General features: G+C 37.7%; 17 protein-coding genes, 1 non-coding gene and 1 pseudogene across 29 annotated transcripts; 11 read left to right on the forward strand and 8 right to left on the reverse strand.

The window, feature by feature from the left end:
• Positions 1–567: 567 nt before the first annotated feature.
• LOC106929825 (cortexin-3) lies at positions 568–889 on the forward strand. Its single transcript, XM_088013532.1, has one exon. The coding sequence runs from the start codon at positions 638–640 to the stop codon at positions 887–889; it is 252 nt and encodes an 83-aa protein (XP_087869658.1). The 5' UTR covers positions 568–637.
• A 17,417-nt stretch (positions 890–18,306) lies between these two features.
• On the forward strand, positions 18,307–34,471 carry ptpn23a (protein tyrosine phosphatase, non-receptor type 23, a). The gene is made up of 24 exons (XM_015006972.2): positions 18,307–18,529; positions 20,532–20,606; positions 22,172–22,299; positions 23,149–23,225; positions 23,941–23,990; positions 24,066–24,197; positions 24,276–24,356; positions 24,451–24,582; positions 24,681–24,728; positions 25,126–25,182; positions 25,291–25,349; positions 25,447–25,526; positions 25,922–26,036; positions 26,152–26,217; positions 26,383–26,528; positions 27,213–27,530; positions 27,616–27,770; positions 27,858–28,189; positions 28,367–30,746; positions 30,831–31,015; positions 31,862–31,966; positions 32,119–32,257; positions 32,425–32,538; positions 33,289–34,471. Exons 1-24 carry the CDS (start codon positions 18,446–18,448, stop codon positions 33,868–33,870), a joined length of 5,640 nt encoding a protein of 1,879 aa, XP_014862458.1. The 5' UTR covers positions 18,307–18,445; the 3' UTR covers positions 33,871–34,471.
• Positions 34,472–34,475: 4 nt separating this feature from the next.
• On the reverse strand, positions 34,476–64,702 carry scap (SREBF chaperone). Of its 4 annotated transcripts, none has more exons than XM_015006975.2 (23): positions 64,488–64,702; positions 59,890–60,090; positions 56,342–56,459; positions 55,770–55,927; positions 55,227–55,447; positions 53,730–53,835; positions 52,811–52,983; positions 51,287–51,413; positions 48,649–48,761; positions 48,467–48,561; positions 48,253–48,351; positions 47,814–48,026; positions 46,661–47,040; positions 45,838–45,987; positions 43,755–43,956; positions 43,547–43,662; positions 41,323–41,854; positions 40,820–40,905; positions 40,515–40,597; positions 40,169–40,335; positions 39,967–40,047; positions 39,208–39,414; positions 34,476–38,353 (listed from the first exon to the last, which is right to left on the reverse strand). In XM_015006975.2, the coding sequence occupies exons 2-23, from the start codon at positions 60,009–60,011 to the stop codon at positions 38,108–38,110; spliced, it is 3,795 nt and encodes a 1,264-aa protein (XP_014862461.2). In that variant the 5' UTR covers positions 60,012–60,090; positions 64,488–64,702; the 3' UTR covers positions 34,476–38,107. The 4 variants fall into 4 exon arrangements, with proteins under 4 accessions (XP_014862461.2, XP_014862460.2, XP_014862459.2 ...); XM_015006974.2 differs by lacking the exon at positions 64,488–64,702 and adding an exon at positions 62,885–63,872; XM_015006973.2 differs by lacking the exon at positions 64,488–64,702 and adding an exon at positions 61,861–62,869.
• Positions 64,703–64,958: 256 nt separating this feature from the next.
• elp6 (elongator acetyltransferase complex subunit 6) lies at positions 64,959–67,931 on the reverse strand. Its single transcript, XM_015006978.2, has 7 exons — positions 67,651–67,931; positions 67,398–67,476; positions 67,235–67,305; positions 66,991–67,115; positions 66,391–66,598; positions 66,125–66,283; positions 64,959–65,985 (listed from the first exon to the last, which is right to left on the reverse strand). The coding sequence occupies exons 1-7, from the start codon at positions 67,702–67,704 to the stop codon at positions 65,860–65,862; spliced, it is 822 nt and encodes a 273-aa protein (XP_014862464.2). The 5' UTR covers positions 67,705–67,931; the 3' UTR covers positions 64,959–65,859.
• Positions 67,932–75,908: 7,977 nt separating this feature from the next.
• On the reverse strand, positions 75,909–128,095 carry cspg5a (chondroitin sulfate proteoglycan 5a). Of its 5 annotated transcripts, none has more exons than XM_088014148.1 (6): positions 127,477–128,095; positions 108,711–109,650; positions 93,080–93,268; positions 85,047–85,200; positions 81,958–82,014; positions 75,909–76,936 (listed from the first exon to the last, which is right to left on the reverse strand). In XM_088014148.1, exons 1-6 carry the CDS (start codon positions 127,574–127,576, stop codon positions 76,769–76,771), a joined length of 1,608 nt encoding a protein of 535 aa, XP_087870274.1. In that variant the 5' UTR covers positions 127,577–128,095; the 3' UTR covers positions 75,909–76,768. The 5 variants fall into 5 exon arrangements, with proteins under 5 accessions (XP_087870274.1, XP_087870273.1, XP_014862467.2 ...); XM_088014147.1 differs by having other exon boundaries at positions 85,125–85,200; positions 127,477–128,094; XM_015006981.2 differs by lacking the exon at positions 81,958–82,014 and having other exon boundaries at positions 127,477–128,094.
• Positions 128,096–138,004: 9,909 nt separating this feature from the next.
• smarcc1a (SWI/SNF related BAF chromatin remodeling complex subunit C1a) lies at positions 138,005–161,349 on the reverse strand. Of its 2 annotated transcripts, none has more exons than XM_088013657.1 (27): positions 161,107–161,349; positions 158,014–158,133; positions 157,846–157,931; positions 157,505–157,586; positions 157,292–157,384; positions 157,124–157,193; positions 156,587–156,656; positions 156,338–156,413; positions 155,749–155,874; positions 155,100–155,194; positions 154,893–155,020; positions 153,351–153,388; positions 152,307–152,425; positions 151,898–151,969; positions 151,668–151,781; positions 150,779–150,932; positions 150,582–150,689; positions 150,419–150,481; positions 149,981–150,239; positions 148,920–149,081; positions 147,653–147,708; positions 145,775–145,928; positions 145,390–145,568; positions 145,152–145,286; positions 142,492–142,864; positions 141,881–142,006; positions 138,005–140,533 (listed from the first exon to the last, which is right to left on the reverse strand). In XM_088013657.1, exons 1-27 carry the CDS (start codon positions 161,290–161,292, stop codon positions 140,442–140,444), a joined length of 3,336 nt encoding a protein of 1,111 aa, XP_087869783.1. In that variant the 5' UTR covers positions 161,293–161,349; the 3' UTR covers positions 138,005–140,441. The 2 variants fall into 2 exon arrangements, with proteins under 2 accessions (XP_087869783.1, XP_087869782.1); XM_088013656.1 differs by having other exon boundaries at positions 155,100–155,218.
• A 2,053-nt stretch (positions 161,350–163,402) lies between these two features.
• On the forward strand, positions 163,403–166,069 carry LOC106909776 (uncharacterized). Of its 2 annotated transcripts, none has more exons than XM_088013778.1 (5): positions 163,403–163,466; positions 164,164–164,452; positions 164,897–165,051; positions 165,474–165,753; positions 165,848–166,069. In XM_088013778.1, the coding sequence occupies exons 1-5, from the start codon at positions 163,403–163,405 to the stop codon at positions 165,996–165,998; spliced, it is 939 nt and encodes a 312-aa protein (XP_087869904.1). In that variant the 3' UTR covers positions 165,999–166,069. The 2 variants fall into 2 exon arrangements, with proteins under 2 accessions (XP_087869904.1, XP_087869905.1); XM_088013779.1 differs by having other exon boundaries at positions 165,477–165,753.
• A 1,670-nt stretch (positions 166,070–167,739) lies between these two features.
• LOC106909780 (uncharacterized) lies at positions 167,740–170,675 on the forward strand. The gene is made up of 5 exons (XM_088014292.1): positions 167,740–167,803; positions 168,539–168,833; positions 169,658–169,812; positions 170,101–170,377; positions 170,525–170,675. The coding sequence occupies exons 1-5, from the start codon at positions 167,740–167,742 to the stop codon at positions 170,673–170,675; spliced, it is 942 nt and encodes a 313-aa protein (XP_087870418.1).
• A 1,553-nt stretch (positions 170,676–172,228) lies between these two features.
• Positions 172,229–174,753, forward strand: LOC106909779 (uncharacterized). Of its 2 annotated transcripts, none has more exons than XM_014976241.2 (5): positions 172,229–172,292; positions 172,736–173,030; positions 173,223–173,377; positions 174,224–174,503; positions 174,603–174,753. In XM_014976241.2, the coding sequence occupies exons 1-5, from the start codon at positions 172,229–172,231 to the stop codon at positions 174,751–174,753; spliced, it is 945 nt and encodes a 314-aa protein (XP_014831727.2). The 2 variants fall into 2 exon arrangements, with proteins under 2 accessions (XP_014831727.2, XP_087870417.1); XM_088014291.1 differs by having other exon boundaries at positions 174,227–174,503.
• Positions 174,754–176,524: 1,771 nt separating this feature from the next.
• Positions 176,525–181,800, forward strand: LOC106909775 (uncharacterized; annotated as a pseudogene). The gene is made up of 5 exons (XR_015765738.1): positions 176,525–176,588; positions 177,308–177,593; positions 179,900–180,044; positions 180,605–180,881; positions 181,010–181,800. The product of XR_015765738.1 is annotated as an uncharacterized LOC106909775 (transcript).
• A 115-nt stretch (positions 181,801–181,915) lies between these two features.
• On the reverse strand, positions 181,916–184,734 carry LOC106909777 (secretory phospholipase A2 receptor-like). Its single transcript, XM_088014293.1, has 5 exons — positions 184,695–184,734; positions 184,200–184,574; positions 183,379–183,723; positions 183,185–183,282; positions 181,916–183,090 (listed from the first exon to the last, which is right to left on the reverse strand). The coding sequence occupies exons 1-5, from the start codon at positions 184,726–184,728 to the stop codon at positions 182,983–182,985; spliced, it is 960 nt and encodes a 319-aa protein (XP_087870419.1). The 5' UTR covers positions 184,729–184,734; the 3' UTR covers positions 181,916–182,982.
• Positions 184,735–189,087: 4,353 nt separating this feature from the next.
• Positions 189,088–192,962, forward strand: LOC106913212 (uncharacterized). Its single transcript, XM_088014290.1, has 6 exons — positions 189,088–189,193; positions 189,326–189,393; positions 189,502–189,799; positions 191,016–191,170; positions 191,907–192,186; positions 192,329–192,962. Exons 2-6 carry the CDS (start codon positions 189,330–189,332, stop codon positions 192,477–192,479), a joined length of 948 nt encoding a protein of 315 aa, XP_087870416.1. The 5' UTR covers positions 189,088–189,193; positions 189,326–189,329; the 3' UTR covers positions 192,480–192,962.
• A 30,711-nt stretch (positions 192,963–223,673) lies between these two features.
• Positions 223,674–228,888, reverse strand: LOC106911710 (uncharacterized). The gene is made up of 6 exons (XM_014978537.2): positions 228,746–228,888; positions 228,548–228,615; positions 227,906–228,203; positions 226,280–226,434; positions 224,447–224,726; positions 223,674–224,303 (listed from the first exon to the last, which is right to left on the reverse strand). Exons 2-6 carry the CDS (start codon positions 228,609–228,611, stop codon positions 224,153–224,155), a joined length of 948 nt encoding a protein of 315 aa, XP_014834023.2. The 5' UTR covers positions 228,612–228,615; positions 228,746–228,888; the 3' UTR covers positions 223,674–224,152.
• Positions 228,889–235,756: 6,868 nt separating this feature from the next.
• On the forward strand, positions 235,757–240,350 carry LOC106911709 (uncharacterized). The gene is made up of 6 exons (XM_014978534.2): positions 235,757–235,909; positions 236,085–236,152; positions 236,854–237,151; positions 237,700–237,854; positions 239,294–239,573; positions 239,717–240,350. Exons 2-6 carry the CDS (start codon positions 236,089–236,091, stop codon positions 239,865–239,867), a joined length of 948 nt encoding a protein of 315 aa, XP_014834020.2. The 5' UTR covers positions 235,757–235,909; positions 236,085–236,088; the 3' UTR covers positions 239,868–240,350.
• Positions 240,351–242,647: 2,297 nt separating this feature from the next.
• On the reverse strand, positions 242,648–245,524 carry LOC106926464 (secretory phospholipase A2 receptor-like). Its single transcript, XM_015001426.2, has 6 exons — positions 245,412–245,524; positions 244,951–244,997; positions 244,434–244,805; positions 243,533–243,877; positions 243,323–243,420; positions 242,648–243,219 (listed from the first exon to the last, which is right to left on the reverse strand). Exons 2-6 carry the CDS (start codon positions 244,982–244,984, stop codon positions 243,112–243,114), a joined length of 957 nt encoding a protein of 318 aa, XP_014856912.2. The 5' UTR covers positions 244,985–244,997; positions 245,412–245,524; the 3' UTR covers positions 242,648–243,111.
• A 1,815-nt stretch (positions 245,525–247,339) lies between these two features.
• Positions 247,340–250,439, forward strand: pkdc (protein kinase-like domain containing). Its single transcript, XM_015001432.2, has 3 exons — positions 247,340–247,496; positions 247,718–248,102; positions 248,997–250,439. The coding sequence occupies exons 2-3, from the start codon at positions 247,732–247,734 to the stop codon at positions 249,586–249,588; spliced, it is 963 nt and encodes a 320-aa protein (XP_014856918.2). The 5' UTR covers positions 247,340–247,496; positions 247,718–247,731; the 3' UTR covers positions 249,589–250,439.
• A 1,602-nt stretch (positions 250,440–252,041) lies between these two features.
• On the forward strand, positions 252,042–259,933 carry LOC106926468 (homocysteine-responsive endoplasmic reticulum-resident ubiquitin-like domain member 2 protein). The gene is made up of 8 exons (XM_015001431.2): positions 252,042–252,164; positions 254,396–254,450; positions 255,517–255,635; positions 255,818–255,987; positions 257,261–257,359; positions 257,807–258,139; positions 258,573–258,681; positions 259,152–259,933. The coding sequence occupies exons 3-8, from the start codon at positions 255,552–255,554 to the stop codon at positions 259,332–259,334; spliced, it is 978 nt and encodes a 325-aa protein (XP_014856917.2). The 5' UTR covers positions 252,042–252,164; positions 254,396–254,450; positions 255,517–255,551; the 3' UTR covers positions 259,335–259,933.
• A 6,135-nt stretch (positions 259,934–266,068) lies between these two features.
• On the forward strand, positions 266,069–266,141 carry trnav-cac (transfer RNA valine (anticodon CAC)). The gene has a single exon. It is a non-coding gene; the product is annotated as a tRNA-Val (tRNA).
• Positions 266,142–268,383: 2,242 nt separating this feature from the next.
• tbx20 (T-box transcription factor 20) lies at positions 268,384–281,712 on the reverse strand. Its single transcript, XM_015001437.2, has 8 exons — positions 280,520–281,712; positions 279,455–279,692; positions 278,371–278,535; positions 277,384–277,492; positions 275,634–275,792; positions 274,347–274,423; positions 270,867–270,979; positions 268,384–270,448 (listed from the first exon to the last, which is right to left on the reverse strand). Exons 1-8 carry the CDS (start codon positions 280,647–280,649, stop codon positions 270,120–270,122), a joined length of 1,320 nt encoding a protein of 439 aa, XP_014856923.2. The 5' UTR covers positions 280,650–281,712; the 3' UTR covers positions 268,384–270,119.
• Between the last annotated feature and the right edge of the window lie 6,028 nt (positions 281,713–287,740).

The raw sequence follows: 287,740 nt of genomic DNA on the forward strand, positions 1-287,740 counted from the left end.
TGCAACTGTTCACTGCATCTGCTTGGTAATCTGTCATTCATCCTTCTGCTGTAATCCTATCTGGAATCATGCTTCATTGATGCAACCTTGTCTGGGGAGAAATTCATTTTTCCTCATACCTGCCTATGCTCAAAAATAAATGTTTCTCCCGAATTTAAATTGCTGCTGCAGATATGCTGCATATCAGAGTAACTCACAGAGGACAGGGCAGAAAACGTTCACAATATCAGGCTGCATAATGATGCCAGTGACTTATCTACCTCCAGACCACATTGCCTCCAATAAATGTTGCATAACTAAAACTCCACATTGACAATTCAAACCCCCAGAGCTATTTAGATTTTTATGCTGAGTTGTTGTTATTCACTGATTAGGCTTTGTGGCTGGAGTTCCAAAAATAGACTCATCCAGGAGCAAATTCATCCTGGCCTGAGACTCTTTATGTCCATTTGTAAAGTCTGGGAGCTTATTTTTGCTTCTTTTTTTCTGGTTTTACTCTTTCAGCTGTCAAATTTCCAGGGATGGAATCTCTAACCTATCCATTTGGGTTTTCTCACAGGTCTTAATCCGTTGAGCTCAAATTTCACTCAGAAATCTTTCAACAAACGACAAAGCGCTGGAGCCGAGACGGTCAAGCATGGATGTGCCCAGGATGGCCGAGGGCCTCTTCAGCAGCACGCTGTCCTCGTCGGGAGGTGGCCACCATGTCCCCTCCTACCTGACATTGGAGCAGAAGGCTGCCTTTGTCTTTGTGCTGCTGCTCTTCATCTTCCTGGCACTGCTCATCGTACGTTGCTTCCGCATCCTGCTCGATCCTTACCGCAGCATGCCCTCATCCAACTGGACAGACCACACTGAAAAGGACACCTTTGATTACCGCATTGTCTGAAGAGCCCAAACAAAATTAGACTGGATTGATACTTACAAAGCACTGCTGCCCTACGTTTGAATGACTGCTGATTCACTTGGAAAATTGACATTTTTCTGAAAAATTCTCCGAAGGTTCCAATTGATTATGAGATCAGTGATTGGTTGTGAAAAGAGTTTAACAGCTTCTCTCTGCCAAATAAGAAAGTTCTCAGTTATCACCGGATCCATAGTTTGAAGCGAATCTGTCAACCCGCACACTAAGATGATGAATAAGAACTCTTAAAGGTTCACTAGAAATAGGGACGCAAGTATGAAACTAAGAGGCAAGTTGCCTTTGAATCGCTAAAACAAAGACTTTGGATTTTACTTAAACTTGTACTTTAAAGACTTGACTCGGACTTGGTTTAGGACTTACCTGAAACAACGTTTATCTCATGTAATTAGGATGAAAGTAGCCTATCAAGTGTAGATCAGCTGAATGTTTTCAACTTTGAAATTAAATATGAATTCATAGTTTTAATGGGGGAAAGACTCTACCCTATGAATTTTCAAAATACTTTTTTTTTTAACATGTTGAATTTAATATTACGGAAAAAATGTGAAATGTTCAAGGATAATGATTTGAATTCATAACTTAAAGAAGTTCTGTGTCTTAGGCAGATGGTTGCCATGGATCCAGTCAGAAAATTTCACTTTTAGTCATTATAAAATTAAGACTTGGCTCAGACTTGACCCACATGACTGATTTAGAAAAAAAAAATAACTCGTGAACATCTCTATGGTTCACAATCGTTTTTCTCCGCCATCCGTTCTTTTGTGGACTACCTCACTCCTCCGTCTCATGTCTGAAGGTGTTTCCTCACAGTTCACACAGGGTCCAGTGTTTTTTGATATACAAGCCAGATAAATGGTGGCAGTGTTTACATCTGATCACATCTTAGAATTTTTATGGATAATGTAGACAATCAGTGTTTAAAGTAGTTTAGAAAAATGCAGTGTGACTTGTTTGAGTTGTTGAGGTCATTTTTTTTAAGAGTATTTTCTTAATTTGCAAAGACTTTGTGTGATATGATCCATTCAGAGAGGAATTTGATTGCCTTATATCTTTATTAGATATATAAAAGTAATATATATATATATATATATATATATATATATATATACATATATATATATATATATATATATATATATATATATATATATATATATATATATATATATATATATATATATATATATATATATATATATATATATATATATATATATATATATATATATATATATATATATATATATATATATATATATATATATATATATATATATATATATATATATATATATATATATAGGGTCATAAAGCAGGTGTCACAATCAGAAAGAAGACATTTTTGGTTGAAAAGCTCCCTTTAATGCTTTGGAACGAATTGAACAGTCAGACGCCAGCAATGAGTTACTTACTGTTATGTGTGTGTGTGATAGGAAGAAAAAATTAACCTGTATGTGTCCCTTCAGTTACTGAGGGGACACATCGAGTTTCATCGAGTTTAGATGTAAACGACCAACAGAGGTGTTGAAGTAAAAAAGAAAAAAAAACATTTACTGTGCTGTAATGTGTGCCTAACTTAAAATATGTTCTAGGGAAAAGAGAGAAAATGGGCTAATATTTTTGATTTATTTATTTTTATGTGTGTCTGTGTATATGAGTGGATGCATTTGTGTGTGACGGCCATTAAAAAAAATCTAAACAGCATTTTACTGCCTGCAGTTGGTATATTGACAGTTGGTATGCCAGATCTGCAGAGTGTTGATGTTGAAGATGATGAAGCATTTTCACATCCAACCCTTTACAAACTAATGTTGTGGCTCTTCCTTTGGGCAACTTTTCAACTGTGCGCCTTATAGTGTAGATTGTTTACAGTATCGTAGGTAGCAAACACACTGGAGACTTTATTGCAACAGTGTCTTTGCTCTTCACAGATGTCATATAACTTGTTAAAAAAATGACTGGAAAAAAACTTTAAAAATCTCTGATCTTGTCCCTGGTTGGACAGAAAGTGAGCTGTGATCCTTTTGATGAAATGTGATGTTCTCGTGGTCTGCTGTGGCCTTTTACTGCAAAATGCAGATGTCGCAATGTTGTGCTGAGGTGAGTTTCTCTGACTCTCTCTCTCTCTTTTGTTTTTGTTTTGTTTTTTTTTTCCCTTGCACGTATATTCTGCAGAGTATCCTGTCCATGCATGATAAATGGTGAAGTGCTTTAATCCTGATGTTGTAGTTGTGGGTCAGTTGCTCAAGCAGCCTTTTTTCTGTCTGTTCTGGAGCCTTTTGTTTCGATCTGTTTCTTTGCCTTGAGCTGCTCTTCTTTTTGTAATAAAAATGATCAGAGTCCACAACGAGCTGTTTTATGTCTTTTATTTGATCATGTTAATAAACTGGGGTGTAAAAGTTGGTTTTGTTAAGAACAAACACCTGGAATGGGGTGACGAAATGGCTCTTTGAATCCTTCCTGACCTTTACAAGGCAGTATCTGCCCGAGGCTCACACACTCTTTTCCATTTTATCAGGGTTTGGCAGGGGTAGCCGGCAGGTGTCTCGATTGGTTTGCAATGAGACCAGACACTTCGTCTGGGTACGAACATGCACACAGAGCGGTCTCCAGGCTCCAGACCCAGGACCTCTCCTTTGAGCAAAACCTCTTCAGAAAAAATCTGCAGAATAATTTCCTCTCTCACAATCTGCATATGCTGATGTGCACACCTGCAAAGGCCCCTGCATCATTTCTTATATTATGTAAAACATAGTTTTTCTCCGCAAGAGAATTTGTGAATCTTTTAGGTTGCTTAGTAATTCTGCAGATATCACGCTTTCACCATTTCTTATTTATTTATTTTTTCAAGGGAGAGCAGAGGAACAGATGTGGATCAGAATTTTAAGTAATGTGCAGCCTGTGCTTTTTGAATTGTTATGTAAGAGACAACATCTTTACTAAAGCCTCAGTGTTTTTAAAAGTCAGAATAGTGAAAGAAACATCATCAATAATTGATAACTGCTTGTACTGTGAAGTTAAAATTAAACATTTATTGTATGGTTACAAACACACCTTCTTTGACCTGCTGGTATCTGGCAGGAGGGGCCAGTTTGTTTTAAATAAGGAGTCATTTAAATACAGTTTATTTTATGATTACGGTTCACAAAAAATTTAAACTGAAGGCAGTTTATGAGACGAACTGGTTCTAACTGTATTTATCAGTCACATTGAATACAGGTTATAGTAACATACAATCAAATTCAGTTGACAATTTAATATAATTTTTTAACAATTATTTCAAACAGAGTGGCTTGGGTGTAGAACAGCTGGCTGCGTTTCCACTTTCCAGTTACTTCCTGGGGATAATCAGGAGGGTTGCGTCAGAAAGGGCATCCGACGCAAAACATCTGCTAATTCTGCAAACAGCTGTGAAAAGTGAGATGATGCTGAAAGGATAATAACAACCTCAGGAAGATTCCAGTAACATTGAGTCATTGAGTTTGCAGAAAATCCTGCTGGGCAAGAAACAGGCGACAGTAGAAAGCAAACACTTAATTTAACAGGAATAAGTCCCCACCAGAACCAGGCTTAAGAGGAATTATCTGTCTTAGGGATAGCAGAAAATAAACACACTTGGAGTACTTACTAAGCAGAAAACACCAGAGTACACAAATAAGACAATGCAGAAATACTTTCTATGGAAGGAAAAAGTAAATATAGCATCAAAGTAGTGGGACCTATAGCTCTGTTACTGGCTTAACCAGGGAATAAAATAAAACTATTCAAACTAAACAAATGCATTGAGCTAAGGAGATTTTCTATAGACAGAGCTGAAGTGCACAAAGTTGATGCGTCAAATCATTCAAGGAAAGACATGCAGCTTAATGTGGAAGTTCAGGGCAAGGAGTACCTTCAATAGAAATAGAAACAGAAGAGAAAGTTTGCAGTAGCTTCACTACTAACTCTGTCCAGCAAACACATACAACTAGCAAGACCATCAACTCAGTTGAGAGCATATAGAGCAATCATTTCCTTAATATTAAAGGGGTTTTGACTGATCAGATGTTTAATTGTGAGAAGAAAATATGTAAAATTTACCCTGGATTTAATATTTAATGGTTGTATTATTATTTACTTAGTTGAGATGAAGAAATAATCTTGCACTGGACAAAATGCTATCAGTTTTCATCAACTCTCTGCACAACCAAACATAGGTTTTGTTTTTAGCATCCTCCACAGGGGGTTTGAAATTCTGATCATTTCAGCTGATACCCAAAATAGAGGCTTATCGTTTGGGAATGAAAGCGCTCATTTGCCGTCCCTAAAATCTCATTAGCTCGTGCCAAACAAACATTCTAATCCCTTCTAAACACACACTTACCCAGCAAGTGGAAGCAGCAGGCGGGAACACGAGCCATTATTGATCAATAGCACAGTCATGCTTTCTGCAACATGACTCACAATAAAGAAAGCGACTGGTAATTAAATTATTTTTTTTTTGTCTCCGCTGTGCACGCTCAGATGCTTTATGCTAAATTTATTCCCTCCCAAACGCCTCATTTCACTATTCAGCCTTCATTCAATTTAATGCTGTCTGAACAGGTTGGAAGGGATTGTTCCCCTGTGAATGTCGAGCTGCTGCACAGGATGACATAAGGGAGGGCGTATTGATATTAGATAATGGATTTCTGCAAGGATTCCTTTATATTCACAAATGTTGATGACTTTCCTGTCACATCCTTCTTTGACAAATAGTTTGAAGACTTTTAGAACATTCGTAGAAAAAATAAGGACCCTGCAGGATTTTCCAAGGAAAGTTTTATTACTGCAGATGTCAAAGACAACGAGAGTCACTGCATTCACAAAGACAAGCTTTACCTCAAACACTTTAAATCATAACATGCAAGTTAACGTCACTTAGTATGTTTTGACAACACATTTTGGATATTTTTCTCATTTAGCGTGCCAATCCTTTCAAGAGATAACCACAAATCCTCATCTCTGTAACTGCTATCTGCTGTAACTGCTATCTGCAGCAGTAGATTGTGGAACTATACAACATTCTGTGGTCACACAGAGGGCTCTTTATATCAACTTAATGACTTAATAAAGGGAACTGCGTAGATGATCTCTGGGGAATATTTTAGCATTTGCCTTCACAGATGTAGCCTCTCTAGAATAATGTTCAGAAGCTGAAAGATGGAACTGAGTGTGAAGTGGTGAGGATGACAGTCAGATCCTCTCAGACTATCAGTCTAAACTGGGCAAAGAGAAACCGCTCCCTCTATGTTGGTTTCAAATGTCTTTCTGAACTGGTAGTGTTTAAGCATCACGGGTCCCTCATCAGTTACTGATGTTAGGGTGGGACATGAGGTGGGTAGAAGATTTGGGCTATGAGAAGTAATACAACATCTGCTCCAGTTTGGCATATTGAAGAATAATCCAAGCTGAAAGATGAATGAATCTTTCAGATACAAAAAAAAAGCATAAAATAACTAGCTGCTACATTTGATCAGAATGAATGTAGACTTTAGATGTTTTTATGCATGACCTGCTGGAAGGAGACCCTGAGGCAGACCCAGTACCTGCTGGAGAGGCTGTAATCTATATTCCGTCTGAACTGGAAATTCACTGTGATTCCTCAGAATGGTTTGGAAAATGTTGCTGATGGGAAGGAGTGACCTGGACCTGGTACCTTTAAGCTAAATATTTCAGCAAAAAATGGAATTCTACTGTTTCTGTCTAGGTCAAATATTGATATTGATATTGACAGTGACCATTTTTGCTGATGTGGTATGTTGGAGCCTCAGCTTATCTACAGCTGACAGGAAACGGTGGCTTCTGTTCTAGGGTGACCTCTCAACCCTGTGCAGGTGGTGGGGGTCAAAAGAAGTCTGTCTAAAATAGAATCCTTTTTGTCTCCCACCTCATGCATGAAGTTGTTGCCAAAGTGAAGAACTCCTTCAGTGACAGACTGCTGCACCATTGGTGCACAAAAGAGGACTATTGCAGATCCTTGCTCCCTGTAGATGTAAGACTTTATAACCAACACTGCTTCCAAAAAAAGTGTTTATACTCCTGCTGGCCTTTACACAAATACTTGCACTGTTTTTTACTCATTTTAAATAACATTTCTGCACTGATACTCTGTATTTTAAATAGCCCGTTGTACACATGTACATGTAAAAGACACACCTTGTGATTTCAAACGAGCAGCTAAAAGGTGGGGTTATCAGAATATAAAATCTGGACTATTTTTGCTTTTTGAGATGATTCTAAAGACCACAGACATCATTTGATCTCCTCCGGCAGGTAGTTTTGTGCCTCTGGGTTCTGACGAACGTGTCGTCTCTCCTGGTCTCTGTTGAACAGCCAGAGGGCCCCCGTCAGGTGATGACAGGCTGCATGTGAGCTCCCACACACGCTTCAGAGCTCTATGACATAGAAAACTGCCATGGCATGAACCGCTGTGAAGACTAAAACTCTGACATCAGTGAGGAAAGCTTGAACAGTTTATCCAGAGCAGATGAAACAGCAGAGCTGCAATCTTGTCGCTGTTGAGCTGTTAGAAGTCTGGAGCTGGCCTGTCAGATTCATGTCAGCTACTGTGTTCTCTAATGCTTAGAAACATCTCAGGGAGACAGCTGCTCAGGAACACACAGCACGTCAGCCACCAGCACCGGCTACAACAGAGCCGCTTTCTGCTCACATTTCAAGTTCTCTAATAGAGAGCCGCAGTCTTTAAAGGGTTTGCCTGTAAGAAGCTGCTCATTGTTACGAGAGTCATTATTGGTGATCACTTTTTTATGAAGGAAGCTGGAAAAAAGATGCCTTCACTGGCAAGGAAACAGTAATGAGGATATTAAGCGCCCGTAATAGAGTCTATTGCTGATGAAGGCAATAATTAGATTTTTAAATCAATCCAACAATGGCACTTCATCTTTTAATTTTGCCCATTCATTTTTAGTCTTTCTAACAATCTCTAACATCTCTTTTTATGCAACTTAACCACTTTCATAAAGCTTGGAGGAGTCTGAGAAGACAGTATAAAGCAGAGAAGCTGAACCATTTAAGATAATATCAAAAGTTCAATAACAAGTGCTTCCTTCCAAGTTTTTAATTATGTCATTATAAGGGAAAATTCCTTAAAAAATAAGTGGAGAAGCCAAAAAGATTCAAGCTTAGCAAGAGAAACAACAAAAAGGAATGTCCGAAATCACAATTGTAAAAAAAAATAAAAATACTGCTGCTATACAATGGCTGCTTGAAAGTAGCAGATTTTTTCCAATGCTATAATTAATATTATTCATGAAATTAGTCATACTGTAAGTTCACCTATGATACATTTGGAAATTACTAATAAGTACTGTATATTTAGGCTGTATATTTAGGGTTAGTGTCATGCTGGATTGCGAACCCCTGATTTTGAAGCTATCCGCTTTGCTTCTCTGTGATTACCATCCATCTTATCAGAAACATCCCATGAACATGATCCTGCCACCAGCAGGTTCATAAGGACCATGTGTTCAAGGTTTTATGTGGTGCTAGATTTCCATCATACGCAGTGTTCTGCATGTTGGCCATAACCTTTTTATAACTTTCTTTTAAAATAGCTTTCTGCTTGCCATTGTTCTGCAAAGTCTATATTTATATTGTGCACGACTAATGGCAGCCCTGCCATCAGATTATTCCTCCTGAGATGTGAATCTTCTCTGATTAATCCTCTTTTCTTTCTCCTGTTTGAAGACAATTTTTCAGTTGTCTCCAAACCTTGAAGTGTACTTTTTGAAAACAATGTCCCTTTTCTTTTACATAACATTAATATGAATTCTGTGTTGTTATTGCACATAAAATGTGTTATTTAATGGTTATAATTAAAAAAAATAAGACAGGCTTTCTCTTACATTGCTAATGTTTATGCAGTCTGAGCAGAGCTCATCTCACTGCCATAACTAAAACACGCCTAAGATAAATTTATTTAGAGATTGCTAATTGTAATTCATAAAGCCTCAAGTTAAAAAAAAATGTGAGATGCTCTGAAAAACTTTTGATGTCTACAGAAAAAGTCTAACTGAAAGATTTGTAGAGTGCATAAAATGCTATTTTTCCTAATTAGGCAAATACAGTATGGGCCTCTGTGAAGAAAGGGTAATGCAATAGATGAATCAATCCATAGTCATGTCAGGATAATGAAGATGTTTGTAACAGTCACCATGAAGTGGGATTTTCCAGCCAACTTCCTGGTAAAACAGCCGTGAGATCACTAATTGAGATAATATGTAAATATGATAATATTCCTTTGGAGCAAATAATGAGAGTAAACGAGAGTCCATTCTGGTGAGGGCTTTCATCCTTCAAACTCTGTCTTCATTTCATGCTTTCAACTGACTTTTCCTCATTAGTCATATTACTGAAGTAAAAGTAAAATGTATGATGTGGTAAAACTACTGCCAAAAGTTTTTCCTTTTTTTATAAACCTTTTTCAAGTAAATGTAGCTGAGGAAATACCACCTCCGTTGATAGTGTTAAATCAGTTTTAAACCATGTTGTTGCACCATTTTTTATTTTTTACTTTTATCAATCAGATTTAGTTTTACTGTAACACACAGTCACAATAAAGATGGAAAATATTTTTAATTATTTATCATGATGTTGGCATTAAACATAGTGGTGTATGACACTTTTGAGAGTCATTGTATGACTCTTTTTTCTACTAATTGTATGAAATATCAATTCAGAAGTTGCTAACACCAAACTATTGTATGGGGGCTGTTGGCATAAACTGTCATCAGTAAACCTTAATTATTTCTTTTGCATATATACTGTTACAAAAAAGCAAAATTTCAGTTTGTTACGCATCAAGTTTTCTCTTCTTGCATTTCCAACAAAGTCCATTTCCAGTTAATAATGTCTCACTGTAGGATAACAATAGTAGAAAAAATATGACAACCATAATGTGTAAATACAATTCGCCTAGTTCATGTGAAATCAGCTTTTAGCAAAAATCACAATGCATAAGACATGTTCTCTGTGCTTCCAAAACAAAAATATCTAGATAGAACATGAAAAAAATCACTAACCATGATGGAAACTTGCTATGTTTTCAACACCTAAAGGCAATTGCCATGTCTGTAATAATCTTGAATTTGTTGTGATTTCAATCTCACATTGCCTGGCACATTAGCATTTAGACTCAATTCCAATAAAAATGTCAGAGTATGTGCTCAGATCATGGGATTTTGGTAATTGAAAGTTAAAGTATTTTGCCCTTCTCAAAATGATTCCTTCCTTCATTTCACCTTTCCTTTCCCAAAAATAAATCCCTCATTCCAACTTTTGCATTGTGAAATGCTAGTGTGTGAATTGACCAAACAGATGGGGGAAGAGGAAACATAGGTCACAACTTTGATTCCAAGAAAAGATAAGGTGTGTCAGTGAACTGACGTGACGTCTGTTGAAGTGTCCTTGAGCCCAACACAGAGCTCCTATCTTCACAATATGGGTCACCCTGGATAAGAAAGGATGAAGTGCTCTTACTGTAATTGCTTCGTGATTATCTTTGGTGGGACAATTCACCGCTACTGTGTAATCAGAGGGCCATCTTCACACGTCCTGGCAGTAATATGGTGCAGACAAAGACGAATGGAAAGTAAAGTTTCATTGCACTATCTGCACTATCTCTACTGCATGATACTTACATGCAGTGTATGAAGAGACACAGAAGATTTCTTTACTGTCAGATTTTTCCTGCTTAAAGGCAGACTGGAATACTAAAATATTTCTATTTACCAGGATAATTAGCAAGATAATTTATTGTTTATTGGACTTGTTTCACATTGGATAATGAGACTCCCTTACTCTTTTCAGTCAACATCTAAACATCTTTTACTTTTTTCCTAGGGTTACAAAGCATGTCTGTTTCTGCTACTGCTGTTATAACATATTGGTTTGATTAGCTTTATTTTTTAAAGGGACAGTGCAATTTAATACAACAAATGAAAATTCACTAGTTTAAAAAGCCAGAAAAAGCAAAAATACTATTTTTCACAGATCATTTTTACAAAGGGTAACTAGAATTTGGATTGGGAATGAGTCTAGTTACAATAAATAACTGCATTTTAATTATAACCACAATCATTTTAAGCCTAATGCTACTACTGACAAAACATGAGCCTTTCTTATGAACTATTAAGTGACAGTAATGGAAATAAAGAATAAAGACTATTTCCTAGCCTTCAAATAAATATTTTCTGTATATAGAATCCCTGCCAACATCTTGACATCCCAACAGAATCATCCGAGGGGATGATGAAATTTGTAGAGCACTTTCGAGGATTCAGAACAGCATCATCGCTGGGAAAAACCATCTCTTATTTAAAGTTTATGGTTTTCAAACTCAGCTGAGAGTAAACAGGAATGCTGCCACTAGTACTGGGTGTACAAGCATCACTCAGAATTTCTTATGCAATGTCAGAGTCTCTGCTGCACTTGAATTTTTCAGAGTTTCAGAGTACAAGTGTGGAGAACTCATAGACTCAAACGTCTTTGCTATTTTTGTACTTTCGTACTTTTTAATACCTGCTGTTTTAAGCAAAGCCAGTGTGTCTTTCTTTAAAGAGTGCAGGCTGCTCAGTATTCAGAGTGCGAAACCCACGTGTTGTCGGCTCAGTCTGCTGCCCCTGCCAAGTGATGATGAACTGTTGGCCCAAGGCTGCTTGCTGGCTGCAGGTGTGAGCCATCACTGTGGTCACCATTCTTTCCTATCACCAGCTCCGCTGACACCATGTCCCCTTCCTTCCATAAGATAGCAGTCGGTCTATTTGGTTGACAGCCAGATACAGTGAATTCACAGTGGAGCTGGTGTGCATTATTGTAATCAGTTCCAAGAAGTTATGCAACCACAAAGAAAAAAGTTTTCATAACTCTGCCCCCGCAAAGAATTACAAGATAAAACCTTGAAATTCACACCACAAAGCAGTAAAGGTACTCTGTTCTGTGTTAAAAGAAAAATGGCTTCATGAAATGAATAACTTTGGGGGCTTTTTTTCAGAAACTTTCTCTAATGTCTTTCATTTGCTTGAATATTTGGATTTATTTTGTCTTATTAGCATAACTCTACTAATTAGTTGTTCTGCAGTGTCTTTGTTGGCAGTGATGATGCTTACAGGTGTTTCTTTCTTGTTGTCCCACAAGATAAACAGTTAATCCCCCTGCAAGGGTTTTCCTTTTTTACTCACTTGAAAGAAAGTAGATGTCACATTCCTTCCATCTGGTCCATGTATGCACACTTTCTGTAACTGTTTGTGTTTTCCTACTTTTTTAAACCCTAAAATATAAATATTTTCAGTTGCAAGTTAACATCTGTTGCTGCAAAATCTATAATCCACACAAACAAAGGTATTTTTGCTTAAATATCCATGAAAAACAAGAATATCAATTTTTGAAAATGAGAAATGAAGCCTAGAAAAATTCCCCAAGCCAATTTTAATTGCTATCTAATACTTTTTGGTAATTTATTCCCATTTTAATTCTACTCATCAGATTTAGGTGGCACATCTGGAGGCAAAACTTAATCAGTGAAGAAGTTAATTGAATTTTAAATTGAAAGAGAATGAATGGGAAATTAATTTGACAACTACTCTGCAGCTGCTGCAGTGAGATGTTGGCTGAATTAAAAGTATTTTCTTTGTTATTCCTGCTAAACACAAAGCTTGAATAATTAATTAAACATTTATTACAATTGACAATAATACCTCAGGCTAAATTAGATTTTGCATATTTAACTCTGGCAAAACAACAGAAACAAAATTCATCAGAACAAATATCTAAAAATTTGTCCTTTCAGAGAAAATTAGAAAATAACTTCTGAACAAATCTGAGAAATAAAGTAAAAATCTAAATACACAACATTCATCCAACCATTCTCTGCATCTGCTTATTCCTGTTAGGAGGGTTTAAGAGACCCTCCTAACATGTTAGAAGTATATCTCTTTTTGACATGGAGTAGAACTATGGAGCATGCATATGCAGGAAAATCCAGTAGTTTTCAAAACATTGCATAAATATTGTCTTTGATTGAATGATTTTTGGACAAATATTTCGGTGACTGTCTGCTTGTGCTTCATAGATGAAGTGCCGATGTACAGCAAACTTCAGTGTAGATTGTTGTTACTCAGGGAGGGCTACATTCACACAGCAGACAAATGTGACCCAAAGCTGATCTTTTTTGCCCAGATATGATCAATATCTGACTTTTTCAAAGCAGTCTTAACAACCCAATTCCAAATTTTCCACCCACACCCCAAAATCAAATGTGTGTATCACATGGATACATGGATACATATCCAATAGTTTTCAAAGCTTCTGCAGTCTGAAAGGTAATTTCGCAGTTTATCCGACTTTTACTTCATTAACCTGAATATGCGACACAATTCTGTACCAGTAGAAACCAGACACTGTAAATCTGGACAGTGAAAATTATATTTCTGAAATTATGAAAAAAGTCTGTCAGTGAAGTGCATCACTTCACAATCCCATCTCTCCTGAATCCAATGTCAAACAGAACATCTTTTACTTCATAAAAAGTCTGCTGGTATTACTTGTGCTTCTCTTTCCTTACCTTATTATCCTTTGTTTAGTTACAACCTTGTGACAATAGTATTGTTCCCATTGTTCAACAACTTTAAAATTAATCCACAGACGGCAGCGTTCATTATTACTTCCATAAACAGTGTGTCTTTGTGTATGGGATGAGTAGAGTTAATCTAAAAGAGAAATTAAGAGAACATTTTCAGTGGATTTGATTGTTTTTTGTCTTTAAAATGTAAACAATTGATTCTCGGAGTAAACATTTTTTTCCCCAAGCCTAGTTGAAAGTTTTCTTTTAGCTATAAAATTCCTGTTAAAGTAAAAACACGTGACTGCACAACGATGCCCCCCTAATGATTCATCCCTGCAGACTCTCAGAGGAACATTTAACACTCACGGCCATGGTGGGTGTTTGTGATTCTTATGTATTCGTGTAATCCTCTCTTACATGCCTAGGTCAAGCTTTGCTGCAGGCCTTACTATCTGTATCCTGGAAAGACCAGGAATCTTGTGCAGAAGTTATCTAATGATGACTGGAAACTCCTACATACCACCTTGAGGTCCCACACACCTCTGTTATGTAAGGCTTTGGTGGGAGCGCACGTGGACCTTTTGTAGTTCTCCTCCAAAATTTCTATCAGCATTTTACTCACACATCGCTGTGGGGTTTTTTGACTATTAGTGTGAATTCTTTGTTTTTAAAGATAAGCTCTAATCCAGTCTCAAGAGAAATGGTGTTTAAAAGTGGGTGTTGTTGAGTTAAGGACTGCATGCTGGCTGACAGAAAGAGGATGCGGCCACTGAAACCATAGCAACAACAGTTAGAATCTGGTCGCACTTAGAAAATATCAGATATGTTTCGGAAATTATAGAAAGGCTGAAGCGACATGTTAGCGCCCACAGAGTTTGATTTTTTTCTTCTTTTTTGACTTTATTTCTGCAGAATTAATCTCTTCAAACAATTTCCTCTCACTGCTGCTGTTTTGTTCCCTCGAAGCTCAGCTTATTTCTTTCCTCTTCCTCTCATGCCTCCCTGTCACACCACCTTCCCTAAAATTGCTCTTTTTTTCCCCATCACCATATTTTTAAATGTTAATTTCTATTTCTCTGGTATGGTCACATCAGTGTTGTACTTTTGAAATGAGCAAGCATGTTCTCTCATCTAAGCTTCCTCTAAGGTTTATTGTGTCAGGAGAGAATAATAGCCTGATTTGATATACCTCAATTTTTGTCTATTTTGCATTTCTCACCCTTTATTTTTTTGTTTGTTGTTGGCTCTAGTGGCCTTTATTTGAAAGTAGTTTGACAGGAAAGAGGGTTATGAGAGAGAGAAGACATGCGGCAAATGTCGCCAAGCTGGGAATCAAACCTGCGACCACCGGCATGAGGACTAAAGCCTCAATACATGGGTTGTGCTTTGCCCTGCGCCACCACAGCACCCCTTCTCACCCTTTTTTTAATCTCCTTTGCTTCTGCCTTATTAATCTCTTCCTCATCAATCACTTTTCAGTTCTCCTTATTATGTCACTATTCAATAGCCCCTGTTAATATCTGCTGTCATCCCGCCTTGTCCCTCTACTCCATCCATCATTCTCATTTACTCTTTGCAACTTATTCAGTGTCTTCACGTCCTTTTGCTTTCTCCCTAACTTGACAGGATGTTCCTCCAGCTGTGTGTCTACCCTCTGAATCCTTATTTTCAATCCTTGTTCACCCACCTGTAGAAGAACCATCTTCCACTGGTATGCAGCTGGTTGGACTAGTTGAAGCAGAAGACATCTGTGCCCTGCCTCAGCAGCAGTCTGGCCTCCTCCCTGTGGCGTTGCTAGGCCCCCTGTTGTGATGCTGTCGTCCTTAGCAGCTCCTTAGCTTTGTAGTTTAACTGTGGTCTGTGCAAAGCCATAAGGCCTCACACTGATGAGGAAAAAATATAAAAGAGAAAAGTAATGCATATCTCTAGATTGTATGTGGGTACTTTTTGTTTTCTTTATTAGTTTTATTACATAAGGACAAGTGATTGCAACTGAGTCAGAGTGTCTTTCTCTATTTCTGATTATGACAAAAAACAAAGAGCATAATAAAGGTTTAAAATATAAATCAAAGTAAAAACATATCAACAGTAAAAAGCAATGAAATTCATCTGTGAATACAACGCTTGTCATTTTTTTGCCATATGGACAAAAGTATTTGCAGGCCAAAAAAAAAAAAAAAAAACGTTTTTTACACTAAAAACTTTAACTCAACAACCCACTAAGCATTTTTTTAAGCATTCCTTATTTAATTAGAGAAATAAAGTCAGATTTATTTGTAGCTTAGGGATTTGTAACTTACTGTAGATCAAAAGATTGTCTCACTAAAATAAAATAAAGTTTGTAAATTAATTTGGCCTTGATTAAAACAAAAAAGTGGACAACTTTTACAAGATACTATCCATCACATTGCTTCTAACAATAAGCTTCAGCGGTAACACTTTATTTGAAGGGGGTTGAATAAGACTGACATGACACTGTCATAAACATGGCATAACACCTGTCATGAACATGAATAAGCCTTCATGAATATTTATGACTGTTGTCATAAAGCGTCATTCGGTAAATTATGACACTTTTAATACAAAGTTGACATTATTCAAAATGTCTTTGTTATGACAACTTGACATTAACCAAGAAATCATTACTGATATAAATTTGTTATAAAAGTATTACTGATTGCACTTTAAAAAATAGATAACTTTATGTTATTAAAGGTAAAGTTTAAACAGTAATGATTTCCTGGTTAATGTCAAGTTGTCATAACAAAGACATTTTGAATAATGTCAACTTTGTAATAAAAGTGTCATAATTTACCGAATGACGCTTTATGACAACAGTCATAAATATTCATGAAGGCTTATTCATGTTCATGACAGGTGTTATGTCATGTTTATGAAAGTGTCATGACAGTCTTATTCACCCCCCTTCAAATAAAGTGTTACCGCTTCAGCTTAACCTAAGATATGAAATATTCAGTTGAAATCTGTATGTCTCAAACAGTGATGGGATTTATCTTTAAAGCTAGACTTTATTCAATACTGCAGCTAAAAATCTATTGACGCTCTGCCATCTTTTAAACTTGACAAGCTTTATGCAACAGCTTTGAGGTATGCTATCGAACACTTCACCACAAGCCAAGAAAACTCATTTTGTTGTTTTTCTGGCTCGCTCTAACTGCTAAGGGCTTTGATATGCTTCACACGAACCAGCAGCTTTCTCAAGCAGATTCATCATTTTTTTTACAAAACCTTGATAAATAAGAAGTTTCTTCCCCCCTAGTATATAATTTGAGTCCAGTCTTTCTATTGTATAATGAGGTTTTGTTCATTTACACTCTGAACCTCCAAGAATTTCATTTCCTACAAAAAATTCTATCATCACACTTTCACAAGACTTGTCACCTTTCAAAACTCTAAGCCGGTTTTACCGCTTTGCTCAGATCATGTCAGTTTATTAATGAGCACAAGCTGTAGACTGAGGAACTTTTTTCTCATTAGTTTAAGCAAGAGAGATGATGCAGGTGTCTGTCACATGTACTTTGAAGTTCTGCAGCTCTGCGACATACAAATCTGCTACCACGGCAGCTAATCTACCATCGCTGACACTCCAAGGTAATAGAAATCTAAATTCTCATCACTTTTTATTCACTCAGTCATCTTTACTTTAGAAAAAAGTGACGCAGGTGAGTTACTTTACTCATAGCCAGTCTTAAACTCATACATCTAAATGAGCTGAATGAGGTTGTTTAAAAGCTGAGGGGTTCTGTTTCTCCAGCTCTTTTCAGATTTAAACATCAAGTCAGTGTAGCACAAATCCAGTGGTTAATATACATTTTGAGATTGCAGGGTTTTTTTGTGTGGTACAAAATGCTATTTTTAATTTGTCTTTGTACAATGAGCAAAGAGAATCACATCAGGAAGAATGTTAAAAAAGACAAGAGAACATAGAGTAAAATTGTATGAATATTCATAGGAGCAGTGAATTATTAATGAACAATTTTATGGGTATTATAATAACACTCAGAGGAAATGTAAAGTACATTTTTAAAACTTTAATCTTTCTCTCTCATCAGGAAGGCCAGCTCTGTCTTAGGATGCCAGTGCAGACAGTGCAGACAGAAGGAATCTATCGGAAATAAAATAACATCAGAGTTAGACAAAGTTTTCAGCATGAAGCTGTTGCTGAACAGAAGAGCTCCTTCAGTGACAGACTGCTGTGGGTATAAAACATCCTTCATGCTGCCTCCTGCTTCACAAAATCCACCAGTGACACCTGCAGACTTGGAAGAGATAAAACAGTCCAAACATGGAAAATTATTAATATTGTTATTAACCAAAGAATAACATTAAATGTTTTTGAATGTTTTATATAACTGTGATGGGAATCTGTGCGTCAGTTGTGATATATATACAGATATATTTTACAGTGCACAAGTTGTTTGTTAATTTCTTGATTGCTTTGTATGTAGATGAAATTCATATATTCTTTTTGTAGAATTGAATATCCTGAAAGAGATATATTTCAATCAGAATGTGACTTTTATATCTATTGTAAATTAGCAATATGTGATTAACAATGTAATAATGAGAATTTCATATTCATATAGAAAAGTATTTTTTCGATTTTGAACAAACATTTCTACTTTTAAATAAATTTCCAACTTATTATTGTTTCAAGTTGTAAATTGGTAAAGGTTAACCGTTTACTGACTTCTTAATTTATTAACTACATTTCCCAGAAAACCTTTGTGGTGAGGCCTACGTCATGCACGCTATCAGTTTCCGGTTGAAGTGTAAATGGATACATGACACAGTTGTTTGGAGGAAACGATCTTCGGGAAAACACTCCACGGCTAAAACATTACTGACGGGAATTCGACATTAATCCCCGCTGACGGTGTCGTAAGGTGTCGGCCGCGATGGAAGCGGTCCCGCGGATGCCGATGATCTGGCTGGATCTGAAAGAGGCAGGGGAGTTCCAGTTTAGTCCGTCCGTGAAGCAGGTGAGCTGGGTGGGGAATGGAGCAACAGGGTTGAGGTCGAAAGTCAACCAAACTGGGATTATGGAAGACGAGATAATCCAGCCAGGAAGCTAGCGTTAGCCACAGTTCTTCTTGGTAATTTATATGTGGCTTCGTGTGGGATAATAGAAATTTCTAGAAGGGGTATCCCAGGCTAAGCTACGTTATTTCTCTAGCAAACACTCCTGACCACCGCCTTTTGTTTGCTAACGTTAGCCTGCCAGTAAATAAGACGGGAAAAGCTCCAACTGAAATATAATTAGCTTACAGTAAACTAACTCTAATTTAATCACAATGACAACAGAAAATGGCAAAAATAGGCATTAGTAAAACGATGAGACGGGCTGCTACCGCTGGTGGCCCAGTCAGCCTTCCGACTGGAAAACAGTAAACAGTGATCTCATTGTCACATGCACCTGAAGGGGTTTCAGCTTCACAGCTATTAAATGTGTTTCTCTATTTAACCACCAGCATCTAAACATACAGGCCGCAACAGTACTGTGCACATTACACATAGAATAATGTTAATAATTAAAGTAGCTACAAAAGACGCCAGAATCAGATGAAACGTGGATTACAATTGGATTGAATCCCGTTTTCTAGTGTCTTCCCTGGCGCTTCAATAAAGTAGTGATTAAACTATTATACTGAATTGACATTCCTACCTGAAACTGATGAATCATCAGCTCTCATATGATTTAAATATAGTGGGACTTTCTATTCCTGTTTGTGTAAACAGTTACCTGTCTCACAGATGATTCTGGAAAGCACAGTCTTTATGAAACAGCAAAAGTATGTCAAACTTTCCCTCTTAACAAATAAATGAAATATGTACTGGGAATATACTATCAAAAATCTAATTAAATTTTAAGCAGATGTTATTTATATATCCCAAAATGAAATGTGTCCATTAAACTGCACATTTTAATGGTCACAATGAAGCAATTTAATATTATAGATAATGTGTGAGATATCTTCATTTGTTTGAGTTCTACAGGATAAACCTCAACCTCTGGGAATTCAGCCTAATTATAAATAGAAGAAAATATTGAGTGAAAGTTACATGAAATCAGTAAAAGTTCACCTCTGATCTTTGTCTTACAGACTGAGACAATGTCTGTAATTACAATGTCCTTGATTTTAAGAAAACATTTTGGTGTAGAGAAAATAGTGTAGATGTTTGATGTCTAATCTCTTATCATATTAACTTGTTTTTATTTTTGGCTTTTAACAAAAATGACCCTAAGGAGATGGGATTGTTTTGTTTGTTGGTGTTTTTACCCATCAAAAAAAAAAAAAAAAAATACTCCGGGTCAAAATTTATGCATTCACTTAATAGCCACACATTACCAATTTGTTCCACCTACTTCATGTTTTTTTTTAATCACAAATAAACAATTTTGTTCTAATGTCCCAAACTACAATTATGCTATAAAATACACTTTTTCTGAAGATTTAATATTACACCCCATTACATTTAACTTCTAGTTTTGGTGTCTTGTTTAGACTACTTGACTTACAGTAAAGGCTAGTTTGAACCTTAACAAGTGTTTCTGGATTAACTGCATATCGGGCCTTTACTCGGTGTAAGAAACAAAGCAACACTTTTCTCACATTTGATAGTCAAAACTAGACAGGATGTTCCTTGTTGTGTCACTGGGCATTTTTCCACCAGCCTTGTGACCTTTCTGCATCCATGGCTGAATTAAAAGCTGAAGCAGCTATGTCTGTCAAAGATTATTTGTCTGCAAGGCTGTTTTCCCTCCTGAACTGACTCGAAGTAGCTTCACTGCTTTACATAGCAGCTAGTGGGGTGATTAATATCCAGGCAAAATAACATGGAAGAGAGTGTCGTTGCTTTTTAACTTTTATTAAAAATATCTGAAAAACCTTAAGATTAGCAATGATTCTCTGAGTTTTATGTGCAGTTTAATTTATTTTTGTAGTTAAAATTGACTTTCTGCTTTCACTTTCTTCATTGTAGTTCATCCTAAAGAACTACGGAGAGAATCCAGACAACTACAACGAGCAGCTGAAGAAACTGGAGACTCTGCGGCAGGTGGGTAGCATCTAAAACTTTCTCCTAAAACATACAGTTCTACTTCTTCTACCTCTGCCAGCTATAAACTCCTGGATGTTTAAATATTCAGCTTATCTATTAAGGAAACAATTGCTACCGTGTCCATTTATTTCTGCATGATGGACAAAATAATCAGAACTATTGGCTATTTGTATAAAGACAATAATATGAATTGCAAGGCTTTTTTTGTCATTTATTTTCACTTCTGATATACTTAATATTTTCTTATAAAAATGTAGCAAACTATGCTTTATATGTTTGATAACTTAACTGAAAATAAATGCTGAAACAGCTGAAATGGAACCCGTTACTTTTCTATAAAATACAGTAAGATCTTTGTTTACATGTTTTGCAAAGCTGACTTTGTTCTTCCTCTGTTCAGTCATTTAATGAGTTTGAAAAGCTACTTTTCTGCCACCATCTATCAGTTTCACCCTGAATGTTCCCCTGAAGGGAACAATAATTTTAGCTTCGTACAGTAGCTAAAATTATCTTCTTTAATTTGTATATAAGACTTTATATACTTTTCTATAAGTATGCTACATATAGATTATATCAATCTTCTTAAATAAAAAAGGAACATTTTTTTTTGTTTTAATTTATTTTTTTTTTTATCAGAGTAACTCCAATGTTTAACCAGGACTGGTAACCAGGACAACCAGGACAACCAGGACAAATATGCAATTTGTTCTTTCATCAAATTACCTATCGCTACACAAATTACATTATGTCAATCCTTATAAACATGCTTTAATATCATAATCTTAATTTATTGATGTTGTTGTAAACGACACTGAAAATGCTTCATGTTCCTGACCAGCTGACCTCTGTCCCGGTTTGCTGAAAACCAGTGTTTCACATAGCAGGAGCATTTATTAAAAATATTCCACTGTATTAAAATGCAAAAGTGGAGAACAGAGGTGAAATTTGCAATTACATATTCAACAGGTGATTTCAAAGTAAACATTGGGAAGACACAGTAAGCCCTCAGATTATTCAAATGCAAATCAGCCTTTTGTTATTGTTTTTATTTTAGTTCTTTTGACTGAAATCAAGCAGATAAAAATTAAGGGCCTCTGAAAGTTTTAAGAGAATAACCATCGACCTGCTGGTTCTTAGAAGGTTAAATTTAGCTCTTCTGCTTCTGTTAAATCTATGATTTCCTGTGAAGTCAACACTTCACCTTTTACTTCAAGCAGTTTGAGTAAAAGCAACTTTCAAACTTCTCTTCTTTCTCTGCTGTTTTTAATTTCCACTGGGACGGTCTAACGCCAGATGATTGAAGTCAAATGTTCGGTGGAGTGGATGAATGATGTGCGCTTTGTTTAGCATCTCATCAGTTCCTGCTCTGATCTAAGCTGTAAATCACATCGAAATTGACACACCTAAAATAATGAGCTGTTTGCAAAGTCATTAAGGGAATGATAAATGATACACAGCAGTATTACATCAGAGCGCTGTCTTATGTAGTGTTTTAAACTTGTAGCGGTGAGCGTAATTGGTTTTAGTGCTGCAGAAATGTATGATTTGTGTGTGTTTCACAGAGTGCTGTGAATGTGACGAGAGATTTCGAGGGATGCAGCACCCTGAGGAAGTACTTCGGCCAGCTGCACTACCTCCAGAGCCGAGTGCCACTGGGGCCAGGCCAGGAGGCGGCGGTGCCCATCTCATGGTAGGAACCTTTGAGCTGCAGACGTCTGACGAAGTCACACCTTAGACTTTGATCTGGATGTCAACGTCCCTTTAAATCTGTAGGCACAATGCAGATTTGCCTACAGGAGTTAAACAGGAGCTCTGTTTAACTCCTGTTAAACAGAACAGTTTAACATGAGTAATGGCAAAAGCTGTAATGGTGCTTTTGTTATTGATTATTGTCTGACAGAATCAAAGCGACTCTCATTCCCCCTTTGGAAATGAATGAAAGCTCTCATTAACTGCAAGCAACTAATTATTATTTTACTAATTGATTATTCTGCAGATTAGTCTGACCATTAATCAAATAAAAAAAGGGGACATTCTATAAATTACTCATTTAACCACTGAAACCCTGTTTAAATAATAACAGGCATGCAGATTCAAATAAACAAATAATTCCTTTACCTTTTTTAAATAAGACAAGAGCCATTTTATTGCCTAAAATGCAATAACATACTACTGCTTTAGTAAATTTGAACTTCAACATAAAATAAATGCCACTTGAGGAGTTATCTTAAATGCAATATCTATATTTATAATGTCCAAATTTTCATAACTACTGCTCTGAATACTTTGTTCTTTCAGCAAATTACCTTTTTTGAGTCTGTATTCTCCAGTTAGCGATTAAACAGTTACTAAATTAGTTGCTGATTATATCATTAATCTGATGAATTGTTTCAGCCCTATACATGTTGTCATTTCTTTGCCTCAGAAAGCAAAGAAATTGCTTGAGTTTTACGTTAAAGCCCTGTACTTTGAAAACTTTTCAAACTTCCTGTTACTGACGTTCATTTTTGCTGATGCTGTGCTTTTAATTTCCATTCAGGACTGAAATTTTCTCTGGAAAAACAGTCACTCACAATGACATTAGCTATGAGCAGGCCTGCATCCTTTACAATCTGGGTGAGTTAACTTACTTGCTATAAGTTATAGTTTTAAAGATTTTATTATTTTTTTTATTCTAGGAGCAAATGAATCACCTCATATTTGTGTTTTACAGTCGTCTTTAGGTAAAAGAAATTACCTGAAGAGCTGTGTCACTTCAAATGTATACCCCGGGAAACAAGCTGTCATGAATTTCTGATTTAAAGCTACTAGAATTTTTTTATGTAAAGAAACCCATAAAATATTAGTTAGAAAGAAAGAACTTGGACTTTGCTGCAAACGTTTTATGTTTCTTGAAAGGTCGTTAGCCTCATGTTCAGGTATGAGGCTGAATTTCAGACTTCAATTTAAACCAACTTAAAGTCCCGACACTATTGCCGCTGGTGTTTATATCATCCTTGTACTACCCACAATGCACTGCATTCCATAATATAAATAAATAGACAAACTTTCTTTTTTATTTTAAGTATCCAATTGCAGTGGTAATCTAATAATATATATGGTTTTCAGGAATTTAAGATTAATTATTATTTTTTTAGTGGTCTGGTTAATTTATTATGTATTCAAGGAACTGTTAAATCATTCAATAATACCTATGATTAAACTGCAAGCCAATTTGCAATATAAATTGAGAGGCAAGCATGTGCTGCAGGGAATGCGGATCTGATTGCATGTTAAGATGCATACATTCAGACGTTAAACCTGCTCCGACCTTTGTGTGGAATCTCTCCAGGAGCGCTGCACTCCATGTTGGGAGCCATGGATAACCGGGTTTCAGAGGAGGTATGCTTGTTCTCTGACAGAGCAGCTGCGTCTGTGATTGTTCTCCCAGAGTGACCGACTCTGCTGTGGTTTCAGGGCATGAAGGTGTCCTGCACTCACTTCCAGTGCTCAGCTGGAGCATTCTCCTACCTGAGAGACCATTTCAGCCACAACTACAGCGTGGACATGAGCCACCAGATCCTTAACCTCAACATCAACCTTATGCTGGTACGTAAGCTAAAGCACAGCAGGCCTAATCTCAGTTACACACAGAAACATGTCATCAGTCTGTTTCTGTTTCCCCAGGGTCAGGCTCAGGAATGTCTCTTAGAGAAATCCATGTTAGACAACCGGAAAAGTTTCCTGGTTGCCCGCATCAGTGCTCAGGTTCAGTTTTCCCTTAAAACTCATTATATTCCATAGTATCGACATGACCAATGATTTTAATGTTTTTAAAAGTTGACGTGTGTTGTGCTTGTAGGTGGTGGATTATTATAAAGAGGCCTGCAGGGCTCTGGAGAACTCCGAGACAGCCTCGATGCTGGGGAAGATCCAGAAAGACTGGAAAAAACTGGTTCAGATGAAGATCTACTACTTTGCTGCTATTGCACATGTGAGTAGCCAGGGGGAGCATCCGTAAGGGTTTAATGTGATTTGTTAATGCACACATAGCTTTGGTATTTTGTTTGTGACCTGTTTCTTTCCCAACAGCTTCATATGGGAAAGCAGGCAGAGGAGCAGCAGAAATACGGAGAACGGGTGAGCACAATATTTAGTTTTTCTTTTGACTTTTTCTGTTGTAATAAAATACAATTAAGTCAAGAAATCTTTTTAAAAAATGCAACAATTTTTTATTTAACTACTTAATTTCTGTACCTTTGCTCATTATCAAGATTTGCATACCTATTTTTTTTTTACAAACAACAAGAAATAAGAATTAAAGTGAGACAGAGAGAGAGAAAGAGAGAGAGAGAAAATATTTACCATCTTTAAGTTCATCAGTGCTCTTCCTAAAATCATTTTAAAGATACACTGTAAGGGAGCCCATCTGGGGACATGGGAGAAAAAACACATGGCCTTGACTTAATGACTCTATTGATTCACTGAGTCATGTTCAGTTTTTAACTATATTACTGAAATCATCTGTTTCCTGCAGCTGGCATATCTGCAGAGCTCTTTGGACAAACTCAATGAAGCCATCAAACTAGCTAAGGTAAAGTAATTTTGCACATGGTGCCACTGTAACTTGTTTTATTGTAACTTATTTTACTATCTGAAATCAAACTTGTTTTTTTTTTTTTTTTTATTGTGATCCTTCCAGGGTCAACCTGACAGTGTGCAAGAGGCCCTGAAGTTCACCATGGATGTCATCGGAGGAAAGTGAGCAGCGGATCTTTTATTGATCAGATTTTTTAGCATTTTTGCTACTAATGAATTAAAAGATGTGTATTTAAATGATTTTTTTTCCAATCTCTAGGTTTAATTCTGCCAAAAAGGACAACGACTTCATCTATCATGAGACTGTTCCATCGCTGGAGACTCTAGCCTCAGTTAAAGGTAACACAAATGTTTATGTCAACTAACGCATCCATGCAAACCTGGATTTGCATATGCTACAGGTGTATATCAGTACTAACATGTGTGTATTGAGGTAAGCATATTTCTGTGTGAATCACTAAACAGGTTTATATCTGTCGTCTGTTTCGTTTCATTCTTGATTTATTGATCTGCTTTATGTTTATGTATTTAGAATTTAATCTGAAATTATTCACAAATGAGTTTTTTCTTTCTTGTTCAGATATATTTACAGTTTCTTTGCTTTGGTAACAATCTTTGTTTTTCAAGATATTCAGTATCATATAAAAAAAAAACCGATGGAAACCATTAAATGTCCAATGCCGAAGCCATGGGACTCAAAGCTCTTTGTTCTGGTTTTTCTATTTGCCTTCCAGGTGCTCCGCTGGTAAAAGCTCTGCCGGTTAATCCGACTGACCCCAGTGTCACTGGACCAGACCTGTTTGCTAAACTGGTGCCCATGGCTGCCCATGAAGCGTCTTCTCTGTACAGGTAGGCTCTTCCCTTGTGGATAATTCTTGGATCTTAAGATGTTGTGGAACTAGAAGTTTATTGAGATTTTCAAGGATTAACATGGTTTAATGTTTCCTTTACTTTCTTTTAACAGTGAGGAGAAAGCCAAGCTGCTAAGGGACATTATGGCCAAGATTGACAGCAAGAATGAAACCTTAGAGTGAGTGATTGTGTGATTGTATATAAGGTGGTTGTGAGAAAGCGATCATTGACGTTTTTTTGACAAAATGCACATCTACAGTATGAACAAATAGGATTTGTTCATCAAATTCTTGCTGTCACATTTTATTTTTCTACATCAGACTGACTTATTATTTCCCTGCAGGCAGTTTATGGACTCGTTGGGCTTGGAGCCAGAGTCTGTTGACAACCTGGATATGTACAATCACATCCCGCCGGTTCTGATGGAGAAGTGTGCTGCCCTCAGTGTCCGACCCGACACCGTCAAGAGCCTCATTCAGTCCATGCAGGGTTGGTAGAAAGAACATACGTCTATAAACCTCTTGAACCACAAAGTTTAAAGTAGAGAATGAATATGATGCTGTTTTCATTCAGCTGGAATGGTCAGAGTTGATGTGAAAATGTATAGAACTAAATTCAGGGCAATTCTACAAAAAGACCTGTTAGAAGTCGCTAAAGATTAAAAGCTGAGGTTCACCTTCCAGTAGGACAACAACCCCAAACATGCATCAAGAGATGCAAAGCAATGGTTCAAATCAAAGAATATTCATGTTTTAGAATGACCCAGACAAAGTCCAGGTCTAGATTCAGTTGGAAATCTTGAGAATTGATGTTCCTGGATGCTTTCCTTGCAGTCTTGCTGAGCTTAAGCTGTTTTGGCAAAGAAAGTTTGGCAAAGATTTCAATCCCTAGATGTGAGGAACTGGCAGAGACACCCCAAAAGACTTCCAGCTGGAGAATGAATACACAGCACTCTTCAGATTTATTTATAGAAATGTTGCTGGAGATCATATATAATTTTTCTTCCACTATGCAAGTTGTCAATTGCACAAAATCACAATAAAATACATTATGTTTTTGGTGGAAACATGACAAAAATCCTGAGAAACTAAAAGCAGAGTAAATACTAAACGCTTGAGGCACTCCAGATCTAATTTGCATGCATAAATTAACTTCCCGTCTTTGTGTTTTCAGTCCTCTCAGGAGTGTTTACCGATGTGGAATCTTCACTGAAGGAGATCCGAGATGTTCTGGAAGGAGACGAAGCTGGCGAGCGAACCCTTCAGGAAATGTGTGGCCCCACTGCAGCCGAGCTACATCCGGCTGCGCAGAGCCAAGCTCTGGCTGAGATTCAGAGAGACCTTGAGAAGTACATGGAGGCCCATGAGAAGGCCAGCTTTACCAACACAGAACTACACCGGGCAATGAACCTGCACATCAGCAACCTGAGACTGCTTGGGGGACCTTTGGAAAGTCTCAGAGAGGCTCTGCCAAGGCCCCAGCTCAGTGAAGGTGAGGGTGGAGGCACCAGTCATTCTGTCAGTGTCAGTCAGTATATGAATCTATGAATGTGTGATTGATATAAAATGCTTTATAGAGGAAATGGCAGGGCTGCAGCGTATGAAGAGAATCCTGGGAAAGGTTCAGGAGATGAGGGAACAACGGGGCTCTTTGGAAAAACAACTCCGTGACCTCATTCAAACGGATGACATCACCTCCACTCTTGTTACCACAGAGAGAGCAGACATGAAGGTACAATACTACTTACTTCTAATAAAGTACATCAGTGTTAAATAAAATACTTAAAAAATTATAAAATCTTAATTTGTTTCTCTCCAGCGAATATTTGAGGACCAGCTGAAGAAGTATGAGCAAGTAAAGGTCTATATTGACCAGAACCTATCAGCACAGGAAAACATCCTGAAGGCCCTGACTGAGGCGAATGTCCAGTACGCCTCGGTACGTAAGGGCCTGAACCAGACCGAACAACAGTGGAACAGCACAGTCCAGGGACTAGTGGGCTCATATGAAGCCTATGAAGACTTGATGAAGAAGTCCCAGGAGGGAAAAGAGTTTTATGATGACCTGGAAGCCAAAGCCTCACGTCTGCTGGAGAGAGCCAAGACCCTGTGTCACACCAGGGCAGAGGAGAGGAAGCCTCTCCTGGAAAAGTAAGTTCTGTTGAGAGGATTGCTGAAATTGTTTTCACACCTAATAGTGTGGTAGACTCAGACTAGACTGAGTCTACCACAAACAGGGCTGTTGTAAATGCACCCTTACTGTTTTGTAAGGGTATTTAGTATGTACTTAATTTGTACAGAAACCAAGAGCTTTGCTTTGCATTGCAGGGATAAAAAGCCCCCAGCGCGGCCTACAGCTGCTAAGCCTTCCCTCAAGCCGAGAACGTCTGATGTGGATTCTGGATCTTCTAGCCTTGAGGATCCAGAACTGGCCCAGCTCAATGCAGCCATCATGGCTTTAGGAGGCGACCTGCCCGAGGACCTTCGAAGCCTCCCTCCTGATATTTCTTCCCTCCCTGCCACTGCAGGTCGTCTGCCAGGTCCTGGTGGCAGCTCCCTGCCTTGGGCTGGTGGTCCTGCTGCAGGCATTCCTCATTTTCCTCCCAACCTTCCACCCCCTGAGCTTCTGGCAAGAATTGCTCAGTTTCCCACTTCTGGGGGTCTACCAACACAGGGTCCTCTACCACGTGTGCCCCTCCCTCAGATGACTCATCACAGGCCTCCTCAAATGCCTGCCCAGCCGGTCGTGTCTGGTTACCGGGCGCCTCCTCCTCAGGCGCCTCAACCAGGCCTTGTTGCTCCAGTCCCTGTCCGCCCATCTACCACAACTGTGGACAGCATTCAGGCTCCCATCCCCAGCTATACCCCCACCCCGCATCACCCTGTCCCTCCTCCGGCCTCTAGTGGTTACACGGTGCCACAGATTGGAGCATATCCACACATGATGAATCACCCGGGAGCCCCCATTCAAGTCCCAGGTCAGACAGCTGCACCTCAGAAGCATCCACAGCCGTACCCCCAGCCTATTGCCCAACCTCTTCCTCAGGGGTATCAGCCAGGACCAAGGGCCGCTCCTATTCCAACTCAACAAGTTTACACCCCTGGATACATTCCACCTCAGCCTAATGTTCCTCCAAATTACCAGCAGGCATTTCCAGGCCAGCTTCATCAACACCAACAAAATGGTTTTCCTCCCCGACCTCAGGTACCGCAAAGTTATCAGGCTCCACAAAACTTTGTACCCCAGCAACACCCTCAGATGATGCCAGGCTCTATGCCGAGGCCTCCCCAGACTGCACATCCACCAACATCTTCAACTTCTCACCCAACACCTCCGCTATCTGCCCCATACTCACCCTATCCCAACCAACAGATGCCCCCTGGACTCCCTCACCAACAGATGCCACAGCACCAACAAATTCCAGTCCCTCCTGGTGCTCAGCATGTTCTGCCACACCAACAGATGCAAATACCAGGTGGTCACAGAGCACAACTGCCGCCTACGAGTCAAACAATACCTCCTGTGTCACATAACTACATTCCCCCAAACCTGCATCCTCAGATGCCTCCTTCCTCTCAGCCACATGTGCCCTCTGGTCCCCAGGTCAACCTGCCAAGAGGCCCTGTTCCCCAAATGCCTCAGAATGCATTAGCTGCACAGCGTCCACCCATTCCCATGCAGATGCCGAGTCAACCCCAGCCTCACCCTTCTCATCCTGGAGGGGGTTGCTACCCTGGTGGAGCTCTAATGATGCCTCAGCAGCCTTTGGCACCCCAACCTGCATCTCTCCAACAACCTCAGGTTTCTCTCCCCATGACTCACTCCCAACCTGCTACTCTCTATCCTTCTGCAGCAGGGACAAATGTACCCCCAGGTGCCCCCCAACCACCCACTGTGGTCGGCCCCCTCTCCCCTGCAGCTCCACACATGATTTCGCCCTGTCCTGGAGGCCCCACAGTAGTGCCACCAACTAACACTGTTGCACCTTCTCCTTCTCCATCCCCGTCCCCGTCTCCTGGTCCAGCCTCTCTGGGTATGACACCCACTCCTGGAGGCACAGCCCCACCCACTCTTCCCACCCCATCTGGTGTTCCTCCATCCACATCTTTGTTTCAACGCCAAAACTCTAGCACAGATGATCTCCTCTCCTCCAGCCCAGAGAGCCAACACGGAGGCACCAAGGGGCCTACCAATGTCCTCCAACCCACCAAAGCAGACCCTCAGGACGGGGAGCGTCGAAAGAAGAACTCCCAGGGAGTTCTGCTGATCCAGGGAGATCCGTACCAAGCCCCGGAACGTGTGGCCCGTCTTCACAGTGAACTGGGACATTATAGGGCCCAGGTAGAATCCCTGGAGCTCCCCTCAGAGAATGAAGGAGGGGTGTCTGTACTGGACGCCCGTTGGAAAGAGCTGCAGGAGCAGCAGGAGAAGGATGCCCGGCAGCTGTCCATTGCCATCGCCCGCTGCTACACGATGAAGAACCGCCACCAGGATGTCATGCCTTATGATTTCAACCGTGTTGTTCTGCAGTCAGGCAAAGATGACTACATCAACGCCAGCTTTGTGGATGACTTGTCGCCGTACTGCCCTCGCCTGATTGCCACTCAGGCTCCGCTCACCGGCACCGCGGCCGACTTCTGGCTAATGGTGTTTGAGCAGAAAGTCTCGCTCATTGTCATGCTTGTTTCGGAGCAGGAGCTCGACAAGGTACCACGTTTTAAAGCATGATATCTATGAATTTAAGTGTTTTTTCACATTTTCTGACCTTTGCTTTTGTGAAATCTTTCCCAGGGAAAAGTTTTGCGCTACTTCCCCACAGAGCGCGGCCAGCAGCTCTCTCAGGGACCAATCACACTCAGTCTCACCACACAGAAGATGACGCCGACCCATGTGGAGCGCATGATCAGTTTGCAGTACCGTGACCAAAGCCTGAAGCGGACCGTCGTCCACCTCCAGTTTACATCCTGGCCAGAGCTGTAAGAGTTTTACTAACACTCCTATGAGGCTTTTTCTGGCTAGTATAATTTCTATTTTACAAACTGCTGGTTAATTTATCATGTTTAAAGATCAAAAATGGGGAACATTCCTAGTCCTGATGCATTAATTAGAAGAAAAAAACAGGTTTATGTTATCTGGCATCTGAAAATTGATCGGAGTGGATTCATGAAAAATTGGTCAATTCCCATCACTAGCCGATTGATTGGTGCATCTCTGTTATAAATTTAACAGGACTTCCCTTTTCTGGTTTTAGGTTAGTTGAAATTACCAAAATAATTTCTATTTGCTAAATGCCAGCAAACTGTGGAAGAATATTTTTTAGATATTTTTTGTGACTTTCTATGTGTATTGAGTTTAAGCATTTAATTTGAAGTTAGTTTACCTTATCAGGACTTGTTTGGTGTTGTTTGAATGTAATAAACATGTATTATTCCTAATGGTTCGATGACCTGTAGATCTGTGTAATTGAGAACAAAGATTAGCTTAAGTTTCACGTGGTAAACAAAGTTATTCAAACTGGGGATTTTTTTGTTAAATGTTTTGATCTTGGATAAGTCAGGTGTGTAAGGTGTGTGTGACATTTCAAAACATACAACTTTGCTATATTTTAGTTTATGTTGATCCTGCTGTTGAATGTAGAATACTCTCACAAAATAAATTAATAAAAGTGATGAATGATATATAATTGTAAGTTGAAACAATCTTTTTTTAGTTCAGCTGTATTGTTTTATCTCCTTAGTGTGGTGCTGGGAAGCATTTCCCTTGAAAACGCTTAAAAAGTGAGAACCCTGATATATAAAGTTTCCTCCTTCTTGTGTTATTAGAGGTCTTCCTGACAGCAAGAGCAACCTGCTGCGATTCATCCAGGAGGTTCACGGACACTACCTCCACCAGAGGCCCTTACAGACTCCTGTTGTGGTTCACTGCAGGTGAGTTCTGAGTTATTCAGGTCAAAACCCCAACCCACCATCTGATTTGCGTCTTCTGGCACACATCTGTGGTTGTTTTTCACACCGCAACATTAGTTTTTATTTATTATTTTAGCTAGCACTAATATGAGCCGGTGCTCTTTCTGTCTCAGCTCGGGCGTCGGACGCACCGGCGCCTTCTGTCTGCTGTACGCGGCTCTGCAGGAGCTGGAGGCTGGAAACGGCATTCCAGACCTTCCATTGTTGGTGAAGAAGATGAGACAGCAGAGGAAGAACATGCTGCAGGAGAAGGTCAGATACCAAACTGGCAACCTGGGTTTGGGTTTTAGCTGGGATGTAGGTCAGCCTCGCCAGGGAAAAATTTCAGTTTTATCTTAATGATCAGGATTTCTGTATCAGTACTACTTTATAGATGTTATTACATATTAGAGCGTTGTTGATTATTTGTGTGTTTTCAGCTCCACCTGAAGTTTTGCTATGAAGCTGTGTTGAAACACGCTGAGCAGGTCCTTCAGCGCCACGGCATCAATACTGCCACCTACAGCAAGAACACAAACTCTGCAGCCACAAAGGTTTCTAATAATTCTTACTTTTTAAAAAAATTCCATTTAGTTTTTATTGTTTTACTTAAAATATTTTATTTAAAGCAGGGTTTTGGAAAGTGTGGGAGAACTAGATATCTCAACAATATCATTGCTATTATTTCTTTGAGCTTTTTGCTGTTTCTATATTTGATGTTCCATTGATACTGATGCCATTGGGATGACCTGCTTTAGCTATGCATGGCGCCACATTACATGATACATCAGTTGCCTTGTCATTTATGATGGTAAAAATATAAACTAGATTCTGCTGTGACTGTAGTTCATTTAGCCTCCTATAAAGAAAAAATAAAAATCAACGACACTGGCAGTGGAGCATCGAGCAACACGTTTGAAAAGTGTGGGGCTTTTCAAACGGCCCACACTTTGAAAAGCCCCTTTTTAAAGCAATGTTTTTATTTGTTTTCATGTTAAACTTCCAGAGGTTTTACTGTCATAATTAACAGACTTCACTGCTTTGTGAGTGAGACAGTTAAAGATGTCAAATTACGATCCAGATGTTGTTTACTTATTTATTTTATAATGTAATGTGAAGATGAATCTGAAATGTTTCTGCTCGTGTTTTGCACCTCTTCATGTTTAAAGGAGTTCTGGTCAGCAGAGGTACTCACTTCATTTTCAGTAGAACAGAACCAGCAGTAGTTTGATGGATAATCCTGCTGCATTTTTATATTTTTATTGTATTTTAACATTTATCTTGTTTGTGACCCTGCTCTCCAGCCTTACTCCAGACAGGAGTCCCAGCAGGACATCGTCCTCGGCGGCGATATGCCCATCAGCTCCATCCAAGCCACCATCGCCAAGCTCAGCATTCGCCCGCCCAGCGCAGACCCCACCATGGAGGGCGGCGCCTCCTGCGGCCCGGAGGAGCATTTTGGGGTGATGTCACCAACTCTGGACTCAATGGGCGACGTGCAGCTGCTGCAGGACCCCAGTCAGCCTCCGTCATCCTTAAGCCCGCCTCTCACCTCCCCGCCTCACTCTCCTCCGCCACCCAACGGCATCGACGGTCTCTCCCCATCGACTCCGCCTGCACCCAACCACCAGCCGCTCCCGGAGTCGGCACCTTCAACCAGTCCGCCTCCTGCTTCCTCCGCTCCTGCTCCCTCATCACTGGAGCTGCTGGCCTACCTGACGCCCGAGGCCTTCTCCCTGGAGGGAGGCGGCCGGGGGAAGCAGCGAGTCACCAAGCAGAACTTCCTGCAGCCGGCCGAAGGTCAAGGCATCCACGGGACGCGAGGCGACGACAGCAGCGACCCGCTCAGCAGCCTGGATCCGCTCTGGAGCCTTAACAAGCACTGAGACAAATCAAGGCTGCTGCCGTTCTCTCTTTTCACCACCAGGGGTCAGCAAAAGGCCTGTAGCTTTTTCCCCCCAATCCTGCTTTTGAAGACAAACCTGAATCCTGGGAGCGTCAGAAACACTTTAGAGGAGATTACCAAGATGTGCCTGTTGGCCAGCGGTAGCAGAGAGATCCCTGAAACAAAAACACTCGCTTCTCTTTTCATCACTGGTGGATTCTAGGACCAGATCACTATGCACTTGCATCTCTCAGATTGCTCGGTCACCTTTTGCTGCTTTTCTTTTTACGTTTTGGGACAGCTGTGCACTTCCAGCTCCGACATATTGGGTCGTCTGAAACATATGCACTCCAAACTTCTTCACATGAGGCTGTGAATCTTTGGGCACGCGAGATGAGCTTGGCTAGAGTAGTTTTGAAGCTCCATTGTCATGGTAACAGATCAGCAAACAAATTGGCACGTTTTAACGTTGATTTATTTCTCTGTAACTCTGTAAATATCCTACATAAAGTTAGATGAGTCCAAAAGAAATCTTCCTTTACTGAAAAATCACTAATTGTTCATTGTTGTAAAGACATTCAATAAAGTAGAAATAATAAAAAGGTATTGTATCAAAGCCTCTTTATTTGAAAATTAGTACAAAGTCTTACATTTTTGTTACAAAATAAGTTACCTCTGTTACAACAGCCTGCAGAAATCTATCACGAGAGGCAGATTTTGTTTGCTCTGCTTAAAGGTTTTGTCCAGATGTGTAGATGAAATTATATTGACTGATTTCTGCACAGGTACAGGAACTGTCTGCATCTCTCTGCACCCACAGACTCGATATGGAGAAACTGAAAGCATGGGAAGGTGTTCGAATGAAGCACGGAGCTCATCAGTTACCAGGCAGAGTGCTGCTGAATATGGATTATTATAAAAAGGTCCGTATCTGAACCAAAACATTCATAAAAAGGCTAAGACTGAAGTGAACTTGCTCCTTAAAAAAAATGTTTGGCATTTTGGTAAATATGAATATTTATCAAACCGTTTCTAATAGCTACCACACTCTGTACCATCATTAACCAATGGACTGGAACAAGGACCGATCGAGGGACAACGAAGAGCGAGAAAAATGTGGGCTCAACGCCTGAGATCATTTTACGAAAACAGATTAGAGCCACTGAATTTTTGGAGGAGGGGTGTTCCCTCAAAATTGAGATGGACAAAAAAGTCAGAATGGGCACCTCAGAGCAACCGGCTTCAAACATGTGTTTATGATAAAAAATTAATAATTCTGAGTTGTTTCTCAAATCCAGAGAGGGAAAAACGTCTGAATTCAGGTAAATAAAAGTTACATTTCTGATTTTTTTGTCAGTTCTTTTGCTGAGGGATCTCTGAAGGGTATCTTAAACTTTTTTAATCAGTCTTTTTAGCCGGAGGGCTCTCTAAAGATAAGGATTATAAGGACTGAGATTAAAGCCAGAATTCTGACTTGTTTCTCCAATTGAGAACATTTTATTTAATTTGGACAGAAAAATGTCAAAGTAGACATAAAAGTCAAAAAGTCAATTCTTCCTTTTTTGTCAGGAGATAAGTTTTGTCAGAATAAAGTCAGAGTTCTGATTTGTTTCTCAAATTCAGAAGAAAGAAAGGCAGAAATTTGATTTAAGTAGAGTCAGTGGCCCTAATCCTCTTGCGTGTAATTTCATTATCAGTCACATGTTTTTCTAATATTTAGCAGCAATAAAAAAATCTCCAGAGGGTAGATTTATCGTCGTCCTAACTGGATGTAAATATTCTGTTCTCAGCACTTAAAAACATTTATATTTTCTAAAATGCCAAACTTCAGCTTTAACTCATTCACAGTTCTAGAAGGAAAACCAGTTAGAAATAATATCAAAAAACAAAAACTACACAAATCTAATTCCAAAGCTTTTCTCGACTAGACAGCAGGAAACGAACGAACAAGGCGGCCACATGGCCTGGTTTCTGTGGGACGCAGGCGCAATTTGAGACTTCTTGTTTGAATCATAATTAGAAAAACCCAAGTTCTCATAATCTGCGAGGGTCAGCTGCTTGTTCCCTGAATGTAAACACGTTGGCAGCGTCCCAGAGAAACCACAGCTTGTTACCAGTGCTGCAGATGTGTGGGAGCCTAAACGCGCCCACCGCTCCTAACTGGAAGCTGACGTTAGCAACAAAAAAAAAAGTGCATTAAAATGTGTGAACATATCAAATAGAGTCAGTTAGTAGTGCACTCAGCTCATGTTGTGAGGGAATAACGTGGCTGGCCTGAGGCTACATTCAGAAGACAAACTGTAGCTGGGAAGATGGAGAAAATACATTCTGGATTTTCTTTGCTTGGGAGGGAAAAAGTCAATCATGTGACGATGTGGATTACATTCTCAACAGATTTCTAAACTGCAAGTGAGGAGATCAGGGAACACAACTTTGATTCCTTTTATTCAGTCTAATGAATGATTCTGGGTTAAAAAGGATCGGTAAACGTTGCTGAGGTTTAGAAATCTGAAACAAAAATCTGAGCAGAGAAATACAGATTTGTTTTTTGTTTTTGGTCTAATGAAAGCGTTTTCCTGATCTGTAAATCTGCAGGTAATTCAAAGAATGCAACTTGAAAAAGTACCAGGGGTTCAGTTACATTTTTATACAGCTTGATCTCTCTAATGTCTGACTGGCTCTCGCAGGAATACTCTCAGCTCTAAAGAATTTTAGTTTTTAGTAGTGATGCACCGGTCAGACATGTGGGTCTGCAAAACTTTGACTCAAATTGCGATTCCACTATAATTAACATTTTTAAATATTTTAGCCTAGTCTTCCTGCCATGAGTGGAAGCAACTCTGAACTGAGCATTTATGATGCAGGAATTACTGTAAAACATCACAGAACTTGGCATTTTTAAACCATTTTAGAGATGAACGCACTTTGAACATCACTTTCACCGGTAAATGTAAAACTTTACCTCCACTTTGTTAAAGAGCCTGCCAACATTTCCAGATCCAGCTTCTTTAACTTTCATTATCTAGAGTCTTGCAGCCTGACTGAATCAAAATTCTTGTTAAATTGCTTCTTCCACGTTCTAGGCTTCGTTTTTAAACAATTTACTGATACAGAAATAGTTAACTTTGCGCTTTCTTCGTTCAGTAACAACGTCCCAGTGCAGGGCAATGATTTAGTTCATGGGGACCTAAAAAATGACATGTTTTCTTTTACACTACTATTGGGAAGAGAAATTATAAACAGAGGCTTCCTTTGGGTTTGAAAGTCTGGACGTGACCAAAAGAAAGTGATTCGGAAAAATAACCTCAGAAGGCGACACAAGCGTAAAGAAGGCGGTGAGAACTCGTGCACAACATCATCAGTCAACAAAATTCAAGAATGGAGGTAGCCTGATGAAGGAGTGGCGTGAATCAGACCCCGCCCCCAGCCCCGCCCACTCACGCAGGACTCTGAGGCAGTTTGGACTCAACGCCTCCAACACTTTCCAGCTTAATATTAAAAGCGGCCAGTTTTAAAAAGTTGGCTCAACGCTGCCAGACAAACACCTTCCTACATTTAAAGTCATCATCATTTCCACTTAATATTGAAGTTTAAGAGTTGGGATTAGCCACTCACAAACAAATTGTTACTTAAAAACATATTGCTAATAAATAATAGATTTATACATATAAAAACATCCTCCACCGGAGGTTTACTTTTTACAGTAATCACCAGTTCTCCCCCCATCCCGACTCACACACACTCACACACTTCCTCACAATTCAGTTCTTCCTCTCAGAAGGTGTTTGCTTGAAAAAAAGAAGAAAAAGGCTTGGATTAGGTTTCATGCACACACACAAACACTCTCGCATAACTCTGTTCATCCCAACAGGCTGCAGAACTGTGACTTCATTTCCTGTCAAGTGAACGGCACAGCAGGAATATTAAAAAAAACAAACAAAAAAACAACAAAAACTGATAAAACAGGAAACTGCTCCATCTTCCTCATTCAGAGGGTCGGATCACAGAAGGTCCCATCCAAGTCAGCAGCATCCAGGGCAGAGCGACGAAGCAAACGCACAAGCTCGCACTTAAAATGAACAAAAAGATGGGGAATGATGGATTTGATTTCATATCCCATGACCCTTGTGATAGTTTTTCCTTTCTCAACATCTGAACTTCTGATATATGACAAAAAAAAAGGTAAGATGATAGAGCCGAGTGAGTGTTTCCCACCCGGTGCCAGCTGCCCATCTTCCTCAGTCCAGTTTCTCCAGCACTGAGGGAACGTAGACCAGGCTGAGCTCGCTGCCGAAGTCGCAGACGATGGCGGCGTTGTCCAGCACCAGCAGCTGCCGGACGCCCTGACCGTCGCCGCTCTGGCTCAGGTAGACGGTCTGCAGCAAGTCGCCGAAATTCAGGTCCCAGAAGGAGACGCAGCCCTGGCCCCCCGTCACCAGCAGAGACTCTGAGATCACGCCAAGACTGGCCCCACAGCCATCCTCCTGGTGACCACAAACAACCAGTTAGAAGGAGGATTTTTTTAACCTCGCCTCATACAGGTTGGCAGCAGAAGTCAACAAGTGGTTAAAACAAATGTTGTTAAACCAACTGGTGGTGAAATTGCACGTATCCATGATAGAAGCAAGAAATCTAGGCAAAAATGGTGGATAGCACGGGTAAATTAGCAGCTAGTTAGCCGTAGCATCAACAGCCTTGAGTCACTCAAACTAATGCCAGACAAGAAGGTCCTACCACGACAAAATTTAATGTAGTGTAGGCCAACTATCACAAAAACAAAAATCAATCAACAATGAATTTAAGACATTTTAAGGCCTTAACCCTTTTGTTTCATCAAGTCAAACTTTAGGACATTTTTAATGCCACCTTGAATGAAATTTAAGACAGAAAGTCCTATAAATAGAAGAATGGTTGGGAGAACTTGCTGCATTACAACAAGCAGAGCAAAAACTCTGAACTCAGCTTTATGCTTCTCACTTTGCATTTGGCTCATTAAGCCCCATAGAGCCGAGCGTAACGGTTTTTTTAATCTATCCTTATATTTGCTGGCAGGAGCAGCAGAGGTCAGCAAGTGGCCAAAACGAATGTTGTCCTCACAACTGGCGATAAATTTGCACTTAGATTATGGAGGCAATTAAGCTAGCTAGCTAGCAACGGTAAATTAGCTACTAATTAGCAGTAGCCTCACTGAACGCAGTGAAGACGTTTGCAAACGACTCAAACTTTTGTCTGACAGAAGAGTCCCAGAGGCAAAAATGACTTTAAAATGTTATGCAAAACATATTTTCTCTGGTCTTCTTTGAATTTCTACTATTACTTTCTGCGACCCGTTCGGTACCTGCTGTATGGAGTACAGTTTGATGCCAGTGCTGCGGTCCCAGATACAGATGAGGTCATCCAGTCCTGAGCTGATGACACAAGAGGTAGTGCAGACCAGGGATGTGACGTCGCCACGGTGACCGTAGACGTGGCTGACGCGGCTTCCTGTCAGGACATCCCACAGGCAGATGGCGCCGTCCTGCCCACCGCTCGCTAGAACCATCGTCTGATGAAAAAAATAAATGATGACTTTTCTATTTGTTTGAATGATGGAGTATTAGGGCCACGCTAAGAAAATAATAATAAAAAAATGACATAAAATTAAGAGAACAAAGTCATAATATTACAAGAAAAATGTTGTAGTTTTACAATAAAAAAGTTATAATATTATGGCTTTATTCTAGTAATATTACAACTTTATTTTTGTAATAATGACTTTATTCCTGTCCTATTTGACTTCATTCATTCTTTCAATGGAGTCATTTCATACTCCATTGTCTAAGTTTTGATTACTTTCATTTAAAAAAAAAATCATAGAAATATTATCATATAAATTAATAACCTTGTATGTTAAATGTTGAAACTACTTACAGAGCTTTAAAAAATAGGAACTACATGATGAAAAAAATGCATTTTTTGCAGAATTTAAAACTACACCCTGTTTTAAACAACCTGAACACATTTAGTTTTCTACAGTCAACATTTGTAGACTAAATTATGTCTGACTATTTGGTGCTTTAGCCATTTGATAGAAGAGTAAAGATGTATTGTTACTGACCTGGTCAATGTAGATGGCTGTGATCCCCCCAGAGTGACCCTGCAGGGTAAAAAGGCAGCAGGAGTCCTCCAGACGATAAACCTGACCAAACGGTACATAATAAGAGTATGTGTTTCCTTTTCTGTTGCGTTTTATAAAAACAGAGAAGCCAGTGACGTTTTAAGACAGTGTGGTAGTAAATCGTATGAGGTTTGGAGTTTACCCTGACTGTGTGGTCCTGGCTGCCGGTGACCACCCTGCCTGCGGCCGCTCGCAGCACAGTGATCGGCTTCTGGTGGGCACACTGCACAGAGCGCGTGAGCTGACAGCTGATCAGGTCCTCGCTGCTGTAACAGGGAGACGGGGGCATGCTGCCTCGCCCAGGGGCACCTGAAGGCATCACAGCAGGGATCACTGCTCTGTTACTGGAGCTTTTCCAGGCCATTTCTGTCTCAATGTCTAATACAGAAGTTTATTGACATTTTTGAAAGAATCTATATCACATTTACTAATCGAATACCCTAAATAGTGTCACATTTCAGGTCAAATAATTATAAAGATCATCTCACCTCTGTACTGCAGCAGACCCAGAGGTTTGTTAATCTCAACAGTGAAGAAATCTAACGACCCGTTGAGTCGCGCTGCCACGATTCTGAGAACAGAAAGTCAGAAAAGATATCAGAACCTGATGTATTTCTCCCACTTTTCATATCCAACTTTACAAATGTTAAAAATAAGCAAAGAGAAATAAATTGATACAAAAAGAAAACATTTTTTAAATTAAATAAACAAAAACACAGACATCTATATAAATATGTGTGTAGTTTTTGTTTATTTTTGTTTTAAGACAACAAGTAAAAGATCTGAGTTTTACCTGTTGTTAAGAAACGCCAGCGCGGTGATACCAGAGACTCCATCTTCATTGCTGCACCGCAGAGACCCCTCTACCGCGTCCCACAGCTGGAACCACATGAAAAAATTCACTTTATTTTAAATGTTGTTTAGTTCCTTAAATACACGAGACCTCTAATTGTTGTTTACTTCAAAGTAGGGCTGGAATGACTACTAATCAGGATTAATTGATTACTGAAATAATCGCCAACTAATTTAGTAAATGGTTCATCGTTAACTGGAGCATACAGACACTGCAGAAGGCCCAGTGCCGAAGGACACACTCAGAGCAAATTAGGCCAAAACTGTGCAATAAATATATACGATTTACATTTAAGATTTCAATATGTAAATATGTCAGTAAATATGTTCTACCCAAAACTAGGGTTAACACGACAAGAGATTTTTATTACCTACAGCCATCAGCATCTACAATAACTCTTGAATTAAATGAGCCATAACAACATTTAATTTAGTTTCACACACCTCCAGTTTGCCGCTGCTCCTCCCAGCAGCGATCAGATTCCCTCTCAGCTCCATGGCCCAGACGGAGCTTTCCCAGTCTCCAGCGGACTGCGTCCCAGCCCCGGCAGCCTGGTTCGGGGGCCCACATGCGTCCCCCAGGCTCAGGCTCCTCTGGAGATGTGTGGCTGAAGGAGGCGAGGAGGAAGCGGAGGAAGGAGACGGGTACGTAGACGGCGACGGAGGCTCATGCTCCATGTAGGCGCGCTCCACCAGCCCTCCGAAGTCGAACCCTCCTCTGGGCGGCGTGGTGAGGTTGGAGGGCGGCTGGGAGGTGAAGTTGGTGTCGATGAGCGGAGTCAGGTCGGGCTGGTCGGTGAAGAGAGGCGGCCGGGTCGGAGCGGTGCGACGTCTCAGCGGGTAGCAGTCGTCCTCCGATGCCCCGTCACAGCTGAGGTTCGGGTCTCTAGAGTCACAGGCGCAGTCGCACTCTGCAGTCATCGTGTCGCAGACGTCTCGCTGCTCCCAGCAGCCACTGCTGCTGCATCGTCTTAATCTGTAGAGAAAACAGAACAATCAGATGGATACGAAGAGAGAGCAGCCTGCTTCTTCCTCCAAGAGGTCACAATAAATGGGAGGGAAGATGGGAAAAGCCTTCAAACTGCACTGATGTGAAAACTTGGCCCGATGTTAATATCGCTGTTCAGGCAGAGGTGGTATTTTCCTATACCGAGTATTTTATATATTTCACTATGCGCTGCATCGCTTTCGTCGCATGATCAACCTCCTCAGCTCCACCTCCACAAACAAACAGCAACAAGCTGGCGAAAAATATCAGTTAATGTGGCCCAGTTTTACTTATCGGACCAATACCGACATGTTAAAAATGACTAATATCAGTAAATACTGATGTTGATGCAAATAATCTCTTACTGAACAAACATAAATAACCAACTTTTAACTTGCGTATATTTATTCAGCGCAGGAAAAAAAACTATTGTTTTGAACAAAATCACTAATTTTGTGACTGGAACTGTTTTCATGTTGAGATTTTTTCTGTTTTTTTGTTTTTTTTAATCTAGCATTTCCAATAATTTATGGACTTCAGTAAATTTTATGGGGACTTATGAAGAGATGACCCACAGATTCCTCAGTGCACATAGCAGACAGAATAAAGTTGTTTACGTTTGTCCTTTGTTTAGTGATGAAGAGCTCAATGTTACTCTCATCAGACTAAAGCACACAATTCTAATTAACAGTCTAAAAAGCTACACATCTTTACATTTGTGATGTTAGAACACTTTCCAAAAACAGCATATAATGGTTGCTAGAGAGACATTTTATCATTAAGCTTTGCAGATTTTTGATGCCAAAATGAATAAAAATGGGTCCTCATTAAGCCTCATTGGCAGTGAAAAAGAGAAATATGCTTATATGTCACACCATATTTATGGCCCCTGGAAACAGGGGTCTTGCATTACTAATTAGTTCCCAGAAAACTCAGATTAAATTTAAAAAAGCTAATCATAAATTTAAAAAATATTTTAATCACTTTCATTTTGTAGGAAATGTTGGGATTGCCAGTAAGAGTGACTCCAGTTCTTTTGTTAAAAACTGAATTAACTCATATTTAAGGTTTAAAGTTACCCTTAAATTATCAGTGCTCCTTCAATTAAAGTAAAGTACAAACATTTATTTTAAAGCTACATTTGTCAGACATAACATTACATTTGGCATTATCTGTAAGCCCTAAACTCTAAAAATCATAATAAAGGCTTCAAATATTTTACTCTGTCACTAATCTAAATAATATGCAGGTTCCATTTTCTTATATTTTCATGATATTTAACATTTTTAGCTGCACCAGTAATGCAAGTTAGGAAATCATTTGGAGGACTTGCTACAAGCACTTTTGTTTCAAGAAATTTAACGACATTTCATGGTTCAATTTACTTTTAAACATGTTTGGAGAGCTACTGAGCACAGAGATGAACTACAGTGATCAGGAGGGTGTACATTAGTCATAATTACAAGTCTGCAACGTGGAACCTTCCTACAAAGTCAACCTGACCTCTCTGTGTTTTTATTACAGCGTCATAAAATGCAGATAAGGGTTCATAAAAAGACTAAATGGTCTCATTGTTTTCCTTGTCCCAAATAGAAGAATTGTAAATAATCAAACTGGTTAAAGTCTGGACAGCTTCTAAGGGCAGCGTAGCTGAAGAGGAAATTCAGATTGTGACCTCACCCTTGCTTTGGGATGACCGTCAGACAGTCACCAGTCTGGGCATCCCAAACACGGATCTGTCCCGCCAAGCAGCAGCTGGCCAGCAGCATCCCATCGCTGGCCAAACACTCGATGTCCTACAAGAACCAACGAGAGGAGTCATGTTTGCAAACACGCTTTATAATAATACCGTGAAGCATTTTTATTAGTCTTCCGAAGCCCTTCTTACCATACTGTGTCCCCTCAGCAGCAGAGGGGAGATCTCACTGACAGGTGGAGAATAACCGTAATCGTCGCAGGGCAGTTCGCCTCGTCGCCGACGCCCGTGAGCAACACCGTTTCGGCCGTAGTTACGGGGACAGAGAACGCGGTAGAGGCAGAAGAGCAGCAGAACCAGCAGGACCCCTGCAGCCAGGCCCAAAGCAGCAACCCTGGACAGGAAGTGGGGAGAAGAAGGCAGAAATGATGAAACTCTCAGAATGAGCGCAGTAGAAATAAATTGTTTCTAGTCCATGAACTGGCGATCATGTAAACATCTCCACAAGTGGAGATGTTCATGTCTTAAACATATTTCACAAGATGCTGACAAGGAAAATCCACCTGCTGTCAACTGAGGAATGTGGAGTTAAAATGATGATGAGATAATGACCTTCTCTGACCAAAACTGGCTTTGAAACAACTTAATGTAAAGTTTGGAGCTTGAAGAATCCTAACATTTGGTTATTTTACTTTCTAAACTACAGTAACCTGAATTTGACTTTTTTAAACAGGAATTAAAAATGTAAAAAGTAGAACAGAAAAAGGGAGGATTTAACCAGCCTAAGTTCTAAGTGTTAAAACTTTCAATTATTGGCCCGTAAAGAAACAGTCAACGTCTTGTCATTTATTTCTGGAAAAAAAATAAAAAAACTATGTATGCAAAAAGGTTTGCTGTTTTATTCCGTTTAAATCTAATGAGGGGATAAGATGTATCTGGTCTCAACTCTTCATCTAAGAAGAGGAGAAAAAAAAATAGAAAAATTTAACACAGAACTGACATAAATAGCAATAATTAGGCCATGATTTTTACTTTTTTTTGTTTTGTTTTCACCATTCAAGCCAGTCAAAGCGGATGTCTGGAAAGAAACCAGTCCACATTCCACTTCTGTGTAAGAACCAGTTTATACTTGACTCCAAAGCAAATCGCATGTTATCTCAACGGCGCCTCAGGTTTATCTTTACCAGCATGAAGCAGCAGCAATCTTCCAGAAATCTGGGAAGAGGACATGGAAATGTTTTGTTTTGAATACTTGGAATCTGTGTGAGACATTCCTAGTAAGAGAATCTCCCAGCCGATTTAAATCTATTTTACCGACTTATCCCCCCTGTGGTAAAAAAATAATAAAATAAAATAAAAAATGTTATAAATAGAAGTTTTTCGGGTTTCATGATATGCCCCTCATTAAATTATGCAACACTGATCTTTAGCACACTGGTCTTCTATCTGTTTCAGGGTCAGATGAACTCAACAGCCTCTTCTCCAACTGTGAGGGTCACAACCCTGACCCAAATATTTGAAAACTAACATACAGACTGAAATGAAAAGATCAGCTTCCACTCCGGTGAACTGCAGTTGGGAGAAAACACAATGTCTTATATAACACAGAACAAAGATAACTCAACTCCAGACTCTGACATTGTTGGAGCGAAGGTAGATGAAGAAGATGATAAAGATGACTGGATAGAAATACTGAACTGTGTAAAATCACACGTTAATTTGTGAATGTAGCCTAATAATGATTTGAAATTAGAAAAGTAGTTCCAGATTTTATATGATAAATCTGAAACTTAGTGCAACATTTCAGTAAACTATAAAACTCAGCGTAGTTCAGCTGCATAGAAATCCTTTCTCAGGAGGATTAGCTACATTTTTCTACACCTGATTGCTCCATCTGTAGATTCAGATATCAAGCAGTCAGTCTGATATTAAAACTGTCCGTTACTCTTTGGTTTTCTCAGGTTCTGTAGCATTTCTTAAAAAATAATTTGGAAGCCCTTTTGCACAAAGTACAATGCAAAGGCAACTAATTATTTAAAATATATGAAGTGGGTTACATGTGCATTCTGTATATAAGACACAACTCTTAGATGAGCATAAATAAATACGACTTAAAATTATTTCATCACCTTAAATACTTCCAGACATGTTTGGTCTAACTGAAATAAAATCAGGACACCCTTTCTGTATGAAGTAAAATATTCTTTGCTGATGCATTTAAAGGAAACAAAGTGGGTTTTATACACCAGAGGTCTGTGTATTTCAGAGTACTCACTTGTAGAGGGTGAGGTCTGTCTGTATATCTGCAGAAACTTTAGGGATTGGTGGAGGAGGGTGTCTCGTGTCCTGAGGGTGACGCGTTTCAATGGCCTCCTGGGGGCTCAAGTGAATCGTGACGGGAATTACCGGGAGAAGGCTGATGTACCTAAAATTGACAAGGAGGATGACATTTTTGATCCAAAAATTAGATTTTAAAATAAAGGAAGACACAGCTTTAATTTTTCATGCCTTCTTGAAAACAAAAAAGCAGCTGAAAGTAATTTTGATGGTAAAGTCAAAGGTGAGTAATGTTAGATTTATTAAGAATGTAGTGAAAACATTAGGGTACTTTTTTTGTTTTTTACTAAAATAAAAAAGCATTATTATACAGAGTAATAAAACCCACTCTTAAAGTAACAGAAGGTTGAAACAAAATAAAAATGTATTTCTTGAATGCCTGGCAGATACATGTATTTTTTTAAATCATTTTTAAGATTGTTCAAAAAAACAAAACTATAATCCTGTTCTTAAATCAAAGAGAAAATCTGACCCAACCATGATTTCAATGCAAGTCATTTGATAAAAGTACTGCTGTGATTTTACTAAAGTTACTAATAACGCTTTGCTAACATTTTAGAGAAAAGTTTGTAAATTTAACTGGAAACTGAAATCAGAAGGAAAATAAAACCTAACCAATATATACTAAGATTGATTTTCTATTTGTATTTACAAATCTTTTTCTAGTTACGTACAGTTCAATATAACAAACGTTTAAATCCAGTCTCCTATTTTAGAGTTACAGACAAAATACTAAATTTGTAATTTGAGGCAATACTCACTTCTTTGCTAAAGTTATATTGTAGTAGCTGAAAAGCGACGGCCAATGCCTAAAAGACAATCTCCTCCATCCTTCCTCATCTTCGGCCCCCCAGGTGATCTGGGGCACGGAGGGCGGGGCGTGAGGAAGAGGTCCTGCTGGCCCAAGGTGACCTTGTGATTGGTTTTCAGGTAGTGGAGTTGGAGCCGGAGCACGGTGGATGCTCAGGGTGCTGGTAGGATCCCCGCCACGGAAAACCGGTGCCACTGCCAGATGGGGGCTTAAACCGCCTCCGCCGGAGTCCCCCAGGGGGCTCTGCTCAGACACCTGCGCAGCCAGGTAGGTGCGGATTCCAGCCGGGTCCGTGTAGACAAGGATGCCGATCCAGATTACCGTACCAACCTGAAAATGTGGAGAGAAAGTGAGATTAGAACTTGTGAGTCTGTTGAGTTGGGATTCACAAGTTCCCAACTCATGGTTTGGGAACTTGTGCTCATGGTTTAATAAACCTTAATAAAAATACTACAATTTCAGAATATTAACATTAGAAACTAAAAAAAATATATATTTACAATTATTTGTTTTAATTTAAGTCAGAAAAAGTCAATATCCTGATGCTGATAAAATAATAAAACATTTTATGTTACCTACGTTTTTTCATTGGCATTTTGATTATGATACATAGACTTAATTAAAAATACAGAATAACAGAACAAATTTAGTAAGATCCAGTAGTCTTCTTAGGCAGAGTGTTTGGAGTCAGTTGGTTTTGTCTTCCTTGTAAGTGAGGAAAACGTATAGAAACGTTTCAACCAGCTGACCAGCAGAGCGCAGCAGCAGGTGGGGGAGGAGCTACATTAGTCGAACTCCAGCCACTTCAGGACATTGTCTAATAATCTTATAAAAACACTGTAAAACATTTGGTATGAAGGACGTTTTTATGATTTTGAATCCTCAACCTTAAGAGTTAGTTTCTCAAAGAAAAAGTAAAAATAAACACCTTTGACGTTAGAAACAGAACAAAGCCCCCCGAAAGTTCAACTTCAGCTACAATAGTGGCTTAATAGAAAAAAAGCAACCAGAATTAGATCAATCAAATAATAAATGGACTTAAAACTTAATTTAAAAACTAAAACCAGTCAGAACACGTAGCATAAAGAGATGAGCTGACTCACCATGATGATGCGCTGGGCCAGGCGTGTGCGGGCCAGGAAGTACACAACACGCAGTCTTTTAGGGAGCCTCAGGTTCCTGAAGGCCGGGGTCTGCAGGGTGATTGTGTGGGGGGAGGGCCGAGGCGGAGGAGGGGCCTCTCGTGTTCGCAGGGGTCCCGGTTTTGATGGAGGCAGGCTGGCCTCGGCGGGAAGCCGGCGGTTCAGGTCGGCCAGCTGTAATTAATTTAGATTAATTTTTAATATTACCGTCAATAAAGTTGCATAGGAAGACATTCACCAATTTCTTGATTATTATTTATTCGCTACACACTGTTGTTTACCCTCGTATGCAAAAAAGCTAATGTAACTTAGGTTGTATCTGAAATAGGACTCCTTCTCAGAAGTAAAAAAAAAATATATGTTTTCTTATTAAATGTTTGTTTTTTCATGCAAGTCTTACCTCCATACGGCGAATATCTATAGACAGGACTGTTGTGAAGAAAAACATCTGCAGAAAAAAGTCAGAAACGAGCCCCACGACGGCAAAAAGACAAAACTCCTGCACAAGACAAAAATTTGTTTACATCACTTTATATTCTTTAACTTTATCTTTTTCTTTATAGACACAATCATGTTTTTCTCATGATGCAATAATTAAAGCACATTTCTCCAACCTGGATAGCTGGCACCAAGGTGAAATATCCAATCAGGATGATGCACAGCTCAGTGGCCATGTTCTTCATGATAGACCAGCTCTCATTACTAAGGCCTAGAGAGGCAAAGGACAAAACATAAAGGGTACTACATGTTTTTAATCCCAGTGAATCCTAAAAGGATGACTGGGTGAAAACCTTACCCTGAGCAATTCGAAGTTTGACCTCAAGGTCAACGGGGGTGGAAACCACAGACTTGGTGAGCACCAACACATTTTCCAGGCCGATCACGACAACAAGGTACGGGAAGATCTCACTGCAAGGAAACAAAAGGTACATTAACCATATATGAGTCAGAAAGCTTCAAAATCTTAAAGAAATCACAACTGGCGTTTGCAGCATTGTCATTTAGAGGAACTCTTCTGACTGACGAAGACCCGTTCTAACCTCATAAACACTCTTAGCATTCAGACATCACATCGTACATGGTGAGCTGAATAAAAGTCCTCTGAAGATGTTTCTCCTGGATGTCTGACTCTCCTTTCAACAAAATTTGTAATATTTGCTCCATTCCTGGCAGATAAGGAACATGTTAAGAAACTGTAATTAGACTGATAGAGTTTGATGGCTAAAATATTACATTGTGAAAATTAAAATTTTAACTGTGTTGGCTGCTTTATGTGAGGAAAATAGATTTTCAGCTGCTTCTATTCACTTCTGCCAACAAAGCATTTTGGTTATTAAGTTGTGGGAAGAAATGTGCTGGAACACGATTAACACAGCTGCTCAGAACAGGAGCAGAAATAACATCTGCTTGGACGACGGTAGAATTTCTGTTTTTCTGAATTTCACACTTTGACCCAAGATGTTATTCACCACCATGTTGAAATAATTACAGACCAGAATGATCCGTCTCCTTATCACTGCCTCATGGAGGCTGTAACCAGCCTTAGGCAACTTTATGCTTGTACTCAGATACTTTCTTTAATGTTTTCTACACATATTTCTTCACTTCAGATTAGGCTGGGCTATCTGCTTTACAAATAAAATATCTTAATGACAGAAAATACTTCAAAAAACTTGCTTGCATTTTAATTATCCCTTCTGGAACTTGACCTACATTTAAACTTGAAGTAAATACAAGCTATAAAACATGTTTGTTAAACAAGATAGTATGTAATGGGAGGGCTGATATAACTCTGATCCATGAAGATACAAAGCATGCATTGGTGAAAAAAATAAAATAAATCTTCATAAACAGAAAATTCAATGAATCAATGAGATCAATTTATTGCCCAGACCTACTTTGGATATGAAAGTGAATGCAGCTATCATAAACTACAAAATACACGTGGCATAAGCACCTGAATAATCCACCTTCATCAGATTTATCTGGTCCACAAGATAAGCCTCTTCAATTAGTTGTAAACACATAAGAAAACCAACCACAAGCCAAATAAATATAATCCTCATGCACCATAAAAAAAGGTTAACATTAAAATTATGTCATAAAAATGAGAAAGCTCACACAAACTGCAATAAAATCTGTTTGTCAAAGGGATTTTTCTGAGAGAAGAAAAGTTTTCTTCAGAAAAACAGCCAATCTGAACATTTTGTTAGCAACTAATTGATCCCTGCAGGGAATTTCCTCCCATTACAAAGTGACGAGAGATTAGTGTGAGAGTACCGATAAGCAGGAGCTTTTAAGTGTATAACTGGGTCACAAAGGAGTCAGCAGCTCTACATATTACATCACACACATAAACACAAGCACACACACACACAAGTGCACATGTACGCACACACACGCACACACACACACACACACACGCACACACACCCACACACACACACGCACACACACACACACACGCGCGCGGATTAAGCCCAGTAGCCTCGAGTGTGAATGAAGTCAATCATGACTAAGCAGAGTTCACACCAGCCAAGTTGCGTCTTTTGAGTTATTAATCAAACAAAAATCATTTTAAAAATTACAGTGGATCAGCTGCGCATAGAAAAAGTCAATATTTTTAAAAATATGTATCTTCCAGTTTGAATAGTTTGGTAAGTTGGTGTTGCCCTGGATTTGTTTGTGCAAGCCCACCCATAATGAGCACAGCCTTCGGCAGACATGCGTGGATCTTAGGCAGTGGTTGAACACCAGGGTGCCATTGTCACGCCACGATGTCAGCTCTTTAATAATCCTCAAATGATTGGACGAACCAGTTAACGTCAACCAGACAGGATCTCCTCCCTCTGAACTAGTCCAACCCGCTTCCACTCCCAGCGCTTCCTGTCCTATCAACAATGACACACTGACTTTTGAGTTCTGCTTATAAACATTAACAGACATCAGTCTGAAGTCAGCGTGGAGGAAACAGGAAGTCTCAAGCATGTGTTGGTTGTGTGTCAATGCAAGTGAGTAAGCAGAATAAGGCAACAGATAATACAGCTAACAGTCTCCTAGGGGAGTAAATGTTTACCTCAATAAATGCATGAGGTAAATAAATAACATGAAGGGGATTCCACGAGAGCTGTATTGTTCTAACAGCAGTACAGAAACTAAAAGCCATGATTTCAGTGTGCGATATCAAATATGAACAACATGGGAGTTTTATTCACTGTCATATAGTACAGTTTAAACAAATCATCCTAAATTAGATTTAGATCTTTTCAGCAGCTTTTTGAAACCTTTATTGAAAACAAAAAAAAAAAAAGCGCTGGGTGTGAAAACTGATGAAAAACTGTTGAATTCTGCCCAACCATGTCTGGTGGTGGAGGACAAACCAAACCTTTTTACTTTATCTTAACAAAGCATGAGAAAAATGTGGGCACTCCTACCCTCCGTTCAGCGTGGGCGTCAGGCCAAACAGCGTACACAGTCCCACAGACATGAGCAGGGAGCTGAGGACTGTGACCACAGCAGCCAGAGCCAGGCCCCACTTAGACTTCACCATGTCAATCTTACCTGCAAGGAAGGAGGAGGAGGAGATTGATTAACTGTCATCCCTTTGTTGCTATCTGGCTACTAATATCTGATGGACACATTAGCATTATATCCATTATAGCATGGATAGAATTATTTTGCAAACCATACAGCACAGTTGCATGCACAGTTAACCTTTAATTAAAACAACTAATCTTTAATAAAGATTTTTAGATTTTATTGCTTAGCACAGCAGCAGCTATCAATTCTTTCGTTCACAACTTCAAACCTGCAACAGCATGAAAAAAAGCCTTTATTTCCCTCTGACTAACTAAAAATGTAACCAATTTCTAATCCAATTTGTTTTATCTCAAGTTTACATTATGGCTTATGCGGTCTTAGTTAAAGGAAAGTGAACATTCGGTCAATTTTAGGGTTTTAATAAGTAAGGCAAAAACTCAATTAGCCAAAAATCTACATTTCATCTTCTTTGGCTGTGCTCAATTATAACAAAAACTGAATTTTCTGTTATGATTGAGTAAAACAAAAACTGAAATTTATTGACTAATGAAAAAAACAAGAAAAAACACAAATACCAATTAACGAATGAATGAAGTAAAAAATTACTTCAGAGTGCAAAGTTGCCCGAAAACAAATAAAGGTTAAATGTAGTGAGACAAAATGTACACCAGGAAACCGTCAAACTGGTGAATTAATTTAAAGTTCCTTTAAAAACTCTAGATAACTGTTTAAGTGTTGCTAAACTATTTAAACAGTAATTTATTCCTATCTTTATTTTTACTACATTACCCAGATCTCCTTTTCAAGACAGTTGAGATCTCAATATTACAAAAGAGGTTAAAAAAGGCAAGTATGTAAACAAATAATGAACACTGTGTGCCTGTTTTGAAGTAACAGTAAATTTAGCACATTTTTTATATTCAAGTAATACCTCAAAAAAGTTAAATGAAACCTGCTGTTTTAAGAATAAACAGGCTAATAAAGCTTTGCAGATGTTATTAGCATAATAGGAGGATATCAAAAAAGATTACTGGCATACAGTAAATAAAGACTGCAGTCATATGCAGTTTGTTTGGAAACATTTGGAAAAACTGCTTTTAAAAGGGGAAAAATGTCTTTTAACTCATTGAATTTGAATTAAATCTTTGTCTTGAGTGCTTATGTTTGTCCTCTGAAGTAATGTTTTCCCTGGAAGCTGCTGGAGGTTTGCTTACTGCATTCTTACAGAGGTGTGCAATGTTCCAGTGTGAGGATAATCCCTGTGCCAGACAGGAACAACCTTGGCACTCAAACAAACGTGCACAAACAAAGGCACAGCGGCCAAGGGTCTGAATGTACGCTTTACAAAAAAATAAATAAACGCAGAGTGGAGCCAAAATGGATCAAAGACGCAGGACGGACGTGCAGCATAGACTTACGGGTGGAGAAGTAGATGTAGGCAAAAAGGATGATGTACGTGGTGACGAGGGGAATTAGTTCAGCGATGCCGATCTCCTCCTTGAAGTGGATGTGAACCATGTGGTCGTCTCTCAGGCTGCAGTTGGCCGACGGGTGAAGCTGCTTCAGACGGGTCCGTAAGCTACTCAGAAAGCTGAACACACACACGAACAACGTGACGATAATTAAACAAAACAAAAGAAAGGGCGTACAAAAGCAGTTTTCCCTCGATTCAGTCTATAAAGCACCACATTTGTATATTTTTTGTGTAGTATTGTTACTCAAAGCTTCAATACGTATATCTGCATCAGAACAGGGTGCACGTATGAGTGCTTTTAAAGAATTAGGTGTTTAAATGCAATTGGGAGGACCTACAACTGATTGAGCTGGCCTAAGCAACACGTGACATGTCACCACATAAATAAAAGTAAACAACATTATAACCGTATCTTCTTTTAAAGCTACATTTTGGTCGAGTTCCTATGAATATATCAAGCAATCAAGCAGATTTGGGTCCAAAATGATTAAATTGTACATAGCTGTTACATGTAACCTGATGGGAAAAAAAACAGAACTCGCACATAAAGTCAGGATGTTTTGGTCTTAACTTGTACATTTGCAGCGGTTTAATTTTAAGGCCGGAAAAATAATGTCCTTTCCGCAAGAACAATTATGCAGAAAGGCCTTGGAATCCTCTGACATTTAAATTATACAGAACATTCACGCTTTATATCAACAGGTGTTTCCGAATTAATGTGGCATTAAATCCTAAGAGGAGAAAAAACTCTTATGTTAAAAACATTGATATTCCAGTCAGGAGGATTCATGACTGTCTAAATGTCTAAAGTATTAAAAATACCATCCAAAGAAATTGATTTTTTTTTTTGCCTTTTAACTCACCCTGCATCATAGTTAGAAAGAACCACAGTGATTGTGTATGTGACCACTCTCTTCCTGTTGTAGTGACTGACTCCTGTGAGCTTTCCAGGGACGCCAAACAGCAGGTCTGAAACACACAAAGACTGAATTATTTTTTTTAACCCAAAACTGAAGCAAATTGCCCTGAATTACATTTTTAGGTTGTGGCCACAGACCACATGTCAGTCAAATGACTTCAGCGTGATCAGGAGCCACTCCTCGGTTGTCAGGAATATGAGGGTGTTCATTATAGATGAAACAACCACCATGAACCTCACAAATATGAAAACATTTATTACTGCTGTATAAGACCAAAACAGACCAGCGTTTGGTACATGTTGATGTCATGCTGCTGTAAGGAGATAAAACAGATACACTTGAATGGAGAGTTGGGGCAATATGCTAGGATACATTACTATAAGGTCCATAGAAATTAAACTGCTTGTGCAAAGTCAGCATAAAAGCCTTTTAGTTCATTAGTTTGATTAATCCTTGCTCACAAGCGACTTACAATAGGTGATCCAAGATCATTTGAAAGATCTTTGCAAAAAGCACACTTTTTAAAATCTGTTTGGTTTGCCATTTGCATTCATTATAAAGACATAAATTAATGTATATTTTAAGAATTTTAGCAATATAGAGTAATAAATAATTATATAGCCATGAATATTTTGCAAAACTCTTACAAATGAAATTAATGCATACAATCAACTATAACCCAAGGTTCATCATTTTTTTATCTCAATCTAAAGAAAGTGACTCAACAGATGTGTTTCCAATGATAATATAATTATATAAATTGGAATTACAAAAATAAATTTGCTTAATGCAAACACCACAATTTTGAAAGAACTTGCATTTTTTTGCTAAAAGGTTTTTTGCCCCATGATGTAGTGGTGTTTCAGCTGAACCAAAATCAATGTATTTCACAAAACTGCAATGGAAACACTTTTTTACCATCACACGAGTCATGTGATCAACAACCAGACATGGTGCATGTTTTTAATAAAAAACATGGCGCAGCATGTTTTATAATAAGTTATACCAAACATATTTACGTGTGATTTTAATTACATTTCTTATTTTAAGGAATCGCCACAATTGCGAAACATTTTGACAACATTTTGTGTACATTTATAACGGAAACGCAGCTTATGAACTCAGAGGTTTCGTTAAAGAACATTAGTGAACAGACAGCATCACAAAGACCAAATGACACACTTTTCAGATTTTTATTTCCAAGCAAGTAAAAAAAAAAAAACATGTAGTTTTCCTTTCACTTTTTAAAAAAAAATGCACTACTTTGTATTGGCCTATCGCAAAGAAATTCCAAATTAATGCAATGAAGTTTACATGCAATGTGATAACAGTTAAGGGGTTAAAAAAAGTGAGAACAACTTGGTGGGCTGGGGTTCTAGGTTTAACCGTCTCCCTCTGCATCCATCCTGCATAATCATCAATCATCAGCAGAGTTTCTACCTCGCAGTGTCGCTGAGGTGTGCAGTCCTTTCGGTTCGTGTTTCTGAATGGTCTTGAGGAGGTCCGAGTCTGAGTCAAACAGGTCTCGCTGGTTCTGCCAGTAGTTGCCAGGAGAGACGAGGAGGCAGCCATGTTCTGGCAACACTGACTGCATCCGCCGTAACCCTGGAAACAAGTCTGTCACCTGGAGACACAGCGTTTCCAGGCTTCGAATGCCAGAGCTGGAAGGAGAAGAACCCAGAAGGTAGAAGTGATTGGAAACGTTAATAAGAAAATATGCCTAATATCTCCATATGCTGAAAAACATCCCAGATCATCAGCAAACCAGAGCCTGACCTACATATCAGTGCACATCAGAGCTTGTACAGTGCAGCTGCCAAACAAGTGAAAGAGTATCTTTTTTTTTTTTTTTAAGGTCATGGATGTTTTCCTTTTTTGTTGACGCAAATCAGGTTGAGGTCAGCAGTTTGTTTGACCTCCTGCAAAACGTGAGGAGGCCGGTTCATCACGAAAACAAACTGTTGGTGTAACAGGTGTGTTTACCCATCAGTGTGGACGTGGTTGCGAATCTCCTCCAGCAGACTGAAGACTTTCCCCAGAGGCGACCGAAACACGTCCACCGGCACGAGGCTGCTGTCCCACGGAGACACGGCTGCCTTCACCAACACCTGCTGGATGTAGGCGACCGGAGGCCCGTGGTACTGCAGCACAAACACACACATAGGTGACTCAGACATTCAGTCGACAGATCAGCCCTACACTGTATTGGTGTTAAGTCAAGCAGAAAGTGTTGAGCTTTTTACATGTGATGTTAAGAGCATTTATTTAGCTGCAGATGCATCTTATGTTACAAATTATCAAGGATTTTTCATAAGAAATTATATATTATTGCGTTTTAGGCAACAAAAGTTTTTCTTTTCTATTTAAAAAAAATAATTTAATTGTTTATTTTAATCTTTTAATGTATTTCTAATATTGCATTAAAAAAAAGACTTTGGCGGCTTAAATGAAAAACAGAATGTGCCAATTATTTTATCCGACTGTCATATTAATCAATTACTAAGACAATCAGTAGTTGCAGACCTTAAATACATGTGTGACTTCTAATCTCTTACCCAGTCTGGCCGTTCTAGGTCTCCCAGAGGCTCATGGGAAGGGACGCTGTAGTCTCGCACCCCTGTGGTGAACTCCACAGGACCCGTCCCGGGCAGGGGAAGCCTCAGCAACGGATAGCTGGCAGAACAACAACAGAGATACTACCTGTGAGTCCGGATGTGTTTTCAAAATATATGTCAAATATTTTATTAGAATAATAAAATCAAAGAACCGGTTCACTGTAAGAGGCCACAAAGAAAGTCACAAAGAACCGACAGTCATAAAAAATCTGGGTGTTTCCTTGTCTGTGGCTGATGAACTCCTCAGGACAGATGAAACCGCCACCTCTGGCTTTTCCTGCTAGTCCCAGTTGAACAAGCTACATAAAGAGGGAAGTGTTTCATTTTTCTCCTACAGCTAGGTTGGTCCATCTCAATCAAGAGTCAACACCATTTACATGCCTGGGCCTGTGTGGGAGGCAACATTGTCCTGCTTGTGCTTACATCAATAAAACAGGAAAATGCTGCCAGTACTGAGCTGTGGATGATGAATGGAGATGTGTGTGAGATTCTGATTTTTCTCTGAGACAGGTAGGAAAATCCAGAGGGAGGCATCTAAATGTTTGCAAATGTACTAATAAAAGCAAAGTCTGTCACAACAAGCAATAAATACATTAATCACATGATAAATCAAAATGAGTTTGATCATTTATATCTACACAATAACTAGAGATGCTTCCATTTAATACAATTTAAAAGCTACAGTTTGAAAGAATTTGCAAACATTTGATACTTTTCAACTTTTAAAAGTAGTTAATTTTCACCTTTTTTTCTTCCTACAAAATCCTGCCTGGCACTTTTGCCTGTTCAATTTTTGAAATGCAATCTTGGTTAGAGACTTCATAATTCATTTAGATGTTTAGATGTTAGATGTTCTTTAGAAAGATTTTTTTACCTTTGAGAGTGTACACTTGCATTAAAATGTCATTATCATTATTAGAATAGTTGAAAGTGGTCTCAAAATGACATTATCATCATTTACCACAATAATATCTGGGACAATTTATCACCCAGAAAGACTTTTTTTAATCATTTCAGGCTTAGTGACATCATCTCCAGTCTTTAATTTCTCTTAGTCCTAAACTGACTCAAAGCGGCATTCTCAAGTTAAAAATAAAACTGAGGGCTTTCTGTCTGAATCAATTAGTCTTTCTTGCAGAGTTAGTTTATGTGCACTAACTGGGCGCTGTTGAAACAAGACAGAGAAATCTCAGTTTGCAGAGTCACTCCGTTTTGATTAACACTGAGGATCCATGCATTCCCTGAAAGTGCATGATGTGCTCTTGTCCAAATATTTTTTACTCCTTTAAAAGTATTTGTTCTCTCTCTTTCATCCCCCTCCCTCCATTAAGCTTTCCATGGCCTCCTCCGGTGCTTCTAGGTCACTGTACCTACACAAAAGCTTCTTTTGTGTTTGGCCAAACCCCCTCTTGTCAGGCAGATGGAGAGACAGGCACCCCATTCTCACAGGGCCACTTTCTCACAGCCCCGGCATTGCCTTTAACAGCCCTGTCGATGAGCTCTTTCCTCCCTCGCTTTCCCCTCGGGTGGCAGCCAGCACCCTGCCGCAGCGTGCTGCAGGGCGAACACGCAGCAGGTGCATGAGTGTGTTTTAGATTGGCGAGATTGTTTTACAATCCCTGCACTGATGGGGCCCAAGCAAGTCTCTGACCTATGTCCTCTCCTTAGGCCACTTATTTAGCAAGAGCAGGCACTGTATGTGCACGTGTTAAGTGAGTGGTGGTGCTGCCAGAGGGGGAGCTGTTATGTGTGTACAGATGGCCTTGAACTCAGCCAAATCTTCTCTTTATTCTGTGCAGTTCAGTGAGTCCACACTGTATGATAACTTTGCTCACCTGTCATGCGTTATTGGGGCGGCATGTCAAAAACGGCAAATGAGTCTCCAAAATATTTTTCACAAAAGTCAGAGCAAAGTCCAAGCTCTGCGAGAACAGAGCAAGTCTGAACATAAAGTTTTCAAACAGCCGTAGATGAAAAGGTGTTTATAGCCTCTAAAAGAGCTGCACTTGAAAACAAGGGAGACATCATCGCAAGATGAAAGAGGCCCTCCTTTAGCATGGAATATAAATAAACACTCTTTAAACTACTTGTCCAAAATAAGCATTGCATAAAACAAGAGTCATTAACAAGGTTTCTGGAGGTTTTATCAACTCAAATTTAAGTCTTTTTAAGATCATAATGAGTGGAATTTAAGACCTATATCTCCACAGAAATCTTCAAACTCATCCAGCCAATTGGTGATAAATTTGCACACACCCACAATGGACACAAAAAAGCTAGCTACCTAGCAAGAGTATGTTAGCAGTAAGTTAGCGGCAGCATCAAGTCACAAAACGCAATGAGGACGTCTGAGTGTGTCTCAAACTTTTGTCTGATAGAAAATCCTGTAAGATGAACACATACATATAAATAGGAGATTAAATAGTTCCATCAAGACAAAATTTAAGACTTGTCATTGACGTATTAAAGGACAACTTACGGATTTCAGCTATTTTAAGACCTTAATTTTAGATAAATTAATTTAAGACTTTCAGGATACACAGACATCCTGCTCTTTTAATATGAAAATAAATAAACACACTTTAAACTACAGTATTTTCCAGAGTGTAGGTCACTTTTTTCCCCATTTATCATCCTGCAATTTATTATAAATGAGATTTATAATCACATTTTTCTCCCTCTTCGTAATGTATTTTTTAGTCTAGAAAAAAATAGAGTACATGTCCAATAATGAATCGCCTAAAACAAGAATTATTAATCAGCAAAAATATAAATAAAAAAAAAAGTTCTGATCTACAAAAAGCATAGAGAAATATTTAACTCATGTTTGTTAAACATGAGTTAAATATAAATAAGAAAGTGCCTCTTAAGACTATTTCACACTTTGACAGGTACAACCACAAACCTCAGAATATTTTTCACCAGTGTGATAGACCAACATATAGCAGCATGAAAGAATGTGAGAAATAAAAAAGGGGCTGTTTTAACATTTTCTTTCAAATAAAAATCCTGAAGCTCCTGAGGTGAATTTCAATGAAGTCAGTTGCTCTTAAATGTATTCTCTGCCCCAGCATCAAGTCTTTTGCAGCAACTAACAAGCTTTTCTTCTTGTATTATGACTCATCCTGCCCCAGGATGCTTGTGAAAAAAAATAAAATAAATCACTCCCACAGCATAATGCTCCCACCACCCTGTGTCATAAAGTGAATCATGAGTTTATCAGTGTCTTAATGGGGTTAAATACAAATGCACACCACAATGTTAGCATTTCATTCGTGAATAAAAATTGAAAACCATGCAGAATTTTTCCTCCATTTCACAATTAAACACTATTTGTGTAAATGATGTACATAAAATCTCAAAGTACTACATTGAAGTTTGGGGGGAAAATAACTCAAGGGGCATGAATACTTCTACAAGTCCAAATGAGTATGATGTATAAAAGAAATGAGCACAGAAGCATAAGCGCCTCATCGCTGGGAACCTACCAGCAGGTGAGGATGCTGGCGGAGGTGAAAAGGATGATGGGTACTGGGTAGGAGGCACACAGCAGCCCGTGGCGGTAAAAGGCCGCTGAGATCTTCTCTCTCAGCTGCTCGCGCAGCGTCATCCTCGTGCTTGTGGTCAACTCCCGGCCATTGGGAAGCACAGGGCGGCCGAGGACGGTGCGCCGCGGAGCATCCAGACACCTGAGTCCAAATATGTGAAAAGTTCAACAGGTTTACATTACAAAATATCTTGTTTGTCTCACCAACAACCTGAAATCCAGGCAATCTCTTAGAATGCAGGAGGAAAAAAATATAAAGTACATTTCAGGTCTGTCAAGATTTTGTTGCGAAACTCCAGAAGAAGTGATAAGAATGATTCAAGTTGGTTCTTATAAGGGAAATTCCTATACTACATTAGCAGAAAAAGACACTGTGACGCCTTCAACACCAGACCAATTTTACACTCCCACTCCATTAGCAAACATGGTGGCGACTGAAAAAATGATCTGTTTTCCTTTCCAGCTCCAACTGTGGTCACATGCTAGACAGTGTTAAACACACAACTCTTTCAGAAGCCAAAAAGGTGTGGGCACATTCCCGCTGGAGAAAACATCCAACTCAAACCATCCACACCTGGAGGAAAACAACACTTACAAGCCCATTTTCTTGGAAGACATTCTGGGTGTGTTTCCATGTTAACAGGAAGGAATAAAGGGGAGTACACGCCTAACTGCTGTGTGTACTCCCAAACAGCTCAGACATTACCAAAACATTCAGAAAAACTAATGAATAACTCTGATTATTCTAGGGCTGACAACTTTGACCGGATTAATCATGATGAATCAATTATTAAGATAATCTTTAACCAATTTAGTAATTGATTAATCATTAACTGGAGTATAAAGACTCAAAAAAGCCATTTGTTGAAAGAGAATATTCAGAGCAGTAATTAGGCCAAAAACATATTCATTTTCACTAAAGATAAAAAACATACTTTTGGTCAAAATAATTTCTGTTTTTGCACCTTTTGCTATCCAATTATTCATCTGTTAAATGAAAAAATAATCAGAACTCAACCGTACACTGTATTGACGTAAGGCAAAAAGAATGGGCTGAGCTTCTCACACGCTGATGTTAGAAGTATTTTTTAGCTGCAGATGCATCCTTTGCTACAAATGATCAAAAGGAATACCATGTTATTGCAATTTAGGAATTTTTTTTTTTTCTTATACAGGAAAAAGAATCAAATAATTGTTTAGTTTGCAACTCTTAATGTATTTCTTATTTGTATAAAAACACTAACAGGGTTAGACAAAAATGTGCAGAACATGCTAAATATTCTAAAAATAATAAATCAATTAAAAATAACTGTTAGCTGTAGCCCGAGTTTATTTTTTTTAATTTATTGAAAAAACACTGCACTGAATATTTAATATATTCTTAATTCTTCTTTTTGTAATTACCATTTAAAAAACCAACGGTTCAAACTAATAATATAAAAGTTCAGAGGCATAAATTCAGTAAGAATGGTAATAATCTACTAAAAAAGCATAACAAATTGTTACACATTTAATTAGAAATGGCACAAATATTAAAATTACAAAGTCCAACTCTGAGCTCCTGAGATAAATACAGTTTTATTCTCACTTGAGAGCAGCAGCCTGAACAGTAACAGGTGAACGCTGTGTGAAATCTCTGTCTTCTGGGTGTTTCACCTGCTTCAGAAACATTTCCCCTCCTGTATCAACTCAATCTCAGCTCCTGTCTCTTCCCTCAGCAAACAGGTGGCGTGCCGTCTCGCTTCATATCAGAGTTTAAGTTTTCCAGGCAAACACAAGCAGAGCTGCAGCGGAAATCTCAACAGCATAGGTATTGTTTTTTGGGGGTTTTTCTCACTAACCCTCTCTCTTACCTCCATACAACATCAGCCACTGTGTCAAACACAAAAGCTTCACGCCGCAGTGACAGTACCTGCTGATGGGAGAGCGGTTTATCTGTCGGGGTCCCACCTGTTTACGGCCCTTGAAAGCGGCAGCGCTGGGATTTTTTAGCCTAATCTGTGCGTTGTGGTTGACATAGCGCTGCCTTCTCGAGTCAAGCAAAGTCTGTGACGACTTGGCTCTTCCCCCCGGGAGCGACAGAAACATTCCCTGGGAGGAATTCTCCTCAGGAGCTTCTTGATCCGCTGTTATAAATACTCCAAACAGTAAACACAGCAACGGCAAGCTTACACAATGGCTTCTGCAAAGCCAAAAAACAGGAGTTTGAAGTAAAGCCTTCCCAGACTGTTACCAGAGAAGTGTCAGAGTCCCACTCATTTCTTCTTGCTAGGCATTCACTGAAACCTCTGAATGAAAACCTCCATCTTTCAACTGTCAGTTCAGCTCGCCGATGGCTGCAGGATTATGTGGGTGCAGCAGCAAGGCCTGATTCGGCAAAAGGGATCAGCAGCATCTCCGTCAGTGAACTAATCCGGGCCTGAGCTGATCGGAAACTCGGCAAGCCGGGTGCAGGCCCGGCTGTGGCCACCTCCCATTGAACTCACTCCTACTTGGGTCGCAGCTCTCAGGCCAAGGATTCCAAGACATTGCTGCCCTAAAAGCATGGCAAGGCTGAAGGAGTCTTTACAAACACCAGCGCAACAAAGAAAGTGGCCACTGGACAACGGCCAACAGCCAAGTGTTGGTAGGCAGCAGCCCCACAATGGAGGGTTTGTGTTCTTTTCAGCCAGTCTGGCAGGTGATAATCAGAAAGAGTTTGGAATACTTTAAAGCAAAAACTCTGCAAATTTCAAAAGAAATCCTTTAGACAGAAACTTTTTACCATGTCTTTGTCCAACAAACTTTTTGGCTGCATTAATAAAGCTCACTTTGGCCCTGAATGACCTCCCTTAGGTGGAGAGTTGGTGAGCTTTACAACAACACATCAGCAAAAAGAACTCATCCAAAGGGAAATCTTAAAATAAAACAGTTGGGGAGAAAGTTAAAATTCTTACCTCTTTTCAACCCTTCCAAAAAACCCCAATTTGAAAGCCGCCCCAGGTTTCATTGATTGCAGCGGCATGTTGAAGCACCATTAGGTATCGTGCAAGACGTGCATCGAACGGCCAAAAACAATAACCACCGACATCCCAGAAAGCTTCAGGCTGCATCCATTCTCCCAGGCATAACTGCATCAAAATTCAGTGACATAGTTGCATAATGCCGAAGCATGCGCCGTTGATAAGCGGAGACCATCAGTCCTGTTGTAAACCGCAGAGACAAGCTCCCTGTGAATGAGCTGCAACACAGCAGTTTACGAGCAGAAGAGGGAAAGTTTCTGTCAATCAGTAACCAGGTCCCAATAACTAATGATATGAGACAGGCAGACTATTTCTGTATTGGTCGCATCATTTTAGACTGGATGCTTAAGAGAAGCAGGAAAAAGACCCAGCTAATTATGTCTTATTAATTATTCCTGGAGAACAACATGCAGAAACTTTCAAACTATGTAACATTTATTACTTATTATCCACTCACTGTAAATTTAACCTAATGTATTTCAGAGTTGTTAAAATTATTTAGGGGTTTTCCCAAGAGAGAAAGCACATGAATAGGGTTAGGGTTAGCTGATGCAACCTTGTTGCAACATCATCTGCAAGTTATAACACGGACATTACAGACATACCCAGGGAGCTGCGTGTGTTTCATGCAACAGATCAACACCACATTGAAAATATGAGCCACTTCAAAAACCTAAATTTGGCACTTGTATATTAAAAGGGACAAGTTACAGAAGTTTTGAACTATTATTGCCTTATGTGTTTACTTCAGGCAAACCAACAGCTCACTTGAAACCCATCACTTAGAATAAACTGATTCACTTTGCAGTTGACACTTCCCTAACTAGCAGCACGATCCTATTAGTTTATCATCTGCTTCAAATTAGCAAACAACTAATACATCATGTAATTAGCACCATGCATGCATGTTTTAGACTTGAAACAATATTTAGCATCTATAGATTCAATCAATATACAAAAACCTTGCTATACAATACGTACTAACACATCATAATCTTAAATCATAAGTACACAAGTAAAAAAAAAGTGTTTGTCACAACTAACAGTGCCTTAAAATGTTGATTTAATATGTTTTACCCTTTTAGAATCTATACATAGTTTGTTTTGGCACCATGCTAAAGGCTAGCACAACAATCAGACATATAGCGATGTTAGCTTCTCCGTGAAGTTAATTCCCAAATAGTATACGACTAATTTAATTCTTACATCAAGAACCAACCCGGGGAAACAAGTCACATAATCTAGTAACCAGAGAGGTAATTAGAAAACTTATTCAAAAGTATTACTATAACTATTTTTTGCGGGGGGACGAAGAATGCAATGTTAGCTTTGCTAAAACGCCAACCTGAGTACAGTCGCTTCTTTAAACGGTATATTTCAGGACTAGAATATAGTACACAATCATCAAGAATAGGGATTAGTTACTACTAAAAGCTTTTTTTATTTAAAGAAATTAAGTATAGCAGCAGCTTCCATGCTTTCCACTGGGTTAGCATGGCTAATGCTACTATGTTAGCTTCACTGTTAAAACACTCACCTAAACTAGCTCCAGTATTCCCTCCAAACGACTCGGTCGGTGTGGTCCTGCTCGGTGAACTAACGACCAGATGCAGTATTATAATCTTGAAATTTATGAAACTCCTCACAGGCTCCTCTAATGTGATGGCGACACACAGCAACAACGCATAAAAACTACTGGTTGGTTGTCAAATCCCAGCAAGACCTCTCCACTTCGACCTCTCACCCCTCAGTACCAAAAACAATGCAAAAGCGACCCCAAGTGGATAAAGACCGGCATTGCACATTTTTACACAAACTTACAGTTCTATGAGAATCACCTGGATTTTTTTATTCGCCCATAGTACTAAAAAAACATCTGGAGGTATCGCACATTTCTTTATTGTTGTCAGTAATCTGACTATATTCTAACCTGACAATTTTTCAGAGGAAATATTCTTCACTTGTGATTAACTACTGTTGTGGCCACAGATGAAAAACAGCTGACAAATTCCAGACAAATAATTTTACTTTTTACAAAACATTAGGTCAAGCAATAAATGATCAATCTTATCTTTTTAATTTATTTTTATTACAAAATTGAATTTTAGCACAAACAAAATTAATTTCAAAACGCTTCTCCTCACTACCTGATGTTCACTAAATTGTTCAGCTGAAATATGATGCACTTTTATCATTCTGTTTCAGGTTTTAATTGACGTTTTTTTCTTCTTAAAAATTCTACTTTAATATTACATAGAAAAACATGACATGGATGGACATCAAATTTGTGTGAATACATGGTTGTCAAATATGTGGCAGCAAGTCAGGAATACTGAAGAACCAACACATGCAGAGGAAATACGTGCTCTTCTAAACAGCAATGCAAACCATCATGCCACCAATTCAAAATAATGGCATAATGCTTTGGGATTAGCCTCACTGCTATAAAAATACTAATTGATTACTTCTGAGTTACGTGTTTCCTTTCAAAAAGTCAAGACAGAGGGCTTAACAAGAAAAGATATTGGGGTATAAATTAGTAAAAAAAAAACTAGAGAACAGCTGCTTAATTCTACTTTAAAAGAAAAAAAAGTTTGTGCTTTGAAAGAAAAGTATTAAGAAGTGATGAGACTGTTTCTGAACTTCAAGAAAGGTGCATGTTTGCAAACCCTACCAACATAAAAATTAAATTTGTCCTACTAATTAAACATTGGCATGAATATAAACAGGTAATAGATCCAATAAATAGTCACCTGGAATCAGGAAGTAAGCTGAATATCACAGATCACATCCTCCAGACAAGGACAATGATTATAGATCATAGATCAGGCAAATTTAGAGTATGAACATCAGTCAAATCTATATCTCCTGATTTTGAAACATCCATGTGAGAAAAACTAAACGTGGAGTTAAAGAACAGCACTGGACGTCCCACGGGCAAAAAAGGAAGCTCCTTTATCATGAACTTTGTATTGAAAGAGGTTTTTCTGCATGTGTGGTGCATCGCCTTGTCTCCTCTTCCAACAAACTTCCATCTGGAATCACAATAAGACATTTATGTTAATATATATATATATATCTGTATTTTTTTTTTATTTCTAAAACAGACATAGAAAAAGCACTACTCAACCAACACAAACATGAAAGAATTGAAAACTCTCCTCAGTCACACACCTGGCCATGTATGTCCTTGCAGTAACCCGTGGGGAGACCCTGTACATGAAGATTAAGATTACACTGGTGGATCAAACCCTTCAGTAGAACCTCGGATCCTTCATCTCCATCATCATCATCCTCTTCTTCGTTACAGCGAACCAGCATTACCATGTTCCCCTGTAGTCACAGAGCTACAATAAGTCATCCATTAAAGCTACCACTATCACAAACATATCAAAGTAGTGACAGCAGACAAAATTCTTCTTTTTAATATGAGGTCACACCTGTATTTGGGAGCAAACTAAAGCTCTGCAGTAATGGCTGAAGTCCAAAACGGCTCCAACGTCGACGCCCAGACTCAGCAGTACGCTGAGGTCGTCCACCAGCAGCACATTCGGCCCCCATTGTTCTGCTCCTTCCTTCATGCTGCCTGAGCCAATCACGCTGGAGCGAACAAACTCATACAGACTCCTCAGGCCGACAGGGGGGTCCCTAAAGTGAAAAAGTGGTGAATTAAGGATTAAAGGTAATGATGACTGCATACAAGAACATAATTAGTATAACAAAACTGTTGCACCAATAACTATGCATATTCTCCTTTTCTTATCCTATACAAAGTACTCATGGTTCAGTGAAACTCTATTTTGCTCTCTTTACTAGACAAAACTGCATTATAGTTTGTTTTCATAAAATAATTGCTGGCCCAAAGTTGTGTGCTCATAATGCGCCCAATCGGTTGACACAATCAATTGGTCTTCCTCACATTGAGACTTTGCTCCAAACTGACTTAAGAAAATTGACTGGATTTGATTTTATTGTATTTATAATCATAACTGGTCTAACTATATAATTGGATTTTATAAGAAAGAGCTATTTGTCTGTACCTGAGAAAGTTCATAGCTCCGCTTTCCGCATTGTTTTCCTTTGGAAGCAGAACAGACAGGCACTCCTTCAATCCCTCAAAGAAAACCAGCTGGCCTTTCTCCTTTGCTTGTGTTAAACTGACACCCTGTGGGTAAAAATTCATACAATATAAGGAATAAACAAACAGCCATTCCTGTCATTTTCTAAATGTGCAATGTTTTGCTTCTGCCCAGAATAAAACATAAAAGGGAGGCAAGCACTCACCAGTCTTTGACTCACTGCACCGTAGTGGCAAAATGACTGCGCCAAGCCCAGAAAACACACTTTGCATCGCGCTAAATCAGAAAACAGACATTTTATTAAAATAACATTTAAATTAAAACACTTTTTTTTTTTTTTTAATTGTTGGTGGATTTTTATAACTCACCTCGTAGGTAGAAAGAAAGGAAGTGATGAATAAGAAACGATGCGTCACTCTGTCTATCAGAGACTAGGATAAATTCTCCCTGTCGAACAGAAGTGTGACTACATTAAGACAGGATGCAAGTGCAAACACAACAGCAATATTTTCCCTGGCGTCTGGGCATAAATACCAAATATTTATAAAATACCACTCATTACTAATATAACTAAAATATTAACATTAGGGTTAAATCCAAGGCAAAAGGATTAGTTCTTACCTGTGTGAAAGAGTCAGGAGAGGTGTTGAGGATACTGTTGAGTTCTGTAAACATTGCTAACCCACTCAGCTAAACTAAATATACAACACACAACACAAACTAAGCGGTTTGAAAAACTATGTCAAACTTTTATAGTATAACGATTTGCTTAAGAGACGAAAATAAATGTCTACTCTTTAATTCATTGGTTAAAAACACGCTTTCATGTAAGTATTTGAAAGCTTATCTTGCCACACTGAGAGACATAACGTTGGAGAGCGTGTGAGTCAAAGATGTGTTTATTACAAACAGGACTGCTCACTCCCGAAATTTCTTTAATCACCAAATCAGGAGTTTGACAAGTGTAGTCTTGAAAGGTCGTGAAAGCAGTTATAAATTCAACAAATTTAGTCAATAATTACATTTAAATCGAACGTATGTGATTTTTTTCTTTCTATATTACAAATACATATTTTCTATAATATCTTGGCGATAACTGACAGTGACCCAATACAAATTTGTACTAAATCAACCAACAACATCCATTAAGAATACAACTTTTTTCTTTATAATTCTTTATTTATCATGTTATTAAATATATATTGAGCTTTTCTTGCGTTTTGTGTGGAAAACTTCTCTTTACTAACATTTGATTTTAGAAAATTAAGAGCAATCCTGGCCCATTGACAGAGCGGTTGTCAAAGTTCTATTTTCATAGACGATCTTTGAAGACGTATTGCTGCTTCTTTGTTTTCCCTCTCTAGTTCAGTTTTTGGACAGCGTCACCTACCGATTATAATAGGTAACAGCAAAAGGCAAAGCAATGTGTTCAATCAGCAGATGGCAGTGTGTAGCTTTGAAATAGCGGAAGAGAAAATGTAATTAAATGAAATGCGATGCTTATCATAGACTATGGACATTTCCAATAAATCACCACTGAGTCACATTATGATCATGATTATCACAACTTATTAATTTATCTTTTTATGTTCATGTTTTTAACATATTGCCATCTTAAAGATAAGACTATGAACATTATTATTTTATGACAGTTCTCTGATGCTCCATGTTAGAGAATTGCTTGAAAATAAAATAAATGAAATAATAAAATAAAATTAAAAAATGATACTGTTGGTTTCAAGTGTAAAAGCCTTGTAGGTAAGGGAGAAAACTGCTTCCTTCTGTGAAGAAAGGCTTGAAGACCTTGAACTGATTGTTCACTCTAGTGGTCCGACTAAAATAAAATCAGAATCTCACAAAAGTATTTTCATTTTATGTTCATTTATTCATAAAACATAAGTAAGAAAACAACAGTTGTCTTGCATCTTTGGAGGAACCTGTATAAAACAACAATTTGCACTCTTAAGAATAGTTCATTTAAAGGAAAACAGGCATTCATGTAGAAAGAGTCAGATGAGCTGCACTTGATGGCACACCAGTCTGCGTGTTTGCAATGTGCTGTAGCTTGAGCTGTGTGTGGTGCCAGTAATTACCAGAATCCTGTTTTGGTCCTGTTCAAGGGTCTCGACAAACGTCCTGATTTTATGGCTAGCTCTAAGTTGTCCAGAATCATTGCAGCTTCTTTTCTTCTTTATGTTAAAGTCCAACACCAAACACAGTCAGAAAACATTTTACTAACCAGCCACGTTGGGGAGGTAGAGCTAGTCCATTTGTCAGAGTTTGTAGGGGTATATAGTCAAAGGTTTAGTCTGCTGGAGCTCTTTGAACACAGAGGCTGGCAGTGAGCGAGTACTTACTGGGCTGCAAACGGAACAACGAGGAGAAGGTGGGTACAAGTCATCTTCCCACCTTATAACTCTGGCCCTTGTTCTGCTGGGTCCATTTGCAGTCTTATTGCTTGGCCCGTTTAGAATGCGGGGTTTGGCTTTTGGCACCCTGTAGAGGTAGACATCGTATTTTGCCAAAGGTCTTCCTGAAGATTTGAACTCAGTCTTCTTGCTGAGATGGAGCTCCAAGTCGATGGTTACCTTGCAGTGCAGGAGGAGAATGGTTCGGTAAAGTAACACATTTACACAAATGCCTGATGACTGATATACAAACACAGCCTCCACATTTTCTGGCACTTGTGACAAAGACGCATCAAAAGCCTTAAAATAAACACAGTTTTTATTGCAGAAGCAAAATCTCAGTTTGATAAATTCATAAAAATTTTACCATTAAGACCGGAAAACCCAGTTGCCACAGTTATTGGTGCCTCTGCCAATTCCTATAAATGAAATGTTACCAAAATATTACACTTTTACGCTCCTTATTTAAATTGATCAGTGTCATGATACTTTTAAACCTTTATTTTCTGTATTTGTTTTTATTTTTGCTAATTAATATCTCGACTCAGTACTTTTATGAGACTAAATTCTTTATTATGAGGAAATTGCAGGTAGTTTCTGTTGATATTTTTGTTTTAGTGGGTCACATTTTAAACCTGCAGAGTCAATTTTACACTTGATTAAAAGCTGCCATGGCTCAATTTTCCAGCTGAGGGATGATGCTGAGTGTCAATTACTCTTCTGTGACATCTTCTACACTTACTGAAATAAAACTGAACAAATAAAAAAGAACACATGGCAACTGTGAGTCTATAAGGTAACAGAGCCTTGGGAGTCTAGAAAAGTAGCACACATTTTCATATACTTGAATAGCGATCACCTAATTAGTACCAAAACAAAATCCATAATGTGGCCTAAATTCAAGCATTTCAGGTATTAAAATGTACAATTTTAAGTCATATATAGTGCTTGATTGTCTGTTTACATGTTTCAGTAAGCTTAATTTGGTTGCAATGTAGGTCCAAAAGATGCACAAAAAAAAACTGTACAAAGACACTTTAGGCTTAGAAATACTGCCAAAGATGGAATAATATTAATAATAAAATCCTTATCTAAAAATATCAGGACAGAATGTGATCATCAGGAGCTTTATCGTCTTAATCAGAGCGCAAATAATCTCTGCTGAAGTGAGCAGTATGGCGTCACTTTCAGCTTTTTGAAGCCACTGCCATCACCGCCCTACTACTAAACCAGTTACTTGCACACATGTAATACAGGAGGTTGGGAGAACTGGGGCCACTCTGCCCTGAACTGGTAACGTATTGCCAAATTTCCATCAGAATGGAAGCCAGAGGCTCCTGTTCTGATCAGCAGCATTCCTCAGAGCCTCATTAGTAAACTAGACGGTGCCAGACTGATTCATTTAGAATCACGTGGGAGTGAAGTGGGGGTAGTTCCAGAAAAGAAAAATCCTCTCCAGCTGCCCCCTTCACTGCTTTATCTGCTTCCTTTTGGTTTCAATTTCTGCCTTTCCTCCCCAAATCTGAAAAACACACCACACACACATACAGACCTGTTCCACCATAACTGTGGTTATTAAAAAACACACATCAGTTCCACGCTGAATTTTGGGTTAATTCCCACACGTGTATATTTTGCATGCATGAATAAGTGTGTCTTTGAGTGTGTGTGCCTCCTGCGTGGACTACTATGGGCATTAGCCAATCACAACAGCCACTTTGGCATCCTTACGGCATCATTCCACCACACCGTCAGCCAATCACCGGCTGCTGCCGAATCCCAGGTCCCATCTGGCTCGACTCTGAGCATCAGACAAAAATATAATCTTCACACGCCTTCAACATGTCTGTTTCTTTTCCTCTTTCCCTCTTACATGCTGTGGTCCAACACTGCATCTTTTGTTTTTAAAAAATGGTGTAGCAAGGATAGGCATGGAAAAAAAAACTCAAGTGAATGACACTTGAGGTCAGTGTGACAATTTAAGAGTCAACTGAGGAAATAAAAAAAGAATTACAGAAATAACAGGACACATCTGTTCAAAACACCTGAGAAATGGGCATTTACATATTTATTTAAGTGCTGAGAATACTGTCCCTTTGACATTTTGTCCTTTAATCCCTCCTGAAAAATGATTTGATCAGGGCTTGTAGTTTCTCACATTTACAAGAGCATAACTGACCCGAAATGGATATCAGAACCAAAACAAAATTCAGGACATTCTAAACATGTTAGCACAGTTTTGCACATTTTAAGATGTGAAAATATTTACTGTTCAAAAACTACAAAAGGTATAAAGAAAAAGTGATGTTAAATTTTCTGCTACAAAAGGAAAAGTCTTCCAGAAATATTTATTCTAAAAATACTGTTAATTCAGATTCTGAGTAAACAAAAAACAGACTTAGCTCTTGATTTTATTGTTATGAGGAGAAAACCAGTTCACTTTAAAATGAAATGTGAGAATGGAAATTCTGAATTTTCTATCATGCAATGTCGTTATGTTGGTTTCTAAAAAAAAAAAAGCATTTGGTTTACGTCAGATAACATTTCTCATAGAGACTAAAAACTAAAATGTAACCCGAGTCATGATGAGGGCAGTCGTATGTGATAAGCCGGATTAAGGCTGTCTGTGGAGATCGCATGATGCCATGTTGAGCCTGAAGTGGAGTTGAGAGCGGTTTTAATTCTCCAGTATATTACTAGATGACACTAAAGCTCTGTGAGACTTTTAATCTGCTTGGTCGGTCTGTTTGTAATTGAGTGGCTGTGTGTGTCTGAAGGCACAGGACCAGAGAGGTTGTAGAGTTTGAATTTAAAATTACAGCTTCACACTGTGTTTCCATGGTGATGATGCCCAATGTCTAAAAATGCATACAAGTACCTACCGACAGCTGAAAAGTGAAAGAGAAAACAAGAGGAGAGGGATGAAGAGTGTAAAAGCTGTGGAAATTTTCTGTCAACTCGAATTCAGTTTATTATTCAAATTGATCCAAAGGTTTTCAGCTGAGGAAACCCGGCAGGTTTCATGGAGTCATTGACTTTCATTCACTCCTCCTGGACGAGGGCGTTGCAGCAGCGGACAGTCGCTTGCATTGTGTTGTTGACTTTGTAGAAATCCCTCATATGGATTATGAATTTAGAAACAGCAGAGAGGAAAGCTGCCCCTTTAGCAGCAAGAAACTTTGCTCAGAGTGAGCAGCCATCTACCACAACAGACTGGGCGTTTGAAAATATACACCAAAAATCACAAGAACTGATACAAGAGCACTTTATCAGACTTCAGTTGGTTCATCTAGGAGAGAAACAAGCTAAGCAGAAAAGCTCTAAGTTAATTTTGAAGTTTATAGGATGAAGCTACTCCTGAAGCCACTCTTTTGTTTTCTTGGTTGAAGCCTGGTAAAAGCCAGGCCCTTATTCTAAACAATTGTTTGCTGGAGGTTTGGCCTCTGCTGAAGTTATAAACTTTTACCCAACCGCAAACATTTGTCCATGATGTATGTAATGCGATAAAGTTTACCGGAAGTTGCATGTGCTGTAAACAACCATCTTGATTGTGGGTTTTGATTCATCTTCATGTTGGAGAATGAATCATTGCTTTTGACTACTACTATAGAGCACAGAGTTTCCTTTAAGAGTCTCCACATATTTGGCAGTCTTTATGTTGCCATCTATGCAGACCAGCTGCTCAGTTCCAGCTGGAAAAAAAACATCCCCACAACTTGATTCTCCCACCACTGTGTGTAACAGTGTTTATCACGCTGCAAAGTTTGGTGTGGATTCTCCATTAAACCAGAACATTTTATTTATTCTGCTGAAGCTCTCTAAGGGTTTGGCTAAAGTCTAGTGGGCTGCTATGTGTTGTAGCTCCTGTTGTGAGTAGTTTCTTCCATCTGGTCATACTGAAATACTAATCAATTTCATACTAAATTGATTTAGTATGATATGAAATTGATTAGCAATTGATTGAGCAAGTGATGGTTGTCCTATTTCCACCGGAGTTCTGCCTATAAATGAACATTATATTCTTGGTCACCTCTATAACTCACTTCTTTCCCGACTTGTTGGTTGGTTTGTTTCGATATTTCATAATTTGTGATAAGATGTTTTGAAATACTTTTATAATATTCTAGATGAAATCTAAAGGCACATAGGGATCCAGTCTTTCAGTGATGCTTTCAGAGACGACAGTGCCGCCCCCACGCTGCCTCACTTCTCTCTGTTGGTAATATAATGCCCACTTGTTGCCATGGTGTCCTGCGGTAAATCTAGCTTCACTCATTTCAATTCAGTCAACTCTCTTTTAGTGTTGTTCTGTGTGTATTTCAGCATGTGCAGTCATGTCCCAGCTTCACAAATGTGTATTTTTGTGTGGATGTGTTTGAGAAACAGGGTGCAAGGAATAAAGAGGATGATAATCGCTGCTGTTGCTGTTTTTGAAACCAGTGTACGGCTGTTTGCTGTTCTTTATTCATAAAAAAGTCTTTTATTTTACCTTTTGGAGGCTGAAATGCTCTCTGAACCCCCTGTCTATTTATCTAAAGAAAAGGAAGGGCACCCGGACCTTCCCCCACCCTTCATCCATTACTCCTCCACCCTGGGAAGAATCCGCCACAATGCTGTTGTTCAAGCCGTTACTTTCACGCAGAACCAAAGGAGAAATCCAACAAAAGGCTTCAGGCCTCAGCTGAGACACATTCATTACTGTTTATCAGCTCTGGAAGAATGTGCATGTATTTGTGGGAACCAATTTGTGAGTTAAGAAGCATTTTTAAAGAGACAAGGATTGTCTTTGAAGTTGAAACATAAACTTGAAACTTAGCCTCAGGAACTTAGGGCAATGAAGGCAATTCAGCCTAAAATAGCTCTGACTCAAAATTATTTGGTAAGTCTGGTGATCAAGGTGCTAAAACAATATACCTTAAAAAATCAGGACAGTTCTTGACGGCTGATCTTGGTCTTGGATTTGAGACTTGAATGAACTCAGCCAGGATGTAGACTGAATTTGACTGTTTTTAATCAATATTTAAGACTTGGTTTAGAATTTTTGTATGTATTTTATTCCAAATCATGTTCAGACAAGCATACAAGTAGAGCTAAATCAAGTGGAAGAAGCATATTATGCTTGATCAGTAAAACTTAGATCCAAAATACAAGATTTACAAAATGAGACATAGGGAGAATTTTGATTTGATATTCCACAATTAATTATTTATTATCTATACTTGATCAATCATATTTTTCAAGTGAAATGACTGGAAATTGTTCTCAAGTTTGTAACTCAGGTCTATAAAAACTGCAATGCCCCTTAGAGTAACTTTACAATATTCCAAAACTGTGTCAGTCATAAATGTATTTTTCATCTAATTCTGTTTATGCACCAAATGTGCACCTGAAATAGCTTTTATTTGCAAGCACAAGTGTGTCAGCCAGCGTGTATCCAGCTGGAAACAGCGAAAGCGTCTCCAGAGGCATGAAACATGCAGAAGCAGCACACTGGTTCCTGGTGTTCCTGTCATGATTTATGAGCAGTGAGGAGAATTTCTTGAAGAGTAAAGACTTTGCCAATGGTAGATCTCACAGTCACATCATCAGCTAACTGACCTTTTATTTTCATATATTTCTGAGGGACTATCAGCACAGAGTTTGCATTAACATTGACAAGACATCAAAACTTTCTTAGGCTCAATTTGAATAGTCTTTTAAAACTTTCTGCTGTCTCAGTCTAAAATAATTCATCTTTTAGAGGACTGTTTTATGGCACCACTGCTCCAATTTTATTGCAATTGCTGGTCCATTTTGTAGTATTAAGAAACATTAGCCCTATGAATGGATCTTAAGATTCTTACTTCACGCAACGCATCTTCATTTTTACCCTTTCCATATGAGCTATGTGTTTTTACAGTGCATAATAAGCAGACTATAATTCTAGAGCCCCGAACTGGCGTCACATTTAAACCATTATTATTTGTAACAGTTCAAGTTCTCGATATTACCAAATTCTGCAACTTTGACCAAGATAACCTTTGTGGAAAATGAACAAAATGGAAAGGTAAATATATCTCACCCAAAACACCCAGTTGAGATTATTTTCTTATTTACAAAAAGGGGTTTGATTTTTTTTATTTCCATCTCTAATGTTTAAAAAAGTTAAATTAGAAATCTGAAACATTTGCCAATATTTTTATCTGATTAATCATTCGAATATTCAACATGATAATCGATACTAAAATAAGTTTGATTGTGGTAAAATATAACCTAGAAATAAACAGGAATGTTTCACTTGTGTTGAAGTCTGGATAAAAACACAGTTAATCGTATCTTTGGTAAAGAAATGTTTAACTCTGGCTGTTTTTGTGTAGACACTGTAGGACAAGGACGTAAGAAGCTGTGCTCAAAGCCATGCAGAAAGCGCTGGATTTAAAGGGAAGGAGAAAAGGGGAGGCGACACGGAGGAAAACACAGGATTCAGAGAGGTCATGTTAAAAAGGTTTATTTCAACAACTGTCTGAGTTTCATTTGTTTATTCTCTGTTTGAAGTCCCAAAAAAGTACAAAAAAAAACCAAGTACATCAAAGGATTAGAAATCACATCAATGAAAACCAAGACACATTGTGTTGTTTCTTTTAAATCAATCCGAGCAATACTTTTTTTTTTCAATATTTATACATACTCACTGGATTAGTCAGACAAACATCAAAACCTCTCAGTAGTTAATGTTTTTTTTTTTTTTTTTACAACAACTTTTTCTGTACGGTTTAAACTTCTGTATGATTTCTTTCTTTTTACAAAATACACCAATGCAGGCAGGGAAAAGGGAAGGTGTGTGTGACAGTGTTCACATGAAAGCGTGTTTATGTCTCGGAGCTTTTCACAGTATGTGTATGCTTCTAATGTCTGTGTGCGCATGTGTGCAGGTATGATACAGAGGAGAAAGTGAAAGCAACAAGAGGGGGAGGGGCTGCGAAACAGGGGCATGGCAGAATGTGGAGGATAGAGGAGGGGCTGGAAGGGGCTTTGGGACGGGGGCATTTTTTAGCTGGGGCAGTGATGGCGGCAGAGTTGGTGTGTGTTTTTTTTTTTTTTTTTTGTATTATTTGCAGCGACTGAAGGCTGCTCGTGGCAGTGGTGCCGTGTCAGAGACAGTTGTAGACTGAGTTGATTGGCTGGTGTGTTGGCTGGTTGGTTGGTTGGTTGACCAGTTAGGCGCGTTCGGCAGCGGGCGACCAGAGAGCAGGGGAGGGAGGGGATCTGCATCTTCCAGTTGCCGACACACCGTGTCGTTTTCTGTGTTTTGTTGTCAGGTTGCTGGGGGCTGTTTCGCGTTTTGTTTTGATTCACATCATGTTGTTCTGCAGTGAGTTTACCTCCGAGGAGTTCTCCTCGCCCAGGACCTTGTGGTTCTCGTGTTTGGGGGTCAGAGAGTTGTGGATGTTGAGGGAGTCGTCCTCCTTGGGCGGAGCCTTCACCGGGTCCTCCAGCTTGTTCTGGGAATGAGGATCATCCTACACAAGAATGGGTAGTAGTGGAGGGATGGGGGGAAAAAAGCACAGTTAGGATGGCTTAAACCGAATAAGCATTCATATTCAGCTGCAACTCTGATCCTGGTGATTTGTAGTAACTTTTTTTCTTTTGGAGATTTTACACCTTATGTAAGGTTGCAGTTCTTGAGAACAGCTTCTTGCTCTATTCAGAACTAACTCATTAAACCAAATTAACTTTAAACTTAGAGAGATCAAGTTGGAAAGAAACATTAATAGAGGAAATAACTGAGATAAGAAAATGTAAAATATGAAAAGCAAAATAAGAAAGAATGTGCTGAAAACAAACTTAAATGTAACTTATTTAACCTTAAAGATATTCTGAAGTACCCAAGCAATTGGGAAACAAGTTTAAGCCAAGTCTTATTTTTAAGACTTAGGTGCTTCTGTTACTATTCTTAACTATTTAGATTTTTAGTTGTTCAAAACAGCTGTCCTAATTACTTAAAATTCAGATTTAAAAACAGATAAGGATGCATAAACCAGAAAATGCCATTTACAACATGGCGTCAAAATTGATGTGCAATCTGTGCGCTGATGTGGCGTCAATGAATAAATGGCATTTTAAAAAAGTATCTATGTATTTTTATTTTAAAAAAATGTGGTCTGCAATGGTAGTGTTATAAAAAACACTCTTTCCTTATCTAACAAATCCAAAAAGATATTAATGACACTACACAATTTAATAAAAAATTAGGCATTTAAGGTACAGTCAGCTAAATCAAATTAAGATGCCAATGGAAACCTATTAATTGCATGATCAATACTACTTCTATTTAACTTCCTGATTCAAGTCAAAGTCAAATTAATTTACAACAGCTGCTGACCAAAGTTCACTTTATCATTTCATTACCAAATCTGCACACGTTTGTTTCACTGACATTTTTGAAGATTTGAGCATTTTCTTATGGCGTTTCATTATGTTTGGAGAAGTCATTCTTTAATGAATTACTGAATCCATTCTCATCAACAGAGGCTAAAGAGAAATCTGAACAAAACATTTTGCTTTGGTGATGCACAGCCTACAATTTGTTAATATCTTAAACCTACAAATAAAAAACCCTCTTTTAAATGTTACAGATATGGAACAATTGACCAAAATAACCCAAACAAACAAAAAACAAAGGTCAGAAACAATTTACAATAGCTGAAAATTTATTGGTCTGAATGATCAACTGCTTAAAAATCACCATGCTTGGCTGGCATGTTGTCTATCGGCAGAGAGACTCTGTGGTGAGCTGCATGAGCGACAGCAACCCCAGTTCCCGTTACCCCCCACCAGGCAACCCAGGAAGCACATGCACATCCACATGCAAAAAAAAAAAAAGCAATGCACCTCCCATAAACAGTGAAGATCGCTCATGCAGAACACCTTCAGTCTCTGCTGTCCTTTTATCATTTCAAAAAACAAACAGTCTCCCAAGCTTATTTTCAATGTGCACCACCATCATACATACCCAAGCAGTGGCTGGAGGAGGAAAAAACAAACATTGTGCCTTAGTTGTTTCAGTTTAAGTCATCTGCATTTAATTAAGGTCAGAGGGGAAAAATTGATTATAGAGTCCATTGGAGCTCTGTTTTCCATCCTCTTAGCCCCATTAATTTTGCATGGCTTTATCGACTTGGCTGCACCGAGGCTTCCCAGGGCGTCAGTCTGCACCTCTTTGTCACAGTGGGAACCACGCCGAAGAATACCCGCCCACTCATATACACACACACATACACACAAGCAGAGTATGGCCAGATATAGATGCTCTCTTGTTCACACACGCATTAAAGTCCAGACCCGGAGGCCTGTGCCACTTGCAAACACTCCCTAATTGAATGTTTGCATTTGAACTCAATGGTACTTTCAGAGAGGAAGAGCAGTGAGAGGATTTACCCGATGGCTGCTGGCCTAGATAGTAACTTCAGGCAGGACGTGCGGGTATGTCACTTCCATGGTTACGGGATAGGGGCCCTCTTTCCTCCCGTCAGCATGAAACTGGAAAATGTTTGTGTTTGTTGGATTTCATTGTTGTTGTGCATGGGTGGAGGGGTGCGGGCAGTGGGTGGGGGCACAGAGTCACGAGGACTTTTGTGTGGGAATAAACTTTTTGGGGGGGAGTGGGAACAGATATAAACAGGGTTCTGATGATGAAGATGATGATGGAGGCACATGGACGGTTTTTGATGTCCTTCTGTTAGCTAGGATGGTATTCTGTTCACTGTACAATGCTTCATAAGCAAGAGGAGACAGATTTCAGGTTGATTATTTGGTTGAGTTGGTATGAGTTTGGACTACTTACTCATGTAGGTTTATTTAACTGTTGCTTTTTCTGGGGTGTTAATGGAATATTTAAAGACATTTGTACTGATTAATGGTCACCAGGTTGTTAATTTAATGGATGCTACAAAATGAAAGATGTTTGTTTCCTCAGCTGACATATACAGAAAGTTATCAAAAGGCTTTTTTTTTTTACAAAATCGGTCTAATTGAAATCCCAGAATCCCTCTCACAGTTTCCAAATAATCATCTTACAATATTACGGACTGTCCAAATTTATCCAACGATATAACAAGTAGAATCTTGATCAGAAACCAATCCTAATGTTGCAAATGACATTTAAAATAGCAATGCTTAGGTACTTCAAAGTGTTTGGCTACAGTTTCTTTCTATTAAAACTATTTGAAAATCACAGTTTGTTGTGAGTTGCGAAAGTCCAGAAGCAGTTGGAAGCTATGATCACAATATAGTTTCTCTTGATATGTGATTTGATCAATAAATGTGCAGAGTTTTGTTGTCGTTGTCATTGTGATTTTTTGTGAGACACAGTGACCCCTAAAGGCTAAAACTGGACATGGCAACCAAGACAAAATTGATAGAAAAATAAAACAATATATAAAAGATGTTATTTGTTTTTTTTATATGTTGTGACTTTATTTATTATAGTAACACTGTACACTGTTGAACAATTTGGAAATAAATGGAATGGATTTCCATTAGGATGTTACTTGGTTCTTCTGATTAAAGAAAAGATAGAAAACATGCATCATTCTTATTTGCTTGCAAATCTACACCAAAAAAAGTGATCAAGTTCTGTTCAATTTAAGAATGTCTTTTTTCCTGATTGTTGCAAAATGTAGCTACAAATTACAAATTGGTCCATATTTGAGTACAAAATAGAAAGCAATTTATAATATATCTGCTTTCAGTTGATATTTGACTCAATTTAAATTTTGATTTTAATGATTAAAAAAGCAGCTGCATGACTTGCGTCCGTATACTTTAGAATGCTTTTACATGCGCCAACGTATTGCATAGAACTCAGGGCTCCTGAAATCCTCTCCCACGCCGTTTATGCAATCAATGGCTTCGTTTTTTTTTTTTTTTTACTTACGTTTTTCGTAATTAAAACTATAGCTCTACATTAATGACAGTCATTACAGTCATTAATTGCTTACTGGATTAATTTAGTTACTATTACTTTGCTAAAACTCTGCACATTTACTCTCTGCAGTCATCATTTCCAGTTGCTGCACTATGAAAACTAACCTTGTTTTTCTGGTAAGGTTTACTTTTGCTTTGCCATCACAGAAGGATCTGCACCAATGACTGGTTATCTTTTCAAAGCAAACAAAAACCTCATGGTGTAACTTACTGTATGTGCTCTCCAGTTGGTCATTTGGTACCAGAACTCATTTAGCTAAACACCTTTGTCAGTGTTTTTAATTCATGAGTCACACTGTGATTGATGGAAAATATATTGTCCCAGATTTACAATGTGAAAACCTCCTGACATTGATAAATATTTTAAAAAGTAGTCCTCTGTTTAAGACTGTGTTGGCTAAGTCTGGATGAAGATTTTGTGTGGTTGTCACTAACGCGAATCAACCCATGTATGTGTATTAAAATTCACTGTAATAATGTTTCTTGTTTGTATTTACAGACTAAATGTTTGCCTCTCTCTGTGTGCTGACTATCTTAGGATGCACCAGATCTGTCTTTCTTTATTAAAGGATTTGTGATTGTTTGAATGGCACAACATGATCCAGGACCGATTATTGTTTGTAGCTTTACATGGACTCCTGTCTTTGAGAATAACAAAGTAGTTCAGAATGATTTAAATTGCTTAATTTAAATCATTCACAGGTCAGCTCAGTCGTGATAAGTCAACGAGAGCCAATACAATCGATGGAAACCCTCTGAAAAATTACTGCCGACTGCCTGGGAAATGTATTTCCTGTGCTGAATTTATTTGCTGTTGACAGAAAACAATTCCCCTCCACCGTTTGCTGCAGGGGGAAGGATACGGCTGCACTCGGCTGAATTACTTTGAGGGGAAGATTGGGGACAAGTGGGTTCAATCCACCACCATGAATGAAATACAAAGCTTTCAATTACAGCAGAGAAATAACTGTCTCAGAAAACAAGGACCTTGCATTCACCTTCTCAGTAAACAGGCTTTTTTCTTCCAATCAAGGTTGAGCGTGTTTTTTTGTGTTTGGATTTGACCGGTGATGAGGTCAAAGGTTTCTTTGCCAATGTTTAAACCTGAGTTAAAGCTTAATGGCATCTACAGTATCTGTCTGTCTGTCTGTCTGTCTGTCTGTCTGTTGGTCCATTTATCTTACTTGTAATAATTGCAACAGACTATGGTGATAAAACGGTTGCACACGCACTTGAAAACTAAAACTACATTCAGCAGGTGTTTATTGTGTATCAAAATCAAAATAACATGTTACAAATAACATTACTAAAAAAGCAGTGAGTACTTCTATGCTTTTTGCAGTAGGACTAATGGTTGCTGTTCTGTTTTATATATTCTTCTCAGTTCAAGACTTTCAACTTTTTATCTAAAACACTTTTGTTGTCTGTATTTGTCCAGATGGACTGAGGTTTGGACTAATCAGTTGAGAGGGGTGACTGACAGGGCCACAGTAACTATGAGAGAGCTGTTTGGGAGGGTGACAGAGGTTCGGGACTGTCTGAAATTTGGTCTTACCTCACAGTCGGACTCCTCTTTGGTCTTACACTCCCAGGTGTATCTGCTCATGGTTTTCTGAGGGGAGGGGGACGGGGCAAAGGGTTATATTCCTCAAAAACAACCATACAAGCCATCCTCAGAAGAAAGACAGGTAGGGGGAGAAAGGAGAAAGACAGAGTTTGAAGTGGACAGAAAGAAGGAGGAAAAAGAGTCAGAGACCCAACGGATCAGAGACAATTAAAAGAGATTAAGAAGGAGACAGGAAGGGACAGAGATAAAATAGAGTTTGAGTGTTGGAGACAGAGACCAACAGCAGGAGTAACACAACTTCCTGTCCGATGTCAACTGATATTCCCAGCTGGATTCAGAGTCGCTCCAGCACAGACTCTGCGGTGCTGCTTGGCTGTTAGTATGAACTAACGCAGCACCCACAGGTTTGGTCATTTCCAATGACGTTGTAGACCATAGACGCACAGACATGGAGTTCTTAGTTTTGGTGAATTTGATCTTAGGGAGTATTTATGGTTTAATTGTGAAATGATGTGTTTTGAGCTCATTTGTGGCTTAAAACTGTGTTGAATAGTAGTTGGGGATACTTAATTGGTTGTAGAGCTGGAGAGAATTTACTCCCCCTAGAATATACCAGTAATGCCAGAGTCTTCTGCAGTAATAACAGGATTACTAAACTGATCTAAAAGCAGGGTTGGGAGTCAATCTGAGTGCGATGCTGTGCTACTGAGTATACTTTACCTCTTGAAAATATAAACTGTTTCTAGCTCATCAAACGGAAATTCACATAAAATCAATACATATTGTTTTTTTTCTCTCTAATGCATAATTGTGAGTTTACTGCAAATTGTCTGCAAAACATAGTTAAAAACATTGGGTGCTAACTCTCACCTGCAGGTGACAGTACATTTTACTTCTACTACAACATGATGTGACTGTTTATGTTTCATACTTGCCCCAGATTCCACAGACTCAAAATTGGTTAATGGACAGAAAACCAGACAAAAAGCAAGAAACGGAGACCAATAACACTGAATGAGTTGATTTCCATGGAGCAAGCTATCTTTAGAATACATGTGACTTCTTTTCACATTATGTAGACTGTGCAAAATTAATATTTTACTTTTAGAAACAACTATGTCATATTAAATACAAGTTAGCAGTCAGTGTTGGATTGATCTCCCCATCCACTGCTTTTAGGAGATCGGCACATTCCTTAATGTCAGTAGACAGAAAAACTCTGCTTGTTTCTCGCTGGTAAACTTCAGAAAGATCTATAAAAAGAAAATGGTTGGTTGCAAACCTCACTTTGTCCAATTTTGTAAGTTGACACAGATGACATTCATACTTGTTTTAGTAAAATTGTATTGTATAAGCTTACTATATAAGCACCAGAATTATTCAATGCATGAATCTCAAAAATACTTCACAGGATATCTTTAGGAGCTCACAATGAAAACCCACAAGTACTATTCAATCCAGTGAATGGCAAGGGATTTTTAAGATATTGTTAGAAAGTGATGATGGATTTTTGTTTTTTTTTAATCTTGTGTTTTGGTGTTTAATGTTCATTAGAGAGAAATGACTTGCACTTGTATTTAGAATGAATTGGTGGGACTCATTTGCATGAAAAGGAACTACATGGATACCTAAGAAGCCAAGTTCAAAGTCTACAGCCTGCAGTGTAAAGAGGCGAACAAACTACTGAAAGAGCTGTGAGAGGGTGGTACCACATCCTGAAAATAAATGAAATTTTAGCTAAAGTAACAAATAAAATCTCAGTTGTAGCACTACAGCAACCCATGCTGCTACAACTTTGGTGTTAGCGCAAACTAGCTACCCATGCTTCAGTTAGTGAGACACCTGTCAGCTCTGCTGCCACCTTCAGGCAGCAGGGAGGTGTTGCATCCCAGATGTTTATCCTGATAACCACTGCTATTTTTCTCAAAAACCCAACACTTTTAGCTTACCTGTTGTGATTCGACTCCTTCGACCCATAAACCCAGAATAAATTATTTTTTATTATTTTTCATTTTTCCCTCTTTCTCTATATACCTTCAGGATAAACAAGTCATGAAGACATTAAAAAAAAAAGTAAACAAGAGTAGCTGCGAAGGCTGACATGACCACTAGGTGGCGCATATAAGCGACAGAGCAGACATGCCATGACATAAAATACAGATGCAAAGAGGTGATAAGAGAGAGAGCAGGTCAGAAGGACAGAGAACAGGCAGGGCTCACTGCAAGGGTGTTTTTTCTGTCCTAAAATGGTCAAATTAGAACAAAAAATCTGTAAGACTTCAGCTAGCTTGGTTTCGGGGGAATTGAACCCCTAACCCCCTGGCTGTGTTTGTAGCATCATCCAACCACAGCACCAAGTTACGTTGTGCTTGGTCTTTTGTCAATATTGTGGAAACTAAACTCAGAAGAGAATGTTTTCATGGTTGCAGGGAACTGAAAATAAAACTAATCAAGATAAAAATTTTATAACTCTGTGCATTTATTTCTTTGTTTACACTCTATGGCAGCCTTTCTGACAGACTTTTATATGTGAAAAAGAAATATGATTCATGTTTTTCATTCGGACTCTATTCAACAGCAGGTTCCTCTTAACAGATCACCTTTTGCATTAATGATGCAATCCAGATGATGCAATCTGTAGGAACCTTATCATGTTTTGTTAAGTTGGTTTCAATCACTGCTGCTGGATTTGGAAATGTTGGTAGATCTTGGGAAATCTCAGAGTTAAAAAAAAATCTAACTAGTGTATTCCTGTTCAGCTTTTAAAAAACAGAAATATTTAAGAAATAAAGATACAATGAGGAAAAACTGAGACTGATAATCATTGGGCTTCTGATCACAATCCCTCTGGTCCTATTTGAGTTTTGATGTCCTGCATCATTAAATAAATCTCTCACTATTGACCCTGGCACTTGGGCCCCGCCAGTCCTCTATCCTTTAAGCTTATAACACCTCAGAGTATCTGAGAATACTCATGCCCATGCATTTTGCGGGGGAGCCGAGGGCCCGAGCAGGATTCAGGTTGGGAGGAAGATGCAGAAGAGGGGTGAGAGAGAGAGAGGCGAGAACCACGTTACCTGACAGATAATGTTATCATAGTAAGCCAATGCACGGGCATGAGGGACGTTAGGAGGGGTGTCGCACAGTTTCCTTACATTTGGGTGGGAGCCCTCAGCGATGGTGGACAGCGAGAAATTATCATTGTGCTGCTCCGATGAAGGCCGGTACTTACTGCTGGGCGCCAGCGGGGTGGAAAGGGTCGAATGGAGGGAGAGACCAAAAAACAGAAAAAAGGAAAATTTAAGAGATTTGAGGTAAAGCAGTAGGGGAAACATAAACATAAAGGAGCATGTGGGACGTTTTAGAGAAAAGCTCAAGAAATTCGGAAAAGAGACAGAATGAGTTACAGGACAGTGAAGAAAGGTTGTTAAGGATCAGAGATGACATGGAAGAATACAAGAATGAAATGGAAAGAAAGACTCAAACAGAAAAAGAATATGCAGGGTGTGGAGCAACAAGAGGTAAGAGATCATACAGTGAGAAAGACGGGAAGAAAAGTATAAGAAGGATGGGGGGCACAAAAGCAGCATCAGTTAGACAGCTCAACATGAGAAACGATAAAACAGAAACAAACATTTATCTGTGATGCAACACACTGACAATAAAATGTTAGTGGCCTTTAAATTTAAAAGGTAGAAAACATGACTTCTCTTTTACTTTTGAAATGCAAGAGATAACAGGACATTATCTGATATTATGTTCCCTTAATCTTGAGCTAATATTTGTTTCTCACACAAAACCAGGGCTGCAACAATATGTCACAAATATATCATCATCACAATATCCGTGGCCGTAAAAGTTATATCGCAAAGCAGCAGACACTAATGACATTAAGGTGACAATGACAAAGGTTAAAGGTCACAGAGTGATCAAAAAATGATCAGAAAAAGAGGAAAAAGAAAATATGCATATTAGCATCAGAATATTTACTTACTACACATAATTGTAATGAACGCCTGTAAAATTTTGTTTGCAGCGAGAAGCTTTCAGGAAACTCTTAGCAGCCAGAGCAGCAACGTGACAGCAGTCATCAAACAGCATTTCACAGTTACTGAGCTAAATTAATTGCTCTCAAAGATAATTTCCTTCATTCATCAAGAATCTACTAGCAATACAACATGAATCAAAAGCTTCCTTGGAGGAGAAGACAGTATGTAAGCAAACTTGTTTTTTTGTTTTTTTTTGCTTGTTTTGTTTACATGTTTGGATCAATATCAATTTTAGAAACACTGGGGGAACTAAAGAAAAGACCATACAACATTTTCTACAAAATGTAATTTTAAAAAGTGCAGTTTCTGGTGAGAAATAAATAAAGGCAGTCCCAGGGTGTGGTAGAAGTATCTGAGATCAGACTGCACAATGGTACAATAAGTCTTTAAAAGCCCTAAATCCTCATCAAGGCTCCTGCAATGCTCTTATGTAGGTTAATGCATGTACAATAAGAAATAGACAAAATACTTTTAAGTTTCATGGGATTTTGGGAATGAGGAATACTTTGTTCTCGGAAAAAGGTTTGGAAGAGATAATCTAAACAAAAATTCAAAACAGTATTCTGGGAATATTTGAAGTTCAACAAGAATGCAGCAAGTGGTTTCTGGAAGGTAAGTCAACAACAAAACAGTTGTCTTTTCCAGCAGCCATTGTACAATACATACAGTGGGAAAAACATGTGGGTGGTTTTCCTAAGCACTTGGGTTGTTTTTAGAAGCAGTTGAAATCAAAATGGAAGCAGCTGAAATAAAAAAAATGGAATTTTGCTTAATCATTTGGTATACCTTAAAGATGAATGCAGTTTCTGATCACAGGATATCTGTATAAATTATTCTCTTAATCTATCGGAAGCAGTTGAGTCCAAGTAAAAAAATGTTCCCTTTAAGAAATGGAAAGCCCTAGGCACAGTAAAAGCCCACATCACAATCTCACTGAGATGCTGTGACTTGAAATGTGGTGTATATAGATAAATCAGATGCAGCTACACAAAGAGTTTCCTTTCATCTCACCTGGGAGGAAACAACTTCAGGAATTCCCGTTTGACTGTCATATTGAACTCGTTGAGATCCGTGCTCCTTCGTTTTCATCACAGATTTCTCAAAGCAAAGAGAAGTTTGTCTCAGAGACCAAATCAAACAGTAACTTTGTTGAGAGTGACACCAGTTTTGTATCTTTCTCTCTTCTGGCTGTCATTTGGCCTCTCATTCAAACTATTTCTATGAACTCTTGAAGGCGCAGAGAAACATCAGCCCCCTGCTTTCTGATGTCAAGTTGCGACTTTGCTTTTCATCATTTTCACTCCCTTATCATGTGTAGAGTTAAAGAGGCTGTGGTCTTCTTTTCCGATCAAAACGCAGCCATTTTCTCTGATCTGCATGCAGAGCTTTCACGCTAGAATTGATGAACGAAGTGTCATGACTGTGAAAGATTAAGTAGTGATGTGGGAGAGGAAGAGAAAAAGAAGTATGTTTCCCATCACCACTTCCAGCTTTGGTCTCACACTGGCTCCCTTTGAACAAATATCAATTCATCTTCCTGTACATTAAATGCATAATTTCTACAGTTATTAAGATTATTGGTACAATTAAACAAATGGGATATACAGTTTGTTTTGATTTACTGGCTTTAGAAACTTGCTTTTTAGTTGTGATAAGAACCATTTTTCACAACTTGTAGTACTCAATTATGAACATACAACTTGACAGATGTGTGACAAAATTTGAACAGTTTTAAAATGAAGAATGGGGGGAAACTGCAGCGTCTGGATGTGCTAGCTTAACTGACCTAACCACACAGACTCTATGCACTGAGTTAAGAGGGGATGAATATGTATGCAAACACATATCTTATGTTTCATATTTTTATTCATATTTTTTGCAAAAATATGTTTTCAGTGTGATATTAGTTTTTTGTTGTTAATTTTTCAAAGCCAAATTTTATTGACCTTGATTAATTTGTAAAAACAAAAAAAAAAACGCTAAAACATCCAAGGCAGTGTATACTTTTAATTGCCACTATATTGTTGGCAAGCACAGTTTGAATGTATGGGACACAAAATGATATAGACAACCCAAAATTAAATATTGCAATAAGGATTGTGCAGCTAAACATTAATTTGAGAATTCCTCATTAGGCATCATGATTCAGTTTTTGTTAAACGGCAGTTCAGCTGCTTAATCATCATTTAGCTGCTTTTAATTCAGCACCACCAAATCTACAATTCAGCTGAGTAGCCAGGTTGATTCAGATAAACTCTCTACAACCACTGCATATTAGATGAATAGCTCATCGGGCTATTATTAACCACTGAACTATTGGATTATCTTTGTGCCTGTTGCTTTTCTGGTCGATAAGCGTTTGACCAGAAAATAATGATCTGTGTCAAAGCAGAGAACTCACAGCTAAATATACTCATTAAATCAGGGATAAGACATAGTGAGTTCAGTAACAGGATTCAATTTGATGTGAGTATTAAAAAACTCTTTAATTAGTTACTTTTACTTCTGATTAAAGGAAGCAGCATTTTAAAATCCTCCATCGGACTTTGTCTCCTCTCTCCGTTCTTGACCAGGATGTCGCCTGATCTCAAGACGCTCCGTAGAAACTCACAGCAGATGGAGAGTGTGGGAGTTTCAAGTATTCATGAGCCTTTTCAACACCAAACACACTCCTCTGAGTGTGTCATGCTGAGTTTTTCTCCCCAAAGCTGCCCTCTCCTCTTCGTCTCTCTGTTTCCTTCCTTCATGCAACACTTTCGCCGTCACTCCCCGATCCTCATCTTCCCCTCCATTCTCCTCTCCTAATCTGCCGTCCTCCATCTCCTCTGTCTTCTTCTCATCGATTTCTTAAAACCCACCACTTGATGGGGGAGTGTTTTCTCTTTCATGCAGCACCCCGTAGCTCACACCCCTCAGGTTGCACAGCTGTATGTAGGTCAATCCCACCTCCTCCACCCGTTTCCAGCTCCCCTCCCTTCCCCTCCTCCTGTTCAGACTGCCCTACTTTCAGCTGGATCCACAGTCCCAATGACATCACCCTCTCTTTACATTTTTTTTTTTCATTTCTGCAAGCTAGCATTATGGATGCTAGTCACTGCACCACTTTTCCTCCTTACTACCGACTTTAATCTCTTCCACAGCTAGCATGATATCCCTCCCTGCAGTCCTAAAAATAAACCCTGCAGCGTGGGAGATTGTGATGAGGTCTCGGTCCTTTGGTTCCCATTTGCATCCGCGGTGCTCAGTCGCTGGGCTGTTGCTCATCCACAGCAACTGCTTTGTTGCCACGGAGATCAGCATCAAAACACGAGCACCGTTGAAGTAAGGGCAAAATAACCCCAACCTACTCCTACTCCTTTTTACATTCAGTCCAGCTCTTCACTCTGTCTGTTGCTCTCTTTTCCTCCTGCTGCTGCCTTTCAGACAGTATTTTCTTTAGGATACTGAGCACCAAATAAATTTCAGGGTTTTTAGCTTTATGCAAATGTTCTGAGGTTACAACACATCAAGTCCCTTATTTGAATTAGCATTGCATCATACATGTAGAGTTTTTTGCGAAAGTATTCATACTTTTTAAACATTTTCTAACTTTGTTAAGTTATAATCAGATATTTTCATGAGATTTTATGCAATAGACTAACTAGTTGCATAACTGTGAAATGGAAAAGAAGATTACTCATGGTTTTCTAAATTTTTTACAACCAAAATCCTGAACAGTATCATAGCAAATAAATTAAAATCACTGCAATAACATGACAACTAATTAGTAAATCCTAATTAGATACACCAGACAGGGCAGGGTTAAAGTGGTGGAGAGGTTTCAAGCAGGATAAGGTTGTGAAAACCCTTCAAAGCTTTGACTATCTAATGGAGCAGCGTTCAATCCATCACCCAAAACTGAAATGAGTCACTCCAAAGCAAGACATGGCCGTTTACCAAAAGTGTCTGACCACTCAAGGAGCGCATAAATCAGAGGAGGAGCAAAGAGGGTATTACTAATTAGATGAAAATTGGTGTATAAATCAGTTACTTTAACAGCCATGCAGTACTTTGTAAAATTCAAAGAAAATAAAAAGAAGTTTGTGGTTGAAAGGTATACTGAGGTCCTATTTTATTTGTTTAACCTCTCCCTGTATACATTTATTTACATTCATATAGAAATAAATTAGTTAGAGTACTGAACTTAAACTGGACGTTGTTTTAAGGCATCTGACACCAATCTACAAGAGGTTGAAGTTATTTTAAAGAGCCAGCAGAGAAAGTACTGGAGTGACTGTAGTTTTCCAGTGTTATCCTCACTGGTTGCTGCCCATTGCTAGTCAGCTGGCTGAACAAAGGCTTCTACACTTTACTCTGTAAAACTGCAGACTGAAATTTCCAAAATCTGTTAGATTGATGTTTCCTGTCATGAAAAAGCCAAAGAGAAGCAAAAGCAGCACCAAGTCATCATTTTTATTAATATAACACAGTTTTTAAGAATAGAGTTGGTAAAACAGGAGCTGCTAGAAGTTATTGTAATCATTGTTTATTTTAAAGTATTGTGTACATTTTGCAGTAATGTGGTATTTTTACTTCGGGGAATAATAAGTTAAGGAAAGGAAAATAGATTATATGCAAATAAATAGCATGAAAAGAATGATTTATTTTTATGTTTGGGTCTCAATATTCACTGAAATAATTTCTAAAGAGCATTTACTTGATTATTTACAGTATCTATGCTTCTGGTAAGACTCACAGCAGCTGCATCGCCTCACCTGCCTTTTCCTCAGGCTGATTCTTGCTCTCAGGTCTTCATACTGCCTTTCTCACCTCCTCCCTCTTCATTTTCTTCGATCTACCTTCCCTTCAACTTCCCACCACACTCAAACTGTCCTTGTCAGTGTCTTTTTAAGCTCGCCCATCCCCCTCCTCAGCAGTCTCAAACACATCTATCCTCTCTTTTGTTCTTGTTTTGATCCTTTTCCTGTTAAACTTATAGATTTTCTGGATTTTCTGTCCTGACTCGTAACTTTTGCTCATTACTAATTAAAGATATTCAACATTCAAAAGATTACAACATGAGTTTTCTAGGGAGATTAAGGGCCACCATGTGCTGCAAGATACATTTTAATTCATACTGGAATTTCATACAGTCCTGGAAAAGGTATTGTTCCTTTTATTAATTTCTACACATTATCAAAAATTCCAGTAATCTGGAAATATAGTAAGAAGATGGTATTTTTTGCTATCATGTAGGATTGTAGTGCTTTTTAAGACAGATGAAGGACTTTTTGTCACCTACTGATCAGCTAGAAATCCATAATTGAATTTCTAAACAACATGTAGTGTTTGTGTGATAAACTGTCAGCAGGTTCTAGCTGCTGCATCTGTTATACGGCACATCAGTACCTGTGTTTCTATTACAAATATGCCCAAATCTTTGTTGATATATGTTTCCTAATATAAAAAAAAACCAATTTTATAATTGCAATGTTTCCATTAAATACAAAATTAAATTAAAATCACATGTGAATAAGCTTGTAAGTCATTAAAAATCATGGCAGCGATGGACTGAACTTATATAGCACTTTTCCAATCATTTTTGACCATTCAAAGCACTTTACAGAGTCACATTCACCCATTCGCACTCATGAACGCTCACACATTTATACACCAATATGCAGGTCGGTAGGCAATTTGGGGTTAAGTGCCTTCCCCAAGGGCACATCGACATGTGGCAGGAGGAAGCTGGAATCAAACCTACAACTTTCTGATTGCAAGACTCTACCCACACAGCCACAGTCAACCCCTGTACATGAAATACATTCATATTTCAGGAATGGTGCTCTGCTATTATCTATCAGCCATCAGAGGAGATGTTGGCGTCTTATTCAGGTGTTGGAGCGGAAAGCCCCTTGTACCTGGGAGAGGTTACGTTTGCAGCAAATTAGGAAAATTGCTGTCGCTGATCTTACAGAAGAGCTATGGATTCAACAAGTTCGAATGACACACAACTTTCTATGAACTCTGTGACGCTGTGAGGGCTCTGGTGGAGCCAGCTGCACATTGTCTGGAAAAAATAAAAGTAAAAACAAACCATCACTCTACTACCACTTCCTGTCATTTTCTTCATTGTTTCCACGAGTAGCAACATCCAGCGGTGTTGGTCGTGTGTCTCGTGTAATGTGAAAACAGTGTTTCTTTTGCAGTTTCTGCGAAATACATCCATTTTGATAAGGCCAAAAAAACACCACATACAGTTGGAAAAGCTTTTTATTTTATGTTTCCATTAATCTAATTTATTTTTGTAATTTCAATTTGTGCAATTTTGTGGCCAATGGAAACGCAACTACTGTTGCAAAATTGCTTGGAACAGGACTGCAGAATCAAATCTACTTACAATTTATATTTAATTACTGAGTTAATGATAAGGTTAGAATTTAATAACTGTAATGATTTTTTTTCAGTGGGATATTTGATCAGTTGGTGAACAACCCCTACAGCCTGTGTGTGGCAGCCGGTTTAGTTTTTCTTCTTCTTAGAAAGGGCTGAGCCTCAAGTGCTTTAACTCATCTGACTCATTCCTTCTTGGAAGAATGGCTGCGACAAATTCCAGTAGAGGAAAACAATTCCTCTACTGAAAGTACAACAGACTCTTATTTTTCTGCACTTCTTTGAAGGACACATGAAGTTGGTTACATCCATTGCCATTATTTTTCATGCCAATTTTGCTTCGTTATCCTCAGTGAATGTCTAATATTTTATAAAAGCCCTGATCTGTCTGATTTCTTCTTAAATTATTTCATCTTTCCCTAATTATAATTACAAATGTAATGAAACAAACATTGCAAAAGTCGAATATTGAAGCTTGCAGCAGCTGCAGTCTCCTCCTGAATAGTGGAAAAGTTGTTTTCAAGTAGTGGCTGCCAATTCCTCGGTCATCTGAAGATAATTTCTGCCCAAGGTCTGAAGGTCTTAGTGAGACGCTTTAGCCAAAAAACATATTTAGGCAAAGAAAAAATAATATAAAACTTCACAATTTCTACTTTTCCTTTATTAGAAACCTCACGGTCTTGTCTCACCTGCGCTTGCGCAACTTTTTGTTCTCCGTCTTGAGCACGTGGAGTTTTTTGGCGAAGCAGACAATGATCATGAAGAGCAGCAAGAGCACCAGAGCCGAGGTTCCCACGGCGAGGCACATCACCTGGAACTCGGTCACCACCGACTCGCAGCGCGCCCCTTTGTGCCAAATGTAGTCCTGGACATTGCATCTGAAACAAAGACAGACAAGATGGGTCATGGTGAAAGAGACAGGTGAAAGGAAAAGGTGAGCAAAACACAACAAGAAATATAAATATGTGCCAAATGGATTTAAACTTGCCATTTGCACCTTTTCGAGTATTATGGGTATGAATGTTCAAGTATTTTGATATTAGTGATTACATATGTTAAGCTATTAGGTACATGTACTTCCTTACAAACTAATGTGTTGTAGAGTCAGATGTGTGGGAATCTGTTGGACAGACTGTTGCTTGAAGTAAAAACAGATGAACAGAACAATGTCTCAAACACAGCCCAAGGTCATCTACAGCAGAATGATGGAAAAAGTAAAGAATCAACATGTCACAATGACCCAGTTAACGTGAAGACCTCAGCGTGAAATACTGTGGGAAGAGCTGTGTGCAAACCCAACCCTGCAAAATGAACTGAAACAGTATAAAAAAGAAGTCGAAATTCCTACGTGAGAAAGAGAGATTAAAAGAATATTACATAAGCCTGGCTATAAAGTTATTTACTGCAGAAGCTTTTTTTCCACATAGTTTGTTTAATGCCTGATTCAGAAAGCACAAAGACTGTGGCCTCACTGATAATGGAACGTTAACAAGGAAAAACCACCTGAGGTGATTTTCCATACACATGGCGACTTTAGCTCACAAAATACTGTCGAAAATACTAAGTCAGAAAAGACATTTATAAGATTTAACAAACCACACATGTGGACTCACACACAAGATACACACAGAGGCCTTCTGAGTCCCATGCTCCTTTTATAAGTGTCTGGTAAAGTGCAGAGTTCGCCTGGGGAGGGGACCAGAACCACAGAGGCAGATGACTTTGTCTACCCATCAGAGAGCTGGGAACCAAGTATCGCTTTTGATTTCACTGTAAAAATGGTCATAGGGTGCTGCACAAACAGATAAAAATGCATTTTATCATTAACCTTTTGACTGGCACAGACAATGGCAAAAGATAGCAGTCATGAAAAATTAAAGGACTGGCAGACTTTGGTGTAACCAGTGTGTCAAAAAGACAAAGAAAGTTCAAAACGGAAATGTTTTTTTTAATAACGATTAAGGATGAAATTAATTCAAAAACAGGAGAAATACTGGTCCATCCATCCATCCATCCATCCATCCATCCATCCATCCATCCATCCATCCATCCATCCATCCATCCATCCATCCATCCATCCATCCATCCATCCATCCAAATACAATATATCATTACATTATAATAAACTTTATCTGATCTGAGGATAATCTTGTCTCACTCAGAAACATGTATGGAAATGAAATATTTTACAAGATGGTATTTTTTTCTAACAATATAAGCATGAACAAAAATATTTGCAAAACTTTTGAAAATACATTATGGGAAAAACCTATTTGTGAAACCTAGCAAAGCTTTCAAAGTACTTTTAAAACTTATATCCTAGATTTACGTTATACATTTTTATTGCGTGGAAATGTTGCAGACATAAACAAGAAAAAAGTTGTAACCGAAGAGGTGATTGGTTATGTTTTAAAAGGTAGTTTTAGAAATATGTTGGAGAAACTTATTAAAAAACAAAGATTTTAAAGAAATGTTATGGTCTGTGTCAAAAGCTCCAACCTTTGAGCCATTTGTGACTCACAAATAAAAGTCAGTTTGGCATTAATGAATGCCTTCCATTTCTCCACTCTCTTCAAGCTACATTTTTAAAATATAATGTTATATCACACTCTTTATTCACCTTTATCATTTAGGAGAGGAGTATTATGTTCATTGTTACTGGATTTCACAATCTTGGCTATGATAGCTGCTTAAAATATATTTTTATAAAGATTTTCATCACTTTCACAGCAAACTGGGGTGAAGAAGGTAAACTTCAAGTGAAAACTGAGCAAGACATGTACTGCTGTCTTTTCACCCCCTCTGTAACGTCTCTGTAGAGCAACTGAGATGAAGCCGTTGTAAAGAGAACGAAGAGTTTGAAGTTTGCTGATCCTATGCGCTTTTCCACATGTAGGTGCGTTCCCTTCACGGCTCGTTTTCCTGAATCCTTCCTGAATATCCTTCTTTCATTTGCCAGCTGAGAGGAAGAGCTGCCAAAGAGCCAGGAGACATTTTGAGTGTGTGGGCATGTGTGCGAGGAGGAGAGAGGGGAGCGATGGAGACTGATATCACATTTTCAAGGAGACTTCAGTGCACTCAACCTCTGAGTGTTTCTGTGTTTGTACAAAAGAAGAGGTTTATGTAAGTCGGCGCGAGACGGAGGGAAGGCGAGAGTGCGGGTAGGGAGGGAAATAAAAGGAGGATAAAGGGATGCAGAAAGGACGAGGAGGGAAAATTATGTGCTGGTCTCTATGGCAACCCAGCTGAGCAGCAAACGGAGCAGACATGGAGCTGACATGTCATGCCTTCACAGGCGAGCCGAAAAAGGGAGGAAAAAATCCTCTTTAGCATCCAGCTCCACATTCCTCTTCTGTATTCCTGCCCTGGTTTCTCTAATCCCTCTCCTGCCGTTTGTCTTTTTGAAAATGTATTTTCCTACTCACTGCCGCTCTTTCGCTGTCCTACTTCCCTCCGAAGAGCTCCAGCTGATGCACATCTCCTGCTTTTAGGTTGTGCAGCCAAATTGTTTTCACCTTGGCTTATTATTAAAATGAGGAAGGTGAAGTCATAAGTGAACTTAATTATCTCTGACAAGGTATTGGCACTGCAGAGCTGTGACATTAGAAACTACACACACAGAGTTTGGTGAATGGCACACAAAAAAGCTACTAATAAACATTGTTTGCAGGTCATCCCTGCTGCAGTTGTCAAAATGAAAGCTTCTTTAAGCTAAAAATAATTTTCTCTCTCACTGTAGTGTAGTAACATGTGGTCTGCTGATGGAGTAGTGATGCCAGCAGGATCAATGAACGTATCCACTAAGTCAAAGTAAATCAATAGTTACAACCTGGAGACGTTTGAGTCAGTGAGGAAAAGGAGAATGTCAACAATCAAGTTTCTGGTCGTCATAAACACAGGAAGTGGGGTTTCTTCTCCTGCAGACTCATTCAACTGCTTTTCCACAGAAAATCTGTTTTGCTTTTACCAATGCTTTAGAAAAAATCATAAGTTGGTTTTATTCTTAGTATTTATTTTTTCATTTTGCTCTAAATTAGTTCATTTGAAAGTGTTAGGCTGTGTGTAAAAAGAGGATATGCAAAAAAATGCTGAAAGGTAAAGTGTTAATATTGGCCAGTTGTGTTTTTCTTTTAAGACATATAATTTGAAACGATATATAAACAGCATTGAAAACACAATTGTCCAGCCTTCTTTGGTCATTAAATATTGATATTAGAACCAGGGGGACATTCAATCATCACATTTTTAATTTGCACAATATTGCAATAACAAAAGGAGGCAATATCTGGAAGGTCTTCCAGGTTCCATTCACTTTGCTTGTAAATAATATATTTGGCCAGTTAGATGAACTTCCAATGACTTTATGGACATAATTGGTAAGGAAATCAGTCATAGCATATAGTAGTAACTACAGCTACTTATTCGTGCTTCATCTGATCTCAATGTTAAACCCCTTAGTTATATAGACAATTACTAACTTTTAGATTTTTTTTCCACATTTTAACCACTTTCACACAGAAAGGCATTGTAGAAACCACCGTTTGTAAGTGCTTACATGTGGTGGATTAGGTGACCAAAAAAAATTAAATACATAAAAATTTAATTAAATATTTAAAAATAATAGACAACCAGACTGCAAAGCTCTGCTGGTATGGTACTATATGTCAGTTATATTAAGCTATCTTAGCTAAAAGCTTATAAACATGCATTTATCATATGTATTTGAATGCAGTCAACAATATCTGTCATCATTGGATAGAAAAACAAAAACAAGAGTTTAAGAGACACAGAAACAGTAAATAAAGTACGAAGAGATGAAGCCCTGTTGTGTTTTCACGGACGTTTATGGGATTAAGATAAATAAAACAGATGATTTCTGATCTAATTAATAAGACTGTTGGGGCACTATAAGACCAGCTCACAACATATTTTACTTTTGAATTACTTTTGTGAATGTCTTAATCCCTGAAAAACTTTAAAGCCTCAAGCAGCTACAAAGAGAAACCAAAGGAGCCAAAGTTTTCAACAGGGATGGAACAGCTTCTACAATCAAGCCTGTTCAAAAGCTCCTAACACTTCTGTGGTTTACATGAGACGCCAGCAACAGTCATGAAGTCACCACACATCCCATTACAGTTTTATTCACTCTCCAACCCGTCATTATCTATGTTGCCATGGCTGCTCACTGCCATATGAGAAGTAATGTCAAAATCTAAAAGGACCACAGAAGAACTGGCACTGGGACAGAGAAAAAGAAAGAATACAAGACAGTAAATCCTCTGACTGTTCACCTAATTAAGCTGGAACATGGGTGTGTTTCATTCTAGAGGAGTATATGGTACAAATAGGACAGGACAATAAGATCTATGCTGGGTTGATTTTCTGAGGAAGAATGGAAAGTGACAAACAGGAATAAGCAGAGAATGAAAAAATCAAGCTCCTCCTGCTGCCTCCCTGTGGTTATACTGGCATCTGGAGAAATACCCGGCTCCAGGTCAGAAACAACCAATCACAGCCAGGAGGAATGTCTTACCGCTGTCAATTAAGCTTATGTACGCGCTGCTCCCAAGACACACTGCTTGTGTTGCTGCTGCTAAATTACTGAAACTACTGAGGATGCTATCTTATCCGTTCTTATATAAACAACTATAATTGACTATATAATTATTTTTCAGATCTTAAATAATTATATAATTGATTCATTAATAGTTGAAATTTGAATAAAGCCTTGAAAAATGTTTTCTATTTTATAAAAAATAAAACAAAGTAAACATTGTTTTCTGGAACCTGATTTAAAAAGTGAAGAAATTATCCAATATCTTAAGTTAGATCTTTGTTGCTACAGTTGGACAGAGGCATTCTGGGAACATTTCCCTCTCTGTCATGTTCTTCTTTTTAGATGTAACACATTGTGCAGATCTGCTTCTTTGTTTGCTTAGGGCCTCTACCTTCTGGACGTTTTACACAGGAATAGAATGTCAAATATATATATATATGTATATTATTATTATTTTTTATTTTATTTTTTTTTTTTAAAATATATATTGATGTCACATGAAGTTCTGAACTCAATGGCTGAACGTTGCCTCTATGGCTGTAGAGAAAGAAAACGGTTATTTAAATATCCTGTTATAGCAACAACCCAGATCCAGCACAGGAACTGGTCCAGTGGGAAAACACTGCTGGAGGTATGAAAGCTTCAGTTTTACCATAGGAGAGATGAATGGTTGTTGCTTAGCTGTAGGAAACATGAAGTAAGAGAGTAAGTAAGAGAGCATTTTGACAAGGTCCTAGGAAGGTTAAATGGGAACAACCTAACAGAAGGTACGACCTAAACAAGCTGCATCTGAACTGACAGGAGAGGGTATGCAACAGCGTTGAATATATTAGCATTAAGTCCAGATTTGCATAAAAAATAGCACTATTTTTAAACATGTCCTGCCTAAGGCTGATATTTTCTTATGCAAGGATTGCAGAGAAGGAAGAAAAGAACTGAGTCGAGTATCCAGAAGCGGCTGGATGTGTGGCTAAAAGGCCAGCAGAGGACAGGAGAGACTCGGGATCTCCTAAAGAAAAAAAAAAAATCAGTAACATGAACCGCGATTCTGGCACTGAGATCCACATTTGACATTCTGTTTCCAAATAATTGGGAACGTTCTCATTCGCTAGGGGCTTTGGGAGGGAAAGGGAAACTATGGGTCAAGCTGAGGGAAAGATTAAAACACTGGAAAAGATTTTACAAGGTTGACAGAGAGAAGGAGGAAAGACTGGAGTTTGATCTCACCCGATTAGACATTTAAACACAACAGATGGACCTTTTTTAGATTTATTTATGTGGGAAAAGATGTGCCCACCACTGAGTCAGAATGAGGTAAAACTCATGGAAAATAGCTACATAACTTAATTTGTTGCCATTGCAGAACTTCATTGTTTTAGTCTTTACATCACTGGGTGGAGAACCCTCAGAAGGGGCAATGCATCAGGGGTGGGGAGGACAAGGGAAAAAATATCCTGTAAACATTAGTGAAATGATACAATTTTACTGGAATTCATAAAAAAAAAAAAACCTTGGCAGATTAAGCTGAGCTGTTCTTCACAGGGCTGGAGAAGTCTGGATGAGGTTTGAAAGACATAAAATGAAAACTAAGATCAATATCTTGAAACTCTTTTGGCTTTGCACCAATTTTCTCTCACAGTTGAAGCTCGGTGTGTGTTCAAAGCACCTTAGGGGAAATTTACATATTCACTGTCAACTGCGGTTGCACTTTGAAGGACACTGGCTTAATTAAGCTGAAGTCAACTCAGGAAAGTCCAAACAAAACTTTTAAACTCACAGTTATTGATCCTAAATCAAGATAAATTAGCAACAACATGGAAGCAGAAACAAACCTGCGTAAATATTTGAACAAATCAGTTTTCACTACGCTGACATCTTTCTTCTTCAAGGTCTGAGCAAAGTATCACAAAATCTACAAACAAATGATGTTTGCCTGCTTTACAAGCTTATCAACAGTGTCCTCTAAAAGAACATTTAGAGCATTTACAGCAAAGAGCATCGCTGAGCAGGAAAGTGAACTTGGTACATTCTTGCATGCAGCTTGTGACATCTGGTTAGCAAAACATAAACACCTAATTTGGCTTATTTCTATTTGCTTGTCACATTTACATATTGTTTCCCGCCGAGCTGTCTGCGCGACTCGGCTACATCCCATCATTCCTGCTGTTTTATACACACCGAGGCTGCTAACGACGCAAATGACTCATTCAGAGGAGATCTACGGATCCAACTGTACCCAAAACCTATTTGCATAAACCTCTGGATCCCTGGAGAGCAGTCACGACAACATAAACTGCAAACTAATTACTGATTCACAGATGGGTCCCTTGTCACATTTAACTGCAACCACTCGCTGAAGCTGAAAGGGATGTTTCAACAAAACTGCTCCGCTCATGACCCTGACAAGACGGCAGTAAATCAGCGCCACAGAAACTCAGTTTGCTATTAGGAGGTTAAATATGGATATAAACAACCTCTTACTGCACCAGACAGTAAAAAAATAGGGTGATTGCAGAGGCTTTGTCAATCAGGAGATTATTTATTTTGCAATTACTGGGAAAAAATATATGATATTTGGGAAACATATTAGCTGGAGAGACAGATTTTCACCAGGATTTACAACATTCAATGGAGAGAGAATAAATCCAACGGGCTGAATATCTGGTTGGCATGCAAAGTGTGAAGTCAGGATACTTGGAATGACTTAACAAACAATTATCATGCAAACAATTCATTACAATATTATTATTGTAGCCACTGATACTGTGACAATGAGGATATGGTTATCAGGAGAATTGCACTTTAAAAGACTCAAACTAGTTTTAGTTTGAACCATAAATAAATATGTTGATGAATTAAAGATCCTCCTAAAAGTGTACACACCTTTGTTGAAATGCCAGGCTTTTGTGATGCTAAAAACTTTACATATAGCATGTCATTTATCCCTTATTCTAAGGGAAAAACAAGAAATGTAACAGAGGAAAATATATATTATAAAAAGGCTGCAATACTCTACCTGCATAACTATGCTCAGAGTTGAACTGATTCTTTGTTTAGACACATTTGGATTCAGTTTCAGCGTTCATGCTATTTGAGTTCACATCTACAATAAGTTCTAGTGAATCTGATTACAGTGAGATGAAGTTCAGTTATCACACGATTCTCCTGAGATTTGCAAAAATAATTTTCAGAGGTTGCAAAGAATCAAAAGGATCTTATTGAGTAAAGGTTTCAATTAGATCCTAGTCAGGAGAAGGGTTTAGAAATGAACATCATTACACATAGTCTATGTCACAGTGAAGGGAGTGACAGATTATATAGGACAACATGTTCTTCCTTTATTGTCTTCACGATAATAAAGGACTGTTCTCCTGAACTGGTTAAAGAGGCAGCCAAAAGACCAAACGTAATGTGAAGAACAACAGCAATTTCTGAAAAGCACTGGTTGTCTCCTCGCTCTCAATATATGTTGGACAATGAGTGATGGTCTGATGAAATCAAACTCTGGGGTTCAATCATTGGAATCACAGTATTCACTGTGGTTACAGATCACAGTAACCAGAAAATGGCTAAAATCCATGAATACTTGAATCTTCCACTCAAAAAAGCTGAAAATTATCTGTTTTAGCAGTGAAAGCACCAACTATACCTTCACCTTAATATGCATTATTATGCACAATGGAAACTATCTTAGCACTACCACAGAAGCTACAGTTTTACTTATTTAAAGTTTGGGGGCTACAGCCAATCAGTGCCATAGAAAATAAATGGCAGTCCTAGATTGGCTGCTTTGCAAATGCCAGCTTTTTGCATGTCAACTGCTATTGTGTGTGTCTATTTCAGATTTTCAACCTGCACTTTTAAATATGTTAGATTCACTCTACCAAAAAAAAATCCACAAGTAGGTGAATTACTAATTTGGAGCATTACTGAACCATGCAGACATGGGGTCATTCACTACCAGCAAAACTTTCAATGCTAACCGTACAAGATGGTGGTGGTAGGAAAATGCCCCGGGGTTGCTCTTCTTCAATAAGAACTGGGATTTAGACAAAATGGAAAAAATTACAAACAGTTAATTAACAGTAGTAGTTTGGTGTCTGACAGAAACCTTGAGGGAAAGAGAGTACACAGCCTAGAAAAGTTGAAGTTGCATCAAAATACATTTAATTGTGTTCTCACACACTAATAGTTTTGCAGAACAGACAAAAGGTAAATGTTGTCAATTCAAGATACGGTATGCTGATAAACTCCAACTAAAGAAGACTAAATCCTGAGGTCAAAAGCTTCAATTTTGTAATTTATCTTATCTGTAAACAGAATTTTTTGCTATTATATGTGGAAAAAGTTTTAAAATAATTAACCATGATCTGACTTGACATTTTAACAGGGGTGAGAGCCACTGGAAGGAGTTTTGTCTGACGTTCTGCACTTCGCATCTGTCATGTTGCCTTTATCTGCTGACATCTTGCTTCAAAAACAAATGGCCTCTGGATACAATGAGAGTTGAGTGAAATCATAAGAAAACATATATCTGTCTTAAGCTTTACAAAACATTTCTTGGACTATTAGTCTCGGTAACATAACATTTTAAAACTTTAAAGAATGACATAGCTCAATAACAACAAACCCAAGACCTAATAAATTCCTTCAGCATCTGGTTTTGTTCTGCAGCAAAGACAAAATTAACACTCAAATAAATTTTATATAAGTATATTAAAAGTAGATTAAGTCCATATTGGTTTTTCTTCTAAAATAAGAGCATAAAGCAGTCAGAGGTATCTAAAGTTGACAAAAAGCAGAAACGGAGAAATGACCTCATTAGAGCATATTGATGCAAAGCCATTTGAAAAGCTGTGAAAATCTGCTTTGACATGCAAACAGGTTTACAATCTCAGCTGTGAACTTCAGAGCCGAAGCTTAGAGAACCTGCAGAGAGGCGCACACACAGCCAAAAGTTAATTTCAGCAAATGTTTTTGTGCGTTGTTAGGGATGAAGTAAGTTCACAAGATCCAGCTTGGCAAAAACAGTCGCTGTGCGTGCGTGTGTGTGTGTGTGTGTGTGTGCGTGTGTGTGTGTGTGTCTGCGTGCGTGAGTCTGTGTGTGTCAGCCCCAGCCTTCTCAGCAGCCGTAAATCTTCCCTGTGTTTGACCTCTGACCTGATTCCACCTCTCGATGCTCTTTCACCTAGAATTGATCTCTAAAACGCACATAATCTTGCATGTGTTTTCATGACGCAAGCATGAAATCCCCCCAAAAATATGGACACAAACGGCTGTTGCTGCTCAAAGCTTCTCTTAATTACATCAAGCTGCAACACACACGCGCGGGCGCCAATAAATTTGACCTGGCTCGCCTGAGTCGTTTCCATGCTGGCAAGCATTATAAGGTTCTGACTCATTCTCTCACTCAGTTTCTCCTCCACCTCCTCTGCTTCTCTCCACTTCTCACTCTGTTTCAGTACATCTCTCCACTTCTTGTTGACAATTTTTTGTTCTCTTTACAAATGTTTGATCCTTCTGGCTCTTTTTCCCTGCCTTGGTTTCTTTATCTTGCTACATCTGTCTTTCTGACATATCCTGGAGTCAAAAACGTCCTGATTGCATTCACAAAAAGGCACTTACGATGCAAAAACTTTAAAATAACTACCCAAACTGACTGTGGAGAGGTGTACAGATGAGCAACAGGTGTTGGATGCTGGAAACTAAGAGGGACACTGCAGGGAAATGCAAGACAGATCATAAAGCCGCTCAATACACAAATGTCCTTCCATGCCACACACCCTCGGTCACCCGCTCCCTCTGCTTTCTCTTTTCTTTCTCCGAATATGGTCCTGACTCTGCAGCTCCTGAGGAGGAAGTGGTTTATGACACTGTCAGATCACATCTGTGAGAGGGACAGAGGAGCCAGCGCCGGAGATGCCACAGATACTTTAAGGAAGAAGGTCTAGCTGGAGAAACTGACCGAGGTTTGGAGCTAAAGTGCTCCAAGATGAATAATGTGAAAATAAGGTCTTAAAACTGGTCCAGAATGTAAATATTTTTCTTTGACTGAGTGAAGCTTACCATGTCTGCATATGATTTGTAAAAGAAAAGTACATCTTTATTAAAATCCAGAGGTGGCAACTTGTAACTCTAAATAATCCGCATTGCCAGGCTCATAATTTTCCCTTAAAAGGTTTATGAATTGTTTCTTCCACGTTCAAAGCAGCCTTTCTGGCTTTAGAAAAACTATGTTTATGTTTAGCTCCCTGCACTCGGGCCAATAGAGATGAAGATGACAGATGGCTTTCTTATGGAAGAGAAGCTTCATGACAAACTGCTCAGAAGGCTGACAGGATAAACTGAGTGAAGATGCACAGCGGTGTGCTTGGAGAATTAGGATAACTGACCAGCAGGAAAAAAACAACAAGTCATCCAATAAATCGTCCCTTTAATTATTGAGATAAGTGATAATATTGTCATTTTGAGACAATTTTCAAGTAATATATTGATGATAAGGCAATGTTCCCTTTATTTACTGGCACGTATAAACATTAATGTATTTTCTCCTGTAATATTTCTCCTTTGCCCATTTATTTTCCTCATGCCTTTTCTTTTTCCTTCTGACTCTTTGAGAGGTAAATTGGAAAAGAGGGGAGGAGAAATGAAGGCGATTCTGGTGGGCTACAATAAGAGTCATCTTTTCTCCTATTGGTCAACTGCAAAGCTCTGTGTGCTGACAAAGTATATGGATATTGTGCAGCTCTCTGTTTTACATTTCAGGCTATGACAACTTTAAATCAATCTACAGTGACACTTCAATTTGTCTCTCCATTTTATTCTAAATTCTAATTTACCTGGATAAAATTCACTCCTACAATAAACCAACATCTGTATTTTATGTATGAAAGAGACAGTAAGGAACATGTGTTAAACTCAAGGCCCAGGGGTCAAATCTGGCCCTTCACAGCTTTTTATGTGCATATATAGAAGCTCCAAGATGAAAGTAGTTTGCTTAAACATTAACTTATCAGTCAAAATTGTGTGATTCCGACAACTCACGTAAAACCAATAGATTCCTACACTTTTTCTAGCTGATGCATAATTGTGAGTTTATTGCATATTTTTCACAAAAACGGTCAAAAACATTGGGTTTGGTCATGTTAACTCCCACCTGCAGGTGGAAGTATTTCCTACTTCTACTGTATTGTTGCCTCAGCCTGACTTGAGGGGTAGTTATTGTCTATAATCGATGTAACGAATAACAAAAGGTCACATTTATCTTACAGCGCAAATATCACAAAATTTCTTGCAAATATTTCTAAATCAGTGATTCTGATTGCAAAAAAATCACGAAAACCATCGTTAAATCCTGGAGGTATTACATTTTAAGATGTGCTTATCAAATTGAGACACAGATACTTATTAATATTTTAACAGTTTTTCAATACATTCTGGCACAACCGGCCCTTTTGAGAACACTCATGATCTTGATATAGACCAAAATGAAAATTATTTTTACATCCCTGCACTAAAGCATAATTTTACATAACAGATAAAGTGCTGAATCTACAACAATTTGTTTCAGTTTAATTTGGTACATCTGCACCAAAATTCCCAAGTTGAATTTGAGAACAAAGCTCAAGTTTGAGGATGTTTTGTTATGGAGCGCACTGAACTAAAGAGTTACAGTGAGCTGGTCTAAGGTCATAAACAGCAGTTCAAACATTTATCTCATGCTAACGAAGCAGCTTAAGTTAAGCTGCAAATGTCAACAAATACAAACACACACACACGCAAGCACAAAACAAAATGAAAATGAAGAATAAATCAAATCAATGCTTCACATACTAACCCAAGTCACGTGTAATCCTACATGCAATCCTGGCTTCATCCACAGAGGACCATATTGGTCAGCATCTGTGCCAGCGCTCCATTGACCCATATCTTGCTCTTGCCCAGAAGTCAAATGCCTCTCAGTATCTCTCTGACTCACTCTCAGGAGGCTCATCACTGCTACTAACTGCTGACAGACACCCAAAATATGCTGTAAATATCATGGACACTGTCTTGTTTTTTATAATTACTGCATGTTTTCTGTTATTAATAAAATGTTCGTTGTTTCTTTTACTCTCTACTGTTTTTAGTGTGTTTTAGTCTTTTTTTTTTGCACCTTCAACAGCAGTATTAATACAACAGTGTATGGATCTTTAAGATAGGGTTTGTGAAACAATTTATAAAGCCCACATCAGCTTATGATAGTGAACATGCAGCTGCAGCTGTCAATTCCTCCAAATAATGGATTTTCTCCCATCCATGTTCGTGTGAGTTTTAGACCCATCTGTAGAAGCCCGCTTTCCCTTTTAACATGGGAAAATGTCTTTTTATAAATGAAATAATCTGCCAGAGAATCTATTGCTTTTTCTGATCAATATTATAGAATTATTGACGTAAAACAAGCTCCTATATCCTGCTGAAAAGTTATACTTGTACGTTAGTTTTGTCTTATTTTAAGTATACTAAGAGATTTGCACTAGAAATGACATTAAAATACTTGCTAAGACTTGATGTTTTTTTCAGTGTGAGCAATTCAAATTTTCCAGGTTAGAAATAGGAAATTCCAACTTTTAGGTACAAATTTAATGCACCTGGAAAGACACAGCCAGACTCACACTCAGGGGAGACAGGCTGGCAGACGCCACTCATTGTAATCCTTCAGAAACTGCATAAAGCAAAAATAATCACATAACATCAAATCAACTCAGCTTATGACAGAAATGCTGTGTTCTGACACACAGAGCATGGGGTTAAAAGGGCAGCTATAGGATGAAGGTCATGTCCACAACAGGGGATAAATCTCTTAGTCCTGTTGTCCTCTGACTTGAGGTCCCCTGAGGTCAGAAATCCTGGACTTTGTTCTGGTAGATCTGACCTCTCAGTGATATTTGTCTTTGTAGCATTTTTTTAATTCAATGCTTTTTGAATTTGTGAGAGAATTGTATAGACGGTGTGAACTAATTACTATCTGTATTATCTGTTCCAGCCAGGAAGCTGTTTGCCATCCTGCATAAATCTGCATGGTAATCTTTGCAGCTGCTCACTAATTGGAAATCGTCCTTCAATGATTGGTTGGTTCATCCATTTTATGATTATGGGAACTGCATTCTAAATCATCCTTTAATCTGATAGGGCCTGTCACTGTCTTCTTTGTTTAAATGTACATGGCGCCACATTAAACACAAATGTATTCTATTGGAATAATTGCATACTTTTAAATTATTCTCAGCTCAGGTTCAATCTAATTTTCTAATATTTCCAAGCTTAAACCAATAATTTTCTAACCATATGCTGACAAAGGAAGACTTTCAGTACAGACTGTCCTTTCATTAAATGCAAATTCAGGACAGCAGCCCCTCAGTAGTCACGATCAGAGTATTAGAAATCACTGACAGACAATATCACCTTCCCCCCCAATCTGCAGCAGCTCTAATCCTGACTCAAGACTCCACAGACACACTCTCATTGTTAAAGGTGACCTATTCTGCTTCCTTGTACAGGTTAGGATAGGTCTATGGGCTTCACAAAACATGTTCATTACATTTTTTTGTACCAAATACTTCGATAATGAGATTTCAGTCTGGTCAGTTTTGCCTATTTGAGCTCCTTTCAGAACGAGCTGTTTCAGGGCCACTTTAAATCCAAATAAGTTGCTGCTGGCCACGCCCTCTTCTCAATGTTTATACTCACATGTGAAAATGGCTGCAAACAGATACAAAATTATACAACCAAATTCTGAAAACCAACAAGAATTCAGCAAGTGGTTTCTCAATGGTAAGTCAACAACAAAACACTTCTCTTTCCCAGCAGCCATTGTACAGCAAATACAGCAGTGAAACCAGCCGAGCAAAGGTGCTGGAGCTCCACTGCTTGGGTTGCTAGGTAACGGGGCTGGGTTTGGCTAGGGTTGCTAGGTAACGGCGCAGTGCCCATCAAATGTGACTCAACAATTAACTTATTGCCAAAAATGGATGGATAGTTTTTTTAAGTGCCTGTGTTGTTTTAGAAGAAGCTGAGATCCAAATGAAAGTATAAAAACCGTTAAGTCTGTTGGCTAAGTATATCACAGCATATTTGTAGAAATTGTTCTCTTAATTTTAACCTCTAACCCTATTTTGCCCTTCACAGTACCTTTTTACTGCAGTGGCTCTAAAATAACCCTATAGGGTTCTTTTATGAACCCTATAGGGATGAAAACAATTTACTTAAATCAGCTGACACTGGGGGGTGTGGGTGGGGTAATATCTAAAATCAACTCTCTTGAGCTTTACATCATGCTATAATTATATAACCTCATCCCAAACATACTTGGAGTGCTGCATATTTGTCAACCTTTCTAGGATTCCTAAATGCTTCCTTTGCACCTTCCCCACTCAGCTCCTCCAAAATAGTGGCACCAGCATTAAGCAAACACCTGGTGTGCATATGCTGAGCTCCTCATGCAAACTTCTCAGTTCAACTTTCCTAAGAAAAGTTGTGATTGAAAAGCATTTTTGTGGTGATGTGCTGAAGGCCGAGTGCCAGAGAAGGAGCCTCTTAAAGAGACAGAGGCCTAATTTCAATGTGTTAAAATGAGAAATCAAATTTCTTTGAAGTTATGTTTGACATGTACAGCATTTTTATACCAACTGAAGGTAACATTTTCTTGATTGTGCCTGGAAAATACATCCCTTAAAAAAAAAAGTATAAATTTGTGAATAAATTAAACAAGATGAGTTTTGTACCTGCAGAAAATCTCCTCGCCATCCAGCTGGTAGCACTGTCCTCCGTTGAGGCAATAGTTGGGCTGCATCTCACAGGCAGAGCGGCAGCTTCCATTGATCAGCTGGTAGCCCACTCTGCACCCATTAGGCGAAACGTTAGGTGCGGCACCAGGATATGGTCCCCCAGGGATGAAGGATCCAGACCCAGGGACCCGAGGCCTGGAGCGAGCAGGAGACCCCGCAGCCTCTCTGAGGTCTTCTTCGGTCTCATAGGCATCGGTTGTGGTGCTGTAGCTGTACTCGTCAACAGTGGTAGTCATGCCGTCGTCATAGGGTGTAAGGTAGTCGTAGTTTTCTGGCATTGCCCAGGAAGTTGCCTCTGCGCCTTGCAGCTCGTGGGCCAGAGATGATGGAGAGGGTGGGGCGAGGTTAAGGTTACGCCCACGAGAGGATGGATCAAAGAAGTCCACGTGAAGGACGTCCGGGTTGGAGGGGTTGGTGGCAGCTGCTGGCGGGGCGGTAGTGGTGGTGAGGTGGTCCAGGTCAAACATGGCAGTTTCCTTGACATGGATCCAAGGTGGGTCGGTATGTGGGAGACCCTCCTCCTCTTCATCCCCTTCTTCCTCTCCTTTCACGACGTCCTCTCTGAGTGGGTTGCTAGGCAACAGAAGATCTGTCTCAGCCGAATCGGGGATGATCTGGGGCGTCGCTGCCACGCTCACTTTCTCCACCGTGGGAGCAGGAAACATGCCGCTGCTCTCAGCGTCGTCCTTGTCGCCGCGAGGCATACGACCCGCCCTCTGGGTCACGGAGCCGATTGGAGCAGAAGTGGCAGAGGTGCTCATCCCGGTTACTGTTGCCATGACATCATTAACCTTTACAGGGCCGTCTTCCTCGATGACTGGAGAAGTGGTATTGACTTTATTGTCTGGCTCAGTAGCATTTACACCAAGAACCATCCCTGCAAAGAGAGAAAAGTCTTTTAGTATTGTTTGTTGAATATGTACAAAAAAATACTTACACCATGAAGCATAATGTCAAAACTTTTGTTTTACATTTTCAGGGGAGTGAGTGGAATTATAAACTTATCAATATTCCCACTCTTTGTCCACCTACATAATCTTACATTTATTACTTGTGTAATCCTTACATATAACAACTAAAGCCATATTTAGTAGGAAATATAGTATCAATTTAATTATAATTACAGTGGACTAAACAATCATGATTTTTATATCCAGCAATTATCCTATGTTTATATGATCATTTTAACAGTTTTACGTTTGAACATAACGTAAAATTCAGATTCTTCCACAGTTTGACTCCACTTACTGATTTCTAGTTCTGAATTTGTATATTTTAAACCATGATTCCCTCCTTAACCTATAAATTAGCTTTTTAGTCTTAAACAATTTTCTAATGTTTTCTGGTGACTGTTTTCTTGTTGTTGTTTTTGATTTTGTAAAGAATTAGAGCTGCCTATTGTTTCACTATGTTAAAAACTTTTAGTAAGTTAGATTGTACAAATCCTGTTTTCTAAATATCCCACCTTATAAATTCAAATTTGTGAAGATTTCTAAATGCAACAAAATTCACACTGATTTGGATTTATTCTAACAAAGGTTGTTTGTGTCAAATACAGAAAATAAATGTAGTTCTTAACTTCCACTACATGGTTAAAGACAAAGTGGAACAAAAGGACAGTACACAGTGCCCCATTTTCAATTATTCTTTTTAATCGTGTGGGAACTAAAGGCGCATTGCTGCAGTTTTTGGAGACGAATCCAACTGTGTTCTTGCCAAATAAAAATCTCAGCAGCTCAACGGGTGGTCTGGGTTTTGTCTGCTTCTATTCTTAAGGACGCTTCATACATTTTTAAAAGAAGAGAGAAAGCTGGATTGGAGTCGCACCATGAAAGCACCCACACTCTGCGCCTATAAAGCTGTGCTGTTGGGACGTGGAGAGAACAAAGTCTGGCACCGTGTAGAAAAAGATGCTGCCTTGATGGCAATGTTTGTCAAGTTAGAGGTCCACTATGGCCCACCACATCATTAGAGAAGCTCTAAGAAATCAGATTGTTCTTTCACCAATCAGTGACCATACCGCAAGTAAGAACTAACAACAGTTTGCAGTGTGGAAGCTGTTACTTTGGGAGAAGGAATCGGTTACTGATTTTTGTTATCAGTTGTGTTTAGATTTAAGAAGGCATTTGAAAAAGAAACAATAATAAATTATTATAATAAAGAAATAATAATAATGCAACCCTTACACCATCAAAACCCCTAACTCTTATCTAAAAATTCACCGTCAAATTCTCCCAGGAACTAAAAAAACTGAAAGATTAACATATGTGGCACCAGACATGTCTTTATGTCTGCAGAGTATAAAAGGTACTGAAAAATAATTATAAAAGAAAAAATGAAATCTGGGAACCAAAAGCTTAAAATAAAATAAAGATTTCAATATAAACATAATCTAAATCCTCTAATACCCAGAGCAAACTGTTCGAACAAAGAAAACATGGAAAAGCGTCTTCGAGCAGCCTACAAACAAAATTTCACTCAATTATTTACTACATAAGTCTGATTCTTAAACCAGCATGAAAAGTTCATGGTGGTTTAGTATTTTTTTTTTAAATGGTTAAAAAAAATAAAAAAAGCAAAAAAAGCCCTCAGATTACTTCATCTGAGGGCGGTTCGGTGACCCATTAGAAGACAAGTGTAAAATCTGAAAATGAAAAACAAAACAACAAAAATAAGAGTAATTTAACACAAAACTTAACATAAACATTACAGGAAACTGTTATGTTATGTCATTTAATGTGATTCTTTCTTCAAAACACGTCCTTGTCAACCATCCCTGGTTTGCCACATTGTTAGGTCGTGCTTTAAACTCTTGCGGATTACAAAATCAGCAGAACAATCTCAAGGCGTCTGGGGGTTGAAACAAATTAAAATGACACACAATTGGCTGTATCCTCCAGTTGATTACTTCATCTGAGGGCGGCTCGGGGACCCATGCAAGAAAAAAAAAGCAGCTTTCAGGGTCGCTCCCACTTCTGGATTAAAGGAATAATTCACTAATGTACTTCAATGGCGTGTATCTGGGATTAGGGATTACTGGTTTGAAGAAGGAATGGATTTTGGGGTTCACTTTAGGGGTGGGGTTTGATTATCTCAGAAAGACTCAGACAAAACAATGTCTGGACAGATGTAGGAAAGCTGTAACCTAAATAAGTAAAGATAACACCAAATAAACTGATAATCAACGCATCAACAGATATAACTGTAACAATGCTCCGCAGTTGTTTTCACAACTGGTAGTCCAGTCAGAATCGCAGCATAACTCAGCTGGTACTGTTTGCTTTCACGCTGAACTGCGTCAAACAAATCAAACACTTAGAAACACCTGTTTTCCAATTTGTCCAAGAACCACTGAAGGAAACATCATAAAAATCTCAGAAAAAGACATGAGAGCAAAAAATAGAGTCAGATTTTAGCAGGTGGAGGATTTCTCTTTGGCAAAAGGCCATGAGATATTTCTCCTGCTAGAGCGACTTTGGTTGTATTTACCCAGAATGCTCTGCTTTTGGAGCATCTGCTTGACGTTCAGGCATGCATTCGAACCAGACCAGAGTTCACATCAACCGAATGAAGATCTAGGTTTGACTTTCCATTCGTTTTTTTGTATGTTTTTTTTCATTGTACTTTATGGATAGCCTCAGTTAGCAAAACATAATTTGTTCTAAAAATCCAGCTTTCTCTCTTCTTTTTATGTCTCGAATTCGAGACACACTAATTTACCAAACTACACATTTAGCAGCCAATAAACCTATTTGGATTTTATGGTTTCATATTAATCATCTGGAGGATCTTTGAACATGTTTCTTTATTTGTGAACATTCTGTACACATCTCAGCAGGAAGGATTTACCTCGACTGGCAGGAAAATAAAATCAAGGACCTCCTGTGAGTTGGCTTTAAATATAAATTTGTAAGTTTAAAGAGTTTTTCTCCATCACACTGAGCTAATCAGCTTCTTGTGCTCAGAGGATAGAAACCCTGTGAACATCAGCCTTGGTCTGGATGTTGATTCTTGTACTCATTCTGCCTAAAACCAGGCCATATTTAACTTCAGCAGCTAATGCTTCTCTATTTAACCTTTTTTAAACACAAACTGCCAAAAAATCATATAATTTGTCTTGTGTGACTGACTGGCTCAGCCTTCAATTTTTATGTACTTATTTATTTTTTGCCAATTCCACTCAGGGGCTGGATTTATGCAAAAATAAATATCTACAGAAAGGTCCATTAGGAATGTTTACTTTGAGCAAACGTAAGCCTAATTTTAGGCTACATATTAATAACTTGAGTTTATTTTTTCTGTGTTGGTGAGCAGAACCAAAAGAGCTTGTATTGTTGTTCACCAAGGGACTTAAACGGAATAAACACTGTAGTGGGTCAGGCTACCTTGTAGTGTCAAGACAGATTTGGTAAAAAAAAATAAGGGAAAGTTAGCAATTACTTCAACAACTCACTTTTTTAACTTGGCACAACAAACTCAATCCAACTAAGGCAACAAATCGGACAGACTGAAACAGAAAATCTATAAAACATTTTTCTACACTAACTGTTCCAACTTCATTATTCAATGTCTAAAAAACAGAAAACGTATCATGTCTATGTTAATAGCTTGATTTCTGTCTGCAATAAAATCTGTTTGACTGATGTTTAACATAAAAAAGATAATCATGCCCATAAAACAAACCATCCAACGTATGAGAAAAAGTAAAAATTAGAAGTTCCTGTTTCAGATGGGCAAAAAGTAACCAGTGGTCGGGGGTTCAAGCCATCATGATCTCCTGCTGTGAGCTGCAAATGCACTGCTGGTCCCATAAGAAGCTTTGTTTGGTAACCTCCTCCTAATAGCATATGTGAGGGTCATTGCTGACTGCTGTTAAGTTTAGTCTTGATAATATGTTTGTCAATCCAGGGGCAACTTACTGGGTACAACATTCACTGAAGTTATAAATGCATGTTCTGGAGACAATGATGTGGAAAAACAAAACCAGCACAGCTTTTTGAGCCTCTTTAACTGCAGTTTATTTTCCCATTTCTCTTGCCAGTCACAAGTTAAAGTTTATATAGCCAAGTTTATTTCTATATCCCATTTTAGCAACAAGGCAATGAAAGTGCTGTACACCATAAAAACACAACACAGTCAGTAATTATGAAGCAAGCAGTAATCATCACATTTTGTCAAATGCCATCATCAAAGTTTGATAAAATTCCTATACACAGGAATTAGCTGGTAACCATTATGTCACTTTGAGATGGCAAAGTGACATAACAACCTAACAAAAATGTTACTCATAAAAGACAAAGCAATGACAAATATCTTATATGTAGATTCTTTAAAATAAACAAGCAATATATTTAATTAAATTTAGATAAGGGGGAGAATTAAGTAAGTGCTCACTTCTTCCTACTCCTTTTCTAACAGAAGTAGTGGTCAACTAATTATTTTGCTCTTGGCTATGGATGCACATGTTTTCTCTGTCCTACTGAATGTGCTTGTTTTTTGTTTTTAAAAACCTGTTTGAAAATTCAAAAACCATCAAGAAAATGCAACAAAGATCCAAGACATTTATAGTTATGTCTTAAAACATCTTTTAAGATGCTGAAGATGCTAATTTAGTTTATTTCTAAATGTAATAAAGATTTAATTTGGTAAAACCTGGTTTTAAAGTATAACCTGCTAATAAAAACATTTGTAATAATGAAACGAACTTCTGTTGAAAACTTCCTTATATCTCAAGGTGTTCAGAGGAACATTAAACTCTGAGCCAGTGAAAGGAGGTAAGCACTTTGGATTAATTGTGACATTTAGGAGGCTTTTAGGGCACATCACTAAAATTGCACTGCAGTAGTTCAGTTTAAACTGGATATATGCTTGGAGTTTAGGTTTATGTTTGGGTTGGGGATAGATCTGTTCCATATATGAGAAATACTGTTAAGATGGGACTTTTATAAGGAAGGTCGTGGTCAAGGTCTTGTCCAAAAGATTTATCACTACATTAGCATGTAACTATTTTCTTGTTGTTACTATCATCCAGTGGGCTGTCTGTGCAAAAATAATGGCAGGAAAAATTTGAGTTTATTGAAAATATTTTGGGTTCAACTCGATGTTAATCTATCCAGCAGTCTCACAGTCCACTGCTGTTTAATGCATCAACTGAGCAGCCAGGAGATAAATCACAAAAGCATATTCTTTTAACTCTAACATGCATAAATACAACTTCATCAGTCAAAACATGCTTGTTTCTCCACCAGAAACTGAACATTGAAGCCAAAAAATGTTCTGGTTTTAATGTGCAACTAAAAATGAATTTCACTTCTGCTCCTCATGCTGCAACCGGAACCAGTTAGATGAGAGCAAAACTACCAGGGATTGTAAGTTAGTTCAGGAAAGTCTCCCATACATTAGAGAGTGATGACAGATTATGATGGGAAGAGGTGGAGATGAGCGATGGGGAGAAGAGGAACGTAATGACACAGAGACAGCAAAGAATAGAGACAGAAAGATAAAGAGAGGGAGTAGGTGACATTTGCTGTGATTGATGGGAAAAGATGGTGAAAGAGACTGACTGGAGAAGGCAGAAAGAAGAGGAGTGGCCTCTGATAGACTTTCTGACTTTAGCTTTCACTGTGACAGTCTGTCAGCTGCCAGGAATGAATCATACCCAGAGATCTTTTATCTGCACTCAGAAGACACATTCCCTCAGTTTGATTAAATTACAGCACCATCCTGGTTCAAAGGGTAATTGTTGCTAAAAGATGCTGCTTTTTGTCTGGACTCCTATGACTTTTGTGGACACATAAGGCAAATCTCATCACATCTGGATACCCAAAACAGCACAACTCAGACTCTACTATAGCAACAAGCAGGTTTTTATGTATAGTTTGACTCAAATCCAGGACTTTTTCTTGTTTTCATTTTGGAGAGATGGGGAATTGCAAAATCCAAGACATTATATTTCAATCGCTGTTGTGTTAGTTTTCAGATATAACTTGAACCCAGTCTCAGTATGCAAATGTCCACTGATTATTATTTTACATCTTTGTAGGTACTACTGTGTTTTTTGTTCCATTTACATATTTTTTAAACTTACATCTAAACAGCTAGCTAAAAAAGGAGTGACTGTAATTACATCTTTCCATGCTAAGGCGATATGCAAATGAATCTTAATGATGCATTTTATTGACCAAGTTTGCATCATGCAGTTTTTTATTATGTGAGACAACGTATTATTAATATTAATTGGCATTACTGAATGAAACATGTTGAGTACAGAGACAGGAAAATATCCATTCACAGTACAAAAGTAATTACTGTAAAACTATCTGAAAACATTCACAAGCCCACAGGGATAACTTTGATTCCACACACACACACACACACACACACCCCTCCCGTGTGGACTGATTGCCCAAGGATCCTCTGCATGTTGTTTAATCTCCTCTGTGCTTTCAACAGAGTCGGGTTTGTTTACAAAGCACAGGCGATCAGAGCTCAGGTACTTTTTTTGAGAACTCAGTGGTGTCATTCTGCCAGAATCCTCACAGTGCATCACTGAACTGAGCTCCAATTAAGTGGAGCTGTCTCCGTTTCAACACCTCGTTAGCTTAATTGGATTAATGAAGAGAAACTTTTTTGACGGGCAGCCGATCTTAGAGCAGCACGGTGGCTGCTAAGGCGGGTAGTTTACCTTTCAGACCTTATGGTACATTGTGGTTAAAGTATAAAATATGCAGCACAGACTTGTGTGCTATTGTTGTAAAAAGTTCAAGTTGCGGTTGGCAAGACAACCTAACCTTAGATGAAGTCAAGACCAAAGACGAAACTATGGGTGCATTCACACCAGCCATGTTTAGTCCACTTTAATAGAAGTTGAGATCTGACAATGTAATACTGCAATTTTGTTCCCAATCAAATCGAGTCAACTGGACTGTCAGGTGTGGAAACACCCTGAGACCAAGACCGGACCAATGGCACTGATCAGCCTAAATGGTGTTAGCTGCAGTTATATCAGGTAACACACCTTTGTATGTGGGCAGACTCTGAATTACATGCCACTGCAATAAATATGTAAAACTAATCACAGACTAAACAGTAAAAACCAGACAACTCTTAAGAATTGCTAACTAAATGCTAACTCCCTTAGCATTAAGTGAGGGTAGCATGAGTAGAGGTGACAGGTGAAGGCAGAAGACTAAACTTTGTGTTTTGTTTTGTTTGTTTGTTTGTTTTTTGTTTTTTTGTTTTTCTTTTACAGAGACAAAGCAAACCCATTTTGACCCTGGCTGTTTTAAAAAGTAAAATTTGAAGATCCAAACTTGAGAACATTTAATATTTTCTAACAAGAGTGTTGATTTTTGTTACCACTGTTGTTGATAAAATGATGCAAAAGAAACAAACAATGACGGAACAAGAGAATCTGGGTTTCTGCGAATGAAGCAAAAATATTTACGGGTCAGTTTATTACATACACTTGTTTAATTACTTTTTAATGCAAATGTCATGGTTGAAACTGAGTGAATGTGGTAATCATGTCTTGCTGATGTTCAAACCTACACCAGAATGGGAAATAAAGGGCGACTTTGAACGTAGCATGGTTGTTTGTGGCAGATGGGCTTGTTTGATGTTTATATAAACTGCTAATCTACTGGGATTTTCACCCACAAACATCTCTTAGGTTTGCAGAAAATGCCCACTTTGAATATATTTTTGGATATCACTACCTGTAATGTGTTTCTGCTAGAAAAACCACAGCCTGAGATGAGGCAACACGACTTGGGAACAATGTAGAAGTTCCCAAGTCTTCTACTTGGGAGACTTGGGAACGAACTAATGTCGCACAAGTTCGTGCCCACATTAGTAATGCTGCGGGTCTTTTGCCCAATTGGTTGCTTTGGTACCGGCAAACCTGACCTGAATTGACATGATTGTGAATTTCAGACTTCAGACTCTGGCTGAGATTCTGAAAAATAGGATCAGAACCAAAAAAAGACAAAGCAGACTGAATAAAAGATTCTCTGTTTGTTCCCCTCCCACCTGAATGAGACAAGAGGATGATGTTATATAAGAAGAGTCCTCACTCTGTTTGCTTTGTGAGAGCATGTGTGTTGTCTTTCTGCCAACATAACCCAGTGGTGATTAGGGTGGCTTCCAGCTCCTTTGGTGAAGGGTGTGGATCATCATAATGTTAAGAGCTTAGCTGCCTCTAATTGTGTGTGTGTGTGCGTGTGTGTGTCAGAGTGACTGTTTGGGGTAATGGCTTCTCCTGGCGTGCCGCCGACCCTCCCCAGGCTTTTTGTTTAACCCAAATCATTTTTGAAAGGGAAGCCACTAAACCTCTCTCAGACCCGAGGCGCTCTGATTGGTCATGACAAACTGTAAAGAGGAAGCTGATTGGTGGTGACAGTTAGGGTCCTGCGGCCAGCTTGGTGACCCAGACTGTGGGGACGGGGGAAAGGTCAGCCAGTTGGCGATAAACAAACAAAAGATCACAGGCTCACGCAGAAACAACATGGCAGTTCTAGGTGAGGAAACGCTTTAATGTTCTGAACCATTTAGTGTGTAAACCCATCACTAACGTGTTTTCTGATGAAAATTGAGTAATTCTGATTTAACTTAAATTTTACAATAAAAATAGTGGAACAAAAACTTGTGGAATACAAGTCAATAATTCCTCAACATTTAGTTCCACTGGTAGATTATTTCACTTGTAAGACAGGAAAAATGTCTTGTTATAGGTGAAAGAATTTGGCAGTGAAACTATCAACATTTAAGGATTATTGACTTAAACTATTATACCCAAATGAAAAGTTACTTGTAGATTAGTTTTGTCTTATTTCAAGTGTAATAAGATATCTCCAATAGAAACTAGACAAAAATACTTGCTAAGATTTTGTATTTTTGCAGTGTAGGAAGAATAGTTTAGTCATAGTGCATAACTTTGGAGATGAAAATGAATAATTTCATTGGTATGCATGTATTTTATTTACACATACAAATACTGGAACTCCTTGTGATGATTTCCAAAAAGCCTCAAAATTAATCTATAGCTTATTACAATAGCAGCAGTATAACTAAGACTTTGTTTTCTGTAGAAAACAAGAAAGCTTAAATGTGTTAATTGATGCTCTGAATGTAGACATCAACATGCTTAGTTGAGTAAGTATAATATTCGACTGTTTTATGATTTACATAGATAAACATGCATCTCCCTGGTATGTTCCCTCGTCTTTCCTCTTTTAAAGAGTGCCCAGGAGAAGTTAGCCAGTTCCCAGATCACATTTCCTACATTACTGAGATGAAGAGTATGTTTGGGCTTAATAGCAGACCACAAACAGGGCAAGAAAACATGATAAAAACCTGAATAAAAGCCTCTTTATCCCATTCAGATGGATTTTAGCTCCAAACACCTAAACCTCAAGAGAACATGCATCCTCATCATTTTTCCTCATTTCCACATTCACTCAGTCTAATGAATAGCTCTCGAAGCTGCTTTATCTTTACTCAACGCTGCTCATTAACGTCAACATAAAGAAGAAATGTGCAGGTCGGCATTTGGCAGCAAGTCTCAGTCTAACACATTTTCTCCATCTCATGCGTATCTCTCTTTCCTTCTCTTCATCTGTTCTCTGTGCCTCCTTTTTCCTCATTATTTTTGAAAATTCCTCTCTGCTTCCCGCTTTCCCTACGTTTCTCCCTCCATTAGCTCTCGTTCTCCAATGCTTCAGCATCTGCTTTTTTCTCACTCTCTGTGACATAAGAGCTTTCATTTCTGACTCCACAGGTGGAGGAACGGAGAAGGGATGTGTCGCCATAGAAACAATGCTGGCCTCATTGGAGCTGATGCGGGCAGCTCTGTAAACTCAACAATATCTACATACGACGCTCACAGATGGAGTCAAGCACCAAAGAATAATGTTTGCCTTTAAAGAATTGTGGTTTGTGTGAAATGGTAAGTAAGATGCTATGTGCTTGGATCTCTGTTTGCACATAAAAGATGATATTTTCTCTGCCCGTTTACATGTAATTGTGTACGTTATAGATGGCAATCCCCATGACAACAGTGGTTTATATGGTCTGTCAAAAATCTCATCTGTGTTGCTCTCTAGTTTACCACTGCAGGTGTGTCTGAACAAAACCTTCAAAGAATGACCTTAAAAACAACAGCTGTGTGCTTGAATGACTAAATATTGTCTAGAAATATACATATGTGAAAGGGAGGCCCTCAAAAATGCAGCAAAAAGAGCACAAGAAATCTTGTAAATTCATATTTACAAGATTTCTTTCTCCACATTGTGAAGCTGTTCATGAAAAAGTTGGCTATAATAGAAAATAAAATCTAAATCTCATCATATTGCAGGACAGTGTTTACTTTAAAACAGGGCAATCTAAACCATGTAATTGATGTGAAGACAAGATATAAAACAAAATCTGTACAAAAGACCAAACTTGGTTATGCTTTGTATGATTTAGTTTTATTAATGTTCTTCTGCAGGTCATGCAGAAGAATCTGAATCAGGGTCTCGTTCTTTGCAGTTATGTTACCATCTGTCTTTGGTTAAAATAGGTCATGCATTTAAATCAAAGCCCAATCTTGGTCATGTTAAACACAAACAGTGTACACACATTAGTTCTTTAATCCTAGAGATGTTCTTCAGGTAATAGAAGGCTGACTTTGTAACTGTCTTTATGTGTCTCTGAAGGTTCAGATCTGAGTTCATCATAACACCCAGATTTCAGACCTAATCAGAAGTTTCCAGGATCATGCTGTGAAGTTGTTTTGCTGCCAGTCACACAGATGGATTGCACAAAGTAGATGGAAAATTTATTCAACTTGTCAATAGCTCAAGATTAAGCTTTTGAATTAAGTTGTGTTCACATAGTGATTCGAAACTTTTTGTGGAATGGCAGCGCTGTATTGAAAATGAATGAATATATGCCTGGAAAATTGGTCCATAGGCCAGGAAAACAACTAATTTAAATGAACGGTTTGGATAATTAGAGTGGTGAAATATGCATTTTGGTCAGAACCATTTTACTCAACATTAGTTCTATTGTGTCCATATATTTTATCCTGTATGTTTAGTTTTGGCCATGTATTCATTAGAGAAAAACATGTTACTCAATTCCTGTTTTATGTCTTTGAAGTTGTGTGGAGCTGTTCATAATTGCTTGACCCTTGAAAACAGTTTATATAAGTTGAAAAAATAATAATAATAATATGAGGTATATGGTTATGATGAGCCTTGTGTGGCTATCCCATTAAGTTTTATTAGTTGAACTTTGGACATCTGTGAAACATTTATAATAGAAAAACATTTTGATGTGTCATCTCTAATAATACAAAAGTAATAGGAGTGCTATCATGCAGTTTGAAAAGCTCATTTTAATTGTATTTGCTAATTGGTATATTTACATAACGAGAACCTTTGAATGTCAGAGTAGAAGTAGTTTCTATGTTGTTGTCTCAACGAGGATAACTCTGCATTCAACAAACCAAACAAACCTGTCTGCCTAATTATTTATCTGTTAAATGTGGTCTGTTGCCATGACAGGTGTTTGTGTGTGAGTGTGTCTGTGTTCATAGACGACTGTGATGAGCGAGCTGAATGCTAATGTGACAGTCTGCAGCGGAGGAGAGCGGGCGGGCGCCGCCAGACGAGGAGAGTGAAGCATGTGCACGAGCATGAACTCAATGACTCGCTTCAACAAGGACACACAGGCAGTGCAGCATCTGATGAATTAAGTCAAACTCTTCCGTAGAAGAGGGGAAAAGATGGCACATGAACACGGAGAAGAATGTGCATTGAAACATCTAAACTGATAAGATTTGCATTTTGCATATTTTTTCACCTTTTGTATCCCATTACCATATACACTCACTTCCTGTATAACACAGAAACATGTAAATTACCACTCAAGGGCATCAAGAGTTTGAGAACAATGCCAACTCAGCACTGCTAAAAAAGCACACCCACAATGTTTCATCTGTTAGACGGAAGCACACCGCTGTCGAGATGCTCATGAAACTCTGTGAAGGTTGTTTCATGACCTTTTCCTCTTCCGAGCCACAATGAAAAGAGTTCTGGAGGACCACCAGGACGGACAGGCAACAAAAATAAAAGTTACACGTAAGAATCAAAGCAGCAAAAACAAATAACACCTACATGCTGCGGGAGACACAATGAAGCAGAAGTACACTTAAAATTGGACTCTTAAACTGCAGTGTTTATGAAAACATCATTGATAATGATGTTTTGCTTTCAGGTTACGTCTGTGTTGTCAAAATCCTTGTCCTGTGCACCTGTAAAACTCTAACTGAACGGTTGTTTTGTGCAACAACCTTGTCCATTTACATACAAAGCATTACATAAGCAGCCGTCAATGAACATTAGCAGGTTGAATCGCTGCAGAAATGCCAGCTGTGGGTGGTAATTCATAGGTGCAGGACAAGGAAAAACAAGTGTAGGTGGATTATGTTAGTTCTGCAGCATTGACTCAGTGTCTCAGTGTTTTGAGTGGATCTCCTGTGTAAAGTGAGGCCAGATGAGCAGCACATAGAAGGAGGTACTTAAGGTTAGAATAAGGCAGTCGAACAAGTCATGAAACTGGTGGATTTTTTTCAACAAGAAAAATATTCATGTTTGTCATGTGACGGCTAAGTGTTTGGTAAAAACGGCTCCTCGAGTATTGAGTAACTGATCAAAATGTAAATCATTTAAAATTTACATAATCAGGACCAAGGCCATGTGGAAATGTTGGGTCTTCAAGGACCAAAGTGAAAATAATTCATATTAATAACATAATTATAAAATGACAAAATCAGACAAAAGAAAAAAAATGAAAATAAATTTTGTTTTATATAAAACTGATGAAACTTTCACAAAAATTGCAGGTATGCGTCTGTGTCTAGTGATTATTTTCGGTAAAACATGTTCATTCTTCCTTCAGTGAAGTTACTCACATGGGCAGAGTAACCAGAGTTTACTCAAGTCAGAGAAGTCATGCTTCGTAAGAAAAGCACTCAAGTAAAAATAAAAAAGTCCTTTTTTCCCAAAACGTTACTCAAGTAAATGTAAGTGAATACTTTTGACAATATGGAGTATATCTGTGCAACGTTTTAAAGTGTGTATTGTGATTTCATTTTTTTAATTTGGCAGAGCTGTGTACTTACTTTGCACTAAAAGGATAACACACCTTCATGCACTCAAACAAATACATCACAGCTTCTCTTCTGTGGCCACCTACGTCTGCAGGCCTGCAGGCAGAGCCAGGTGGGACGGTAGCGCAAGTGGCGTTAGGATCACTAAGTTCCCCTACAAACAGATGTACTGGAATGAGGCACATTATATTCACAGTAAATCCAAATATCATTCCTTTTTACATGTAAGTATGTCAGAATGAAAAAGCATCTAAATTTCCGGCTAGCTCAGTTGTTTTGGTTGTTTAGTCGCTATAGTGATTATAGTTTCTTTTATTTCATCACTCAGTGTATTTTTAGTAGAGTTTAGTAAAGTTGGGTTTTTCCAAATGCATCTGTCAACAAGCCTCACTGCTGGAACTTTCCCATTTTCAAACTATAACCACGTAAACTAATCCAACAAGTCAAAAGAAAAAAATTAAACATTAATAAGTTTTATATAACAAATAACACCACAAAGAAGGTGATAAGATGTCAATAGAAAGATTTAAGAACAGTCTAGAAAAGAAGTCAGTATGAAAATGGGATCCAAAGCACAACAGCAAGTCCATTTCTGAGTGGCTCAAAAGAAACTAAATGAACGTTTTGGAGTGGCCCAGTCAAAGTCCACACTAAATGCAGTTGTGATGCTGAAGCATGAATTTTAACATCCCATTCATGCTCAAACACGCTCTGTTGTGGTTGAACTAAAGCAATTCTGTGAAGCAGAGTGTGAGCCAAATTTCCTCACAGCAAAGCAGAAAGACTCGTAAATGCTTGATGGTAGCTGTTGGCAGCGTCGCACAAAAAGTCTTTAGGTTTAGGAGGCAATTGTTTGTTCCCTTAATAAATGAAATTATGCTTTGAAAACTACTTTTGATCTTACTCAAAATATCATCATCTGATATTAAAATATGTTTTTTGATATGAAGGATGACAAAAAGAAAGCAAAAACAAAAGAAATCTGTTAGGCAGCAAACGTCAGAAAACGTGAAGCTTCATCTGAAGCAATGTTGATGTCAACATGTCTTAAAAATCAGTGTGACCACACAAAAAAGTCTCACCAAAAAATGTGACAAAACCCATAAGGCCATCTGATTTGAAACTGTTTGTGTACTCGACACACACACACACACACACACACACACACACACACACACACACACACACACACACACACACACACACACACACACACACACACACACACACACACACACCATGCAGAGCCAACAGGCACACAGCCACCCAGTTTGACCAGAAATGTGAGCATGTGCCAAAATCCAAACATTCTCTGCTTAATGAAATTCACTGCTCAAACACATCATGGCAGCGATATGAACACACCGAGTTGCTGGCCGCTGGATGTGCACGGTTTCCATGGAGACCCCAAGGAAGAAGCTGAGACGGCGCGTGCATCGCTATTCTTCATGACTACGAACACAAACTGCAAGATGAGTAAATTTTATGATTGCTGTCTATGCTTTTTTTTTTTTTCATATCCTTTACGATGAAAAGGGACAGAGTGGGTTAGTGGGCTGATGGAGGGAGGATTTGGCTTAAAGATTAACCAGATATGTGTGTCAGCAGGACAGAGGAGCAAACACACAGCGAAGAAGAGGAGGAGAGGAGAACACATCCACGAGTTTCTGTCCAAACACAAGCAGCAGACATCCTCCTCAGTCCAGCCATCAACCCATCCGCCTCAACCGCTCCTGGGGGATGGGGAGGAGGAGGAGGACGGCTGCATGTCATCAGCTCTAAGCATACAGAGGGAGGGGGATTACAAATGGCCACAAGAAGAGGAGAGGGGGGAAAATGGATGGAGGAAAAGAACGAGCGGGTTCTGATTGTCCACTGTCAGTTCAGCATGGTTGGATTTTTGTCCTTCGCAGATGTGGGGCAAGCTGTCGTCTCTACACTCCACCGGTGAAGTGAGACGTGTTGATGGGTGAGAAAAGTGGGATGTGAGGCGGGGGGAGGGTTAGCCCAAGGTGGCTGTCTGCACCAAATCTGCCAGCTTCTTTTTGTTCTTACTGTACATGCACCTGAGCTGAAATCTGACAAGTGACAAAAACACAGGACAAGGAGAGGAAACTTTTACTCAAACTGACACTAAGATGATGACGGTGGATTGTATTATTTTAATATCCTGCACTATCCCTAAAGCAGTGAAGGAATCTCCATCTTATTGACCCGGTTTTGGACAACCAGGTCTGCCTTCTTTCTGTCATTGAGAGGGAATTTTAGCAGCACCGCTCCTTCTGCCAAACTAATAAAGTGGTATAATAATTTAAAGGATCACAACAGAGTTAAGCAAAGAGAAGCATGAGCTTGGCTGCTAATAAAGCTACATTTTGATTATCTCTAGATGATATAAAAATATGGTTTACATTTAGAGTTTTAAAGAACATTAACTTAAAACAGCTGAACATTTTAATGATTATTTAACCCTTTATAGATTATTGTTGTAAGTCAACCTCAAGCAGCTTCCGATCTAATGCATTACACCAATGTCTTGATACAAATCCCACACACATAATATTACACATAGTTCGTCTAGACCGACATAAAGCATGTCTAAATATGAAAACAAACCTTCCAGATAAAGCATCTGGAAGGTTGTTTTTTAATATACTGTGTATTTTCTTTGCAGAAATAATACGTAGTATATAAAAATTACCCTTAGACATATTTTACATGTCCTTTGGAGCTACTATTAAGAGCAAAAGTCCCTCTAAAGTTCTTAGCAGCAAAAGAAGACAGGATGCCTTCAAGATCCGAACCTTTCATCTTAGACTTGAAAGCAAAACATGCCTCCAGCGCTGAGAAATCCATGATATTTAAATGGTAAGTGAAATTAAATTTGCACAAAGTTCCAGTTGCTGCCTTGAGTGCTAACTCTTTGCTAAAGTGGGATAATAGAGCTTCATGTTATAAAATCATGCAGTTACATTATGTCTGTTGAAAGTAGAGTCCACTCCTCTCTTTCTCAACTGTGATTTTTTCTGTCATTGTTTTCATTTGTGTCAAATGAAGATATTGAGAAGCTATGCAACATGTTCAACCTTCAAACTGAGCAGAGCATCTTTAATTTGGTCTGTTCAAGTCAGCAAATATATTTTGGTGAATATAGAACATTTTCAGGAATTCCAAAATATTATTTGAACTGTTATAAAACCTTTCTAACAATATTTAATGTTTTTTTTTCTTTGTTTTTTAGAAATACACTTTACGAAATGACTGGATTAAGTGAAGTAAAAGCTGAAAGAAATGCCACGTTTCCCTGTTGAGTCAGTGGATGTGGATCTTTGTTGCGCCAAATAAACCAGACAATGACAACAAAACCACATCCATGTGAATTTTAGCCGCTCGGACGAATCAACGAGATTTTATTTGATTATAACGCCAGACCGATTTCATCTCCTGCATTATTAATCTGACGCATGTGCAGCGGCCCTCAGACAAAGAGCTACGGCCTCTGTGTCGTTTTTTTTTTTTTTCATGTTTACTCGAGTTTTTCCTTCTTTTTTTTTTCCTGTGTGTGTATCAGAATGTCCTCTCACCCCCCCTCATGAATAATTCATCAGCTCCCCCTCGGCTCTAATCCTCGCCTTTTGTGAAGCCGCGGTGCCTGCGCGCCTTCGGGGATCCGCTTTGCTGCATCTGCTGCTGGACGCTGTCACTGTCACACAAACCTCAGGCTCCTTCAGGGACGTTTGGATTCTGGAGATTGTGCCGGAAGTGTTAAAACAGTGACCTGGTTTGAAATGCCACCGCTTTGATCCACTGCTATTCCTTCAGTTAGGAGAATTTAGCGGAAATGTAGATCTCACACAATAGAAGCATCTGCTGAACTCAACATGAGCTGATAGAGAAGCAGCTGTAAGCTTCCTGACCTTATTCGGATGATATTTGGAAAACATGTAGATCTTCCTTCACTAGCTATCTTTCTTTTCCTACATCAGAATCTCTACACCACTGAATCTGAATCTGATTTATCCGTGGGAACGGAGAAAAACCATCTCAGAAGATTATATTTTAGTGACTTTTGCACACAGTGGCACAGTAATATGTTGCTCATCTGATATCTATTGGGTTCCTCAAGTCTTTAACCTGACCTACTTTATTATATGTGGAATATTTTTAGATCTCGTGGATTTTTTACTGTAAAAAAAAATCATCCTTTGCCTTCTATAAATCAAGAAAACAGACGATGTTTGCTCTCTAGATCTTTGAAGAATGTGAGTAAAGGCATCTTCTTCCATCAAGTGTCGGTTCAAAGACGCTATGATGAAGAATTTAGCAGATTCCTCCGAGCAGAGGTTCATGAATATGACCATCAGAGTAAAGAACCTCCTAACCTACATTCTGAGCCTCACTGACCTCCCTTCTGTCTGCCCGGTGGGAGTGTGTTACGGTACCCTGAATCCACTGAGAGGATGTGCTGCGACAGCAGGAAATAATTAACTAATTAATGAGAATGTTTTAGCGTGATTTCCGCGCGCAGTGGACGGACCAGCGTCTTACCGTGGACACTCAGCGGGATCAGGTGCAGAGCCAGGACGCACGACAGCAGCATTTGCCTCCAGCATCCAGTGCAGCCGCTCGCTTTCTTCTTTCCCTGCATCCTTCTTGTGCAATGTTACGCTCACACGGTCAAAAGTGAAATAAAAACCTGGATTTTTTTTTTTCCAAAAAGATTATTGACAGCAAAGTTCGGAAAGCTTGCGGAAAGTATTCCGGACTGATGGATCTGAGGGTTTCTGTCTAGACTCCAGCCTCTCCGCGCTTCTCCTCCATAGCCGCTTGATCTCTGCGTCTCCGCCGCTGTTTCACTCACTCGGCTCAGCTCTCTGTGGCAGCGTTTACGGCTCCATTGCTACAGAATGTGCTGGAGGCGGGGGCGGATGGGGCTGCTGGTTCCGAGGTGGCACAGAGAGAAGTCACGGTTCGGATCGGTGCGTTTTGGGGGAACTTTGTGTGGCTGAGAGGGAGACAAACGCACGGCGGTCTGCAGCGCGCTCGGCAACCTTCTCATCGTCTGAGGAGGGGGGGGAGGGGGGAGAGACTGTTGATGCGCCTCCTCTTCGTCTCCCTCATCCTCATCCCACCTCCTCCTTTCTTCCCTCCCTTCTTTTCCCCAAGACCACTTCCACCTTCTCTCCATCCATTAAACTTGATCACTGTCACTCATCTTACGCACTTCTTTTAAGACACTTTTATAGCATACAAGGAAATTTTGCTGTACAATTAAAATTAGGAATAAAATTTCTTTCAGTTTTGTAATGAAGCATATTAGTTTGTACAATTCTTGCCAAAGAAATGGTTACATTTTATCTTAGCTGCTTCATTTCCGTAACAAAACCTAAGTGAACATGTTGAATGTGGTTTATCTGAGGAGGCTGGTTCTGTCAGTTGTTGAGTCTTTTACATGTAGAGTATCAATGGATAATGTACTGAAAGGTTCATTTATTTCAGCAACACAATAAAAAAAGAAGAAATTTAGATATTATATGGATTTTTGTAAGGGTGGTGGGAAGGGGATTTTTCATCTGCTAAACCAAAATGCTATGATATTCATGTCACGCCTTACACAATCATAAAGAGCAACATTCTATCATTCACAAGGATGAACGTCCCAAAAAAGGTGGAAAGTTGAGTGAAAGGAAAAAAGTGTGGTAGAAAAGGTTACACATGCAACAGGGATTGCTTTTTCTTTATGTCAACAATTTACAGATTGTAGACTTCAGGAATGTCAAGGGAACATTGAGTGGAAGGAAAAAGTTTGGCCAAGAAACACAGATGCGGAAAAAACAATTTATGTTAATTTTGATGATTATAGCTATTATAGTCTGTGGTGGTTCTTGAAGCTCTGCCTCCAGCTGCATAGTGAGTGTGAATATTACAGAAGACCAATAAAAAGTATTGTTATTAAAGAAACATTATGTTATGCTACAAGATTGTAGGGAAAACTGCTGACCTGACAGGTATCCAGCCGACAATCCTGACCTAGAGGGGGGGAAGCAGTAGCTCCTATAATTTTATTGGCTAAATTATTTTTTTTTAATCAGCTTTACTAATTTAAAATGTTTCAAATGAAGTGAATGTCTTCCTGGTTTCCCCTCCCTTCTCTGACAATACATTTAAACAGATGTGTTGCTCGTGTTTTCCTTATGTTTACAAAGAGCTGCAACGTGTATTAAATCTCAGTGATCATCAGAATATCAGTGTGTGAAGTATTATAAAGAACTGCTTGGATGCAAGATTTTAGATGCAACATTTTATCGATTTCATCACTAAAATGATATATTTCGTCACTTGGAGAGACTTTTGCTTTCATTTTTACCCACAAATAATCTTTACCAACCCAGGTCAGGCGGTGCATGGTGACGATATGAAATAAGACCAGAGTGAGAGAATGTGTGGAAGGAAAAAGTGTAATAATAATATTTAGCAATAATATTGCGATGTTGCATTCTGTGCAGCTCTACATCTAAAAATCTTCCAATTTAAAACTTTTTCATACAAAAATCATTCGTACTTTAGATCGATGTTAAACTTTCTCCTAGCATTTCTTCATTACGTGTCCAAACTTCTACACCCTAAATGTTTTTCATTTTCAGACTGTTTTTAATCTTTCTCCCTTCTTTGCTTTGGAAAAAAAAAAATCCTTTCTGTTTTCTATAAACGGTATTTGCTTCATTCCAGGGAACATTTTCTTCACACGTTTTCAATTTTCCTTCACTTCTTTGTATCACTGAGATTATTTCCATCCTTTCATTCAACAATCGAAACTCTACGTTGACCTTTTTCCGTACAGCTTCTTCTACTTTTACAGATTCTTCCCTTGTTTCCCTCCAAAGTTTCTGTCATTTATTTAAGTGTTGGATCTCAGTCTGCATTTCGCTCTGTCTAAAATTAATCATTCTTCATCCTTAGACTAACTGAGGAGGAGGAAGCTGCTTAATGTTGTGCATAATAATAACAATCTGAGGAATTCAGCGTCATCAAAACAATAAGCTTTGCTTAATGGTGTGACAGAGAGGAGCAAACAAAGAGGATGGGTCGGCAGAGGGGGTTATTATGGAGATGGGGGGTCTGCTCACATGGTGATGAATGCTCAAGGGCCCTCAGGGTAATGATCGCAGTGGGGGTCGCAGGCATTCTTCCACACAGAAAACCAAAAAGGAAGAGAGAGGTGCTGTGCAACAGGGGATGTTGTAGCCATGTGTGTGTGTGTGTGTGTGTGTGTTTCCATATTTATAAGAATTATAAATGAAACGTGCTGCATATGCACGTTCATAACGACATTTGTATGCAGATGTGTACCCGTGTATGAAAGCTATTTGTTTAGCTTTTGGGAGAATTGTTTTGCAGAAAAGAAAACATGTTCAGTGAGTTGTGAAAAGCAGGTCAGCAGGCTGAATTTAAATGACATTAAACTGTGTTGCTTCTACAAAGAGAATTGAGTCATAAAATGTTGCCAGAAAGGAAAAAAAACTCTCATCTGTCTCAGGCTCGTCTTCTTCCTTTGACAGCAATCTGGTCCCATTTGATATCTTCACAGAAAATGTTTTCCTTCATCCTCGCAACACAAACGCTGTTTGCAAGAGTTGCAGAAAACAAAACAATATGCAAACATGCGCATATCTAATTAAACTAAATGATTTACCTCATAATTTAAGCTGCTCATTAACTGACAGACGCACACTGAGCCAGATGACTTCATTTTTTTTGAACAATCTGTTATTCCGTAACTTGAGCTTTAATGGTTTTATAATCAGGTAGAGATGATTTAATTATGTTCAGACACAAAGAACTATTTTATGCAATGGTAACTTTGGGCCAGCACTAATGAGGATTAACTCGTCATTGTCGAACATGAACATGACAGGCGTCGCACCGCCAGGCTTTAATCATTCCTGACTTTCCTTTAATGAACACAAACATAATCTTAATAAAACGTTTATCCTCTGTTTGAAAATAATGAACAATTTTAATTAGCACAGTCACCACAATGTCATATTGTTTTAATCATGAAAAGAGAAGGCCATATAGAAGAAAGAAATACACAATGTGTCTTTTTGAGAAAATCTAATTGTCTGTTTTTGACAAAAATTGCTGTTGTAAAAAATTTCTTAATAAAATGTGAAGACAAAATGTTCCTCATCCACTTTTGATCCAGGTATTTATTTGCTCTGTTGTTTTGAGAAGCACAGGCAGGATGATGAAAGTATTTCTAATAAGTTTGAACAAACAATGAAAGGCACTATTGCTGAAGGAAGCAGTGCAATATTATTAGATTTCATGAAGAGAGAATATGACAAGCAGCTTCTCAAAATTAGATGGTATTTTTAAAATTATGTTGATTTTAAAAAAACAAAATGCTATTACATTTTACAATGTGAAAATTACGTGTTTCATATCATGAACCAACCTGCTCACTAAAAATGCATTGTCTTTATAGTGTACAGATCTAGAAACTAAAGCATCATGAAGTGTAACAATCATGTTTTAATAACAGGGTGGGTATTTTATGACCTGTAAATTATTTCTATCAATCAGAAGCTACAAAATTGTTTCAAATGATTCTGCTCCTGCGTAACTTTCATAAACCTTTCTTTCCTCATCTGCTCTTAAATAGATTGTAGAAAATTGATTTAACTTTTTTCCACATTTCTTTACTTAATAATTAAATAAAATCACAAGAAACATACCAGAGATTATTATTATTTAAGAAATGCAAATAAAATTAAAGAGATCAGTATTTTTGTAAGGTCATGTATGAATTTAGGCTGTTTTTTCTCTCACTTTGTCGCCTTCTTGTCACCACAACCATGTTTTAAAGTGTTGCTAAAAAAATGAGAAAAGCAAAAAAAATAAAAAAAACAAAGACAAAAGAAAATGTCTCAGAACCAAATTAATGTTTCTGGAAAATCTTGTAATTAATCACACAGAAAAGATGCATATATTTTCTTTTACTAAATGGTCATCTTTTGAGTTACAAAATGCATTCCCCTTGTTGAGTTCAGTTTATTTACGTTGTGCCAATTCGCAAAAAACTTGTTGTTTCAAGGTACTTTACAAAAAAACGCTGTAATGTTTTTATTGGATTCAGCTAAAGAAACTGAAAAAAACTCTGATGGGATGCTGGTAGTTACTGAACCTAGTTCATCTTTTAAGCTGAGTACCATTTCATGAATGAATAATTAATAGGTTAAAGTTAATTTTCTTAAAAACCAAAACATCCATGTGAAAATAGCCAGCCTGGACTAAATATATGAGGAAAAAATCTCTTTGAAATAACTTCTGAAGAATCCAATATTACATGAACAAAATGATGTAAATGCAGAAGATGTGATGCTCATGACTTCAGCTGAACTCTTGTGCATCAGTTCATCCTTACAGCAGCTAGAAGGAAAGAGATGAGACAAAAGAAGGGGAGAACAGGAAGGGAGGAGCTCTCATCCTGCTGTGAACCTCTGGCCTACTTTACCCTTCTCCATATTTTATGACACTCACACACAGTTATTAGCACATAAGCTGTGCTCACACACACAGAGCCATCGCTATGCTCCATTAGGTGCACAGACGTAGACATGGCTGCAACAAGTATGCCCTCATCAGCACCAGACAGAGCAGTGACATGTCAGGGATTAAAACACACACATGGCGCGACGCGTATCTAGAAAACTGGTTTGATTTCACAATCAGTTTGTCTTACATGTATTAATTAAATCCACTCTATTTAATGTGCTATATTTTTTATATTTACATTGCTCAGGCATGTGGTTATGAATAGTGGCTGCTGGAAGGAAAAACATTGATGTTTCTACCTGTAGCAGGATCTACCAGCAGCTGGGATGTGTTAAAAAGCAAAATTCTGTTTTTTTTGTTGTTGTTGTTGTTTCACCCTCTCTCTACAACAACAGCTCCTCAGTGATTAAATAAAGTGGTTTTAAATAAAGCAAAAGCAGTTTTTTTTTTTATTTGAGACTGATCAGGTCGTCTGTTTCCAAATGTACAGCCAACTTCTTCTAAACCCACAAACCAAATTGTATAAGAGGAACACTGACTGATGCAGCTGCAGCTCGCAGCTCCAAGCAGTCCAGACTGTTAATGGAGGTATAAATGGCTGTTATGTAACCACACTAAATATAATCGTTACATCAAATGGCCTCAGAGGACAGTGATCTCTTAATTGCTCCAGCATTTTGTCGTGGATTTAGATGTTGTCAAAAGTCACATTTATGTTTTTTTCTTTAATTCATTTACTTGAGTAGGTGGTATGAGAGTCTGAAACTGAAGCTGTCATCGGCCTCGCCACTGACCTGCCAGTCGCATCCCAAACGCCGAAAGCGGTGTAACCATGGAGCCGTTGCTATGGCAACAGCCTCCTCCAACAAAAGAGCAAGGATCTGCAGCGGCACTAGAAAGTAAACGCACACCAAGTTTGAATTCATTTATCGAATCAAACTCAAACACGTACAGCTGTGCTCAGAAAAGCAGATGTCATTTTAAAAAAATCCAGCATTTTAGGAATTAAAAAGAGTAGATGTTAATAAATCAGTTCCTGGACTCAATCACATCACCATTCATGGTCAACCAGTTGAACAGGTCAGTACTTTCAAGTATCTTAGGCTCACAAGAGACAATAAACTGAAGTTCAATGAACATGGAATCATACAGAAACATTCACAGCACAAACTGTAAAATACAAATCAACTGGAAAAACTATGGATTAACAGCAGCAGAGTTATTGTCAAAATGTTGCCTTTACAATAAATGTGGCCTTGAAATCATTTTTGGTCATTTATAATAAAATCAATTGTAGTAAAGAGTTTTGCCCAAAAGAAAACATTTATTTATTGACTAAAGCTTCAGTTGATACTGTAACTACGAACACAGAGCTTCATCAGCCGAAAGTTTTACTTAACAGATGTAGTTTGATCATTTACATAGATTATTTGATATGAATTTGAGATGAGCTATAATTCAAAACAATGAAAACAGCTGATTTTGTATAGTAGAGATGCTTCAAGCCTGAGAAGATAATGAGAAATATTTAGCTCTGGATCATTTAGTCATCACGTAAATATACGTTAACATTCACTGCAAACCAAATATTGTCTTAAAAGTCACAGATAAGTCTTGGTTCATTATTAAACCTGAAGGTTTGTTAAAACGATCATATTCTCTGACTGTCAGCAGACACTGATGCAGTAAACTGTTCGGTCTGAGTGAATCAGAAGACGACAAGTGGCTGCTTAAAGTAAATGTTCTGTCTTTCAAGTAAGACGTGAGTTTGTTCAGTTTTCTTTGAACATTTTCTTGTTTCTGTTTGGTCATTGCAACAAAATCACCAGAGTTAAGAAAATGCCATGGCTTGACATTTAGACAATTTATTCAATTCAAAGATACTTTATTTGTCTTTACATAAAAATGCTGGGATGGTGTGTGTGACTGCATGTGCCTGCTGGCTGCTCTGGGTCTGGTGTGACTCCTTGTCTGACTCAGTGTTGGGTTGGGGTGTGTTTTCGTTGTTTTGCTTGCCTGGTTGTGGCCACAGCCCAGTGCTTGGCTGGGGATCAGGGCAGTGTGGCGAACAAGGAACTGTTGCTCTGGCGATTCTGATCCAGTGGATGTTCGGACGTGCTGGACGTCTGCCTTCCTTTGCATGGCGGACTCTCGTTGCAGATGTTGCAGAGGATGGAGGGTTGGTTCCTTCTTTGGAGTGGGGATGTGCTCTCAGTTGCTCTCGATTGGCTGCCTTCCTTTGGGATTGAGTGGTTTGTGGTCGGGTGCAGGGTATTGGACTGGAGGTCCGGTCTGGGAGTCTGTGTGACTCCAGGGGAGTTTGGGTTGCTGGTCTCAATCCCTTCTCCAGGTTCTGTGTCTGTCCCTGACCTTGGTCCCTCATGGTGCTGCTGCCACTTAAAATTTTCTCTAAAATGTAACAGTTGCCTAAATTATATTGTGCACTGATCAGAATACCTATTGAGTAAGAAAAATAATTTTTATTGTGCTATTTTTCAGGGCTTAAGTTCCTTTTTTCCCTCTCAAATTCAACTTTAAAGAAACCAGAGCCATCTCTGACACATTTAAACCTGTGTCCTGTAAAGTGACTCTGATCACAGACATGGCATGTTAAATATGAAACATTACTCCAAAAACGTTTTATAATTAACACGTCTGCCCCCTCTGGCCTCCCACATCTGCGCTGAATCTGCCACAACTGCTGAGCGTCACACTTCACTACTCAACCGCTGAGGCTGCTGCTGCCCCTGAAATTTATCTGTCAATATCTCCAAACCCTCTGCTAAATTGTTTTGACACAAACAGCTTCACCTTTCCAACCTCCTTAGATTTATCTTCAAATACTTTGAAAGTGTGCAATAATAAATAAAAGGGGATTCATCTGTTCTTGGATTTCCGTGGATTTAACCGGAAACCTTCCAGAAACCTAGATGATATTGGCAATGGTGGCAAAGAAAGGGAGGAGAAATCTGCAGAAAATAAAAGAAAAGGACAAGTGAAGTTCCTACATCAGCAGTATTTAATCAGGCTAAGAATTGACTGCTGTGTCGGTAAAAGGTCAGGAAGCAAGTGTTTGGGTTTCTGAGTGAAATCTAACCTTTCCTCCTCTTCCCTCTGTCAGATACTCTCCATGGATTGCAGCAAAATGCCAACTCAGTTTTTACTGCCTGGTCGGGAAGCCGGTGGTCTGATGTTTTACTCTAACAGTCAGTGCCACACTGTCACGAATGTCTCTGCTTATCTTTTATTTATTTCACTTCATCTTTTATTGATTGTTTACCGATTAGTTGCATAGTTTGTTTTTTCCTGCCTTTTTTGAACTTCAGAAAATATTCAAATAAGAATAAATACAAAGTAATACACAAGTTGAATCAACTGTAGATTTAAAATCTGTTATTCTTGACATTCGTTTTTATATCCAAAATGTTAGTTTTAATACATTTCTGTCTTATTTTACTTTTCATCTTTCTGATATCTATATGCAAACAAAAGTCATGTTTTGTCCTGTACTTTAAATGCTGAATTTTTTTTTATTTTTTACAACTGTTAACAAAATAAGACAAAATTTCAAGAGTAAATCTGAAACTAAAGTATCAATCTGATAATGATTTATTATTGCGGATTGATCCGGCAACAAAACATCAGTTATTATACTGTATGTGTTTCTAGAAAGTTTGTAACAATTATCTAGCGATAGGAGAATTTAACCATGATTTAACAGCATATCTGTTCCATCTAGATTGCAGAAACATGTCTGGACGTCCTGGCCCACATCTGAATGGGGGATGCCCACCCATCCTTCTGGATGCCCTTTCCCTGCTCAAGTGGTACCAATCTCTTTCTACCCTCCCGTCTGGCTGAGTAATCTCTCTCTGGCCCTTCATCCCACTCAATAACACACTCATGCTCAATCTGCTGGACACTGAAATCCGCCCTCAGCAGATTACAGCACCAGGCGGCTTGGATTAGGTTTGAAATGGCATCAGGACTCACTTATTCTCCTCGTTTCTGTGTGCAGCCGCAGATGCTACAGGACGTTTGTGCTGGTAATGAACATTTACTGATGGTTTTCAAACTCAAAAGCACAAAGAACATGATCAGAAAGTTATTTTAGACATCTAAAATGATTCTACCTGCTGGTATGTAACCATTTCATCTGGATAAACTCAAATTTATGCATAAAAAATGTATTTAAGATTTGTAAAATGTGATTTTCACTTAAATAGTTTCTGTTACAAGTCTTGATTTTACAGTAAAATAACAGTTGTCTGCTTATGGATCGAAACGTAAAGCATCCGAGTATTGAGTCGTTTGAGGAAATTTAAGCAGTTGTCCTTTACAATAGGTGCATTAAGCCCGTGAGGCCACAAACCGCCTAATTCATACAACGTGAACGCCTCGTGTGGACGTTTCATGGCGTTGCCCCTAATCCCAAAACAAAAGCAAACCCCAGATAATCCATCTTCTCATTGTGGATCGGCCGTTTTGTGAAAAACACGAACACAGTGAAAGGAAATAATGTAACGATCCAGAACTTCTCAGCCCAAATCCAGTAATACTTTTCAAATCTTTGTTTATCCAGAAAAAGTGGTGGTCATTATGTTGTCATTAGAGATGATTATTGAGTGCAGCTGGTTGTTTTTCAATGAGGACATAAAGGTTTGACAAAGAGAAACAATGGAGAACAAATGAAATCAGTGAATTTCGTTGCAGAAAGTTATTACCTTTTATGGGAAGTGGACATTTTCTATTCCTTTGGAACAAATTTCCAGCATTGTTCCTAAGGAGCAATGCTGGAAATTTACTCTTTTCAGCTTCATGCAGGGTCAACACTCTTTTCCTGCAGTAAAATACAGACAATTTTCAAGGATTTCAAGGCAAGGTTTCAAACTTTTCCACTTTGGAGACAAAACCAACAAAAATGAACTAAAGTGGACCGCTATAATTCACTGTTATATTTTTGTGACAGTATTCTACATTCTACAGCAGGGATGAGGTAAACGAACATACAGCAACATTTTATGTTTTGAAATGTTTAACAAAAAAAATCCCGCAATTTCAATAACATTGTTTAATGTAAGACGATCAGTAAGTCATTAAGAATAATAAATATTCATGACATATTTACGAATAGCCAAACATTGTGTAAAGGCAAAATACCTTCCTGATCAAATTAAAGGCATAAAACACAAAGTACAAAGAAAGTCACAATTAAATCTCTGAAAATGTTCTCACCACGTTTTCTGGAATTTAGAAAATAAAAATAATCGAACTTAAAAAAAAAAGTTCAGTCTGATTTAACTTTAGATGGTGAGAAAAAATAGTCTTTATATTAGCTGTATGAAAATAGCTGGTTTGAAATGTAAAAAGATTTAGCAAATTTAGGTTTTTAATTGAAATTTTGAGGACTTTATAAATAAATCAACAATATTTAAATCAAACAGCACATTTAAACCCAACTCATTTTGTCTTATTACTTTATACAAGTCTCCTAAGTAATGAGAAAACCCCAAACCGATTATTAAAAAACAGTTTATTTGACAGTGTCTAGGTCCAAGTACCAACAGACCCCATACAAAATAAAAAGAAAAACAAAACAAATGCTACAGAGAAAACTTCCATCTACACAAAACTTCTCCTTAAAAATACATTACCATTAACACAAAAAAAGCATCCATAAAAGATAATATATGTAATAAGGGAATCATGTCATGTTTAAGCAAAGATAAATCACACACCTAGTCAGATGTTAACACAGGAAAAAGGAAAACAAAGAGGGCACGGTGAATGAGAGCGCGATGAACGAATGTTTGCGTTTTCTTCTTCCTGCAGCCTGGGAGAAGAGGGCAGCGGTGACAGCAGTCATGTGGGCAGCACTCAAAAACAAAGACTAAAAAAGGAAAGGAAAGGCTAACAAGAGGTAGCTAAAGGGTGTGAGAGGTAGCAGAGAGCAAGAGGAAGATTTCTAGAAGAGGTAGCTAGCAGATGAAAGAGGAAGAGGTAGCAGAGACACCGACAGCGCTAAAAGGAAATAGGAACAGTTTGAAGTTAAGGTACCGTTTTTGGGTTCAGTAGCAACTTGTGTGAACATGTGACTTATTTTATATTAAAGAAGTTATACACAGGAAGCAGTTATCATATGCAAAACAGATCAAATTTTACATCTACAGGCTTAAATACCGACAACCGAGACAATGGTCAGGGGAAAACAACAGCGACGGTCGTTAGGAGCAACTCCAAACAGAAACGTTTGTTTATAGTTTTGGCTATTGGTGAAGTGAAGCCGAACTTTAACGTCACATTTCGACAATATTCTTTTCAACCAAACAAGATGGACTGGACTGCATCAACTGAAATTTCAAGGATTAACACATCATTTGTTTTTCTTTGTTTTGACCACAGATTGGAGAAGACTGGAGAAGAATATTGCAGAGTTTTACGGCGACTTGTGAAAAGTGAGAAACAGAAGAGGAGGAGGTTGTTAGCGAGGTAGGCAGTGCTAGGCGTGAGAAAACGGAGCAGAGGAAGATGAAGAGGAGGGTCGAATAGCTACAGAATCAGCACCGAAAGAGCGACCAGAATACCCACGGTGCCAAGGAAGAGCTCAGTCTCGTTTGAGCAGAAACGCAGCGTCTCTCACTGTGTGAAGGTCAGCAGAGGATGTGTGTGTGTGTGTGTGTGTGTGTGTGCGTGTGTGTGTGTGTGTGTGAGGGTCAGTGCCAGGGTTGAACCAAGATGTGGGTGTGTGCATGCAGCCTCCAGTGTTTGCCTGAGCTTAGCTTACATTTCTCTGTGCGTTTTCGCGCTCTGGGAGCCGAGACAGAAGGACGGATGTTTACAGTCTGTGAATCCTTTGGCGGCCCGATCAGATCTGTAACAAAATTCTACATTTAAGCAGAAGAAAATTAAAAAATACTTCAGCTTTGGTTTTCTAAGCTTTATTTATTCGTATTTTGTTGCTGCTGCTATTGTATTTGAAGCAAAATGAGGTCAGCCTGCACCTGGAAGTAGCTTCCTAACAGCATCAAATATATTTATTACAGAAGACCAGAGTAGGCAGGTGTTTAGTTTAACTTAAAAAGAAGAGTGCTGCCGTCTTGTTTGTAGAATCTGATCAAAGCAGCTAAAACGTGACACATTTAAAAGATTCCTGCATAATTTTCTGATATTTTCTTTAATCTGCAACAAAAAGCTACTAAGGACTAAACGTATTACACCTACCAGCTTTGTTTGGGAGAACCTCATCAGAAACATAACAGTCTTTCCAGCAACATTTGACCTAGAAGGCTTTTCGTCTGAAGGTAAATCGTAACTTTTTGTCTCTATTGTAAATTTCTGTAACTTCAGCTGACTACACAGACCAAACTCAAGCCTCCGTCTGTCTTCCAGGCGCGCACACACACACAGAACTACAGTGTATCATTTAAAAGAAGAGCGAGAGGTAGATACTCAGCAGGAGTGAGGGCAGGCTGGATCCACTCACATGTCACAGCTCAGGCTACTCAGCACACAGACTGGCTGTCTGGCCCAACAAGCCTCCTCTAGGGGTTTATCGCTTAGGGAAACGGGGAACAGGAGAGCCTGGGGTTGTTTTTGTTACTCTGGAAAGCGTTACAGTGTCATTCGAACAAAATAAGAAGCTGAGAAAGGAGGATTCTTCAAAAATATTTTCTGTCTCCTTGTTTGGTTTTCTATACACAGGATTGTTGTCTTCAGCCTCGCTGTTACTCAACAGAGTGTAAAACAGTGTTTATTACTAGATGAACCTCGCCGCTGTGCCCTGAGAGGAAGTCTGCATGTGTGTTTGTGAATTTGGATCCCAGAGTGTGGGTCTGTGTGTCAGGGGGAGTAAAGTTTATGGTTGCTTGAATGTGAAGGAGAAAAACGTAGCAACAAGCAAAGGTCAGAGACAGAGTTTTAGCTTTATGCACGTGTGCTTTTTCTGTTTGTACGTCTTAATTGTCAGACACCCGGCCACTTGGGGGCGCTGGAGGAGCCACAGGAGCTGGAGGCATCGCCTCTGGTTGTGCAGGTGGAGGGCCAGGATCTGCAGAGAGAAGCATGCTAGTTTTAGAAAACCTTACAGGGCAGATGGACTCATAAGAGCAAATTTTCAAGATTGCTGCACTATCAAAGGAAATATTTGACTTTAACTGAAGTAGAAATATACAGTAATTGTTTTTAAAATCCAACAGAAAAAGAGGTTATGATCAACTTTGATTCAATGAGTATCTCAGCAAATTATCATGGAAAAGTTACTGTGATTAAAGCAACCTGAGCCCCTTTGGCACATGACTGATCACAAATACCCTAAAGTGAGGTTGTCACAAGTAAATGTTTTGATATAATCCACATTAAAAAAGAAAAACATTTGTTTTAAGATCTCTACCAAACAACTTAACAGCGCAGAGCTACACAAATACAAAACCTGAAAAATCAAGGCTGATCACAACAACAGAGAGCTGGTGCTGAAAATGCAAAACTACAGTCGTAGCAAGTACAACCAGACAAGAACAAGTGCAACGGCTCGGACTAATTTATTACAGCAGTTTTAACGACACAATTTCCATCTTTTTACCCCCCAAAAAGTTCAATCTGTGCCGCTTCCATATGTGGAACTAAATCAGATACTTGTCTGTTTTCAGAGTTTCTGCAGCCTGGACAGTCCTGCCATATTTATTTAATCTGACTCTTATGTCATTGGTTTAAAACGTGTCATAATTCTGCACCAGAAGAAGCCAGCAGCCGTAAATCTGGACGTAAACAATGGCTGAAAATTATAACTGTAAACTTATGAAAGAAGTCTGTCAATAAGTGCATCACATCAAAATCCCACCACTCCCACAGATCCAAATGGGTTTCTCTACAGACGCAGTAAAAGCTCCACAAAAAGCCATTGCTACTAATTGTGCTTTCTCTTTATTAGCTTCCTTTGTTATCAACTGTCAGCTCCAGTTGATGCATAAACTTTATCCATAAATGGCAGGATCAATTATTACTTCTATAAAGAAAAGTATGAGAAACAAAATAACTCAAATTCTTAAAACATTTAAACACACAAAAACCAAGTTAAAATATATTTCCATGGCCAGAATCTTTAAGGTTAATAACCTGCATTTGTAAAGCTGTTCATGAAGACCGATGTCGTGTGAAGCTCTTAGGAGTCAATCATTCTGTCATTCATTTACACAATGACAGGGGAAAAGCTACCCTGTAGCCACAGCCGCTATTCAATCTACGCCACGGGGCTCTGACCACATCAGCAGGTACAGTGGGTGAAGCGTCGGTCCAAGGAGCAGCAGCAGCAGGAGTTCAAACTGGCAACCCACCAATCTCAGAAGAACTACAACTCTCTATAACATAGTCGTTAGTTGAAGTTGATTGTTATACTCACACATGCCATTGGGGGCTCCAGGGTGACGTGGGGGCATCATGGGCGGCATGCCCCCTGGTGGCGGTCCGGCAGAGGGCGGACCGGACAGCATCCGTCCTGGCATCGGCTGACCCGGTTCCATCGGTCCTGTAGACAAGTGGAGAAAACGCGAGACGTTAAAATGTCTGTTTTTCTCAGCCACACTTTTTTATTCATATTTAAAAAAGGCTTTCCTTTAAATCCGTTTAAATACTGATCAACATTTCTGCTGTTGTAAAATGACTCCAAAATATTCCCTCTGGTTCAAAAACAATAAACCTTTCAAACAGGCTTTTTATCCACCTGGATAAAATTGGTTTGCATTCACTTTTATTAAATGTTATGATGAGTTTAATGAAGGCACTTTACAAAATGCAATCGTTGTTCTGGTTTTTGCAATTGTTGACTAAATGATGTGTTTATGTTTTCCTTGCTGTTGAAAAAACAAAAACTTGATAAACAAAAAATAAATATTTCTGCAGTTAAAAGATGTTTTATAAATTTAGTCCAACAAAAAAAACCTAAAAAAATAAAACTATGACTTCTCCACATACATGCACACACACACACAAAGTCTTAAAGTGACCTCTGACCTGTCTGGTGGGGGGCCATGGGATGGTGGCCCATTGGAGGGAACCCAGGATGCATTGCAGCACCTGGTGGCGGTCCTCCATGGTGGGGGGGAGGCCCGCCGTGGTGGGGCGGTGGTCCTCCATGGTGAGCAGGAGGAGGGCCGCCGTGGTGGGGCGGGGGTCCGCCGTGATGCATACCATGTGGAGGGGGTCCGGGGTGGGGTCCGGGTCCAGAGCCCTGACCTTGAGCCTGGGCAGCGGCAGCAGCGGCGGCGGCGGCGGCGGCAGCGGCTTGCTGCTCCATCTGTTGTCTGGCCTTCATCTCGGCGTATTTCAGCTGCTCCATGTGGAACGCCTGGCGCTCGGTGAGGAGCTGCTGCCGCTGAAGCTCCAGCTGCACAAAGAAACACCAACACAAACAATCAGAGGTGGAAAAATCCCTCCATTCTCAGATGCATCACGACGATTAGACTGAGGAAGTTATAGGAGCTTTCTGCCAGCAAAAGGTTAATAAAAGTATGTTGACTGGTGCTACAACCTACTACGATTAAAAAGCTAATGGTAATGGTAATGGTATCTGTAACGATTCATCAGAGGAGTCAAAGAACCTGATTCTTAAAAGTCCTTGAGCCACGTTACCCGCCTCAAGGCTTCGTCAAATAATGTTTAACTCTTTAGCGCACTGTGCTACAGCCAGACTCACTCCACCAATGAGCTGCTGATGAATGCTAAGAAGCTCCAGATTAATTCACTTATTGGCCATGTCTTACCACCTTTCCATATCTATTAACTAAAACCAATGAATTTCATTATATTTACCTCGGTGCTCACTGATATACAATCATAAAAATATAAATTCTCACTTGTCAAACTTAGTTAAATAATATTTGGCATGAGACTGCAGGAATCTACATGCTTTCACTGAACGTTTTCTCCATTATCCAGACTGTTTCCATGTATTAGAGCTGGAACACGCTTTGCTGTGTTTCTGCTGTTCTGTGTAGATCTTTACAACTACGATGTTTTATAGCAGCAGCCCAGGTTTGGGTTCTCTCCAGTTCCACAAAAACTTCTTTAAACAGTTCTTTTCATGAAGTGTTTGCATCTGTGAAACTGGGCTTGAATCCCACCGCTATGAAAACACAGTTTTCCACTCCCACCAGTGTCTCCAGGACACACACTTTGAAACTCATAAGCTAAATCACTCATGTGTCCCATGAAGACCACTGTCGGTTCAAACTGCATCACTAAACAACTGCTTTCTCCTAGCAGCTCAATTTCTAAAGCTGCCAACATTTTAAGTTTTGTTTCTGCTTCAGTATCTTTGAAAGACCCAAGACTAAGTCAGGTTTAACTCACCCGGTGAGAACGTGCTGATGGACTATATGTTTCTTGGCTACATCATCAAAGTAACCACAGAACTGAGCTGTATGGTACAGGAAATGCAAAACAGACAAGTACTCTCAACAAAAACAAGGGTTCCCAGTTTCTCTTATAATAGCCACCTTATTTGGAGTAACAAAAAAAAATAAAAAATTCAAAAATTAACAGAAGAAAACGAGGACGAACCATAAAAAATAAATGACCCAGCAGCTTTATGATTTCAGACAAGAGTGATTGTCTTTGGGAGGCTAAGAAATCGGTTTATCGTGTGAACAGCAGATAATCTAGCATTTTGTAGTGTTTTCTTAACATCAAGCTCAGACATTGTACAAGTATTTATTTCAAAATGGGACAGTGTGTTAAGTGAAGGTGCAAAACGTGGCCCGATAAATCCAATTCAGAGCATTTTCTCATTCAGTGAGTGACGCTAATAACCTTAATCTAAAATAAAGAAACTCCTGTTTCACACTAACATGGTGTTTAAAAACTAAATATCCTCCATGATATAGTCAATTTTATTTAAAACAGTTATCATTACTGCAATAAAAATAACATACCACATTTTGTATCACGGTTAGAGTGCTGCCATTTATACCAGGTTTATTATTTTCATACTTTCAGAACTTTAAAACACCCTCTAATTTTAATAATAATAATTTTTTTTATAATGCCCTTTGTAGCCTTAGCTCTCAAAGAGCAGGAAACAGGAACAAAACAAGAAGTTGTAATGGATAAAGATAATTAAATGAATAGATACATGAATAAAAGAGATTAAAACCAATACGTAAGAAAATGAACCAAAAAGAAATCTCTTAAGGTATTTTTAAAAACAGTTAGTAATAAACTGACCTTTTTAAAACCTCCGTTTATCACAATAACTAATTATAGTATTAGATTTCAACTAAACATGTTGATTCTGCAGAACAGTTTAGCTTTTTTGGACATAAAAAATGTGTCATGTAAACACCCCAATCGGGATGTTTTACAGATGCAACTTGATCAAAATGAATTTATAATCTGAATAAGAGGGGTGATTTATGCCGACTGATAATCCGAATGGCGTGAATGTAAACACAGTTAATGTTAATAAATTTGCTGTGCTGCAAACATCTTTGAGATCTCATTATAAGGGCTTTAAACCATAGGAATGGTGAGACCAAAGACTTTCTAAAACCCTGTTTATCACAATAGTAGTAACAAGAACTATGCTTACTTATAAAAGACTGGGGCGGATCAAAGGGAGCCTTGCCTTTGCATTAATTAACACATTTTTCTCCCAATTCCTAACTCTGACTTACAGCTTCCTTTTCGCGGTCCATGATGGTCTCCAGCTCTTCGAAGTGCCTCAGCTTGATTTCCAACTTCTTCATCTGGGTTTCCACCAGCAGAGCAACCAGGGACTTAATTTTCCTTTCTTCAACCGCCGCCAAGTGCTGAGAAGATGGATAAAGTACGATGATAAATATCCAAGAAAACGTAAATCTGTTGCAGGCCAGCATAATGGAAACATGTGATCTGTTGAGCGGCCGGCCTCACCTTGGCTTTGGTGGCTGCAGAAGCGAGAGCAGCAGCGGCCGCTGTGGCGATGTTTCCCTCTCCGATGTCATGCTCCAACTTCTTCTGCTTTTCCTCTCCCTCCTCAGCAGCCGTCTTGTCCTCTTTCTCCTTCTCTTGATCTGAAGATGAGGTGTCCATAGTTTCATCCTTATCTTTATCTGGAAGAAACAGTTTAAGAGATTCATTCCTACTTCATTCCAACAGAACAATGTCATTTCTGCAAAAGAAAATGTTCTGAAGGACTAAGAACTGATGTTGATGGATGAGTTTTCTTTAGATTTCTACTTTGTCTCCAAACAAGTCAAGTAAACTAAAACACGTAGTGGTTCGTTGAAGAGATGTGATGACCTGTATCATGTTTTACCTGCTGAAGCTGTTTTGGTCTCTCCTTCTTCCTCCTTCTCCTGTTCATGCTCTGATCCCTCTGCTCCCTCCTTCTTCACCTTTTCCGTGCTCTCCGTCTTGTCGCTTTTCTCTGCCGACTCACTGGGCTTTTCCGCCTCATCCTTCATCTCAGCCTGAAAACAGAACATCACATACATGAGCTTAATGTATGAGAAAAGACATTATTCAGGAAGGATGCTTTGGGACTTAATGGGACGATTTAACTGTATTAAGTTTGTCTTGTGAAATTAGGAGTGCATGATATTAGAATATCTGCCGATGGTGTATATTATTTGTAAATATTGATGTATTTATGGCATCAGGTCCAATATTTCTTTATTTTCTTTTCTCCTTTGTTTCTTATTTGTGCTTCCATAACTCCAGGACCTCCAGGACAAAATGCAAACTCTTTCACTTTGAATATATTAGCCAGCAGTTATTGAACTCCAAACAGTCTTTTACGATATGAGTATGAACAACAATTTACATCACTGTGAATTTGTTCCACATTAAAAAACTGCTTTTAAATGCAGCCATGTTCATCGCTTGTGGATTATTAGCTCAAATTTTCCCTGTAGTGATCCAATCCAAGCGCCTGACGCTTGTTAACGAAGGATAATGATTCAGCCGCAGACACCACATGCACTTTGGAGAAGATATTTACTTTCACCTGCAGCTCCTTCTACAAGCAGAAACTAAACACAGATGACTGGAAGGATAAACTTTATCCGTCCCTTGGGGGAGAGAGAGAAAGAGAGCACTTATAAAACGAAAACTGATGGTTGCCAAGAACTATTTAACACCTTAACAGATTTAAACTGTGTATTGATTTTTCTGTTTAAACATAATGAATGTTCCTGACTGCAGATGTAACGACATGATTTCAAACACTCACACCACAGCAACGGCTCGCTGTGTACAGAAATGGTCAGACATGAGTCCACAGTCAGTGTTGATCATTTGAAATGACAAATATAGAAAACCAACGACCATATGTAGGGCGATAAGTAGAACTGATCAACTAATCAATTTATTTATTTAGACTCGGGTAAACTCTATGACAGCGTATTAGGCCAGGCTATGATTTATTTTTTATTCTTTTTTTTAAATCACAAGAATAAAGTCATAGTATTACAAGAATATAGTCATAATATTAGGAGAATGAAGTCGTAATTTTATGAGAATTCAAACACAAAAAGAAACAAAAAAATTTATGACATTATCCTTTGGTGTCTGTATTATAAATAAGGAAATGCACATCAGCATCATTCATTTTTATCTGTACAAACAACTGAGTCTATTTGGAAGGAAGAATCACATGGACTGAGCTGATCATGTCAGATATTGATAACTAGAAGATTTTTTAAATAAGAAGACTTTCTTGTAATTTTATGATGTTCTAGTAAAATTATGTCTTTATTATGCTAAAAACATGAACATATTGTCTTAATTAAACATAGATTCTTGAGCCTGGCCCTTATTTTTCCATCGTACAACTCAAAATATTTTCTGCCGTTTGTAATCTATTTTATTTTTTAGGAAAGAATGCAAGAAAAAAAAAAAGATTTAAAATTGAATCTTGCATGAAAAACACTGGTGAATGTAAAATTGTTTTTATTTCATTTTTTCATTTATTTTTATTCTGAACTATCAATATCTTCAACCTAGATTTATTGAAACTTTTTCAAACAACTGTAGGAAGAGGTAAGATGGCGGTATGAACTAGTGACTCCGTAGGTTTGTAGCGTTTCCTCCAGGATTTATCCTCACCAGTTTGAGGAAATACACTTTTTTATTCTAAAGATGGTTTATCAATATTTTTCCAAAATATTTTTTATAAGTTGCCTTTTTATCTCACCTTATCAGCCTGTTGGGAGTCTGAATCTGTTTCCATCTTTTCTGGTTCTGCGGTTTCTGCGAATCAAGAGGTGAAACAAAATATACATCAGGAAAATAATTCATTAAAACAAACTCAATGTTTTTTTTTTTTTTTTACAAAAACATTTATTTCTTATGATAAAACCCCTTAAGAGGAGTGAGATTAGCAAGCTATTCTTAGTAAACAGATCAGTGGGGAAAAGTGTGAAAGCATCTGCACACAGGAGAGCAGCTGAATGAATGTTTACAGCTGAGAGTTAAACCATGTCACGGGTGCACTTAGGCCAACGTTGAGTCTGAAAATTGATTGTGGGTTGGGCGAAGTGCTTCAGGCCGAGTGAGAACTGGAACACATTTAGAGTTATTGATCACCACTGTAGTTGAAGAGGTGGCAGCAGAGGCATTTCATCAGGGATCATAAGTGCTGTGATGACAGTAAAAAGACACATTTTTAAGATGCTGCTAAGCAAAAATCAAGAGAGGCAGAACGATGACCCAGTTTTTCTGTTTTCCCTCCACCCAACCCCTCTGCCCCATCTGCCACTGTTCTTTTAATCCACTGGTTACCACGGCAGTATAAACACACACCAATATCTGCAATGCTCGGCGCGTGCCGATAAAAACAGATGCAGATCAGATCCTTCAATGATCATAGAGAGTCATCATCTCCTGCTGGGGTTTGGTGGATTCTTCCTAAAACATTAACATATTCTCAGAGCACTAATCTGCATCAAAACGCCCAGCTGCGTTTGATACTGTGAATGCGTGCTGCCCTCTAGTGGCTGCACATTTTTTTATCTGAAATATCTTACATGCAGGATTTGTACACTTATTCAACAGTAAAATTCAAGCATTTTTAAATAGGCAAGTATTAAAGTTTTTTAGTAAATAGAAATAATTTTGCTAACTCTAACTAACCAAAACCAAAAAAACTAAATGTGACCAAACTTCAAAGAGTGAGAAAAAAATCTGTATGTATGAATTTATTAGGTCTGAAATTTAATGTAAATCATGTTTTCCAAATTTAGGTTTTTAATCAAATGTTAGATTGCACTTTATTACAACTGTGCACTCAGTGAATTTATACACAATTCAAGCACTTTAAAAATCTTGAAAACACCAATTGAAACTCAAGCATTTACAAGGATTTCAGGCGCCATTACAAACACTTTATGTGTTGTAAACTTGCCCAAAAATATTTTTCGTAATGGTTCAAAAGAATAAAAAAGTCTCCTCTACATTTGCACCTGTTTTTTCGGGCTCCTCCGGTGCGGTTCCTGCGATGCCGCTGCTCTCCAGGCCGAAGGTGGGATCCACCTTGCCGGTGCTCCTTGCTGCCTCCTGGACCTTCTTGACGTGAGCTTCCACCAACTCGGCAGGAACTTCCTCACGCACGCGAGAAAACTCCTCTGAAAAAGGAGAAAGGCTATTTTTACCTTGATGTCCTCTAAATGCTACCAGGACTAAAACAATACACGAAGAGATAAAGTCTTGATTCATTGATTTAGGTCAAAGAAATCAGCTTTTTCCAACACTTCTTGTCGTTTTGTGTGTTTTTGTAAATGTTTTAGGGCTGCAACTGACAATTACTTTAGTTATCCATTATGACAATTAAATGGATAAAAAACTGCCACATTTTGGAAAAAAAAATGATTTAACCATTTAAGTCTATTTTTAAAATATTAAAAATACATAAAAATGCAAACAAAACAACTCAAATACTTTTTAAATAGGATAATATGTATTTCAGTGAACGTTTGATTATCTGTAGAAAATTATGCAAATCTGCAGCTAAAAATAAAATATTTTTAACATCAACCTGTGAAAACTGAGTCCTTTCTGCCTGACTTAACATGAATGCAGTGTGGAGCTGATTTGTTGATTGGTTTTTTGATTAAAAGATTAATAATTGGATAGCAAAAGCTCCCAACTAGGAGAAATATTTCAAAGAATTTGAACTAGGTGAAGCTAAAACTACACCGTAAAACTAGAATGTATTTTTAGACAAAGGCTTTACTTTTATCTTAAATGTGAAATATATATATTTTTGGACAGTTTTAGCTTTATTGCTACCCTGAGAGTGGAGGTGTTTCAACAGATGGCCTTTCTGTGTGTGTATACTGCAGTTAACGAATAACTGATAAATTCGTTGAGGATTATTTCAATAATCGATTCATCACGATTGATCAAATTAATCGCTTCAGCCCTAAAATAGTTGAATAAGGTCATTGCAAATTCACAAATCTGATTCCAATGCATCAGCAGCAACAAATTATAAATCTATTTCAGCTCTTCCTCCTGTTCTCACCTAAAGCTGCCTTGGCTGCAGCAGACGCCACTCTGGGATCCACCACAGAGGCCAGGAAGGCGACTGTGCTCATTACTGGGTTTCCGGACTGGCTGAAGGGAATGGGCTGGTAGGCCAGAGGGCCCAGAGACGTTTCTGTGCTCTCCAGGTACGGATCCTCAATGGGCAGCCGCAGGAAGTGCAGGATACATTCATCCTGGGTGCGAGAACCAACATGCTCCGACACTTTGTTCCAGTCGTCTTTGAACATTTCCAGGGCCTGAAAGCGGTACAAAGAGAGAGATCTTTACCAGAACAGAGTATTTGGTTCTAATAGAAAATAAATACAGGTAACGAGAACATATTTCAAAATGTAACATTTACTGATTTATTGTGCAAGAAAGTTAGATAAGGAAGAGCAAAGTTGGAGAAAAGTGTTCTTTGCATAAAAAGGCTCACCTCAAGCAGCAGCAGAGTCTCTTGCTCGGTCCATTCTCTGGTGGTACCGGCTCCTTTTCCCTGCTGTGATTCAAAGCAAATACACATATAAAGTTAGACCATTTACAAGTCATTTTAAACATAATTTAGAATCTTACAGGCAAAATCTACTTTGATTTCTCACTTTGGCAATTTTCTTGTAGAGGTCAGGGCGGAGACCAAAGTTCTGCAAATCAATTGGTTTGTCTTTGGACTTATCTGCAAAGTTGGGCATTGGCTGAGGAGGAGGAATCTGGAGAACACATTATAAACGCCATAATGTTAACCTTTTAGCTTTTAAAGGTTTAATTCATTACAGATGGTAGAAAATGTTGTCCTTACAGGTGGAGGCCGGTGGTTGAGGGGCATGAGGCCAGAGGGAGTGTCAGCCAGCACAGTGAAGTGGGGCGTGGGAGGGGGGCCCATGGGTAACGGCCGACTCTCAGCATCCACCTGGTAATTTACCAAACCCCACTGCTCCAGGAATGCATGAACCCTGAAGATGAGCAAAACACAAAGTTTAAATTCTACCATTATCAGCGTTTTCAAAGCATTTATACTATAATAATAATCATGATTAATCGATTATTTAAATAATCATCAACTAATGTAGTAACCGATTAATTGTTAGCTATTCTATAAAGACTCAAAAAAGGGCCAATCACTGAAAGAACATACTCAGAACAGTAATTATCACAAAACTGTGCAAAAATATTTACGATTAAATTTAAAATAATAATTAAAAAAATTATCTGTAAATATATTTTACCCAGAAATCCTTGAATGATATATTTTTAGCTTTACCTGGTTCAAATTCTGTAAAAAAAAAAATCTGTTATGAAGCACCTTTAGCTTAATTAATAGTCTAGTCCAGAAGATAATCAGCAGATTTGCCCTACATTGTATTAGATCGAACAGAAAGGTCTGAGCTTTTCACTTATTAATGTTAGCAGTACATTCTGGGCTGCAGTTCCTTTGCTACAAATGATGAAGCGTAAACTAAAAGGAATGCTATGTTATTGCATTTTAGGCAATAAAATGTTTTTTACTTAAAAAACAAATTGAAGTATTTGCATTTTAAATATATTTCTAATATTGTACAAAATATTCAATAACAAACATCCAGAATGTGCCAAATTTGATACAAACGCCTAATTGACTTTTTTTTTTTTTTTGCAGAGAACAAAAACTGGGTAAAAATGAAAAGCTAAGAGCCACATATTTAGCAAACCTCATGATGGCACAGACGTCCCCAGTCAGGTTTCTGCGACAGGAAGTGGAGGTCAGGTACTCCTGAGGGTTCAGCCGGTACGTGTCGATCATGAAGTTACGATAGGCCAGGTATCTGTGCAGGAAAACATGAGCATGACAGGAAATGTTTACAGTAATACCAGAAATAATTCTCATAAAATAACATTTCCAACTCTATGTGGCTGGTGCAGGACTGAATGTCAAACTCACATTTCTGGAGTTTTGGATTTGTTCTTCCCATTAAAGAACTCTGGAAGAGCTCTCCTCTCAATCTCATGGATGCTAAAAGGAGTTAAAACAACAATAAAAAATTATGTTAAACTTGAACTGGGTATATTTTAATTACTGTAAAAATTGTGATTGAACCTGATATAAAATTTAAAAGAAAAACTATAAAGTTGGGTTAACTTAAAAACTCCATCACACCAACTTTCCAAATAAAACTTTATCTTTTGTTGACTCCTCAGAAGGTCCAGCATTTTTGACCTTATATGGTCAATGCAATAGATTAAAGCATTTATAAACCTTCGTACAAAGCATGTAATCACTAAAAGCGCTAAATGTAGCAACAAAAAAGGAGACAAAATAACAGAGATGTTTCCACTCTGTCTGAGCTGACCTGTTGTAGTCGAACCAGGCAGCATAACTGGGAATGATGATGTGATGCGTCTGCTCAGTTACATTGTCCTCTCCAGCATCCATCCGATTGACTTCTCCTTTGCCCTGTTCATCATCATCCTGCAGATACAGACAGTTCTCTAAATAATGACACTAAAAATAATGTTTTGAATTTTTCAAAACTCTCAAACCTTAGTTTCTTATTATACATTTAATGTGCCATCTAATCCACAAAAACAAAACTATCCTGACCAAATATATTCCTTTTAAAGACAAAATTTAAAACAGCCTCACCCACAAAATGGACCACTGAAAAAATTACCTCTACACCTGTAGCTCAGAACACTCCATGCTAAACTACTGGAACCACATTTAAATATGCTTCCAGCAGTCTGATAAAAACATAGCCAACAGTTGTAGGTATGTCAACTTAAATAGATCACATTTTTAGTGATGTGTTGCTTTCTGACCCAGCTTCACTCTGTGGTGGAGCAGAGCATCGGAGGAGACTAGTTGGGACAAAATATCTTCCCAATTTTGAGAGAGAGCGAGAGTAGCATGTTTTGTGGTTTAGTACAGTTAAATTTCACTTATTTTACGCATCTTAAAATATGTTTTCAATTGACAAATGGGATGGCAATATTTTTACCCAATGAGAATTAATCTGACAAACTGACATAATTCTGCACAGAACCAATAGAATACAAACTTTCTGGCACAGATTAAAAATATGGATTTCACTGGAGTTTGAAGTTCATCTACAGTAACTGAAAACTAATTTTTAAATTTTTAAAATACTTTGCATTCCTCATGGAAATACCAAAGTCTATGTGATGTACAAGTGAAATAGCTCATTATAGCGTCACTGCTCCAATCACTGAAGGCCTTTTTATGGCGTTTGCAGCTTTTTAATGTTTTTTGTTTGTTTATTGGAAAATAATTCTCTATAATTTAAAAATTTCTATATTTGAAAATTCTTGATTCATCAGTTTACCAATACATTTCAGTACACTATGATAAAAATAAAAAAGAAGTTTTTTCGGACCTTGCCACCGGACAGCACCGAATCATCCTCCATGTCATCTGGGAAAAATGCAAATAAACTTTGTTAGACACATAGTAGCGCTAAAGTTCAAGGGTTTTAAGATGATTAAACACAATTATGTTACCAAACACACAACCAAGCATGCAAATCCAGTTAGGATACAAACCCAAATCTGCCATATTCCCTCCCTTGACTGGAGTATTTTCACTGTCTTTTTTTGAATTAGCTGTGCATGGAACAGAAGTGAGAAAAATGAACCAAGTGAAACACTGGAGGGGAGATAAAAGATTAAAATAAAAAACCTTCAAGACAGCACAATTCAGGGGCATGGAGGTAATAACCAACATGAAGCAAAACTGGGGGGGGGAAATGAGAGGACCCTAAAATAGACTGAATTAGTTTGGGTGCTTTGAGAGAAGATGATTTCTTTGGGGGGACAAAAAGTGGGACATTAATGGGACTAGGTAAAAAAAAAAAGAAAGCGTTCTCAGTTTTATGTGATTGTATCCTAAAAGAATAAAAACAAAACTACTGATAAGCAGGACTGGGAGCCTAGAGAAAGAACCTGGCTTTGTTGTAAGTGTATATGCTGCTGCTGCATTTCCACTCTGTTGAGTTCATTCCACTGACATGCAAAGCAGGTGAGGACAGAGGAGCTCAATCCCAGAGGCATCAACATGACATGCAGGATGTTGAAACAAGCACAATGCTTCTGTGCTAAGAATTACTCAAACAAAGACGTCTTGTGCAGGATACCTTTAATTAATCTAACGTTTTGGACATTCTCTAACATTTTGAAACAGAAAAGGGAAGAGTATCCAGTGTCAATTAACTGGTTATTTTTTGTTATTTTACACCCAGATAATAACAAGTTCTGCAAGTGCTTCCCAGAGCGGAATGCTGTAGGATGGAGAACACACCATGCTGTCTTTACTTGAATCATAACAGAAGGTGTCTGTTCTCTCTTGCTTATTGTTTCATCATCTTTTAGCCATGTGATACTTTTAACAATGTTATATTATATGATTACAGACAGTATTATCCTGAAAATTGCTGATTTTAAGGTCAGGACATAATTTTATTTTACAGTGTTTTCCTTCTGGAAATGAACTTCCAAACACATCTTTTTAAACTGAGTAAATATGAGTTCTACTAGTAATTCTAGTAGAACTAGAATTTTAATCTCAATGAAGGTGAATAAAAATTGGTCTTAAAGAGAAGTCTAGTACAGATAACTTTTATTAGTTCCTTCAGCTACACTTGCCCAACTTAAATAATGTATTTTAGTTGTTCCATTTAACAGGATTTTAAAAAATTGTCAAGGTGACTTAAATTAATCAAATTGTCAAGATGCTCAGGGCTAGTAGTGAGAGCAATGTGATGAAAGAAAAAAAAGGTCAGAAAAACAAAGGTTAACAGTAATCAATACTCCGAAATGCAGAAATAGCTGCTTGTGCAGCTTTCTGAAGCTTTGTCCCTGAAAAACATTTAAAAAATCTAATTTGCTGTGAGCTTTGTCCTTTGCTTAAACAGCCCACATACCATTCTTGGACACACCATCCTCCATGCTGGCGCCAGCAGAGGAGTCATCCATGTCCTTCGTCATGTCCTCCTCAGTGTCCTCTTCCTCTCCTCTGTGTCCCCGTCGCTTCCAGTGAGGCCCTGGGTTCCTGCGAAAGGGCAAATTGGAAACTTTTCAGCACCGACTACTTTTTCTGTGTTGTTCATCTAAACTAAATTGTCTCTTACCCCTTCTTTCCTCCTTTTTTTCGGGACTCGGCTGGAGTGCTGGGCGGCGAGGGCGAGCGCCTCCTCTTCTTGCTCGCAGAGTTTGCCTTGCGCTCCTTGCGATCGGGTGTACGGGAAGACTGATCAGACAAACCCCGTGCAGCGCAGGGAGCGAGGGATGGAGGATGAGAGAAAGAGCGGCAGAATGAGAAGAATGGAACGGTTGCACACACAAGGAGGGGAAGCAGAGGGAGAACAACAACAGGGTTGGGGAGGATGCTTTGGTGGGTGGTGGAGGAGACAAACCGGGTTCCTGTACACCGTCCAGTCAAAAATAGTCACATCTGGCTAATAAAGTTCCATGTTTGCTCTACAAATGTTGTCATTTTCCAACTTATAGTGGTCAAATCCTAAAGAAAGTAAAAGCATTGACTGCCTCCGTATTAACGCTGACAGGAACCCTGAACTTAATCAGAAAGTAGACGAAGTGCAACAAAAGGTTTGAAAAAGGTGAGCAGTAGACAGAAGCCAGATGTGGAAAAGGACGACGAAGAACAGGGCAAAGCTACAGGCAAAAAAAGGCTAACTTGCAACAAAAAAATACTCTCATACAAAACATCCACACATGCCGTCAAGCTGAATATTTCAAACACAAGACACACAAACCTACCTCCTCCTCTTTGGGGAAGATTCTCTGTCGGAAGCTGACAGGCTTTTTGTTCTCGTCCAGCTCATAGTCTTCCTCATTCATCCACTCATTGAAGGCATCTGTGTCTAAAACCCATTTGGCATGAACCTAAGGAAGCAGAGAGAAGTCTTACCTCTGTAATATTTACAAATGATCAAAAGAGCAGTGATTGTGAAAGCGAATAATCCCTTCAACATTAATATATTAATGAAATTATTAGATTTTATTTTAATTCAACTGGATTTAATTAGTAGTATCAATATAATTCTGCAATTATTCCAAATAAACTGCATTTTATGACGTTGGTAGATTTGTTTTTGTAAGTATATTTTTACCAGAAGCCCAGTTCTAGTCTCTTTCTTCAGCTTTAGTTATAACAAAACTTGTAAAGTGATGTAAGGAAACATCATTTTTTGAAACTTCAAGGCATTCAAAACTGATCTATTCCAGGAGCCAACTTAAAAACTCAAATAATTTTGAAAAGTATCAATTATTTTAAACAGATAAGATGAGGAGCTTATTTTTCTTTTTACACAAAAAAAAAACCATCTTCATAGAACGTGATACTCACCTTCCAAGGTTTCTCAGAGCTGGGAGGATCTTCCACATCACCATCCACCTCACCGGCGGACACCCAGGTGTCATAGCTGACAAAACATGAACCATCAGTGATCAGTCATGCAGCGTAAAGACATGGGGAACTGAATCAATTTCTTAAAAAAATACTTAAAATAAACATGCAAAACGTTATCCAGAAAATATGAGAAAAAAGCCATTTGAGAAAGAAAATCTGAGCTTTTCAGCAACAGATTCTGTTCACCTGTCTGGGTAGAAGCCCCAGTGAACGAGGACCTGCTTGTCCTTCCTCATGACCGGACGCAGCCACTCCTCTGAAAAACACAAATCAGTGTTTAAATTCTAAATGTTCAGGAGAAAAACAATCAATTTACATTTCCACCCACTTATTGCACAATTGTCCATGTTGGTGAAAATGGAAAACTATATCTAAACCACTGTTCGCTACATTTTTATACAACTAAAGACACATTATATGGCATCTGAAAACAGTTGGATCATACTGGGAACAAAACAAATCTTCTCCTGAACATTTTATATAATTAACAAGTGAATCTGTGAGTCAGAAAAATCTCAATCAAGTTTATTTATATAGCATATTTCAGCAGCAAGGTGGTTCAAGATGCTTTACATAATAAAAACACAACATTACAAAGCTATAAAGAAAAAACCATACAGTCAACAACTGCACAAACTACATTTTGATAAGTGCCATCACCAAAATCATACACATCAAATATGACGGTCAATGTTTTATTTATTATGGTGATTTGAAACCAACCGTCTTCCTGCTGTGTCAAAGATGGGTGAATGTGATGAGTTGCCTTTGACTTGTCCTCAGTGACCGAACCCTGGAGAGGAGATGAGAAAAAAAAACAAATACATCAGCATCTATTATAAAATCTACTTCCCAAATAATTAGGATTGTCTCGGTTTGACCCAAGTTCACCTGGTGCCTCTTGATGATGTCTTTGAGCTTGCTGACTTGCTTCTGCTCAATTTCTGGCGACAGGTAGACGAGGGGCCGTGTCAGGCAGTTATTCTAAAAGCACACAAACACTTTCAGGAAACCGGTAAAGAGCTAAATGAAGACATATTTAGTCTAAATAACACAAACTGAACATGTACAGTCAGCAGCCTTTGTCTACACTCTTGCTCTCACCTGGACCAGGTGTTTTTCAACATTTAGGAACATTTCCACATTCCGGTCCATCCGAGACGGATTCTGCAGGTCAAATCTCCTCCTGATAGTGAATGTCAGATAATATATAATAAAATCCCTGATAAATATCTTCAATTGGTACTCATGGACATACATATTAAATCAATCAAGTTTATTTTAATATCACATTTCAGCAACAAGGCAGTTCAAAGTGCTTTACATCATAAAAACACAAAGTCATAGAAAACACAGATGAAACATTTTGCCAAGTGCCATCATTACACATCAAAATGTTGGGTAGTATTTCAATTATTATGGTTCAAAAGAAACAGTTAACTTACCAGCCCTGCTCACTTTTATACTTGTATACTGATCCCAAGATGTGACAGAGAGTTCCTCCTGCCTTGAAATCAAGGAAACATTTGGCCTAGACGAGGAGAAGGAACAAGAACTGTGTTTTAGTGCCTAGGGTGTGTGGTTAATGTCACGAGTAATGAGTGTGTGCTTACAGGTAGCTTGGTAAGAGGAGGATTGTTGACCCTGCGTCCAAACGCATCCTCTTGAAACTGAAGCAGCTGGACCACCAGGCCAGCCAGGGACTTACTGGATGGAGAGTCATTCTGGACATACTGGGGGGACACAAAGACAAACATGTTAACTTATCTCATTTTTTTAACTCATGTTTAATGAAACAGAAATGCTCCAAGACCTCCAGTCAAAGTAGGCGGTGATAGCATCACTAAAATTAATAGTAAAATTCAAAGGAAGAACTCAATCAGTGTTTACTACTGCCTCTCAGTCCATACATTCATCAGCTTTTTCTTTAAGTTTAAAGAGCAAATGAATAAATCAGAAATTAAGTATCTAAATATATGTATATTTTTAACAAAAGCTCTGCTTACAAACAAAATGGAGACAGAAATGCATCAGAAAGTAGCAACGCTAGGCTCTAAAATACAAATTATGCTCATGTAAAGGAATATCTCATATTGCACTTTTCTGCAGTCACCAGTGAAAATCAGAGATGATCTGGGAAATAAGCTGGTGACTGGAATCAGCAGATTTTCAGCTGGATCTGCCCTGACCAATGACCAGACAGAAAGTAGAACATTTTGTGACCAGTGAAAGCACAAAGTACCGCCAGGTCACCCGATAGACCCCAATCCTCAGTGTGGATGCATTTAATGTGTGAAGAAGACTCAAAGTTAGATATTTTTCCTATTAATGATGTCTATTAATCAGAAGGAGAATGGAGATGTGAGTAACAACTGAAAAGGAGGCTGTATTACCAACAAGACATCAAGACATCTTTCCACTTTATTCAGGCTGCAAAAGAGCGAGAGAGAGCAAAACCTGCAGCAGTTAACAGGGACTTTGAGCAAAATGCTGCAATGTTGTTCTGTTTAATCCTTTTCCCTCCCTGTGAAAGTGCTGGATTATAAAATCTTGTTATTGGGGATCTCAGTGATAAGGTAATGTGCTACATTATTCAGAACATAAATATATTTTGGTAACACTTTATTTGAAGGGGGGTGAATAAGACTGTCATGACACTGTCATAAACATGACATAACACCTGTCAAGAACATGAATAAGCCTACATGAATATTTATGACTGTTGTCATAAAGAGTCATTTGGTAAATTATGACACTTCTAATACAAAGGTGACATTATTCAAAATATCTTTGTTATGACAACTTGACATTAACCAAGAAATCATTACTGATATAAATTTGTTATAAAAGTATTACTGATTGCACTTTAAAAATTAGGTATCTTTATGTTATTAAAGGTAAAGTTTAAACAGTAATGATTTCTTGGTTAATGTCAAGTTGTCATAACAAAGACATTTTGAATAATGTCAACTTTGTATTAAAAGTGTCATAATTTACCGAATGACGCTTTAACAGTCATAAATATTCATGAAGGCTTATTCATGTTCATGACAGGTGTTATGTCATGTTTATGACAGTGTCATGACAGTCTTATTCAACCCCCTTCAAATAAAGTGTTACCTATATTTTTTTCTAATTCTTTCTGCTGAACAGCAATCATTACTGATATGGAATTACACCGACTCTGACAAAAAATAATTACAGATCACAGACAGCAGGAAGGCAAATAAAATAATACTTTTTATTGTTATTGTATTTTATGTTACCTCTTAAAGACAAATCCAAATTGGCTAAAATCCGTTTCAGGAGCTTAAATCTTTACAAAATCGAAAGATTCGAAATCATCCACAAAATTATGATCAGTGCTAAGAAGGGTTCTAAAGATTCATAAATAAAACCATATAACTCATAACTAACAAGTAGTTTTTTTATTATTAAACAGTCATTACCAATGACCAATCTATATAGCCTTTCCTTTTTGGAAAGGCTGATGGAGGTGCAATTACTAGGCAATAAATACAATTTGTTTAGGTACATATTGATGGATATTTTCTTATTCCTGCAGTTCATAGGATAAACTACCATCTTTAGAATATTAGTCTGCACCCACAAATAAGTTAATACATAAAATAAAATCTTCATAAACTGGTATTTGTATAAATTTTAACACTTGCTCAAGGATACTTCAAGTGCGTGATGTTTGTGCGCATAGTGAGTGCCACGATAAGTTGCATTCTGTTTTTCTAGTATCATTTTCCAGGCATAAGATACACGTCCACATACATAGATGACCTTTATTATAAATCTAAGCACAGAACAGCTTGTAACAAAGTAATCACACTTCTTATACACTGCTTATGCATGAGCAAATTACTTCCTATATTAGATTTCTTTTGTGAAACTGTATTAAAGGCGATAAATATGCCTCCATGTAAATCCAAACATTTCTATGCATTATTTAATTCAAACTTTACCCAGATTACAATTTTAACAATCAGTGGGTTAGATTTGGAGCATTAGGGGAACACTCTTTGTTTAGCTAACTGAAGTGGGTGAATGGAGCCTGAACTGGCTGATAAGCTAGTGTGTTGACAAAACACAACCTGCTGTTCTACACAAAATGCATCTGGATTTGAAATCTGTACAGTTATCTAATGACTGATTTTATTCCTGAGTTTAATACCCCAAAAACTGGATGAATGCGCATTTATCCATATGATTTGTATGAAGGCTATCCCGTGACTTTTCCGTTAGCTCTTGAGGCCTTTTATTATACACGATGAGAGAATGTTTTATTTTTTATTATTTTAACCGAGTAAAGTTTCAACTGTGTTTCTCTATAATAAAACCCACAAGCAGCGCATCCGATGGACGTTTATGAACATTTCCTAAACAGTGTTGCCATTTAGAAAGCTGCATGAGAAGTCAGGGAGCTAACTGTAGCTAGGCTAGTTTAGTTCATTTCCACTAGTACTCGTGTGAATACTGCGTAATATCTATACTGCGTATACCTGCAAAATACGATATCATATCGTATTTTATAGGGATACGTGAACTGCACAAATACGTTTATATGCGTATAAATAAAGAAATATGTCTCGAGATAGTACTTGTGAGGCTAAAAGTAGAAGATGTAGCAGATCCATTGTGCCAACGAGAGGCGGGCCTTCATAGAAAGCAATGGAGCAAGAGAGCAGCTAGCTCACCTTCTTGTAGTGCTTTCCGATCCAAAGTCGCACCGTCTCAAGCTGAGAAATTGTTTCCGAACTTTCCCAAAATTTCGTAGAAGGTCCACCATCTTTCTTTCGGGCTACCGCCGTTCCGCCGCCGACCAGACCCGCGGTTCCTCCGCCTGAGCCCGTCCCGCCTGCTGTTGTCGCCGACGTCGCCATTGTGTTTAGCTCGCTGCGTTGCCTTTCTCCTCCAGAGCGTCCCTCACCGTGCAAGTTTTCAAATGATATTGCGCAGTCGCAAAACTCTCAATGGAAGAGCTCATGGGAAATGTAGGCATAGCCTCAAAGAAGAAGAAACGGAGACGTTCAAGAATTAGTCACGTTCAACCACTCACACAGTATTTCGGCTGGTACGGCTGTTTTTACACAAAAAAACAAGATCGGAAATGAAAAAAGTGCAAAAATAGAAAAGAGCAATTATGTACATTAATTTACAAGAGTATTTTATGTGACCAATTCAGTAATTTATTTTTATTTTTTTACGTTGATGCGCAACAAAATGAGAAAGGACCAATAAGCTCGTCTGCCAGTGCAGCAACAATTTGGTTACATAATGTAATGTATATATTATTTAAAAATTACTGAATTAAATCAAATCCATTTTGAAACTTGTATGTCAACATTTTAAACTGTATTTGCTTTGCAATTGATCAACAAAGTTTCCCAAGTATACACAAACTTCTGTTGAATACTTATGTTTAATGATATTCTCTTGTTTGTGTTAGACTTCATAATAAGCTTACATCACAGTTTCAAAAGGATATAAACCCTGTCGGTTAAAGAATATAATCAGAGTGTACTTTACAGTCCACCTGACAGCACATATGATAATTAACTATATTTTACTGCTTTATCTTAACTTAGAAATGTGAACAGGAAACAAATGTACTTATTTGGAACTGACAAATGACACATAAAAGAAAGTCATAAAACCAAAAGGGAACAAAAAACAACCTTTAAACTGTATTTTTTTATTTATTTGATAATGTGATTTTAAATGTTTGTTTGGCGTTACCACTGAGTATATAGCTCAAAATGTTCACACAGACACAATGTAGCGACAACCATATTTTACACTTCTGGTTGCTGTTTTTTTACATGCACTCAAATTTTTGATCCACTTAGAAAAGTAATCTTATTCCTTTACAACGTCTATTTATCTTTCCATTTCCATTTCCCACGAACAAAGTCCCCCAGAACTGTTGAGTAGGCACAGAAGAAAACAGTTTTCCCTTTCTCATTAGCTACACCTGAACAGAACTACTCTTGACCTTAAAAACCCTGTATCTGCCTTTGGCATAATCAGAAAATTAAATTAAATACAATTCCTCGGTGATAAACTCCGGCAAACAGGAAACATGACTCCTACACACAGTTTGGATCCTCAGACAGTGTTCAGAGCCCTTTTATTTCAGCTTCTTTAAAACAGATCCTGGATGGGACATTTGCTGCTCCCCTCACCGTCCTCTGCTGGCCCTCTGTGAGCTATTGCTACTGGGGCCCGGAAAATAATAGGTTTTCCTTCTAAGGGTAAATTAGGATAGATAAGCCATAGAGAACATGATGATTTGTTATTACATGTGAGATAAGATACGCTATATTTAAAGGGAAAAAACGTGCTGCACGGCAATGACCGACATTTCTGTTGCATCAAAATAAAGCCATAAAGTTTCTCGGTTTCAAATTCATCGTTGTCCATAACTTACTCATTTTCATTTTAACAGATGTTACTAAGTTTTAAGATGCTTCAGATGAATTTCAGTAAAATGTTGAAACACATAGAAAACAGGCAATAACTAAACTTCAGATCAACAGTGACAGGTGCTGCACCGATAAAACACACAAACTGTCTTAAGTTTTTCATCTCAGGCCAGTAAAGCTGGCTTAATTTGACAGGACTTTATCTAAATTATTATAACCTTCACCTTTTAGCATGGCATGACACAGAATTTTTCAACCCTCAGAATGAAAGTAAATAGAATTGTGTTAGAAGCTGCAAATCCCTCACGTGTTTGCAGCAATAAATGTTATCTTATTCTAAGGAATAATCAAAGTCATAAGCAGAGTAAGAAAGCACATATCACGATAAGATTCCTGCATAAATATTCCTTGATAAACAGCAGTTCCTCATTTTCTTCAGTGACTTTTTGACACAAGGTACTTGGACCAGAATCTACAGTCTGTAATGTGCATTGAGTTCAGTTTTTCTTTTCACAATTAGATTTTGATATCTGACTTGTGAACTTTCTCTGCAGTGTAAATCAGAACAATGAGACAGACTTCAGCTCTGCTTCTGCTGCTTCTCCTGGTGACAGCCGTGGCTTATGGATACAGTAAGAATCATCTGCCTTCATCTGCAAATGAAATGTTTTACTTTGGATTCACTCAATGTCAAAACAGTAAACTGTGAGGCTATCATCTTAGTTGCTCAACTATGTTTTTCATGTATTTAGAGGCAATAATAAAAGAAAAACAGAGATTGGGATTTTAAGATGATTTTTTTTCACCCACACTCAGGGGCTTCCCATAAATATTTGAAATTCAACACAGAATATAGAAATGTATATTTATTAATATAAATTGAGAACACTATGCATTTTAATTTAATTTCAGCCAGCCCTGTTTGCAACTCAAACTAGGACTGCATGAACAGTAACACATGCACACATTATATATATACATAAATGTGTATTTCTGAACAAAATACATTATTTTATGCCTCTTTTTACCATTTTCTTTCATATTGGATTCATACTACTGTGTATTGAAAAACAACTTTTAAATGTTAAATGAAATATAATCAGAAATCTCATTGCCCTCCTGCAGTACCACCGGTTGCAAAACCCATGTTAAATAGCCATGACTTTAAAGACTTGATGGAACTTCACTCTTTATAAGAGCTGCTTCATTTCCTTATGCTTAATCAGAAAAGTGTTTTTCAAAACACCAACATACATAGCAAGAAAGGAGAAAGTGCCAACAGCTATCATTGTTTCACTGTTTTGTTTTGTTTATTTTTATTTTTTTCAGAAAATGTGGCTTTACATGGCAAAGCAACTCAGTCTCATCGGCTCAAATCAGAGTTTAGTATGGATGCCAACAATGCTATTGATGGAAACCGAAATTCTGACCCGACACGGGGATCTTGCACCCACACTGGATCACAGGCACACCCCTGGTGGAGAGTGGACCTGCTGGAGTCCTACATCATCACTTCCATCTCTGTAACCAACAGAGGAGACTGCTGCTCAGAAAACATTAACGGAGCAGGAATTCATATAGGAAACTCCCTACAAGATGATGGTAGATCAAACCCAGTGTGAGTAAAACCCTTTTTTATTTCAAATCTTTGGAAAGAAAGAGGAGAACTTTCAGTCAAGTGAGGGTCCTTGAATAGTGTTTTACAATTGGCCTAATAAACTGAAATTATTTGCATTTCACTTATAAAACTTATATTTATTTAACAGATGTATTATTTTTAATTCTACAGGATATGACAAATGTAAAAAAAAACATAAACAAAGTATATAGATGTTTGTTATCCACTGAATCATATATAGTATGTAAATGATACCGTATTTAAGACCTAGTCTAAAGTTTGTGTTCATTTATTAATTTTGGTTTAATTTTAAATTGCTTTTTCCCATTTTTTAATTCCTTGCAGATAAATCATGGTCGATAGATATGCGTTGGTTTATAACTCATTATTTTACTGTCTTGATTGTATTGAAATAAACTCAAATTTCTCCCACTTTTTCTTTAGGGTTGCTGTAATTGCTGGCATCCCATCTGGAAGGACTTTGAAAATAACTTTTACCAGTCCTGTTAAGGGCCGTTATGTGATTGTATCACTGCCTGGTTTAAACCGGGTGCTTACACTCTGTGAGGTGGAGATCTATGGTTATCGTGCTCCTACTGGTGAGACCTGCATTTCTTACTCTCAATATATTATTCAAAAGAAGCTCAAGTTATTTTATCTCTAATTTTAGGAATAGTATCAGAAGATGAAATTGTTTCACATTTTCAGAGTGTAAATAATCCAAAAAGACAGCAGTGCAGAAGAAAGAGTATATCTTAAACGGTTCAGTATGAGTAAGAAGTGCAATAGTCAAATATAAAATAACTGCCATGGAACAAATGAAGCAGTTACAAAAAACCATTAAAAATAGGATTACTTTGCCGCTAACTCCCGTCTCCTGCTTAAGGATCATTAAAAAGCTTTTGTTTTTGAATCCACTATAATAAACGACTCAAATACATCCAGGCATATCGTCAGAACCCACTTCTCACTGAAGTCAAATTGTTTATCAATTCTTATATTTGAAAATCTTATGTTGCAGGAGAGAATATAGCAATCTATGGAAAAGCTACTCAGTCATCATTGCATGCTCATGGCATTGCCTACAACTCCATTGATGGGAATCGTATTGGATACTGGGGCAAAGGCTCTTGCAGTCATACAGCACAAGAATTAAATCCCTGGTGGCGACTGGACCTGGGAAAAACCCATAGAGTGTTCTCTGTCAATGTAACCAGCAATGTGGAAGGCTACACACGACTTCAAGGAGCTGAAATTCGTATCGGTGATTCACTTGATAACAACGGCAACAATAATCCCAGGTGATAGTCAGAAATCCTCATATTGCAACGCAACATATTTTCTGCTTCATCACATTTTGTTTCTTAACAGAACCAATTTTTTTTTTCCTAACAGGTGTGCTGTGATCTCAACCATCGCTCCAGGTTTTACTCAAAACTTTCAGTGCAATGGAATGGATGGTCGATACATTAACATTGTCATACCTGCAAGAGTTGAGTATCTCATCTTGTGTGAGGTTGAAGTCTACGCATCAAGACTAGATTAAATAGATCTGCCACTCTTTTAAATGTTGATACTTTCGTAGAAAACCATGTCTTCATCAAATTTAATGACTAGCTCACAATACTCAGTGACAGCTGTAAATCCTTTGACTAGAACTTGATCCAATCACTTTATGCTTCTGAACTGCTGATTTAAGAAAATACTTACTGAAAATCCAAAAAGTAAAAAACAGAAAACAATAATTTTGTTAATTAGTTTGCAACATGTTTTGTGAAACCAATTCAATTATTCTTTGTTTTTATACGTTGATGCAGATATAATGAGAAAGGAGCAATAATCTGCCAGAGTAGCAGCAATTTGGTTAGATAATGTAACATATATATTTGGATTTAAATATTGATTAATTAAATCAAATCCATTTTGCAGCATTTATATTTACTTTTCATTTTTTATATTTATAATGTCAACATGTATAACTGATAGTCTAATAAACTTTTGTTCCTAAGCAGGATGCTTAGGAACAAATACATTTTAATAAAGAAATTGTTAAAATCTCTTGTGTGGAAATGGATAATGAATTGTAAATCAATGATTAAAATGCAGTGCTAAATAAAGTGCTAGTTTTAGTAAGGTGCAAAAGGTACTCTGAAGGTTACTTAAGTAAAAAAATGTAGTCCCAGTAATGAAAACCTTAAAGAAAAAAATGTGCACAGATTTTGTGTTTTTAAAGTTTTAGGCTGAACAAAGCAGTGAGACAAGCTGTTTTTGGCTACGCTGGATTTGGAAGACCTTTCCATGTCATGTCCAAGTTATTCCTCCTTTCCTTTGCTGCTCTGCCAGTGTGAGCCCTCTGAGGTCATTTACAGGGCACACAGCATTTTGCTGACTCTGCAAAATGCTGTGTGTAACAACCTCTAGAAGATCTACAAGAACCTCTACATAGTTTCTACATGGTAAATGACCAACCAAATCTTAATCTGGCTGTTTCTGTACAAATGTACAATTCTTCAAATACAATTGCATGCCCTGTTAAGCTGTGGTCATGCATAACCCCATTCTATTTTCATATTTTGCTATAAATTCATGAATCAATGTTGAATCATCAAAGCATCAATCATCTGTTCCAGGAAATATGTGGCTATTATCACACTTCACTTTACTGTTCACTTGGCATTGCAACTGTAGCACTAACTTTATTGTAGTATTTTATTTCTACTGAAAGATGTGACCAGGAAGTCTGAGAATGTCATTTCTCAAACTACACCAGTAAATCACATTTAGGATACTAAAGATGTACTCTATCACCAGAGCAATGTATTTCTGGTAATGGCCTTGAAATACTATACAAATCTGGTTCCTAAGGACATCAAGCATTGCTGGAGTCGTCACTTCATCGGATCTTTATGCCTCTAAAATGTCAGTCGGTCTGTGTGTCCAGTTTTGAAGCTGGTTTAACAGTTACTATACATCTTGCCTTCAACTGGCAGTGCCTGACCTACTTCTTTTAAAGAAATGAACTTTATCCAACTGTAAGGAATAAAAAAAGTTATAGCTGGTGTATGATTAATCAGTGCTGTATGTGTTACATAAAGATGTCCATATAAATATCCTTCATGAAATCAGGCCCTCATTTTTTTCTGAGATTTTTGAAAGCCAGTGTACATACTGACCACCGGATTACCAAATTAACTAGTTCTGTAAACTACACTGGTAACTGGTTTTATTAGTAAATTGATGTGACAATTTCTAAGCAAAGTTTTTGTGATCTTATTCTGCTGTGTACAATGAAACTCATTTCAGCTGTGCTTCTGCTGCTTTTCGTGGGGACGGTCTTCTCTCTTGCATACAGTAAGAATCATCTGCCTTTGTGTCTACAATTAATATTTTACACAGTGAAAGTCCGCTGATTTAGTTCAGAAACTTGCATAAGCTATGACAGGAGGATCTCAGTTGTTTAGCTGAGTTTCTCATATATGTAGTGAACAATCTGGATTGTACTGACATCTTTTGTAAAGATGTGATCATGCTCAATTTTCTGAGGATCAAGATGGAGATATATTTTGTAAAGTACGCAGACTCAGCTTTATTGTCAATGTTTTTGTGCACAAACACACAATTTATTTTTTGTTGTACACCTCACAGCATGCAAACATGAAAAAATAAATGAAAGAAACAGAGGTAATAAAAAACTAAAAGAACATTACATCCATATACATATATATATATCCACATATATAATTGTATTTTTTATGCTAAGCTAACTAATGCAAAAGTTCTTACTTTTTTCTCTGTTAAGGAAAGAGTCTCACACCCACACTATTATTTTGGATTGCAAAGTCACACCATTAACAAACCAGGGCTCAAATAACTCCAATTTCCTCACACAGTTAAAAAAAAAACTTATTTTCTTAAACTGGCAACAGGATTAAATGTGAACCTGTATGTTTATCTGTCCTGTGTCCCCAGGCAGGATCTGTACATATGCTAATCTTTAAAAGCCCTGCCTTTTCAAACTGAAGTTGTTCGAGAATTACTCTCAACAACACTTCATAAAACCATGTCTTTACTTTCTTTTGCTTCCAGAAAATGTGGCTTTACGTGGCAAAGCAACTCAGTCTCATCATTTCATAGGAGACTGGGATAGTCTTATGGATGCCAGCAATGCTATTGATGGAAACCGAAATCCTGATCTTACACAAGGATCTTGCACAAACACTGGACAACAAACATATCCCTGGTGGAGAGTGGACCTGCTGGAGTCCTACATCATCACTTCCATCTCTGTAACCAACAGAGGAGACTGCTGCTCAGAAAACATTAACGGAGCAGAGATTCATGTTGGCAACTCCTTACAGGATGACGGCACATCAAACCCAGTGTGAGTAACACAGATACACATTTTTTAGCCTCTTCAAATGCTTCATTTAATTTGTGAGGACAACATGCAGTTGGCCAAATTCCCTTAGATTTACCAACTGGTCTAGTAAATGAAAATTGAATGCATTGTTTTGTAAGTAGGATCAAATTGAAATGTGCATTATTTAATGAACTTTGAATATCTCTATGACTTGACTGAAATGACTACATTTTTGTGTAAGCAAATTGGATCTGTTAGTTTTATAAAGTGTTTTGAGATTATTTTAATTGTGAATCAGGAATATAAATAAAATAAAACCAAAATGAAAATTATTTCACAGTGAAATATGGTTGTAGGTGCTTCATGTATTCACTTTGTTTTTCTTCATATTTTCCCAACTAGCAGCTAGAAGGTTGTCATACCTGTTTCAATACATGATTAAATAATTTAGGCTTCTTTTTATTATCTACCACAAGGAAATATGGTTTTATGACTACAGTAAATCTTTACAGACAAAGAGGTCATTTAGAGTTATTATGGTTTGATCAGGGGTCATAATCTACAATACTTTATAGGTCAGCTGGCCCAAACAGGGCAGAGGTGATAGTGTGAAGTTCAGAGTAAGGCTGCTGATCCTACACATTGAAAGGAGTTTGATTAAGTATTGGTATAGGATTAGGCTTTTACTAACTATTGTACTTCTTAAACGGGTCGCTGGTGGTTGCTAAGTTACTTCGCTTGGTTGGTTTTTCTTCTGGAAACTGATTCCAGTGGAGTTGATTTTGTTTTTCATCAACCTAATTAAAAGCAAAAATATGATTTTTCTCCGTTTCTCTCTGTTTTAGGGTTGCTGTAATTTCTCACATCCCACCTGGCAGGACCATGAGAATAACTTTTACCAGTCTTGTGGAAGGTCGTTATGTGATTGTGTCACTTCCTGGTTTTAACAGAGTCCTTACACTCTGTGAAGTGGAGGTCTACGGTTATCGTGCTCCAACTGGTGAGACCTGCATTGTTACCATTTTCTCCAGGTGTCTAATTATTCAAGTCAAACTTAAACTACTGGATCATGACATTAAATTGTGCATTAAGTGTGGAACCTGAGTGTAAATAATCCATGAACAGTAGCATACAGATACATTGTTTCAAACATGAACTATCAATTTAATGTAGCAACATCAGTGTCATTAATGTACCTCTGAGTCTAGAACAAAGACATGCTTATTGTTGTTACCTGATTTCAAATTCAGGATTACTGTAAATGTTTTAAAATTTTGTTTTTCAGGAGAAAATCTGGCTATTTATGGTAAAGCTACCCAGTCTACACTGTACAGTGTACACGTTGCCTACAACGCTATCGATGGGAACCGAGCAGCCAACGCTGCAAAGCACTCATGCAGTGCTACAGCAAATGAATTCAACCCCTGGTGGAGACTGGACCTGGGAAAAACCCATAAAGTTTTCTCTATTAAGATAACCAACCGGATAGAAGACTACACTCGAATTAATGGAGCTGAAATTCGTATTGGAGACTCACTTGACAACAATGGAAACAACAATGAAAGGTAACAATTTGTCCTCTATAGGAATGTGAAATATATTATTGTATATATTGTCCATACCATAAGATTTTTGCAAATTTGATTAAATTAGCATTTTTTTATACAGTGAAAAAAAATCATACTGTAGCTATTTTTATTTTTTTCTGTCAGGTGTGCTGTGATCTCCACCATCTCTCCAGGTTTTACTGAAACCTTTCTGTGCAACGGCATGGACGGTCGATACATCAACGTTGTCGTACCTGGAAGAACTGTGCACCTCCAACTGTGTGAGGTGGAAGTGTACGGCTCCAGATTGGATTAATTTTAAAGATCTTAAAATTTTTAAAGAGTTTGTTTTTTATCATTTCCACGATTACATAAATTTGTTAGAAAAAAAGGTTAGCATAAACTGCAGATTGACTTGAGTCTCATTATACTAAACACATTTTGCAAAACAGAGTTCACACCTTGGTTCAAAGAACTGATTTCGTTTCTCGTCTTTTATACACCACTGTTGCGACGTCTGGAAAAAAGGATTTAAGAGACCATTTCAGTTAGAAATCTATGTTGTTTACATCCTACCTACACTGTGTGTGATTCAATTAGATTTTGCACATTTTGAAGTGAATTACAAGATGTGTTACAAGTAATTTACAAATTAAAGATTCAAAATTGTTACAGAGAATTTGGAATACAGGAAATTTCAAAATGACAAAAAGTCAAAATAAATGGCTGTTAAGATGAATAAAAGGATGGAAAATACTCAATATGGCTCTGTATAATTATTTTAAATTCAGGTATTTTGATCTGAATTCAAAATCCATTTCTCTTTTAAATTAAGTCTTCATTTCTCTCTCTGAATCTTTGTGAGAATAACTTTACAAGTACATTTAAAAATAAAATCCTGCTTATAACATGCACTATTTTTATTTCCTTATCATCTGTATTTTCCAAAAATTTTATGAATAGTTCATTTAATAATTAGTACACTCCTTCTTCTATTTACAGCCACATCTCTCCTGATATCATGAAATGAAAAATTAACCAAAACTTGAATGCCTGTCATATCTGATCAGACTGACAGAGTTTTTGTCTGAGATCGACATAAACCCAGAGCCACACTGAGTTGATAATTAATACAGATTATTCCTTATATTCCACTTCTGACTGCTCTGGATGGGAAACAGTTGAGGAAAGCTGCCTCTGCTGTCCACATCCTGTCACAGAGAGTCTTAAACAAGCACCTGCACCTAACCCACCAGGATATGACAAGCTTCTACAACTCAACTGGAGTCCTCCTGAGGAAAATTCAACTGAATGAATTAGAATGAGATACATTTGGTTATATATATGTTTCCAACATGAAACAGTGAAACATATTTTGAAGCCTGTTAGTTCTGTTCTGTACAATAATGCCATACTTCATAAATTATTACAAACAAAACATCTGTATAACTTGACTGCTGGGTATTGAAACAAACTTGTCTAGTGTTTTTTCTTATATTTGTAATATAGGGCAGAAGGAGCAGCTATCACATGCAAGATAAGAAATGCTTTGTTGAAAAGCAAAGGGCAACGTGCCACATGACAAATCCTTCACGTGTTTGCACAAATACATGTTATCTCATTCTAAGGAATAAGCAAAGTCATAATCAGAGTAACAAATTACACGTCCTGATAAGATTCCTGCATATATTCCTTAATAAACAGCAGCTCCTCATTTTCTTTAGTGACTTTTGACAGATCAAGGTGCGTGCAATAGAATTTACAGAATTGTCTCTCTTTCAGTGGAGTTCACTGAGTTGTTTTTTTTTCTTACAAATAGATTTTAATAGGCATATTTTGTGCACTTTGTCTGGAGTCTAAATCAGAACAATGAGACACCCTTCAGCTCTGCTTGTGTTGCTTCTCCTGACGACAGCCTTGGCTTATAAATATAGTAAGCATAATCTACCTTAATCTGCGTATGAAATGTTTTTCCTTCTTCAGTCTTGTTGATTCACTGAAAGTCAAATTACTCAACTGTGGAGCCATCATCTTTGTTGTTCAACAAATTTTCTCATGGATTTTGTGACAATGATGAAAAATGTATTTGAATTTAAAAAAAATCTGCGATATAATTTTTTTATCAGTGCAGGCACAATCAGTGCATAAGAGAAATAAGCCAATGCTTAGGACCTCCAATCTATCAGGAACCTTCCATAAATATTTGGATTTTAACATAGAACATAGATCTGAAATATTTGTTTTTTGAAATTGAGAATGCTATAGTATGCTTCAAATGTAAAGATTTGACACAACTTGTGTTTTATAAAACACAAGTTTTGGGCTAGTTTCACAACAGCTATTTTGCTTTGTTTTTTGGGGGTTTTTTTCTTCCAGAAAATTTGGCTTTACGTGGCAAAGCAACTCAGTCTAATCGTCTAAAAGGAGAATGGGATAGTTTTGTGGATGCCAGCAATGCTATTGACGGAAACCGAAATCCCGACCTTACACAAGGCTCTTGCACCCACACTGGAAAACAATCATTTCCCTGGTGGAGAGTGGACCTGCTGGAGTCCTACATCCTCACTTCCATCTCTGTAACCAACAGAGGAGACTGCTGCTCAGAAAACATTAACGGAGCAGAAATTCATGTTGGCAACTCTTTACAAGACCATGGTACATCAAACCCAATGTGAGTGAAACATTAATGATTACATGCTGTCACTCTGGAGCTTGCAATATCTATTTCAGGTCTGATAATATCTATGACAGGATGATTCCTACCAACTATTCATGTGAAACTAGCTAGTGTGACTAGTTGAAACCTAAATTTACTTTCTCAAAATAGAAAAAATATTTGTTTTCTCCACTTTCTCTGTTTTAGGGTTGCTGTCATTTCTCGCATCCCACTTGGAAGGACTCTGAAAATAACTTTTAGCGGTCATGTGGAGGGCCGCTATGTGACTGTGCTGCAGCCTGGTTTAAACCGGGTGCTTACACTCTGTGAGGTGGAGGTCTACGGTTACCGTGCTCCAACTGGTGAGACCTGGACATGTTACTAGCTTTTCATTGTGTGGTATTATTATTTCAGCCATGCTAAGATTACAGAGGGTTGCCTTACAAATGTCCAAAGTGAAAACAAATAATCCATTAATCCATAAAGACAGAGATACAATAAAAATAAAAAAATACAATAAAATAACTGGTTAAATAGAATCATATAGTTCAACAAAAAGAAAACAAAAGTTGTTGATGTCAGTGTTTTATATTTATCCAAGAATTAGAATGAAAATTGTTTCATGACAAGATACATATGTTGCTGTTTATCACCTTAAAGAAGTTCATCCTCTTCTTAATCTTATTAGTGACATGAATGCCTTTGAGATGATCAGTGTCTTAGACCTTCCATTAAAAAAATATAAAAATAAAAAGAGGATTTATGTATTTTCCAGGCAAAAAGAGTCATCCTACAGCATAATCAAATAACTATGTTACGTTCAGTTGTTATGTATAAGGTGTCTTTAAACAAATTTGACAGCTTGAAAACGTCCCTACCTGAACTCTATAGAAAATCAATAAGCTGAATTTCAGAAAGGAAACTAAAAACAAAATTCCATCCTATTGATAGATCTGACCCCCTGTGATGTGCCTTCAGAGCTAAATATCTAAAACTTGATTTTATATTATTAAGAGAAATAAAATTCATATCTTATAAATTTCTCAAAATTATAAGATTTATACCTTGGATTCAGTGTAATGAGTAAATAACTGCAAATATATAGAGAATTCAGGGAAGTGAGAGATTACTATAGGACTCCCTGCATACGTGATAACATAAAAGCAAGCTATATATTGGTGGTGACATTCTAAAATGTTATTTTGCAGGAGAAAATGTGGCATTTTATGGGAAAGCTACTCAGTCATCATTGCATGGTTCAGGCATTGCATACAATGCTATTGATGGGAATCGTGCTGGTCTCTGGGAGAAGGCTTCTTGCACTCATACAATATATGAATTCAATCCCTGGTGGCGTCTGGACCTGGGAAGAACCCATAAAGTGTTCTCTATCAACATATCCAACCGTGTAGAAGTTCACAATCGAATTAATGGAGCTGAAATCCGTGTCGGAGATTCACTAGACAACAACGGAAACAACAATCCCAGGTACTGTAAAGTGTTCTTAAAGAGAGCAAAGAGAGGACATGTCTATTTGAGCAAAACTCAAATGATCACTGAACCAAAAACAATTTGTGTTTCTAACAGGTGTGCTGTGATCTCAACCATCGGTCCAGGTTTTACTGAAACCTTTCAATGCAACGGCATGGATGGCCGATACATCAATGTAGTCATACCTGGAAGAAATGAGTATCTCACTCTGTGTGAGGTGGAAGTGTACGGCTCTAGACTGGATTAAGTCTGAAGATATTAAAACATGTTTTCAACAGCCAGAGTTTGGACAAAGATACGGAATGAAACAGAACAAACTGTAATCAAAGGAACAACAGCAAATATTCAGCTGAACAATTGGATTATTGGTTTCTCTCCATCTCCTAAATGAATATAATTTCTCTTTGAAGGTTCTGACTTCAGACCTCTTGCAGTGATTGGACTTGAAAACAACCTTCTTAATGATCCCTATTAGAGTAACCAACCAGGTAGAATTTTAACACTCAAACTGATAGAACTGAAATCTGAAATCTGCATTGGATATTGATTTGAAGAGAATCACATATTAAAGTCTTAAAAGAAAAAAATATCACAACACTTCATTTGTTTTGTCTCCCACTATTTTGGCCTGTCTTGTCATATGGAGAAGCTGGTTACCCATATATGCCAGGTTGGTTTTGTTCTGCAAAATTGATATCCCATGAAGGTGTCTTAATAGCATGATTGACTTTTCAACTCAAGACTGCATCTGACATCAAAGTAGACTAACCACACTGATGGAAAAGTAACTTTTGTTTCTATGACCTTCAACCATTTGGATCATTTGGATTTTGGAGGTTGGATTGGGTTGAATGGGTGGGTTTATGTGAAAGAGTCATATGTAGGTGCAAAGGTCTTAGAAGTGGAGAAAAGTATCGAAAGATTGCAATAGTCAGTGCTAAAAATTAATCAAAGGTCATCTGAGCAGGTCATCCTGGCTCCCTAAGACCATAGGAGGACCAGACAGGAAGAAACCTTGAAACTCTTCCCAGGTAGTGACTGTGGCTCCTGCATATAGAGTTATCATCTTAGAAGTGAAAGATACCCCTGCACAGAGCATTTAACCCCAAATCACTAGTCAATATGACTATGCAAGATAAATTCAGTCCTTTTATCTTCTTTATACATTGGTTGTTTTCCTAACTTTAAAACTTTCAGCACTATTTCAAAGAACAACTGTGGGCCTGCTTAATGAAATCCACTTTAAGTTTTGTTTTGCTACTGTCGCTACATAATACCTGATTGTGTCCAAGTCAGCTAGATGTTGATTTTAAGTTAAGTTAAAGCCTTTGATCTAATATCTTCATTATTACACCCACATTGTAACAAGCAATAGTTTCACTGGAACCTCAATAGAAAGCCATCTAATGTGCAGGTTATAAAATGTTTGTAGGTTTCACTTTGACTCCTCCAATGTACTCCCTGATTTATAAAGACTAAGCCAGTCTTTATAAATCTTTTCCGTGTCAACATTGATAATTTTATTTGTAATACAGTTTCTCACTTCAGTTTGTGCAGATTTATGTCTCCTTTGAAATAAAAGATTTGCGAAATAGCTCAAGTTCTTTCAGACGAAATGAAGATGGACGTAAGCTTTCAAATAAAGGCAGTGAGTTCTTAATCTGATTTTGAACTTCCTGTTGGCAACGATAATTTAAATCTGCTAATCATAAACCAGCTCGTCTAAGAAAACAAACCTCATCTCATTCCAAGGTAAAAAATAGTCATAAAGTGTGTATCATTAATCCAAACACCACATCTCATGATACGATGCCTATATAAATATCCCTTGCAAACAGCAGCATGTTGTTTACTTCAGCATTTGATTCACAAGGCAAGGTTTGTGTATGTTGTTGGGTGATCTGTTGTTTCTGCATGTGCTGTGCATTGACATGATTTTATAACTTCCTTTGATTTTTGGTTACTGATTTGCTAAGTAACATTTATTTTGTTGACTCTCTGCAGCGTAAGAAGCAACCATGAGAAACCTTTCAGCTCTACTTCTGCTGCTTCTCCAGGGAACGGTGCTGGCTCGAACATATAGTATGTTTCATCATCTCTGTGTGTAACAAAATTGTTCAAACTATTAAGAAAAACACAGAGAAGATTAACATTTCTGAAAGATTTTGTCATAAGCGGTGGTGGGTGGTGGTGAGGAGAGACGCAGGTAGACCCAGGATGTAGATGAAAATGATGAGATGCTCAAACAGTCCAAAAACAGGCAGCACGGCAGAGAACAAAGCACACGGCTAATTACCGGTAGCAACTGACACGAAGACTGAACTAAGAGCTAAGCTAACCAGGACTTAACAGTTCGACTGGAGAGCTAGGACAACTACTGACATACATTAGACAAGGACCCGAGGAAGAACACAGACAAAAGGTGAGACTAAATACACACGGGGTAATCAAGGGAACGAGACACACCTGGGAGACAATCAACAGGGAAGACGCAGAGACAGAGACACAGGAAGCAAACTGAACACACAAAACATACTAAAAATAAACACAAAAACACGATCATGACAGATTTAAATTGATCCTAATTAATATTAACTGAAAAAAGTTAAAGAATCATTATCAAAACATCTTTTATTCAGCATTTACAGTTCTGCAAAAGTTGTGTGTTGGTCTGTGGCTGTTTCACCTCCGAAAGACCTGGATGACTTAATTGATGGAACCATGTTGTTCCTGAAAGATTTTAAAAAATTGCTGACACTATTTATTTATGTAATTTTTCTACTTGTTTTTTTTAACCACAGAAAATGTTGCATTGCATGGAAAAGCCACCCAGTCTCACCGGATAGAGCATCCTTTTTCATCTGCCTACAATGCCATTGATGGAAACCGTCAGGCTAACTATCTTGCAGGATCATGCACTCACACTATTGGAATGACCAATCCCTGGTGGAGAGTGGACCTGCTGGATTCCTACATTGTCACTTCAATCTCCGTCACCAACAGAGGAGACTGCTGTCCGGAACGATTGAATGGAGCAGAGATTCACATTGGCAATTCTTTACTCTACAACGGTACTGCAAACCCAGTGTGAGTTATTTTTACTGGTTGAAAGGTTGCTGGGAGGACTCCTGACAGGAAGTACAGGGAGGTCATGTTCTGCGGCTGTCAGTTATAAAAGCCAGGTGTCCTGGGCTTAGTTTCTTGTCAATGAAATATATTTTTGTATAATTTATTTTCTTTAATCAAAACTCCTAAATTACATAATGTTCTATTAACATAATGCTGAACTTCATATGTATTTTATGAAGCTTGTCATGCTTCATAAGATATATTGTCTCACAGTAGTACGGAAGCGCATTGCTATCACGCAGGAAAAAAAATTTTCGAGCGCTATCACGTTATAACGTGATATCTTGTTAAAACGTGATACGTATCTTGTTAAAACGTGATAGTATCTCGTTAAAACGTGATACGTATCTCGTTAAAACGTGATACGTATCTCGTTAAAACGTGATAGTATCTCGTTAAAACGTGATACGTATCTCGTTAAAACGTGATAGTATCTCGTTAAAACGTGATACGTATCTCGTTAAAACGTGATACGTATCTCGTTAAAACGTGATAGTATCTCGTTAAAACGTGATACGTATCTCGTTAAAACGTGATACGTATCTCGTTAAAACGTGATAGTATCTCGTTAAAACGTGATACGTATCTCGTTAAAACGTGATAGTATCTCGTTAAAACGTGATACGTATCTTGTTAAAACGTGTTATGTATCTTGTTAAAACATGATAATTTTATGTCCAGGAAGTGGCGGTATTATGCTAGGCGAGTACAGTGGATAACATGAATTGGTCAGGTTTCCTTTCATGTTTGGTCGACAACATGTAGAGATACGGATGCTGCTTTGCACTGTGGTTAAAACCATTAATAGCATGCCTACTCTGACAAGATCCTAAACAGAACGGGACTGCACAGAAGGAAACGACTGTCTGGATCGAAGCTCAAGTTGGCTTCCGATTGTAGCTTTGTGAAATGGCTAAAGGGAGATTATAACGGAGGCTCAGACGTATTTGCTGAACAGTTTCTGTTCAGATTTTTTTTAACAGTACACTTGCTGAACAACGGCAACGGCTGTTCGTAACCAAGCAACCGAAATCAACAGAAGGCTAGGTAATGGCAAAAGACAAAACTACATCCTGTTAAGCATTCTTCAAAATAAAAGACTTCCTCTCTCCAAAATAAATCATAAATCAGCAAAAGCTGAATGGCCTCCTTTAAGCGTCTTGAGAAACAATCACCTAATGATACTGATTCATAAATCTCTACTCGGCTTGGCTCCAGCATCCTTAAACTTTCTTTTACATAGGTCTGTTAATTCCCATTCTTTACGTTTTAACAATATTTTTCTTTTGCATGTTCCACGTTTCTGAACTGAAAAAGGGAAGCAAGCTATAGTGTGATGGTTCCTACAGCCTGGAAACAGCTCCAGTCTGAAAAAAAGATGTCAAAACTGGTTCCATTGGACTTATTTCGAGCAATTCTTAAAAACAGACGAGATTCTTTTAAACAGTGTCACTGTTTTTAAATTATTTTCTACTGTTTTACACTTCTGCATATGTATTAATTAATTTTATTTTGTAACCACGTTGCTGTGTGTTGCAGACTTCTACTCAGACTTCTAACGAGATAACTATCACGTTTTAACGAGATAGTATCACGTTTTAACGAGATAGTATCACATTTTAACGAGATACGTATCACGTTTTAACGAGATACGTATCACGTTATAACGTGATAGCGCTCGAAATTTTTTTTCCCTTCGTGATAGTACTTCCGTACAGTAGGGTAGTTATTGTCACAGTTATTGTCTTATTGTCTCACTGTGAGACAATTTTTTTTTTCCTCTTTTATCACCTCTGCATATACAGGACTTAATAGAGATCTTTGCAAATATTTATTTCAACCTGGTTTGTGAATTTAGAACAGAAAAGGTATTAGATACTGGTTAAAATTTGGTTAAAATACATGAAAAGAAAAAAAAAGGATTTGTAAGCAAAATCAAAACTACAATGAACTCTGAACATTTTAGTAGTTTCTCCTGGTTAATACTTTGAGGGTTGTAGACCAACTTAAAAGTCCATTAATTATGTGGTGAAGAAAAGATCAACACTTATTTGTAATCTCTATTCTTAGATGTTTAACCTTTATTTTGATGCAGGATTGCTGATATTGTTGTTACCATCACGTTTAACTGTATAGATAGATAGGAATACATTTATTTAAAGTGACAAAACTATTTAGAAAGTGATAAAATAAGCTATGTTGAAACATCAGTGATTACTATCATGAAACAAATCCTAATGTTCCTTTAACATTCTCTGTTTTAGGGTTGCTGTCATTTCTCATATCCCAGCAGGAAGGACCTTAACCATAACATTTACCAGACTTGTGGAAGGCCGTTATGTGACTGTTGTGCTTCCAGAATGCTCACTCTCTGTGAGGTGGAGGTTTATGGATACCGTGCTCCAACTGGTGAGGCCTATGCTGTTACTGGGTTTTACATATTCACTATAAAGCACTTAAATTACATTATATACTTCATATTACTTTATTAGGCGTGATTCCAGTGATGTTCAAAATGCAGTGAGATGCTTTTGTCATGCTAAGAGTGAGTGTAAAGCAAGAAAATAGCTCATAAACATTTAGATTGTAAATGAATTTCTCATTGGTATGAAAAACAGACATAAAACATCAAACTGTGTTTTTAAATGTGGTTGGAACCTAGAAAGACATTCTAAGGCTCAATTAGAGCTGGAGATATAACATTGCGTCATGCCAGATGAAGCTTACACATAACATTTTCTTCAAATCCTGTTAAAATTAATTCACATATGTGTGAATATGTGTGGGATGCTATGTAATATAAAAGTTCAGGACTGATAAAAAACAAACTTTGGCAGACAAGGTAAGGAACTGCTTCAATTCTGGATCCTAACATTCAAAAAACAGGTTAACAGAGGAAAACTATGAGAATTAACATTTATTTTATTTTATCGTTTTTTTTGTTTGCTTTTTTTGTTTTTTTGCATAAGGGAATGTGGCAATTTATGGGAAAGCCACACAGTCAACGGTTTATCCTGGAGCCATCGCCTACTACGCTATTGATGGGAACCGTGCAGCACTGTGGAGCCAGAGTTCCTGCAGTGCCACAAATAATGACTTTAACCCCTGGTGGAGACTGGACCTGGGCAGAACCCATAGAGTGTTCAGGATCAACATAACCAATCGGGTAGAAGTTCCCACTCGAATTAATGGAGCTGAAATTCGTATTGGAGATTCACTTGATAACAATGGAAATAACAATCCCAGGTAGTTTACAGTCCTCTTTTAAAATAAATAAAATATTACAGGATAATATGTTTTCTACTGATTCACTTTGTGCCATTTTTTGTTCAAGTAAACACTGAAAAGAAAATGTTTTTTTTTTCCTTTTACAGGTGTGCTGTGATCTCAACCATCGCTGCAGGTGTTACTGAAACCTTTCAGTGCAACGGCATGGATGGTCGATACATCAACGTTTTCATACCTGGAAGAAATGAGTATCTCACCCTGTGTGAGGTGGAAGTGTACGCATCCCAACTGGATTGAACTAAAGAGTCTAGGCATTACATGACAGGGATGTCATTTCATTTATAGGAGTCTCCACAATATAAATTATGAAGTTGTCATACTTAATTATAGTCAAAGCTTAGAAAATTGTGACCACAAGATGGCAGAAAATCCTCACAATGAATTAAGTGTCAAAGCTCTCCTTCAGACATTTATTCACATCACAAATGGTGAACTTTCAAGAGTTTTATAACTGTTTACAATATTAGATTAATTTGCATCTCATGCTGAAGCTTGTGTTTAAAAATGAAAAAATAAATGGCTTTTTACTTAAAGCATTTAGAGAAGATACTTTCTTTTTTATTATGCTGCCTGGAGTCTTACAAGATTGTTTGACTTGATAATCTGTAGTTCGAGATAAGTTATCATCATGAATGATGATAACTGCCCTCATATTTTCAAGTGAAATAATTTTAAGTTATTAAAATCAACAACAATCGACCACTGAGTTGGTTAGTGCTTTTGATTTCTCCTTTTCCCCAAATGTATTCACTCTTCATAATTTATTTACTATACAATTATTTGCAAAGACAGCTGCATCAGTCTCAGCTGCCATCTTTAATTCTCCCCAGACGTAAATAAAGTCTGGCTGCTCATGGAATTTATCCCATCAGATTATTGCCTGTGTCTGCAAGGGATTTTGGTTTCAAATTGGGATTAAGTGTAGTTTTTTCTCATCTTTAGAAACTTTAAGAATTTTTGCAAAACAATTAAATAAAACCAGGCCAAACAAGTTACTTCATTAAGTTTTAATTTGGAAAAAAAATAAATAAAAATACAGGAAGCATCTTAAGTTAGCTAGTTATGTATCTACAAGACAAATAATTGGCAAAAACTTTGTTTAAAACCATTTATCAATATCCAAACCTACTGACTGTGTCATACCTTACAATGATGCAGTACTTCTTAAATTATTACAAATAACACATCTTTATACAGGAATTAATATAAATTCTAAAGTTTTCTAAGACACTGTGAAGGTGTTTTGAAACAATGCCAAAACTGGAGCTGGACTTATTCCCACACAAAAACAGAAGAAGATTAAAAATGCATGCATGTTTGTAGCAAAACATTCAACTAAAAATTCCTAGCAGGAAAATTAAACTCAAAGGTGATCTCATCAACCCCGTCCCCAAAATCCAATATGGCTGCTGACAGTTTGAAACACTGCAGTAGCAATAGTTGACAGTTGGTTAACCTGAAGGAAGTTCAACAATGTCTGGTGTTGGTCTAGATGCAACAAACTTCAGAGATGCCAGCATTCATTTTCTCCAGAGGTTCTTGAAATACTCTTCAGTTCCCTCTGAGTATTGCTTTGAAGTAAAACTAATGTACATGAAGGACTTACATTTTTGGTTGTTAGAGCTTACTGGACGCATATTATTGCTAATTTATTTCATATTTTCCATGTTAGTGCTTAATCCTGTTGTAATTGTGTTATTTTTTATGGACCAGTCCATTATGAAGTTGACAGAAAATAATCTTAGTCTTAATGGTGCACATGTTAATGTGTATCTCTTCTACACAGGAGGCTCTAAATCAAATGACAGATGAAATTCTCAGGATGAAAGCAGGACATATTGATAGATGATATGCTTGGATTTCTGAATTTGCTAAAAAAAAAATAAGAGGCATGCAAAGATTAAAAGATCTAATAGCTCACAAAGTTATTGAAGATAATCATTATATTATTAGCAACTAAATGGAGCATTCCTATTGAAAAGTTTTTTCCTTCGTTACCACCCTGGTTGGTGCTTCTACATCATCAAGTCAGAATCTTAGCAGTCCTGCTGTATTCCTCTCATGGGTTGTCTTCCTCTGTCTCCTTGATGAAAACTCTTCCATCTGAGTGTTTTTTCCACTTAAGATTGTTGACACCACCTACATTTCCACCCAGCCTTTGCTTCATCTGGAAAAAAGAAAAGTTCATTTTTTAAAATAAAGTTTATATTGACTGAAACAAAGTGTACCTGCATTGATACATGAATATCTGGAAGACTTACTTGCTCCAAGATGCTGTTTCGCACTGCAGGGTCATTCAGATTCAAACTTGAGTCCTGCAGGCTGATCCTCAGTTTTATGAACTGCAGTTTGGTTTGTACTAAACTCAAAATAAATCCAAATTATTTGCTTTACACTGCTTCCTTATTTTGCACATTTTACAATAGGTTGGTATTGGTTAAAAATGTTTACTTACTGCATTTGCAGAGGAGAGGATGAACTTCTGTGCAGTTCCTGTCTCCCCATTTTCCAGATTCAGTCTTCAGCATTGCAACACAATTTTGATGATATTCTGTATTTACCAGTTGGGATTCCCTCCAGTACCTTAGTGAGGAGTCAGTCAGGTCTGACCAGTCGTACGGGTCTCTGAAGAGACCAACAAATACTGCTGTCCCATTGGCTACTTCCTGGACTGCCGTGTATTCTGCATCATTCCTCAGGCTGACCAGGTCTGTGTAGTTTTTTCTGCAGAAATCTCGAGCAGCGGTCCATTTCATTAAATTTGGATTGAAGATGTACTGAGCTGCTCCTTGTTTCGTTCCTGAAATGATAAATTTTACAATGTTTTGTATTTATTACAACAAAAACAATAGGTGAGATGATATCCAATGTGGCTGCTGTGCTGATAGAAGGAATTTCAAACTTTCAGAAAAAAAGTTTTTTTTTTTTTTATGGTTTACATCACATTAAGCCAGTGTATCAGAAGATACTGTACAACATCTGTAGAAAAACATGTTTATTCACATAAAATGAAAACATTCTTATTTGCAAATAGTAATCCAAAGTTATTGGAACTAAATCAAGCAATGACACTTTTAGCCTTTGGGATAATAAAGCATATCAGTGTAAACTTAAACAAATTTTCTCAACTCAAAATGTAATTGTGTTCAAAATTTACAAATAATATCAAGATGCTGGCATTCATAATAGGCTCATTTGTTTTTTTTATATGGAGAACTCATGCATGTGTGGTTTTCGTTACATGTTATTAGGATCAAATGCAAAAGAAATACTCACTATCAAAGCAGACTGAATGTCTATCTTCAAGACAGGAGAGTGTAGAAAGTTTTCCATTACTGAAAGTAGCACAGTTATCAGCACTTAAAGGCATCCTCCATTTTATATAATTTCTTTCTCCATCCTCGTAGAAGTATTTGTCTGCCAGAGACCAATGCCACTTTAGCTCCTTTCCTCTGTGCAACCCAATCCATACGGCATCACTGTAGTCGCTTCCAACACTTTGAAGAGCCATTTCCATCTCCTTCATGTCTTCGATTGTGGCCAGGTCAATGCATGTTTCCCTGCAGTAACTCTGTGCATCGGTCCAGGTTTTTGGAGTTTGAAATAAGACATATTGATGCTGATCCACACAGAGACAGAAAGAACTCAGTCCTGTAGATGAAAAATTAGAAGTGTAAAAAGCAACAAGGATTAGTCGGAAATGTTCTTGTCCGAGACGATTATGATTCTTTTGTGTCAGTTAGACACTTAGCACAGATGTATAAGACTAACCTGCAAGTATTATAAGACATATGACATTTCCCATGGCTGTAATAAAGTGAATAGGAAGAGAGAAAATTGATTAATTTATAGGAAGACTTCACATAATTTCTCAACAGTGGTCTATAAACTAGACCACTGTTGTTTATTGTATTTATTTTTAAATAAATACAACTACAAATGTGCATCAGAATTGTTTATTGTCTTAACTGATGAAAAATTTATGATAAATATTGAGAATTAGAAAGCTTCTTACCTTAATTTTTCTGAGTCCAGTGTTCAAGACAAATAGTGGCTACTGTTTGTTACTTTAGCAGTACAGAGTGTGCTTAATGTGTGTGGAGGCTGCTTTGGTAGTCATGACTGTCCTTATCTTTTTATGTATGGAAAACCATATGAAAATTACAGAGAAGATCACATGTTTACATTCTGTTATGACAACATATTAGGGCCGACGTTGAAAAAAGGAGTAAATTTCCACCAAAAAGGCAGACAGTTTTAGATTAATCTCAGAAATTTTCTAGAAAAAGAAAGAATTGTTTTGAGTTTGAAAAGTAACATTTTTCTCACTTAGTTATACATATTTAGTAATCACGGTCAGCCCAAGACTCCATGGGGCCCTAAGCAAAATGTGGTTTTGGGGCCCTCTAGTTCTGCTAACAGTGTGAACTGGCTGCAATGATCATTAGATCATTCACACACCTACTATAAACTTATTGCATCTCTGGCAGTGCTGTTCATATTATATACTATCCTTATGTATAAAAGGATAAATGTATTGGCCAACTGATTTTTCGACCAGCTGATTTCCTTAAGTTTGGGGGTCGTGATCGGCTGATACTTACATGTGAAGCCCATATTATCCCCTAATCTTATCTTCAAAGGTTTAAAGATCAGCCTCTGTCCTCTTCTGCTCTGCAGTGAGAGGTTTGACTGACAGACCAGCCAACCAGGTCAGGTCTGCACGTTTACAGTTAACAATATTCAACCCACTGTTACCATAACCGTGACTTTCTTGCTATATTTAGCGACATTTCAGACAAAAAAAATTCATATCAACCAAAATCAAAATTGGCAGGTCTGGTTTTTTAAAGATCGGCAACCAGGGATCGGCCAGAAAACTGCAATCGGTGCAGCCCTACACATATATTCATCACATTCTTTTATTAAATGAATTTCTCTTAAGCGTTACTCCAACAGCTAAAAATGTTATTTATACCAGGTGAGTCTTTCTCCCCTGAGAATGTGGACCGGTACTGGACTGATCCTGTGCCTTCAAATGATTTTAACTAAAGTTTCACATAAACTGATGTAAAAAAAAAAAGTTTGTTTTAGCCACGAAAGGATTATGCTCAGCAGCAAACAACATATCCCCAACTACAGCTTAGAGTAGCTCATCGATGTAGCAGCTATGTAGCCTGACGTAAAAGCATTTTGCTCGTCAAACATTGAGAAGTTTTATTGTTATCAAACGGTGTCAAACACGGCGTTTTGAAGCCAAAATACCTCAGAAATATACAGAGCCAAGCAGGAGAATCAACTCATTTAAAGTTTAAACTCAGTTTCACACAAACACAAAGACGCTTGGATGTTGAACTGGACCGTCCCAGGTCGCTATCAAGCTAATTATCTATTAGCAGCTTTACTAATATTTTACATTACATTGCCAGGGCACATTAAAACAAACCTTTATCTTGGTTTTATTCTTCCTCTTTTCTCCCTCCCTGAAGGATAAGTCCTTTTTTGAGACATTGTTTTGCTTACTTAACTTCTGACCGGAGCTTTGGACGTTTGGATGCTCAAAGCACAGTAGCTCATATTACCGGAGAAACGTGCGGTACCTACCGCGACCACCAGGGGTCCCCAAGAGCAATATTTTTTTTTTCTTTTTATCAATAAAATTATAATTTCTACATACATTATCAAAGATATATCATTGTAAAAACAAATCACTTTATAGTGGAATTGTGTGTTTTTGATATTATGACATAGAAATTATTACTTTAAAAAATCAGCTCTACTGAGGGGGCCCTTTAGTGGCCTTGGGGCCCTAAGCTGCTGCTTAGTTTGCTTATGCCTTGGGCTGGCCCTGTTAGTAATACACCATCACAAATTTTCAACAAGAAAATAAATAAAGAGCTAAAAGGAGATCAATCTAGAGGATACATAAAAGAAGAATGTATAAATATAAGCTTGATCCAAAATAAGAATAAAACTGCAACATGAAACTGCAAAAGAAACCTTAAATCAGGGCATTTAATTCTACAATTTGTTGCATAAAACAATGGCGATAGGGATGTCTGTAACTCAGTTATTCAGAAGTGTTTTAGAAAAGAAGGGGCTGTTGATTCATGCAAACAAGGAGAGTCTGATCAAAAATAAAATAAAACAGTATAAAAGGACGTGTAGGTAAGTTTTGCAGTTACTGGTATCTTACAGTGTTAACAGAAAAGACCAGAAATCTAAAACCCGTTTCATTTTAAATATCTCTTTGTGCATGACACAACCACTTATACTTTCTCACAAAACCTGCTTATATGGTCAAAATGCTATTTATCTGTGGTTTAAAGCTTACCGTAATACACCCTTGCAGTATTAGAGAAAACATTGGGCTTAAATGGGGTTATTTTTCTTTTTGCAATGACTGTTTAAAGTGGATATGTCAGACAAGGCTAATCAGTAACTAAACACTGTAAAGTATTTGCCTACACAAATCTTTGTTAGAATTTAAAACATATGCTAATTGTCTTGTGAACACAGATAAGGTTCTTGTGAAAACAAGAGAGCGACACAAGCGAGCATTGATTCTCAAGTGCAGCTTCATTCAGCAGAATCATAAGAGTTTCAAGGTACTATCTGTGCTGTTCCAGCAAGAGAAGCTGGAGGTGAACAAGGCTATTACTAAAGAGTGACAGGATCAGCTGTGCAAAACATAGTTTAATAAAAATCCCACGCATTCCCAGTGTGTGTGATCCCAGTGCAAAGTATCTTCCTAAATAGCATTTTAAAGCATTTGTCTTTCATTTGTTTTTGAACTCTGTTTAGTTGCAGACGTGTGCTGTTGAAATGATTCAGTTTTAAAAATATTTCTGAACTTTTAGTGTGAGTCCAGAACTTTGCCCTTATTCTTACAGCCAAGCCAATCTGGGACAACATAAATAAACACAGCTTGGGATTTTCAGTGTTGCTCAACAACTAAATGCACCTCATTTAAAAGCAACTGTTGACTCCTTTAACTGTAGTACTGCAGTGTTTTGAACTAATTTGCAGATATTTTAAAAATTATTTTATAATGAGGTGAATAAAAAAGTAAAGTAAGTTTCAACAATGTATTGCATGTTTCAAATTATCCTAACAACATGAGTACAACATGACCTGTTTGGCTTGTAATTTGTTCTATAAACAATCTTATTGAATGTTTTATTATTAGTCAGCCACTTCTAAAAAACAACCACTTCACCTACTCCCCACTCCAGATATTTGAGGCTTTGTAGAGAATATATTATGTTGACAGAAGCAGAGTTCTTCATATTTAGGCCTTAAATTGATAAGGAGGAAAAAAGCTGGTGGACTTTTCAGAAATTGTTTCCCATACACAATTCAGAAAGGAGTAAACCACACAAAATAAAACAATAAATGCTTTATTTGTATAAAGATTAAAAATGTTTTTCTTTTAAGACTAACAAATCACAATGGTTACATGAATCTGTAATCGTACACAGACTGACTTCATAATGGAGTTGAAAGAAACATAAATTATACTAACAAATAACTTGGTATCACCATGTCAAGGTCTTACTTTAATCATTTCTCATTAACACTGGAATTCTTACAAACTCCTGTAACAGATGTTTCCCCTGACCAACTGATTAATGTTGTTGGATCTAAAATTTGAAATATTTCTGTTTTGCAGAGAAGGGGTTAAACATTGTTACAGACAATAGCTTGTAAGAACTTATAAACTGAGTAACAGTATGTCAAAGCAATATTTTTTACTTTCATTTACATCTTCAACTATATTTTCGATGTCTAATATTTTAAGTTCCAACAGAATTAATGGAAGTTGTTCCTTTTAAAATAAAGTTTATTAACAGGTTTTTTTTAACAATGATCATATTACTCTTCTGTTGTGAGGATGATTAGTGTTTTTAAAAGATCCACATTCAGATTCACAGTGAATTTGAAAGTGTCCTGAACCTTGGTTAATATTTTACTGTTGGCAGTAATGACTGTTTTTATTTAGGAGGCAAAACTCTGTGTTTTACTATGTCTACCTAAAGTTTAACTAACCCATTACCTGTTTAAACAAAGATGGCAAAGTCAATAACTGAATACAGTGACAACTGGACTTTGTGAGCTGAAGCTTACTGATAATTGTAGGAGTTGACTTCTCTGAGATGTGATTGGACAACATGTGAGTTTTACCTGATATAAATAGATGAGTGAAGGACTTAGCAAACGCTCAAAGGCAAATCCCTCACCTCAAACAGCAAACCCACCACAGAATCAAGGTAATTTCTCAGTTCTCATAAATAATTCTTACCAAAAATTCTCACAAAAAGGACACGATTTACTATAATATAGCATAAAATGTTATAAAATAGTTATACTATTCTAAATCCCAGTTTTTCTGTTTTTGTCAGAATCATGAGGTACGATGTACTATTTCATTTGCTGCTCCTCCTGCCAATCTGCTCAGCTTACACTTACCGTAAGTAGCATGTGAAAGTATTTGTGTAAATTTAGAATAAATATCGTAAGCAAAACAACCAATATTGTGATTAATTTAATCTTCGTTGAATTTCTCTCATCTTCTCAGAAAATGTGGCTTTACGTGGCAAAGCTTCACAGTCTTCTCAGTACAAAGGGGAGCCTTGGAATGCATTTGTAGGTGCTTCCAATGCTATTGATGGAAACCTAAATGCTGACCTTACAAAGGGATCTTGTACCCACACTGATACTGAAAACAACCCCTGGTGGAGAGTGGACCTGCTGGACTCATATATAGTCACCCAGGTCGTCATCACCAACAGAGGAGACTGCTGTGCAGAGCAACTCAATGGTGTGGAGGTTCGCATCGGAAACTCTTTACGACAAGATGGCACTGTAAACCCACTGTGAGTGATTATGTCATGGCTACAGTATGAAACAAGGGAGGCTCAATGCTGCTCAGATTTGAAATGTTTTAATTTCTGCACCTCCCCTTAAACAGAAACATACTTGGTATCCAAAAAACATCAGGCTCTTGGCTACAAGCTGATAAACATTTGAGCATTTGAGCACACTCTGGAAGTGTTTATAGTTGTTGTAATTTTTCTTGTGTTACTCTGTATTTCCAAAAAACACACTTTGATTAGACAGAAATGTAACAATTGTTTCAGATTAAAAGAAATAGATGAGGGTAATTAAAATAAAAAGATTTAGACAGTGAGTTAAATAAAGGAAATCTCCAGTTTTAGAGCAAAACTCCTTTAAAGTTTGTAAATGTTCATGTTTTGGTGACACTTGATGGAATCAAATGCAAAGAGACGTAGCAGGCTCTCTGCAACAAACAAAATTACAAAAACCACAGGGAGTCAATAATCCACAATGTAAACACCAACAAGGAGAAAAATGGATTATGAAAGAGGTGTGATTAAATACTGGGAGAGTGAATGCAGGAACAATAGACCTGGGCTGATGAGGGGATGGGAGCGAGGGGAGAGAGCAGAGGGAGAGCACACTGTGCACTGGGAAATTAATCTGAATCTACTGCCAAGTAACTAAACAAAGTAACAAAATAAAACTGGACTGAGCAAGAAAAACTAGACAAGAAATAAACTCTCCAATCACTAAGTAGAAACAAGATTAACAATAAAACAAGACAGAACAAATATAGATGAGAAACTAAGGAACACAAATAATGACAAAACCCAAAACAAACTCAAACAACCTAAGATTTTAACAACTTTTTTTTGTTTATCTTAGCTGCATCGATCTTTGCACAGGTGATGTCCAGTGGTGGATCTATGGTTTCCAAAAGGTTTTAGCCTTATTTATGATATTTCTAAAAATTTATAGTCTCTATATTGCAAAAACATTCTGCCGATTCCATCCTCATTTTCCCTGAAACTGTATGAGCTGCTGTGATCCTTTCACTTCTGATGGACTTTTCCAAATATAATCTTCATATTGATACCAAGATTATTAAAATAAAGTTTGTAATTGTCAACAAATTCTAAATTAGATTTCTCACATTAGATTTGGGTTTGTTATTTTAAGCACCTCAGCAAACCCTGTGGGGATTACTCTTACAAAATCATGAATGTTACCGATACAGCTCTTCTTTTCCAGGGTTGCTACCGTTTCTACTGCTGCAGCTGGAAGCTCTTATGCAATGAATTTTACTGAGCGTGTTGAAGGACGTTATGTGACCATCGTAGCACCTGGTGTGAACAGGGTTCTACATGTCTGTGAAGTGGAGGTCTACGGATACCGCGCCCCAACTGGTGAGAATCTTTCGAAACATGTTTGATCATATTTTATGATCAATGAGCACCACTGACAAGCTTGATTGATTAGACCACGTTAACCCAGGTATACTTGTTTGCTCATCTTGTAACTTCTCAAGTTTAAATTCCAATAACTCTTCGTTGTATTTTATCTTCTGACCAACATTTAAAACTGCATTCACACTGATGTACAATAAAAAATACATATTTTACTATTATGATGCCTGAATCGGGGTATTTACAAAATAAAATTTACTTAAAGGTTATAAATGACAAAACCATTTTCTTTTAATTTGTGTTGTTTTTATGACTTTTTGAAGACAAAGTGAAAACAATTAAAGAGATTTATACAGACAGCCTTAGCCAATATTTAACTCAATCATAAGATAAAGCCTGGACAAAAAATAACTGTTTTCTCAATGTCAACACTGTTCATGAATGTAAAATGTATTTTAAAATGTAGCTTATCTGCTGAAAATTGTTGGTAATTTAAAATAAAAAATGGGGGGAAAAGCACCTGCTGGGAGTATTGTCACAAAAGTAGAAAGATATTTATTTTCTATAACAAATATGAAAACAATAAGTTTTGCATCAATCAAATACAAAATGGGCTATTTTAACAAATAAAAAAGTTAACTTTTTAAATAAGGATGTGCAGTTGTCAATATGTACATAGCCAGAGCATATTAGAAGATTATGTATCATAGCTGACATTTAACATTTTGTTTTGCAGAAGAAAATGTGGCAGTTTATGGAAAAGCTTCACAGTCAACAGTTTATCCTGGAGCCATCGCCTACTACGCTATCGATGGGTATCGTGAAGGCCGCTTCAGCCAGAGTTCCTGCAGTGCCACAAATAATGACTTTAGCCCCTGGTGGAGACTGGACCTGGGAAGAACCCATAAAGTGTTCAATATTAACATAACCAATCGGGTAGAATATCACACTCGAATTAATGGAGCTGAAATTCGGATTGGAGATTCACTTGATAACAACGGAAATAACAACCCCAGGTAGTTTACATCCATTTTATCAAGACACTGAATCCAATAGAATCATGAGAAATATAGAAATTATATTTCTCATGATTATTTTTGCTAAATTAATGTATCTTTAAGTATGTCCTGAAATCTTAAATCTTCTTTCCTCTGACAGGTGTGCTGTGATCTCAACCATCGCTCCAGGTTTTACTGAAACCTTTCAGTGCAACGGCATGGACGGTCGATACATCAACGTTGTCATACCTGGAAGAAACGAGTATCTCACTCTGTGTGAGGTGGAAGTGTACGCATCGAGACTGGATTAAAGTTTTCATGACATCACTGTGGTTTATAGTTAAAGCTGAATTAATCATTTTGACCACTAAAGGGTAAAAAAAACCTTATGAATATCTGATTGTATTGAAAACCAAAATAAAACTCATTAAGGGAAAAGCATTTCTGAGCTGGGGTCAGCCTCTGATGAACCAATCACCTGTTTCTGGGAAACTGTGGGACACTTTATGGGTCTGATTTTGAAAGATAAGCAACAACTTGAGACTACAGACTGAAAAGCAAATAAAAAAGAAAGCACAGTAAACTTATTAGTTCATTTAAAAAGAAGAGCTATAATGTCTAACTCTTGAAAATCTTGTCTTTTAAACAGAATCTGTCAAACTGATTATCATATTTATCAATCAGACTATTTAATGATCTGTCTTATAGGTCTTATTCATCCTGTGGTTTATTCTACTTGTCTGAAATCTGGTGTGTATTTCTTTAATAAATCACTATAATAATGAGTCTGCAAAGTTGGTTGTGGATTATTTGTACATAGTGTTATTACTGCACACTACTTAATTTTCTGTTAAATTGCTTGTTGACACAAACAGAAAATCAGCAAATCACATGCTAGTAACTCAATGCAATTGGGAATAAACTGTGCAACAGTGTCTGATGATAACAGAGCATCACTGGGATGTGGTTTCATTTGTTTCATAGATGTGCAACGATCTGATCCAAGCTTGTGAGGGTATCATGTTAATATATCTAAAGAATGTTTCTAACACCAGGTTGAATCTCTACCATGAACAGGATTGCACTTCTGATGGGTAAAAGAGTCCAACCTGGGCTTTGTTGGAGACTGATATATGGAAACTGTCATATTTTTTCTTTGCTTTATATTTGCTTCACTAGATGCTTTGTCTTAGTACAAGATCTCCTAAAGGAGCTCTCATAACCAAACAGGATTTGACATTTAAATGGGAGTTTATGTATCATAAATTATTTGCCCACTTGTAAATTAATTTCTAGTTCTGCCAACTGTTTAACAGAAAGTTGCTGCTTTTCATTTTTCCTTTCCTTCAAGGTCATCCACTGTGCTTCACTTCCTTTTTATGCAAATATTTGCAAAAACCACAGCATCAGTCTCTGGTGTCATTTTGTTTTCCCCTTAGAAGTAAATTATTATAAAGTTTATTTGATAGGGACAGACACACATGAACATAGACAAACTGAATAAAACAGCAGTCCCATGTTTGCATCATGGTGCAATAGCAACAGCTAATTCACAGCACTTGTCCCTAGTTGGGCTTTTTTAAAAATAACTCTAAAAATTGAAGTAATAATCATTTAAAATAGCACAACATAATGTATACAAACAGAAAAATGTAAAACATCAAAAATGGGTACAGTTTTGTTTTTGACATAACCAGAGTTTTGTTTGATTTTTGAACGTACTAAAACTGGTTACAGACTTTAAATGAACAGGAAGTGAGTTCCAAACTGCAGATCCTCTCACAGACAGAGCACTTTGAGCAAAAGTGGTTCTTCGAAAGGGGACCTTACAATTTCCATCCCAAGCTGCTCTGGTGGATCTGCTATTGCCCTGCATTCTCTGTATACAATCACTTAATGGTGTAGGTGCAAGTCCATTTAAACACTTCAAAATCAATTTTAATACATTATAATTTAGAAAATTTGTAAAATCCAAAATGCCAAATTTAACCAAAATGTGACAGTAATGGAATCTAATCGGTTTTTGATATAAAACCTTTAAGGCTCGATTATAGAGACTTGCTAATGGTGTGAGTATAGTTTGATTAGTCTGAGACCAGACAGTATGTGAGAGAATCAGTGAGTTCAAAAATATCTCTGCACAGTGAAGTGTCAAACAATGTCTAATAATTTTAAAACAATTTATATTCGATCTAACAGTTTTGCAGATTGTATCAACATGGCTCCTAAAATTTAACTGAGCATCCAGAATTATTCCTAAATATTTTTCGTGTGATACTTGTTCAATAGGGTCCCCACTGATCTGAATATTCAAGGACTGTAATGATGTTTTCTTGATTGAAAAGCAAATGCACTTTGTTTTCTTTGTATTGAGAGTTAAGCAAGAATCCTTTAGCCATGTTGATAATCTCTGCAGACTGTTCTGAAGTTTTTCATTAACAACAATAACGCTTTTGTCCCATGTATAAACAATGGTGTCATCAGCATACATTTGCAGATTGACTTCAGGACAAATTTCAGGAAGACTATTAACATACAAACTAAAAAGGATCGGACCTAAGATGGTTCCTTGTGGAATCCCTGTTACAATTTTGCAGAAGACAGATTTACTGTTATTAAATGAAGTGTTGCTGATTGTTGTATTTTTTCTGTCCAAAAATCGCATGTGTCTTCAATGGATTTTGGTTTTTAATTGGGAAAACAAACACATTACTACTTCCTAATCTTTTCCATTATTAAAAACTTTGAAGAACTTTGGTAAAAGGAAATATCAAAACAGGGCAGATAATTCACTTGATTAACTTTTATTTTGTAAGTTTCTAAAGCAAAAGAACAAATAGTAGAATATAAATTCACATAATGCTATGCTAAATAGATAAACTGACTTAAAGATTAATGCACTTTAGAAGAACATAGAACATAACAAGAAAGAAACCTGTTAATGATTGGGGCAGATGAAGTTCATGAAAGTCTGAATTTAGCTTTTCATGCACCTAAAATCAGGCAGATAGCAAGGAATGCAAAGATTTTGTTTTAAAACTTTTAGCATGAGCAGAGCATATTAATCTAACTGCACATATTTAAAAGTAGTCATGTCTTTAAAAGCAAGAGTTTTCTGTAACTTCAACAAAGAGCTCAATACCCTGCCTTCTATATATATGTAGTTTATATTACTAAACATATACTTTGAAGGTTCTTTAAATGGGTTTTAGAAAGGTATGTCCTGATTCACTTTTGGGTTGAATGTATTTCCACTTATTGTTTTCATGAAAATGCTACATTGATTGTTTGATTTAATTTAAAACATTTTCAGAGTGCACATCTCTTTTAAGAAACGATTATTTCTGATGCAACTAAGTATAACAGCTTGTTTAGAAAGTCCTTGTTTCAACTGAACAGTCACTGTTTGTTAAAATGGACTTTCATGCAAGAGCAAGAGGTTTGAGTCCCAGACAGAGAGATAAGGTCCAATCCACCCTGGCGTTTATTCACCAATATTAGACAGGTATTCAAAGAGCTAAGAAACCAGTTCAGCAGGACATAATGATGTTATCAGGCTGCCTTCTTATAACTTACTACGCCCTCAAATTTTCAGGTTGTATAAGTTTCACATTGTTCACAATACAATGTTGTGTTTTTGTGGGGAATATTTCCAGTTAGATGGTCCGTGAGTTTTAGTTAAATGGGTTAAGTGGCCCTCAGCCTGAATAAGTTTGAAGAACACCGTTCCAAATTAGTCTCCTTTAGCTCTTTGATTGTTTTTGTTTTTATTTCACTAATTATTAGTATATATGAGAATATATAATGTTCATCTCTGTAACACAGAATCTGTCTCCTTCCTGAACAATGTGATCACCGGACATTCCTATGCTTAAACTTGGTAATAATTGTTTGAACAAATTAAATTGATATATATTTCTGCATCTGAAAATTAGACCTAAGCATCATCAAGATTTACTTAGATCCACAATTTTCAACTTGAAAATTTTAATGCTTCCTTTTTTCAATGATTTCACACAAGAAGATGTATGTTTGAGATATCGCCTTGTAATATATCCATGTTTGGATATGCCAAATTTAAAGGCACAATAATCTTACTGAATGTCAATGTTTGACTTTTAAGGAACCTGGGTGCAGTCCATCCAAGTGTTTATTCACCAATATTAAACAGGTATTCAAACAGCTAAAAAAAACAGTTCAACAGGACATAATGATGTTATCATGCACCTACTACATGTACTACACCCTAAAATTAACAGAAGGGATTAAAAACATATGGCCTAGCAAACATCTTCAAGATGACTAAAATACCCAAGCCCATTATTTAAAGAATATAATGACCTTCCTTATGTTTCTATATATGCAAAGTGATAATAAATATATCCTGTTTCATATAAGATTGACTTTATTTCTGTTTGCTAAATAGCAGACTAAAAAATAATTCTAAGAATGATTTTTTATTCCTCTGTTCAAAGTCAAAGATTGACATTCATTAAGATTGTTTTGCCTTTAAACAATTTGTCATTTCCAAACATATGGATATATTTTAAGGCAATGTGTCAAACATACAGTTTTCTTGTATGAAATTGTAGAAAACTCAAACCACCCAAGATATCAAGTTGAGAATTGTGGACCTTTGAGAATCTTGATGATGCTTGGGTCTAGTTCAAAAGTACCAAGTTCACTTGTTCAAACAATTATTACCAAGTATAAACACCATGGGAATGTCCAATGATCACATTGTTCAGGAAGAAGACAAGTTATGTGTTCCAGAGAAGAACATTGTCGTGAAACCTGGCTGGAACTAGTTGAGATCTTTCCAGAACATACAGAAAACAAGTCACAAAAGCCTGGAGCTACTAGTAATCTTGTATTATGACTTAAGGTTGATTGAAAAACATGTAATCTTTGTTTTTAAATGCAAAATGAAATTATTATGTTTTAAAGATTCGTAAAATACATATAATCATTTATTCAACTACTATATGAGGTTGAAGAGTAAAGAGTAAAAAGTGTTTGATACTGTGTCACAAATATAGGCTGCAGGGGTGAAAGAATTTTTAGCATGGAGGAAAGAGGAAGTGAGATTTTGAGACTATATCTGCACCAGGTGGTTTGAGTTGTTGATCTTTAAAAAGGAAGGTTAAAAGTTGAGTGGAAGAAAGGTTGAGGCTAACTGAAGGCACTTGACGTCAAGGAAAGTACGCACCGGACATGCAGAATATGCAGTATAAAAATATATGCAAACGCAGAATCGGGGTTCTTTGTTCCGCGGCGTTCGAGTCGAGCAAACGGAGATGCAGAATCAACGGAGGGCTGCGTGATGATACCCCGGGACGACTGCTCGCTGCACAAGGAAGGAACAAGATCCGTTTACCCACAACCCGGATTCTGATTTGACTGCGGCCCCACGCTCAACCCAAAAGATTCCAACGATGCTGCAGTGGACATGGGGAATAGACAAAGATCTTTCGTGGATTAAGAACTGAGTTCGTTGAGGATTCTCACCAGTTCAACTTTGGATCTATTCTAAAAGGATTCTGCCAAGACAAAGACAGGACTCCATCCATGGACGTTAAAGTTTTCTGCTGCCAACATCGTCTCTGCATCTGGGTTTGAGTAATACTGCCTCCCCCAAAGTCTCTATTCAGATTAAGTCACAGTATAGGGTTAGAAGTAGGAGTAATTTCTAAAAATTCTTAAAAGTATTAATTTCTTAAATTTTGATTGAAATGCTGTATGTCCTTTTCCCTTGCTAAAGCTTGCTAATAAAAATACTAAAGTCTAATTGATGCTGTGGACAGTTAAATTATTTGAGTCAACTAAAATTAATTCTTCTGATTAATGTAAAACCAGTGTTTGTGGTCCTTATATTATGTCTATGAGCGCGAGAGTGTGAGAGACTAGAGTGCTGGGTATTTTCTGGGTTGTTCTGCCCAAGATTGAATTTTATTGGGTGATTGCACTTTTCCTGAATTTGGATTGACTGAGGGGCGGGACGAGCGGGAGTGCCGCGAGGGAGAAAGAAAAAAAAAAAAAAAAGTGAGACTGGACGTTTGGTGTGTGAGCTGGTTTTGGTGGACAGAACTGCTGGGAAGGTGCCACAGCCAAGGTGTGCACTTGGACCAGGGGATTGCTGGAGGAGCGAGGTTGGAGCGAGCGGTGAGCTGGACGCTGGAGGTTTGGAACTGGAGCGGTGGAGAGGGACAGACCCGCTACACCCGCACGGGGCCCGCTGTTTGGAGCTAGCTGCGCTTTCCCCGCCTTTGAGAAAGGCACGGAGCAACAAGCTGCTAGAGGAGGTTTGACTTATCTGGACCTTTGCTAAACCTTGGTTGGTGCATCGAGGACCTTGGTGAGTCGTCGGTATCAGGCCTGCAACGGGGTAATGACTATAAGGCCGGCTTTCATTTTTGTTAATTTTTGTGGGCCCACTTATTAAAACTTGTATTTTCTTTTGTGTATTTTGGGCAGTCTAATGGACTTTAACATGTTTGGGACTGACTAAAATAAGTTCAGTAAAGGAATATTTAAAGGTTTGAACATACGGGGAAAGATCCTATTCCTAACCAGGTGTCTGAGCCTGTGATTTTCATTTGTATGTTTACTTGTCGAAGTTGGAGTGTTAAATAAAGGGTTTACGTTCATTAAGGTTCATTATTGGAGGGTCAAGTGGGAAGTAGTCGAACCCAGAGCGCTATATCCAACATAGATATAAGAGAGCGCTACATAAATAAAAGAATAAATATATATCGGACATAAATAAATAAAAGAATAAATATATAAATAAAAGAATAAATATATATGTACAACATAATAAATTAAAGAATCAATATAAAAATAAAAGTTGAAATATATAAATAAAAGAATCTATAAAAATAAAAGTAGAAATATATATTTCCATTTGCTGTATTTATTTCTGTATTTATTCCTGTATTGTTTTCTGTATTTATTTCTGTATTTATTTCTGTATTATTTCCTCGCTGTATTTCTGCTTCGTCGATATGTAAATGAGGTGGGCAGCAGCCTTCTATGTCCAGCTCTCTATTGGTCAATAAACAGGAAAGAGAACGATCCGTGTGCAGATCGATTGTGAATGCCTGCGCTGTGGTCCTCTTCGGAGAGAGCCTTATAGACCCTTTTCACAAGACGTCAAACAACATCTGTTTAACATCCTAACATCCACTATCTATACATAATCTAAACTGGACAAATTCCTCGCTGATTGATACCAGTTTGACTACGAAGGTACGTGTTTTTTTTTTTTTCTAGCTGTTAGTTGATATGCTAGGATAGCAATAGTAATTTGTTAGCTGGCTAACATTACGTAGCCTTTCTGTTTTGGAAATAGAACGTATTTAGGCTCTAATCTTAATCAGATTTTTATAGTATAGACTGGGGTTGCCACCCGTCATGGAAAATGCGTGATCGTATTAAACCTTCCTCATTTACGCTAGTTTCACCACCCGCTCAGTAGTGACATTACCTGTAGCCACATGTCCAAAACTTGACAGTTATGCCAAACACCCGCTGCTCCACCATGTCCTGAGAAGTTAAACTCTTACTACGATCAAGACATGAGGAGACATGAGGAGGAAGGTGCTGTTTTAGATATAGATAGATAGATAGATAGATAGATAGATAGATAGATAGATAGATAGATAATTAACATTTCATTGGAGAAATGTGATTCTCTCTCTCTCTCTCTCTCTCTCTCTCTCTATATATATATATATATATATATATTAGCTCATTAACTTCACATTTCTACAATGAATATTTATCAAATGTTATGATTAGAACGTTAAGTTTCTTATACTTTGTTTTCCTCTGTCATCCACCAGTTCACTGCAGACTGGCACCCACCAAGGACCGTACATGGATGTCTTCTTAAGTTGTAAACCCTGAGTACATACTGTTAAAATAAAATTGATATACATTTTGTAAATACATTTTCTCTATCAATGACTTAAATTATTAACTGTGGTAATTATGTTTGTGTAATGTAGTAACCATGTAGTGTTTAATATAATTATTAAATAATTTTTTTAAAGAAACAGCCACAAACCATATGCCTTTGGTCCACAATAGCAGCTTTAATTTTAGCATTTCCTCTCCTCCACATACTTTGTTGCCAGATGTGTAAAATTTACAAAAAGAAGCAATTTAAATGTAAAAGTTGCACATATGTAGATTACTCAAGAGAAGCTATTAACAATATTTTTTTACAGAACTCTACACAACATCAATTCATTTATTAATATATATATACATATGCATATATATTAACTACAGAGTAGGTACACAAAGATTTAATTTCTAACAGCTGCTAGCAGTAGTGAGTGTTCATCCAAGAAGTGTGACTTGCAGGAGCAGGGAGGCTCTGTACTGGTTTCTCCTTTTAAATCAAGAGGCCCATGATAGTTTGACTAGGCAGCAGATGTCCCACAGCTGATTAACTGAACCTGCTATGGACAGAAGGAACAAGACCATCCCAGATATGTTAGGTTGTCAGGTCGGCTACTGTTGAAAGATGGACAACAAAACAAATGGAGAAATTATGAATCACATCAGAGTAAGTAAATTATTTGGCAGATGGTGCTTAAATCAATATTTAAAATGCTTTTCCAAACAACAGTGTTGGAAGATGTAAGTGATTTTTGTGAAACTTAACACAGCAATGAAAGGAAGCGGTGTACGTGTATGTTTCCTAACAGTGGCTAAAGCTGCTGCTAGCTGGTTTACTCTCCGATCGGAGGCTGTTTATTATATACACAGTCAGAGAATGGTGGATTGACAATGAGTAATAACGGTTATCTAACACTTAAATGCTGTATTATTAAAGTTGATAAATAAAGTGAATCTCTAAATGTTACCGCACTGACAGAGCGGTGTACATTTTTCTTAACTGTGGCTAAAGTTGCTGCTAGCTGGTTTACTCTCCGATCTGAGTCTGTTTATGTTATACGGAGTGAGAGAATGGTAAATTGACAATGAGTAATAACAGCTATCTAACACTTAAATGCTGTTATTAACCTTACCTTTTATTGTGTCCTTAAGATAATGAGTATTCGTGAATTTTTCAGTCAGGTTTCCTGAGGACTGTTGAACTGAGGCCGAAAACGCCACGTAGGCAGGCATTCACAATCGATCTGCACACGGATCGTTGTCTTTCCTGTTTATTGACCAATAGAGAGCTGGACGTAGAAGCCTGCCCACCTCATTTACATATCGACGAAGCAGAAATACAGCGAGGAAATACAGAAATAAATACAGAAAACAATACAGAAATAAATACAGCAAATGGAAATATATATATTTATGCTTTTATTTCTTATCAAAATATATATTTATTCTTTTACTTATATATTTCTACTTTTATTTTTATATTGATTCTTTTATTTATTATTATGTTGGATTTATATTTATTCTTTTATTTATATATTTATTATTTTATTTATTATTATGTCAGTTTTGGTCCTCCATAGGATTGGACCTTATCTCTCTCTCTGGGACTCAAACCTCTTGCTCTTGCATGAAAGTCCATTTTAACAAACAGTGACTGTTCAGTTGAAACAAGGACTTTCTAAACAAGCTGTTGCAATGTTATTATACTCAGTTGTATCAGAAACAGCAGTTTCTTAAAAAGAGATGTGCACTCTGAAAATGTTTTAAATTAAATCAAACAATCAATGTAGCATTTTCATGAAAACAATAAGTGGAAATATATTCAACCCAAAAGTGAATCAGGACAAGACAATACCTTTTTAATCTTTCAAAATCTAGGTTTAGAAATATAAACTCCATATATTTGTAGCTTTTTGAATGAAGCATCTAGCATTTTGAAGAAGTTACTGACTTCTACAAAAAGTATGTAGCTTTTTGTAAAAGTTAGAGCAAACCTTTTCTTCTTAAGACAAAACTCATTTTAAACATGTTCTATTAGAATGAACTGCAGTGTTCATAGATTAATCTATCAGAGTGGGTGCTTGTGAAAATGAACATACAACTCACTCATCATGCATTTTCTATGTGGAATTGCCAAAAAATAGCTAATAAGAGCTATACATACACTATAATGCCAAAGTGTTTGCTCGCCCATCAAAATTATTGGAATCAGGTGTTCCAATCATTTCCATGGGGAGAGGATGGTTTTTAAGCTATTACGAGGACAACTGCAAAAAATAAATGGAAACAGTTTTTCTAACTTTAACATCAGACCTACGTTTTTATTCACAAACAAGTGTATGTAGAAAAATATATATTCTTGCCCATAATTTGATAGTTGGAGAGTAGATCCGTCACCCTCCTCCTCACCATGGGTCTGAACAACATGGAGGCAGAGAAACTGAAAATCCTCATTAACTCTTGTGTTTACAAATGGGGTCCACCTGACCCCACACCCGTATCACTTGTATCATTTGCTGTAGTCCTCGTACGTTTGCCTCAGTCCTCGCACGCACAATGGTTAAGAGACCGAGGGCAGCCAGACTAATTTATTTTTGCTAAATTGTTATATATTTTTCCCCATCAATATTTTTATTGTATTTTTTACAGATATATCTGCCATATAACCAATACAGTCAACAAGACCAACAAACACCCTCTTTGATACACATCTGCATAAATTCCTTCAAGTATGCAGGAGATAATAGTCCACTGCTGAGGCTCCGTAATTAGTGCAACTAATTATATAACCCCTTAAGCATGCCTTAAAAGCATCCCACTTTATACAGGCTGAAGTTTGTATGGTGTTGATACTAAAATATTCTTCTATCGTTTCTCCAACATAATTAAGAAATTTCTCATATTTCAGCCAATTCTGGTGCAAACATCATCTAGGAGTCTCATCAGGCTGTTGTTAGAATATATTAAATTACAGGGAGCGTGATCTGACAGAAGTATGCTATCATAGCAACAATCAGTTATATTTGAGAGTAATTCTATTGAAATCAAAAAATAGTCTATGCGCGAGTATGTTCTAAATGTTCTTGAATGGCATTTGTAGATTGTTTCAGCAGGTTTTAAATGTTTCCAGATATCTAGCAGATTTAATTCTTTCATAAAATTACATATTGTTTCCCTACTTCTAGTGTGTGTTTGGTCAGATCCTGAAGCCCTGTCCAGAGTGGGGTCCAGAACACAGTTCCAGTCACCCCCTATAATGTATTTTCTTGACAGCGATGAAAGGGCAAGAAAAAAATTGGCATAGAAAACATCATCATCAGAGTTGGGACCATACACATTTACTAAGTTCAGAGTCTCTTGTAAGATGGACCCCTGAATAATCAGATATCTTCACAATTTATCTTTAATAACATCTGTGACCTGAAAAGGAACAGATTTATGAATTGGGGTCATTACTCCCCTGGCTCTTGATGTAAATAGAGCTGCATATGTATGCCCCTGCCACCTCCTACATAATTTTATATTTTCTTCCTCCAAGAGATGGGTCTCTTGTAAAAATACTATTTTAGAATTTGAGTCTTTCAGTTGTTCATTACTTGTTTGATTGTTTTTTGTTTTGTTTTATGTAAACCTCTACAGTTCCAGGATGTGCATTTAATTTCTGTTCTCTGCATCATGTCAACTTAAAAGACACTGATGTGATAACTCTGCAAATGTGTCCAAGAGGGTCAACAAAAATAACTGAACAGTTAACATGCACCCATAAACCCTGAACTACTTAAGCAAACAAAACCCCGTTCCCAACCAAAAGGTCAGGCCCTCCCAATATATTGCTTCCAACCACTGGCATGTATAGATCCTTATGATCTAGTCTCCTGTTTATTTTTATTTTTTTTACCTCCACTAACAAGTAAAAATAAATGTATGTATTGCACCAACCGTCTCCTGGGTTTCCAACAGTCTAATTATCCCTATACATTTAAGGTGATTTCTAGTATGTATAACAAAGACAGAACATCCTAATAGAATAGTGAACCTAGAAATATAATAAAGAGTATTATAAAGAGTGCAACTTCACATTATATATTGTGAACATAACGATGATCTAACAGAAAGGTATATTTAGCAAAGAGACGCACCAACGCTACAATCTATCAGTACTGCATCTATTGAGTCACTCCGTTGCACTTATCTGTCCCCTCTGAATCCGATCGATGAACCTTTGGGCCTCGGCTGGTGTGTTGAACTTGAAAGTTTCCCTTTGGTACGTTAGCACCAGTTTAGCCGCAGGAATGATGCCATGTCTCAGCCCGAGCTCGCAGAGGCGCTTGCGGACTCCATCGTACTGCTTGTGTATCTCCTTAGCGACATCGTTGTAGAGTCTCACCCGTTGGTTCTTATAAAGGATATCCGTTTTGGCTTTGCTTGCTCTGAATATTATATCCCTTTGTTTATAGTTAAGGAACCGCACAATTACGGTTCTTGGGGGTGCTTCTGCGTTTCTTTTCGGGCCGACGCGGTGAGCTCTTTCGAGAATCGGCGGGTTTCTCGGGGCAGGCAACTCCAACACTTCTGGTAACCAGCTTTCCAAAAATCCACAGGCATCGGAGCCCTCTGCTCCTTCGGGGAGATTCACCAATCTAAGGTTGTTGAGGCGAGATCTCATTTCTATGTCAACCACTTTTTCCTCTATTAGCTTCTTCGTTTCCTCCAAGCTCTTAACTTTGTTAATTAGCGACATTTGTTAGTCTTCCATTGTGGACAAACGTTCTTCTGCATGCGTCAAACGCTTCGCACACTCACCCACTTCTTTCCTCACTGCTTCTATGGATGTCATAACGCCATCAAAACTTCCAGAAAACTCAGACTTTAAGCTCTTTATTGCTCCAAGTATATCTGCTTTGTCACCGAGTGAGTTATTAATTTTGCCGCTGTTAGCTGCTAGTTCTTTGCTAACTTTCTTGCTAGCTTCGTTTGTGCTAGGCTCCACGTTTTGTGGTTCGTAGTCCGTCAACTTGGATTGCATAGTTATTCTTGACTTATCTTTGCTCGGTCTTCCAGGGCCTGGCATAGTTTCACCCAAATCAAACACAGTTACCGTTGTTGTAGCGTTCAGTAATTTTTAAAAGGGAATTTTCAGGATTCTTGTCAGGAGCAGTGTCGAACGCGACCTTCTACCTTGCGGTTATACCCGAAAGTCAAATTGTTATATTTAGCTAAACATTACTGTTGAGGGGCACAAGTAGGCCCCTATGGAAGCCCATTTCTGCCATGAAAAAAAGACCAACAGGAAGTCATAATTTTGTCTTTCAAAGACTTTGAAAGTCGAAATTACGACTTTAAATCTCATAATTATGACTTTGAAAGTCGAAATTATGACTTCCTGTTGGTCTTTTTTTTCATGGCGGAAATGGGCTTCCATACAGGCCTCCTGGCACAAAGATAAATAAAAAAAAAAGTAAAATAAAAAATTAATAAGAGCACTAGGTAGGGGCATCAAGGATAAAAGGGGTAGGGGCTCAAGACTCCCCAGCCCCCTCTGCACATGCCTGTGACCAGCTGTGACCATGGTCCAGGTGTATAAAATTAAGCACTTAGGCTACAGACTGTTACGGCCAGTGGCCTTTTCTGTGTTTGTTTGTTGTTTTTCAGTGGCTAATCAGATTGACTCCACGTGGAAGTGGGTGCTGCCCTGCTTGTCCTGTGCCACATCCTGAGGCCTACCGTGATTGGGTCATCAATTGCCGGTTCCACCAATCACTGTTGAGGCCTCCCTTTAAGAACCAAGGACATCCTGGGAGAAGGCGCGGCTGGTTGTTTGTTTAGACAGCTTGCCACTTCGTTAGGTGTTTGACTGCTGTAAATTTGTTTTGCTAGCTCTGATAGCCTTTGCTAGCTCTGATAGCCTTTGTTAGCTCTGATAGCCTTTATTAGCTTTGCTAGCTCTGATAGCCTTTGTTAGCTTTGCTAGCTCTGATAGCCTTTGTTAGCTCTGATAGCCTTTGCTAGCTCTGATAGCCTTTGATAGCTCTGATAGCCTTTGATAGCTCTGACAACCTTTGTTAGCTTTGATAGCTCTGACAACCTTTGTTAGCTTTGATAGCTCTGACAACCTTTGTTAGCTTTGATAGCTCTGACAACCTTTGTTAGCTTTGATAGCTCTGACAACCTTTGTTAGCTTTGATAGCTTGTGTCACTCACTTTGTCCCTGTGAGGGATCTTTGAATCTCTTTTAGAGATTTGTATTTTTTTTTTGTTGTTGTATCCTGTACAAAGTCCTTTTTTTTGTTTGGTTAAGATCTTTGATTTACAACTCTGATTGTTTTGTGGACTTTGTTTTATTTAGCACATTTTGTTGTAAGTCCTTACATTTTTTTTGTTGATTATTGTTAATTTTTACCTTTTACTTTTGTCAAAACCCACACAATAAACCCCTAAATTATTAAACCTTACCACCTAGGTTTCTTTAATGTTACTTCCCTTTCCCCTGGCCGAGCCGGGTCGTAACACTGTTTTTACAAACATTTATGAAAAAATGGGCCGCTCAAGAGCTCAGTGAATTCCAGCATGGAACTGTGGTAGGATGCCACCTGTGCAACAGATCTAATCATAAAATTTCCTCACTCCTAAATATTTCGCAGTCAGCTGTATTAAAAGAAAATGGAAGTGTTTGGGAACAACTGAAACTCAGTCATGAAGAGGCAGGTTACATAAACTGATGGAGTGGGGTCAGCAGATGCTGAAGAGCATAGCGCAGGGATGGGCAACTCCAGGCCTCGAGGGCCGGTCTCCTGCAACTTTTAGATGTATCTCTACTTCAACACACCTGAGTTCATTAGCAGGACTCTGAAGAACTTGACTGCACTTGGGAGGTGATTCAGTTACTGGATTCAAGTGTGTTGGGCCAGGGAGACATCTAAGAGTTGCAGGACACCGGCCCTCGAGGGGATTGTCCACCCCTGGCATAGCGCCAAGAGGTCACCAACTTTTTGCAAAGTCAATCAGTGCAGACCTCCAAACTTCATGTGGCCTTCAGATTAGCTCAAGAACAGTGTGCAGAGAGCTTCATGGAATGGGTTTCCATGATGACCATCTGCATTCAAGCCATACATCACCAAGTGCAATGGAAAGCGTCGAATGCAGTGGTGTGAAGCACGCTGCCATTGGACTCTAGAGCAATGGAGGCGCATGCTCTGGAGTGACAAATCACACTTCATCTGACAATCTGATGGACAAGTCTGGGATGGTGGTTGCCAGGGGAACGGTATTTGTCTGACTGGTTTGTGCCAAGTGTAAAGTTTGGTGGAGGGGTGTTTATAGTGTGGGGTTGTTTTTCAGGAACTGGACTTAGTTCCAGTGAAAGGAACTCTGAAGGCTTCAGCATACCAAGACATTTTAAATGATTCCATGCTCCCAACTTTGTGGGAACAGTTTGGATCTGGCCCCGCTCTCTTCCAACATGACTGTGCACCAAAGCACAAAGTGAGGTTCATAAAGGCATGGATGGCAGAGTCTGGTGTAGACGAACGTGACTGCACAAACTCCTGACTTCAACCCGATAGAACACCTTTGAGATGAATTAGAGCGGAGGCTGAGAACCAGACTTTCTCATCCAACATAAATATGTGACCTCACAAATGCAGTTCTGGAAGAATGGTTAAAAAGTCCCCATAAATACTCCTAAACCTTGAGGACAGCCTTCCCAGAAGAGTTGAAGCTGTTCTAGCTGCAAAGGGTGGACCAACGTAATATTGAACCCAATATATTAGGAATGGTATGTCACTTGAGCTCATATGCGAGTCAAAGCAGGTGAACGAATACTTTTAGCAGTATAGTGTATGTACATCTATATGTTTGGGAGTTTCTACACAGCAGTCTCCATAAAAATGTCAGGTTGGGTCCCTTTACCTCTCCGAACTCCATTTCTCTCCCAGGTAGAGATTAAACTAGGTGTTTGAAACATTCCTTAGATATTTTGGTGAAAATCAACATGGCATCCTCACAAGCTTGCTGCAGAGTTGTTTGCACATTCATACAATTTTTCTCCCACTCCACCAGATCCCAATTATGTTATATTATCATCAGACACTGGTCTATAGTCCATTCCCAATTGCATTGATTTACTGCCATGTGATTTGCTGATATTGTTTGATGAAGATACATTTTTATTTCAGATATTTTCACCAAGGAAAAGACAACACAAAATAAAAGTAGCACTTTTACTTTTCTAAGTATAAATGCAACATCGTATTATCAAATATACATAGGCATTGGTGTTTATGTGTCTGAAAATGGACATGAATTAGTTGAAGGTATTGTCATTAAATACCCCAACTGCACATTTATTTTTGTCTAATGAGCTGGTAAACTCTGGCATTAATTGAGGAACTGCCATTGCTGCGGATCTTTGTGACCTTACTGATTCTCATAGAGTAGTTGATTTTATTTATAAATGTATCCAATCTTGCAACAAACATTTTTTTTTCCAAATTTTGGAGAATTGTGGAAGTAAAAAATAAAACAGGCTTGTAATTTGTAAAATGGTTTGTAAAATCTGTTCCCAGGTTTATGTAGTGGGATGACTTTTTCAATTTTCACTTTATGTGGAAATTTACCAGTTTGATTTGACAAACTACAGATGTATGTTAGCAGCTGATAATTTGCACAATCACCTTTATTTTTACCATGTCAGAACCACCGCAGTCAGTTGAACCTTTATGATTGCATTTTGTGTCAAAAAGCAATTTAAGGGACAATTAATTAGTTAGCAAGAATAGTTCAACAACTAGAAAATTCCGCAGAAATTTTGAGGGGCATGCCAAAGTGTGCCCGTCGCTTTTTAATCAAGCCTTCTGATGCAAAAAATTAGCATTAATGCTAAAGAAAGCTGCAATGTAGTCAATAACCTGTGGTGAGTCAGAAACATGTTGACTAAACTGTACCTGTACCATTCAGTATGTTGAAATTAATGCATAAGCCAAAATGCTAATATTAGCGTGAAGACTAATATTCATGTAGGATGTGTGGCATCACTACCATGTTTTCTGTCATTGATTTACTCCATTCAGTATACTGAACTTTGCTAATAAGTAAGAAAATTATCTAATAGCTACCTTTAGGGAAAAGGCTAATGCTAATGCTAATGCACTGCCTTGCTGCGCAAGGCAGTGCACTAGTGGGGGCAGTAAAATGCTAAACTTGTGCTAATGTTAATGAACTGCCTTGCTGCGCAAGGCAGTTCACTATCCTGAGGAAAAAAAATGCGAAAAAAGCTTAATATTATTGCAACGCCTACGGCGTTGCACTAGCATGAGAGGAATATGCAGACTTTTATTTTGAAACTTTCAGTAGGCTTCATTTTAACCACCACACCAATTCATAGTGTAACAGTAGTTTGTTTAAACCATTCACATAAAGCCCAAAGCTGATGTGAAAAATATCAAGGCTTTTATTTTGAAATTTTCATTAAGCTTCATTTTAATTGACCACAGCAATAACATGTGTAACAGTGGTTGGGTTAATCCAACTATATAATGCCCAAAGTAAAGTGTTCCATCGTGTTTAGAAATACAAAGATGGCGTTTTTGTAGTCCTAAGCAGCAGCTCTGCTTTTCTGTGTTCTGTTGCTATAGTGACCAAGCCTCTTTGTCAGCTGGGAGAGAGACACACAGGGGGAGAAACAATTCTATCTGTTTGAGCCAGCCAGTTTCACTCCAAAAAGCTGTTCGAACAACTCCTTTCCATTCGGGAACCGTGATACGTATTCGAAAACCGTTTGAAGCATATGAGAGGGCTATTTGTCATCTCATTTAGTACCGCGATTCATATCTGTAGCTCATTCACAGTAATTGCAGTGATGAGAGAAAAATGGTGTGCGCTGAGCTCAGAACTTTTTGCAGAAATGTATGTAAAAAGAGCAATTACATGATGTAAAAATTGTCAAGACTTATATTTTAAAAATTTTCAATAAGCTTCAATAAAGCTTCATTTGAAATTGCCACACTAATTTCATGTGTAATAGTGATCAGGATAAATGAGTTATATAATGCTCAAAGCACAAGTAGTTTATAATACCAGCCAACTCCTCCTCTGTAATAATTGAGTGTTCCGCCATGTTGTAGTTCTGACATGCTGCTCAGGCCTCTGTTTTAACTGAGTCTTGGCCATAGATAGAACTACAGTTATGGCAGTTATGGCTGCTGGTTTGTAGTCCAAACCAGCAGATTTGCCTTTCTCTGGATTCTGTTGCTCTAGCGATTGGCCCTCAGCCAACTGCTGTGTGTGTGAGACAGAAAGCTGGGGAAGGATTTCAATCTTTGAGACAACCATGAAATGCTAATGTTAATGAACTGCCTTGCTGCGCAAGGCAGTTCACTATCCTGAGAAAAAAAAACATAAAAAAAGATTTTCATTTTTGCATCGCCTACGGCGATGCACTTTTGTCAGTGCAATTTTCAGAGTTTTATTTTGAAACTTTCAGTAAACTTAATTTTCATAACCACACTAATCCAGTGTGTAACAGTAGTTTGGTTAATCCACCTGTATAATGCCAAAAACAGCAAGTTGTTCTAACTGCCAGCTCAGCCCTCCTCTGTAATAATTGAGTGTTCCGCCATGTTGTAGTTCTGACCTTCTGCTCTGCCCTCTGCATTAAAGTGTTCCGCCATGTTTAGAACTACAGAGTCTTTGTAGTCCAAACCCCAGCAGTTCTCCCTCTCTGCATTCTGTTGCTATAGTGATGAAAGTGCCCTGTGTGTGTCAGGCTTATCTATCTTTATGAGACACCCAGTCAGTTTTATTGGAAAAAGCAGTCCGAACGACTTCTTCCCGTTCAGGATCCGTAAGGCCGATCCAAAAACCGTTTGAAGCATATGAGAGGGCTATTTGTCGTCTCATTTAGTACCGCGATTCATATCTGTAGCTCATTCACAGTAATTGCAGTGATGAGAGAAAAATGGTGTGCGCTGAGCTCAGAGCTTTTTCAGAAATGTATGTAAAACACTGGGGAGGAGCGTCAGTTATCCTGTCCCAAAACTTTGCTCTGAAGCACCTGGACAGAAAACCGTAAGCCCTAGGGAAATTTTGAAAACATTTTACCGGAGCAGGCATTCGTATCAATGTCATGACCAACTTTCATACCAATAGAGCAATTTTTGCACCCATGAGAGCGATTTCAAAATTATTTTTGGGTCAAAATTCCACCCTTTTTCTCACTCTAAAAAGCGGCAGTTGGTTTCAGTTACACTCTAAGGTTTCGGCAGTTGGAAATTTCGCTCGTTTTTCGCTTTTTACGTCGCCATCGTAACTCCGATCCCCAATAAAAATAATAGCTCCCTTCCCGGGATTGAGCCGCACGTTTTGATACCACTTTTGTGGGTGGGCACGCAGCGGTACGAGCCGCATTAATGGTAACGGAAGAAAAATATATAACTATAACTAGAAAATTCCGCAGAAATTTTAAGGGGCATGCCAAAGTGTGCCCGTCGGTTTTTAATCAAGCGTTCTGATGCAAAAAATTAGCATTAATGCTAAAGAAAGCTTCAATGTAGTCAATAACCTGTGGAGAGTCAGAAGCATGTGGACTAAGCTGTACTTGTACCATTCAGTATGTTGCATACGGTAAAATTAGCCAAAATGCTAATAATAGCATGAATGGTATCAGCAGAATGTGGGGTATCACCACCATGTTGTCACCCATTGACTCAGTCCAATCAGTATTCTAAACATGGCTAATAAGTAAATAAATTGGCTAAAAGCTTATTTTAGTTAAAATGCTAATGCGTGCAAGGAAGTGCACTAGTGGGTGGCAGTGAAATGCTAATGTTTGTGCTGATGTTAATGAACTGCCTTGCTGCAAACATAAAAGAAGAAGAATATTTTTGCACCGCCTGCGTCGGTGCACTGACGTGAGGGGAGTATGCAGGCTTTTATTTTGAAACTTTCAGTAAGCTTCATTTGAAATGGCAACACTAATCCCATGTGTAACAGTGGTTTGGTTAAAACGGTTTTCTAACACAAAAAAGAGCAATTACATGATGTAAAAATTGTCAAGGCTTTTATTTTGAAAATTTTCAATAAGCTTCATTTGAAATGGTCACACTAATTTCATGTGTAATAGTGATCAGGTTAAATCAGTTATATGATGCTCAAAGCACAAGTAGTTCAGAATACCAGCCAACTCCTCCTCTGTAATAATTGAGTGTTCCGCCATGTTGTAGTTCTGACATGCTGCTCAGGCCTCTGTTTTAACTGAGTCTTTGCCATAGATAGAACTACAGTTATGGCAGTTCCTTTCTCTGGATTCTGTTGCTATAGCGATTGGCCCTCAGCCAACTGCTGTGTGTGAGACAGAAAGCTGGGGAAGGATTTCTATCTTTGAGACAACCATGAAATGCTAATGTTAATGAACTGCCTTGCTGCGCAAGGCAGTTCACTATCCTGAGAAAAAAAAACATTAAAAAAAAGATTTTCATTTTTGCATCGCCTACGGCGATGCACTTTTGTCAGTGCAATTTTCAGAGTTTTATTTTGAAACTTTCAGTAAACTTAATTTTCATAACCACACTAATCCAATGTGTAACAGTGGTTTGGTTAATCTACCTGTATAATGCCCAAAACAGGAAGTAGTTCGAACTGCCAGCTGAGGCCTCCTCTGTAATAATTGAGTGTTCCGCCATGTTGTAGTTCTGACCTTCTGCTCTGCCCTCTGTATTAAAGTGTTCCGCCATATTTAGAACTACAGAGTCTTTGTAGTCCAACCAGCAGTTCTCCCTATCTCTGCATTCTGTTGCTATGGTGATGAAACTGCCCTGCGTGTGTGTCAGAGACTTTATCTATCTTTATGAGACACCCAGTCAGTTTTAATGAAAAAAGCAGTCCGAACAACTGCTTCCCGTTCGGGATCCGTAAGCCCGATCCAAAAACCGTTTGAAGCATATGAGAGGGCTATTTTTCGTCTCATTTAGTACCGCGATTCATATCTGTAGCTCAATCACAGTAATTGCAGTGATGAGAGAAAAATGGTGTGCGTTGAGCTCAGAGATTTTTCAGAAATATATGTAAAACACTGGGGAGGAACGTCAGTTACCCTGTCCCAAAACTTTGCTCTGAAGCACCTGGACCGAAAACCGTAAGCCCTAGGGAAATTTTGAAAACATTTTACCGGAGCAGGCATACGTATCAATGTCATGACCAACTTTCATACCAATAGAGCAATTTTTGCACCCATGAGAGCAATTTCAAAATTATTTTGGGGTCAAAATTCCACTCTTTTTCTCACTCTAAAAAGCGGCAGTTGGTTTCAGTTACACTCTAAGGTTTCGGCAGTTGGAAATTTCGCTCGTTTTTCGCTTTTTACGTCGCCGTCGTAACTCCGATCCCCAATAAAAATAATAGCTCCAATGCCGGGATCGAGACACACGTTTTGATACCACTTTTGTGGGTGGGCACGCAGCGGTACGAGCCGCATTAACGGTAATGGAAGAAGTTGTTATAATAACTAGAAAAATAGCTGTTCCTAGCGAAACAGCCGTGAGAATGCATATTTGCAGAATGACTGCAGCGGAAATGCAAGAAAAATTTGAGAACAAAGAATAAGAAGTAGGAAAAAAGCATAAGAAAGCTACAGTCATATATTGTAAAAATCCTTTGCCCAGTAGTGGAACTTAGCAAAGGTGTTGCAGAATTCAGCTGAAGACGCAGAAGTTTGTGTGCAACCTGAATTATTTGAAAAAGTCAAAAAGTGAAACAGAGCATAAAAAAGACCATAGTTAGCTAAATTATGGTCTGTATATATATATAGATAGATAGGTAGATAGATAGATATAAAATCAGTGATGTGCTGTCAGATGAGGCAGGAGAGCCAGAGCCTCACCTGTCATCATGGAAAAATAATATATAACAATAAAATCATTTATAAAGATTTTTTCACCCTGTGGTTTGTCCTATAAAGTCCCTATTTATCATTTGACTAAAATATGATGATGTTTTTTCTTCAAAATCGCTGAATTCTCCCATTAAAATGCTTGGAAGCGAAGCCGGTGAGGCAGCACCGAGCTGAGCCTCACCTGTGATTGCGCAACCTCTCGCTAAGAGCACCGGTTGCCACTCTATGAGAGCGTGCACCTCCTGTCTGTACGTCGCCAATGAAATGGTTAAAAACATGTATGAACCTATTTTCCATAATTTAGCTTATGTATTTAATGTAATGTGTTTTTATTGTCACCAACTAAGTGTGTAACGTGATTTGTGTGATGAGGAGCGATCATAAACGGCAGAGAACAGATGAGTGAGGCAGGCAGTTCTCATGCCTCATCGCTGGGGGCGCTCATGAACCCAGACATTGTGACTGCACAACTGCAGAGTAAGAGATGGTAACAGCGAGCCGAACAGCGAGCTAGCCACACAGTAGTTGTGCTGATACAGAGAGTGAGAAAGACGTGGTTTTCAGTGGTACTTTACGGTTTCTCCCTTTTCTTTTAAGCACAGCACGAAATTAATAATATCTACATGTCTAAGTTTGATTGAGATCACGGAATCATGAATGGAATGTAAAGGAAAAGCCTTTTTGCCCTCCAGCATTGTAGCATGCGAGAAATTTCCTTATGTAAACAATAACATGCAGGGGGTCTAGATTTGTAAATCCGATTATAAATAAGTCGGTGCCTCACCAGGTATGAACCTCACCGCAAGTCACTAATATCTATCTATCCATCTATCTATCTATCTATCTATCTATCTATCTATCTATCTATCTATCTATCTATCTATCTATCTATCTATCTATCTATCTATCTATCTATCTATCTATCTATCTATCTATCTATCTATCTAGATAGATATCGCTGTTCTTGACATTACAAATTTGATAAGAGAACATCAAATTTTTTGTATAACTTAGTTTTTTTATTTGTAATGTCAAGAACAGCGATTTTTTTATGGCTATAGATAGATAGATAGATAGATAGATAGATAGATAGATAGATAGATAGATAGATAGATAGATAGATAGATAGATAGATAGATAATCAGTGATGTGCTGTGAGGCAGCAGCGAGCTGAGCCTCACCTGTGATTGCACAACCTCTCGCTAACTGCACCGGTTGCCATGCTCCTTCTGTCTGTACGTTGCCAATAAAATGGTTAAAACATTTAATTCATGAACTGATTTTCCATAATTTAGCTTATGTATTTAATGTACTGTGTTTTTATTGTCACCAACTGAGTGTGTAACGTGATTTGTGTGATGAGGAGCGATCATAAACGACGGAGAACAGATGCGGAGTGAGGCAGGCAGTTCTCGAGTCTCATCGCCGGGGGCGCTCATGAACCCAGACAGTGTGACTGCACAACTGCAGAGTAAGAGACGGTAACAGCGAGTTGGCAATACAGTAGCTGCTCTTATACAGAGAGCGAGAAAGACGTGGTTTGAGTTGTACTCTCACGGTTTCCCCGTGAGAATCTATCTACAATCTATCTATCAAATTAGTACAGATCCAGAAATATTTGAAGGAGTGAAACTTAGTAAAGGTTTTGCAGATTTCAGCTGAAGAAGCAGAAGTTTTTGTGCAACATGAATTATTTGAAAAGTCAAAAAGTGAAACAGCGTAATAATATCATAATTAGCACAAGAGGAAATTCGTGCAAAACCATAAATAGTTTAAACAGTTGAACAGTGAAACAGCAATAAGCTTACATTAAGGGAAGCAGAAAAACCAGAAATATTTGAATTAGTAAAACAGCAAAACCAAAAGCAAAAAGGATCAGAAGAAGCAGAACATTTTCATATATTAATTGCTAAAATTGAATAAAAATTGCAGAAGAAATTAGAAGATAGTAAAAACCAGTAGAACCAGAAGGCAAAACAGAAAAGCAGACTTGCAGAATGCGTAGAAAGAGATAAAAACAGTGGAAGATGAAGGCATCTTCATCTTGAAAAGGTGAAAGGTAGTAAAACCAGTGGAAGGCAGTAGAAACCAGTAGAACCAGAAAGCAAAATAGAAATGTAGACTTGAAGAATGCATAGAAACAGATTAAAACAGAGCACAAGACAAAAATACATTGAAAGAATAGGAGAAAGTGTGACATGGTTGTACTCCAGAAGAGTTTGACAGAAAACAGTAAGACCTAGAGCAATAATACTAATAATTCCATAAAGTAGACACACGTAGCTACATTTTAATGCATAAATTATTTCTCTACAGTGAAATATGTATGAACAGCATCATTTTGTTTGTCAAAAAGCAGAAAAAGTTCAAAAACGGCAGTGTACACTCTAGCAACTGACGTCAGTTAGTGAATTCCACCATAGGAATGAATGGGGCAATAAATTTGCACAAAAGGGCAATTATTTCAAAAAGTGCAATAGTGAAGTTTACCAAAAGTCATAGCTCCATTCTCCTGAAGAAGCTGAACATTTTGATATATGAATTAGTGAAATTAGTGAAAGATAGTGGAAGTAGTTAAACTTTGAAAAAGGTACGGAAGACAGAATAATAATAATAATAATAATAATAAAGAAAAACAGAAACACTAGTAGTGAGAATGCATTGAATGCATTCTCACTGACTAGAAAAATAGCTGTTCCTAGCGAAACAGCCGTGAGAATGCATATTTGCAGAATGACTGCAGCAGAAATGCAACCAGTGGAAAACCAGTGGAAGTTGAAGGCATACAGAAAAGTTTAAAGGCAAGAAGATATTAAAAACCAGTGGAAGTTGAAGGCATACAGAAAAGTTGAAAAGCTAAAAGAAATTAAAAACCAGTGGAAGTTGAAGGCATACACAAGAGTTGAAAAGCTAAAAGATAGTAAGAACCAGTGGAAGTTGAAGGCATACACAAAAGTTGAATAGCTAAAAGATATTAAAAACCAGTGGAAGTTGAAGGCATACAGAAAAGTTGAAAAGCTAATAGAAATTAAAAACCAGTGGAAGTTGAAGGCATACACAAAAGTTGAACAGTTAAAAGATAGTAAAAACCAGAGGAAGTTGAAAGCATACACAAAAGTTGAACAGTTAAAAGATAGTAAAAACCAGAGGAAGTTGAAAGCATACACAAAAGTTGAATAGCTAATAGATATTAAAAACCAGTGGAAGTTGAAGGCATACACAAAAGTTGAATAGTTAAAAGATAGTAAAAACCAGTGGAAGTTGAAAGCTTACATAAAAGTAGACAAGCAGAATGCACTGAAACATATAAAAACAGAGCACAAGAGAAAAATACATTGAAAGAATAGGAGAAAGTGTGACATGGTTGTACTCCAGAGAAATTTGACAGAAAACAGTAAGACCTGTAGCAATAATAGTAATTATTCCATAAAGTAGACACACATAGCTACATTTTAATGCATAAATTATTTCTCTACAGTGAAATATGTATGAACAGCATCATTTTGTTTGTTAAAAAGCTGAAAAAGTTCAAAAACGGCAGTTACTAGAGTGTACACTCTAGCAACTGACGTCAGTTAGTGAATTCCACCATAGGAATGAATGGGGCAATAAATTTGCACAAAAGGGCAATTATTTCAAAAAGTGCAATAGTGAAGTTTACCAAAAGTCATAGCTCAATTCTCCTGAAGAAGCTGAACGTTTTGATATATAAATTAGTGAAATTAGTAAAAGATAGTGGAAGTAGTTAAACTTTGAAAAAGGTACGGAAGACAGAATAATAATAATAATAATAATAATAAAGAAAAACAGAAATGCTATAAGTGAGAATGCATTGAATGCATTCTCACTGATAATAATATCCAGGCGTTCTATTGGGTGTAGATTAATAGGTGCCTGCCATGCAATGCATGGAGGCAGTGACTGACCTGCTTCGCAGGTCAGTCACTGCTCTCCCTATGCATTGCTATGGCATGCCCCAACTAGAAAATTCCGCAGAAATTTTAAGGGGCATGCCAAAGTGTGCCCGTCGGTTTTTAATCAAGCGTTCTAATGCAAAAAATTAGCATTAATGCTAAAGAAAGCTTCAATGTAGTCAATAACCTGTGGTGAGTCAGAAACATGTTGACTAAACTGCACCTGTACCATTCAGTATGTTGAAATTAATGCATAAGCCAAAATGCTAATATTAGCGTGAAGACTAATATTCATGTAGGATGTTAGGATGTGCACTGCCTTGCGCAGCAAGGCAGTGCACTAGTGGGGGCAGTAAAATGCTAAACTTGTGCTAATGTTAATGAACTGCCTTGCTGCGCAAGGCAGTTCACTATCCTGAGGAAAAAAAATGCGAAAAAAGCTTAATATTATTGCAACGCCTACGGCGTTGCACTAGCATGAGAGGAATATGCAGACTTTTATTTTGAAACTTTCAGTAGGCTTCATTTTAACCACCACACCAATTCAATGTGTAAAAGTAGTTTGTTTAAACATTTCACATAAAGCCCAAAGCTGATGTGAAAAATATCAAGGCTTTTATTTTGAAATTTTCATTAAGCTTCATTTTAATTGACCACAGCAATAAAATGTGTAACAGTGGTTGGGTTAATCCAACTATATAATGCCCAAAACAGCAAGTAGTTCTAAATGCCAGTTCAGCCCTAATCTGTGGTATCTGAAAGTTCCGCCATGTTGTAGTTCTGACCTTCAGTCATTGTAGTTCTAAAGAGCAGCTCAACTATCATGTTAGTGAGACACACAGGGAGAGAGAATTCTAACTGTTTGAAGCAGTTAGTTTTTCTGATCAAAGCGGCTTACTGTTCAGCATCCATAAGAGCAATCCGAAAACTTTTTGAAGCATATAAGAGGGCAATTTCTTGTCTCCGATGGAAACACGATTTAAATCTGTAGTTGTCTCTGCACTAACCTGAGAGAAAAACATAATAAAGGCCCAAGAGGAATATTCAGGCTTTTATTTTGAAATTTTCAGTAAGCTTCATTTTAAATGGCCACACTAATCCAATATCTAACAGTGGTTGGGTTAAACCAGTTTATATATAATGCCCAGAACATTCTGCCCTGTCTGTAGTTATAACATTCTGCTCACCTTCTTTCTGTAATAAGTCAGAGTTCCACCATTATTTACTTCTTAACTGCCAGCTCAGCCCTCCTTTGTAATGATTGAGGGTTCCACCATGTTGACCTTCCGACCTTCTGCTCAGGCCTCTGTAAAGTGTTCCATCGTGTTTAGAACTACAAAGATGGTGTTTTTGTAGTCCTAAGGAGCAGTTTGGCTTTTGTCTGTGTTCTGTTGCTATAGTGACCAAGCCTCCCCCTGTGTTTCTCCAGACAGGGGGAGAAACAATTCTATCTGTTTGAGCCAGCCAGTTTCACTCCAAAAAGCTGTTCGAACAACTCCTTTCCATTCGGGAACCGTGATACGTATTCGAAAACCGTTTGAAGCGTATGAGAGGGCTATTTGTCGTCTCATTTAGTACCGCGATTCATATCTGTAGCTCATTCACAGTAATTGCAGTGATGAGAGAAAAATGGTGTGCGCTGAGCTCAGAACTTTTTGCAGAAATGTATGTAAAAAGAGCAATTACATGATGTAAAAATTGTCAAGGCTTTTATTTTGAAAAATTTCAATAAGCTTCATTTGAAATTGCCACACTAATTTCATGTGTAATAGTGATCAGGTTAAATCAGTTATATAATGCTCAAAGCACAAGTTGTTTATAATACCAGCCAACTCCTCCTCTGTAATAATTGAGTGTTCCGCCATGTTGTAGTTCTGACATGCTGGTCAGGCCTCTATTTTAACTGAGTCTTGGCCATAGATAGAACTACAGTTATGGCAGTTATGGCTGCTGGTTTGTAGTCCAAACCAGCAGCCTTTCTCTGGATTCTGTTGCAATCTTTAAGACAACCATGAAATGCTAATGTTAATGAACTGCCTTGCTGCGCAAGGCAGTTCACTATCCTGAGAAAAAAAACATAAAAAAAAGATTTTCATTTTTGCATCGCCTACGGCGATGCACTTTTGTCAGTGCAATTTTCAGAGTTTTATTTTGAAACTTTCAGTAAACTTAATTTTCATAACCACACTAATCCAATGTGTAACAGTGGTTTGGTTAATCCACCTGTATAATGCCCAAAACAGGAAGTAGTTCTAACTGCCAGCTCAGGCCTCCTCTGTAATAATTGAGTGTTCCGCCATGTTGTAGTTCTGACCTTCTGCTCTGCCCTCTGCATTAAAGTGTTCCGCCATATTTAGAACTACAGAGTCTTTGTAGTCCAAACCCCAGCAGTTCTCCCTCTCTGCATTCTGTTGCTATAGTGATGAAAGTGCCCTGTGTGTGTCAGACTTATCTATCTTTATGAGACACCCAGTCAGTTTTAATGGAAAAAGCAGTCCGAACGACTGCTTCCCGTTCGGGTTCCGTAAGTCCGATCCAAAAACCGTTTGAAGCATATGAGAGGGCTATTTCTCATCTCATCTATTACCGCGATTCATATCTGTAGCTCAATCACAGTAATTGCAGTGATGAGAGAAAAATGGTGTGCGCTGAGCTCAGAGATTTTTCAGAAATGTATGTAAAACACTGGAGAGGAGCGTCAGTTATCCTGTCCCAAAACTTTGCTCTGAAGCACCTGGACCGAAAACCATAAGCCCTAGGGAAATTTTGAAAACATTTTACCGGAGCAGGCATTCGTATCAATGTCATGACCGACTTTCATACCAATAGAGCAATTTTTGCACCCATGAGAGCGATTTCAAAATTATTTTGGGGTCAAAATTCCACTCTTTTTCTCACTCTAAAAAGCGGCAGTTGGTTTCAGTTACACTCTAAGGTTTCGGCAGTTGGAAATTTCGCTCGTTTTTCGCTTTTTACGTCGCCGTCGTAACTCCGATCCCCAATAAAAGTAATAGCTCCAATGCCGGGATCGAGACACACGTTTTGATACCACTTTTGTGGGTGGGCACGCAGCGGTACGAGCCGCATTAACGGTAATGGAAGAAGTTGTTATAACTAGAAAAATAGCTGTTCCTATCGAAACAGCCGTGAGAATGCATATTTGCAGAATGACTGCAGCAGAAACGCAAGAAAAAGTAGAGAAAAGCGTAAGAAGTAGGAAAAAGCAGAAAAATTTGAAATAGTTGAAATAGTTGAACAGAGAAACGTAGCAAAGACCAAAAATTAGATGAAACAGAAATCAGGACAAAACCACAAATACTTGAAACAGATGAACAGTGAAACATAGCAACATAGGAAAATAGCAGAAGCAGTAATTATTACAAAGGCAGAAATATTTGAAGAATTGAAACATAGCAGCACAAAAAACATAAAGGAGCAGAAGAGGCTGAACAGTTTGATATATGAATTGCTAAAATTGATTAAAGATTGCAGAAGACCTTAAACAATATTACAACCAGTAGAAGTTGAAGGCATACACAAAAGTTGAAAAGCTAAAAGATAGTAAAACCAGTAGAAGTTGAAGGCATACACAAAAGTTGAAAAGCTAAAAGATAGTAAAACCAGTAGAAGTTGAAGGCATAGAGAAAAGTTGAAAAGCTAAGGTAGTAAAACCAGTAGAAGGCATACACAAAAGTTGAAAAGCTAAAAGATAGTAAAACCAGTAGAAGTTGAAGGCATACACAAAAGTTGAAAAGCTAAAAGATAGTAAAACCAGTAGAAGGCATACATAAAAGTAGACTTGCAGAATGCATAGAAACAGATAAAAACAGAGCACAAGACAAAAATACATTGAAAGAATAGGAGAAAGTGTGTCATGGTTGTACTCCAGAAGAGTTTGACAGAAAACAGTAAGACCTGTAGCAATAATAGTAATAATTCCATAAAGTAGACACACGTAGCTACATTTTAATGCATAAATTATTTCTCTACAGTGAAATATGTATGAACAGCATCAATTTGTTTGTCAAAAAGCAGAAAAAGTTCAAAAACGGCAGTTACTAGAGTGTACACTCTAGTAACTGAAGTCAGTTAGTGAATTCCACCATGTATTTCAATGGGGCAAATAATTTGCACAAAAGGGCAATTATTTCAAAAAGGGCAATAGTGAAGTTCACCAAAAGATACAGCAAGATTCTCCTGAAGGAGCTGAACGTTTTGATATATGAATTAGTAGAATTAGTGAAAGATAGTAGAAGTAGTTAAACGACAAAAAACGTACGGAACATTATATAATAATAATAATAATAACTAGAAAAATAGCTGTTCCTATCGAAACAGCCGTGAGAATGCATATTTGCAGAATGACTGCAGCAGAAACGCAAGAAAAAGTAGAGAAAAGCGTAAGAAGTAGGAAAAAGCAGAAAAATTTGAAATAGTTGAAATAGTTGAACAGAGAAACGTAGCAAAGACCAAAAATTAGATGAAACAGAAATCAGGACAAAACCACAAATACTTGAAACAGATGAACAGTGAAACATAGCAACATAGGAAAATAGCAGAAGCAGTAATTATTACAAAGGCAGAAATATTTGAAGAATTGAAACATAGCAGCACAAAAAACATAAAGGAGCAGAAGAGGCTGAACAGTTTGATATATGAATTGCTAAAATTGATTAAAGATTGCAGAAGACCTTAAACAATATTACAACCAGTAGAAGTTGAAGGCATACACAAAAGTTGAAAAGCTAAAAGATAGTAAAACCAGTAGAAGTTGAAGGCATACACAAAAGTTGAAAAGCTAAAAGATAGTAAAACCAGTAGAAGTTGAAGGCATAGAGAAAAGTTGAAAAGCTAAGGTAGTAAAACCAGTAGAAGGCATACACAAAAGTTGAAAAGCTAAAAGATAGTAAAACCAGTAGAAGTTGAAGGCATACACAAAAGTTGAAAAGCTAAAAGATAGTAAAACCAGTAGAAGGCATACATAAAAGTAGACTTGCAGAATGCATAGAAACAGATAAAAACAGAGCACAAGACAAAAATACATTGAAAGAATAGGAGAAAGTGTGTCATGGTTGTACTCCAGAAGAGTTTGACAGAAAACAGTAAGACCTGTAGCAATAATAGTAATAATTCCATAAAGTAGACACACGTAGCTACATTTTAATGCATAAATTATTTCTCTACAGTGAAATATGTATGAACAGCATCAATTTGTTTGTCAAAAAGCAGAAAAAGTTCAAAAACGGCAGTTACTAGAGTGTACACTCTAGTAACTGAAGTCAGTTAGTGAATTCCACCATGTATTTCAATGGGGCAAATAATTTGCACAAAAGGGCAATTATTTCAAAAAGGGCAATAGTGAAGTTCACCAAAAGATACAGCAAGATTCTCCTGAAGGAGCTGAACGTTTTGATATATGAATTAGTAGAATTAGTGAAAGATAGTAGAAGTAGTTAAACGACAAAAAACGTACGGAACATTATATAATAATAATAATAATAATAATAAAGGGAAACAGAAACACTAGTAGTGAGAATGCATTGAATGCATTCTCACTGATAATAAAGGGAAACAGAAACACTAGTAGTGAGAATGCATTGAATGCATTCTCACTGATAATAATAATATCCAGGCGTTCTATTGGGTGTAGAACAATAGGTGCCTGCCATGCAATGCATGGAGGCAGTGACTGACCTGCTTCGCAGGTCAGTCACTGCTCTCCTTATGCATTGCTAATGGCATGCCCCAATAAACATTTACTGTCCAACAACACTACATGCAAAGAATCCACAACCAACTTTGCAGACTTATTGGAACAATTTAGTAAAGAAACACACAGCAGGATGCAGAACAGTACAACAAACCACAGGATGAATACAATAGATCTTGTATGATAAAATCATTGCAGACCAATTACTCTGACAGACTCTATTCAAAAGACAGTTACCAAGAGTTGGAGTTGACATTATTGCTACAAGTCTTGTTTTTAAATTGACTAAATTGATTTTACTACTCTTGCTTTTTTTACTTGTTTCTTAATCTGCAGATTAAAGGTGTTGCTTTTTTTCTCAAAATCAAACCTATCAAGCATCCCAAAGTGCCCCTAAAACACGTGATTGGTTCACCAGCAGCTAATCCCAGCTCAGAATAGCTATTCCCATAGTGTATTTTCTTTTCAATACATTTAATACAGATACTCATGAGAATTTTTTCATCTTTAGTGGTCAAAATGATTAATTCAGCTTTAACTATAAACCACAGTGATGTCATGAAAACTTTAATCCAGTCTCGATGCGTACACTTCCACCTCACACAGAGTGAGATACTCGTTTCTTCCAGGTATGACAACGTTGATGTATCGACCATCCATGCCGTTGCACTGAAAGGTTTCAGTAACACCTGCAGCGATGGTTGAGATCACAGCACACCTGCCAGAGGAGAGAAGATTTAAGATTTCAGGACATACTTCAAGATACATTAATTTAGCAAAAATTATCATGAGAAATTATTTATGCTTTCAACAACATGTTTTATTTGGATTCAGTGTCTTGATAAAATGGATGTAAACTACCTGGGATTGTTATTTCCGTTGTTATCAAGTGAATCTCCAATCCGAATTTCAGCTCCATTAATTCGAGTGGGAACTTCTACCCGATTGGTTATGTTTATACTGAACACTTTATGGGTGCTGCCCAGGTCCAGTCTCCACCAGGGGCTAAAGTCATTATTTGTGGCACTGCAGGAACTCTTGCTCCACAGTCCTTCACGATACCCATCGATAGCGTAGTAGGCGATGGCTCCAGGATAAACTGTTGACTGTGAAGCTTTTCCATAAACTGCCACATTTTCTTCTGCAAAATAAAATTTTAAATGTCAGCTGTCATACATCGTTTTCTAATATGCTCTACCTATGTACTTATTGACAATTGCATATTTTTATTTATTTTGTTTGTTTTTGTTTGTTCAAGTAGTTAATTTGGTATTTAGAAATTTGCAAAACCGAAACTTGTTGTTTTCATATAAGCATAGGATTGACAGAGAATTTGCTAGAGAAAATAAATACCTTTCTACTTTCTGTGCCGCCACACTGCTTTTTGTAAGGGACATTATCCCAGAAGGTGTTTTTTTTGTCTCAAATTACTAACAACTTTCAGCAGAGGATATATTTTATATACAATTAATTTGTAAGAACAGCCTTGACATTGAAAAAACTGTTGTTTTTTTGTGTGCAAGCTGTTATCTGATGATGGAGTTAGTAAATCGGCTAGGGATGTCTGTACAAATCTTATTTATTGCCAGTTATGATTTTGGCTCAATCATAACTGGCAATAAATAACACAATAACACAACCACAAAGTCGGCCTTCTATCATCTGAAGAACATCTCCAGGAGTAGAGGACTAATGTCTCAGAGAGATCTAGAGAAACTCATCCATGCGTTTATCTTGAGTCGCATTGATTACTGCAACAGCATCTTCACAGGTCTGTCCAACAAATCAATCAGAGAGCTGCAGCTGATACCAAACGCTGCTGCTTGTGTTCACACTAAAACCAGAAAGATAGAGCACATCACCCCAGTTCTACAGTCCCTACACTGTAGCTCAGAGAATAGAATTTAAAATATGGTTGTTAATTTATAAATCACTGAACGGTTTATCAATCAATCAATCAAATTTTATTTGTATAGCACATTTCAGCAGCAAGGCATTTCAAAGTGCTTTACATAATTAAAATAAAAACAGCATGTGACATTGAATAAACAGTGAGAAAGAGAAAGACATTTTGAAAAAGATTAAAAAAGGTTTAGCAGCACAATACATTAAAGATTTGCTCTTGCTGTTTCAACCTTCCAGCACAACCTCTCAGGTCTTCTGGTTTGGGTCCGCTCTGCATTTTCACAACCAAACATGGAGAAGCACCATTCAGCTTCTATGCACCACAAATCTGGAACAAACTTCCATAAAATTCCAAAACAGCTGAAACACTGAGTTTCTTTAAATCAAAGCTAAAAACCCACCTGTTTAGAGTTGTTTTGAAACATAATCGTCAATCAACATATTCAATGTGTATTGATAATCTTGATGATGTCTCTTGTCAAGATTTAATGTTTGTCACTGGATCTCAATTGTATGTTGTTTTTATGACTTATTATTCTTGGGTTTTTATGATGCAAAGAAATTATTTATTGCTGAAATGTGCTATCCAATTAAAATTGACTAATTAATTGACTTACTAAATCCTAAGAGTTAGGATTTAAACCTCAGAAGTTACAAGATGTACAGTGAACAATCTTCATTGAAGTATACCTGGGTTAACTTGGTCTAATCAATCAAGTCAGTGGCACTCACTGACAAACCTGACTTGACTGATAAAATATGATCAAACATGTTTCGAAAGATTCTCACCAGTTGGGGCGCGGTATCCATAGACCTCCACTTCACAGACATGTAGAACCCTGTTCACACCAGGTGCTTTAATGGTCACATAACGTCCTTCAACACGCTTAGTAAATTGTATTGGATAAGAGCTTCCAGCTGCAACAGTAGAAATGGTAGCAACCCTGGAAAAGAAGAGTTGTATCGGTAACATTCATGATTTTTAAGAGTAATCCCCACAGGGTTTGCTGAGGTGTTTAAATAATATACCCAAGTCTAATTTAGTATTTCTTAGTAATTTCAAACTATTGTTAAGGAAGAAATTAATAAAATAGTTAACTTTAGAAAAAAGTCTGGCTCTCTCTCTTCCTTAGATCCCAGGTCCTCTCGGCAGGCCACGTGTAGGCACAAGGAAAAACAACAATGCGTGTTGACATCACAGAATTACAGAATTTAATCCAATATAAGACAATGCATAAACTTAGAAGTAAGACAATGCACAAACTTACACCAGAAACTGCAGAACAACGGAGACATACATTCATTTACCTGACATAAATGGAAAGAAGGAAAGAAAGAAAAGCAAAGACGTGCAAAGACATCTTTGGAGAATTGCAAGAGCAAATCTAAATTGTTACTTCTGTGTAGAAAGTTTTATCCTCTTGTATTTAATTTATTCAAATAAGGCGTACCTTTGCTCCTCCAACCAGGAGCTATCTCTGACCCTCTCTCTGAAGCCTAAACCCCTGCCGTGTTTACGGCCTTTCACAGATGAGTGTGAAAAGCTACAACTTCCACTGTATTGTTTTCTCACAGACAAAAGGCAGTTCAAACGATCCTAGCAAACCATCTGCTGTAACTACAAGTAAAATAAAGGTCAATAGGCCAGAATAAGTTACTGATTTAAAACCACAATTAGGCCATTTGAATCAAGACATGTTAAGTTTTAAAACTAGCTTATTTTAAATTTATTTTCTCAACACTATTCCAATAATCTTGGTATCAATATAAAGGTAACACTGGGGTCACTCCATCAGAAGTCTAAGTATCACAGGAGCTGCTAGCGTTTAAGAGAAAATGAGGATTGCAACAGTATATAAACATTTTAGAAATCTTATCAATAGGGCTACAAACTTTGTGAAGCCTTAGATCCAAAACTGGACAGTACCTGTACAAAGATTGATGTAGCTGAGGATTTCCTTTGTTTAACTTACTAAACTTAATAAACCTACGTTACATGCCTAAAATCTGTTTTCTTTTTCAGTCACTCAACTATTTCTATCCAATTGTAATAAAACAATTAGAAATTGCTATATCTAACTCCCAATGAAGTTTTTTTTTTCTTTAAAACCACGGTAAAAAAAAGAGCAATTACAACAAACTTAGTCACATTTACTGAAAATTAAAAAAATGGAAACCACCAATATTTATATATATTTTGTCACTACCAGAGCTCCCTACAATTTCTCTGCATGAAGGTTTGTGGTCACTGTCCTGAAGCCCTAGGCACAAAATCAGCTTGTGGCTCAGAGTCTAACGTTTCTTTGGATACTAAATATCTCTCTGTTTAAGGGGAGGTGCAGAAATAAAAAAGTTCAAATCTGACAGCATTGAGCCTCCCTTGTTTCATACTGCAGCCATGACATAATCACTCACAGTGGGTTTGCAGTGCCCTCTTTTTGTAAAGAGTTTCCGATGTGAACCTCCACACCATTGAGTTGGTGTGCACAGCAGTCTCCTCTGTTGGTGATGACGACCTGGGTGACTATATATGAGTCCAGCAGGTCCACTCTCCACCAGGGGTTGTTTTCAGTATCAGTGTGGGTACAAGATCCCTTTGTAAGGTCAGCATTTAGGTTTCCATCAATAGCATTGGAAGCACCTACAAATGCATTCCAAGGCTCCCCTTTGTACTGAGAAGACTGTGTAGCTTTGCCACGTAAAGCCACATTTTCTGAGAAGATCAGAGAAATTCAACGAAGATTAAATTAATCACAATATTGGTTGTTTTGCTTAAGACTATTTATGCAGTTGTTTAAATACACATCCATTTATCTGTTAGTCATTTTAAAAGTCTGGTGGTTTTTCTGTCTCGTAAATATAAATATAAACTACATATATATGGAAGGCATAGTATTAAGCTTTTTGCTAAAGTTAGAGCAAAGCCTTTCTCTAAAGACAAAACTCATTTTGAATAAGTTCAATTAGATTATTGTGTTGAGTTCATAGATTAATGTTCTATCACAAACAATGCTTATAGTTTCTAAATTTACAAAAATACTTTCACATGCTACTTACGGTAAGTGTAAGCTGAGCACAGTGGCAGGAGGAGCAGCAAATGAAATAGTACATCGTACCTCATGATTCTGACAAAAACAGGAGAGAATAAAAAAACAACAAAAAAAAAACTCTGAAAATATTTCCTGAGCTTGTGAGAAATACTGCCAATTATGAGTCCAGAATTATTGATTTAAATTATGAGAATTGAGAAATTACCTTGATTCTGTGGTGGGTTTGCTGTTTGAGGTGAGGGATTTGTCTTTGAGCGTTTGCTAAGTCCTTCACTCATCTATTTATATCAGGTAAAACTCACCTGTTATCCAATCACATCTCAAAGAGAAGTCAACTCCTACCATTCTCAGTGAGCTTCAGCTCACAAAGTCCCATTGTCACTGGATTCAGTTATTTTACTTTGCCACCCTTTGTTTAAACAGATCATGGTTTAGTTAGCCTTTATGAAGACACGTAAGCTCAGTCCTGAAGTCAAACACTCAAACAGCTTCATGTAACACAGTATTGCTCATCCTAAATAAGAAAAATCATTACTGACAATTCAGTAAAACAATAATCAAGTTTCAGGACACTTTTAAGTTCAATGTGAATCTGAAAGTGTTTCTATTAAACATTAAAAATATTCTCAGAAAAGAAGAGAGTTATTGATAGAAAAAAAAACTGTTTAGAAACTTTCTTAAAGATACCATTTACATTTAATTACTGCTGCACAGTGGCTATTTCTGATATAGGCAACATAGGCATATCAAGTATGATATGCCCGTTGCTCGGTGGCAGGATTGTTTGGGCAAATACTGAGTTTGTCCAATCATTTTGATAAGACCTGACACAAGGAAGCTCACAGAAATGTCATGGGGGAGCCTGTTGGAGAGTAAATACTCTGCAAAAATGATGATCACACTGTGACCAGATGTTTTATTATTCCCACATTAATATATTTTTGAGCATTACAGTTTTTCACCCCAGCCAATTTATGTCAATGAAATTTCAGCCCGCACACCACTCATATGACATAAAAGCCAAGAAGAGTTTTAAAATAAAATGTCATTCTAGAAGATCCTTCGCACCACTGGGAATGTGTGTGGATTTTATGAACTTTTATTCTGTACAGTTGACGTTGACACTTTTTGTATACCCTTGTTACTCTTCAGCTCTTCTTGCAAGAAGACCTGTATTTTAAATCCCAACAAAGATTTGTACAGACACATAATATTTTACAGTTTTTAGGTACATATTAACCTTGATTGCTATGTCCTCTTTATACAGTCATTGTAAAAAAGAAAGAACTCAATGTGTACCTGATGTTTTCTTTAGAGCTACAACAGTGTATTAAGCTTTAAACCATAGCAGCTGCTAATAACATTTTGACTACACAAGCAGGTTTTGAGAGAAAGTCTAGAAAAGTATTTCTCAAATATAGTCCTCAAATTAACATATTTGTAGTACGTTACAAAAGGTTGCCTATCAGGCAGACTTTGAAGAGAGGAATAAAAAATCAATTCTTTTTAGTCTGCCATAAAGTCAATCTTATATGAAACAGGATATATTTATTATCACTTTGCATATATAGAAACATAAGGAAGGTCATTATATTCTTTAAATAATGGGCTTGGGTATTTTAGTCATCTTGAAGATGTTTGCTAGGCCATATGTTTTTAATCCCTTCTGTTAATTTTAGGGTGTAGTACATGTAGTAGGTGCATGATAACATCATTATGTCCTGTTGAACTGTTTTTTTTAGCTGTTTGAATACCTGTTTAATATTGGTGAATAAACACTTGGATGGACTGCACCCAGGTTCCTTAAAAGTCAAACATTGACATTCAGTAAGATTATTGTGCCTTTAAATTTGGCATATCCAAACATGGATATATTACAAGGCGATATCTCAAACATACATCTTCTTGTGTGAAATCATTGAAAAAAGGAAGCATTAAAATTTTCAAGTTGAAAATTGTGGATCTAAGTAAATCTTGATGATGCTTAGGTCTAATTTTCAGATGCAGAAATATATATCAATTTAATTTGTTCAAACAATTATTACCAAGTTTAAGCATAGGAATGTCCGGTGATCACATTGTTCAGGAAGGAGACAGATTCTGTGTTACAGAGATGAATATTATATATTCTCATATATACTAATAATTAGTGAAATAAAAACAAAAACAATCAAAGAGCTAAAGGAGACTAATTTGGAACGGTGTTCTTCAAACTTATTCAGGCTGAGGGCCACTTAACCCATTTAACTAAAACTCACGGACCATCTAACTGGAAATATTCCCCACAAAAACACAACATTGTATTGTGAACAATGTGAAACTTATACAACCTGAAAATTTGAGGGCGTAGTAAGTTATAAGAAGGCAGCATGATAACATCATTATGTCCTGCTGAACTGGTTTCTTAGCTGTTTGAATACCTGTCTAATATTGGTGAATAAACACCAGGGTGGATTGGACCTTATCTCTCTGTCTGGGACTCAAACCTCTTGCTCTTGCATGAAAGTCCATTTTAACAAACAGTGACTGTTCAGTTGAAACAAGGACTTTCTAAACAAGCTGTTGCAATGTTATTATACTCAGTTGTATCTGAAACAGCAGTTTCTTAAAAAGAGATGTGCACTCTGAAAATGTTTTAAATTAAATCAAACAATCAATGTAGCATTTTCATGAAAACAATAAGTGGAAATACATTCAAAAGATTTCAATAGAAATCTTTTGAATGTAGGAAGAAGGGGAAGGAAAAAGAATGACACAGGTGACCGTTGCCTCTCTTCAGTCCAGCTTCATTCAGCAGAATCTTAATGTTTTAGTGTACTCTCTGTGTCACTCTTGCAAGAAGAGCTGAAGATTAACAAGGTCATTATGAAAGAGTGGCAAGGTCAACTGTACAAAGAAAGACAATATCTGTCTTTCTGAAACTGAAGACCCATCACACGCACATAGTTTCCCCAGAATGTACTCAGGATTTCCACTTACCCCACTTTCTGAAATGAGGCCTGTAGGAGAAAAACTTTTGTTTTTTTTTTCCCAACAAAACATGCTTGTGCGGTTGTGTTTTTAGAACTAGTCCAGTTTTTGAGCGTTTCTTTAAATTTAAGGTGCTTTAAGATGCTTTTGGATGCATTCCTATCAAGACCTCTGCCAAATTTGATGGCATGCTTCAGCGGTAATTCATTTATCTGATTCAGTTGTGTTGGAGCAGGGGTGTATCGAAAAATTGCAAGGTAGTATAAGAGAACAGGACTTGGGAACGCCAGAACTAGGAGAACAAATCACAGAGGAGTTAACCACACAAAATGAAAAAAATCAGCGAATAAATGCTTTGTTTGTATAAAGATTAAAAGACTAACAAATCACAATGGATCCATGAATATTAATCTGTAATGGTTCTACTCAGGCTGACTTCAAAAGACAACTCTGGAAAATAAAAACAGGAATTATGTTCCACAGAAATAACCTCATCTCTAAGTCTTACTTTATTAATTTCTTATCAACACTGGCATTCTCACAAACTCCTTAAACAGATGTTTCCCTTGAACAACTGATTAATGTTGTTGTATTCAAAGTTTGAAACATTTACATCAAGCATTTTGCCGCTAAGGGGTTAAACATCCATCCTAGAATAGCTTATAGGAACTTACAAATTGAATTACAGCATTTTAAAGCAATATTTTTCCCCTATATTTATATTGTCGAGAAAAACTCGAGCTCAGCCCATTTCCCCATGCTGGAGATTTTAGTTTAATAATAACAATAAATAAAGTTATCTTTAAAACTGATTACACAGGTGACATCAAGACCCAACAGTAGAGTCAGACGGTAATAAAATTAATCTGGTTGTGTGTGTTGTTATAGTGTCCTGCAAACTTTGCTTTAATTCTACTTTTTTCTAATTAATCATAAAAAATCATAATCAGACAGAAAGAGAGTTATGTAACAGGAAAAGCAGGTTTCCTGGAGAAAGAGGAAGTTTCCAGCCTGCAGTGTTTAAAAATAGTTCAGACTGCTCATTTTGAGCATTAAAGGCTTAAGGAATAAAATCTAAACATTTTGAGTAATTGGATAAAACCCAGAGTAAAATACTTACATTAATAATGATAACCTTATGATTAAACCAATAATTAATATTGGTTTAACCAGTGGTTGATGTTGGTTTGATTATAAGAATATTTACACTTACTCTTATACTTATGGAAGTACTTACAGGTGAAAGAAGTAACTGTAACATGGTGTCAAATAATTAGAATAATGGATTATTGTTGGTTTCTTTTCAGAAATGTCTGTAATAACTCACATCATGATTATAATAAGAGTAACTAATAAGTAATGTTATTATAAAATTATAAATGAATGCTAAATCAGAGAAACTAAAAGGTTATAAATGTGATTTTAACATTGAACTTGAAATGGTGTAAAATGTGTAACTGTAACTAAAGGTCACTGATGTTGTGTTGGATGTAGATGGTAGGTGAAAAGTCAGGGGGAAAGAGGAACCGAAAGGAGAGCAGAGGTGACCAAGACATTAGGTCATCAGAACAGACATCATGTCTCCAAGATGGTGATGGATATGAGATCATCTGTCCAAGCAGAAACAGGAAGTGAGATTTTTGAGATGCATGAAGGAAACAGGTGCAGAAGGCAGACAGAGAACTTCAGAAAGTTCAGTTCTAAAAAACAAGGGAGTTCATCTGAAGGTTGAGGCCAACCAAAAGGCAGTTGACGTCAAGGAAAAACACACGTGAGGAAAGAAAGTGTGTGGCTGCTGATAAGAATAAAAAGACACCAGACAGAAGAATCGGGGTTCTTTGTTCCGCGGCGTTCGAGTCGAGCAAACGGAGATGCAGAATCAACGGAGGGCTGCGTGATGATACCCCGGGACGACTGCTCGCTGCACAAGGAAGGAACAAGATCCGTTTACCCACAACCCGGGATTCTGATTCGACTGTGGCCCTGCACTCAACCCAAAGGATTACAACGATGCTGCAGTGGACATGGGGAATAGACAAAGATCTTTCGTGGATTAAGAACTGAGTTCGTTGAGGATTCTCACCAGTTCAACTTTGGATCTATTCTAAAAGGATTCTGCCAAGACAAAGACAGGACTCCATCCATGGACGTTAAAGTTTTCTGCTGCCAACATCGTCTCTGCATCTGGGTTTGAGTAATACTGCCTCCCCCAAAGTCTCTATTCAGATTAAGTCACAGTATAGGGTTAGAAGTAGGAGTAATTTCTAAAAAATTCTTAAAAGTATTAATTTCTTAAATTTTGATTGAAATGCTGTATGTCCTTTTCCCTTGCTAAAGCTTGCTAGTAAAATACTAAAGTCTAATTGATGCTGTGGACAGTTAAATTATTTGAGTCAACTAAAATTAATTCTTCTGATTAATGTAAAACCAGTGTTTGTGGTCCTAGTAAATTAGGGTGGCTTCGTACGTTCTTTAGTTCAGATAAATAATGACTCTGGGACTTATTCCTAGTCTCTAAAATTATCTAAGTGCACGTCAATGACAGGGAAAGAGCTACCGTGAACAGACGTGGTTTATGAGCTCGGACACCGGCGGGGCTACTCCGATGTCTGAATCATGGACTGAAGCAGGTCATAACGTCTGGATGAAGGTAGTTAGAGCTTAGACGAATCTTTCTCGCTCCCAGCTTAAACAAAAGTTCTCTATATTCTTATTTGCGGTAATACCCAGGAATTAGAGGTTTTTCGGACCCGTGACACGGAAAGCTGGTCAGTAGTCAGTCCGCTAGAGTTAGGGGGAGTTAGGGGCGTGGCTGAATACTGTGCATTAACAGTATTTTAGTCATCTTGAAGATGTTTGCTAGGCCATATGTTTTTAATCCCTTCTGTTAATTTTAGGGTGTAGTACATGTAGTAGGTGCATGATAACATCATTATGTCCTGTTGAACTGTTTTTTTTAGCTGTTTGAATACCTGTTTAATATTGGTGAATAAACACTTGGATGGACTGCACCCAGGTTCCTTAAAAGTCAAACATTGACATTCAGTAAGATTATTGTGCCTTTAAATTTGGCATATCCAAACATGGATATATTACAAGGCGATATCTCAAACATACATCTTCTTGTGTGAAATCATTGAAAAAAGGAAGCATTAAAATTTTCAAGTTGAAAATTGTGGATCTAAGTAAATCTTGATGATGCTTAGGTCTAATTTTCAGATGCAGAAATATATATCAATTTAATTTGTTCAAACAATTATTACCAAGTTTAAGCATAGGAATGTCCGGTGATCACATTGTTCAGGAAGGAGACAGATTCTGTGTTACAGAGATGAACATTATATATTCTCATATATACTAATAATTAGTGAAATAAAAACAAAAACAATCAAAGAGCTAAAGGAGACTAATTTGGAACGGTGTTCTTCAAACTTATTCAGGCTGAGGGCCACTTAACCCATTTAACTAAAACTCACGGACCATCTAACTGGAAATATTCCCCACAAAAACACAACATTGTATTGTGAACAATGTGAAACTTATACAACCTGAAAATTTGAGGGCGTAGTAAGTTATAAGAAGGCAGCCTGATAACATCATTATGTCCTGCTGAACTGGTTTCTTAGCTGTTTCAATACTCCCAGCTCCCAGCTTAAACAAAAGTTCTCTATATTCTTATTTGCGGTAATACCCAGGAATTAGAGGCTTTTCGGACCCGTGAGACGGAGAGCTGGTCAGTATTCAGTCTGCTGGAAGTTAGGAGGAGTTAGGGGCGTGGCTGAGTACTGTGCATTAACAATATCTTAAAGTATATTTATTGAGTTGTATTATTTTAAGCTTCAAAAGAATTACTTGAAGTGGTTCCTTTAGGAATGTTTCTAAACATTTTTATTTATTTTTTTAACCATAACCATAATACTTATTTTAATCTGAGGATGATTAGTATTAAAATATCCACTTTCGGATTCACATTGAACTTGAAAGTGTTCTGAACCCTGGTCAATATTTTACTGAGTTGTCAGTAATTACCTTTTTATTTAGGAGACAATAAATAAACTTTATTTATCCTAAATAAATAAAGTTTATTTAGGATGAGCAATACTGTGTTACATGAAGCTGTTTGAGTGTTTGACTTCAAGACTGAGCTTACGTGTCTTCATAAAGGCTAACTAAACCATGATCTGTTTAAACAAAGGGTGGCAAAGTAAAATAACTGAATCCAGTGACAATGGGACTTTGTGAGCTGAAGCTCACTGAGAATGGTAGGAGTTGACTTCTCTTTGAGATGTGATTGGATAACAGGTGAGTTTTACCTGATATAAATAGATGAGTGAAGGACTTAGCAAACGCTCAAAGACAAATCCCTCACCTCAAACAGCAAACCCACCACAGAATCAAGGTAATTTTTTCAGTTCTCATTAAGATTTTTTTATCAGAAATTCTCACAAATAGGACACTATTAACTGTGATATAGCATGAAATGTTATAAAACAGTTATACGAATTATCCTAAATATAGCTTAATACTATTAAGGTCAGAAAATGTTTTCCCAGTTTTTCCCTCCTGTTTTTCAGAATCATGAGGTACGATGTACTATTTCATTTGCTGCTCCTCCTGCCACTGTGCTCAGCTTACATTTACCGTAAGTAGCATGTGAAAATATTTGTGTAAATTTGGAGACCATAAGCATTGTTTGTGATAGAACATTAATCTATGAGCAGAGCCAGTTAATCTAATTGAACTTATTTAAAATTATTTTTGTCTTTAGAGAAAGGATTTTCTTAAATTTAAGCAAAAAATACTCTGACTTCCAAATATATGTAGTTTATATTTATAAACCTTTACATTAAGGGTTCCTTAAATGGGCTAAAAATGTGTTGTCTTGTCCTGTTTTATTTTTAGTTGCTTGTTTTTCCACTTCGTGTTTTTGAGAAAATGCAAGATTGATTGTTTGGTTTAATTTTAAAACAATAAATAAGAGTGTAATCTTTTACAACTCCTTTCAAAGCTGATAAAAGCATGACTTATTATTCATTACATTGATAGTTCTTCTGGACACGACTTCATCAGTGCCAATTTAGAAGCTGTCAGAATGCAAAGACAGTAAAATACTTCATCTGATTTCTCATTGTGTTTTTATATAAATAGCGAAATATTTGTTTCATGCCTGCATATAGTCCTTGTTATAATGCAAGTACGTGCCACTGAGACAGAAAAGTAACATTCAAACTATCAACCATCAAACAAGTGGAAGACTTTTTTAATGACTGCACAAATATCTTAAGCAAAACAACCAATATTGTGATTAATTTATTCTTCGTTGAATTTCTCTGATCTTCTCAGAAAATGTGGCTTTACGTGGCAAAGCTTCACAGTCCTCTCAGTACAAAGGGGATCCGTGGAATGCATTTGTAGGTGCTTCCAATGCTATTGATGGAAACCTAAATGCTGACCTTACAAAGGGATCTTGTACCCACACTGATACTGAAAACAACCCCTGGTGGAGAGTGGACCTGCTGGACTCATATATAGTCACCCAGGTCGTCATCACCAACAGAGGAGACTGCTGTGCACAGCAACTCAATGGTGTGGAGGTTCGCATCGGAAACTCTTTACGACAAGATGGCACTGTAAACCCACTGTGAGTGATTATGTCATGGCTACAGTATGAAACAAGGGAGGCTCAATGCTGCTCAGATTTGAATTTTTTTAATTTCTGCACCTCCCCTTAAAGAGAGACATACTTGGTATCCAAAGAGACATCAGGCTATTTGCCACAAGCTGATAAAAACTGTTTGATCATTTCAGTTTATGCACCAGGGCTTCAGGACAGTGGCCACAAACCTTCATCAAAGAGACATTGTAGGGAGCTCTGGTAGTGACAAAATTATTTTTTTTGTTGTAAACATTCTGGTGAAGGACAACAAAATTCAAATTATTTTATGTTCCATCCACATTTCCCATCCACATTGTTCCCTGAAACTAAAGCAGCTCCTGTGATACATAAACTTCTGACAGTCACCCAGTGTTACCTTTATGTTGATACCAAGATTATTAAAATAGTTTGGAATTGCTGAGAAAAATGAAATTAGATTCGCATATGTTATTTTAAACACACATTTCAGAAGACCTTATGCTGCTTGCTCCTTTGAAATCATGAATGTTACCGATACAACTCTTCTTTTCCAGGGTTGCTACCGTTTCTACTGCTGCAGCTGGAAGCTCTTATGCAATGAATTTTACTGAGCGTGTTGAAGGACGTTATGTGACCATCATAGCACCTGGTGTGAACAGGGTTCTACATGTCTGTGAAGTCGAGGTCTACGGATACCGCGCCCCAACTGGTGAGAGTCTTTCGAAACATGTTTGATCATATTTTATCGGTCAAGTCAGGTTTGTCAGTGAGCGCCACTGACTTGATTGATTAGACCAAGTCAGGGGTCAGCAACCCAAAATGTTGCATTTATACCACATTATCAGAGAACAGCTTACACAAAAGTGCACAGTTTCTTCAACATCAAGGCTGTTCAAACAAGTGAAAAATAGTATATGTATTTATTAAGGGTGCACAGCAGGGGTTTCCTTAAGGGATATTTTCCGTATTTGACCGTTTTTTTTTTGTTTTTTTTTAAAGATGGAAAATTTTTAAACCCGTCCATCATTTGACAGGTTATAATTCACACCCTTGACAGGTGCACATGGGCAGACATTAAAATTTACGCAAAGAGTTCATTGCAGAAGCAACTAAAGGCAATCAATACAAAAATCCTTTCTGAATATCATCTCATGAACACTGAACTAAATGTCTTTCTGACCGGGAGCTGACAGCGTGTTGAAGAGTTATGGACCGGACTGGTTCAGAAGCGCATTCCAAACCTTTGGTTGAAATGGTGCGGTTAATTCCAGTCTCTAGTACATACAGACCAGAGGAAACTAAATAGAAGTGCTTTAATTTAAGTGGAGTCATTTAATCTCATTTATTATAAGTTATTGGGACCACAGTCAGTGTTTTTTGTCAGTACAGAGAACAAGTTAGATGTGTTTATCTGTTTTATGTGTGATGGGATTGCATGGTTCCACTTGGTGAATATGAACTAAACCACATAAAATAGCCTATGTTAATATGATTATAATTTGACAGGTAAAAATAGTACATGACCGATTTTCTTTATGCTGTCCGTCAAGATGATGAATAACAAAAAAGTCTGGCAAGACCTCTGGTGCACAGATTCCAATTTTGGCCGATACCTATTTTTTTTGTCTTAAATGTTGCTAAATATAGCAAGAAAGTCGCTGAGTTGGTAACAACAAGGTGAATATTTTTAACTGCAAATATGCAGATATTACCTGGTGAGTCAGTCAGTCTCCCTTTGTCATGGGAGAGTAGAAGAGGACACTGGTTGATTTTTAGATCTTTGGTGAGGTGGATAAGATCAGCCGATTGACGATCTCCCAAAATTAAAGAAATAGGCTGGCTGATAGATCAGTGCACTCCAAATATTTATAAATATATACATCATCTGCTTAAAGCTGTTGGTAATTTCTAACTAAAAATTGTAAGAGAAATAAAAAAGAAGAAAAGAGAAAAGAAGTAGAAAGATAGTTTTTTTTTCTCCGTCAGTCACTTTTATGAAAACAATAAGTTTTGGTTTTGAACCTACCAAATACAAAATGAACTACTTGAACTATTTTTAATACAAATATGTAATTGTCAATATGTACATGGGAATTGCATATGAGAATAATATATTTCAAAGCTGACATTTGAAATTTTGTTTTGCAGGCGAAAATGTGGCAGTTTATGGAAAAGCTTCACAGTCAACAGTTTATCCTGGAGCCATCGCCTACTACGCTATCGATGGGTATCGTGAAGGACTGTGGAGCAAGAGTTCCTGCAGTGCCACAAATAATGACTTTAGCCCCTGGTGGAGACTGGACCTGGGAAGAACCCATAAAGTGTTCAGTGTTAACATAACCAATCGGGTAGAAGTTCCCACTCGAATTAATGGAGCTGAAATTCGGATTGGAGATTCACTTGATAACAACGGAAATAACAATCCCAGGTAGTTTACATCCATTTTATCAAGACACTGAATGCAAATAAAACATGTTGTTGAAAGCATAAATAATTTCTCATGATAATTTTTGCTAAATTAATGTATCTTTAAGTATGTTCTGAAATCTTAAATCTTCTTTCCTCTGACAGGTGTGCTGTGATCTCAACCATCGCTCCAGGTTTTACTGAAACCTTTCAGTGCAACGGCATGGATGGTCGATACGTCAACGTTGTCATACCTGGAAGAAACGAGTATCTCACTCTGTGTGAGGTGGAAGTGTACGCATCGAGACTGGATTAAAGTTTTCATGACATCACTGTGGTTTATAGTTAAAGCTGAATTAATCATTTTGACCACTAAAGGGTAAAAAAAACCTTATGAATATCTGATTGTATTGAAAACCAAAATAAAACTCATTAAGGGGAAAGCATTTCTGAGCTGGGGTCAGCCTCTGATGAACCAATCACCTGTTTCTGGGAAACTGTGGGACACTTTATGGGTCTGATTTTGAAAGATAAGCAACAACTTGAGACTACAGACTGAAAAGCAAATAAAAAAGAAAGCACAGTAAACTTATTAGTTCATTTAAAAAGAAGAGCTATAATGTCTAACTCTTGAAAATCTTGTCTTTTAAACAGAATCTGTCAAACTGATTATCATATTTATCAATCAGACTATTTAATGATCTGTCTCATAGGTCTTATTCATCCTGTGGTTTATTCTACTTGTCTGAAATCTGGTGTGTATTTCTTTAATAAATCACTATAATAATGAGTCTGCAAAGTTGGTTGTGGATTATTTGTACATAGTGTTATTACTGCACACTACTTAATTTTCTGTTAAATTGCTTGTTGACACAAACAGAAAATCAGCAAATCACATGCTAGTAACTCAATGCAATTGGGAATAAACTGTGCAACAGTGTCTGATGATAACAGAGCATCATTGGGATGTGGTTTCATTTGTTTCATAGATGTGCAACGATCTGATCCAAGCTTGTGAGGGTATCATGTTAATATATCTAAAGAATGTTTCTAACACCAGGTTGAATCTCTACCATGAACAGGATTGCACTTCTGATGGGTAAAAGAGTCCAACCTGGGCTTTGTTGGAGACTGATATACAGGTGCTGGTCATAAAATTAGAATATTGTGATAAAGTTCATTATTTTCCATAATGTCATGATAAAAATTAAATTGTCATATATTTTAGATTCATTGCACACCAACTGAAATATTTCAGGTCTTTTATTGTTTTAATTTTGATGATTTTGGCAAACAGCTCATGAAAACCCAAAATCCCTGTCTCAAAAAATTAGAATATTATGAAAAGGTTCTCTGAACGAGCAATAAAAATAATCATCTGAATCAACAAAGTAACTCTAAACACCTGAAAAAGATTCCTGAGGCCTTTAAAAACTCCCAGCCTGGTTCATTACTCAAAACCGCAATCATGGGTCAGACTGCTGACCTGACTGCTGTCCAGAAGGCCATCACTGACATCCTCAAGCAAGAGGGTGAGAAACAGAAAGAAATTTCTGAACGAATCGGCTGTTTGCAGAGTGTTATATCAAGGCACCTCAGTGGGAAGTCAGTAGGAAGGAAAAAGTGTGGCAGAAAACGCTGCACAACGAGAAGAGGTGACCGGACCCTGAGGAAGATTGTGGAGAAGGGCCGATTCCAGACCAAATTAAATTTTCATCTCCATAAAACTTTTCAGCAGATGGAAGCATGAAGTGCTCCAAAATCTTCTGATAGCTGCTGCATTGATCCTGCCCTTGATAAAACCCAGTGGACCAACACCAGCAGCTGACATGGCACCCAGACCATCACTGACTGTGGGTACTTGACACTGGACTTCTGGCATTTTGGCATTTCCTTCTCCCCAGTCTTCCTCCAGAGTCTGGCACTTTGATTTCCGAATGACATGCAAAGTTTGCTTTCATCCGAAAAAAGTACTTTGGACCACTGAACAACAGTGGTCCAAAGTGCTGCTTCTCTGTAGCCCAGGTCAGGCGCTTCTGCCGCTGTTTCTGGTTCAAAAGTGGCTTGACCTTTGACCTGGGGAATGCGGCACCTGTAGCCCATTTCCTGCACACGCCTGTGCACAGTGGCTCTGGATGTTTCTACTCCAGACTCAGTCCACTGCTTCCCCCAAGGTCTGGAATCGGCCCTTCTCCACAATCTTCCTCAGGGTCCGGTCACCTCTTCTCGTTGTGCAGCGTTTTCTGCCACACTTTTTCCTTCCTACTGACTTCCCACTGAGGTGCCTTGATATAACACTCTGCAAACAGCCGATTCGTTCAGAAATGTCTTTCTGTTTCTCACCCTCTTGCTTGAGGATGTCAGTGATGGCCTTCTGGACAGCAGTCAGGTCAGCAATCTGACCCATGATTGCGGTTTTGAGTAATGAACCAGGCTGGGAGTTTTTAAAGGCCTCAGGAATCTTTTTCAGGTGTTTAGAGTTACTTTGTTGATTCAGATGATTATTTTTATTGCTCGTTCAGAGAACCTTTTCATAATATTCTAATTTTTTGAGACAGGGATTTTGGGTTTTCATGAGCTGTTTGCCAAAATCATCAAAATTAAAACAATAAAAGACCTGAAATATTTCAGTTGGTGTGCAATGAATCTAAAATATATGACAATTTAATTTTTATCATGACATTATGGAAAATAATGAACTTTATCACAATATTCTAATTTTATGACCAGCACCTGTATGGAAACTGTCATATTTTTCTTTGCTTTATATTTGCTTCACTAGATGCTTTGTCTTAGTACAAGATCTCCTAAAGGAGCTCTCATAACCAAACAGGATTTGACATTTAAATGGGAGTTTATGTATCATAAATTATTTGCCCACTTGTAAATTAATTTCTAGTTCTGCCAACTGTTTAACAGTGAGTTGCTGCTTTTCATTTTTCCTTTCCTTCAATGCCATCCACTGCTTCACTTCCTTTTTATGCAAATATTTGCAAAAACCACAGCATCAGTCTCTGGTGTCATTTGGTTTCCTCTTAGAAGCGAATGAAATGTTGCTGTTTGTTGTATTTTTTCTGTCAGAAAATCACATGTGTCTGCAATGGATTTTGGTTTTTAATTGGGAAAACAAGCAGTTTCTCAAGCAAAAGAACAAATAGAATATAAATTCACATAATCATAGGCTAAATAGATAAACTGACTTAAAGATTAATGCATCCTTTAGAAGAACATAGAAAATAACAATAAAGAAACTTATTACGTTAGTAATTCGGGTAGGTGAGGTTCATAAAAATCTGAAATTAACTTTTTATTCCCCTTAAAAGACAAATGGACAGCAAGGAATACAAAGATTTGTTTTTAAACCATTTAGTAATAATGCTTTGAAACAAGTTATTGGGATAAGTTTCTGTATTCTTGTTTCCAAAATTAGGTATCTTTTCTGGAAAAAGATCCTTATTAAAGCTTTATCAGCAACAGCTAAATGTTTTTTTTGTTACCACCCTGGTTGGTGGACTTTTACATCTTCAGGTCAGAATCGTAGCAGTCATCCTGTATTCCTCTCATGGGTTGTGATCCTCTGTCTCCTTGATGAAAACTCTTCCATCTGAGTGATTTTTCCAGTTAAGATGGATGACATCATTCACATTTTCACTCAGCCTTTGCTTCATCTGGGGTAAAGAAACCATCCTTTTTAACCAGTATATACATGTAGTTTAAGCTGACTGAATCAAAGCATTCCTACACTTAAAGGCTAACATCTGGAAGACTTACGTGCTCCAAGATGCTGTTTTGCACTGCAGGGTCATTCAGATCTAAAGTTGAGTCCTGCAGGCTGAGCCGCAGTTTCACAAACTGCACATTAGATTTTCCTAAAAGTCAAAATAAAACCAAATCATATGTCAGGGTTGCTTAGGAGCTGGTTCTACAGTTTGCACATTTATCCATAACCGTCAGTCTGTATTGATTAGAAATTTCACATACTGCATTTGCAGAGGAAAGGCTGCATTTCTGTGCATTTCCTGTCTCCCCATTTTCCAGATTCAGTCTTCAGCATCGCAACACAATATTCACTGTTTAGTGCATATATCCCTTGGGATTTCCTCCAGTACCTCAGAGAAGAGTCAGTCAGGTCTGACCAAACCCAGGGGTCTCTGAAGAGACCAACAAATACTGCTGTCCCATTGGCTACTTCCTGGACTGTCTTGTATTCTGCATCGTTCCTCAAGCTGACCAGATCTGTGTAGTTTTGTCTGCAGAAATCTCGAGCGGCGGTCCAAGTCATCGGTTCTGGACTGAGGATGTACTGAGCTGCTCCCTGTTCTGAGCCTGAAAAAAACATTTTTGTGTTTGTTACAACAAAAACAGTGGAGCGCATTCACAAAGTTCCTATGTGGACAAGAGGTATAAATGCAGCAGAAAACATACATCCATCTTTTGTCTAACTGTTATGTGAGATTGGGTCTCAGGAATAACCCAGACATCCCTCTGCTGAGCAACACTCCCCAAAACGTTCGAGGGGAATCCCAATGCAGTCTCAGGCTGATAGGGACATCACTGACCAGGTAGAAAACCTTAAAGCTGCTGTAATTTTCATGTTAGAGTGTACAAGGTGGGCATTTGGTCAAACGGCATTTGGTCAAACACAACGCTTGATAATATTGGAGTCAGCCACAGCTAGATATCCAATATGGCTGCTGAAATGATATGTTTGTTTTCACTCCTGATTGTTTGCATTACATGAAACCAATGACACAAACATTTATATGTAAACATGTTCTGATACTGTAATTGAACACAATAAGGTTCATTTGTGTTTTGATATGCATAATTGATTATCAGCGTTTGTATATTATTAGGAGAAAAATGTAAAAGGAATACTCACCATCAAAGCAGACTGCATATTTGGCATAGCCACAAGAGATTATAGAAAGTTTTCCAGAACTGTAAAGACCACAGTTGTCGCCACCTAACGAGCTCCATATTAGATAATTTTTTTCTCCATCCTTGTAGAAATCTTTGTCGGCCAGAGACCAGTGCCACTTTGGGTCGCTTCCTTTGTGCAACCCAATCCATACGGCATCACTGTAGTCGTCTCCAACACTTTGAAGAGCCATTTCCATCTCATTCATGTCTTCCATGGTGGCCAGGTCAACACATGTTTCCCTGCAGTAGCTCTGCGCATCGGTCCAGGTTTTTGGAGTTTGAAACAAGACATATTGGTACTGATACACACAGAGACAAAGAGAACAAAGTCCTGTAGAAAAAAAGTTAGGAGTTTAAAGAGCAACAAGGATTAGTTGGAAATACTGGAAATTCTTTTCTGTAAGGAAATATGCTTTGGAGGTGGCACATGTTTTACACATATATAAAACAAATGTATAGAAAATGGAGAAACTAACCTGCAAGAATCATTAGCTTTATGACATTTCCCATGGCTGCTATGAAGCTACAGGAAGAAAGAAAACTGAGATGAATTTATTTATATAGCAAAGTATTTACTAAAGTGCAATAGTGGCTTATAAAAGTGGCAGAGAGATGTTAATGTGTTTTGTAATGTATGATTTCAATCTATGGATTGAATTTATTTAGAAATGTCTGTTTTGAAATATATAATACAAACATATTATCTTAATAGTTGATCATACTTTTAACTAAATGAAAAACATTTTCATATTTTTTTCCTTCTTTTGCTTTGCTGTAGATAAAAGAAAAGCAAAAGAAGAATAACAAAAGTACAGGATGCCAAAATAAAGGCATAAAGAAAATGGAAAATAATTTCTGCAATGTCTTTGTTACATGTGGTGAAAGAAATTGTTAATTAATGGATAAACAATATTATAAGATTTAGAAAGAGTCTTACCTTGTGTTTTCTGAGTCCTATGTTCAGCAATAACAGGGGCTACTAAAAATTAACTTCTGAATTAAACCTCTGACAGCTGTGCAAAGCGTCTTTAAAGCTGTCTCTGAATAGTTTGTGGTGGACGTTTTGTGACAGTCATGACTTAAATTACCTGCTTTTCTTCCTGTGTATGGAAATCAGTATGGAAATGACAGTAAAGACCAGTAATCCACATTCCTTTTCCCCACTGACATGAAATAAGATGAAACATTTACTGTTTTACAAACATTATGTCTCTTGTTAAATGCCAGAAAACATGATTTCATAGGATTTTTTTATGACTTTCTGTTAAGTGAAATGTTTACTTACTTTGCCTTTGAACAATTTGGGAAAGCCCAGATGATCTAAGTCAACTGATATGTAATCCTTCAGAAGCAACTTAATATTGGATCATCATGTTTCAACAACACTGAGTGTGTAGGAAAGAAATACTTATGTAAAAAGTCCGATTTTTGTGCTTTTCTAACTCTACACATTTTCCATGTTTCAAAAATAATCAAAAACTGTATGACCATAAAATACAGTCTCAAGACATTTGTCTTCTAATCTGTATGTAAAGCAGTTTGAAAATTAAAGGCAAGATCAGGTATTTACTTTCACTATAAAAGGTAGATAACTTTCTATTTCTTACCGACAATATATCAGAATAAATATTTCCTGCTTTTAGGGTTTCAGTCTGATTGCTTTTGTTTTCATGCCTGCTCATATTTCAGTCAGTGATCAGTTCTTCCACCTACCTGTGGCTATTGGCTGATAGATTATTGGTAGATTATTGATATCAGTTCTGTGTGTAGATGTCCAGTATTCTTTACTTGCCAGGTCCAAAACTCAAATATCTAAAAAGGATATTTGCTCAGGAGAAACAGATGAATATTTCCTGAGCTCCATGAGTGAGTAATCTCATGGAAATAATGTGTTTAAATATGCAAAATGAAGGAAATGGCAGGTTTCCAGGGTATTGTTGTTTTCATCTTTTCTGAATGATTTACTTCTGAATTATTTACTGTGATGGTATAGAAAACTTTAAAGGTTATTCAAAGAAATTGTGGGTGTTTTTAATTTTGGGATATGTTTGAATTTTCTCCAAAAAAAATATAATAAAGAGTCAAGTTCAATAAATTAGAATAAGCATTCTCGTGAAGATTGTTTCTTTTTTCAGTTCAAAAAGTACATTTTTGAAAGACAAAAACATTTCTGTGTTAGAATGATGACTTTCAAATCTTACGTGTCCAAAAATATTACAAATAAAGGATTTACAACATCAGTGTTTTCTTAATCTGTAAAAGTGCTTCATTTAATGAAGTTACTAAAATAAATTGAAATTTCACTGATCTGATTTATTCAACAGATTTTTAAAACTGCCATGTAGAGGAGTTGCAAATTACAACAAACTGCTAATTTGTGCCTTAGAACAAACCCTGGCTGTGAAAGAGTTAAATTTTCCTTTCACCATCACTGTGGACAGGGCAAACAAGTTTCATCAGTATGTAGCACTGCTAAAACTTTGCCTTCAAGCAAATCAGTGTTGTTCTTTAAGTCAGACAGCAATCAGCAACACTTCATTTACTTCTGAGGGGATGGAGAACAAAATTACACTGGAGACTGATGCTGTGGTTTTTGCAAATTTTTTGCATAATAGGGAAGGTAAGCACAGTGAATGGCCTTGAAGGAAATGAAAGATGAAAAGCAGTAATGCAAGTGGAGCAGAAAGTGAACAAAGTAACAAGGAAGTATTACAAAGCCACAAAGAGTAAGAGAGTCAACTGCCTCTCTTTGTTTGGGGCAGCATGCTACTATTAGAAATAATGTACTGGATAAATACCTAAGGCGTAAATACCAGATTGGAAGGGCAGACTTATTAAAACAAACACTATTTTGAAGATTCCGAAAGAGTTCCGACTTTTCTGTGTAAGACTTGAAAGATTATCTAATTTCAGCGTTTTTCCTTTTCAAATCCCCACTGCTGTCCAGTAGGTGGCGGCAATGCGCCAACAAATAAATAAACACAGTTGAAGAAGAAAGGGTGTCTCCATCAGGAAGCTGAGGGTAAATACTTGTAATAATCGATTCTTGTTTTTCCTTTTTTATATATATCGTACCTCATTTAATGTCATGCATTTGCTTTCTTTTTTCAACTCTTTACCATAACTGCTTGCTTTTGGTTTTCCTGCTTAATCGCCCAAGTTTAATCATTTGTTGACAAAAGACAACAAATGTCTTTTGTCAACGTGACTTAAACACTGCGCTCCACTGTCCATTTGGTTCAGATCTGTCCGTGGAAATGAAGCAGGTGTACCAGGACCTCATCCTGCAGACATGCGGTGCTTCATCGCTGCGTGTCGGCGCTAAGATCCAGACTCTGTGGAGCGGTTACGGGGAGATAGTGCGGCTGCACCTTGAGGGCTGTGGGCGGCCCTCGGTGGTGGTCAAACACGTCAAGTTTAAGGAAGACGCAGAGCACCCGGGCGGCTGGAACACGAATCGCTCCCACGCCCGTAAAGTCAGGTCCTACCAGGTGGAGACCCACTGGTACCAGAACTACTCCACTAATCAGAGCTGCCGCATCCCCGCCTGCCTTGCCGCCCGTTCCTATGGCGACGAGATGCTGATAGTTCTGGAAGATCTGGATGTGGAGGGCTATGACCAGAGAAGGTATGACCACAGACAGTGAAAATTAAAGCAGTTTGTAAATGTGAGTATCTCTGAAATGGCTTCACCTAACCAGAAGAGTTATACACCATTAACCACCAATATGAAACAATTTATAATCACAATCTTTGAGCAAACTGCCTCTATTGTTGTTCTCATCTGAACAGAGCAAAATTCTCATTGCCACACCTGTATAAAAAAATTAACAACACCTGCCCGTTTAATAATACACTATACGCTCTCTATGCACTCTGATTTGATGTTGTATCAACCTTTCAGATGACTGGTTCTACTCTGCATCCCTAGATTAAGAACCAAACATGGAACAGCAGCTTTCAATTGTTATGCTAATCTAATCTAAAATAAACTTGCATAAAACTGCAATGCAGCTGAAACACTGAGTTCCTTTAAATGAAGGGTAAAAGCCCATTTCATTTTTTTAGGGGTGCCTTTGATTGAACACAGCTGCTTCTCTTGACCCGCTATGGGTTAATTTTGCTTAAAAAAAAAACGTCAGCTGGAAAAGTCTTTTGTTATGAGCAATGTATGCAAAAAGGAGTAGGCCTATCACCGAAGCTATTAAATCTTAAAATAGGATCTCAATGCAAAACATGTTGAAGCTGCACAGACATCCCCTAAGCTAATGTCAGTGTCCAATGCTGCATGCTGGATGTCTATTAAAGGTCTTTGCACCGATCTGACCGAGTAATCTAATTAAAATTAAAAAAAGCAAATACATTTGTTCTTGAGCTCTTGTATTTTTTTCTATAATTTATCTGCAAAAAGGCTTTTTTGAACTTTCAAACCAATTCTCCAATTGGATACAGTAGTTACAAATCAGTGATTTTATTTACCAAATTGCAGATGAAATGTGATTTTTCATGTTTTCATTTGCAGAACCAGCTTGAAGGACAAAGAGATAAGGGCCTGCCTGAGCTGGCTCGCCCACTTCCATGCCCTCTTCCTGGGTGTGACCCCAGAGGGTCTGTGGCCAGTCGGCACCTACTGGCACCTGGAGACCCGGCCAGATGAGCTGGAAGCCATGGACAACGCTGAGCTCAAAGCCGCAGCGGGCGACATCGACAGGATCCTCAACGAGTGTAACTTTAAAACCATCGTTCACGGAGACGCCAAGCTGGCCAACTTCTGCTTCTCAAAGAGCGGACTCAAAGTGGCCGCCGTGGACTTTCAGTACGTCGGCGGCGGCTGTGGGATGAAAGATGTTGTGTATTTTCTCGGTAGCTGCATGGATGAGAGGGAATGTGATAAACGGGTACCGGGATTGTTGGACCACTATTTCGCAGAACTGAAGGCATTTGTTAATAAAGATGTGAACTTTAATGCTCTTGAGAAGGAGTGGAGAGAGATGTTTGCATTCGCGTGGACGGATTTCCATCGTTTTCTCCTGGGATGGATGCCGGGACACTGGAAGATCAACCAGTACAGTAAGCAGCTGACCCGGGAGGTTCTGCACAAACTGAAGCAGTAATCAGAACTACAGATCATTTGGTGCCGTACTGTGAACTGTAATGTAAACAAGAAGAGCTGACTATGGGAATTCTTATTGAAAAGAGCCACCCAAACAAGCCACCTCATGCACTTTACTTTGCTGTGTACTATCTAACATTCTGTTTGGTCAGCTGTGGATAATAAAGACTTTTAAAAAAATGCTACTTTTCCAAAACGAATAAGTATCAAAAGTAGCTTTTACACATTTTTAAAAAAGTTTTGTGATCCTTGTATGCTTAAACAGTCAAATCAAACATCAATCTCAGGAAATCTCAGGCTGTGTTGTGCTTCTATCAGAGAAGGCACAACACAGCCAAAGTGTACAAATCAAGTCCTTTATTTCTTTTTTAATTAAGGTTTTTTCAGTCCAGTTCATCTTTAAAATGAGCAGCTGAAATAAATCATTCAAAGCCCCAAATTAATATCCTGTTCATGTCAGTTATGAATGCATATAGACTTCAGACCAGAACTGTGTTTAGCAGAGCCTGCTCTGCCTTTGTTTATTTGTTTATGTGGGACATGAGAGAACGTCACAACACTTACTTCCACCTGGAGACCAAAACGTCTCTGCTGCAAATCATGGATGATCAGGAGCTCAAACAGACAATCATTGGTGTTGACTTGATACTTAACTAATCAAAAACACTAATAAGGTGACCTCATCAGTATTACTTGCAAATTAATCTTTTACAGATGAGTTTTTAGCTCCGTCCACATCTGAAAAGGAGGAACATGGCTACAGTAAAACAAAACTATTATTCTATGCAATGTTTGTTATTCTTTGTACTTTCACAAGTCATTCAAATTGAAATTAAAAGTCCTTTAATTTTAGAGCTGCAACATTCTTCCTCAAAGTTCGGTTTTCCTCTATGAGTCTCTTTATTTCCATCTGCATTGCAGTGATGCATTCAGAGGTGAGATCAGTCTGAACGTTAACTGATTTCCTGTGTTCAGTATATTCCTCATCGTCTTCATGAGCAGCATCTCTTAGATCAAGCAATGCTGAAGCAGCAACTTGCTCTAAAATCTTTTTTCTCCCATAACGCTTCCTTTTGCATCTTTGTGTGCCTCCAGTGGAAATGGTTACCTCATCCCTCCCATCACAGCCAAGATTTATAGAAGGCGCCCAGTCTGGGTTGGCATCATCATACAGAGCAGAAGGTTGGCCTAGGAGAAAACAAAGTTCAGCACAATATGTTTCACTTTATAATTACACAAAATTTCAAAAATACTGTGTTTATCCCAAAGGAAAAATGACTATTGTCGTAACTTCAAATAACATCAGAGTCATTCTGGATGGTGATGCTGTGGGCAGGAAAGATCTCCAGCAGCAGTCAATCTTGCAACAAATCTGAAGAGACTTCTGACTGAAGACTTTTGCTGTATGACGATCTCAATCTCCAGCTACTCTACTGTGGGATGTCGTCCACTTTAACATTTCCTGGATGACGTCATCAGTTGTTGGAAAGCACTGCTAATCCACGTCATTTGCTTTTGCTGCTCATCGTTAAATCTCAAGTGTAAAATTTGAATGCAAAAGAATTAGCAGAATTTTTTTTATCTTTTAATAATTGAAATGTCTATAAAAAAAAATCAGAAATTACCATGCTTATATTTTACACATTATTTTATAAAATCTAAATGTTAATATAAATATTAGATTTAAATGTTAAATATCTATCTTAATAAATTTCTATCTAAATGTTAAAACTAAATGTTAAATCGAAATAAAATATTATACCTATATGTTAGATCTAAATGTAAATTCTCCATATTATTGATGAAAGTTAATTTGCCTAAACCGTTTTCTACTTAAACATATAAAATAAAATAAAAATTCTTAATACTAGTGCATTTTTTAAACAGGAAAACATTGGCTGTACTAGTCCTGGCTTGTTTATTGTTGTCTCTAAGCAAAACTGTTTAGAAAAGGTGATAGGTTTTATGTGTTAAGTGTTAAAAAGAAGTTTGGTGGCATTTAGAGACAATTTACAGAGGAAATAGTGGGGGTGGGGGGCGGGGATTCGACACTTACCTTTTGTTGCCCTGACAACAGTAAATTACATTTTTACTTTATAGCCCACTTTATTCCATGCTGGAACTACAACTGTAATAGAGACTAACCTGATGTGAAGTGATCCGAGCAGACGCGGATGTAAGGTAGCATTGAATCTCGCAGATTATCCCTCGCTATTTTTGACAACCACAAACATCGCCTCCGTCTGGACAAGCCCTCCGTTTTCTCGCCCTGGTTCGTGATGACCGCCGGTAACCGGAAGAAGCTCTTCACGTCCCTTTGTCCTCGGTTTCCACAGCCGACTATAGCACAGAAACTCGGCATTGTGCATCTATGAAGGAACACGCATCACAGTTTCATTGTCGCTTCAGACTTGTGTGTCCTCCAACATGGCCAGCTAGGAAGCTCCTTGACGTCATAATCAGCTGTTATGAAGGCGGAGGTCACGTGGGTTCCGCTCCCATAGTCGACATAAAAACAAGGCAGGCGAGCCGAGACTAGCAGGGGTGAGGAGACGACGCTGTTAAAGAAGGAAACAGGTACAGAAAAATATTTTTTGAGTATATGTATAAAACTCAGACGGATAAATATGTTGTCAATGAAGTAACGATGTGATACATGGCTAGTTAAACTGGCTAACAAGCTGGCAAGCTAACCGTAGCTTCATGAATAGGGTTTAAATAAAAAACTTCCTTTAAAACTATCCATTTGTCTTTTAAAAAGCGAGGTTTTAATTTGAAAATGCCTAATTGTTTAGGTAGCTGTTATTACGTCGGACCCCCCAAGGCTTCTGCCTCTTTGAGGGAAGATTTAAATGCCAGTAAACATGGCAGGTGGCAGTGAGAGTCAATAGAAACCCTGAAACTGCGCCTCAGTGACATTTAGTTTCTGTTTTGACCTCTGTTTTGTGTATTTCTGCAATTAAAGAATCAGGTTTTATGAAATACAGAACAGCAACTAACAAATTTCAACATATGTGTAAACTATAAACCTGTTGTGTGATTTCTGCTGTGTTAGGTTGCATAATATTAAATAAAAAAATTTAGTTTTCACAATGTCATAAAACAGTAAAGCCTCTTAGTGTTTCCAAAATCTGTATTTTATAGTTGAAAACAGATGTTTTGATGATAAAGTAACTGTTAAGATTTAGCTATTGTTCAAAATCTTATATGTATCATTTAAAAGTAAATTCCTTTTCTGCACTTCCTTTTCTAAAACTAAACAGACAATTAAGAAAGACTTCAGGAAAAAAAAACTATATTGTTGTCTTTATAGGCTTTTTTTATATATATAAAGAAGAACGATGTCCCAGAGCTTACCAAACAAATTATGTTCATTCATTTACAGCTAATTTAAAATATGTAGTTAGTAAACACAACACATTAAATATACTTTGGCAATTTATTTTACTTATTTTTTAATAAGGCTGTACAGTGGTGCAGTTGGTAGAGCTGTTGCCTTGCAGCAAGAAGGTTCTGGGTTCGATTCCCAGCCTGCGATCTTTCTGCATGGAGTTTGAATGTTCTCCCTAACCCTGAATGTTCTCATTCAAACTCTGCATTTCTCCAATTTTTCTTTCATTTTTGTTTATCTGAATTCTATTTTTAAAATAAAACCACATTTATCTATATAAAGTATCCTACAGTTTTTATCCTTGTCAGACCAAATAAAGATTACAGCAAATAAGACTTCTTGACTAGAACACGTTTTTCAGGATAAACAATATAGTTATGTGACATTCATTTTTACGTTGGTTCAGTTCATGATTGTGTCATGAAAAAGTGTGTACTCATAAGTGGAATTTTTAGGGTCGCCTTCACCAGAAGATTTAGATACATTTATCTTAAAGTCAAACTGCTATGAGTTAAACAGAGGAATTGGTTTCTGGTTAGCTCAGCCTTGTGGTTGGCCACATACAGATGGTTACTTCTTTTTAAAAAAAAAAAAAATTGGAAAATAGCCAACAGTTTCCACATACATAGGTTTTCCTTTTGTTTGTTTTTTCTTTGGCTGCGCGGAAGTGAGTCTGTGCTAGATACCTGGAATATGCTTTGAAATCCAAACCAGTCTGCTAGTATAATTGAATCACCAAGCCACTGTACTTCATCCAACCATTTTCTAACACCCTTGTTCCTTAGGGAGGGTTGCTGGTTCCTCTCCAGCTAACATTCTGGGCAAGAGGCGGGGTCACCCTGGACAGGTCGCCAGTCTGGGCAACACAGAGACAAACAACCATGCATGCACACACTCACACCTAGGGACACTGTAAGGCCAATTAACCTGGCAGTCATGTTTTTGGACTGAGGGAGGAAACCGGAGTACCTGGAGAAACCCACACATGCACAGGGAGAACATTCAAACTCCATGCAGAAAGACCCAGGCTGGGAATCGAACCCAGAACCTTCTTGCTGTAAGGCACCAGCTCTACCAACTGCACCACTGTGCAGCCACCACTGTACTCAAAACATCCATTTGATGGAGCATTTTTGCCAGAAATGGGGTTGTAATAAAAAAAAGCTAATCTTTCCAATTCCATCTAGGCTCACTGAACTGCTTTTCAACCTAATTTAAGATTCAATAAAATGTCGGGTTTCAAGCAGTGACTGAAACTTGTGTTCAAATTTACTGCATGGTGTGTTAATGACCCTCTAGTTAGGTAACCTGAATCAAGCAAGCAAAAATTTAATTTAGCAAATTATTAACCCTCGAATTTAAATTGTAACACTCTTCCTCACTTCATCATATTATTAATGTTTTGTTTGTTTTGCAGCAATCCAAAAAACTGGAGCAGATTTACTGAGGAAGACCGCAATGCGATCATAGAGGTAAGCAATGCTAGAACATTATGTGAAAATATGAGTTTAAAAAAACATTTCTGATTCACCAAAAGAAGAATTAGTCACTCACACCATGGAAATAATATAAGTTGATAATGTTTTGAAACCCCAAAAATTGACAATATTGTGGGAGTTTTGTGTTCAGACTATTTTCCCACTGTGGGTTTCATGAAAGAATAGCCAGTGATGCTGCTCTGTTTTACAATATGTTATTGTCTTTTTTGACATGATTGTTGATATTTATTAGCTTAACAGTTTCACTATTTAATGTAATTGGTGTAATGAATTAACTCGTTTAAGTTTTTTTTTGTTTTATCAGTCGTGTTTGTGTTTGACTGTTGAATCTATATTGTGATCAGTTTTGCTGTTTTGGAATGGTAGCTAAATCAAAATGAGAGTAATACATTATGCTTACCGCTTCACACATTTGTTTGTGGTTGAAATATATAATTTCCATTTTTATAATCTTATCTGTTGGTTACTTGACAAGTTTTTCTCAGCTGGAACTTCATAAGTATTTTTTTCTGAATGAAACTGACTTTGTAGTAACACTGAACGTTTGAGCTCTTACATGTACCAGATACAATCTAGTTTTTCTGTAATTTCTGCATGTCTTTAAATGCTTTATATGATAATTTGACAATTGTTTGATTTTATGAATACTTTTTGATATATGGATCACACAACCATGAAGAACATTTTCTGTTTTGCAGCTGTCCCACGGCTTCAGACCATTATTAATAAATTGAAGGGTGTTACTATACCAAGAACAAACAGAAACACACATTTAATTTTGCAGATGCAATTTGTCTATGAGCTGGGAAACTGCAGCGTTGTGTATTTAGTTGCCTCATTGTTCCTCAGCCTGTGGGGGAACTGAAACAGGCTGCCTGTCAAACAATGGCTGATCAAACAAACAAAAGGGGATTATTGTGTGTGTGATTTCCATCCTGTTCCACTGTAATCTCTCCTCTTCCTCTGCTTCTGGCTTTGTCTCTGTTGTTGTTTTGCTGCCTATCCTTTCTCACCTCTCAAATCATTTGGTTGTCTGCAGCATGATCAACCCTGCAGCAGGATGAATGCCACGTGATGCATCTGGATTATCCGTCTTTTGGTCCCTCAGGCTCGCCAATGCCTCACACTCCCTCCAACTCCCCTGCTTCTGACGCCGGCGTGAGTAAATATGTTTAAAAGAAACCCAGTCAGAAACCAGATCGAGTTGGATGTTTTTCTGTGACCAAAGTATTTCACTTCACGGAAGATTTTGTTTTTAGACTTCTTGCTTAGATTAATCTGTCCTCTTCACAAATGTAACTTATTTGTTTGGTTATATCAGTGTTTATATGTTTTTGCAGAGTTCAGATGGCAGCAGCTCCTCCTCACCTGCCTCAAAGCCAAACCTAGACAGCCAATCAGCCTCCTCCTCTTCTGTCTCTTCATCACCCTCGGGATCTTGCGATGAGTTGAGGCGTCGCACTGGCCTTCCCTCCTTCCATCCTCAGACAACCAACGGAGTTCCTCACTGGTGAGCAGGTTTTGAGTGAAAACCGTAATATAAAGGGCTTAACTTTTTTTATTGTTGATGTTGTTGTTTTTGAAATCATGAGAATAAAGTCATACATTTGCAAAATAGACACAAAAATAACAGAAGAAAGTCATAAAATTACTTGGAAAAAAGTTTTTAATGAGAGCAAAGCTTCAATAGTTATCAAGATCTGATGTGACAACATTAAGTCTGTATTTATAAAACCAAAGTATAACTTCACGAGATGTTTAACATTTATGATTTAATTTTATTTGATTATTTTTCATGTATTATTATAAAATTACTACTTCATTCTAGTAATATTATATTTGAGTTTATTCTCCTGTTATTACGACTTTTCTCATATTATTATGACTTTATTCTCATAATGTTTTGACTTTTTGTAGTATAATTTTATTATTATTACTTATTTTGATAATATTGTGAATTTATTCTCTTAATATTCTGACTTTGTTCTTGGAATATGAGTTTATTCTCATTATGAAAATATCATGCTCATATTATTTTGGTGTTTTATTTCCGCTTACGACTTTATTCTTGCAATATTTTGACTTTATTCTTGTAATAAATTTTCTTCTTAGGCTGTAACTCACTCATACAATGAATTGGAAAAATAGTCCATAAAGTTGTGATTGCTAAAGTGGAATCAGAAAAGGAAAGTAATGGTTATTGGTCATACCGTCTCTTTATTTTCTAAATACCTATAAATTGTTGAACTAATTAAGTGGCATGAGCAGCATTTTTTTCTGATTTTTTTAGTGTTAATATTACCCTGCTTTATTGGCATAAATATTCCCAATAAAGCAATATTTATTAATATTGCTTGATATAATTATAATACATTTGTCTGTTGAGAGATGAAAACAGGAGGTTGCTCGCGTCATCAGACGTCGGCAGGACTAAATTCCTCTTTTTATAAGGTGACCTTTTAGTAAATAGTTTCTATTCAGCTTTTTTGGAAAAACCTCCTGAACTTTAAGAGGTACCAGACCATTTGGGCCATATAATATACTTCAACAGTAGGAGATCCCAGCATACTGATTAATTTACAGAATGGAACGTCTTGTTCTTTACAAGCCTGGAAACAGAACTGTAAAATATGTTTGACTTCAATAAACCTCACATTGAGGGAAAATCCTGGCAACACTCTGAAGCTTAAATACATTTTCTACAAATGCTAATGTGTGCTTTTATTCTACTTTCTGTGCCTCAGTGTTACTATATTAACTAATAAAACTGTAATATTCCACAGCCCAGATGGAGCGCCTCTACAAGGGGGCCTTCCTGCCAGCATGCCCATGCAGATGCTGTGGTGGCAGCAGATGTACGCACGCCACTACTACATGCAATAGTAAGTGTGTTACCAGGGCTCACCTCTACAAGCTTATAGGTAGGAAACAATTAATCAGTTATAATCATCATCTAATAATTGAATAATTAACTAGAGTATACAGAATAAAGCATGCAGTATACATTTTGCATTTAAGATGGGTGAATTAAACTTCTATATATCAACAGATTATTCTTTCTGACACCAAGTAGACAGGATTTATCTTCCCTGAGTTTTTTTTTAGCTGCAGATGCATTCATTGTTACAAATGATCAAGTGTTCACTAAAGCAGTGCCATGTTATTGCATTTTAGGGGATAATTTTTATCATAGATTATCATAATCTTTAGCTGCAGCCCTGAAACCTCATCATGTGAACAAGTTTCCTTATGGGAATCTTCCCTTGGATTTCAATTGTAATTGTTCTTCCTCTCAATCTTGACATCTATGTTGTTTCTTCTCCTTGCAGTCAGGCAGCAGTAGCTGCGTTACAGCCTCCCAGCGCTCCTCCTCCCTCGCCTCCCTCCTCATCCCCTCATCAGCCCACTCAGCCCAATGAACCTGTGCAGCCTCCGCTGGGCCCGAACCCAGCCCAGGACCCTCTACAAGAGAACCTGCCTGCCAACCCGGTCCAGATGAACGCACAGGGCGGCCCGGTGCTGAACGACGACGAGCTGAACCAGGACTGGCTGGACTGGTTGTACACGGTTTCTCGGGCTGGAGTTCTGCTGAGCATCGTTTACTTCTACTCCTCCTTCAGTCGCTTTGTCATGGTGGTCAGCGCCATGTTGCTCATCTATCTGTAAGTCACTCATGCTTTCTGTGTGCATTGTCAGGAAATTCGGGCCGAACAGAAACACATAGAATGAGGCCAGAACAGAGTTTAAAGAGCTGCCTTTGTTCTGTTTTTATGTAAAAATAGTTTTTCTTTAGATCCTTCATTTGTTTTATGTTCTTAATGACAATAATCCCACACTGCTCATATTGAGGTCTGGATTCCTGATATCTGTTTTGAAATCACCTTATATGGAAATACAATCATAACATTGCCAATATGTGACATATTTGATACATGTTCATACATAGTCTTAAGAAATATGTAATTAGCTTTTAGCATTTTACCAATTCTGGGTAAATGTGGAGGAAATCATTTTCCGTCTGTTGTCCAAAGCTTAAGATGCCATTTTTTTTCTTTTTTTGATAATTTTAGGTTTATTTTTATTTCATGGTTTCAGGCACCAGGCTCAGTGGTTTCCCTTCAGACCAGAACAGCAGAACGTCAGAGGAGAACGGGCCGGCGCTCCTCCAGGAGAAGCGCAGAGGCAGCAGGACATGCAGGAAATTGTGAGTTTGAAGCATCATTTTCTTGTTTTCTGTGTTTCATTGCTTTTGAAAGTAAATGAGATGTTAAATTGTACTTTTTTTTTTTTTTTTTTTTTTTTTGCAAAAGCCTCAAGCCCAAGAGATTAAATCCACCTCCAAATGTATTTGTATCTGTATCCCATCTATTTATATATATTTTTGTTTCTCTCAGCGTTGTATTTCAAAATTGACTCTTCAGAAAATCCGTATGTGAGGAAAAATAATTGATTTGATAACAGAAGATGCAAAAGAAACTCCTGTAAGCATAGTTCATCTATGTGCAAAGCTGGAGGTTTAGTTCATTCAACAACAAACTAGGTACTTTGCACATTTTTATTTATTAGCCTATAATTTATTAACATAGATGATTATTCAACAGGATTGCACAAAAACTGTTGTTGCCTTGAAAACATGAGTACGTATGTGACTCTGATTGTGTCTGTTTGTCCCAGGAGCGACTCATGGATGAGGGGATGGAGGATGATGACAGCGGTGAGGAAGGAGGAGGAGGCAACGAAGACCCGGTTCTGGGTGCGGCCCTGCCAGAGCCAAACATCCTCACCGTGGCGTGGGCCTTCATCAGCACCTTCTTCACCTCACTCATCCCTGACGTTCAGCCCCACCTGGCTAACTAGGAAGACACTCCGCCCGTCTCCCTACTGCCAGCAGGTACCGCGCTACAGTTTCCAACCTTCATCTTCATTGTAACACCCAGTTGAGTCTCCAAACAAAATCACTCGAGTCTGATTGGACGGTAGCAGTCGGTTGGTCCAGACGGCGGCTCCTACTAACGGGATCTGAGAGCAGATCCAGAGTGTCACTACTGAAAGTACATAAATAAAGGTACTGAAAAATGAAAAAGAAAAAAAAAACTGTCTGTGGAGTAAATGTCTCAGCTGCGATGGGAAAGATGATGGCGAGACGCAGATGGAAGCTGTCTTCCATTTCGAGCAGCGATGGGCACATGATGGTGGATTATTTTCTTCTTTTATTTGAGACATGTGACTGATTTAACGATAACATCAGAAAATCTCCCTAGAATGAGAGGGAGTTGTCCTTATTAAAAAAAACAACCTCTGAAAGACATCTCCATATGCACACAGGGTGCATACAGAGGTTTCAGCAACTGAAGCTCAATTTTTCACATTTTATCATCTATTTACATGTGTAAATATATTCATCTATAATTCCAGTATATATTCTTTTTGAATAAAGTTCTGCCTGCATACAAAAACCGACTCGATTACCCTGTGTAGTTCTTTAGTTGTCCTACAGATGGCAGCATCCTCACACAAATGTTTTAGGTGCTTTTAGGAAGCGGAGTGCTTTAGCTTTTCTCTTAACTATAATTTCTTCAGATATTTTCATAATTATGTTGTTTCTATGAAGAATACAGAACCTCAAAACAATTAATGAGTGTCTTATCTTAAAAAAAAGACAAGACAGCAGATACACAAAAAAGAAAGCAGGTAAAAGGAGGAAAAAGTGAAAATTGTAACTAAGAAGCATCACTACAAAATCAGCATCTCCTTCTAGCTGGTACATGATATTCAGAAGGTTTATGTTTAATTCAGTTGATGAACTGAAATGCATTTTAAATACATCATTCTGTATAATAAACTGCATAAGTTTCACTATTTAAGTTATGAAAGAAATTTAACCTTTTTTAATTCAAGGTATACTTGCACAAAAATACATCTTCATAGTAGGAAGGTTAGCAGAATCCTAAATTTAAAGCAGGTTTTGGCATCGGGTTTTCTGGCACACACTGTTTTGATCCAGAAGATCTTCCTCCACTTTGTTCGTATTTGGCTTGTAGAAAACTGAACAGAGAGGAGTTCTTGCCGTTCTTTGAAAAGCTGCTGTTGGATAGAGGAATGACCAGAAAAAATATTTCTTCTTACCATTCTTCCATAAACGCTAACATTGTGGAGCTTTCCTGATTTCTGCTTGCTTGTCTTCTTTTCTTTGCTCAATTATGAGCATTAGATTATTTCTGTCCGTCTGTTTTGGATGCGTCTCCTGCTTAATGAGCTCATCCTACCTCCAAACATCAGTGAGAGCAGGTTTGACATGAACTTCCAGCTGAAACCAAACTTGAACTTTAAGTTTCTGTGACACCATCCTCACTGGGGATGGTGTGGAAGCAGCTCAGACAGCGATGCACTTCAGAGTCCTCCAAACCCCCTCTAATCAAATGACCATGGATTTTCCTGTACTTGGTCGTAGAAGGCCCAATTAATTATGCATGACACAGGCTTGACGGCCATTTGATTTTGTTACATGCGCCCCCTCTGAGCCGCCGATCCAATCAGGTTAGAACCCGTCCCTCCTCCCGCGCATGCCTTAGGGTGGCTGACTGTTAGACTCCCCTTATCAGAGGTAGAGATTTCTTTAAGAGGGTGTTTGGGACCTTGTAGGACATTTCATCATCATAATAAGTCCTTGTTATGCAGTCGACTCACTCCTGTTTCCCTGCTATCAGGCCTTGTTGTCTTTGGAGGGGCCGCAGTTGGGCTGGACACCTGCCACCGCGCAGAGAGGAGGAGATAGGCTGAGTTTATTAGGGGCACTGAGAGGAGAGATGGAGGGTGACACCTGTGCAGATGGGATGGTGATGCGTTGCAGCAGTAAAAGTGACCCCTAAAGGTCCATCTGCACTTTATATTCCAGCTGTAGCCCCATGTATATATATCACTGTAGTGATTATCTCAGCAGATAATATCGAATGTTGTGTTTTAATCAACATTTTAGATGAAAATTATTAATTATTTCTGCTTTATTTTTGAAAATTTGAATGAGAATTAGGGCTGAAAGAATCAGATTAATCATGATGAATCGATTACTGAAATGATTGTCAACTAATTTAGTAATCGATTAATCGTTGATTATACAGACTGAAAAACAACAAATTCAGAGCAAACTTTACAAAATATACATTTTGCATTTAAGATGAAGACACTTTTGTCTGTATGTTAGCTACTATCAGATTTCTTATTTGTATTATTTTCTCTTCTGGTTTTATGAGAGCATTAATAAATATTAAAATATAATTAAATGCAGTGACTGTGTGGTTTAGTGATATATATCACTTTTTATGTAACAGACAAACTGAAGAGCCATATTTTAAATGGTAGGTCTATGTTTTTCATGTATTTGTCAGGCTATTGTTGCTGTCCCCTGCGGTCACTCTCACAGATTTACCTAACAAAGACTGCAAAGAAGCAATAAGTAGTTTTAGTTAAAAAAAATATCTTGATTAAGTTCCTATCACCCAGCCCTTATATGTTTATATGTGCGTGCACCACCATTTTGAAAGATTTTATGTTTATATAGTTTTACTTGCTTAAAAAATGAGTAAGCAACATTTTCTACGTTTTGTTTGTTTTACAGACAGAAGATCAGATTTCCCAAACTTGATGCTGTCAGTGATATACCTGTAGTCGATTTTATTTTATTTGGGGATAGGAAGAAAATTGTAAACATTTTATTAAACTTCCAAGTCTTATATGAGTAAAGGCTTAAATGTTCATGTCAAGGATATTGCTGCTCACTTTTACTTTGCTAAATTCATGTTGCAATAACAAACGTTAGAGGAAATTCTGCTTTGGTCTCAATGTCAAACTAAATTTGGCAAAAATCGTCCCCATTTGAAATGGGACCAGTTTAGTAAATGAAGTTAAATAAGCTTGAGCTCCGACAGGAAGCCTTGTCATCTCTGTTTGTCCTCGGATCATTTTGCTTTCAATGTGAATCTCCCCTCAAACGATTTTCCATTGTTTGCCAACAGGTTTCACGTTTCACCACAAACATTTCCGTGTCTGTGTCCTTTGTCCTGCCCCAAGCAGTTTGTGGCCTGTTTGTTAAAAGCACTTTATCGGTAAATTTGACTTGGCACATCTTGTCAGGAGAGATGGCAGCTGATGAGACTCCTGACCTGCAGATAAAACATCCATTAAGTGGCTTGTCTGGGACTATTCAGTGCTCTTAACCTATTAGCATATTGTTAGCCATTTCCAAGATGGTGCAGCGGCGGATGTACAATCCTGCAGCCAGTCACCACACAATAAAGAACCACCTCTTACTCTGCCACTGCGCTAAATGTCGTCTCCGACGTTGTAGTGCTTGCCGGCCGTCCTCCTCCAGATGATTCAAATGACCGCTAAAAGCCTTAGGGAAGGGGAAAAAAGGGCCAAAATGCAAAATTGATGGAAATGACATTAGATTCAGCTCATGCTCCTCACTGTGTAAATTATACCCCAAAATGGACTCTCTGGCCCAACTGTTGGCTCCAATTTGCTTGGCCATACCTCATGGTGGCTTGTCTTGCCCTTCCCTTCTCCCTTTAATCCAATCAGAGCCACACTGGATGTTATTTATTTGTTTATTTATTTATTTTCGAAGGATGTAACCGATTCTTATCAGGGCAGAAGTAGTGGCTTCTTCCTGGTGAAACGGTGACTAACGTCCCGCCATCGATCCGTCAGTTCGTCTGCGGTGGCGGCTGATGGCTCTGGTGATAGACTGCTCCGTGTGTGTTTATATGTATGGGTGTTTGCCCTGAAGTCAATAATGTACATGCAGACATATTTATCAAGCTGCGGCACTTAATCTTTTGTTTGGTTTTTCACGTCATGTGTTTTTGTCTCTTGTGATGAGCAGAGGCCTACGCTGTGGATCAGGCAGTTAGGAGTGTTGCTTTGCAGCCAGAAATGTGATCGTTTAAATGTTTTTGTGCACTCTCTCTGTGCTTTTGGTGTTTTCCACATCTCTAACTTATCTTTAGGTGTGAACGGAGAGACCTCTCTTGGGAGTAGCTAATATCTAGTCTACAGTATCCCTACAGCCAGATCAGAGAATGGATGGACTGAAGTTTTTATATTATTTACTGTCACAAGTGTAGCATTATGGCTTTGGCTATGAGTCTTCACTTGATGTGTATATATATGAACAACTTTATTAGGAATTGCTTTGGGTTTATTGCTTTTTTAAGTCAGACCACCAGGCTAATCAGCAGCTCTTGAAAAGTGGAAAAATCTGGAATTTGGATATGGATGAGCATGAAAAACAAGAATAGTGTTTGTACATGATAAAATAATATTCATGGCACCAAAACTAACAAATGATAGAACTCTGAGGGACTTTTGAGTTTTATGTTTGTGTTAAAATGCTCCTGGTAAATGGTAAATGCCTAATTGGTGCCATTTAAAATACTCTTTTCTAGTTTAGACATACAAATGGACCAAAAATGAACACATGAATCAGAAAGTTTGGGTGTCCAAAAGTATAGATGTTTTTTATAGATATTTGTAGGAATTTTTTCATTTCATAATATGAATTTGTGTCTTACTCACAGTGGATGGGATTTTAAATCACATTGGAGGATTTTTGAGCCCATGCACCCTGTATGCCAAAGCATCCCAATTAGATTCCTATCCATACTTTGACTAGACCTTTATTTGTAGAGCCTTTAAGACACATGTGTCAAACTCAAGGCCCACGGGCCACATGTGGCCCGCCATGTCATTTTATGTGGCCCGCCCAGCATTTTATAGGCTGATGATTGACTTAAAATAGGTTTTGAGCACGAATTGACTACAAACTACATCTCCCACAATGCATTCCGATTGTTACCAGGCAACATTGCGGCTTCTCGCCACTAGAGAGCAGCAGAGTCACCTCAAGCTGCTTATTGATTTTCCCAGCGAATAAAACTGAGACATCGGCAGGTCGCGCTAGACTTTTTTTGTTATCCGTTATCTTGACCGACAACATATAAAAAAAAATCGGTCATGTACTATTTTTATCCGTGAAATTACAATCATATTAACATCGGCTATTTAGTCACATTTTATGCGGTTTAGTTAATATTCACCGTGAATCCAGATTCCCTCACAGATTAAGGAGATACATGTATCTACATTTTTCTCCGTAGTGACAAAAACCACTGACTGGCCCCAATAACTTATAATAAATTAAGCGACTTCACTTAAATTAGCATCACTTCACCCGCTGGGGTCTGAACGCACTTCCTCCTGGTTCCCATTAGTTGTATCTGTCTGATCCAAATAGATCAACTGAACTCTGTCTGTGAGTATTTTACCCTGTGCGGTCCGGATTATTTATTTATTTATTTGCATGGTTTCGCTTCTCCGAAACGGACAGATGTTACGTCTGCAGCTCCTCCAGAACGCCGCTCTCCTGGGTAACGTGAACCCAGAAGGCTCCATTTGTTAAATCCGCTGGATGAGTTTCTCCCAGCGGTTTCTAATTCTTCGCAACGGCGGAGCCGTGTCCGCAGTGGTTGATCAGCGGACTCCGCATGTTACAGTCTGATTAACTTCTGCGTCGTCATTTATTTCCTCAAGATAAACTACCGGCTCCTCAAATGGATTAACACAATGTTGATTTCTCTTTTATGAGTTGATCTGTAATGGAGACTTGAATTCAACCAAAGGTTTGTAATGTGCTTCCTAACCATTTTTTATTTGTAAGTATTGATTTTATTTTTTAGCCAAGACTCTGTCTCTGCTATAAATAAATTTTTTGATCCCAGGCTTACTTTATGGACTGAACAGACACCATTCTGAACTGTAAATTTTATTGTAGGAACCATTTTTATTTGTAAGTATTGATTTCATTTTTGAACCATTTTTAATTTTTAGGTGTTTTTATTTTTGAAACCTTGTTTATTTTGAAGTGTTGATTTTATTTTTGAAACCTTATTTATTTTGAAGTGTTGATTGTGTGAAAGACCTTAGACATGAATTGCCCCATACGGGGTTTGAACCGATAACCTCAGCATTACCAGCACCGTGCTCTAACCTGCTGAGCTAACTCACCTACCTTACAAACTGTTGGGTTTCCATGGATTTAAGAAGAACTTACATGATCTTACCACAATGAAGATTTGATAAAAGTGCTTATATTCTAATGTTTTTCAAAACAACTTACATAATATTGTATTTTCCAGAGATTTTGTATTTTGAAGTGTTGATATTTTTGAACCATTTTTAATTTTCAAGTGTTGATTGTATTTCAGAGATATTTTTTATTTTAATGTGTTAATTTTATTTTTGAACCATTTTTTATTTGTAAGTATTGATTTTATTTCATAGCCATTTAGCCAAGTCTCTGTAGAACCATTTGTCTCTGCTAATGACATCTTCAATACAATTTTTTGATCCCAGGCTTAGTTTATGGACTGTAATGTGAAATTGGGCACAATTATAAGTCTGACAGTTTGTTCACCAAGTTACTGTGCTCTCTGAGAGGATCTGTAAGTATTTGACATTGTTCCATGCCCTTCGTTGACATTAGTCTCTAACAAAATGTGGATCATCTACCAGGAACACTGCAAAGAGCATGAGTTTCTGTAGTGTAGTGGTTATCATGTTTGCTTCACACGCAAAAGGTCTCTGGTTCAAAACCAGACAGAAACAGATTTTGCACATTCTATTCATCACGGGTGTTTACTAAAGGTCAACAAGGGTTCTGTGGTGTCATGGTCTGTACTCTGATTCCAGGCATCTGAGTGCAAGCCTCAGTTTAAATTTTCATGCGTTTCATGCATCATCAACTTTGGAACCTCAAACTGAAACAAAGCAGAGAAGTTCAGTTCCTGTAGTGTAGTGGTTATCATGTTTGCTTTACATGCAAAAGGTCTCTGGTTCAAAACCAGACAGAAATGGTTTTTGTAGGTTATGCATCTCTTGGGTGCAGTGAGACAACAAGAGCCTTCCTCTTTTGTGATGGTTCATTTGCCAATCGACTTCAATGTCGGCTTCTTTGAAATCGAAGCTACTTTACTTCAATTACCAATTGGCAGTTCAATGGCGTAATGCACATGTGTCAAACTCAAGGTCATCTTTGCATAAAGTCTATAATGTCTGCCCATGTGACTTGTTTTTATTATTTGTTTGCTTACCTTTAAACACTGATTTAAATATTGTGATTTTTAAACTGAGCAGTAATTTTACATCCATGGAAACTCAAATGTAATATTTAAAACTTCAATACATAAAATCAATACATAACAATATGAGGTGGTGTTTAATTTATTTTTTTAACATTGTATTTTTATACATTTATGCTAGGGCTGCCCAAGTCTAGTTTTCCAGAGCTGCCATCTGCAGCTTTAGATGCATTCCTTCTCTAACACACCTGGACCATTGAGTCATTATAAGCCTCTACAGAACTGAATGAGGGAAGTCAACCTTTTGTCTGGGGTGTTTTAGCAGGGGTGCACTCCTGATTTGTACCATCAATGTGGCCCATTGAGGGGGGCCAATATGCTGAAGTGGCCCTCTGTGAAATTGAGTTTGACACCCCTGCTTTAAGATGTGGACCCACAATTGTGCTTTGTATCATAACTCAAGAAGATGATGTAAAAGCTTTCTCATTACAAAATATATTTAAAGGAACGCCAGTTAAAGAACTCTGCAAGAAAAATTAACTATTTGTTGATTTCTGTCTGTTGACAAGATGCCATTTGTCATCTGGGTATATTTCATATGGTCATTTATTGCATATTAAGTTACAAAAGACTCATTATACTAACATACTGAAGCATAGAGAACATTTAATTGCTATTAATATTAATGGATTCTATGTAATTACCCCACCATTTTACTATCTACTTTGACAAATTATTGCTTCTTAATTGACATTTTAATTAAAGGTTTAAGATCATAATTTTGCATTTTTAAATAATTTTTCATTTCATTTGTCTTTTTTTTTTTTACACTAAAAGACATTCCTGAATTGCAGAATTGAAACGTAGTGGAAGCTTAAATTGTGCTAATGCTAGCAGCTATTCATCAAATGCCGAAAAAAATCCTTAATCTGATGTTTTGCAAGTTTTTCCAAATATTTAGACCAAAAGGTGTAGGATGTAATCACAAAGACCAATATATTATTTTCATTTATGTTTCCGCTTATGAAACTTTCCTCATTGAAATGTTTTCAATAAATTGAATTTTCAAAATACTCAATAGTATTTCATCCCTAATTATTTTATTTTCCTAGATAGTTTATCCAGGAAAAAAAAAGATAAAAAAAACCAGGAAATGTTTTGATTGTGATTTATATATATATATTTCTCATGGTTTACAAATAACTTTAAATGTGATACAGAACATTACAGATTCTTTCCACAGATCAAAATAAATATATTGCACTTAAAAATCAGTAAAACAAAAACTTATTGGGGTCAGATTATGCCAGACAAAACATTAAGAAAAAACAAAAACGATTATTTTCAATAAAAAAAATCAAAACCCAAAGGTATTTACGTGTACACTGAAAAAAACCCAAAACTCAGTTCAAGCTGGACATCAGTTAAAGACGTCTTTGAAAAAGAAAGTCTTCTGCCATCCAAGAGGATCAAATCAAACGTCCATAAAGGCTTGTGGATGTGAAAAGGTTGCACAGGTCATTGTACAGCGTTTGTTTTCCTGGCTCTCTTGAAACATTTCTGAATAATCTGACTTTCATGCAGCAACAGACTATTGTTAGAAGTAACACCTTTCATTGTTTTCACAAAAAGCTGAAAACTAAATCGACATTGGTAATTGTTCTCACATCATTTCAGCCTTTTGCAAGTGGGAACAAAAACCTGCATGGACTAAAAATCTAAATATTCAGGAATATGTTGGTGTATTACCAGGACAGAATTGCAAATCTGGTCTCCCTCTCTCTTTTTTAAATAAATTACCAAAACAGCGAGTTACATGTCAGCTCTTCATGCTTCCACATTTTTCCTCTCCCTGTGCTTTTAAATCAGGACACAGAGTCATTACTTCAAGCTGTAAACGTTGAATCAACTCAACCTGCTGCATATCACCTGCAGGTAGTTTTAGCCCATATGAAGGTTGCAGAGACCTTCACCAAATCTCTGCAAAGCTTGACCCAATTTAAACAGTTAAATTGGGTCGTTTAGTTCTCTCTACTCTTAAATTGACTCCATTTCAACCAGTTGATGTTGCTGTTTTTCTTCTCGTATGTTTGTATTATTACTTCTGACTGCTTGCCTGGAAGCAACTTTTAAATGTTTCCTTCTTAAGAAGACTGTAGGAGCATTAAGATCAGATACAATTTACTTTTTTGATTTAATTCATTTGGCCTAGACTCTGAGCTCTGCAAGTGCACCGAAGGAGGATGAAATACGTTCTTATATTCTTTCTCAGCTCTGTTGTTGAGGAAAGTTTTTGAAATAAGGTGTGAGATTCAGCTTTGTTGCCATCACTAATTATATTTTATGCTAATGGTGTGAAGTAGACATGAGCCAGAATGCGATTCTCATGGTATGAAGACTTATTATGATTTCACAGTATTTATGAAAAATTAAAAATGTAATTAGTGGAGCTATTTGCTTGTGTAGAGCCTGCAGTTCGCTGCTAAATGGTTTAAAACTGCATTAGCTTAATAAGTGTGGTGGGTGACGTTTCATTTTTATTTCCTTTCTTGTAAGCATGGCTGACATATATGGTAGCCATCCTTCAGCCAGCTGACCAGCAGTGTGTAGCAACAAGTGAGAGAGGGTTAGTGCTGATTATCCTCCAAACAGTGGGATAAAACTCAAACATCTGCACTTTCTCTGGAATCTCCTTGAAATGACTTTGAACCATTTTGAACTGAAAACAAAAACAGTTTTGACAAATTGGTCTCATCCTTCGCCAGATTGTGTGTAATATGTCTAAAGTACAACCCTTGGGGAAACAATAAGTTGCTGCATCCAGCTTTGATGACGCTGTCTGCTCTCACAGCCTCGGTTAAAAGCAGGTTTGTAATTCCTGGTGTGACCAGGCCTTTAAAACAAAAACCTTTCGCTCTTTTACACGTGAAGTCCTTCATTCCATGTTAAAACATACAAAGTTAAGCAATGTGTGTGTCTACTGCAGTCAGCATGCGTTCTAGGATTCTTTTTTTTAAATAATTTACAGCGAGAAACCTCTGAGTAAATGGATCCCAGAGTGTCATCGTTATTCTGAACTGTACATATGGCTCTCCTAACACAGAGGAGCTAAGATGGCTGCTCGTTCCATCCACCCTCCGTCTGTCATTTTTAGGAATCGCACCCTGCGGGGTTTTGCTGCCATTTTAAAAACATTTAGAAAGTGTACTTTGTATTCGAGGGCTGAAGTAAAACATGCATGCACGTATTTTTGTCTTGCATTTGCTTTGCAATGAAGTCATCAGTCTTTTCCTACATCGGAGCTGTTCTTAGGAGTCAGATCCTGAGAGAGGAGCACAGTCTGCCTCAGTTCAGTGTGCAGATTCCTCTTCATGTCGCCCCACTCGCTGCAGGTGAATTATTTACAACCGGAGGGACAGGTGCAAGCCAGATGAGGAGTGATGAGGATTAATGGTCTGCACCCTTTTGAAGGTCAGACTGAGTTCTAGCCCTCTGCTGTGTGAAGTCATACGAAGGGCGTCATGACTGTGGAGGAGTGGCGGAGTCCCTGGATGGCAGCGTAGGGCCCCTGCTGAAAGTAGTGGTGGTAGCGGGGCATGTGGAAGGAAGGGAAGGACGGCCCGCTGCCCTGCATGGTTCCAGCCAGAGCGCTGGGCGTCAGCGGCATGCCTAGCCGGCTGTACGGGGGCAGGGATCCCTGGATGGGGTGGGGTAAGGAGGCGGTTCCAGTCCCCATGGCTGACAGGGTCTGAGGATGCTGGAAACCCGAGAAGCCTGAGGTGGTGGTAACCCAGGAGCTCAGGGAGAGGTTGTCTGAGGCCGTAAACGCTGATCCTGCAGGAGGAGAAGATAGAAATAAACAATGGGCTGATCAGATTAGGTGAATATTATGCTTCGTTGGACAGGTTAGGATGAGCGAAACAAAACTCTTTCTGGTCTCTTGTCACTTTAAACCCAAATAAGCTGCTGCTGATGTGCTGGTGCACATTTTCCTTTCACGCAATTTTCTATGAATATGCTGTAAAATTTTCACAATACCCAAATTTTAAGAGTCATTGACAAGGGGATTTTTATCTGTGAGCCATAATCATTAAAATAAAAATAAATAAATAAAAATTGAAGGCTTTTCTTTAAAAATATTTAAAGATTACTAAGTCAGAGTTGCACAAAAAAGCATCACTGTATGTGTAATATATATGATTCACTCAGCAAATTGAGTTACTGAAAATAATGAGCTTTTCAGAGCGCTCACCTCTGGCGTGTGTGGTGTGTCCGTCCTCGCTCAGGTTCTCCTCGTCGCCAGCGTAGGTTCTGATCGGCGATCGGGCGTACGAGTGCTTGTGGATCAGATTCTCAACACTTTCCCTGCAGCAAAAGCCAAAGAGAGAGCCCCAAAGTAAATCTCTTTGTTTCTTTTGTTTTATCATTGCACCAGCAGTGACATGTGCAGGTTACACCCAGTGCTAGATTACTAAGTCTGAGTTACACAGTAGCATCTAGCTTTGATTTCAACACACACTGACTCTGGCTTTTTCTACGTAAAACACATAAACGCAATGGGAAAGACTTCAATTCCCGCCACAATTGTATGATATCTTTTCTACAACAACCTTAAAAAGATAACAGGAGAGACAAATCATTTAGCAAAGTTTTCTTATCTGCACAGGTGGACTTTAACAGTGGTGACTTCTGAGTCAGTTTTGTCCTCTTTTTCTAATTTGGCCATAAAAAATGATAAAGACACATAAAACAAAATAAATGTGGCATAAATGATCAAGAACACTCCCATATCCCACTGACCTCCTTTTCCTACTGGACTTTTATCACATCAAGGATCAAATCAAATCTTCTTTAATTAGAGTTGTCAACATATTGTAGTTTTGATAATGAGTCATCAATCATCAGATGGAACTTCTGTTTTTATCCAAAATATAAAAATAAGCTTATTTTGGTATGATAAAAACATAAGCTAGCTATGACGGCGTGTCAGGGCTATTGCTAATAAAAAAGAAAAAAAAAAAAAAAAACAGAACTTTTTGCCAAAGAAAACTCCAAAATTTTGAGATTAATCTAAAAAATTTTCTGAAGAAATTGTGGAAATTTCTAAGTTTTAAAAGTAAAAAAATTGCTAGAAAAAAATCTAACTTCTGGGGGAAAATGTCGATGGTCCAAAATCTACCAGTTTTAAACAATATTAAGGAAATTCTGACTTAAAATAAGTGAAAAGTTATGTGCAAATTAGTTTAGTCTTATTTTAAGTGTACTAACATTTTATCAGTAGAACCTAGAGCAAAGGTAAGATTTTGTGTTTTTTGCAGCGTATGAAATAGCTCAAGAGGTCTGAATATTTTCCCAATGAACTGTTTATGTGGCGTCACTCAGTAAAATAAGCTCTTGCGTTGCTATGAGTGTGTCTAGGTTGTGTATTTACTTAGTTTTTCAGCTGGTGTGTGTGGATTCAGGCACATGTGTGTCATGTATGTGTTCACAGTCCCACAAACTGCATTAGCTCATTTGAGACTTTTCAGGGAGCACTTCTAAACCACAGTGACAGATATTGTTGGGGGAGGCGGTGTGTGTTCATGTGTGTGCATCATCAGACCAATGCGTCCACATTAGCAGCGTCCCTCCTCAGCCCCACCCCTCTGGAGCCCGAAACCCTCCAATTAGGTTAGGAAAGTGCAATATCTGTCAGCAGAGGAGTACAAATGTGTGTGTTTTTATCAGTGTTGGGCCCCCGCGGCGCAGAAGCCAAAGCAAACTCCCACAGTGCATGGCGGTAGGGGGGAAAAGGCGGGGCATGCTGGTTTCAATCAGTCACTGCAGCCAATTGAATTACAGTGTGTTTTAGTGCAGTGGCCGACTCCAGACTAATGTGATTTCTGCAGCTCCCGAAGACCAATTGATCAGGTCTAATTCACAGCCCTCACAAAGAGAAAGACGGAGAAGTACAAGGGGGAGGAAGGGTCGTCTGGATGCGTTCGGCGGTCTCTGTTTGGGATCTTTGATTGAGGGAAATGGGCAGATGGCTTGATTTTGTCAGCTGATTTTGGCCACAGTGCCGGAATCGGGAATTACGAGAAGTTTGTGTTTTGGCTGCGTCTGCTGAAATCGGCAGAGGCGCGGCGGTTCTTAGTCTCTGCGTTTTTCTGGGAATTCTGTGCATTATATTGTTGGGATGAAAACTAAAACAAGGAAAAGAAAAAGTAGCAGAAGGAAATGTGAAGATGGACAAAACAATGTTTTGACTAAAAAAAGCCTTTCATTGGCACAAACTTAAAGAATGTAGAAATTTGAGTTGAGAAACAGATGAGAAGTTTATTTTAAAAGTGACCTGTCTGATGAATTATTAACTCACCTTAAGTTTCTCATTTTAACAGTGACATGTGAACTTTATGCGGACAACGCAGTAGTGCCCTGTTTGTTTACTAAATGACTCAGTGCTTCATTTAAAATGAACTTTTACTCAATTTTAAAAATAACTTTTTCAGGTATTTTTAAATTAAGAACTTTAACAAACAACACATTTAAAGTTGAAGTTGAATTTCTAAGGCACCAAAACTCACATTTGTCTGTGATTGATGTCAATTATATCTAACAAATAAGTTTTAAACATTTTCAGCTACATGCCACACTAAGCAGCTTTACTATAAATGTGATCTTTCCTCATTTCAGAAGATAAATGGCCCTTTCAGTAATAAAGTCAATATACAATCAAATGATTAACCTCATCAATAAGAAGTGTCATTGTCGTTGCTACTTATACGTAATTTAACTTATCCATAATTTACTGGCATCATTGTCATGCGTTAGAAAAGATAAGTTATTGATATTTCAATGTTTAATTGATTTCTTTTAGTTTTCTTATGTTTAATCTTTAAAAAATTAGAATGTCTGCAGTAGAGCCCCTCTGTTAATAATATTCACATTTAGCCAAAGAAGACTGCACCCATTTTTAATACTTTACACACTTTTAATTAGCTCAAACTTTTCATATTTGTGTAAATCCGCTGGTGTACTTTTCCACGTCATGCAGACCTTTTTTTATTGTTGATATGGTTTTACTGTACTTGTTCAGTAAAAGCTTATTTATTTTTGCAAATCCAGCCAGGGACTTTAGCTTTGAATTATTAAATTGCTATGTTTCTTTTATGGAAACCATTATATACACTCTGTGTCCACTATGTTTAGCTGCATTGTTTCAGGTAAATAAGTATATAAATCAAATAAAATTATTTGTTTCATTCAATTTTATTATAAGACTCAAGCTAAAAAAAAAGGTAAAAAACGACCCATCTGTCAAAGCAGATCATTACGAGCTGTAAGGAAAGAGGAACAAAGTTCTTAATGAGGAAAAGACGGGAGAAAAAATTCACAAATGGCAAAAAGAGAAATGAGCGGTTACAATTATGAAAAAGAAAAGGAAAACAGAATAAATAATTAAATAAATAAATAAATAAATAAATAAAAATAAAAAAATAAAAAGAACAAAAATCCTCAACAATGAAGTGAACATGGATTAGGGAGAAAAGTGAAAAATATGGTATAAACTTGGATGATCAGCATGAAAAAAACACTAGAGGAAAGGAATATTTTAAATATTTAGAAGAGTGAAGTGAAGGAACACAGAAAAGAGGAAGATGTGAAAGAAACAAGAAAGATCCTGATGAATAAAATCTTGCGTGTCTTATGAGAGGCCAACAAACAGTGCTGGGCCCAGAATCCCCTGTACCTCTCCATGTCCGTCAGCCGCGACGAATCCCTGAAACCTTTGGCGAACGGGTTGCTGTCGATCTTCAGCTTGGTTATCTGGGAAAAACACACCCCAGCAGAAAACATGTCTGTTTCTGTTCTCTGCTCCAACAGACTTTTCTTTTTTCACTCCTTTGTGTCTAAACTTAACTCTTTTAGTGCCACATTATCAAATCTAGAGTCAATATTTGTCAGCAATTTCTAAAAATCAATGATTGGCACATCTTCATGCTGTAAAATAAGTTATTCTTTAACTTACAAATATGTTTAATGAACACAATTCCTTGTAAAAAATAAATAAATAAATAAATAAATAAATAAAAAATAAATGTCACTTGTCCTGGTTTCTATTTTATAAAACCTTTCTACAACATATAGCATAAAATTAAAACCTTTTTTGCTCAGAATGATGCTAGTTTTTTTTAATAAAATTAAGAATACTTTTCAAAAAATGCTTTAATAAAATAGAAACTGTAGATTATAGACACATTAAAGTGTGCTTCCATATTTTAATGGAAACATTGAGTTCAGGATAATCTGCAAGGCACAACGACGGCAAATACAAGACACAATGAAAAGCAAGTTTTTATACTGCAAACAACAGAATAAACTCAAATTGATAAATTCTTTTACAGTATGTTCCCATACTTTATTGTGGTTCCAAATATCATTTTCACTTGATAAAAAGACACAAATCTTAAGCCTGGTCATTTTGAGAACAAGTACCCCGAACTGCTCACCAGGGGGCGCCACAAATAAAGGTTTTTCACTGCCAACAGAACACAAGGCAAACAATCACACACACACTCACACTTGAGGATGATTTGGAGAGACAAATTAACCTAACAGTCTTGTTTTTGGAAGTGGGAGGAGTCTGGAGTACCCAGAGAGAACCCATGCATGCTCAGGGAGAACATGCAAACTCCAGATTAGGATTCAAAATCCGGACCTTCATGCTGCACAAGGCTGTAAGACTTTAATGATTCTTCCAAAAAAAAGATGCAGCATCTCGATATTTTGTTTGTATGTTTGATGTCTGTCATCTACTTTTATTGTGAGTTTGTGTATCACATGTTGTAGAGATTACAACATGGTAATAAATATCAATTTATGATTATCACTTTAAAATCGCCACCCTCTGGGTCAGATCACATTTTTGATCTCAGTTTACACATAACTCCTGTGCTGATGAGGTTTCTGTGATGAACTCAAACGCTCTTTACGACAAGCAGAGATACAAAGTCGTGATTTGACTTAATTTACTCACCAGCTGGTTCTGATAGGCTGTGACGGCGGTGAAGACTGTCTCGACGAACACGAAGGTGCGAAACTCCTCCGATTTTAGGTTGAGCAACGAGGCGGTGTGGTCCTTCTTCTTAATGATGTGAACTCGTGGCTGGTACTTGTGCATAGAGTTCAGGATGATCTGCAAAGAGAGCAAAAATAAGATATGATGAAAAGAAGGTATTTTATACTGCAAACAACAGAATAAACTCAAAACCTGATAAATTATTTTCTTATTTTGCATCAGAGAGGTTGGAGTTGACTGTTCTCCTTGACTTGGCCTATCAGTCAGCCTCACATGTTGGACCACCGGACATTACCCTTCGTTACTGTTTACACTGTAAATCACTCCCACCAACACTAACTGGACGACCTCCAGGTCCTTAACAGATGCAGCGCTGCCTTCTGTGCTAATTTGTTGTTGTTCCTGAGGACAACAGACAAACCGAAAGGCTTTGGTCTCTTAATACTTATACATGTATAAAGACATTATAAAGAAAAATGACTAAAGAATAAAACTGCTGCTCAGCATAAACCCAGTAATAACATGATTAAAACATGATTGTTCTCATTGCCTGACATCACGTAAGAAGATGATTTCAGAAATTAAAACAAAACCCAGTAAAGATGCTGGTTAATTTGTGTTTATTCTCAGTTTTCTTTCAATTTGAATTAAAGTTTCCCAAATCGAGGAAATTTGAACCTTTGACAAAGAGGCACACTCTGATGATATGGTTTCTTAAAACATTATCTGAGGTCAGTAAAGTGTTGGACAAAATTGTCAAATTAAGGGTTTGCAAACTCTGCCGTTCAAAGACCCATATTTGTCGTCGGTCCAGCTGAATAAAACTCATTCACATATTTCCAACCTAATGACAAACAGTATTTCTGGTATTTTTAGGGCATTTTTGCTATTTAGAGCAACTATTCCACTGAAACTCAAATCCTGCATTTATTATTATATATTTATTTTTGAAATATTGACTGGTTCTTTATCACTTTTTATCAGATTTAGATTTATTAGGAGTCTTTGAGCAAGGTTCAGAGACATACTGAAGGCTCTGGAGACTCCTGGCCTATCTGGTAAAAATAAAAGAGAAATATAATATGAAGACAAAGAATGGAAAGGGGAAACTCAAAAGAGGTGGGCAGAGAAAAAAATAGTAGTTTTGTTCTCAGCCTGCAAATCAGATCTTATTTATCCACTAATTCAGGTCATAATTGCAAACAGTCAACAAAAAAAGCAAAACTCTAAAATCTGATCAAAAGGAATAAATTAAACAATCATATCAGCTACAAATAGATCACATTGTTACAAAAGTACAGCTTAGTGTATTTAAAATTAATAAACAAAATGAATTAATTGTTGTGTGGATTTAATTTGCGCTCCCATAATTGTCTTAAACCTGGTAGATTATTTTTTTTATTTCTTTTACTTTGAGGTTTTTAATCTTAAAGTAATACGTAATGTATAAATATTAAGACAGTATGATCAAATAAAACTGGATTAAAAAAAAGTATTCTTCTGTTTTTGTTGGACATGAATGACTCCGTGAGGGTTTATGTACTTCCTTGTTTTAGCTGTTTGCCTTGTGCATTCTAGGAACTATTTGTATGTTTTTGTCTGACCGGTAAGACCTAAGTCAGGCTGTGTTTGCTATTTTAATTCTTTTTACGGCTCCATAAAAACCTATTTGTTGTAATCTTCGGAGGAAAATAAAAGTTGCTCTCACATGTCCGTGCTGGTCCAGCTCGTTGTTCGTCAGCTTGACCTTCTCGAAGGAAACCATCTGCTTCATCAGCTGCTCTCCGGTGAACGGAGAGTCTGGGTGGACGTACAACCTGCCGGAGGAGAGCACGACATCTCACATCTGATTGGCCGAGAGGCATTCGAAGCGCAGCCGCCACGACCAATCAACGCGCGGATCTTGATTGACTCTAATTGGCACTTATCAAACGTTTCGTCGTAAAACCTCTGATTAAACCTGTCGTGAGGAAGAAATTCGTTTTTAAAGGATAAAATATTTAGTTTTTCTTGAAAAATTGCAGAATTTGATTTATGATATCACGCTGATTATCGCCGTTTATGCACATTACTCTTAACATACAGGTGTATAGTAACGACGGAAAATATTGACGTGATTTTTTATTTATTTATTTATTTTCAGTAAGAACTGACTGTGTTCAGAATCTGAATAATTATCCAGATCCTGAAATAATTTATATAACTCTGCAATTACATGTTAATTACATGAAAAATAGATGACTGAATGGTCGTTTCTTTTTTCAATAGATAAAAGAAACGACCATGCTATTGGCCTTCTGAACAAATAATAGGTAAGCACCAAACGTATGGTTGTTACATGGAGACTACACAGATAATCGTCCTGTGTATGAAAAAATAAATAAATAAAACACAAAAATACAACAACTTTAATTTGTTTATATACTTTTAATTAGGTAATGTTATGGATAATATATGTTAAATTAATATTATTCTATTATTAGTATTATTATTTCCAGACATCCCAATCAAAAATTTCACTGAGACTTGATACGGTCAATTCGCCTCTAAGACGAACTTAAATAATATTTGTTTAAATCTTTACATCTTCACTAATTTTAAAGAGCTAAAAACGACTAAAGACTACATTTTGCCAGTTATTCGACAAAGTAATCCTGAAGACACCTGGACAGATGGAGTGTGTTGGGGTCTTTACCTGGCGGGCAGAGGGGGGTCGGCCTTGCCGGCCACCAACCAGGAGGAACGGTGATAGGCGTAGCGGTACCGCTTGTTGTCCACCGGAACAATGTCCATCAGGACGATGTACTTGGAGTCCTGGTCCACTCCGGAAAAAGAGACCCGGATGGTAGGAAACATCCGCCTGTATGAGACATATTATTTATTTATTTATTTATTTATTTATTTATTTATTTATTTATTTATTTATTTATTTATTTATTTATTTATTTATTTAAAAAAAAAGATTAACAAAAAGTCCCGCTTTGCAACATAAAATATTATTTCAAACTAAATAAAATACAACATTAATATTAAATTAGTAGTCTATATATTTTTTTTTATTCTGACTTAGTCACAAATAACAATATAATGTTGGTGGGTGTAAAATAAAAAGAATAATTGAACATACTGACACCAGAAAAGACAATAAAATAGGCAATCACAGAAGGCAGTACGCAACAAGTAAGAATTAAAGTAAAACAAAATATGGACAAACAGCAGTAAGAGAACTGAAATCTGATTTTTGGACGACTGAAAAAATTACATCCTAATCTTATGTTATGATCACATTATGAGAACTATGTTAGATCCACATGAAAGGCGAGACTTCCCAACTGTGGAGGATTTGCGATATAATAAAGCCATTTAGTGACATTTTCTCAGCTGTTTGAATTATGTCACATTTTAGGAAGTTGCATGTGCGCAGAGTAAAAATCCCTTCAGTTGCATCATGAATTATGCAGAAAATTCAGGGTGTTTATCCTCCAAATATAACATAATTAACATAACAGCACTTTCACTGTCAATTAAATATTTTGTTACCTAAACCTCTGTCGTGTGTGACCCAACAAATTGGCAAATGGTGATAACATGCAAGCGATATTGTTGTGCATTTTATTCCTCCGCAGTCTCAGAAAAAAAAATCGAGAGTTGCGCATGCATTTTCGTCTTTATATAAAAAACAAACATTTATATCATTATTCTACTTTTCCTCATTTTATTTTGTATTCTGTGGTATTTGATATGATCGGAGTGATTACAGAGCAGCGCATCCAGTTTACCTTCCAGACTTGGTGATGATCATTTCAGTGCCGAGCTCGTGGAATTTGTCCCACAGCTCTTTGGTCTCCAGGCTGCACGAGATTTTGGCCATCTCCTCGCTGGGGATGCCGGGATTGGTGGGGATGAGGGGCTCCGTGCACACCGCGGGCGCGCTCCCGCTGAAGTCCCCGTGCCCGTCCAGGGATGACAGGTCAGCCAGAGCCTGCTGGTTGCAGGAGGATTTCTCCACAAATTGCTCTGGTTTTATCAGAAACGTGGATGCGTAAAAATGAAAAAAGAAATGGAGAGTAAGCGTGAGGATCGTCCTGATGTGATTTTAAAATTATTTAGTAAGAAAAAGAGATACAAACCATTCTAAAATTATAAAAGCATCAATAATACGAATTTCTAAACTTAAATATACTCCAAAAATAAAACCGTGCACAAGCTACAGAATTAAAACAAATAAACAAACAAACAAACAAACAGAAAAAAACAAATCCTTCATGTAATTTACGTTTTATATTTTAGAATCTATCACAGTTCGAACAAAAATTGGAAAAACAATCATATAAATGTATATTATATTATATTATATTATATTATATTATATTATATTATATTATATTATATTATATTATATTATCATTTATAATAAGTAAGTCCACTAAGAACAACAAATAAATAAATGAACAAAAACCGGATTTCTGTGAAAACTACACATCACTTTTAGGAAAAAATATCCCTATTTACACATTTTCGTCTGCAAAATTCCGAAGACTTCTTTTGTCGCACAAAATTATATATTAATGTATTTAAGGCCCTTGTATTTTCAGAAAATAAAATTATGATTTTATATTTTCCATCAGTAAATATTGGGGTCTTGAATAAATTGGAGTGCTTAAAAGCTTAAGGAAGTTCATTGTAATCACAGGATTTCGTCACAAAAGAAGAAAATTAAATACAATCACTAACTTTTCTCACATTTTGGAGCTTCACTGTACAAAATCTTAAACTGTAATTATTTTCCCCAACAAACTCAAACAAATTTTCAAACAGTAAAGCTGGATTTCTTCCCCTCTCACCCAGAGGTTTGATGGTGTTCTCCTCCGCCTCCTTGTCCTTGTTGGACTTTCCGCTGGACATCAGGGCGGCTATGGAGAAAGCATTGGCCCGGGATGAGAGCTGCGGCTTCGGGGATGACGTGTACTCCATGTCGGTGTGTCAAAAGGCAAAAATATTCTCCTCTGATAAAATAAAAGCAGAAAACCTCCAGAAATACCGGCCGCTTTCGGCTCCAAGCGGCAGAAGGAAGTAAAGATTGAGGGAATTACGCGCAGTTTCTCCCAGATTTCAGGACTTTCTTGCGTTCAGAGTTTACAGGCGCAGACAGGTTAACAATCAGCACTCAAAAAGCCAGCAAAAAGGTGTTATTGCTGCCGATGTGGGGGTCTTGCTGGATTCATGGTGAAGGAAGAGCGCACGGCTGACTCCTGGGGGTTGTCAGACCTGAGGCCGGCGGCTCTTTGGGACGCTTCAGTCTGCTCCGGTCCAGCCTCCCCTTATTATTCCAGTCTGCCCTCCAATCGCTGCCTCTGGCTCCACGTCACGCTTTCACTGTCTCACAGCGGCCCTGAAAGCGAGCAGCCAATTAAATCACCTGCTACTGCCAGGCTTTCTGTTTTTTTGTTGTTTTTTTATTTTTATTTTTTCAAGCCAAAGACAGACAGGGAGGCAGACAGAGAAGAGAGGGAGATTGTAAGTAATAATGTGAGAATTTTATGACTGCAGGGGCTGATGACAGATTGAAATGACTAATATATGCAGGAAAAATCCTTTGATGTCCTGTAAAATAAAAGAAAGTCTGTATTAACCTTTCCTTAGATTTTATTTTCTCTCAGTTCTTTTAGATATCAAGTCAGACTGTTGAGTGAAAGTTACCAAAGAAGAAACTGAAATTGAATTGTAGAATAAAAATCTCACTCATGTGTTAAATGATTTGAATAATTATTTTTATTATTTCTTGTTAACTTTAAAAATTTTAAGGGTACATTTAAGATCATTTGTGCAACTATACTGTCCACATTTTAAATTTATTTGAAAATATTGTGATTTGATTGATGATTTTAGGTAAATGTTTCAGAAAAAATATTTCTGATGCACATACTTATCAAACTTTTCATAACAAGATTGTTTTTTGCATGTTTTGCACAAAAAATTAGACTTAGCATAAATAAAAATAAACAACTTAAATATTTTTTGGCAAAAATATAAGCAATCTGATTTAACCTGCATATTGTTTTCATTAGTTTTTTTAAAAATATTTATTGTATAAATTATGTACTGCTGTAGTTTCATGCAGCAGTTTACTGTTTGGTTTCCTAAATGCGAAAGTGTAAAATATTTGAGGTTTGTGTCACATCTTTCATGCACAAGAAAATAAAAATATATATATCTTAAAGTCGAGAAGTGTAAGTGATGCCTAGAACATTTAAAATACACATTTTAATCAAATAGATCTGTCAGAATAGCTGATATGTGATGAATAACTAAAAGTGTGAGGCTTTACTTTGAGGCTGCAACAAACAAAAATGTATTTCCCGCAATGATTTAGGAAAGTCAGCTGTTTCTGGATTTTGAACAAACATGGATCGTTTTTGCAGGTCTTTTCTGGTGAACGCAGCAAGTTCCCCGTTAACTCTGATGTTGTCATGGTGTGAGGTAATTTTCTGACCCACATGCAGGAAACCACTCAGGACGAGATAAACAGTTTTGAATAGACCAGCAGGCAGAGGACTCGGGAGTGAAGCTTTGGAGGACACTGAGGTCTCAGATGGAACAACGCTTTGAAAAATCTGAGAAATCTTTTCTTCAATCCTTGCTTGACCATCAAGCTCCCTTTTGCTCTGTGGTGGTTTAGGAGAATGCAAAGAGGGCGTGGTCTGGGCAGGGGGCGTGGTCTGACAACAGGGCGTGGTCTGGGCAACACGCAGGCCACGCCCTCTGCCCAGACCACGCCCCACAGGTGGACGATCTGCAACTCAAGTAAAGATAAAAACAAACACAGACAGCACACTCACACTCCAAACTATAATAAATAACAACTGAGAAATATAGTTTGAGCAAAGTTTAGTTTAATTATGCTAGTAATTAGGTATTTTTGATGAAATGTAGAAAAAAATATCTAATCTCCCAGATATTTTTTATTTCATTGTAGATAATTATTGGAACATTTTAAGTTGTCTCCGTGTTGATTGATTCCCATCCAGGTCATTTGAGAAATCAATGGTCTATGAGACTTTGACTGACAGATGAAAACAAAATCCTTGTGTGATCTACTGCTAAACAACATGATTTATTCCCATTCCAGATATTATAAAACTTGCTCTTGCTATTAGTTCATTTGACTCATCTAAGCTAACAAAAGCTAATATGAGTCCATTTTTTGAATTGGTTGTATTGTTGCTGGGTTGTAATTTTTGTTTTGTTTTATCAAAACAACTCTCTCTTTTAATAAATAAAGATAAATATGCATTTTTTAAAAAGTGGCCAGATTTTGCGCACACACCTCCAGAGAGTGCATATAGACTGGTTGGTGAGAGACTGAAAGCCACTGTGTGCTTTGGGCAGGTTGTAAAAAGTTGGGCTGCTTTTCACACAGTTGGCAGGTTTTTGGAAACTTGAGAGGAAAATTACTTTGAATTAGTTGCCATTGTGTGGCAGGCACCAGCAGATTGTTGCGCTATTGCGCTCATCTTATTAGTTTATTTATTTTGAAAAGTCTATAATCTGTTAAGCGTCACATCATCAATGATTTGTCATCAGTTAATCAAGTGTCACTTTTTAGTATGGCTGTAAAACAGAAATCTCAGCGCAAAATCATAATTTAAAAAGACAGCACCACAAATCGGATCAATCCAAAATATCGATAATATCGATACCAAGACGATATCAGTATCAGATCAATATCAGCCTGGTAAGATTGATACTTTAGTTTCAGATTCCCGTTTTGAAATTTGATCCTATTTTTGAATTGCAGTTTCTCAACTCTACCTCAAAAAAACATATTTTTTAATTTGCTCTCAAATAATATTTCCTGATTACTTTGGGAAGGTGAACTCAAATCTTGTTAATATGTTATTAGCGTTTTTATAGATATTGATTGACTTTATCCAAATTCTATCTTAGATTTGAACAAAACAATTTAAAGAAAAACCATAAAAACATGACAAACTTAAATAAAAAATACAATATTGTATTAATATTGATGATATGGGTCCTGTATTTACTTAGTATCAGATTGAAAATATGCAGAATCCCTAACATTAACATCTGACCGTCACTCACTTTAGTCACTAATAAAAAGCAAACCCAACACAAGATTTTCCCCTTCTGGGAAGCAAAAACATGTAAATGTTTGTCTTGAAACAGTCGATCCAATGCAAGCCGAGATTATTTCCAGGAGCATCTGGCACCTTGTTCCCAAAGCAGTAACCTCTGTGTTGCCTGTTTCTGCGTGTGTCCTCAAAGTCACCTTTATTCCCCTCAGCGAAACGGCGGCTCACACCAGCAGCGAGCCAAAGAGCGGCCAAGCAGCTAAACCTATTAGGGGACTCCTCAATGCAAATCTGCTGGTGCAGATATTTAATAAGAGACCTGCACTGGCAAATGAGATTACCGCGCAATTGGCAGTGGATAATGTGCTAAAAGCTTTCCCACTTAGGCGTCACTCCTTACCGAATATTATTCACACTTTGAGGGGCCACTGGAGCCTTAAAGAAGCATGAATGGATGGATGGATGGATGGATGGATGGATGGATGGATGGATGGATGGATGGATGGATGGATGGATGGATGGATGGATGGATGGATGGATGGATGGATGGATGGATGGACAGAGGGAGGGAGAGAGGGATGGACAGACAGACGGATGGATGGATGGAAGGAAGGAAGGAAAGAAAGGAAAAAGGGGGGAAAGAGGAAGCAGGAAGGAAAGATGGACAAAACAAAGGATAGAACTTGAAGGAAGGAAGGATAGAACTTGAAGGAAGGAAGGGAGGGAGGGAGGAAGGAAGGAAGGAAGGAAGGGAGGGAGGGAGGGAGGGAGGGAGGGAGGGAGGAAGGAAGGAAGGAAGGAAGGAAGGAAGGAAGGAAGGAAGGAAGGAAGGAAGGAAGGAAGGAAGGAAGGAAGGAAGGAAGGAAGGAAGGAAGGAAGGAAGGAAGGAAGGAAGGAAGGAAGGAAGGAAGGAAGGAAGGAAGGAAGTTAGAGATTAACTGAGAGAAATTACTTGAACTCCACACCTTATCTACTGTTCATACGCATCACCGATACTGAACTAACACAAGTGTTACTCAAAGATCCCAGCAAAGGGCCAATTATATTACTCACTCTCATGCTGCACTATGCAGATACTTTGTCTGCACTTTTGAAGATTTATTTTCCTCCTCGAAATAAAAGCTTTTAATATATTAAAAAGATAGAATTAATGTACAAAACTAATGTACACAAGGAATGATAGAACATGAAGACAGAGAGACAGAGAGAGAGACAGACAGACAGACAGACAGACAGACAGACAGACAGACAGACAGACAGACAGACAGACAGACAGACAGACAGACAGACAGACAGATAGATAGATAGATAGATAGATAGATAGATAGATAGATAGATAGATAGATAGATAGATAGATAGATAGATAGATAGATAGATAGATAGATAGATAGATAGATAGATAGATAGATAGATAGATAGATAGATAGATAGATAGATAGATAGATAGATAACAGGATATCCCAGCAGCACTCAGCGATATGACAACGAACCCGACTGAGGGGATAAATCGCGTAAAGAGGTCAGCAGCAAATGACAGCCAATTCCCTGCAGAGTGGAATCTGGGGAAAAATAATCGCCTTGTGATCGAATTAAATCCTGGGACATTTGAGCCACAATAATGAAATGGCTGTTTGTTGCGACCCGGCCCTTTCACCCTCCTGACAGATTTCTTCTTTTTATTCATTTTACCAGATTACAGGGCAGGCAGCAGGAATATGTTTAATATATTTGCAAGCATTTGTTTTGTCAATGTAAATCCCCATTATCGCTGCTGCTTCTGCATATTACATGTCGCTGTTCACCTGCAGGGCCGAGGGGACGCAGGAGGGCAGCTACCTCACACACCTGACTTATGTTGCTCCAGTTAATGACCGCCATTTATGGATGTTACATCAAAAAATCCCTGCAAATATAAGGAATTATCTAGAAATGATCAGAGAGCATGTCAAATATTATTGAAGAAAACACATCTGGTCCAATATGTTTTCCCAGTAAAGCATTTTACAAGAACTTAGAAAGTAAAACAACACTGCAGGAAGTCTGTTTCAACACATATTCACAAATGTGTGTGAAAATAGTTGCCTTTTTCTGCTCTGGCATCTTAGTCGGTCCAAAGTAAGTTTTGAGTCCAAAGGTAGACCATTAAAATGCTTTTCTGGAGTGAGAGCTGCCGCTCTGATGCTGACTTGGTGACAGACTAAAATAGAGACTTTTGGAAACAATGAGTTCTCTTCCTGATTGGCTCTTATCAGTCACTTTGTGTCATCATGCTCCTATCACGTGTTCACAGCCAATCTTCAGCTTCCTGGTAAAAACAATAAATCTAAAAACTCCTCTTTAAAAGGATGAATTATTTTTCCAGAGTGCTATCTTAATGAGTAATGATGTTTAGAGTAAAAGTCTGGACTCACCTCTCATTTCTTTTTTCTTGTTTCCAGATAACCAGAGTTTGTTGGTATCGTAACATTTTCTAGGCTTTCTTGAATGATTATCTGTGGTGTTCCCCTTTTCCTCTTCGTTTTTAGTCTTTTTAGTTTGTGAAACTTCTGATCATTAACGTTATTGGCATAAAAAGGTCCCAAAATTAAAGAGATGAAAATTAAAATGATATATAAAAATAGTTATTTGCTGGGAAGTTTCACAGTTTTTTAAAGGAAAGGATTTTCAGAAATTGTTCTCTTGCTGTTTTTGATTGTTGACATTGATTTTGATTTCTTCACTTTGCTAAAAAAAATATCTAAAGAAATACTTTGAAAGACTTTTTTATATTCAGGGAGGAATTAAAGATTTTACTCTGTATTTTATATTAGCAGCAGTTTCATATTTCATGCAGAAACGAGCAGCAGAAACATTTTCTTCCAAATAAAAGCTTGATTTTTGCACAGACACAAGATTTTCTTGCAGCCTTACTGAGGATTTTAAATCTGGGATTAAAATCTGAATGTTATATTACCTAAGAATGTCTCATTCAGAAAACGTCTGAGAAATAAAATGGTGGTTTAGGATCATATGAGTACAAGAGGGTTTCTTAAAACTTTATATGTTATCAGCTTGAGCTTCTCTCACTTCTCTTGATGTCCAATCAAATCCTCAGCATCAATTATCCATCAACGGTTCTCGACTCTGGGAGAAATATGCATCTAAACCTGTGAGAAACAGCAAAACATATAGATCACTGATAATGAGGTGAAATTGGAGCAGTAAGAGTTAGCAGAGAGGTTTCCAGGATGTTTTCATTTTGTTTCAGCAGATTAGTTCAGGTCACTGACATTACAAAGCTTTGATCTGAAGCATGTCCTCACCAGCCTAGACGCTTATTCACCTGCTGTTGACTAGAGCAGGTCTGGCCCAGCCCCCTCTGTTACCCGAGGCATGCAGTGGTCAGCCTGTTGCCTCCGTTCATATGACTAATTAGACCAGCTTCACACTGCGCCTTTCCTTTTGATGCTGATCCCTGGTGCTAATTGCTGCGTCAGTCCCAGGCCACAGTCAGGTTAAGTTCAAATGCAGGACCACCGTTTCCAACATGGCCCCCTGGTTTCACTGCCAAACTATCAACCGTTTGTAATTTAAACTTATTTACAACTTTATTTCCTTCTTGCTTTCCCCAAACTCATGGAAGAGTTTATTCCTGTTTGAAGTGAAGGTTAACACACATGGTATGTACGCAAATAAAATTATTTAAGCTTTAAAAGTATACATATAAGTATGCTCAAGAAAAGGTTCTGGAAAATTTGGTTACTGACAGAACCATAGAATGAAGAATTAGCTTAAATAAAGGCTGAAAGATCTCCAAGGGCAACAAGATTAGTACAGTATTGATGTAATGTGGAAAGTATTTTATGATGTTCTGATGTGATTCATAGTATTTTCTCTTTTTTTCAGGCAGAACCAAATTCGGACAACCAGCTAAAAAGCAAATCCAAAAGGTTTACAATAACAACTAAACTTACAAAACAAATAGAAAA

The sequence above is a fragment of the Poecilia mexicana genome, unplaced genomic scaffold, assembly GCF_051168715.1.
Source record: "Poecilia mexicana isolate PSO_F unplaced genomic scaffold, ASM5116871v1 scaffold_16, whole genome shotgun sequence".
Taxonomy (NCBI): Eukaryota; Metazoa; Chordata; class Actinopteri; order Cyprinodontiformes; family Poeciliidae; genus Poecilia; species Poecilia mexicana.

Bases quoted from the DNA above. Each gene is read 5' to 3' on its own strand.
- LOC106929825 (XM_088013532.1), top strand. From the start codon at position 638: ATGGATGTGCCCAGGATGGCCGAGGGCCTCTTCAGCAGCACGCTGTCC.
- ptpn23a (XM_015006972.2), top strand. From the start codon at position 18,446: ATGGAAGCGGTCCCGCGGATGCCGATGATCTGGCTGGATCTGAAAGAG. The intron at 27,771-27,857 runs GTACAATACTAC...GTTTCTCTCCAG, and splicing joins CAGAGAGAGCAGACATGAAG to CGAATATTTGAGGACCAGCT. The intron at 32,258-32,424 runs GTCAGATACCAA...GTGTGTTTTCAG, and splicing joins AGAACATGCTGCAGGAGAAG to CTCCACCTGAAGTTTTGCTA.
- scap (XM_015006973.2), bottom strand. From the start codon at position 62,036: ATGTTTCTGTCGCTCCCGGGGGGAAGAGCCAAGTCGTCACAGACTTTG. The intron at 51,414-52,810 runs GTAAGTCTATGC...CCTTCCTTGCAG, and splicing joins CTACATCTACTTCTCCACCC to GTAAGATTGACATGGTGAAG. The intron at 40,598-40,819 runs GTAAAACTCAGA...TTCTGTTCTCAG, and splicing joins CTGGCGTTTCTTAACAACAG to AATCGTGGCAGCGCGACTCA.
- elp6 (XM_015006978.2), bottom strand. From the start codon at position 67,704: ATGTTTACAGAACTCAACAGTATCCTCAACACCTCTCCTGACTCTTTC. The intron at 67,477-67,650 runs GTAAGAACTAAT...TCTGTTCGACAG, and splicing joins CTCCTGACTCTTTCACACAG to GGAGAATTTATCCTAGTCTC. The intron at 67,306-67,397 runs GTGAGTTATAAA...TTTCTGATTTAG, and splicing joins CCTTTCTTTCTACCTACGAG to CGCGATGCAAAGTGTGTTTT.
- cspg5a (XM_088014148.1), bottom strand. From the start codon at position 127,576: ATGCAGGGAAAGAAGAAAGCGAGCGGCTGCACTGGATGCTGGAGGCAA. The intron at 85,201-93,079 runs GTGAGACAAGAC...GGCGCCCAGCAG, and splicing joins AAAAAGTTGCGCAAGCGCAG to TAAGTACCGGCCTTCATCGG. The intron at 82,015-85,046 runs GTAACGTGGTTC...CCCTCCCCTCAG, and splicing joins ATGATAACATTATCTGTCAG to AAAACCATGAGCAGATACAC.
- smarcc1a (XM_088013656.1), bottom strand. From the start codon at position 161,292: ATGGCGACGTCGGCGACAACAGCAGGCGGGACGGGCTCAGGCGGAGGA. The intron at 151,782-151,897 runs GTGAGTTTGACA...TTTCCTGCACAG, and splicing joins AAATCCAAAACTCCAGAAAT to ATACCTGGCCTATCGTAACT. The intron at 150,482-150,581 runs GTGAGAAATCAA...TTTGAATCACAG, and splicing joins TCTACAAGAAAATTGCCAAA to CAGGGAAAAGGAGCCGGTAC.
- LOC106909776 (XM_088013778.1), top strand. From the start codon at position 163,403: ATGAGACAGACTTCAGCTCTGCTTCTGCTGCTTCTCCTGGTGACAGCC. The intron at 163,467-164,163 runs GTAAGAATCATC...TATTTTTTTCAG, and splicing joins AGCCGTGGCTTATGGATACA to AAAATGTGGCTTTACATGGC. The intron at 165,754-165,847 runs GTGATAGTCAGA...TTTTCCTAACAG, and splicing joins AACGGCAACAATAATCCCAG to GTGTGCTGTGATCTCAACCA.
- LOC106909780 (XM_088014292.1), top strand. From the start codon at position 167,740: ATGAAACTCATTTCAGCTGTGCTTCTGCTGCTTTTCGTGGGGACGGTC. The intron at 167,804-168,538 runs GTAAGAATCATC...TTTTGCTTCCAG, and splicing joins GGTCTTCTCTCTTGCATACA to AAAATGTGGCTTTACGTGGC. The intron at 170,378-170,524 runs GTAACAATTTGT...TTTTTCTGTCAG, and splicing joins AATGGAAACAACAATGAAAG to GTGTGCTGTGATCTCCACCA.
- LOC106909779 (XM_014976241.2), top strand. From the start codon at position 172,229: ATGAGACACCCTTCAGCTCTGCTTGTGTTGCTTCTCCTGACGACAGCC. The intron at 172,293-172,735 runs GTAAGCATAATC...TTTTTCTTCCAG, and splicing joins AGCCTTGGCTTATAAATATA to AAAATTTGGCTTTACGTGGC. The intron at 173,378-174,223 runs GTGAGACCTGGA...GTTATTTTGCAG, and splicing joins CGGTTACCGTGCTCCAACTG to GAGAAAATGTGGCATTTTAT.
- LOC106909777 (XM_088014293.1), bottom strand. From the start codon at position 184,728: ATGGGAAATGTCATATGTCTTATAATACTTGCAG. The intron at 184,575-184,694 runs GTTAGTCTTATA...TTTCATCTACAG, and splicing joins ATGTCTTATAATACTTGCAG to GACTGAGTTCTTTCTGTCTC. The intron at 183,283-183,378 runs GTAAGTAAACAT...TTTTGAGTTTAG, and splicing joins TCCTCTCCTCTGCAAATGCA to TACAAACCAAACTGCAGTTC.
- LOC106913212 (XM_088014290.1), top strand. From the start codon at position 189,330: ATGAGGTACGATGTACTATTTCATTTGCTGCTCCTCCTGCCAATCTGC. The intron at 189,394-189,501 runs GTAAGTAGCATG...TCATCTTCTCAG, and splicing joins CTGCTCAGCTTACACTTACC to AAAATGTGGCTTTACGTGGC. The intron at 189,800-191,015 runs GTGAGTGATTAT...CTTCTTTTCCAG, and splicing joins GATGGCACTGTAAACCCACT to GGTTGCTACCGTTTCTACTG.
- LOC106911710 (XM_014978537.2), bottom strand. From the start codon at position 228,611: ATGAGGTACGATGTACTATTTCATTTGCTGCTCCTCCTGCCACTGTGC. The intron at 228,204-228,547 runs GTAAGTAGCATG...TGATCTTCTCAG, and splicing joins GTGCTCAGCTTACACTTACC to AAAATGTGGCTTTACGTGGC. The intron at 224,304-224,446 runs GTAGTTTACATC...CTCCTCTGGCAG, and splicing joins AACGGAAATAACAATCCCAG to GTGTGCTGTGATCTCAACCA.
- LOC106911709 (XM_014978534.2), top strand. From the start codon at position 236,089: ATGAGGTACGATGTACTATTTCATTTGCTGCTCCTCCTGCCACTGTGC. The intron at 236,153-236,853 runs GTAAGTAGCATG...TGATCTTCTCAG, and splicing joins GTGCTCAGCTTACATTTACC to AAAATGTGGCTTTACGTGGC. The intron at 237,152-237,699 runs GTGAGTGATTAT...CTTCTTTTCCAG, and splicing joins GATGGCACTGTAAACCCACT to GGTTGCTACCGTTTCTACTG.
- LOC106926464 (XM_015001426.2), bottom strand. From the start codon at position 244,984: ATGGGAAATGTCATAAAGCTAATGATTCTTGCAG. The intron at 244,806-244,950 runs GTTAGTTTCTCC...TTTTTTCTACAG, and splicing joins AAAGCTAATGATTCTTGCAG to GACTTTGTTCTCTTTGTCTC. The intron at 243,421-243,532 runs GTATGTGAAATT...TTTGACTTTTAG, and splicing joins GCCTTTCCTCTGCAAATGCA to GAAAATCTAATGTGCAGTTT.
- pkdc (XM_015001432.2), top strand. From the start codon at position 247,732: ATGAAGCAGGTGTACCAGGACCTCATCCTGCAGACATGCGGTGCTTCA. The intron at 248,103-248,996 runs GTATGACCACAG...TTTCATTTGCAG, and splicing joins GAGGGCTATGACCAGAGAAG to AACCAGCTTGAAGGACAAAG.
- LOC106926468 (XM_015001431.2), top strand. From the start codon at position 255,552: ATGCATCTGGATTATCCGTCTTTTGGTCCCTCAGGCTCGCCAATGCCT. The intron at 255,636-255,817 runs GTGAGTAAATAT...ATGTTTTTGCAG, and splicing joins CCCCTGCTTCTGACGCCGGC to AGTTCAGATGGCAGCAGCTC. The intron at 258,140-258,572 runs GTAAGTCACTCA...TCATGGTTTCAG, and splicing joins GCCATGTTGCTCATCTATCT to GCACCAGGCTCAGTGGTTTC.
- tbx20 (XM_015001437.2), bottom strand. From the start codon at position 280,649: ATGGAGTACACGTCATCCCCGAAGCCGCAGCTCTCATCCCGGGCCAAT. The intron at 274,424-275,633 runs GTGAGTAAATTA...TGTTTTTCCCAG, and splicing joins CAGCCTATCAGAACCAGCTG to ATAACCAAGCTGAAGATCGA. The intron at 270,980-274,346 runs GTACAGGGGATT...CTTTTGCTGCAG, and splicing joins CGGCTGACGGACATGGAGAG to GGAAAGTGTTGAGAATCTGA.